The following is a 285,073-nucleotide window of genomic DNA, read 5'->3' on the forward strand; positions in this document are numbered from 1 at the left end:
CAATTCTTGTGCTGTGGCTAATTGGAGACGTTTCAGCAGTGAATTTACAAGAGGAAGATTTCAATGAGCATCAAAAAAAAAAAGGATTTCTGCTTTCAAAGTTTTCCTTATTTTTCAGCTTACAAACTAGGGTGATATCCCTGTGTCTCCTAATGAGGTCTGGACACGTAGGAAAAGCACCATCCTCGAGGTCAGACATCCATGGAAAGTATTCCTCCCCACCTTCCCAGCCCTGCCACTTCTCTCATCAGCCACTGGGGACTTTGATCGCTCTTGTTCAAATCGAACCTTTTGCCACTCAAGGCTGCAGCTGAATGTTACAGCTCATGGGCACCAATTCCCACCTGCTTTCCTTAGACAACTAGCTGCAAACAGGCACAGAAGGATTTGTCTTCATTGTGATCAAACAAAAATGAACATGATCCAGTGTCCTAAGAAGTAAAATGCACTCCTCAAGTGTATGTCAAGTCCAAGGTGCCTCCAGTGAGGTCCACGGTCTACAAGGAATAACCTTCCTTGAAAGGTTCTTGACAAATAGATAGGAAAGGCTGGATAGACACACAGTGCAGGAGTTGGTTGAAGAGACAATTAGACTGCTGAAAGAGGAGGCAAGTTTTAGACTTCCTGAAGCTTAAAGCAGCAACTGCAATGTTGAGAGGTATCTGACTGATAAAGAGTAAGGGGAGGATGAAGACTAGAAAACTATGGAAGGTGCATATGCCCAGATTATCTGACAGACAGTTGACTTTAGAAACGATCAGTTTAATCAGGGATGTGGAAACATGTGAGAGATCACCGAGACTACGTCCACAGCATAACAGACAGAGCAGTGGTAACACAAGTTAAGGGGCAGATCAACATTTCTTCTCCTGAGATTCATGCTCTTCCTCAAAATTTCCATTACGTCATCATGGCAAAATACGACTTCTTTTAAAATTATTCAGTCATTTCAGCTGATGAAAATGTTCTCATTGATTTGTTTTTTTAATGTTGAGACAGTTCTTCACCTTTCCAGGCAGAGCTCAGGTGTCCAACCACAAGCACCCAGTGGCACTGGGAGAGGCCCCAGTGTCTCTGAGGCACCTGCCTGGGCCTGGCAGCTCACACAGGGGACCTGCGGGAGACCAGAGCCCCTCGGAGCTGCAGATGGAGGCTGGGCAGAGAGGACCAGGGCACCTGCAATGGCACCAGCCCTCCATGACCCTGTGACTGCATCCCACACCAGTTCTGAAAATCTCTTCCCTTTTCATAGGGGATGCATAATCTCCCCAGGATACTAGTATACTAAAACAAAACAAAGCAAGAAAGACAAAGAGAACAGAAAAAAAGAAAAGAAAAGAAAAGAAAAGAAAAGAAAAGAAAAGAAAAGAAAAGAAAAGAAAAGAAAAGAGAAAAAGAAAAAGAAAAGCTGGAAAGTATAACAAAGCGTTTCTTTGCTTTCAATCTTTGTCTTAATTTCTTTCTTGTTTCATTTTTAATATCCTTTTCTAAACTTTTCTGTTATAATCAGGCCTACACCACTAAACAGGATATTGTTGTGTGTCACACAGAGCCCGGTGCTCAGAAGACCACCCCCTGCCCACGGCTGTCCGTGCCACTCCTCACTCTTTGCACAGAGCACGTCGCACTCTGAGGTGTCGGGCTCTCTCTACTGGTGAGGAAAGCAGCGTGACCAGCTTTAAGGAAATGCTCTATTTTTGGGTGGTCAAATTTGCACAAATCTCAACATACCCATGTTAAAGCAATGTTTTAAAGGAGTCCCTAAAACATCTTCAATGCAATAACTGACAAAAAAATCCTCATTTCCAAAACTTCACACAGTTTTTACCATTGCCAAATATTTTTTTCTTTCTTATTATTTGGCAGCGCCATGTTCATGCACTACAGGAATTAGTCTGTGTATGTGAGTGTAAATATATATAGAGAGAGATACATTCTTCATCAAAATACATTTGCTGGCAATCCTCTGCATGGAGAAACTTTGTTCTGAGGAACTACTTTATTTAAATGGACATGTTTCAGATCTCTTCTTCTGCTTCTCTCTCCTTTCTTCTTCCTCTGCCTCTTCTCTCTTTACAGAGCTCTCCAGGAAACGGTTCACTGAATCACAGCACTTGAGACTGTGTCAAAGGCCTTGCTAAAGGGAAGGTTCACAAAATCCCCTGCTTTCCCCTTGTGCACGCAGGCATTCATCTGATGGCAGAAGGCAATCAGGTTGCTCAGGCATGGTTTCCATTTCCCTTTGGTCAACCCATGCTGCCTCTTCCAGGCCTTGTCCTTCATAGGCTTGGAGATGGTTTCCAGGAGGATTTGCTCCATCCCCTTTCCAGGGACTGAGATGAAGAGGACCAGCCTGTCGTTGCCCAGATCCTCCCTCTTGCCCTTCTGGAAAATGGGTGCAATGTCTGCCTTTTCCCAGTCATCAGGAACCTCCCTGATTACCCTGACTTTTAAAAGATGACCAACAGCAGTGTTGCAATGGCTCCAGGCACCTCTCCCTGCACCCTGGGGTGCTTCCTGTCTGGTTCCATGGACTTGTGTGTGCCCACTGGAACAAAAGTTCCTCCCCAGCTGCATCTTCCTCTGCCATGGGTGAGGCTTTTCTAACACAGATGCTGCCAAAGGACTCGTGGGCCAGGGAGGCCCTGCAGTAGACAATACCAGTAAAAGACCAGGTAAAAGAGGCAATGAGCTCCTCAGCCTTTCCCCTGTCTTTGTCACTACGTCCCCTGCCCCACTGAGCAGGGAGACCACATTTTCCTTCTCTGCCTGCCTTCCTTGTGCTGCCCATGTACTTGCACAAGCGCTTCTGGTTACCTTCCCCATTCCTTCCCAGTTACACCTCCAACTCCACCTCCAGCTGAGCTTTGGCTTGCCTAACTCCATCCCTCCCACCACAGGCAATGGCTGTGTCTTCTTCCTGGTTAGCCCATTCCCCTTCCAACCCTCTGTGCACTTCCTTCTGCCTTTTCAGGTCCTAAATCACAAAGTCCCTGCTCATCTGTGGCAGCCCCAGGCCAGGCCTTGATGGACTTTCCTGCAGACTAGAGTGTTCCTGTTGTCACGTGAAAGGGAGGGACAGAAGGCCCTTCCTTATCTTTATAATTTACGTTTGCCTGCCAGAGCCCCCCGTTTGAGGACTTTCCCTGGGTCAATTTCGCAAAGTAAAAAGAATCTTTGTAATTTACGTTTGCCTGCCAGAGCCCCCCCGTTTGAGGATTTTCCCTGAGACAGTTTCGCAAAGTAAAAAGAATAAGATTTTATTAAAGCGACAGATACAACAGGTTCGGAATTGCCCTTGATAAATGCACTTGCTGCTACAAATTTTCTTTCTATGAGCTCAAACTAACAATTAAGCGTTTTCATTAACAATATATTTTCCCGGGTAACGTCCAACGTTTGTCGGAGGCGCAAGTCTTACCAAAGAGGCGTCCCTGTTTGGGGGAGGGGAGAAGGAGGCTCGCTCGTCAGCAATCTCCGGTGAACAGGTCAGAGGTTCAATTTTCTTCCCTTCCAAAAACTTTAGTGAGCTATCTGCTGTTTTATAGTTGCTGAAGGTGGGATGTGGAAGTGCAGCAGACATACTTCATTGGCCAGATTGCCATTTGTGTGGTTGTTGGGGGTATGCCCCCCTTATTTACATATCATTATGCAGCAAAGGGCGTGTGTTTTAATATGGTAAGCAGGGATAATGAGGCTGGGGGTACTATAGGTCAACAGTTAATCTGTGAGCAGCAATTATTTTTTGGGATGCAACCCTTTGTGGTCAGGGGCGGACCGTGATACCTCCGTATCGCTCCCTCCTCTGCCGTGCAGCTGGAACAAACTGTCTGGCCTTCACCAGCTAGTTCGTTACTCATGTTGCAAAAGGGTGATGTGCTTTGACTGCCACGTACTGTTTTTCCCGTGTGCCCCCCTATCTTTCTCCCTGAATTCTCTCTTGTTCCCGCAACCCCGAACCTGGAGCCTGGCTGGCCACAGAGGCATCACCCGTCCAGTGCCTCGGCTGTGCAGCCGAGGGCAGGGGTCTTTGCCCTAATTTCCCTGCTCCTCCCCCTGTTCCGCACCACTGCTGCCGTGCCCTTGTCAAAGCCTCCTGCTGCCAGACTGCCCCAGGGCCTGAGGCAGCTCCAGCTCCTCCAGGGCTGCACTGGAGCGGTTTAGAAGTGGGCTGAGGTGAAGCTGGCACTGCCAAGGTGGGTGAGGAGAGGGCAGCTCCCCTCTGCCCCACTGGGGCTGGGCCTGAGGCTGGGCCTGGGCACAACTTTTCCCTGGGGAGCTCCCTGAAGAGTCACTCCAGAGGATCCTCCACCTCTGCCCTGGCAGCAGCACCAGTGTTCAGGGTGCTGGGGGAAAGTGCACAAGGGTGGAAGGGGGATGGGCTGCCCAGGGGGAGCACGGAGACCTTGTCCATGCACGCAGGGATGGAGTGAGGAAAGCCAGAGCTCAGCTGGAGCTGGCACCAGAGACCTTGAACATGGAAAGGGCTGAGGTATTATTAAACGACCCCCAGAGTCTGGGTGGTCCAAGAACCCAACCCCTCCCCAGCCCGGGCTGAGTCCCACATGGGGGTCAGCAGACAGCCATGCTCTGGGATCTGCTGGGGTCTGGGGCAGAAGAGAGACCGTGCAAGACTGGCCTTTTCCCCTCTGCTGGAATATGGAGACCTGCAGGAGGACAAAGCTGGCCAGGTATTTGGTGCACAACTCCCAGGGGAAGGTAGCAGGCAGAGGAGGCTGCAAGAGATGGTGAGGACCCAAAGCAGTGGATTCTGGGGTTGGGGGATTGTCTGCACATGAGGAGGACTGCAGCGAGGCCATGATTTATAAATACCATCCAAGGCCACCTCCTCTGCCAGCTTAGAGATGCTGCTGGGTGAGAGCTGAAGCCACTCTAGGTTTCTAGGTGAGATTTATCTTCCACAAATATTGGGATGTTTCCAACAGGAAAACCACTGCTGTCCTAGATTGCAGCCCCAGGGAATGTGTCCCAGGAGGACTATGAACAGAATTTCACCTTCCAAGCATGCTGAAAATATGAAAACGCCCTCCAATCTCAAAGAGCTACAGGTGTCTCCTACATCGAGACTTCCCCTTTCCAACCATCTGTGCTACTTACAGTTACTTTCACAGGGGCTGATGTCTCCAGATGACGGGGACTTTGGTTTCTTCAGATTTCTTTCCATACCAGAGGCTGGATCATGCAGTCTCCTTCAATCTCAGGTCAGGTGGGGTTTTCCCCAAATACACCTGGCAGGTGAGGAGGCCCCAAAGGGCAAGTGTGACTTGAAAGGCAGGGGAAGGCAGACAGCTGACTCTGCCTGGGCATGACCATCTCCTCCAGTGGTCACCAGCAACTGTGACATCAGAGAGTGTGACATCACACCTGGGCAACCAGGTGAGCACATGAGGTGGGGCAGCACAGGCACAACTGCCTTGGAGGCCAATGGGCACCAATGCACTTTTCCTTACTCTAGCAGGGGTGATGGCTAGAAGAACTGCTTCAAAGCAGTTTCCTCCTAGAACAAGGAAAACTGCTTTTCTGTCACACACAAGGCTGCAGATGGTCATTTCTGCTGAATTTCATGACATCTGGCCACCTGCAGTCCTGCTCTTGGATCAACTGGGGCTGGAGGTGGCTCCTCTGGCTTGTATCTCTAGGAGACAAAGCTCACACCTGTGAATTTTATGGCCAGCAGATCTGCTTTCCTTATCAGCTCCTTGATCACCTGTGTCAGGATGTTGTGGTCAATGTACTCCAGAATCCTCCTGGATGGCTTGTCCCTGCTGTGTTGTCCCTCCAGCCAGTCTGGGGGTGCTTAAGGTCCCCACTCATGAGGACCAGGGCTTCAAATGTGAGGCTTCTTCCAGTTGTCTGAAGAAGGCCTCGTCTGCTTCTTCTTCCTGATCAGGGGGCTGTAGCTGACGCCCAGCGCAATGTCACCACCCATGTTGCTCTGCCCACCAGCCCTGACCCACAAGCTCTCGACTGGCTCATCGTCCATCCCAAGCAGAGCTCCCTTCATTCAAGCTGCTCTCCCTCATGAAGGGCAACTCCCCCTCCTCGCCTTGCCCGCCTGTCCTTCCTAAAGAGCCTGTGTCCATCCCTCACAGCTCCAGTCCTCTGAGCGATCCCACCACGTCTCTGGGATCCCAATGAGATCACAACTCTGCAGCAGCACACAGACCTCTCATGCCTCATGTTGGCTCCCCATGCTGCAGGCATTAGTGTCCGGGCACTTCAGAGAGGCACCAGCCATGCTCATTTCTCAGGAAGGCTATGGGAGCTTCCCCTGTAATGCTTTCCTGTAGGCACATCCTTGTTTATGAGGATCCGCTTGGGGTGGGCCCCCTTCAACCCTGGTTTGTGGATTACAGGGTCCTGACTGTTTATGCCACCCTGCACCCTTTCCTTGCCAACCTGGTCCACCACTTCCTCGCTTGACTCTTGGTCATCCTCTCCCTCCTCTCATTCCCAGTGTAACACTCCCCTTACCACGTTTGCTGGGCTGTCAGCAAAGATGCTCTAGCCCTGCTTGGTCAGCCTGACCCAATGTCTTCCAAGCAAAGAGGGCCCCATGGTCATAAAACCAAAACCCTTTTGCTGACACCAGGTGTGCAACCAGTTGGTCACCCACAGGATCTGTCCTGATCTCCTCAAACCCTTTGTCCTTACCAGCAAGATTGAAGAGAAAACCACCTGGGTCCCAGATCCCCCAGTTATCACCCCCAGAGCCAGGTAGTTGTGCTTGATGCTTTGCAGGTCTCCCCGGGCAGTGCCTTTGGTGCCCACGTGGATGAGCAGCATGGGATGATAGCGTGAGGGGCAGACGAGCCTCGGCCATCTTCACCGACAGGCCTTACCACTGCAACAAAAACATCCTCATGATCATGATCCCAGCCAAGTTGCCTTGACCTCCTCTCCCTCTTTTGTCCATCCAGGCCCTCACTGCTCCAAGCTGGGCTTTGTCATTTCCTGCAGGTCCTAACAAACCCGCTCACCCGCCTGCCTCCTCCGCATGGACTTCAGTGACACCACTGAACTCCTTGTCACCTTCATGCCCTTGGTGTCCCCCTGGACACCCTGCAAGCCCAAGGACACCTCAACACCTTCCCGTGTGCTTGGGGCCCCCCAACCCCTGCCTCCTTGTGAGAGTGAAGGCCGTTGGGGTGCCCTGCTGTGGGGCTGTATCCCTGGAGGACAAAAGGGGATAGAAGAGCAGAGACACCACGTCTGCCAGACCTTCTGCCTCTCCCCACCATGGGGAGTCAGACGAGCCTCCTGAATGTTGCCCCAGACACACACATGGCACCAGAAGGAGCCCTGCTGGCCCAGCAAAACCAGCAGCTTCTCCCTTGGCCAGGGGCCTTCCAAACTGGGTGAGCAAGGAGTGCAGGGTGGGACTGACCGTCAAAGGGAGCTGGACACGTGAGCTCTGTCTGGGGTGAGCATGGTGGGTGTGGACAGCTTTTCCCCCCAGGGTTTCACTGGGTCAGGTCCATCTCAAGAGAAAGACTAGTGCGGGCAATGCCAGTGAAGCCAGAGAGAGCTGCAGAGAAACCCGTTCAACCCTTCCCAGAGTCACAGAGCCGCTGGGGTGGCAAGGGGCTTCTGGAGGTCTCTGCTCCAGCCCCTGCTGCAAGTGGAGCTGACAGAGCAGGTTTCCCTGGGCCTGGTGCCGTCAAGGTGCGACTGTCTCCAAGGATGGATGCCCCCATGACTCTGGGCCCCTGGTCCAGTGTCCTGTCAAGTTCCCTCTGAAGAACAGCCCTGGACACCTGTCACTGTTGTGACCATCTCTGAGAGTGCTCTGCTCCCCCTGCCCACTTTGAGCTTCCCCCAAAAGTGTCCTACCCCCACCCACTGCTGGGAGCTTCCTCTGACAGTGCCCTGCACCCACATGGGGTTTCTACCCAGGCTGGTTAGCTGCCCAGGCACCCCCCAGAGCAACAGCGACATGAGTGTCAACTCATCTGCTGTGGCATTATGTGCAGCAGCACCTCCCTGGCCTCTGTGGAGGGTCAAACCGAGAGCTGTGTGTGGACATCCTGGCTCTGGATGGCCTCGCTGGCCATCCCAGGGATTGACAAACAGCTGTGCTGCAACCCCAAATGCTCTTCTGCCCCCAGCAGCTGCCACCATGGGCTCCCCACACCTGGGCACACCTTTGTGTCCCAGGGCTGTCCCAGGCTGTGCGCGAGGACCTCTGCTGAGGTGCCCTGCAAGACCGGGCCCTCCCATGGTGAGCCTGGGCCAGCACATCTGTGAGGACCTTCCCAGGGGCTGTGAGTGCCGGGGGAGCCAAGGAGCCAAGGAGAGCGGTGGTCTCGGCAAGGCACAGGGGAGCCCGGAGCTGGGGAGAGGAAGGTTCTTCCTTTTCCCCAGAAACCAGCTCTCAAGCAGGCTCGGAGGGCTGGAGGCAAAGACATGGAGATGGGGATCCCCATGGGGGCAGCAAGGCACTGTGATGGGGGGGTCCCCTTGAGGACTGTCAGGACATGGTCTTGGGAGTCCCCTTGGTGACCACCAGGGCTTTGTGATGGAGGTGACATCATGCCCTCAAGGCCATTGTGATGGTTGGTGTCCCCATGGTGACCGTGTCCCTGTCCTGGCCAGGGCCCCCAGGTGCCCACTCTGAGGAGAGCGGCTCAGGCAGGAGGGAGCAGCTCCCCTCAGGGCCAGAACGGCAAGTGTCCGGCAGAGGATTGTAGAGATGGCCACAGAGTGGGAGATGAATGCCTGCTCCCAGCTCGCGGACAGGCTCTGGGTGCACAGGCGTGCAGAGAGGTGAGCGATGGGGCTGGAGGGTGAGGCTGGCAGCAGACAGGACACGCACAGAGAGCACAAGGATGTGGGGAGCGGGAGCTGGGGTGGCACAGCCAGCCCTGAGGTCCTCCAGCAGCAGAGGAGTATTTATTCCTGAACCCCGGGGCAGAGCTGGGGCACACGGATGCTCCAAGGCCCACACGGCCACGGTGAGCTCAGCACTGAGAAGCAGAGAGCAGCTCTGGGCTAAGCTCTGCCCAGCCATGACCAGCCGTGTTCTCGCCTTAGAAACAGAGCCAGGGTTTCCTGCCCTTCAGGGGCCGCACGTGCAAACACAGCTGCCTGCATCCTGCCCCTCTTTCTCCCCACAGCTGGGCCACAGGGAGATGCTGGCAGTGATGCAGTGCAGCCAGGATGGGGCTGAAGGTACATGGCTGAACAGAGACGGTGGTAAAGCTTCCTCCAGCCTCCTCAAACCTGCTGATAACCAGACAGGAGGTGCCTGGAGAGGCCAGGAGGTCCCCTGCCCCCTTGCAGGCTGGCTGCCTGCTCTGCATGGGGCATTCACACTTCAAACCTGTGGCTCGCCTGAAAATCATTTGCCCCCTCTTCAAACACACAAAGGACCAGAGTTGCAGCCTTCGGAGCCCAGGTTTGGCCTCCCATCCCTCAGCAGGCAACGAGGTGGCACAGCTCCCAGGGGCTGGGAGCACCTGCAGCTCCCACAGCCATCAGGACAGTCCTGGGGCTCCTGGGGCTCTGGTGTCCAGCTTGGCAATACAGGGGCTGATCCCCAGGCTCTGCTGCCAGCATGAGCTGGCCTTGAAGAGCACAGTAATCCCATAGCTTCTTCTTGTCTGGCTTCTCCAAGGATCCCAAGATGCTTGTCAGCTCTCCAAAATCCCGGCTGGCATCAGGGGTTCAGGCCGTTTGCCAGCTGGGATGGATGGAGGGCAGGGAGGGGAGGACCAGGCTCACTTGGCCTCTCTAGTGTCAGAGTCCAACACTCTCTGACCAGGTTCTTCTAGCTATTCCACACGCGGAGAGTGCAACATTCAATAAAAAAAGTTTACTTTGAAGATACCTGATGTTACCCCAGGGGATTTTTGATTTAGCAGAGTGATACAGCAATGTGCTGGAATCACAGTACAAGCGCAAAATACAGCAAAATACAGCAGTTGCAATATACAGTTCAATCCCAATCCCAGTGTGATCCCCATTCCCGGTCTCTATACTACGCTCACGTCACAACGCTGGGCATCCCCAGTTGCCAGGCAGGAATATGTGGGTTGAAGGCAGCTCAGGCCCGTTGCTCTCTTGGCAATTCCTTTGGTGGTTGTTCAGGTTTTACACTCTGTGTTGGGCTGGGCCCCATACACACTTCCCCCACACTGGCCTGGCTCTCTCAGGGAGACATTCACACTCTTGAAGACCTCAGGAAGAAGCGTTTGCACCAGCTGATGCCCTCAGCAGATGCAGCTGCTCATCTAACACACAGGCCACCCTCTGGTGCCTTCGTGTTGAGACAGTCTCACAGTCTCTCGGTGCCCCAGCTGTGGTGAATAAGCCACCTCCCACCTTCTCCCCTGAGCTCCATGGGCACCTCACATGTCCATGCATGACATTGAGGCCCTTTTAGATGCCCTGAGGTGTGCCTACAGCATCCACTTGCAGCACCAGGCCCAGCAGGTCCCTTCACTATTTCCCCTCACTATCTGCCAGGAATCCTCAGATGTCTGGGAGACTCAAGGCTGTCACAAATGACAGGGGACACCAGCATGTGTTTGAGCAACTCTACCAGGATGTGCGTTTCCATTGGACAGAAGAGTAATGAGGGCTGTGGGCTGAGGCACTGACCTCTACCCTGCAAATGTTCACAGCAGAGGGAGATTGCTGCCATCTGAGGAACTGGCAGTCAGGAAAGTACTGCTGGTCCCGATCTCCCTCCCTGTTCTCTCAGATTTCACCCCACATGAATTCCCTCTCACTACAGAAAAAGAAAATGACAACATTGCAACCTTTCCCACCTACAGCAACACCAATTTATTGTCTGGAAAGGAAGCACTAAGAAAGGAATATTATTCTCAGTCTCTTCTTAACCATACATTTAATTGCTAAAGGAAATCTATACTGCCTTCTCTTCTGTTTTCCACCAATATTCTCAGTGCTCTGTTCCTCTCAGGGGGTATCTAGTACGCAGCATATTATTTTCCACATTGACTTTACTACTTTGCAGAACCAGCAATGTTTTGTACGCAGGAGTGTACAACTGCTATGAGCTCTGGATGCAGGCCAGAGCTTTCCTAAATGCTTTCTTCAGGGCTTCCCTGACCTCCCTGTTCCGCAGGCTGTAGATGAGGGGATTGAGCAGGGGCGTGAGGACAGCGTAGAAGAAGGAGAAGACTTTGTTGAGCTGCCTCAGTGGGGCTGTTCTGGGCATCAGGTAGACAATGATGAGGGTGCCATAGAAAACAGTGACAACGATGAGGTGAGAGGAGCAAGTGGAGAAGGCCTTCTGCCTGCTCATGCTGGACGGGATCCTCAGGATGGCTGCTATGATGCACACGTAGGAGGCCAGGGTGAACAGGAAAGGGAAGACTAGATTAAAGAGAGATAGTATGGAAGCTAGTAGTCTGACCACATTGGTGTCACTGCAGGCAACCTCTAGCAATGGGATAAAATCACAGAAGAAGTGGTCAATTGCACTGGGGCCACAGAACCTTAAATGAGATAAGAAGGAAGTGACTACTGTAGAGGTAAGGAATCCCACTAGCCAAGACACTGCTGCCAGCTGTAGAGAGACCTTCCAGGTCATGAGGCTGGTGTAGAGCAGGGGCTGGCAGATGGCCAAGTACCGATCGTAGGACATCATGGCCAGCAGGTAGCACTCACTAACTGCAAAAGAGCAAAAGAAATGTAGCTGTGTAATACAGCCATGAGCAGAGATGGTCCTGTCCCCAGTTAGGAAGCTGGCCAGCAGCCGGGGTAGAACAGTGGAGCTGTAGCAGGTCTCCAAGGAGGACAGATTGCCCAGGAAGAAGTACATGGGGGTGTGCAGATGCCGATCTGCCACCACCAGCGCAACGATGAGGATGTTCCCAACTACAGTCAACAAGTAGATGATGAGCGAGAGGAGGAAGAGTGGTGTCTGGAGTGAGGGGACATTCCCCATTCCCAGCAGGAGGAACTCCCATGATGATGTCCCATTGTTCCTTTCTGTTTTTTCCATATGGCGTTTTTGTCTTCTGCACTTTCCAGGAAGGGGATCTGTGAGAAAGGATATGCATTCTGCAGTTATTTTTAAGAAGAGTTGGGGAGAACACTGCTGACTGCAAAAAAATTAAACCCATATTCTTTTGCTCCCTTCACATTCCCTTCATGGTTCCTGTGCACTGTGAGAGTAAGGAGTCCTTCCACTATGATGAGGATGTTCCTGACCACGGTCACCAAATCGATGATGAGTGAGAGAAAGAAGAGTGGTGTCTGGAGTGTGGGGACATTCCCCTTTCCCGGCAGGATAAGCTCCATCACTGATGTATGATTGTCCTATTCCCCTTTCTCCATGTAGTACTGTTGGTCTGCTATTTCCCCAGCTACAAAAAAGAAAGAACATATGTTTCTGTCTATACTTTTGAAAGGATCTGTGAATGGCACTCTTCTCTTCACTTTGGATCTGTGGGTGAATAGAAAAACGGTTCCTTCCAGACGGCCTCTCCACTTATCCCAGAAGACCCCTTCTGACCACAGAAATGAACTGCCCCGTGGAGGTGCCTCTTTCTCACTATGCAATAAGACTATAATGTGCATTTGCTCACACTGAGACAGCCTTCTTCCATATGCTCAACCATATTCCCAGGAAGACCCAGTTTAGTTATGAAGAACAGAGATCCTCTGCTCTCAGGAAAGAGAAAACGAGTCAGAGAAAACACACACCACACTCACTGAAAAAGCCCTTTGAAAGCTTTTATTGGGTGAAACATGCCATGGCAGAGACCCTGCTCCCTCCAAAGAGAAGGGTGCGCACTGCACAGGGAGAGTGGTCTCATCTCTCTGAAACACTCACTTTAGGAGGAAGGGATTTCGTCCTCCTTGCCCCAACTCCCTAACAGGCTGGTTACTTCTACTGACAAATATGGGTCAGGAGTTTTTACCTTATATGAACAATGGACTATTGCTTCTGGAGGTGGTAGTGACAGGTAGGTGATGGGGAGAGTGGAATGTGAGAAAGCTGAGCATCTGAGAAAAAATCTATGGGACTGTGGGAAAGGGAGAAGGACAGAGGTAGCGGAGAAGAAGAAAAGAGACAGGCACAGGCAATCTGTCCCCAGTTGCCAGGGACTCGGGGGTGCCTGGGGAAAGGAGCGACCTGGGGTGGGAAGACATGCAGGAAAGGACAGGACTGAGACTCTGGTCTCAGTTACCTGTTTTTTTTCTGTTAAAAGACCCAGCAGCTTGAATAACAAGACCCAGACTTGCCTCAGCAAACGCAGCACCAACCTGCAGTCCTCAGCATGAAGAGGTAGCCTGTGCACTGATGCTCCTGAGAACGAAGACCTGGGTCTCTTCTAAAACCATACATTCTCTTCTAAACCATACATTTAATTGCTGAAGGAAATATATACTCTCTTCCCACCAGTATTCTCAGTGACATATTCTTGTCAGGGGATACCTGCTATGCAGCACATTATTAACCATGCTGACTTTACTGCTTTGCAGAACCAGCAGTGTTTTGTACACAGGACTGTACAACTGCTGTGAGCTCTGGGTGCAAGCCAGAGCTTTCCTGAATGCTTTCCTCAGGGCTTCCCTGACCTCCCTGTTCCACAGGCTGTAGATGAGGGGATTGACCAGGGGCGTGAGGACAGTGTAGAAAAAGGAGAAGACTTTGTTGAGCTGCCTCAGCTGGGGAGTTCTGGATAGCGTATAGACAATGATGAGGATGCGATAGAAAACAGAGATGACAGTGAGGTGGGAGGAGCAGGTGGAGAAGGCCTTCTGCCTGCCCACACTGGATGTGATCCTCAGGATGGCAGCTACGATGCACATGTAGGAGGCCAGCGTGAAGAGGAAAGGGAAGACTATACTGAGGATAGATATATACTGAGGAAGCTACTAGTGTGATGACCCTAGTGTCACTGCAGGAGAGCTCCAGCAAAGGGGTAAGATCACAGAAGTGGTCAATTTCCTTGGTGTTATACAGCCTTAAATGCAATAAGAAGCCAGTGATTATGAGAGAAAACACCAGGCCCACTAGCCAAGATGCCGCTGCCAGCTGTAGAGAGACTTTCCAGGTCATGAGGCTGGCATAGAGCAGGGGCTGGCATATGGCCAAGTACTGATCATAGGACATCATGGCCAGCAGGTAATACTCGCTAGTGGCAAAAGAAGCAAAGAAATAGAACTGAGCCATACAGCCCTGAGCAGAGATGGTGCTGTCCCCAGTCAGGAAGCTGGCCAGCAGCCAGGGCAGGTTAGTGGAGCTGTAGCAGGTCTCCAAGGAGGACAGATTACCCAGGAAAAAGTACATGGGAGTGTGTGTAGGTGTTGGTCTGCCACCACCAGCACAACGATGAGGATGTTCCCAACTACAGTCAACAAGTAGATGATGAGCGAGAGGAGGAAGAGTGGTGTCTGGAGTGAGGGGACATTCCCCATTCCCAGGAGGAGAAATTCCACTGGTGATATGCAATTGTCCCATTCCCCTTTCTCCATGCAGCACCTCAGATCCCTCATTTTTCTTTTGCCAGCAACATTAACCTACAAGAAAGAACATTTGTTTTATTCTTTCTTGCTTGTATAAAAGAATTGTGCAGGCAGCTTCTGTCAAGGAAGACATGGACTCTGGCACTTCTCTGACTGCAGTGGCATTCCCTTTAGGGCCTTTGTGGCTAGTGAAAGGAGAGTATATGGCTTTTCCAGAGAGTTAGGTACATGGTAGTTGGAGGTAGATGAGAGAAAGTGTTCTCTCAGACTGTAACAGTGTCTCTCCTTGAGTGCAGTTATTCCAAATAGCAACCACAATCCCGACCAGGCAAGAAAATCCCTTTACGTGAGCACATCATGCCAGATGCCCTTTCTCCTCAAAGGAAGAGAATGGGCCCTGCACCAAACGGCTGATCTCAGCTGTTTGAAACACTTCTTTTGGAAGGGAGAGGCCGTGTGCTTCCTTTGACAGTGCGTGGGTCAGGAGTTGACATCCATGGCACTGTGCAGCAGGACTGCCTGAGAGGACTCCCAGAGAGCCTCCACACGAGCTTCAGAGAGGAAAGTGAGAAAGACCTGAGAGAAGATGGACACCTGAGCTAATCAGCCAGTATGAGGAAGAGAGATTTTTGAGCAGGGTAGGAGGGAAGAGGACAGGGAAGATCATTCACTTTGTGTAGTTCCCTCCCCAGCAATGGTTTCTGAAGGCTTTGGGGCTGCCTCATGGCACAGCCCAGCAGTAGGACCTCAGCACTGCCAGCTGTGCTTATGAGGCTCTGGGCTGGCTCAGGGGCAGCAAAAGCACAAATAACTCCACATTGACTGGCAAGCTCCCCAGGACTCTGCTCAGCTAACAAGGGCATCAGAAGAAATGTGTGGAGAGAAGAGGGAGCTGCAGGAGAAGACTCCCAGGAAGGGATATGCTCATCACCTTTTTCACTCATAGATGCCACCATGCAAAATCTCAGCAGCTAAAAAGAAACAGACCTGACTCAGAAGGCACAGCACAAACCTGTAGTCCTCAGGATGAGGTGATGACCTCTGTGCTGATCATGCCTGGTAACGATGATCAAGGTTGGGGTGTCACGCTCTGCCTCTTCCCCACCATGTCCTTCTCTTCCCTGAGCTCTCTGCAAACCACCACCCAGGACTCAGCCATTGCTCTGCCCTTGCTGTCTTCTTCCAGCAGCACCTGTGGTGCATGTCCAACAACACCTGAATGCCCCCTACTCTCCAGAGTGTCCTGAGGTTTAAAGCACTAACGAGTCTCTGAAGGCTCCTGCTGCAGCTGGTCTCTCCCCAGGGACTGCAGAGAGTGAGCAATGTAAAATTGGCTCCCAAAGGAAATTGAAACTTCTGAGCTGCTGGAAACTTTGTGAACACTTCCCGGCATACAGCTTTCCCCATAACTCTGGTCACTCAAACTCTGGGACATGCTGCTTTGAAAAGGAAACTGAGGCAGAGAAATCATCAGGCCTCCTCCAAAGTCATGATGCAAAGTCAGGAGAGATCCCACAAATGGGATTCCCCTCACCTCCCTGCATGCGACTCTCTGTTCCCTGATTCTCTCAGGTTTAGAGAATCCTGCTTGCCTGAGCTGGTCCCTCCAGCCTCCTGCGATGGTCAGTGGGGAGGAAGAGGTCGAGGACCTGGCATTTCCTCCCAGCCATGGAGACTTGTCCTGGGGATGGGGTGAGTCCCCCTCAGGTGCCACGCTCTGTACCTTGAGGGGAGAGGGCCCCCCAATGTCTCCCAGAAGCACAGGGGCCTCATGTGTCAGGGGCTGAAGGGAGCAGAGCTACGGATATTTCCTCCTGTTTTCTGTCCACCTCTTACCTTGGAGGTTCCCAGGAGCCTCCTTTGCTCCTGTTGTTGCAGCAATGGCTGCCACCGGACATGATTCCTCTCAGCCCCGTTGGACTTGCCTGTCATGAGATGCAGTCTCCTTGCCGTCTGCCCTGACTGAAGGGGCAGGAGTGGCTGTCCCCATAGACACAGAAGTTTGTGCGACAGCTGCCTGAGCATCCGGAAGGCCTTCTACTGAATTGGCTCCAGTTGGTCACTGTCTTGCCTTTATTTGGGACCCAACACTGGATGTGGCACTCCAGATGTGATCTAGCGAGCAGTGAGTGATGGCAGGTGATCCCTCAATCTCCTGGCCATGTTCCTGCGCCCACAGCCCAGGAAGCTGTTGGCCTTCCTCGCTGCCAGGGCACACTGCTGGCTGGCGTTCACTTGGCCGTGCACCAGGACCCCCAGGGCCTTTTTCGCAGAGCTCCTCCTGGACAGGCTGTTGTCAGGGCCCTGCAGCCAATTACAGGCCTTCATGGCCCTGACCAGCCTCACCAGGAGCCTCCACACACATGTCCAAGAAACCCCATCTAAGCTCAGGCCTGGGCCTTCAGTGCCATCTGGAGCTACGTTGCAGGTGGGCTTGTCTGCAGCTGTATTGCAGGTATGCCTGTTCCTGCCCATGGACCCTGTTGATCCCAACTCCGAATCAGAGCCTAACTTTCTAGCTCTACCTTAGACCTACCTCATCGCTATGGACCTGCCTTGCAATTAGGGGGCTTTGTATGACCCTGGTTACTGTCATTGGACCTGATCCTGATTTGCCAAGATGTGATCCCGGCTTGACCTCGGAGCTGTCTTGACACCAAGAACCTTCCTGGTGATCTGGAGTCTTGGCTGAACCTGGCTACCATCTCCAGGTCTGCCCTGCTCGCCTCACTGAGCTTTGGTGGGGCTTGAGCCTGGCTGGTGAGGCTCTTGCCTTTTTGGCCTTGTTATCATGTTTGGCTCCCGGCTCCCTGTCCCTTTGGGAGCAGCTGGCCCTTGCTGCTGCCTGAAATCTGCCCACAGCCTGTATTGTTGCTTCTTACTTCCCGGGGGCAAGATTTGGCATTGATCTTTGCTGAATATCATATGATTGCCTGCTGCCTGTTCCTCCAGACTTTCAAGGTCCCTCTGGATGGCTGCCCCATGCTTGGGCACATTGACTGGTCCCACTCTACTTTGGTCTCCTCTGCAGACCTCCTCCAGGTGAGTGTGTCACGGGGGGTTATTATTATTATTATTATTATTATTATTATTATCTCTGGGTTTATTGCAAAGAGGTTTATTGAAGATGGAGATACAGTGTAGTCATAGCAAGCGAATCTTACTGCACATTTGTTAGTGCCCGAGTCTCGGTTTCTTACCACTCCAACGGTTTCTTGTCAGAGGTTCTCTTAACTCCAGGAGAGTAACCTCGAGAGGCGTCCCAACTCAAGGGGAGATTCACCACTGTGCAGCCCGCTGCCGTGCAGGAGAGCTCAACGGGCTCTAGGCTGCAGCGCTATTTATGGGCACGGAGTTTGACTCATGGTCATACAATATTTGGTGTGGAGATGTACCTTTTTTTGCTGACCTCATGCTGTGTTGGGGAAAAGATGACTTTTTGCTGCCCTCGTGCCGTGTTGGGGAAAATATACCCCCTTTTTGCTGATCTCATGCCCATTTCTGGCCTCACCAGTTGCAACCAGTATGGCCTAGCTCCTCCTGGTCAGCCCTGGGTGCTGTCAGTTATTTGCGATCAGCTGGGGCCTGACATAAGGGCAGGGAGAGGGTAGTTGTGCTCCACCGCACTTTGAGCCCAAGGTGGGAGAAGGGTAGTTGCACTCCACCACAGGTCCTTGTACACAGCCTTGGCTGCTGTAAGAGCAAGGGGTGGGAGAAGAGAGAGTAAAGAAAAGCTTGTCAGGGAGGGAGGTTTATATCAATACACGGAAGAAGTAAGCGTGAAGATGAAACTCGGTACTAGAGAACCAATAAAGTACATTGTTATTGCCAACCAAATTGAAGGACTCAGCCTCCTCTTCCTCCACCAAAAAGATCCACAAAAGATCAATGGGCACTGATTCAGTCCATGCTATTCCTTAAGTGATTCAGGACCAAGGAAATGTGTTGTCTATCCTTTTAGGTAAAAGATCTGCATGGATTTGTGTAGCCCTCTTTGCCTTTCAGGCTTCCAGGATTGTTAAAACAGTAGTGAATTATGTAGTGGGAACAAAAGTGAGAAAGGGTTTGTTAAAGCAACATAAGAGAAAACTTGAACCAATGTCTGCATTTGTTTCTCTGTAGGCCACTAAGCTTATGTTAATCTTTTGATATTTCAATGTGGAAGTCACTCAAACCCACAGCTGAAAAGTGAGGTTACGTTGTCCCAGTTATTTTTCTCCATTGCTCTTACTGTGCTGGCCAGGAAATCTTCTGACCTACTGAACTCAGTTATGTCTCCAGGACCTTTGGCTTGAGCCAGCAAAGGTGCTGCAGTGCTGTGGTGGCAAAAAGGAATGCTGCCCACAGCTGTGCTTCATAACACAACAGCGAGATCACTGGAGAGTTTATTTGCAGTCTGGGTTAGAAGGCAGCACACAAGGAAAGATGAAACCATTGGAATGACTGAAATAACAAAAAGAAGTATCATATATGTACTGGTGATAATGCTGTAGCTTTACCTATCCAGTTTGCAGTTTGTTACATACAGCTCCTGTGTTTCAATGCCCATGTTAAGTTTTTGCCTAAAAGTGCTGTTCTGCTCCTTCCTCCCCTCCCCTCCCACCTTCTTTGCTAACTGTTGACCAATTTCAGCTGAACACGGCAAATGTAGAGATCTCCATGTTTCTGAACTCTAGGCATTATGAAAATGAGTGTTGGGGTGATGAAGGGATCTGGACAGGTGGGTGCTGAGGGAGAAAGTTGTAATTCTCCCCCATATTGACTACCTGACCCCTTGCCCTGCCTGCAATTGGCTGGGCAATGCCCATGTGATGTGATGTGAGAACCATCACTTGCTCAGCCAGCATGGTGGAGACCAGCAGCCATGGCAGGGATTGGCAGGATTGCTTAGGGGAGATACGGTACAAGTGAGCAAGAAACAGGCTTTGGTAGTTGTCCTGATCTCGGAACAGCTTACTACTTGCTGGAGGATGGAGAGTAATAACCAAAAAAACAAAAGGGGGGGGGCGGTGAGAGGGGTTAGGGGGAAAAAAATATAAAATCAATAATATAATTTGTCTTCCTTGGTAACTTTATTTTTAAACATCTTGTTTTCTGATTATTGTTCTAGAAATGCCGATTGTCACCCAGCATGGTACAGGCCAGGGCTCTAAACAGTGGGAGAGCCAGGCTACAGGCAAAGGTCTCCCCTGGAGCCTGCAGGAATAGGTGCCCTGGAGAAGTTGGCAGCTCCTACCCTGGGCCTGTCCGCTCTGTTTGCTACCACCACCTCCCCTGAAGAAAGATGCACACCGGCACCTTTTCACTTCTTTAATCGCCTAGGATTCATTGACTCAAGTGAGGTAGGTGGAACTCATGGTAAGGAGGTGGCCTGCTTTTAATGTGCTTCCTATTGTTTCTGCCTGAAAATCCACATTTCTTTTAGATTGAAGGACATCAAATGATGCTGTTGTGCATGACCATCGTTCTCATTCCAAATTCAACAGGCAGGAGGTTGCTGTCAGCTCAGTGAGCTGGAAAACGCTGTTCATAAACTTTTCTCCATGGCAAGAGCTCCTGCTGACCTCAGTGGGATTCAGACCGTGGTTTTTGTCTTCTCGTAAGACTCTGTAGCTCCCAGGAGGTGGTTCTGCATCAGCCTGTCTGCACTTCACACCCTTCTTCTAGCCTCCTTTTTTGTAATGCAGCCATTTTTTTGTTTTGTTTTGTTTTTTGTTTGTGGAAAGAAATGTGTTTCCTATCTTTCACTGTACTTAAGAGGAATGGGTATAGTACACTTGTTGATTCATATAAACATTTTCTTTAGTTGGATATATTTACCAAATATAAACAATGTTGCAGCCTGTAATGCCCCATCGGAGGCACTAAAAGGCTTTAAATACATCTGTTTGTACATCTGTGCCTTTTTCTTAAGGAGGAGAAAGTTAAAGCATGAGTAGACTTGGTGCTGTTCTGTTCCTTTTTACTTTTAGGCAGGAAATCTGTCCTGTTGTTTACCATCCCTCTATTACAGCATCTGGACCTTTAGTGGAAGCACTTGAGAGCCATTAAAGCATGGACAGACATGGTACATGGTTGGATGTTCATCTGCCACATAAAAGGATTATCTCCCTTCAGGTTATGTGATGGCTGCCTCTGTGGTCATCTACCAGTAATGTCTAGTCAGTGCCCACATCTACTGCTAGCACTTTCCTCCTGGGGACCAGAACTGCCTAAGTGTTGCTCATCTGATCAGACGCACAGTGAAATGCATCCTGGGAAAGGATGCTTGCTGCTTTGGTCATGGGGTAGAGGCTTGTCTGCTTATGTGCTTGAGGTACCACCTGCAGGCAATGGCCTTTGATCTTCCTGAGCAAGGAACCTGGTTGGAAGGAGCCTCTGGAAATGAGACAGCAGGCTGTGAGCTGGGGAGCTCTTCAGACAGGCGGAAGGTTGTCACCTCTTACAAAATGAACTTTGAAATTATGACTCATAACCAGGCTGCTTTGACAGTGCCTGCCCTCAGCTTTCCTGCCTGTGCTGTGCTGCTTGTGCTCGATGCTGACTTGGACATCAGGATCCAGGAAGCCCGAAGGACAGCACCAACTATCATTTATATTCCTCATGTCCATGCACAGTGGGAGGCTCTTGGACTCTCATTGAAAGCTACATTTACTACACTGTTACAGAAGGGTCCAGCATAGGCACCAGTTTGGTAGCTTGCAACACCAGCTGGATGCCATGCAAATGTCCCCAAAGAGCTCTTCCTATCAGTAGCTTTCCTTCTTCAGTTTCCTGTTCAGTTATGTATCCTCGAAGCACCTGAATGCTGTGCTTTCCCAAGCGAATGGATACTGTCATCACGAGGGCACCTTACCTGAATCTTTTAGAATTTGCTGCTGCAGAAAACACTGAAAACATTTGTTCTGAGTCAAGAGATTCACTCAGACCCATCCTTCCCCCATTCCCACACACAGAGGCTTATTAGACAGATGTATAATTTTGCCTGGGAGAATAATTCTGGCAATTTCAAGATAGTTATTTATATCCTGAGTCTAGTGTATGCAATGTTTGCCATGTACAAGGCAATCAAGATTTGTTGACCAATAGCATGCCTTCTGACAGACTGCCATTGCAAAAGATAGGTGTCGCAATGTTCGTAGTAGAAATGGCTTTAGCATTTCAGTGCCTTAACTACAATATCAGTTCTTTCTTCATAAGGGTCAAATCTTTACAGATTTGGAAGCTAAATTCCATCCTATGTTTTGGTAATTTTGGGAAGACAACCGCACTGATTTCCACCAGCAGACTTCAGTAGGAGTACATCCTCCACTTTCTAGACTTCTGGGAGTTGGCATTGAAGGAAGGTGTTTAAAAGATGAAGCAGGTTACTCTTCTGGTGATGATGCTTTCCTGAATACAGAAACACAAATCTTAACTGGATGTGTTTATCCTGCATCCTTTTCTGCAGAGCTGCTGCCTGGCTGGGCACTGCCCAGCCCATATCACTGCAGGGTGTTGGTCTGCCCCAGAGGCAGGACCTGGTGTTTGTTTAGTTTTGAATTACGCAAAGTTGCTGGCCACCCATTCCTCCCGCCTGCTGAGGTCCATCTGGATGGCAGCCCTCGAGCTTAGGACTGTTCTCCTGATTAAGTGCCATCTGCAAATATGATGAGAGTTGTGTTCTCCAGGTCACTGATGAACGTGTTAGACAGGACAGGTCCCAGTATAGACCCCTGCGTACTCCACCTGTCACTGGCCTCAAGGTAAAGCGCAACTCAGTCACAAAAGCCCTCTGAGCTCGATCATCCAACCAGCTTTTAACCCATCCGGTTGCCTGCCCAGCCTATCATAATGCCCTATTTCTATACAAGAATATTCTTGGAAACAGTGTCAAACTCCTTGCTAAAATCATCGTAAATGACATCCACTACTCCCCTCTCCTCACCAAGTACAGATCTTTTATCACAGAAGGCAATCAGGTTGGTCAGGAATCATTTCTCTGCACTAAATCCACGGTGACTGTTCCCAGGCACCTTCTTCTCCTTCAGGTGCCCAGAAATGTGATGCAAGACGATTCACTCCATGAAACACTCCTCACCAAAGTGAGACTGTACGGCTTGCAGCTTCCTGGTTTCTACTTGTGGGCACAACATACTCCTTCTCCTGGTCATTGGGGCCTCCCCTGATCTCCACAACCTTTCAAAGAGGATAGAGACTGGCCTTGTTGTGAGAGTGGCCAGCCCTCTCAATGTCCTCAGGTGCAGCCCATCCAGTCCCTTAGACGTGTATGGGTTGAGTTCTTGCAAGTCATCCCTCCCTCAGTCATCACCCAGCATTGGTCGCTTCTTTTTTCCCCCCTCTGGACTCCTGACCAGGCACAACAACCTAGGAGACCTTCTTGCTGAAGACCGAAGCCAAGAAGGCCTTGAGCTTCTCACACCTATCTGCATCTGCTGTTAATACATTCCTTGCCTGATCCAGCAGTGAGCCAACATTTTCCTTTTTACTCTTTTCCTGAAACTGAAGCTGTAGCAGCTCTTCTTCCTGCTCTTGATGTTCCCTGCAATGGGCAATCCTAGGGGAGCTTTGGCTTCCCTAACACCATCCCTTCTCACTGGACAACATTTCTAGATACCATCTTTGCAGCCTCTCCTTCCTTCTGCTTCCTTATTGCCCTGGAGCTCAGTCCTGAGTTCCCAGTGTAGCCAAGCCGATCTCCCAAGATGTCTGCTAGTTTGCAACTGTCGCGTGAAAGGGAGGGGCGGAAGGCCCTTCCTTATCTTTATAATTTACGTTTGCCTGCCAGAGCCCCCCTGTTTGAGGACTTTCCCTGGGTCAGTTTCGCAAAGTAAAAAGAATAAGATTTTATTAAAGCGACAGATACAACAGGTTCGGAATTGCCGTTGATAAATGCACTTGCTGCTACAAATTTTCTTTCTATGAGCTCAAACTAACAAATAAGCGCTTTCAATAATAATATATTTTCCCGGGTAACGTCCGACGTTTGTCGAAGGCGCAAGTCTTACCAAAGAGGCGTCCCTGTTTGGGGGAGGGAGAAGGAGGCTCGCTCGTCAGCAATCTCCGGTGAACAGGTCAGCGGTTCAATTTTCTTCCCTTCCAAAAACTTTAGTGAGCTATCCTCTGTTTTATAGTTGCTGAAGGTGGGATGTGGAAGCGCGGCAGACATACTTCATTGGCCAGGTTGCCATTTGCGCGGTTGTTGGGGGTATGCCCCCCTTATTTACATATCGTTATGCAGCAAAGGGCGTGATTTTTAATATGGTAAGCAGGGATAATGAGGCTGGGGGTACTATAGGTCAACAGTTAGTCTGTGAGCAGCAATTATTTTTTTGGGATGCAACCCTTTGTGGTCAGGGGAGGACCGTGATACCTCCGTATCGCTCCCTCCTCCGCCGTGCAGCTGGAACAAACTGTCTGGCCTTCACCAGCTAGTTCGTTACTCATGTTGCAAAAGGGTGGTGTGCTTTGGCTGCCACGTACTGTTTTTCCCGTGTGCCCCCTTATCTTTCTCCCTGAATTCTCTCTTGTTCCCACATCATCCACCCCGTGGCTGCTGCCACTTTCACATCCCACTCTCAGTCACAGGTGTATCAATAACTTGTTGGAGGGGTGATGCGTATGTGTCTGGACTGACCTCCACTAATGGGGTATAGGAAGTGGTGAGTGGACGCAACTCTAGGGCACGGCTTATGAAGGTTTTTAGGCAGCTAACAGTAATGCATAGTAATATTACCACAATGATAATGATAACCCCAGTCTGTAACAAGCTTTGGATCCATCCGGTGACACTGAGTCCAAACCAGCCGAACAGTTTCGACAGCCAGCTGTTGTTCATCGACTCTCGGAGCTCGCGAGTATCTTTGGCCACCTGTCGTATGGTTTCTAGTTGGGTGTTGAGGTCCTGTGTGACGTTTGGGATGTAAACACAGCAGTCCGTGCTTGAGAGATTGAGGTAGCCACACAGTCCATTTTGGTGCAGTAACATCAGGTCCAGTGCCATGCGATTCTGGAGAGCCATCTTAGTCGTAGCTTGCAATTGTGTGTTGATCAAGGACAAGCTGTCTCGCGTGGCGTTGGCTAAAAGTTCTACCTGGTAGGCTAATTTACTTATCCACAACCGCGTTCGTACTGTAGCGGACCCAAATCCCCAAAATCCTTCCATTCCCCATGCTATTCGGACGGCTGCTCCTGGGTCCTGCCACCCCTCAACCTTACCTCCCAGCTCCCTTCTTGTGCGAGCAAACCAGTGGGGCTGGACTGGGGTCCTCTTCCATACAGGGCACAAAGTGGGGATGCCTAGTGTACATTGGGGGTTAGGCAGTCTAGCAGATAAGGTAGTATACATGTGACCATCACTACAGGCCCAAATTAGGCCTGCTGGTGCATCGCCGGAGGTGATGCAGCAGTCATTGCGGGGTGCGAATTCTGATCCTACGTATGCATAGGGCACGCTGTGGTTTCGGCACAGGCAGCCCATTTTTAGGGTCGTGTAAACTGACCAGTAATACTGTACCCATTTGTATTGTTCCCAGTTGGAGCAATTTATCACCGTTCGGCAAGACCACAGTGTTGATCCATTTGACATGGGAATAAAAGGGGACCCATGATCAAAGGGTATGAAGCCCCTATCAGGATCGGACCAAGAGCAACTATAAGGACAATTTGCAGCCAGTGTAGCATCGTGGCATTGTTTTGGACATCCCTGGCCCATTCCATCGTCCCATTGTATGCACCAGGACGTGTTTACAGGCTGGGTATATTGCAGGATGTTGGCTGCACGTCCCCAAGACCATGAATTTAAAGCACCCCAAGGCAATGCACTACAGCGTGTAGTCCATCCGCCTGGGTTCCAGATCATTGAGCCATTAGGCTCCTCTGTGTAGTTCCAACTAAGGGTGCAGTCAGTTTTGGAAATTGTTGAGAAATTGAAAGCTCCAGTAGGTGTTACAGTTAGTGGTGCCTGATGTGGGGCATGCGGATTTACAAATGGTATGGGTCCACTTTGATTCCAGAGATGTAATAGACTGGTTTCTATATCCGTTGGAATTATTCCCATAGGCAGGGGATTCTCAACTGATTTGGGTAGGGGCAGGCAAGCAGTGATGCTGGACTCGTTAAGCATTGCTGCAAAGCCCCTTATCAAGGCTAAAATCAGATTACCATTCAAATCATGAGGGAACTGACTGCGACAAGTTCTTGTACTGTTCTGCCAATTATTCTCTCGGTGCGGCCTATATATAACATTAGGTTCATGTTGACAGTGGGTTACAAACGACAGTGCAAGCTAGGCTTTGATTACAATTTTGGCCTACAGACAATTACAAGCATTAGAAATACAATTACCCAGCAACAAACAATTAGTAATCCTTGGGGGCACTCCCAGTCAGTGTAAGGGAGTCCTTGATCCCAGGTGCAATTTCCTGGCATGTGGAATACCTGTGGAAACATAAAGAAAAGATGCTCGGTTGTCGTCCAACCGGCGAAATTTATGTTAGAAGGTGGGTACTATACATCTAGTACTAATTTGATATCTTTTTTCCGCCTACCAGTATGTCATCAACATATTGGTATATTATGATTCTTGAGGGAGTAGGAATGTCCTCACCGGCCACAAGCGGGAGAATTGTAGGGGGAGTGTGCGTACCACCCCGTCAATTCCTGCCTGTGTGGCTGCAGACAGCATCAAGGAGCCATTGTGGAACTAACACTCGCCGGGCAGGGTGGCTCACTGCCCTCCCTGGGGATGCGAGGTTTTTGGTGTGGCATCTGGTAAGTCAATCAGGTCCTGTTGCGGGGCTGAGTCATGCCTTATGGGCAGGGCCCCCCCGCTCGCATCAATCCTTCGGCCCAGAGATTGTACCAGAGCCTGAAGGTCAGCCGTGGGGGTGCTGTGCAGTAACTGCTGCAGCACTCCCAGTGCCAGTGCTCTGCGCCAGAGGTCATTACGCTCCTTGTCGAATTTTTGGTGGGGTTCAGGCTGCAAATTGCTAGCCTGTACCTGACGGACCCACCATGGAGGTTCAGTCGGTTCTCCGGGCTTAGTTCCAATCCAGCCCATACGGCGTCCGTAACTTATTATTTCTTGCACAAATTCATTCCAGGTGGTCACATGAGCCTGATCTCGCGGGGGCTGCGCAGCAGCTGCGCCAGCGTTCATTGTGCGAGCGGTTTGTATGCGATCCTGAGCATTGGCCACATAAGTTTTCAGGCTATCAGGGAGACTGCGGATAAGGGGGGTTAACCTTGCTGGATCGATTGGAGCCAGCATGGGGGATCTCCTTAACGCCTCCCTCTCATACATTGCTTGTATGCAGGCTGCCTTCTGCACAGACGCAGCAAGGTCTGAGAAGCCAGAAGTCTTGATAACGAGGGGGTCCCCTCGCTCCTGCGGGTCTATGCCACTGGCCCAATAGACAGCTCGGGCGGTTAATGAATAATTCTGGTCGCCCAGAGGGGTGGTTAGAAATACTCCTGGGCCCCAGTAGCCCTCTGCCTCTCCTTCACTCAGCAAGATGCGATCTCCCCCCGTGAGGGAGACTCGCCATACATATTCGGTCTCAGATTCTTCCGGCTGTCTAGAGTACTTTTCTTGCAGCTTGGCCAATTCAGCCGGGGACCAAGGGATTGAGCGTACAGTAGTACGAATGTTATCCTCTCCCTCAGCTGCAACCTCAGTTTTAATCAGTGGTCGTACTGGCACAGGCTCTGGGGGGGGAGTACAGCAATTGGAGCTTTCCAGAAAATCGTCATTATCGTCATTGTCATACCAGATATCCCCATCCCAGGTCTCAGGGTCAGCGCAGCGTACTAGTTTACGAATTTGCTGAGCCGAGACTGTGGATGGCATTTGGTTTAGGAGTAAGTCTAATTTTGCCTGCAGCTGCTTCTCCCGCCTTTCTGCTGCAGCTAGCAGCATTTTCATCTCCCTAACTTCTGTCTTTAAGTTCTGGTTTTCAACTGTGAGACCATTTACTTGTGTCCCCAATTTTTCTCGATTCTCTTTTTCAAAGGCTAGTGAGGTTTCCAGCACCTCGTTAGCTGATTTTAAAGCGGCATATTCTGCGTCTGCAACTTTTTCGGGGGGAGGGGACTCTTTATATTCTTTCTGCGCGCAAGATAAGCAAGCCCCCAATACCGCACAAACAATTCCTTTTCCTTTACCTTTCCTGATCTTTTGCTGGCTTCTACATTGCTCTATTCGCTCTACCACTTTATCTTCATCTTTCCAAAATTTATGGGCCCATTCTTTCCCTGCTTGGGATGGTGCACACTTATATTTATGCAGCAGTTTATCCATGGCAATCCTGCCGACTACGCCAATTTACTGTCGCGTGAAAGGGAGGGGCGGAAGGCCCTTCCTTATCTTTATAATTTACGTTTGCCTGCCAGAGCCCCCCTGTTTGAGGACTTTCCCTGGGTCAGTTTCGCAAAGTAAAAAGAATAAGATTTTATTAAAGCGACAGATACAACAGGTTCGGAATTGCCGTTGATAAATGCACTTGCTGCTACAAATTTTCTTTCTATGAGCTCAAACTAACAAATAAGCGCTTTCAATAATAATATATTTTCCCGGGTAACGTCCGACGTTTGTCGAAGGCGCAAGTCTTACCAAAGAGGCGTCCCTGTTTGGGGGAGGGAGAAGGAGGCTCGCTCGTCAGCAATCTCCGGTGAACAGGTCAGCGGTTCAATTTTCTTCCCTTCCAAAAACTTTAGTGAGCTATCCTCTGTTTTATAGTTGCTGAAGGTGGGATGTGGAAGCGCGGCAGACATACTTCATTGGCCAGGTTGCCATTTGCGCGGTTGTTGGGGGTATGCCCCCCTTATTTACATATCGTTATGCAGCAAAGGGCGTGATTTTTAATATGGTAAGCAGGGATAATGAGGCTGGGGGTACTATAGGTCAACAGTTAGTCTGTGAGCAGCAATTATTTTTTTGGGATGCAACCCTTTGTGGTCAGGGGAGGACCGTGATACCTCCGTATCGCTCCCTCCTCCGCCGTGCAGCTGGAACAAACTGTCTGGCCTTCACCAGCTAGTTCGTTACTCATGTTGCAAAAGGGTGGTGTGCTTTGGCTGCCACGTACTGTTTTTCCCGTGTGCCCCCTTATCTTTCTCCCTGAATTCTCTCTTGTTCCCACATCAGCAACACTGTTTGTTATGGAGCATTCTTGTGCTTGATGGGTGCTGTCCTTAATGACCTGCAGGCTTTCCTGAGCTCCTCTGCCCTTCAGAGCTGCCTCCCTTGGTCCATCCCAAGGAAGAGCTCCGTACATGCAAGCTACCCCTTCACACATAGGGCATGCCCCTCCTCATCTTGCCTGGTGGTCTCTCCTGAAGAACTTGCACCCTGCCATTGTAGGACTCCATCATGTGAGTGATCCCACCACATCTCAGTTATTCCAACCATGTGGCACTCCTGTCACAGACAGCTTGTGCATCTCCATTTGCTCCTGCACCCCAAGCTGCATATGTTTGCATATATTTTGGCTTCAGCACCTCAACTGTGGCGCCGACTGAAGATTTGTCACAGGAAAACATGTTACCAAGGACCTCATGTATGCAAAGGCTTTGATTGCAAGTGGTGACGTGCTGGCATAAATAGCAGGTGGCAATGTAATGGTGAAAGGAGGTTCCCACTAAGAGAGCAAAGCCTGCAGTGCCCAAGGCCAGGGAGAAACAGAGCTGGGCCTTGCAGGAATGCCAGGAGAGGGGTTGGCTGCCTGATCTGACTCTGCAGCACCTTGGGGTCTGTGACGGATGTGAGCTGATCTCCAGGCAGGATAAGGTGCCAGTGAAGAAGTCCCTGTGCCTGGGCAGCCTGTGATCCAGCCACCCTGAGGACATCATTAGCACAGTCCCTGTTCACATCATCTGCATGGGTGAGAATAGGTTCAGAGCGCAGAGAGCAAGAAGGGTTTGAGAGTGCAGAGACTAGAGTGGAGACCTTGGTGTGATGTGCCTCCCATTTATGCAGCACACATGGATGTAGACGGGATGGACTTTGCCTAAAGGCAGTGGTGGGGTTCATTTTTTGGGCACAGGTAGGAAATCCAAGATGCCCTGCGGCACTTGTCCATCGCCACTGCAAAGGGCGATTATTTTCCTGTAGGTCCTATGCTGTATCTGCTAGAGACATGTGGTTGTGCTGGACACCCCAGGCATCTGAAATGGCCCTACCAGACTATTTCTATGTCATTAGATCAAGTGTCTGCACTGAATTACATTAGCTCTTTGTAACATTGGGATCTTCATCTGTCTCAGCTTCCGAGTGAGTGGAACACTAGTTGTAGTAGGCATCTAGTGTCATTTCAGATGGCCAAAGAAATTCTCCACCTGACCCCTAGCTGGTGCTCCAGAAGGATGTGGGCCTCCCAGTTGCTCCATCAGAGCAAGCAGACACTGGCACATGCCTGGGACCACCGCTGTCTCTTCAAATATCACCAGGTGTTTGTGTGTGAGCAACTGACTCCCACCCTCCCTCTGCAGTGATTATAACCGGAGCTTAGACAAGGAGCTTGAGTGCAGACATCTCTGTTGTGCCCACTTCAGCTTGGGCAAGGGGAATCCCACCTCCTGTGTGTCTAAGGAGTTCATGAGAGTTAGCTGAATTCCACTGCATGCCAGGGGCTTCTAAATGGGCATGAGATGCCCAGATTAACTCATCTGAATCAGCATCCGAACCATGGGAAAATGAGGTTCCTTCTTGGCCCTTTCTAGGTGTCCTGCCTAGTTAAGACATCGGAATATGGATTTCCAGGGTGGGACGTTTCTGCCTCTCGTAGATAACCATCCTCTGATGCAACAAGTGGCAATGCTGTAACTGGTCTCTCTGCGTTATTTAGAGAGGGAGCAATGGTGATTATTTTGGTTTACCGCAGTGAACATTTCCCAGGAGGATGGAGCGCACGGGACAGAAAAATTCATGCCTTCAGCTGGGCCACTGTTGCTGAGCGGGGCCAGGCTCCTGGGACAGAGGGAGCTCATGGCAACCTGACAGAACTGTTGAGAGACAGCTGTGTGCAGGAGCAGCTCCTCTGCAAAGAGCAGCAGGGCTCCGGGCACTGCCTGCTGCTGCTGCCAGGAGACGAGACAAGGCAGAGAAGTGAAAGGCAGTGTGGAGTGGGAGGACGGCTGACAGTTCATTGTGGGAGAAAGCTTCACAGCCCTTGTCACGGTAAATCTCTTTCTGCAGGGCAATGCTACTGAGGTTCCTGGAGGGGTCTGCTAAAGCCAACACATCCCATCCCGCATCTGTTTTTTAAGGATGTCTTTCCCAGTTTTTCCTTTGCAGAGGAGAAAGAGGTGCATGAGAGCAGGGATCTGCCTCCACACCGTCACAGGGACAGGGCATCCTGCTACTTTTCCTTGGGGACAGCTGCAGGGGTATGAAGCTGGGGTGTGCACACTTGTCTGCATGGACTGTACTTCAGAGCAGTGTCCCTGTGCCCCAGAGTTCTGTGTGTCCGGGACAGTGACTCTTCCAACTGCGAGGGTCAGCACTCAGCCTGCCTGGGGAGCTCCCCACAGCATTGTGGGGAGAAGCTCTGGGTGGGAGGAGAGACCCCCGTCAGGGCAGGTTCATTCTCCTGCTGAGAGGGTGCTGCATGGGTCAGGGCTGCCCCCACCTCCAGCTCACTCCCAGGACATTTCTGGAGGGGACTTTTCAAAAGGAAGGTCAAAGTGGGGGATACATGAAAGGGAAGGAGCTGTCATGAGTCTGTGCTTTCAGTTTGATTCTCTTTGGGTTTGGTGAAATGGGATTGGATCTGTGAGGTTTAGACAGGGGACTGAGACATTGACCTTAACAGAGGAGCAGTTCTGGGAGTGACCTAGCAAATGCCTTCATGCACCCCTCAGCCTAAGGACAGAGCCAGCATCACCTTTCCAGCCTCAGCAAGGTTTCTCTCACCTGCTCCGTAGCACCTGCAAACACGGAGGTGCCCTGGGCAGAGCCCTTCACCCGGGAGGTTTCCGCAGGGCAGAGCTGAGCACCCAGTGGGTGGGATGGGGTCTGTGAGCACTGAGAGGGGAGAGACGTGGGGACAGAGAAACAGCTCCCCACAGGGACAGCTCCAGGCAGCAGAGTCATGGTCAGAGTGTGAGAGGAAACTACCAACTCGAACGCCTCCTCTCCTCTCCCAACCAGCACAGCCCTCTGCTCTCAAGGCTGTGGGGTGCAGGGCAGGAGTCGTTTCCTCGGCAGCCAGACATGCAGGAGAGGAGACACTCGTGAGTGCCCCTCTGTCCCTCCCTGTCCCTGCCTCCCTCACCACAAATATCATGGTATTGCTGCCTGTTTCCCACCAGTCCATGCTGCCCTTGTGCTTCCCCTTGGACTCTCTGGGCAGGGGGGTTTCTGATGCAGTTCAGAAACTGACCCTGCAGGTTCTGCCACGCAGACGTGTCATTGACAGTGAGGTGCCCAAGTGCCCCTCTAACCTGGGGGCTCTGGGCAATGCAGTGTGGGGGGTCTGGGAATAAGCCAACACTCTCTTCAGGACACCCCATCCTTAGGACATTCCACCATTTCCCTGGGATGTCTGGCTGGGCTGCAAGCTGCCCTCCACAAGGACCCAGCTCTCCCATTGCAGCTGGCTGTTATCTAGGTGCCCCATGGAGAAGCCACCTAGATCCTGAGGCCACGCTGAGACATGCTGCTGGGTGGCTGGATGTGGGCACCTGGAAGGAGCCTGATGCATTCCTGGCTAGAAGGAGACGGCTGAGACCTGCCTCCCATACCCTCAGAAAGAGTGCTGATGGGCACTTTGCAAGTGCATTCCTCTGCTCTCTGCAGTGTCGTTTCTTTTTCGGGTAACACAAGTGCAACTGTCCTCCACCTCCGAGGTGCGAGCACAGGGCAGCTGGGAACAAGGCAGATGGACAGGCCAGCTCTGCTCCCTCTGCACTCAAGCCAGAGTGAATCCTTTTGCCTCTCCAGAATCACAGCTGCTCACTCTGAGCACAGCAGCAATGCTGAGGATTTCTACCTCCAGGAATCCTCCTCAGGTGTGACAAAGTCAGCTAAAGAAAACCAAAGAAGCCTTAAAACTATTCATGAACCCAGTATATGTATAACTGGCAGTGAAGATGCTGAGAATGGCTTCAGCATCATGAGTGGATTAACTCTGCCTGGAACTGGGAATATAACAGTATAGTCACCCCTGTTCCCATGTCCGCAGTGCTGTAGGTCAGGGCTGACTCCTCTGGAGCCCCCTGGCAGAGGCCCCTGCTCCTCACAGAAACTCAGTCAGCACAAACCAGAGATCAAGCCACACAGCTCAAAGATGGTGCTGCTGAGATGGGGAGAAGTAATGTGTGTGTGTTTGATGGAAGCTATGAGAAATTTTTGCTCAGAGAAGTCTGCCCTAACTTGTCAATGTGTCTTCTTCATCAGACAGTCACCCTGTGCCCTAAAGGAGCAAATGTCCAACAGCAGCTCCCTCAACGAGTTCCTCCTCCTGGCATTTGCAGACACACGGGAGTTGCAGCTCTTGCACTTCTTGCTCTTCCTGGGCATCTACCTGGCTGCCCTCCTGGGCAACGGCCTCATCATCACAGCTGTAGCCTGCGACCACCGCCTCCACACCCCCGTGTACTTTTTCCTCCTCAGCCTCGCCCTCCTCGACCTTGGCTCCATCTCCACCACTGTCCCCAAATCCATGGTCAATTCCCTCTGGAACACCAGGGCCATTTCCTACTCAGGATGTGTTGTCCAGCTCTTTCTCATTATCTTTTTCATTTTGGCTGAGTATTCTCTTCTCACTGTCATGGCCTATGACCGCTACGTTGCCATCTGCAAACCCCTGCACTATGGCACCATCATGAGCAGCAGAGCTTGTGTCAAAATGGCAGCAGCTGCCTGGGCAAGTGGTTTTCTCAATGCTGTGCTGCACACTGCTAACACCTTTTCAATACCACTCTGCCAAGGCAATATCGTGGACCAGTTCTTCTGTGAAATCCCACAGATCCTCAAGCTCTCCTGCTCAGACTCCTACATCAGGGAAGCTGGGCTTCTCGTAGTTACTGCCTCTTTAATTTTTGGCTGTTTCATTTTCATTGTGCTGTCCTATGTGCAGATCTTCACAGTTGTGCTGAGGATCCCCTCTGAGCAGGGCCGGCACAAAGCCTTTTCCATGTGCCTGCCTCACCTGGCCGTGGTCTCCCTGTGTGTCAGCACTGTCCTGTTTGCCCACCTGAAGCCCTCCTCCATCTCCTCCCCAGCTCTGGATCTGCTGGTGGCTGTTCTGTACGCAGTGGTGCCTCCAGCAGTGAACCCCCTCATCTACAGCATGAGGAACAAGGAGCTCAAAGACGCCCTGAGGAAAGTGATTTCATGGACATTTTTCAGCAGCAGTAACATTGCCTTTGCTCTCCACAATTGAATCCCAGTGTATCCCAACCAACTGACCTTTGTTTGTTCACTTTATTATTATTATTATTATTACAATTATTAAGATTATTATTATTATTATTTGTTATCATGTTGCTACACAAATGCTTGGATTCATTCCACTTTTACTGAGACTGCTCTGTCTCACCTGGTACCCACAGAAAATTGTGTCTAATGCTGTGTCAGAGCTGACTACCGCACAGTATGTCTGTAATAAAGTAAGTTCTACCCAGTGCAGTGCCTGAAGGCTGGGCTTTTCTTCCAAAGCTGGTGTCAGGAATAAATCCAAGGAATGCCATGGCAAAAAGGGCCTGCTGGGCAGAGTTGTCCATGGGTTTAGAAGCAAAAAGCTTATAATCATGTAATGATCTCTTAGAGAGCAAGGGCTGGATTTAGAACTTGACCATCACTGTCAAATAACAGTGGAGATGACAAATTGTCAATGATGATGCACACCCCTAGGGCTGTTCCACACGTTAAAGCACAGTGTCAGATGCTTGTCCTTCTGGAGGGGAATCTGGAGGTGCCAGGAGAGCTCCGGGAATCTCCTGGAACAGTGTGTGCCTGGGGTGGGCAGTGAGTGGAGTCTCACAAAGGGAGAGGTCCTCCAAGGTGGAGTCACCTAAAGGTAAAGTGCTAAACCCAGGTATCCATGGGCAAAGCAGGACTCTACAATCCCAGCAGAGGCAGTGGGGACCCATCTGTCATGGGGAAGGGAGACTGGAGAGCGATTCATGTCATCAGTGTGATACCAGGGGTAAGATGTAGAGGCACACCTGGACTCAGCTCTTACCCTTGGAAATGCTCCATAGTCCCTCCAAGCACCTGACACATCCACAGTCCCTGGAGAGATTAGAGGCTGTGATCCCCATTTGGTTGGGTCTGCTTCCCACCCTGACCAGCATGGCCAGTGCAGCGTGACCCCGTGGCCCTGTGGCCCCACAGCCCACTCACTCTGCAGAGCAGCACCATCAGCTCAGGGCCCTGCGGCAGAACAGGGGAGAGGGAATGTGGGAATGGCCAGGGAGATCAGAGGAGGGATTGGGAGAGATGAGAAGGAAGTGGAACTGGGCTTGAAATTGCCGACCTTTAATCCAAGACAATGTTCCGAGTGTGGGCACACTGAAGTGAGCTCCCAGTGCAGAGCCAGAAGTCCTTGCTCTGCTGGCCCTCCACATGGCCTGGGAAGTGCCTGAAGAAGGATTAATGTTCCCCACCCTCCCACCTCATTGTGCCATCATCCCTCCTGAAGGGAGACAACAAAAGAAAGGCTGGGAGCCCTTGTGGGGGCTTGTGTTGAAGGAAGCAGCACCCAGGAGCCATATGAGTTTGCTGCTGTCCCTCAGGCCCTGTCCCCAGCACATCTCCTTCAGACAATCTCCCCCACCCTGCATGCTGGCCATTACCCCAAATGTCACCCCCAGACAATGCTCCAGGCCCAGCTGGAGGACTGGGCGTGCAACTGTGAGCCCTGACAGGATGAACCATCTCCTGGGTCCTCTGCAGGGCTGGCAGCGAGCATGCAGAGGAGATCCTGGTACCATCTACTGGACCTGTAGACCATCCTCCTCCCATGTGGGGCCTCAGGCAGGGTCTGTCAGAACAAAGATCCAGCTCAGCTTGTTGTTGCAGGAGCAGAGAGGAGAAACTGCCCCCAGAAACTCCTCCCAGACCCAGGCCCTCGTACCAGCCATTTCCAGCACTGGCCATTCCCCATGGTGCTGGTGAGGGGTGATCTTGGAATGTGACCAGCTCCGTAGGCCTGCTGGGCTCAGCACCTGTGTGGAGGGAATGATCAGCCCTGCCTGCCCTCTCTACAGGCTCAGACCTCAGCAGACCCCAGAGCATGGCCTTCTGCCAACCCCGGGGGGACAGGATGAGGGCAGCGCTGGGGACTGGTGGGAGGCTTCCAGGCAGGAGGGCCATAGTGGCCAGGGCACCAGGGGCTGGGCCAGTGCAGGGATGAGGTGCAGATGGGAGCCACGACACTCCAGAAGCTCCCAACAGTCGTGGAGGGGACTCGCTGCTGTTAGCAGGGCTGGGGGTCTCTTGGGGGCTGCAGCCATCAGCACCGCCTGCCAGGACTCCCAGACCCAGCACAAGATGCTCAGTGCTCAGTACCATAGTTTACGGTGCTCCCCGTCTCTTGTGTCACCATCCTCTCTCAGGAGCACTGCTGGGTGCATCACTCCCTGCCTGGGTGTGGAAAGGAGCTGCTGGAGCTTCTCTTCTCACCCTGCTGACCCCAGCTCTGCCTTGGTGTCAGCCCACAGGCTCTGCCCTGGGTCATGCTATGTCTCCATATGCTCTCCTCTGAGACCATGTAGGGACCTGCAGCATGTATCTCTGCTTAGAGCTGGCCACCATGGCCCACCTGCATGGTCCCAGGAGATCGCAGCAAGGCTGTGCTTGGAGGTGAGGCTGTGTTTGTCCTCGGTCAATGTAGGCCGGACGGTCTGTCTGGGGGCCAAGGGGAGGAAAGGCCAAGAGAAAACAAGGAGAAAATGTAGTATAGGAAATTTCAAATGAGTTTAAGGAAAAAAAAACAAAAAACAAAAAAGATGATAGTTGAGCAGCAGTGGGGCAGGGGCCAGGAGATCTTTAAAAATACTTGTGGAGAAGGCACTTACCAACCTGATCTGACTGTAAAGTTAGCCCAGCTCAGAGCAGATCATGGTCCTGCAGATCTCCAGCAGTCCCTCCCAACCCAAATCCTCTAGGAGGAAGGGGCTGGAAAGTGGAGTCCTGGGCAGGGGACACTGCTGTGGGGTTGAGGCCTTGCTGGCATTTGTACTGCCTGGTCAGCCCTGACCTCCAGAGTCACACAGTGAGTGAGTTCATCCCCAAAAGGAGTCTTTGCTCCATGGGCAACACGAGTCAAAGCAGTCCTGGGAGACTGCAGAAAAGTTCTCAGGAAAACGCCAGGCATTCAGCCCCTTCGACTGCTGAGGTGTCCCCAGACCAGTGCTTTGCCTCCTGGGTCTGAAGGGCTGAGAAATCTTTGGAGCCAGAGCAGATTGGTGTCCCACTTTCTGGGTTCATGGGTTACGGGGCATCAGCAGGGCTGTACCGGCTGCAGGGAGGGAATCAGTGCCCGGGGCATGAGCAGATCCCCCTCTGCCCTCCCCTCTCTTTTCACAACCCAGAACAGAGATCATGTTTCCCATGTTGGCCCTCCCTGCCGGGCTGTGTTCCAGGCCAGAGGGGACACAGACTTCACCCTGGAGAAATGCAGGAGAGCCCAGTGTCACCTAGAGGAGCAGGGTCCCAGCACACCTGCTGGGTGGCCAGGGCTGCAGGCTGCACACCCCACTGTGCTCCCCGCATGCCTCCTGCCTGGGGCGGAGGGTGCCCAGCAAGAAGGCAGGCATGCCTGGGGGTTTGGTGCCATTGGGGTGGTGGCCTTTGGACCAGCCTCTGTCTGTAGGGGACACAGGAACTTGTCCGCCTCCATGTTAGTGGCAAAGTTAGTGTCCCAGCTTGTTCTCTCTGGAGAGCTGAGGCTTTAATTCTCTGGAGAAAGGGAAAAAGGAAACCCTATTGTCCATGGGACTTATACCACCCTGTCAACTCTCTACTGCCTTCTCCTGCTCTATCACCCCAGAAATCCTTTGGCAGGGACATTTTTTGGTTTCTGACCCTACTCTGAGCAACAGGTTGCTCTACAGGCCTCCTGTGCGCCCTTCAACCTGAATTATCCTAAAAGCCTATCATCTCAAGCCCCATTTCAAGCACAGAACAAACGTCTCTGGGACAGGAGTCATTTGTGCTTTATGTGACCATTCAAAAGAAGGTGGTGAACACCTCTGCCTTCTTCCTTGTTGACTGTAAGGGCAGCCTGGGAGGCACTGCCTCAGGCATAGCTACATTATCCTTGAAGTTCTTTGCATCCACCTTTAACCACATACAAGTCCATTGCCGGGATCCTCTCAGTGGTGAGGGCAGAAATGCAGGCTTTTCTGCAGGGTGAGTTCTCTACCTCTGTAGTTGCACCTCTAGGTAGATGGTGGCATCCTGCCCTTTCTTTCCTGCCTGAAGCTCAACCTGGATGGGGATGTGAATGTGCAGGTTGTCTGTCACTGCAGTGACCTTGAGACAGTGGAGAGGTAGGAGGAATGACAGAATCACCACGCTGGACTGCAGCAGAGAGGATTTCATCTTGTTCAGGATCTGCTTGTCAGGACCCCACAGGTGACTGCCCTGGAGGGCAGAAGAGCGATGGAAAAGGCCGGAGAGTCCATCAGGGCCTGAGGTGAGGCTGGCAGAGATGAGCAGGGACTTTGTGATTTAAGACTTGAAAAGGCAGAAGGAAGTGCACAGAGGGTTGGAAGGGGAATGGGCTACCCAGGAAGAAGACACAGCCATTGTGTGTGGTGGGAGGGATGGAGTTAGGCAAGCCAAAGCTCAGCTGGAGCTGGAGGTGGAACTAGGAAGAGACAGGGAGGGCAACCAGAAGGGTTTCTGTAAGTACATGGGCAGGACCAGGAAGGAAGGCAGCCAAGGAGAATATGGTCTCCCTGCTCAGTGGGGCAGGGGACGTAGTGACAAAGACAGGGGAAAGGCTGAGGAGCTCATTGCCTCTTTTACCTGGTCTTTTACTGGTATTGTCTACTGCCAGACCTCCCTGGCCCCCGAGTCCTTTGGCAGCATCTGTGTTAGCAAAGCCTCACCCATGGCAGAGGAAGATGCATCTGAGGAGGACTTTTGCCCAGTGGGCACACACAAGTCCATGGAACCAGACAGGAAGCACCCCAGGGTGCAGGGAGAGGTGCCTGGAGCCATTGCAACACTGCTGTTGGTCATCTTTTAAAAGTCAGGGTAATCAGGGAGGTTCCTGATGACTGGTAAAAGGCAGACATCGCACCCATTTTCCAGAAGGGCAAGAGGGAGGATCTGGGGAATGACAGGCTGGTCCTCTTCATCTCAGTCCCTGGGAAGGTGATGGAGCAAATCCTCCTGGAAACCATCTCCAAGCATATGAAGGACAAGGATTGGAAGAGGCAGCATGGGTTGACCAAGGGGAAATGGAAACCATGCCTGACCAACCTGATTGCCTTCTACCATCAGATGAATGGCTTTGTGCACAAGGGGAAAACAGGAGATATTGTGAACATTCCGTTTAGCAAGGCCTTTCACACAGTCCCCCATAGTCTCCTTAGAGGCAAATTGTTGAGATCTGCCCTGGATCAATGGACCATAAGGCAGGTGGAAGATTGTCTGGACCATCAGGCTGAAACGCTGTGATCAGTGGTACAAGTTCCAAGTGGCAGCCGGTTACTAGCGGTATCCCTCAGGGATCACCATGTGGGGCAGGGCTGTTTAACATCTTTATTAATGGCCTGCACAGTGGATGGAGCGCACTCTCAGCACCTTTGTGGCCAATGCATGACTGGGAGGAGCCCCTGGACAACCTCATCTAGTTCCCTCTGCATTGACCAGGGTGGCTGGGACTAGACGACATCCAGAGGTCTCATCCACCCCAAGCTCTGTGATTCAGTGCACTGTTCCCTGGAGAGCTCTGTAAAGACGGCAGAGGCAGAGGAAGAAGAAAGGACAGAGAGGCAAAAGAAGAGATGTGAAACATGTCCATTTAAGTAAAGTAGTTCCTCAGAACAAAGTTTCTCCATGCAGGGGATTGCCAGCAAATGTATTTTGATGAAGAATGTATCTCTCTCTATATATGTTTACGCTCGCATAGACAGACTAATTCCTGTAGTGCGTGAACATGGTGCTGTCAATGAATAAGGAAGAAAAAAATATTTGGCAATGGTAAAAACTGTGTGAAGTTTTGGAAATGAGGATTTTTTTTGTCAAAAAAAAGAGACTCCTTTAAAACATTGCTTTAACACGGGTTTGTTGAGATTTGTGCAAATTTGGCCACTGAAAAATAGAGCATTTCCTTAAAGCTGGTCACCCTGCTTTCCTCACCAGTCGAGAGAGCCCGACACCTCACAGTGCAACATGCTCTGTGCAAAGAGTGAGGGATGGCACGGACAGCCATGGGCAGGGGTGGTCTTCTGAGCACCGGGCTCTGTGTGAGACACAGCAATATCCTGTTTAGTGGTGTAGGCCTGATTATAACAGAAAAGTTTAGAAAAGAACATTAAAAATGACACAAGAAAGAAATTAAGACAAAGATTGAAAGCAAAGAAATGCTTTGTTATATTTTCCAGCTTTTCATTTTTTTGTGCTCTTATTGTCTTTCTTGATTTGTTCTGTTTTAGCATACTAGTGTTCTGGGGAGATTCTGCATTATCTTTCTGTCTGAAAAGGAAAGAAATTTTCAGAGCTGAGATGGGATGCAGTCACAGGGTCATGGAGGGCTAGTGCCATTGCAGGTGCCCTGGTCCCCTCTGCCCAACCTCCATCTGCAGCTCCGAGGGGCTCCAGTCTCCTGCAGGTCCCCTGTGAGAGCTGCCAGGCCCAGACAGGTACCTCAGAGATACCTGGGCCTCTCCAAGTGCCACTGGGTGCTTGTGGTTGGACACCTGAGCTCTGCCTGGAAAGGTGAAGAGCTGTTTTCTACATTAAAAAAAAGAAATATATGAGCACACTTTTATCAGCCGAAAGGACTGAATAATGTTAATAAAATGTCAGTGTTTTCCTATGATGATGTAATGGAAATTTTGAGGAAGGGCATGAATCACAGGAGAAGAAATGTTGATCTGCCCCTTAACTTGTGTTACCACTGCTCTGTCTGTTATGCTGTGGTTTTAACCTCACTGATCTTTCACATGGTTCCACATGCCCTGATTAAACTGATCATTTCTAAAGTCAACTTTGCATCAGACGATCTGGACATATGCACTTTCCATAGTTTTCCAGTCTTTCTTCTCCCCTTACTCTTTACAATTTAGATACTTCTCAACTCTCTAGTTGCTGCTTTAAGCTTCAGGGAGTCTGAAGTTTGCCTTGTCTTTCAGCAGTCTAATTGTCTCTTCAACCAGTTCCTTCACTGTGTGTCTATCCAGCCTTTCCTATCTGTTTGTGAAGAACATTTCAAGGAAGGTTTTTCCTTGTAGACTGTGGACCTCACTGGAGGCACCTTGGACTTGACATACAGTTGAGGAGTGTCTTTAATTTCTTATGACACTGGATCAAGTTTATTTGTTTAATGGCAATTAAGACAAATCCTTCTGTGCCTTTTTGCAGCTAGTACTCTACAGAAAGCGGGGGAAGTGGTGCACATGAGCTGTAACATTTAGCTCCAGTCTTGAGTGGAAAAAGGTTAGATTTGAACAAGAGTGATCGAAGTCCCCAGTGGCTGATGAGAGAACTGTCAGTGCTGGGGAAGTGGAGAGGAAGTTTTTCCATACAGTGTCTGACCTCCAGGATGATGCTTTTCCTACATGTCCAAACTTCATTAGGAGACACTCTTCATTAGGAGACACTATCAGTTGGAGAAAGTGGGTATCACTCTAGGTTGTAAGCTGAAAAATAAGGAAAACTTTGAAAGCAGAAATCCTTTTTTTTTTTTTTGATGCTCATTGAAATCTTCCTCTTGTAAATACACTGCTGAAACCTCTCCAATTAGCCACAGCACAAGAATTGAAGAGCTGAAGAAAATTATGGGGAGAGGCATGGCTCCTTAGGGGTTTTTGCATCTTAATGACCCCTTGGGTGTCTTTGGTGCTGAGCCCATGAACCTCCGATGCTGAGAGGAGACTGAAGCAACCTCTCAAGAAGTTTACGTCAGAAGTAAATTCCAAGTTTCCGGGAGCATTAACAGGTCCCACTGAGGGCCATTACACAGAAAGCCTCCCCAGGGGCTGATTAGAGCGGAAAATTGGAGGCCCTGATTGCAGGTAGGCAAAGGCAATGTGAGGGTGGCTGTGATGCCAAGTCAACCTTGATGTGTGTTATCAAGCAGAGTGACCAGGCACTGACAACCAGCCCCTGGGTAGGGTGATCCTTTCCCTCACATGTTGCTCAGGGCTCTTCCTGGGGGCAGTTTGGGGGTAGGAGTGCACAATGCCATGTGCAGGACAAAGTTACAGCACCTCGCAGGCTCCTTGGAGGTGAGGAGGCAACGAGACCCGGTGCAATAAAGAAATGTCATCTTCTCGTAGGGCTTTGTGGCAGAAACACCAGCCATAGCTAAGAGGACAAAGACCTCAGTTCTTTTGGAGGCTTTCAGCTGTGGCATTGCCCTTGGTTGCCTCCACCACAAACTGTCCTACAGTGTGCCATTCCTGTGCCTCTTTCCCTGCAGCCTGTAGACACCCAATCTGCTTCTGCACCTTGCTCTCACTGTGGGATCTCCCCGCCTTTACTGACGTCTCTTTTCCCTCACTTGCTTTTTGTTGAAACACAAGCCAGGGGCTGGTCACAGACTCCCTCTGGGTGATGTGCTGCTCCACAGCAGAAGTGACATTTCTTTTTCCTGAAGTCCAGTCTGTACCTTTCAAGCTGCAGTTTATTTCCCCTTTTTTGTGCTCTTTCCCGCTAACAAGAAAAGCTCCATCAGCTCTGAAGCCGCCCTCCAAGCAGTCACATGCTGCTACTGCACTGGCCTTAGCCTCCACTTCACCAGGCTAAAGCAGCCCAGGTCCCTCAGCCTCTCCATACACTTTAGGCCCAGAATCCCATATCGGCAGACTCCTCTGGACCCTCTCCAGTTTCTCCCCATTGCTCCAGCACTGGACAGCCCACACTAGAACACACTCTTCTGGATGTGACCACACCAGTGCTAAGCTGAGGGGGATAATAATTCCACCCTCCATCTCCAGTGATTACAATGGGAGCTTAGACAAGGAGCTCCCATGCAGACACCAATGTTGTGCTCACTTTGGCTTGGACAAGGGGAATCTCAGCTCCTGTGTTTTTGTGGAGTTCACGGGAGGGATCTGAATCCCACTCCAGCCCAGGAGCTTCTAACCTGGTGTAAGATGCTTCAATGGACTCATCAGAATCAATACCTGAACCATGGGTGAATGACCTCCCTTCTTGTCCCTGTCTAGGTGTCCGGCCTAGTTCAGAGATGGGAATAGGGAGCTCCAGAGTGGGACATTTCCACCTCTTTCAGATAACCATCCTCTGATGAGACTAATTGTAATGCTGGAATCAGTCTTCCTTTAGTGCTTAGGGAGGGACCATCGGTGATTATTTTAGTTTACTTCAGGGAACATTTCGCAGGAGGGGGGAGCACAAGGGACAGAGAAATTCATGCCTTCAGCTGGGCCACTGTTGCCTAGTGGGGCCAGGCTTCTGGGATGGTAGGAGCTCATGGCAACCTGTCAGCACTGCCCAGAGACAGCTGTGTCCAGCAGCAGCTCCTCTGCCAGGAGCAGCAGGGCTCTGGGCACTGCCTGCTGCTGCTGACATGAGATGAGAGAAGGCAGAGAGAAGTGCAAGGCAGTGTGGAGTGGGAGGCCAGAGGAGAGCTCCTTGTGGGAGAAATCTTCACAGCCCTTTACACAGTAAGTCTCTGGCTGCAGGGTAATTCTGCTAAGGTGCCTGGAGGGGACTTCTGAGCCCAGCCCATCCCATGACTGATAGGTTTTTTAAGAATTGCTCTCCCCATTCTTCTAGTGCATAGGAGGAAGAGATGCTTTAGAGCAGGGATTCCCTGCTCTATCACACCATCACAGGGACAGGGCCTGCTGCTACCTTCTCCCAGGGGCAGCTGCATGGGGGTGAAGCCTGGGTGTGCACTCAGGTCTGTGCAGGGCTGCAATTCAGAGAAGTTCAGAGCAGTGACTCTGCCACCTGTGAGGGTCAGCACTCAGCCTGCCTGGGGAACTCCCTACGGCGCTGCAGGACACAGCTCAGGGTGAGAGGAGCGACCCCCAGCAGGGCAGGTCCATTCTCCCATCGAGAGGGTGCTGCATGGATCAGGGCTGCTCACAGCTCTAGCCCATGCACAGGAGATATCTGAGGAGTCTTTTCATGAGGAATATCAAGAGAAGGGCTGCTTCAAAGGGAAGGAGCTTTATGTGTCTGTGCTTTCAGTTTTCTCCCTAATTTTGACAGGGAGAAAAAAAGTGAGAGATTTCTGTTTTGGCAAGGAACTGGGACTCCGAAACATTCACTCTCAAGATTAGGTCTGTGAGAAATCTCATCAAGCCGCTTTATCCTCACCTTAGCCTACAGACAGCATTAGCATCACCTTTGTGGCCTTATAGGAGTTTATGTGACCTGCTCCTTAGGACCTGCATGCCCAGAGATGCCCCTGGACAGTGCTCCATCCTGGGAGGTTTCTGTAGGGCGGAACTGAGCACAGAGAGGGTGAGAAGGGGCCTGGGAGCACTGACTAGGAAAAAATGTTGTGACAAAGAAAGAGCTGCCAGCAGGGACAGCTCCAGGCAGCAGAGATAGGCAGGGAATGAGAGGGAGCTGCCAGCAGAAACATTGTGGGAGAATGGATTTAGGCAAGTCATGGTCAGTACTTTTGATGCCAACATCTTCCTCTGAGCAAGCCCCCTGTGTCTCCTCTCCCACCCAGCAGAGCCTCTGCCCTGAAAGTTATGGAGTCCAGGGCATGAGCCCTCTCCTCTGCAGCCAGCCCTCTGGCATAGGAGAGGGGCCTCTCTCTTGCCACGGGCCCATTTCATGCTGCCTGACAAGGGGACTGAGAGTGACTGCCCTGCAATGTCGCCATCTGCAAGGTGGCATGCCCAGCTGGGTAAGGCTTTCCTGAGTTCCCGTCTGTGTCTCTTTTCTGTTGCCTCTCTTGACAGCAGGATCATGGGGTTGCTCCTTGTTTCTCTTCCTGTCCACGCTGCTCCTGTTCTTGCTCTCAGGCTCTGAGGGGTGGGGTTCAGACATCGATGCTGCAAATTGCACAACAGAGGGGTCTACATAGGCATGAGGTTGCCCCAGGCCCTTCTGATCTATGGAGCTCTGGGGTTGGGAAGTGAGCTGACTCTCCCTTAAGTAGAACCCATCTTCAGTCCTAATGGTCCTTTGACTGTTTCCCTGTGGTGTCCTGCTGGGCTGCAACCTGCCCTCTAGAAAGGCACAGTTGTCCCATAGCATGTCTGTGATGTCTGAGAGACAAATGAAGAAGGTGCAGAGATGCTGAGAGTATGGAGCTGGTGGTGGGAGGCTGTATGTGGACATCTGAAAAGAGGCCTGTGTGTCCTTGGCTAGAAGGGGAGTGTGGAGACCTCCCTCAGGTGCCCAGAGAAAGGGTGGGAAGTTTGGAGATCTGCACTTTGGAACTCGACTCGTCTGCTCTCAGCAGGGGCTGGTTTCTCTTTAAGGCTACATATGAGTGTGATCGTCCTCCAGCTCAAAGAGTTGCAAGCAGAGGACAGCTGGGAACAAGACTAATAGACAAAGTAGCTGTCCTCACTCTGCAGCAAGGGACAGTGAATCCATTTTTCCTACCAAGGATTTCTACTCTCAAGGAACAGTCCTCAGGGGTGACAAGGACATCTGAAAGAAAATAAACAATATTAAAAAATCCCTAAAACTCTGTTTATCAACCCTCATTCTTTACAGTTTGGAGTGAAGATGCTGAAAAGCCTTTCTACATGATGGATGGATTTCACCTGACAGAAATTGTGAATGTCAGAGCTAGTCACCCCCGTTGCCCCATTCCCACTACTCTACAATAGAACAGACTCCCCTGGAGCCCATGGGCAGAGCTTCCTGCCCCTCAGCACACTCAGTGACCATAAACTGGAACTCGAGCAAGGGAGCTGAACAAAGATCCTCTCTGTAAAGAGAGAGGCAAAGTGGGGGGTTCCATGAGAACTGCAACATTTGGGGGGGGGGGATTCATTGCTTGAAAAGTCTCTCCTAAATTCTCAATGTCTTTTCTTCTTTCAACAGTCCCCCACGCCCAGAGATAGTAAAATGTCCAACAGCAGCTCCTTCAACGAGTTCCTCCTCCTGGCATTTGCAGACACACGGGAGCTGCAGCTCTTGCACTTCTCGCTCTTCCTGGGCATCTACCTGGCTGCCCTCCTGGGCAACGGCCTCATCATCACAGCCATAGCCTGCGACCATCGCCTCCACACCCCCATGTACTTCTTCCTCCTCAACCTCTCCCTCCTTGACCTTGGCACCATCTCCATCACGGTCCCCAAATCCATGGCCAATTCCCTCTGGAACACCAGGGCCATTTCATACTCAGGATGTGCTGCACAGGTCTTCCTGGCTTTCTTCTTGTTTGGAGGAGAGTTTTTTCTCCTCACTGTCATGGCCTATGACCGCTTTGTCGCCATCTGCAAACCCCTGCACTACGGGACCATCATGGGCAGCAGAGCTTGTGTCAAAATGGCAGCAGCTGCCTGGGCCGGTGGTTTTTTCCATGCTCTCCTGCACACTGCTAACACATTTTCAATGCCACTCTGCCAAGGCAATGTCGTGGACCAGTTCTTCTGTGAAGTTCCTGAGATCCTCAAGCTCTCCTGCTCAGACTCCTACATCAGGGAAGCTGGGCTTATTGTGGTTAGTTTCTGTTTAACCTTTGGGTGCTTTGTTTTCATTGTGCTGTCCTACGTGCACATCTTCACTGCTGTGCTGAGGATCCCCTCTGAGCAGGGCCGGCAAAAAGCCTTTTCCACGTGCCTGCCTCACCTGGCCGTGGTCTCCCTGTTTGTCAGCACAGTAATATTTGCCTACTTGAAGCCCCCCTCCATCTCTTCACCAGCTCTGGATCTGGTGCTGGCTGTTCTGTACACGGTGGTGCCTCCAACAGTGAACCCTCTCATCTACAGCATGAGGAACAAGGAGCTCAAGGATGCCCTGAGGAAAGTGGTTTTGTGGACATTTTTCAGCACTGGTAACATTGCCTTTGCTCTCCACAATTGAATCCCAGGGTATCCCAACCAGCCCTGAGCTTTGTTTGTTCACTTTATTTTTACTTTTATTGCTGTTATTATTATTTGTTATCATATTGCTACACAAACGCTTGGATTCATTCCACTTTTACTGAGACTGCTCTGTCTCACCTGGTACCCACAGAAAATTGTGTCTAATGCTGTGTCAGAGCTGACTCCCTCGCAGTATCTCTGTAATAAAGCAGGTTCTTCCTGGTGCAGTGCCTGAAGGCTGTTTTTTTCTTCCCAAGCTGGTGTCAAGAAGAGGCCTAAGGAATTGCATGTCAAAAGGGCCTGCTGGGCAGAGTTGTCCATGGGTTTAGAAGCAAAAAGCTCCTAATCATGTAATGATCTCTTAGAGACCAAGGGCTGGATTTAGGACTCACCCATCACTGTCCAGTGACAGTGGAGATAATGAATTGTGAATGATGATGTGCACACCCAGGGCCGTTCCACATGTTAAAGCACAGTATCAGATGCCCGTCCTGCTGGAGGGGAATCTGGAGGTGCCAGGAGAGCTCTGGGAATCTCCTGGGCCAGTGTGTACCTGCGGTGGGCAGTGAGTGGAGCCTCACAAAGGGAGAGGTACTCCAAGGTGGAGTCACCTAAGGGTGAAGTGCTAAACCCAGGTATCCGTGGGCAAAGCAGGAGTCTGCCATCCCAGCAGAGGCAGTGGGGACCCATCTGTCATGGGGAAGGGCGACTGGAGAGCGATTCATGTCATCAGTGCGATACCAGGGGCAAGATGTAGAGGCGCACCTGGACTCAACTAGTACTTTTGGAAATGCTCCATAGTCCCTCCAAGCACCTGCCACATGAGCAGTCCCTGGTGGGATTAGAGGCCGTGATCCCCATTTGGTTGGGTCTGCTTCCCACCCTGACCAGCATGGCCAGTGCAGAGTGACCCCGTGGCCCTGTGGCCCCACAGCCTGCTCACTCTGCAGAGCAGCACTATCAGCTCGGGGCCCTGCGGCAGAAGAGGGGAGGGTGTGTCAGAATGGCCAGCGAGATCAGAGGAGGGATTGGGAGAGATGAGAAGGAAGTGGAACTGGGCTTGAAATTGCCGACCTTTAATGCAAGACAATGTTCCGAGTGTGGGCACACTGAAGTGAGCTCCCAGTGCAGAGCCAGAAGTCCTTGCTCCGCTGGCCCTCCACATGGCCTGGGAAGTGCCTGAAGAAGGATTAATGCTCCCCGCCCTCCCAGCTCCTTGTGCCATCATCCCTCCTGAAGGGAGGCACCAAAAAGAAGGCTGGGAGCCCTTGTGGGAGCTTGTGTTGAAGGAAGCAGCACCCAGGAGCCATATGAGTTTGCTGCTGTCCCTCAGGCCCTGTCCCCAGCACATCTCCTTCAGACAACCTCCCCCACCCTGCATGCTGGCCATTACCCCAGAAGTCACCCCCAGACAAGGGTCCATGCCCCTCTAGAACACTGGGCGTCCAACTGTGAGCCCTGGGAGGATGAACCCTCTCCTGGGTCCTCTGCAGGGCTGGCAGGGAGCATGCAGAGGAGGTCCTGGGGTCATCTACTGGGCCTGTGGACCATCCTCCTCCCATGGGGGACCTCATACAGGGTCTGTCAGAACAAAGATGCAGCCCAGCTTGTTGCTGCATGAACAGAGAAGAGAAACTGCTCCAGGAAACTCCTCCCAGACCCAGCCCCTCATACAAGCCATTTCCAGCACTGGTCATTCCCCATGGTGCTGGTGAGGGGTGATCGTTGGATGTGACCAGCTCCGTCTGCCTGTTGGGCTCAGCACCTGTATGGGGATGGCCATCTGGCCTGGCCTCTCTCCTGGGGCCCAGGCACCAGCAGACCCCAGAGCATGGCCTTCTGCTAACCTCAGGGGGACAGGACCAGGGCTGGGCAGGGGATGTGGACTGGTGGGAGGCTGCTGGGAGGGAGGTCCTTGCGGGACAGGGCACTGAGGTCTGTCATGGGGACCATGCTGGGGGGATTTTTCCCCACTGCAGAACAAACCCTGTCCTGTGCAGTGTCTGTACAGTGGGGCAGTGGGGCCGTGGGGCCACATGCAGGGCAGCAGGGCTGGGCCAGTGCAGAGATGGGGCACAGATGGGAGTCATGACACTCCAGGAAGCTCTCGACGGTCATGGAGGGGCCTCACTGCTGCTAGCAGGGTCGGAGGTCTCTCAGGGGCTGCAGCCATTGGCACTGCTTGCCAGAACTGCACACCCAGGACAGGTGGTTGGTGCCCAGCATTACAGTTCATGGTGTCACCTCTCTTGAATCACCATTATCTCTCAGGAGAACCTCTCGGTGCATCACTCCCTGCCAGGGTGTGGAGAGGAGCTGCTGGAGGTCTTCTCTTCTCACACCTGCTAATGCTGACTCTGCCCTGGCATTGGCCCACAGGCTCTGCCCTGGGTCATGCTGTGTCTCCATACACTCCCCCCCGAGACCATGTAGGGACCTGCAGCATGTATGTCTACTTAGAGCTGGCCACCATGGCCCACCTGAATGGTCCCAGGAGATCCCAGCAAGGCTGTGCTTGGAGGTGAGGCTGTGATTGTTCTCAGTCAACGTAGATGGGATGGTGTGGCTGGGGGCCAAGGGGAGGAAAGCACAAGAGAAAACAAGGAGAAGATGCAGTACGGGAAATTTCAAATGAGTTTAAGAAAAAAAAAAAACAATCATGATAGTTGAGTAGCACTGGGGCAGGGGCCAGGAGATCTTTAAAAACTCTCCTGGAGAAAGCACTTACCAACCTGATCTAACTGTAAAGTTAGCCCAGCTAAGAGCAGATCGTGGTTCTGGAGATCTCTGGTGGTCCCTCCCAAGCCAAATCCTCTAGGAGGAAGGGGCTGGAAGGCAGAGTGAGGGGCAGGGGACACTGTTGTGGGGTTGAGGCCTTGCTGGCATTTGTACTGCCTGGTCAAACCTGTCAACCCTGTCCTCCAGAGTTACACAGTGAGAGAGTTCATCCTCCAAAGGAGTCTCTGCTCCATGGGCAACAGGAGTCAAAGCAGTGCTGGGAGACTGTAGAGAAGTTCTCAGGAACACACCAGGCATTCAGCCCCTTTGACTGCTGAGGTGTCCCCAGACTGGTGCTTTGCCTCCTGGGTCTGAAGGGCTGAGAAATCTTTGGAGCCAGAGCAGATGGGAGTCCGATCTCCTGGGCTCATGGGTTACAGGGCATCAGCAGGGCTGTACTGGCTGCAGGGAGGGAATCAGTGCCCGGGGCATGAGCAGATTCCCCTCTGCCCTCCCCTCTCTCTTCACACCCCAGAACAGAGATCGTGTTCCCTGTGTTGGCCCTCCCTGCTGGACTCTATTCCCAGCCAGAGGGGACACAGGCTTCACCCCGGGGGAAAGGCAGGAGAGCCCAGTCTCATCTAGAGGAGCAGGGTCCCACCACACCTGCTGAGTGGCCAGGGCTGCAGGCTGCAGACCCCACTCTGTTCCCCACAGACCTCCTGCGTGGGGCTGGAGGGTGCCCAGCAACAAGGCAGGGATGCCTGGGGGGGGTCTGGTGCCATTGGGGTGGTGGCCTTTGGACCAGCCTCTGTGTGTAAGAGACTCAGGAGCTTCTCCACCTCCGTGTTAGTGGCAAAGCTAGTGTCCCAGGTTCTTCTCTCTGGACAGCTGAGGATTTAATTCTCTGGAGAAGGGGAAAAAGGAAAGCCTTTCGTCCATGGGACTTATACCACCCTGTGAACCCTCTGCTGTCTTCTCCTGCTCTATCACCCCAGAAATCCTTTGGCAGGGACATTTTTTGGTTTCTGACCCTACTCTGAGCAACAGGTTGCACTACAGGCCTCCTGTGCGCCCTTCAACCTGAATTTTCCTAAAAGCCTATGACCTCAGGCCCCATTTCAAGCACAGAGGAAATGTCCCTGGGACAGGAGTCATTTGTGCTTTATGTAACCATCTAAAAGAAGGCAGATGAACACCTCCTCCTCCTTCCTTGTTGACTGTAAGGGCAGCCTGGGAGGCACTGCCTCAGGCATAGCTACATTACCCTGGAAGTTCTTTGCATTCACCTTTAACCACATACAAGTCCATTGCCTGGATCCTCTCAGTGGTGAGGGGAGAAATGCAGGCTTTTCTGCAGGGTGAGTTCTCTACCTCTGTAGTTGCACCTCTAGGTAGATGGTGGCATCCTGCCCTTTCTTTCCTGCCTGAAGCTCAGGCTGGATGGGGATGTGAATGTGGAGGTTGTCTGTCACTGCAGTGACCTTGTGATGGTGGAGAGGTAGGAGGAATAACATAATCACTGCTCTGGACTGCAGCAGAGAGGATTTCATCTTGTTCAGGATCTGCTTGTCAGGACCCCACAGGTGACTGCCCTGGAGGGCAGAGGAGCCATGGAGCTCTCTTAGATCATCAGGGACAACGTCCTTGAAGCACAGGAACACTCCAGTCTGTAGGGAAGTCCATCGGGGCCTGGCCTGAGGCTGGCATGGATGAGCAGGGACTTTGTGATTTAGGACTTGAAAAGGCAGAAGGAAGTGCACAGAGGGTTGGAAGGGGAATGGGCTATCTAGGAAGAAGACACAGACATTGCCTGTGGTGGGAGGGATGGAGTTAGGCAAGCCAAAGCTCAGCTGGAGCTGGAGGTGGAACTAGGAAGAGACAGGGAGGGCAACCAGAAGGGTTTCTGTAAGTACATGGGCAGGACAAGGAAGGAAGGCAGCCAAGGAGAATATGGTCTCCCTGCTCAGTGGGGCAGGGGACGTAGTGACGAAGACAGGGGAAAGGCTGAGGAGCTCATTGCCTCTTTTACCTTGCCTTTTACTGGTCTTGTCTACTGCCAGGCCTCCCTGGCCCCCAAGTCCTTCGACAGCTTCTGTGTTAGCAAAGCCTCACCCATGGCAGAGGAAGATGCAGCCGGAGAAGACTTTTGCCCAGTGGGCACACACAAATCCTTGGGACTAGACAAGAAGCACCCCAGGGTGCAGGAGAGAGATGGCTGGAGTCATTCCAAGGCTGCTGTTGATCATTTTTTCAAGGTCAGGGTAATCAGGGAGGTTCCTGATGACTGGGAAAAGGCAGACATTGCACCCATTTTCCAGAAGGGCAAGAGGGAGGATCTGGGCAACAACAGGCTTGTCCTCCTCATTTCAGTCCAGTGATGGAGCAAATCCTCCTGGAAACCATCTCCAAGCCTATGAAGGACAAGGCCTGGAAGAGGCAGCATGCATTGACCAAGGGGAAATGGAAACCATGCCTGAGCAACCCGATTGCCTTCTGCCATCAGATGAATGGCTTTGTGCAGAAGGGGAAAGCAGGGGATTTTGTGAAGCTTCACTTTAGCAAGGTCTTTGACACAGTCTCAAGTGCTGTGATTCAGTGCACCATTCCCTGGAGAGCTCTGTAAAGAGAGAAGAGGCAGAGGAAGAAGAAAGGCCCGAGAGGCAGAAGAAGAGATCTGAAACATGTCCATTTAAATAGAGTAGTTCCTCAGAACAAAGTTTCTCCATGCAGAGGATTGCCAGCAAATGTATTTTGATGAAGAATGTATCTCTCTCTATATATGTTAACACTCGCATAGACAGACTAATTCCTGTAGTGCATGAACATGGTGCTGCCAATTAATAAGAAATAAATAAATATTTGGCAATGGTAAAAGCTGTGTGAAATTTTGGAAATGAGGATTTTTTTTGTCAATTATTACATTAAGATGTTTTAGGGACTCCTTTAAAACATTGCTTTAACACAGGTATGTCGAGATTAGTGCAAATTTGACCACCCAAAAATATAGTATTTCCTTGAAGCTGGTCACCCTGTATTCCACACCTGTCAAGAGAGCCCGACACCTCAGAATGAGATGTGCTGTGTGCAAAGAGTGAGGGGTGGCACGGACAGCCCTGGGCAGGGGGTGGTCTTCTGAGCACCGGGCTCTGTGTGAGACACAACAATATCCTGTTTAGTGGTGTAGGCCTGATTATAACAGAAAAGTTTAGAAAAGGACATTAAAAATGACACAAGAAAGAAATTAAAAAAAAGTTTGGAAGCAAAGAAATGCTTTGTTATACTTTACAGCTTTTCTTTTCTTTTCTCTTTTCTCTTTTCTCTTTTCTTTTTTTTTTTTTTTTTTTCTGTTCTCATTGTCTTTCTTGATTTGTTCTGTTTCAGTCTACTGGTCTTCCACGGAGATTATGCATCCCCTATGAAAAGGAAAGAGATTTTCAGAACTGGGGTGGGATGCAGTCACAGGGTCATGGGTGGCTGGTGCCATTGCAGGTGCTTTGGTCCCCTCTGCCCAGCCTCTATCTGCAGCTCTGAGGGGCTCTGGTCTCCCGCAGGTCCCCTGTGAGAGCTGCCAGGCCCAGACAGATCCCTCAGAGACACCGGAGCCTCTCCAGGTGCCCCTGGGTGCTTGTGGTTGGACACCTGAGCTCTGCCTGGAAAGGTGAAGAACTGTTTTCCACATTTCAAAAATATGAGCACCCTTTCACCAGCTCAGATGATTGGCTCATTTTAATGTCAATGTTTTGCTGTGATGAAAGAGTGGAAATCTCCAGGAAGGGTATTAATCTTGGGAGAAGAAATATTGATCTGCCCTTGACCTTGTGTTTCCACTGCTCTGTCTATTAGGCTGTGGATGTAGTCTCAGTAATCTTTCAAGTATTTCTACAAATCCTGATTAAGTTAATCATTTCTAAAGTCATATTTGAATCAGACTCTATGGGCATATGCACTTTCCATAGTTTTCTAGTCTTCCTCCTCCCCTTAATCTTTATCATTCAGGTACATCTCAGCTCTCCAGTTGCTGCTCTGAGCTGCTGGCAGTCTGAAGCTTGACTCATCTTTCTGGAGTCTCATTGTCTCTTTAGGCAGCTCCTTTGTTCTGTTTCTTGTCTATCCTTTCCTATCTATCTGTGAAAACATTTCAAGGAAGGTTGCGTCTTGTGGGCAGTGGAGCTCACTGGAGGCAACTTGGATTAAACATACAGTTGAGGAGTGTCTTGTATCTTTTATTGAACTGTTCCAAATTTTATTGTTGATTGTTTTCAATTAAGAGAAAATCTTCTGTGTCTGTTTGCAGCTAGTTCTCTGAGGAAAGCAGGTTGGAACTGGTGTACCTGAGCTGTAACATTCAGCTGCAGCCTTGAGTGGCAAAAGGTTCGATTTGAACAAGAGTGATCAAAGTCCCCAGTGGCTGATGAGGGAAATGGCAGGGCTGTGGAGGTGGGGGGGAAGGTTGTCCATACATGTCTCCTATCGAAAATACTGCTTTTCTGATATGTCCAAACTTCATTAGGAGACACTGTGGGTCAGTATGAATTGGAGAATGTGGGTATCACTTATTCTGAAAACTGAAGATTCAAGAAAGCTTAAGAAGCAGACATCTTTCTTTTTCAGGTGCTCATTGAAGTCTTCCTAATGTAAATACACTCCTGCAAACTTTCCAATTAACCACAGAAAAACTGATGAACTGAAGAAATTATGGGGAGAGGCATGGCTCCTTAGGGGCTTTTGCATTTTAATGTCCCCTCGGTTGTATTTGATGCTGAGTCCATGAACCTCCCCACCTCTCCTGATGTCTTCCTGTCCTCACTTGCTTTTCCTTGAAACACCAAGCCAAGGGCTGAACGCAGACTCCCTCTGGGTGGCCTCTGGCACCACAGCACTACCCTGCAAGTGACATTTGCTTTCCCTAATGTCACAGCTAAGGCCAACAAGCTGCTCTTTGTGGCTTTTCCTCCTTCTCATTTTGTTTCCCACTATCAAGAGAAGCTCCATCATCTCTGAAACCCCCCTTCAAGCAGTCACAGGCTCCTACTCTACTGCCCTTTGTCTCCACTTCAGCAGCATAAACAAGCCCGGGTCCATCAACCTCTCCTCATGGACGGGATTATTCCCACCTAGGCACAGGACTCGACACGTCTCTTGTGAATCTTCATAAGGTATCTGTTGTGTGAATCACCCGAGTTTCTCAAGATCCTTCAGGACTGAAGCTCCTTTGTGTCAAAACAAGACAAGAGAAAAAAAGAAAAACAGCACCAATGGGTTAAGAGTTGGCAGTGGTGGGCTGTATAAGAAGGGATCAGGATGGTAAAAGAGACAGACTTAAAAGGGGAGAAAGAAAAAAGAAAAAAGTGATTAAAAGCGAAGCAAAGGATTAATCAGGGCTGTTTGGGGGATTCCTGCCAAGAAGCCCTGCATCTGAATAATTCTGTCTGGAGGAGGACAAGAAGGCTGCTCTGCTTCCACTGTCACAGGGCACCTGCGTGCTTTCCCTGACATCCACAAGAGAAGATTGAGAGTGGGAAGAATCACGGACTCCTTCAGGGTGGAAGGGACCTCAGGAGGTCTCTAGCCCAATCTGCTTGCTCACAGCAGGGTCAGCTCTGGCGTCAGAGCAGGTTGCTCTGGGCCTCTTCCAGTGTGGTCTTGGAAACCTCCAAGGGAGGAGACTGCACAGCCTCTCTGGACAACCACTTCCAAAGCTTGACCATCCTCATAGTGGAAAAGCTTTTCCTTATGTCTCCTGCATGAACATCTCTTCTTCCGACTTGTGCCCATTGTCTCTTGTCCTCCCACCATGCACCCTGGTGAAGAGCCATCTTCTTGATGACCTCCTTGTAGCCATTGGAAGGCTGCTATGAGATCCCTCCAAAGCCATCTCTTCCACAACTTGAACAAGCCCCATTTCCTCACAGAGCAAGTGCTCCAACTCCTGAACTATTGTGAAGGCCCTCGGCCAAATTCGCTCCCAGTTATCAACCTCTTTCTTGTTCTGGGAACCCAAACCTGGATGCAGTGTTCTAGATGTGGTCTAATGAATACTGACTAAAAGGCGATCACCATTTCCCCTGACCTCCTGGCTGTGCTCCTGGTCACACAGCCCACGATGCTTCTGGCCTTCTTTGCTGCCAGGGAACACTGCTGGCTCATGATTTTCCTCCTGTCTGCCAGGACCCTCAGGTCCTTTTCCACAGAGCTGCTGCCCAGGCCCTCAGGCCCCACCTTGTAACACTGTGGGGTGTTGGTTTATTGCAGGTGCAAGACCTGGAATTTGTCCTTGTTGAATTTCATGAGGTTCCTGACAGCCCATTCCTCCCGCCTGTCTAGGTCCCTCTGAATGGCAACCCTCAAGCATAGGACTGGGCCCCCCTGCCTCCAGTTTTGGGTCCTCAACAAGCATCTTGAGTATTGCCTCTTCCATGTCACTAATTAAGTTGTTGGACAGGACAAGTTCCTGCAGAGACCCTCTGGTGCTCCACTTCTTCCTGTCCTCCAAGAACAGTACTACCCATTCACCACTGCCCTCTGAACCTGATCATCCAACAAGTTCTTTAGCCAGCTGGTTGTCCACCCATCTAGGCGGTACATTTCTAAATTATATTCCACAAGGATATTGTGGGAGACAGTGTCAAACACCTTGCTCAAATCACATTGAAAGACATTTTCTGCTCTCCAACCACAAATAGAGCTATTTAATCTTAGAAGGCAATCAGGTTGGTGAGGCACAATTTACCCTCGGGAAAACCATGCTGCCTCTTCCCTATCACCTTCTTCTCCCTCATGTGCCCAGAAATGAGTGGACTCACTCCATGACACACTCCTCAACCAATTGAGGCTGAATGGCCTGTGGTTCCCTGGCGTGCCCTTTGGGCCTTCTTTGAAGATGGATGTAATGTTTGCCTTTCTCCAGTTAATGGGACCTCACCCCATCTCCACGACCTTTCAAGACGATAGAGGGTGGTCTTTCAATGACAGCGGCCAGCTCTTTCAGTGTCTTTGGATGCAGCTGTTCCAATGTACTTTTATGGGTTGAGTTCTTGCAAGTCTTCCCTCACTCAACCCTCATGCCCTGTTGGTGGCTTTTCTTCTCTGGAGTCCTGACTCTAGGCAAAACAGCCCGGGAGACCTTGTTGGAGAAGACTGAAGCCAAAAAGGCACTGAGCTCCTCAGATCTACCTACCTCTGCTGTTACTGCCCCGTTCAGCAAAGAGCCAACATTTTCCTTTTTGTTCTTTACTGTTACTGAAGCTGTAGCAGCTCTTCTTCATGCCTTTGATGTCCCCTGCAAGTGTCTACCCGCTGAGAGCTTTGGCTTCCCTAACACCACCCCTACTTCAGTGGACACAATTTTTGAATTCCTCCTTTGCAGCATCTCTCTTCTTCCGCTTCTTGTATGCTGCCTTATTGCCCTGGAGCTGAGTTGTGAGTTCCCGTTTTAGCCTGGTTTCCCCTTCTCATGCTGTTTTCCACTACTGCCCTTTGCTGCCATTTTACCAGGCTGAAGAAACCCATGTCCCTCAGCCTCTCCATACAGGCCATGTGCTTCAGGCTCCCAGCCCCATCTTGGAAGACTCCTCTGGACCCTCTCCAGTTGCTCCCCATTCCTCCAGTACTGGGCAGACCACACTGGGACACACTATTCCAGACATGGCCACACCAGTGCTGAGTCGAGGAGGATATTAATTCCACTTGTCTGGGTGTCCACACTCTTCCTGAAGCAGCCTCATATGAAGCTGGCCTCATTTGCAGTGAGCGTGCACCACTGGTTCATATGGCATCCCTCATAACATCCAGGCCCTTCTTCTCAGGGTCACTCCTCTGACCGTCAGGTGCCAGCCTGTCCTGACGCATGGGCTGTTCTGTCCCCTGATGCAGGACCTGCCGCTTCTCCTTGTACAACAGCATGAGGTTTCTGTTGGCCAAATCCCCAAGTTTCTCAAGGCCCCTCTGGTCTGAACCTCCTTTGCATCAGCTGTAAATGAGTGTGTGCAGATGGGTCATCCTGTCTTGCGGTGCCTCTGACAGGATAACAGCAGGAGGACCTGCAGGACACTGCGCATAATAAGAGGAGGTAGTAGTTTAAAGGGACTACTGGCAAAGGTAGGAATCACCATGGAAACATCTCAGAGAAGCCAAATGAATGTACAATGGCAGCAAAACAAGGGTCAATGGGGAAAGGCTGACTGCATGGGAGGGGATCAGGATGGTAAAAGAGAAGAACTTGGAAGGTGGAAAAGTGGGAAAAATGCCATGAAAAGTGAAGTAAAAGAAAAATCAAGGCTATTTGGGGGTTCCTGCCAAGCAGTCCTGAATCTGAATGACTCTGAATGGAGCAGCACAAGAAACATGCAGTTGTTGTGGTTGTACTTTTGTCTGCCATACTTCCATGGTCTCATAGAAGATGAATATTTTCAAAATAGGTCAAAAAGAGAAGACACAGTGTGGAAGGAAATGCAGAATCATTCCGACTGGGAGGGACCTCAGGATATCCCTAGCCCAACCTCCTTCCCACAGCAGGGTCAGCTATGAGGTCCAGATTTCTCAGGGCTTTACTCAATGAGGACTTGAAAACCTCTGAGGATGGAGATGGCACAACCTCTCCGGGCAACCTGCCCCAATGCTTGGCTGTCTGGATGGGTCCAATGTTCTTTCTTATCCCCAGCCTGACATCTCTTGTTTCAGCTAACACCCACTGGCTTTCACCCTTGCATCATGCACAATGGTGAAGAGGCAGGCTCCATCTTCTTGGTGACATCCTGGTAGGTATGGGGAGGCTGTTATTAGGTCTGCCCAAAGCCTTCCCTTCTCCAGGCTGAACAAACTCAGCTCCCTCAGCCTCGCATAGTGACAAAGTCAACGTTACCTATGTGTGCCTAGGAGGTTTAAAGCTCTTCCAATCCTTCTGGATTTTTTTGCACCCTCTAAAGACCTCAGGGCACATTAGAGTGCCATCACCCTCATGCCATGACTTTTTGTTTGTGTCATCCTTATTTGGTATCATGTTGTAATGTACAGGGGTTGTAGGCTGTGAGGAGGGCCCATCCTGGACAAGCAGTTACTCACAATTAACCCTTGACCTGAGAACCTTTCAGGCCCAGGAGGCAACCTCCCACCACTAGGAGGGCCTGGCTCTGGGAATACCATGTCAGGTGCTAAGCCACGTGCAGAAAAGGAATTGCTGCCTGCAAGAATTGCAGTGGCTCAGAAGGCACCTTGAGAGGTTTCTAGTCCAACCTCCTGCTCACATGGGGATCAACACTGAATTCACACCAAGTTCCTTCACGTGGCTTCCTGGTAAAGCATGACCCATTCAAAAAAACCCTCTGAGCTCGATCATCCAACCAGTCTTTTACCGACTTGGTGTTCTACCCATCTTATCGTAATGCCTAATTGTATTCAAGAATATTCACAAAGACAGTGTCCAACACCTTGCTAAAATCTGGGTAAATGACATCCAGCACTTTCTGCTCCTCCACAAGTGCAGGTCTTTTATCACAGAAGGCAATCAGGTGGGTCAGGAATGATTCATCTTCAGTAAATCCATGCTGACTGTTCCCAGGCACCTTCTTCATGTGCCCAGAAAGGTGATCGGAGAGGACTGGCTCCATGACACTCTCCTCACCAACATGAGGCTGAACGGCCTGCAGCTCCCTGCTTTGTCCTTGTGGCCTTTTTTGAAGATGGGCACAACGTATTCCTTCTTGTGCTCATTCGGACCTCCCCTGATCTCCACAGCATTTCAAAGATGACACAGAGCAGCCTTGCTGTCACAGCAGCCAGCTCTCGCCATGTCCATGGATGCCAGCCATCCAGTCCCATAGACTTCTATGGGTTGAGTTCCAGAGACTTAGACGCTGCGGGTTGCTTTTCTCCTCAGGAGTCCAGACACAACAGGTCAGGAGACCTTGTGGGTGAAGACGGAAGCCAGGAAGGACTTGACTTCCCCAGATCTATCTACATCCGCTTTTGCTAGAATCCCTGTCCCATTCAGCTGTGAGCCCACATTTCCTTGTTTATTCCTTTACTGTCACTGAAGCAGTAGCAGCTCTTCTTCCAGTCCTTCACATCCCCTGCAAGTGTCTCTATGCCAGGGGAGCTTTGGCTTCCTTAACACCATCCTGACTTTGCTGGACAATATTTCTAAATTCTTCCTTTACAGCCTTGCCCTTCTTCCCCTTTCCGTATGCTGCCTGATTGCCCTGGAGCTCATGTGGGAGTTCCCTGTTTAGCCAAGCTGGTGTCCAGAGATGTCTGCTAATTTTACAAACTGTTCATCATGGAGCATTCTTGTGCTTGACGGGTGCTGTCCTTAATGGCCTGCGGGCTTTCCTGAGCTCCTCTGCCCTTCAGAGCTGCCTCCCTTGGTCCATGCCATGGAAGAGCTCCGTACATGCAAGCTACCCCTTCACACATAGGGCATGCCCCTCCTCATCTTCTCTGGTGGTCTCTCCTGAAGAACTTGCACCCTGCCATTGAAGGACCCCAGTCATGCGAGTGGTCCCACCACATCTCAGTTATTCTAACCATGTGGCACTCCTGTGACAGGCAGCTTGTGCATCTCCATTTGCTCCTGCCTGCACCCCAGGCTGCATATGTTTGCATATATTTTGGCTTCAGCACCTCAGCTGTGGCATCAACCGAAGATTTGCCACAGGGAAACGTGTTATCAAGGACCCAGCGTATGCAAAGGCTTGGATTGCAAGTGGTGACATACTGGCATGGATAGCAGGTGGCAATGTAATGGTGAAAGGAGGTTCCCACTAAGAGAGCAAAGCCTGCAGTGCCCAAGGCCAGGCAGAAACAGAGCTAGGCCTTGCAGGAATGGCAGGAGAGGGGTTGGCGACCCGAGTTGACTCTGCAGCACTGTTGTGCCTGTGACAGACTTCTTGAACCAATCTCCAGGCAGGACAAGGTGCCAGTGAAGAAGTCCCTGGGCCTGGGCAGCCTGTGATCCAGCCACCCTGTGGACATTGTTAGCCTAGTCGCTGTTCATATCATATTGGAGGGGTGAGAAGAGGTACAGGAAGAGGGGAGATAGAAGGGTTTCACAGTGGAGAGAGTAGAGTGGAGACGTTGGTGTGATGTGCCTCTCCCATTTATTAAGCACACTTGGATGCAGACAGTACCAACTTTGCCTAAAGGCAGAGGTGGGATTCATTTGTTTGGGCACAGGCAGGAGACCTGACATGCCTGGGGAGACTTGCCAAGCAAGTACTCCAAAGGGGAATGGCTTACCTGTAAGTCCCATGCTGTATCTACTAGAGACAGGTGGTTGTGCTGGACACCCCAGGCATCTAAAATGGCCCTGCCAGTCTATTTTATGTCATTAAATCAAATGTCTGCACTGAATTACAATAGTAGTTTTTAACATTGCGATCTTCATCTGTCTCAGCTTCCTAGTGAGTGGGGTTCTAGTTGTAGTGGGCATCTCGTGTCATTTCAGATCGCCAAGGAAATTCCCCACCTGGGCCCCAGCTCATGCTCCAGAAGGATGTGGGTCTCATAGTCGTTCCAGCAGAGCAAGCAGACACTGGCACATGCCTTGGACCACCTCCGTCTCTTCAACTGTCATCAGGTGTTTGCATGTGACCAGCTGACTCCCACCCGACTTCCACCCTCCATCTCCAGTGATTACAATTGGAGCTTAGACAAGGAGTTCCCACGCAGACACCTCTCTTGTGCTCACTTCAGTTTTGGCAAGGGGAATCCCACTTCTGGTGTGTTTGTGGGGTTCATGGGAGGGATCTGTATCCCACTACAGCCCAGGGGCTTCTAAATCGGCATGAGATGCCCAGACTGACTCATCTGAATCAACACCTGAACCATGGGTAAATGAGCTCCCTTCTTGTTCCCATCTAGATGTTCTGCCTGGTTAAGAGATGGGAAAAGGGGCTTCCAGAGTGGCACATTTCCACCTTTCATAGATAGCCATCCTCTGATGAAATAAACTGCAATGCTGGAATCCATTTCTCTGCACGCTTTAGAAAAGGACAATAGGTGATTGTTTTAGTCTACTTCAGGGAACTTTTCCCAGGAGGAGGGAGCACAAGGGACAGAGAAATTCACATCTTCAGCTGGGCCCCTGCTCCTGAGTGGGGCCAGGCTCCTGGGATAGAGGAAGCTCATGGCAACCGAGAAGCGCTGCTGAGAGACAGCTGTGTCCAGCAGCAGCTCCTCTGCAAAGTGCAGCAGGGCTCCAGGCACTGCGTGCTGCTGCTGACATGAGATGAGAGAAGGCAGAGAGAAGTGAAAGGCAGTGTAGAGTGTGAGGCCAGAGGAGAGCTCACTGTGGGAGGAATCTTCACAGCCCTTGACACGGTAAGTCTCTGACTGCGGGGCAATGCTGCTGAGGTTCCTGGAGGAGTGTTCTGAACCCCGTCCATCCCATGGCTGATTGACAGGTTTTTTAAGGATCGGTCTCTCAGCTCCTCCAGTGCATAGAGGAGGAGATGCTTCAGAGCAGGGATTCCCTGCCACAGTGTTACAGGGACAGAACATCCTGCTCCATTCTCCCAGGGATGGCTGCAGGGATGTGAAGCCAGGGAGTGCACCCAGGTCTGCATAGTGCTGTGATTCAGAGCAGTGTCCCTGTGCCCCTGGGTGCTGTGTGCCCGGGGCAGTGACTCTGCTGCCTGCGAGGGTCAGCACTCAGCCTGCCCAGTGAGCTCCCTATGGCCTGCAGGGAGAAGCTCTGGGTAAGAGGGGTGACTCCTGGCAGGACAGGTTCATTCTCCTGCTGAGAGGGTGCTGCGTGGGTCAGGGCTGCTCACAGCTCCAGCTCACCATAAGGACATTTTGAAAGTGGAGATCTCAAGAGGACTTGTCTCTGCCTGGTGGGAATGGAAATGCAGCAGTCAGGTTTAAACAAGGGGCTAAGATCTTAACCATCACACTGAAGGATGAATAGGTTTGCAAGTACCTTCACCGCTCCTCAGCCTACAGACAGCACCAACATCACCTTGCCGGTCTCATCAGAGATTTTTCTGGTCTGCTCTTTAACACCTGCAAACAGAGAGATGCTGCTGGGCAGTTTCCTGCTGCTTGGAGGTTTCTGTAGGGCAGAGCTGAGATCACAGTGGGTGGGATGGGACCTGTGTGGGGACAAAGGAAGAGCTCCCAGCAAGGACATCTCCAAGCAGCAGAGAGATGGTCAGAGAGTGAGAGGAAACTGCTACCAGACACCTCATGTGAGTTTGGGGTGCAGGCAGTTCCCTGCCAGCTCCTGCAGTGCAGATGCTTTCCCCTGAGCAAGCCCCTGTCATCCTTCCTCTGTCACTCAGCAGAGGCATGGGGAATGAGCTGACTGTCCTTCAGGAGACCCCACCTTTAAGACACTTGACGTTCCATGGGGTGTGCTGCCAGGCTGTGCACTGCCCTCCAGAAGGGCACAGCTCTTCTGTAGGACATGTGTGATAGCTGAATGTACCATGCAGAAGGCACAGAGGTGCTAAGGAAATGGAAATGCTGCTGGGGGTGGCTCTATGTGGGCAGCTGAAATAAGCACTGTGTGTTTTTGGCTACAAAATGAGTGTTGAGAGCTGCCTCAGTGTCAGAGCCACATCGGAGTCCTTATTCTGTTCATTGGAGCCATGCGCTATGTCACACCCTCTCCATCACTCTTGGGACATCTGAACTGAGAGAGAGGTGAGTTTGGAGATCTGCGCTTTGCAAGTGGCCACCACTGTCAGCACAGGCCAGTTTCCTTTAAGGGTAACTTGCAGTTGAGATTATCCTCTAACGGAGAGAGGTACATGCCCAAGGCATCTGGGAACGGGACTGATGTGGAGACCAGTGTGCCGGCTCTGTCCTAGGGCACAGGGAGGGCTTTTGCCTCTCAGGACTCACTAGTCCTCATGCAGAGAGCACTGGAAAGGTTACATATTCCTACCCTGCAGAGCAGACAAACAAACAAACAAGCCCCCCAAAAGTGAAGCTGTTGCTTTCCTTGTCAAAATGCCTCAGAATTAGATGTGAAGATATTAAACAAACTTTCTACATTACAGCAGGACTGACCCCTCTGGAGCCTGTGGGCAGAGGTCCCTCCACCTCATGGCACACACAGCCAGCACAAACTGGAGCTCCAGACAGGGAGCTGAATGAAGGTCCTGCTGAGGAGAAAAGCAACATTTGTGTGTATGTGGGTGTGTGTGTCAGTGCGTGTGTTGGGGGTGTCTGTGAGAAAGGGAAAGACCTTTGAATAGAGAAGTCTCTGCTGACTTGTCATTGTCTTTTTCTCCTTTAGCAGTCCCAGGTGCCTGGAAGGAGTAAAATGTCCAACAGCAGCTCACTCAATGAGTTCCTCCTCCTGGCATTTGCAGACACGGAGGAGCTGCAGCTCTTGCATTTTGCGTTCTTCCTGGGCAACTACCTGGCTGCCCTCCTAGGCAACGGACTCATCATCACAGCTGTAGCCTGTGACCATCGCTTCCACATCCCCATGTACTTCTTCCTCCTCAACCTCTCCCTCCTCGACCTTGGCTCCATTTCCTCCACAGTCTGCAAATCCATGGTCAATTCCCTCTGGAACACCAGGGTCATTTCCTACTCAGGATGTGCTGCCCAGGTCTTAAGTATTGCCATTTTCATTTCAGCTGAGTATTATCTTCTCACAGTCATGGCCTATGACCGCTACATTGCTATCTGTAGACCCCTGCACTACGGGACCATCATGGGCAGCAGAGCTTGTGTCAGAATGGCAGCAGCTGCCTGGGTCAGTGGTTTCCTCAACGCTGTGATGCACACTGCTAACACATTTTCAATACCACTCTGCAAAGGCAATATCATGGACCAGTTCTTCTGTGAACTTCCCCAGATCCTCAAGCTCTCCTGCTCAGACTCCTACCTCAGGGAAGTTGGGCTTACTGTGGCTAGTGCCTGTTTATTCTTTGGGTGTTTCATTTTCATTGTGCTGTCCTACGTGCAGATCTTCACTGCTGTGCTGAGGATCCCCTCTGAGCAGGGCTGGCACAAAGCCTTTTCCATGTGCCTGCCTCACCTGGCTGTGGTCTTCGTGTTTGTTAGCACTGCTGTGTTTGCTTACCTGAAGCCCCCCTCCCTCTCCTCCCCAGCTCTGGATCTGGTGGTGGCTGTTCTGTACTCGGTGGTGCCTCCAGCAGTGAACCCCCTCATCTACAGCATGAGGAACAAGGAGCTCAAAGATGCCCTGAGGAAAGTGATTTCATGGACATTTTTCAGCAGTGGTAGCATTGCCATTGGCTCTCCACAGATGACTCCCACTGTATCCCATACCAGGACTGTGCATTGTTTGTTCACTGTATTTTTATTATTACTCATTATTATTATTATTATTATTATTATTTGTTGTTGTTGTTGTTGTCATGTTGTTGCACAAATGCTTGGGCTCATTCCACCTTTACTAGGGCTGCTCTGTCTCACCTGGTGCCTATATAAAATTGTGTCTAATTAATAATAACTCGGTCAGAGCTCCCTCCCTCACAGTATCTCTGTAATAAAGTAGCTTCTACCCAGTGTAGTACCTGAAGGCTGGGCTTTTCTTCCAAAGCTGGTATCAGGAATAGGCCTAAGGAATTGCATGTCAAAAGGGCCTGCTGGTCAGAGTTGTCCATGGGTTTAGAAGCAAAAAGCTCATAATCATGTTATGATCTCTTAGAGACCAAGGGCTGGATTTAGGACTTGACCATCACTGTCCAGTAACAGTGGACAATTGTCAATGCTGATGTACAAACCCAGGGCCGTTCCACATGTTAAAGCACAGTGTCAGATGCCCGTCCTTCTGGAGGGGAATCTGGAGGTGCCAGGAGATCTCCGGGAATCTCCCGGGACAGTGTGTGCCTGGGGTGGGCAGTGAGTGGAGCCTCACAAAGGGAGAGGACCTCCAAGGTGGAGTCACCTAAGGGTAAAGTGCTAAACCCAGGTATCCGTGGTCAAAGGAGGACTCTGCCATCCCAGCAGAGGCAGTGGGGACCCATCTGGCAGAGAGAAGGGAGACTGGAGATTGATTCATGTTGTCAATGTGATACCAGGGACAAGATGTAGAGGCGCACCTGGACACAACTAGTACTTTTGGAAATGCTCCATAGTCCCTCCAAGCACCTGCCACATCCGCAGTCCCTGGAGGGATTAGAGGCCATGATCCCCCTTTGGTTGGATCTGCTTCCCAGCCTGACCAGCATGGCCAGTGCAGAGTGACCCCGTGTCCCTGTGGCCCCACAGCACGCTCACTCTGCAGAGCAGCACCATCAGCTGAGGGCCCTGCGGCAGGAGAGGGGAGAAGGTGTGGGAATGGCCAATGAGATCAGAGGAGGGATTGGGAGAGATGGAAGGAAGTGGAACTGGGCTTGAAATTGCCGACCTTTAATGCAAGACAATGTTCAGAGTGTGGGCACACTGAAGTGAGCTCCCAGCGCGGAGCCAGAAGTCCTTGCTCTGCTGGCCTTCCACATGGCCTGGGAAGTGCCTGAAGAAGGATTAAGGCTCCCCACCCTCCCAGCTCCTTGTGCCATCATCCCTCCTGACGGGTGGCACCAAAAAGAAGGCTGGGAGCCCTCGTGGGAGCTTGTGTTGAAGGAAGCAGCACCCAGGAGCCATATCAGTTTGCTGCTGTCCCTCAGGCCCTGTCCCCAGCACATCTCCTTCAGACAATCTGTGTGTCTTCAGACAGCCTGTGTGCTGGTCCTTACCCCAGATGTCACTGCCAGACAAGGCTCCATGCACAGCTGGGGGACTGGGCATCCAGCTGTGAGCCCTGGGAGGATGAGCCCTCTGTTGGGTCCTCTGCAGGGCTGGCAGAGAGCATGCAAAAGAGGTCCTGGGGCCATCTACTGGGCCTCTAGACCATCCTCCTCCCATGGGGGGGCCTCATACAGGGTCTGTCAGAACAAAGATGCAGCCCAGCTTGTTGCATGAGCAGAGAGGAGAAACAGCCCCAGGAAACTCCTCCCAGACCCAGCCCCTCATACCAGCCATTTCCAGCATTGGCCATTCCCCATGGTGCTGGTGAGGGGTGATCGTTGGATGTGACCAGCTCCGTCTGCCTGTTGGGCTCAGCACCTGTATGGGGATGGCCATCTGGCCTGGCCTCTCTCCTGGGGCCCAGGCACCAGCAGACCCCAGAGCATGGCCTTCTGCTAACCTCAGGGGGACAGGACCAGGGCTGGGCAGGGTCTGGGGACTGGTGGGAGGCTGCTGGGCAGGAGCGCCTTGCGGGACAGGGCACTGAGGTCTGTCATGGGGACCATGCTCGGGGGATGTTTCCCCACCGCAGAACAAACCCTGTCCTGTGCAGTGTCTGTACAGTGGGGCAGTGGGGCTGTGGGGCCACATGCAGGGCAGCAGGGCTGGGCCAGTGCAGAGATGGGGCACAGATGGGAGTCATGACACTCCAGGAAGCTCTCGACGGTCATGGAGGGGCCTCACTGCTGCTAGCAGGGTCGGAGGTCTCTCAGGGGCTGCAGCCATTGGCACTGCTTGCCAGAACTGCACACCCAGGACAGGTGGTTGGTGCCCAGCATTACAGTTCATGGTGTCACCTCTCTTGAATCACCATTATCTCTCAGGAGAACCTCTCGGTGCATCACTCCCTGCCAGGGTGTGGAGAGGAGCTGCTGGAGGTCTTCTCTTCTCACACCTGCTAATGCTGACTCTGCCCTGGCATTGGCCCACAGGCTCTGCCCTGGGTCATGCTGTGTCTCCATACACTCCCCCCCGAGACCATGTAGGGACCTGCAGCATGTATGTCTACTTAGAGCTGGCCACCATGGCCCACCTGAATGGTCCCAGGAGATCCCAGCAAGGCTGAGCTTGGAGATGAGTCTGTGATTGTCATCGGTCAATGTAGATGGGATGGTCTGGCTGGGGGCCAAGGGAAGGAAAGGCCAAGAGACAACAAGGAGAAGATGCAGTAAGGGAAATTTCAAATGAGTTTAAGGAAAAAGAAACAGTAATCATGATAGTTGAGCAGCACTGGGACAGGGGCCAGGAGATTTTTAAAAACTCTCCAGGAGAAAGCACTTACCAGCCTGATCTGACTGTAAAGTTAGCCCAGCTCAGAGAAGATCATGGTTGTGGAGATCTCTGGTGGTCCCTCCCAACCCAAATCCTCTAGGAGGAAGGGGCTGGAAAGTGGAGTCCTGGGCAGGGGACACTGTTGTGGGGTTGAGGCCTTGCTGGCATCTCTACTGCCTGGTCAAGCCTGTCAACCCTGTCCTCCAGAGTTACACAGTGAGAGAGTTCATCCTCCAAAGGAGTCTCTGCTCCATGGGCAACACGAGTCAAACCAGTGCAGGGAGACTGCAGAAAAGTTCTCAGGAACATGCCAGGCATTCAGCCCCTTTGACTGCTGAGGTGTCCCCAGACCGGTGCTTTGCATCCTGGGTCTTAGGTGCTGAGAAATCTTTGGAGCCAGAGGAGGTTGGAGTCCCACCTCCTGGTCTCATGGGTTACAGGGCATCAGCAGGGCTGTACTGGCTGCAGGGAGGGAATCAGTGCCTGGGGCATGAGCAGATCCCCCTCTGCCCTCCCCTCTCTCTTCACACCCCGGAACAGATATCATGTTTCCCATGTTGGCCTTCCCTGCCAGGCTGTATTCCCAGCCACAGGGGATGCAGGCTTCCCACTGGGGAAATGCAGGAGAGCCCAGTCTCATCTAGAGGAGCAGGGTCCCACCACCCCTGCTGGGTGGCCAGGGCTGCAGGCTGCAGACACCACTCTGTCCCTGCACACCTCCTGCATGGGGCTGGAGGGTGCCCAGCAAGAAGGCAGTCATGCCTGTGGGTCTGGTGCCATTGGTGTGGTGGTCTTTGGACCAGCCTCTGTCTGTAAGGGACTTGGGAGCTTCTCCACCTCCATGTTAGTGGCAAAGTTACTGTCCCAGATTGTTCTCTCTGGGGAGCTGAGGATATAATTCTCTGGAGAAAGCGAAAAAAGAAAGCCTTTTGTCCATGGGACTTATACCACCCTGTCAACCCTCTACTGTCTTCTCCTGCTCTATCACCCCAGAAACCCTTTGGCAGGGGCATTTTTTGATTTCTGACCCTGCTTTGAGCAGCAGTTTGGTCTACAGGCCACCCGTGCTCCCTTCAACCTGAATTATCCTGAAAGCCTATGACCTCAGGCCCCATTGCAAGCACAGAACAAATGCCTCTGGGACAGGAGTCATTTGGGCTTTATGTGACCATCTAAAAGAAGGCGGGTGAACACCTCCTCCTTCTTCCTTGTTGACTGTAAGAGCAGCCTGGGAGGCACTGCCTCAGGCATAGCTACATTACCCTGGAAGTTCTTTGCATCCACCTTTAACCACATACAAGTCCATTGCCTGGATCCTCTCAGTGGTGAGGGGAGAAATGCAGGCTTTTCTGCAGGGTGAGTTCTCTACCTCTGTAGTTGCACCTCTAGGTAGATGGTGTCATGCTGCCCTTTCTTTCTTGCCTGAAGCTCAGGCTGGATGCGGATGTGAATGTGGAGGTTGGCTGTCACTGCAATGACCATGAGATAGTGGAGAGGTAGGAGGAATAACAGAGTCACTGCCCTGAACTGCAGCAGAGAGGATTTCATCTTGTTCAGGATGTGCTTGTCAGGATCCCACGGGTGACTGTCCTGGAGGGCAGAGGAGACATGGAGCTCTCTGGGATCTTCAGGGCCACTGTCCTTGAAGCACAGGAACACAGGAAAATCTGCAGGGAAGTCCATCGGGGCCTGGCCTGAGGCTGGTGTGGATGAGCAGGGACTTTGTGATTTAAGACTTGAAAAGGCAGAAGGAAGTGCACAGAGGGTTGGAAGGGGAATGGACTGCCCAGGAAGAGGACACAGCCATTATGTGTGGTGGAAGGGATGGAGTTAGGCAAGCCAAAGCTCAGCGGGAGCTGGCGCTGGAGCTAGCAAGAGATGGAGATGGCAACCGGAAGGGCTTCTGTAAGGACGTTGGCAGCACAAGGCAGGCAGCCAAGGAAAGGGTGGTCTCCCTGCTCAGTGGGGCAGGGGACCTAGTGACAAAGACAGGGGAAAGTCTGAGGAGCTCATTGTCTCTTTTACCTTGTCTTTTACTCTTGTGTCTACTGCCAGACCTCCCTGGCCCCCAAGTCCTTTGGCAGCTTCTGTGTTAGGAAAGCCTCACCCATGGCAGAGGAAGATGCAGCTGGGGAGGAACCTTGCCCAGTTGGCACACACAAGTCCATGGAACCAAATGGGAAGCACCCCAGGGTGCAGGGAGAGGTGGCCAGAGTCGTTTTAACGCTGCAGTTGGTCATCTTTTAAAAGTCAGGGTGATTAAGGAGGTTCCTGATGACTGGGAAAAGGCAGACATTGCACCCATTTTCCAGAAGGGCAAGAGGGAGGAGCTGGGCAACGACAGGCTGGTCATCTTCATCTCTGTCCCTGGGAAGGGGATGGAGCAAATTCTCCTGGAAACCATCTCCAAGCCTATGAAGGACAAGGCCTGGAAGAGGCAGCATGCATTGACCAAGGGGAAATGGAAACCATGCCTGAGCAACCCGATTGCCTTCTGCCATCAGATGAATGGCTTTGTGCAGAAGGGGAAAGCAGGGGATTTTGTGAAGCTTCACTTTAGCAAGGTCTTTGACACAGTCTCAAGTGCTGTGATTCAGTGCACCATTCCCTGGAGAGCTCTGTAAAGAGAGAAGAGGCAGAGGAAGAAGAAAGGCCCGAGAGGCAGAAGAAGAGATCTGAAACATGTCCATTTAAATAGAGTAGTTCCTCAGAACAAAGTTTCTCCATGCAGAGGATTGCCAGCAAATGTATTTTGATGAAGAATGTATCTATATATATATGTACACTCGCATAGACAGACTAATTCCTGTAGTACATGAACATGGTTCTGCCAATGAATAAGGAAGAAAAAATATTTGGCAATGGTAAAAACTGTGTGAAGTTTTGGAAATGAGGATGTTTTGTCACTTATTGCACTGAAGATGTTTTAGAGACTCCTTTAAAATATTGCTTTAACATGGGTATGTTGAGATTTGCGCAATTTCGGCCACCCAAAAATAGAGCATTTCCTTGAAGTTGGTCACCCTGCTTTCCTCACCAGTCGAGAGAGCCCGACACCTCAGAGGGCGACGTGCTCTGTGCAAAGAGTGAGGGGTGGCACAGACAGCCATGGGCAGGGAGTGGTCTTCTGAGCACTGGGCTCTGTGCGAGACACAAAAATATCCTGTTTAGTGGTGTAGGCCTGATTATAACAGAAAAGTTTAGAAAAGGACATTAAGAATAAAACAAGAAAGCAATTAAGACAAAGACTGAAAACAAAGAAATGCTTTGTTATATTTTCCAGGTTTTCTTTTTTTTTTTTTTTTCCTGTTCTCATTGTCTTTCTTGATTTGTTCTGTTTTACTATACTGGTGTTCTGGAGAGATAATGCATCCCCTATGAAAAGGAAAGAGATTTTCAGAACTGGGGTGGCATGCAGTCACAGGGTCATGGGTGGCTGGTGCCATTGCAGGTGCCCTGGTCCCCTCTGCCCAGTCTCCCTCTGCAGCTCCAAGGGGCTCTGGTCTCCTGCATGTCCCCTGTGAGAGCTGCCAGGCCCAGGCAGGTGCCTCAGAGACACTGGGGCCTCTCCAAGTGCCCCTGGGTGCTTGTGGTTGGACACCTGAGGTCTGCCTGGAAAGGTGAAGAACTGTTCTCAACATTTCAAAAATATGAGCACACTTTCATCAGCTCCAATGACTGGCTAATTTCAATGTCAATGTTTTCCTATGAAGAAATAGTGGACATCTTCAGGAAGAGTATTAATTGTGGGAGAAGAAATATCAATCTGCCCTTGACCTTGTGTTTACACTGCTCTGTCTATTAGGCTGTGGATGTAATCTCAGTGCTCTCACATATTTCCACATGTCCTGATTAAATTGATCATTTCTAAAGTCATCTTTGCAGCAGATCATCTGGACATATGCATTTCCCATAGTTTCCCAGTTTTCCTCCTCCCCTCACTCTTTATCATTCAGGTACATCTCAGCTCTCCAGTTGCTGCTCTGAGCTGCTGGCAGTCTGAAGCTTGCCTCGTCTTTCAGCAGTCTCCTTGTCTCTTTAGCCAGCTCCTTTGTTCTGTTTCTTGTCTATCCTTTCCTATCTATCTGTGAAAATATTTCATGGAAGGTTGCATCTTGTGGCAGTGGAGCTCACTGGAGGCAGCTTGGCCTAAACATACAGTTGAGGAGTGTCTTGTATCTTTTATTCAGCTGTTCCAAATGTTATTGTTGATTGTTTGCAACTAAGAGAAAATCTTGTGTGTCTGTTTGCAGCTCGTTGTCTAAGGAAAGCAGGTGGGAATTGGTGCACATGAGCTGTAACATTCAGCTCCAGCCTTGAGTGGCAAAAGGTCAGATTTGAACAAGAGTGATCAAAGTCCCCAGTGGCTGATGAGGGAAATGGCAGGGCTGGGGAGGTGGGGGGGAAGGTTGTCCATACATGTCTCCTATCAAAAATACTGCTTTTCCGACATGTCCAGACTTCATTAGGAGATACTGTGGGTCAGTATGAATTGGAGAATGTGGGTTTGACTTATTCTGAAAAGTGAAGAATCAAGAAAGCTTAAGAAGCAGACATCTTTCTTTTCAGGTGCTCATTCAAATCCGCCTAATTTCAAAACACTCCTGCAAACTTTCCAATTAGCCACACAAGAATTGACAAACTGAAGAAAATTGTGGAAAGAGGCATGGCTCTTTAGGGGATTTTGCATTTTAATGATCCCTCGGGTGTTTTTGCAGCTGACCCATGAACCTCAGATGCTGAGAAGGAGCTGAAGCAACCTCTCAAGAAGTTAAAGTCAGAAGAAAATCCCAAAGTTTCTTGGAATGTTAACATGTCCCACTGAGGGCCATTAACAACAAAGGCTCCCCAGGGGCTGATTAGAGCCGAAAGTTGGAGGCCCTGATTGCAGGTAGGCAAAGGCAATGTGCAGGTGGCTGTGATGACAAGTCAACCCTGATGTGTGTTATCAAGCAGAGTGACCAGGCACTGACAGTCAGCCCCTGGATAAGGTGATGCTTTCCATCACCCAATGCTCAGTGCTCTTCCTGGGGGCAGTGTGTGGGTGGGGTGCACAATGCCGAGTGCAGGACCATGATACGGCACCTCCTGGGCTCCCAAGGGACAAGGAGGCAGCAAGGCCACAGTGCTTTAAGGAATGGAGTCTTCATGGGGGCCTTGGTGGCAGAGACTCCAGCCATAGCCAAAAGGACAAAGACCTAGCTGTGTTGGGAGCTTTCATCCTTGGCAGCACCCTCGGCATCTCCACCACAGGTGTCCTTTCCTTTCCCACACCTGTGCCTGTTTCCCTGCAGACCCTAAACACCCAAGCTGCTTCCCCACCTTGCTCTCACCCCACAATCTCCCCACCTCTCCTGATGTCTTCCTGTCCTCACTTGCTTTTCCTTGAAACACAAAGGCAGGGGCTGATCACAGACTCCCTCTGGGTGACCTCTAGCACCACAGCAGTACCCTTCGAGTGACATTTTCTTTTCCTAATGTCACAGCTAAACCCCACAAGCTGCTCTTGGTGGCTTTTTCTCCTTCTCATGCTCTTTCCCACTACCAAGAGAAGCTCCATCATCTCTGAAACCCCCCTTCAAGCACTCACAGGCCCTTTGCCTCCACTTCAGCAGCATAAAGAAGCCAGGTCCCTGAACCTCTCCTCATGGACGGGATTATTCATGCCTAGGCACAGGACTTGACACTTATCTTGTAAATCTTCATAAGGTTCTGTTGTGTGAATCACCCGAGTTTCTCAAGATCCTTCTGGACTGAAGCTCCTCTGTGTCAAAACAAGACAAAAACAAACAAACAAAAACAGTGCCAATGGGTTAAGGGTAGGCAGTGGTGGGCGTAGGAGAAGGGATCAGAATGTTAAAAGAGACAGACTTAAAAGGGGAGAAAGAAAAAAGAAAAAAGTAATTAAAAGTGAAGCAAAGGATTGATCATGGCTGTTTTGGGGATTCCTGCCAAGAAGCCCTGCATCTGAATAATTCTGGCTGGAGGAGGACAAGAAAGCTGGTCTGCTTCCACTGTCACAGGGCACCTGCGTGCTTTCCCTGACATCAACAAAAGAAGATCGAGAGTGAGAAGACTCACGGACTCCTTCAGGGTGGAAGGGACTTCAGGAGGTCTCTATCCCAATCTGCTTGCTCACAGCAGGGTCAGCTGTGGGGTCAGAGCAGGTTGCTCTGGGCTTCATCCAGTCTGGTCTTGGAAACCTCCAAGGCAGGAGACTGCACAGCCTCTCTGGACAACCAGTTCTAATGCTTGATCATCCTCGTAGTGGAAAAGCTTTTCCTTATCTCATGCACAAACACCTCTTCTTCTAAATTATGCCCATTATCTCTAGTCCTCCCACCATGCACCCTGGTGAAGAGCCTCGCTCCATCTTCTTGATGACCTCCTTGTAGCCATTGGAAGGCTGCTATGAGATCCCTCCAAAGCCATCTCTTCTGCAAGTTGAACCATCCCATTTCCTCGCAGAGCAAGTGCTCCAGCTCCCCAACTATTGTGAGGGCCCTCAGCCAAATTTACTCCCAGTTATCAACCTCTTTCTTCTTCTGGGAACCCAAACCTGGATGCAGTGTTCTAGATGTGCTCTAATGAATACTGACTAGAAGGTGATCACCATTTCCCTTGACCTCCTGGCTGTGCTCCTGGTCACACAGCCCATGATGCTTCTGGCCTTCTTTGCTGCCAGGGAATGCTGCTGGCTCATGGTTTGCCTCCTGTTCACCAGCACCCTCAGGTCCTTTTCCACAGATCCGTTGCCCAGGCACTCATGCCCCAGCCTGTAACACTGCAGGGTGTTGGTTTATCCCAGGTGCAAGACCTGGCATTTGTCCTTGTTGAATTTCATGATGTTCCTGACAGCCCATTCCTCCTGCCTGTCTAGGTCCCTCCCAATGGCAACCCTCAAGCATATGACTGGGCCCCCCGGCAGTTCTGAGTCCTCAACAAGCATCTTGAGTATCGCATCTTCCATGTCACTAATAAAGTTGTTGGACAGGACAAGTTCCTGGAGAGACCCCACAGAATCACAGAATCGCTGAGGTTGGAAGGGACCTCTGGAGATCATCTAGTCCAACCCCCCTGCTCAAGCAGGGTCACCTAGAGCACCTTGCACAGGATTGCATCCAGGCAGGTTTTGAATATCTCCAGAGAAGGAGACTCCACCACCTCTTGGGGCAACCTGTTCCAGTGCTCTGTCACCCTCACAGTGAAAAAGTTTTTCCTCATGTTCAGATGGAATTGTCTGAGTTTCAGTTTGTGCCCATTGCCTCACGTCCTGTTGCTGGGCACCACTGAAAAGAGTCTAGTCCCATCCTCTCGACACCCTCCCTTAAGATATTTGTGTATATTAATAAGATCCCCTCTCAGCCTTCTCTTCTCCAGGCTAAACAGACCCATCTCTCTCAGCCTTTCCTCAGAAGAGAGATGCTCCAGCCCCCTAATCATCTTGGTAGCCCTTCACTGCACTTGCTCCAGTAGTGCCACATCCCTCTTGTACTGGGGAGCCCAGAACTGGACGCAGTACTCCAGATGTGGCCTCACCAGGGCTGAGTAGAGGGGGAGGATCACCTCCCTCCACCTGCTGGCAACACTCTTCCTCATGCAGCACAGGATACCATTGGCCTTCTTGGCCACAAGGGCACATTGCTGCCTCATGCTTAACTTGGTGTCCACCAGCACTCCCAGGTCCTTCTCCGCAGAGCTGCTTTCCAGCAGGTCAACCCCCAACCTGTACTGGTGACTGGGGTTATTCCTCCCCAGGTGCAGGACCCTGCACTTGCCTTTGTTGAATTTCATGAGCTTCCTCTCCGCCCACCTCTCCAGCCTGTTCAAGTCTCTCTGAATGGCAGCACAGCCCTCTGGGGTATCAGCCACTCCTCCCAGTTTGGTATCGTCAGCCAACTTGCTGAGGGTGCACTCTGTCCCTTCATCCAGGTCACTGATGAAGAAGTTGAAAAAGACTGGACCCAATCCTGACCCCTGGGGGACACCGCTAGCTACAGGCCTCCAACTAGACTGCGCCACTGATCACAACCCTCGGAGCTCTGCCATTCAGCCAGTCCTCAATCCACCTCACTGTCCACTCATCTAACCCACACTTCCTGAGCTTGTCTATGAGGATGCTATGGGAGACAGTGTCAAAAGACTTGCTGAAGTCAAGGGAGACAACATCCACTGCTCTCCCCTCATCTACCCAGCCAGTCATTCCATCAGAGAAGGCTATCAGATTGGTTAGGCATGATTTCCCCTTGGTGAAGCCATGCTGACTACTCCTGATCACCTTCTTTTCCTCCACATGCTTGCAGATGGCCTCCAGGATGAGCTGCTCCATCACCTTTCCAGGGATGGAGGTGAGGCTGACTGGCCTGTAGTTCCCTGGGTCCTCCTTCTTGCCCTTTTTGAAGACTGGGGTGACATTGGCTTTCTTCCAGTCCTCAGGCACCTCTCCTGTCCTCCATGACCTTTCAAAGATGATGGAGAGTGGCTTAGCAATAACATCCGCCAGCTCCCTCAGCACTCGTGGGTGCATCCCATCAGGGCCCATGGATTTGCGGGTGTCAAGTTTGCTTAAACGATCTCTAACCCACTCCTCCTCCACCAAGGGAAAGTCTTCCTTCCTCCAGACTTTCTCTCTTGCCTCCAGGATCTGGGGTTCCTGAGGGCTGGCCTGAGCAGTAAAGACTGAAGCAAAGAAGGCATTCAGTAACTCTGCCTTCTCTGCATCCTTCGTCACCAGGGCACCCACCCCATTCAGCAAAGGGCCCACATTTTCCCTAGTCTTCCTCTTGCTGCTGATGTATTTGAAGAAGCCCTTCTTGCTGTCCTTGACATCTCTAGCCAGATTTAATTCCAAATGGGCCTTAGCCTTCCTCGTCGCATCCCTGCATACTCTGACAACGTTCCTATATTCCTCCCAAGTGGCCTGTTCCCCTTTCCACTTTCTGTATACTTCCTTCTTCTGCTTGAGTTTTGCCAGGAGCTCCTTGCTCATCCATGCAGGTCTCCTGCCTCCTTTGCTTGACTTCCTACTCATAGGGATGCACCGCTCTTGAGCCTGGAGGAAGTGATGTTTGAATATTAACCAGATCTCTTGAACACTCCTTCCTTCTAGGGCCCTCACCCATGGGATTCCTCCAAGTAGGTCCCTGAAGAGGCCAAAGTTTGCTCTCCTGAACTCCAGGGTTGCGATCCTACTTGGTGCCCTGCTGCCTCCTCGCAGGATCCTGAACTCCACCATCTCATGGTCACTGCAGCCAAGGCAGCCCCCGACCTTCACATCTTCCACCAGTCCTTCTTTGTTTGTTAGTACGAGGTCCAGCAGCACACCTCTCCTTGTTGGCTCCTCCACCACCTGTGTCAAGAAGTTGTCACCAATGCTCTGCAGGAACCTCCAGGACTGTTTGTGCCTAGCTGTGTTGTCTTTCCAGCAGATATCAGGGTGGTTGAAGTCCCCCATGAGAACCAGGGCCTGGGATCGTGAGGCTACTTCCAGCTGTCTGTAGAAGGCCTCATCGACTTCCTCATCCTGATCAGGTGGCCTGTAGTAAACACCCACAACAGTGTCACCCATGCTAGCCTGCCCTTTGATCCTTACCCATAAGCTCTCGACTCGCTCTTCATCCACCCCTAGGCACAGCTCCATACATTCCAGTTGCTCTCTCACATAAAGAGCAACTCCACCACCTCGCTTTCCTGGCCTGTCTTTCCTAAAAAGCACGTAGCCATCCATGACAGCACTCCAGTCATGCGAGCTATCCCACCATGTCTCTGTAATGGCAATGAGATCATGGCCCTGCGACCGCACACATATCTCTAGTTCTTCCTGTTTGTTCCCCAAGCTGCGTGCATTGGTGTACAGGCATTTCAGGGAGGTGATCGAGCATGCAGGTTTCCCAGGAGGGATACAAGAGGATCCTCCATAGCCACATCCCATGCGCACTTCCCTGGCTGCATTCACCTGTTGGAGGCATCGCGACTTGAGCAGTCTTTTGCCAACTACCCTGGCACTATAACTCTCCCCTTCCCCCATCTTTCCTAGTTTAAAGCCCTCCTTACCAGGTTGGCCAACCTGTTGGCAAAGACCCGCGTGCCCCGCCTCGTGAGGTGGATCCCATCTCTCGCCATCAGTTGGCGATCTTCAAACAGGGTCCCATGGTCGTAGAAACCAAAACCCTGTTGCCAACACCAGTGGCGCAGCCAGTCGTTAACCTGGAAAGTCCGTCTCCTCCTCCTCTCATCCATCCCCCTCACTGGCAGGATTGAGGAGAAGATGACCTGGGCTCCCAGACCCTTGACCACCATCCCCAGAGCTCTGAAATCCTGCTTGATGGTCTCCAGTTTGCCCTTGGTGTCATTGGCGCCCACATGGAAGAGCAGCAGTGGGTAATAGTCTGAAGAATGGACGAGCCTAGGCAGTCTTTGCATGACATCTCTCACACGAGCCCCTGGCGGGCCACAAACCTCTCTAGACAAGAGGTCAGGTCGGCAGATAGATGCCTCCATCCCCTGTAGCAGTGAGTCCCCCACAACAATCACCCGCCGCTTCTTCCAGGCATTCTGGCAGGGCACAGGGTCTGTTGTCCCAGGTACTTCCCTGGCAGCCATGCCCATCTCCTCCTCATCCTGGAGGGCACTAAACCTGTTCTTCAGCTTCAGGTCTTCAGGAGGAGTAGGAGCCTTTCTCCTCCCATGAGCAGTGACCAGTTTCCAGCCTTCTTCTACGATGTTATGATGTACCGTTTCACACGGCACAGAGCCCTCTGGCAACTCCACTGCTGCAGGGGGTTGGGACTCCTGGAGCTGTACAGTCTCCAAGAATACCCTGTCTATCTCTTGCTCTGTTTCTCGGATGCTGCGCAGCCTACTGACCTCCTCCCGTAACTCCCTTACCTGATGACACAACTCATCAACAGCAGCACACCTCCTGCAGGAGAGCTGGCTGCCAGCCCAGGCCTCCCGGAGAGGCCCCAAGCACTCCCTGCAGCCTGAGACCTGTAGAGCCGCATCTACTGTCAGAGGGTCGGTCTGGGTCGCAGCCTCTGACACAGCAACTCCAACAGCCGCTGGGGAACGCGCTGTGCGGCGTGTCACAACCATACTTGAGGAAACCTACACCACAGGGAACAGAAACGAAGGGCCCTTCGCGCGTCCCTTCGCGCGCCCTTCTGCGCAAACTGCTGCTAGAGCTGCGCTCTAGGCCTGGCTCTTATATAGGCCTCTCCCTAGCACTGACTCACAGGGTGCTTGACCGCCCTAATCAAGGGCCACTGGGATCAAAGGCCCCAACTCCCTCTGGCCAGGGGCAACCTAGAGAGCTCGTTAGCAGCAGCCACTCCTAGCTAGAGCTTTTCCCACGAGCTTTTCCCAGGAGAAGTCAAGGCCTCCTGCAGTTGTCCCTGCCTAACTTCCCCTTTCCTGTTCACAGCAATCACCTTCTAGGTCCTCGGGGGTCCTCAGAAAGCCCACAACTTCCACAAGATCCTCAAGTTCTAGTCAGAGCCCAACCACTGCTGCGCAAACTGCTGCGTCTGTTCGCTGCCTCTGTTAGCTGCGCTCCCATCTGGAGATGTTTGGTCTACATAAGTAGAAACTACTGGGGGTCTGTTAGCCTCTGCCTCTGGGTCGATCCCTCCCCCGAACATTCTAATTTGCTTAAACATTCTGGACAGAAATGCCGAGGGGTGTTCGTCAATTTGTTGTTGCCACTCCTGGATCTTAGACCAATTTGCGGTTCTCTCTCCAGCCAAATGTATGGCTTCCTCTATACCCTGTTTAGCTCATTGTAACTGCCGATAATCTGCTTCTATGGTATAATTCCATCCAGGATCCACAGCTGGCCACGCTGTTTGGGCAGCTGCCATTCCTCCCTGTTAAGCCCAATGACGATTTGCTTCTAGAATCGCGTGTTTCTCATCAGGAGTGAATAGGGCTTCAAGAAGCATCTGCACATCCCCCCAAGTGGGGTCATATGTGCAAAATATTCCCCTTACTACTTGCAAAACTTCTTCCGGGTCCTCCCTAAGCCTGGGAGTTTGTTGACTCCATGCAATCAAATCTTGAGGCCCCCAGGGTCGATAAACTCACGCAGTAGCTACCTGCGGTACCCCATCCAGACCTGGCAGGGCCGCTCCTGGCACAGGAATGACTTGCAAAGGGGCTTGAAAGGTGGAGGTGGAAGGCAAGGGGCAGTATAGAGAAGTTGAAGCAGAGGGTAGCACATAGGGTGGAGCAGTTTCCACAAGCATTTTAGCAGCTGCACTATTTAGAGTATTTGGAGAAGACACTTTTCTCTTGTTTTTAGATGTCTCCTTTTTTCTAGAGAATGCCCAGCTATCCCATACATACCAATAATCCATTTGTCCTGGGAATCTGTCTTCTAGGTGATGTCGTAAAAAGGTCGGTTCTTGTTAGTCAAAAGTCCCTTGCTGTGGCCGCTGTGCAGCTGGGCTGCCCTCCTGGGTAAGGAGGAGCCAGTCTTCCTGGTACAAAGTCACTATTTTCTTTTCTCCTAACCCTATGGTACAGTCAATCTTTCTTCAGTTCTCCAGTACCTCAGCTAAGGGCATCCCCTTCTCTGCACCGGATACGTTTCCCATGTGTATCAGAGTTTTGTGGTGCACCTTACGCTGATCAGGCTGCACACTCCCCCTTCCAGACAGATTGAGATGGGACTCAAAACCTCTCAGATCCCGGAGATGGGTCTTGAACCCACTCTCTCCAAAATATAGATGCGGAATTTTAACACACACCAGTTGGTACCTCCCATCACCAAAGCACCTAGGTGAACTCACCTGATGCCGGTTGTTGGAAGTTTGGAGAGAAGAGGATCCGATGGTGGCTGCCTAGAGTCCCATCTAGGGTGCCACACTGTTAGGGAAACTGTTCAATTCAGTGTCCTTAACAGGGTTCAACTCTAGGTTTCCGCTCTATCCAAAAGATACAAAATAATTCTTTATAAGATGATTTTATTAGTATTACAGCTCAAGCAGGGTGCCTCCGAGGAGGGACCCCCCAAATGGAAAATTCCCTGGGTATTTATACCCTTGCGGGTTAAGTTCTTTGTCCATTCTCTCTCTGATTTGTTGCACCAAGGATTGCTCAACAAGTAGTAGTTTCTTCACTCCTGGTTGGTTTCCCTGTTGTCTCCAGGTGGAGTTATGGTACTCACTGATCATTGTTGATGCTGTTTTGTTACTTTCTTATCTCCTTGTTCCCTCCTTGTTCAGACTGGCCCAAACAATTTCGGAAAAAGCTCAGCGATGTGCGGCCTTAGGCTTCAGTACATTTAGCTGCTAGTTCTAAGCAATTGCTATGATATCTGACACCTGAAGAGCTTGTACCCTCCAATTGGTTCCTTTTGGTCGTGTGAGTGATCTCACCACATCTTAGTTATTCTAGCAATGTATCAGTCAGATTGGTCATGGTGAAGCCTCTTACCACGGACCAAGGACACTGCGTGTGTGATGGCCCCACTTCAGAGCAGAGCCATGCTGGCCTAGATAGAAGGTGGTAATGTAACGGTGAAAGGAGGTTCCCACTAAGAGAGCAAAGCCTGCAGTGCCCAAGGCCAGGGAGAAACACAGCTGGGCTGTGCAGGACTGGGTTTGCTGCCTGTGCTGACTCTGCAGCACCTTGGGACCTGTGACAGAGGTGCGCTGATCTCCAAGAAGGACAAGGTGCTAGTGAAGAAGTCACCGGGCCTGGGTAGCCTGTGATCCAGCCACCCTGTGGACATCACTAGCCCAGTGCCTGTTCATATCATCTGGCGGGGTGAGAAGAGGTTCAGGGGGAGGAGAGCTAGAGGGGTTTGACAGTGCAGAGACTAGAGTGGAGACCTTGGTGTGATGTGCCTCCCATTTATGCAGCACACATGGATGTAGACGGGATGGACTTTGCCTAAAGGCAGAGGTAGGAATCATTTGTTTAGGCACATGTAGGAAACCCAAGATGCCCTGGGGCACTTGCCCAGCACCACTCCAAACAGGCATGGTTTTCCAGTAAGTGCCATGCTGTATGTGCTAGAAACATGTAGCTGTGCTGGACACCCCAGGTATCCGATATGGACCTTCCAGCCTATTTTATGTCAGTAAATCAAGTGTTTGCACTGAATTACATTACGATTTTGCACTGTAGGGATCTGCTTGTGTCACAGCTTCATAGTGAGTGGAGCTCTAGCAGTATTAGACATCTAGTGTCATTTGAGATGGCCAAGGAAATTCCCCACCTGGCCCCCACCTCATGCTCCAGAAGGATGTTGGTCTCACAGTCGCTCCATCAGAGCAAGCACACAGTGGCACATGTCTTGGACCACCTCTGTCTCCTCAACTGTCACCAGGTGTTTGTGTGGGAGCAACTGACTCCCACCCTCCATCTCCGGTGATTATAATGGGAGCTTAGGAAAGAAGCTCACGTGCAGACATCTCTGTTGTGTATACCTCTGCTTAGGCAAGGGGAATCCCACCTTCTGTGTTTTTGTGGAGTTCACGGGAGGGATCTGAATCCCACGCCAGTCCAGGGGCTTCTAAGCTGGCGTGAAATGCCCAGATTGACTCATCTGAATCAACACCTGAACCATGGGTAAATGAACTCTCTTCTTGTCCCCATCTAGGTGTCCTGCCTAGTTAAGACATGGGAATAGGGGCCTCCACACTGGGATGTTTCCACCTCTTGCAGATAACCATCCTCTGATGAAATAAATCATAATGCTGGAATCAGTCTTCCTTGAGTGCTTAGAGAGGGACCATTGGTGATTATTTTAGTCTACTTCAGGGAACATTTTGCAGGAGGTTGGAGCACAAGGGACAGAGAAATTCACATCTTCAGCTCAGCCTCTGTTCCTGAGCAGGGGCACGATACTGGGATAGAGGGAGCTCATGGCAATCAGGCAGCACTGCCCAGAGACAGCTGTGTGCAGGAGCAGCTCCTCTGCAAAGAGTAGCAGGGCTCTGGGCACTGCTTGCTACTGCTGACATGAGATGAGACAAGATAGAGAGAAGTGAAAGGCAGTGTGGAGTCGGAGGCCAGAGGAGAGCTCCTTGTGGGAGAAATCTTCACAGCCTTTTGCATGGTAAGTCTCTGGCTGCAGGGCAATGCTAGTGTGCTTCCTGGAGGGGTCTTCTGAACCCATCCCATCCCATGGCTGGTAGGGTTTTTAAGGATCGCTCTCCTGGTTCCTCCAGTGCATAGGTGGGGGAGGAGATGCTTCAGAGCAGGGATTCCCTGCCACATGGTCACAGGGACAGGGCATCCTTCTCCTTTCTTCCAGGGATGGCTGCAGGGATATGAAGCAAAGAAGTGCACACAGGTGTACTTCAGCAGTGTACAGAACATCAGGGCTGTACTTCAGAGCAGTGTCCCTGCACCCCAGGGTGCTGTGTGCCTGGGGCAGTGACTCTGCTACCTGCAAAGTCAGCATTCAGCCTGCCTAGGGAGCTCCCCACAGTACTGCAGGGAGAAGCTCTGGGTGGGAGGAGTAACCCCCAGCAGGCCTAGTTCATTCTCCTGCTGAGAGGGTGCTGCGTGAGTCACGGTTTGTCACAGCTCTACCTCACCCTCAGAAAATGTCTGGAGGGGACTTTTCAAGACGATACTCATGGCAGGCTTACCTGAAAGGGAAGGCACTCTCCTGAGGCTCTGATTTTGTTTTCTATCTTTGGCAAGGCACAAATCGAAAAGGATGTTTTAGCCTTAGATGACTAAAGGAGAGTTCTGCAGTGTTACTGTGAGGGATCAATAGGCCCACAGACTTCGTCCAGACTCTCCTCCTTTCCAATCTCGCTCTGCTTTGAGTGTTGGAATGCTGTGGAGGGAAGGGACCAGCCCACAGTGACAGCCGGCTGCCACCCTCACAGGAGAGAGGTGTGAGATCATACCCTGACTGTGGCCAAGGGAGCTGAGCTCTCTTAAGGCACACAGGACCCATGGTGTGACCATGCCTGTACTCGTTGGAGCGTGACTCTGTGCCCCTGAGCTCCCTTGGTGTCAGCACCAAAAGAAACACTGCAAAGGGAAACTCTCCTCATTGCACTGAAGGCATCCAGGAGCTCAGACTAGCGGGCTCGGAGGTTCTCCCATCTCTGCTGATGAAGGCGGAAGCCTGGCTTCCTGCTTCAACACGGTCTCTTGATCAGATTCAAATGAGAGATTCCTGAGGACAAGTGGCACAAAGCAAAATATGTTTTCTTTTAGGAAAATGTAACAGAGAAAAGTAAGTGAGAAAGAAAGACATGAGCAACACATAGCCATGTTGCCAAATACCCTGGGAATGAGGAGCAGATGCACATGGGACAGTTATTGGTGCTGACATTGTACCCACTGAACCAGTTTCCTCAGTGCGTCTTTGACCTCCTTGTTCCTCATGCTGTAGATGAGGGGGTTCACTGTTGGAGGCACCACTGCATACAGAACAGCCACTACCAGATCCAAAGCTGGCGAGGAGAGGGAGGGGGGCTTCAGGCAGACAAAAACTACAGTGCTGATAAATAGGGAGACCACGGCCAGGTGAGGCAGGCACATGGAAAAGGCTTTGTGCCGGCCCTGCTCAGAGGGGATCCTCAGCACAGCAGTGAAGATCTGCACATAGGACAGCACAATGAAAACAAAGCACCCAAAGAATAAACAGAAACTAACCACAAGAAGGCCAACTTCCCTGAGGCAGGAGTCTGCGCAGGAGAGCTTGAGGATCTGGGGAACTTCACAGAAGAACTGGTCCACTGTGTTGCCTTGGCAGAGAGGTATTGAAAATGTGTTAGCAGTGTGCAGCACAGCACTGAGAAAACCACTGGCCCAGGCAGCTGCTGCCATTTTGACACAAGCTCTGCTGCCCATGATGGTCCCGTAGTGCAGGGGTTTGCAGATGGCAACAAAGCGGTCATAGGCCATGACTGTGAGAAGAGAATACTCGGCCGAAATGAAAAAGGCATAACTTAAGACCTGAGCAGCACATCCCGAGTAGGAAATGGTCCTAGTGTTCCTCAGGGAATTGGCCATGGATTTGGGGACAGTGGTAGAGATGGTACAAAGGTCGAGGAGGGAGAGGTTGAGGAGGAAGAAGTACATGGGGGTGTGGAGGCGGTGGTCACAGGCTATGGCTGTGATGATGAGGCCGTTGCCCAGGAGGGCAGCCAGGTAGATGCCCAGGAAGAGCGAGAAGTGCAAGAGCTGCAGCTCCTGTGTGTTTGCAAATGCCAGGAGGAGGAATTCAGTGAGGGAGCTGCTGTTGGACATTTTGCTCCCTCCAGGCACGTGGGGCTGTTAAAGGAGAAAAAGACAGTGACAAGTCAGGAGACACTTCTCTGATGAAAACTCTTTCCCTTCCTCACAGAAACCCCAACACACGCACAGACACACACCCACATACACACAAACACTGCTTTTTTCCTTGGCAGGACCTTCATTCAGGAACCTGTCTGGAGCTCCAGTTTGTGCTGGCTGCGTGTGCCATGAGGAGCAGGGACCTCTGCCCACAGGCTCCAGAGCGGTCAGCCCTGGTATAACGCAGAAAGTCTGATTAACATCTTCACATCTAATTCCGAGGCATTTTGACCGTGAAAGCAACAGCTTCACTTTTGGGGGGTTTGTTGGTTTGTTTGTCTGCTCTGCAGGGTAGGAATATGCAACCTTTCCATTGCTCTCCGTGTGGACTAGTGAGTCCTGAGAGGCAAAAGCCCTCCCTGTGCCCTAGGACAGGGCCGGCACACTGGTCTCCACATCAGTCCCATTCCCAGATGCCTTGGGCATGCACCTCTCTCAGCTAGGGGACAGTCTCGACCGCAAGTTACCCTTAAAGAAAACTGGCCTGTGCTGACAGTGGTGGCCACTTGCAAAGCGCAGATCTCCAAACTCACCTCTCTCTCAGTTCAGATGTCCCAAGAGTGATGGAGAGGGTGTGACACAGCGCATGGCTCCGATGATCAGAATAAGGACTCTGATGTGGCTCTGACACTGAGGCAGCTCTCAACACTCATTTTGTAGCCAGAAACACACAGTGCTTATTTCAGCTGCCCCCATAGAGCCACCTGCAGCAGCACTTCCATTTCTTTAGCACCTCTGTGCCTTCTGCATGGCACATTCAGCTATCACACATGTCCTACAGAAGAGCGGTGCCCTTCTGGAGGGCAGTGCACAGCCTGGCAGTACACCCCATGGAGCGTCAAGTGTCTTAAAGGTGGGGTCTCCTGAAGGACAGTCAGCTCATTCCCCATTCCTGGGGCCAGGTGAGAGAGGAAGGATGATGGGGGCTTGTTCAAGGGAAAGCATCTGCACTGCAGGAGCTGGCAGAGAACTGCCTGCACCCCAACCTCACATGAGGTGTCTGGTAGCAGTTTCCTCTCACTCTCTGACCATCTCTCTGCTGCTTGAAAATGTCCTTGCTGGGAGCTCTTCCTTTGTCCCCACACAGGTCCCATCCCACCCACTGTCATCTCAGCTCTGCCCTACAGAAACCTCCAAGCAGCAGGAAACTGCCCAGCGGCATCTCTCTGTTTGCAGGTGTTAAAGAGCAGACCGGAAAATCTCTGATGAGACTGGCAAGGTGATGTTGGTGCTGTCTGTAGGCTGAGGAGTGGTGAAGGTACATGCAAATCTATTCATCCTTCAGCACGATGGTTAAGATCTTAGCCCCTTGTTTAAACCTGACTGCTGCATTTCCATTCCCACCAGGCAGAGACAAGTCCTCTTGAGATCTCCACTCTCAACATGTCCTCCTGGTGAGCTGGAGCTGTGAGCAGCCCTGACGCATGCGGCACCATCTCAGCAGGAGAATGAACCTGTCCTGCCGGGGGTTGCCCCTCTCACCCAGAGCTTCTCCCCGCGGCGCTATGGGGAGCTCCCTGGGCAGGCTGAGTGCTGACCCTCACAGGTGGCAGAGTCACTGCCCCAGGCTCACAGCACTGTGGGGTGCACGGACACTGCTCTGAATCATAGCACTGGTCAGACCTGCGTGCACTCCCTGGCTTCACATCCCTGCAGCCGTCCCTGAGAGAAGGGAGCAAGATCCCTCGTCCTTGTGATGGTGTGGCAGGGAATCCCTGCTCTGAAGCATCTCCTCCTCCTCTGCAACGGAGAAGCCAGCAGAGTGATCTTTTAAAACCCTGTCATCCACAGGATAGCTGGTTTCAAAGACCTTTCCAGGAAGCTCAGTAGCCTTGCTCTACAGCCAGAGACTTACTGTACAAAAATCTGTGAAGATTCCTCCCACAGTGAGCTCTCCTCTGTCCTCCCATGCCACACTGCCTTCCATGTCTCCCTGCCTTGTCTCATCTCATGTCAGCAGCAGCAGGCATTGTCCAGAGCCCTGATGCTCTTTGCAGAGGAGCTGCTCCTGCACACAGCTGTCTCTGGGCAGTGCTGCCAGGTTACCATGAGCGCCCTCTGTCCCCAAAGCCTGGCCCCTCTCAGGAGCAGGGGCCCAGCTGAAGTCCTGACTTTCTCTGTCCCTTGTGCTCCCTCCTCCTGGGAAATGTTCCCTGAAGTAGACTAAAATAACCAGCTATTGTGCCTTTCTAAAGCGTGGAGAGAAATAGAATTCCAACATTATGGCTATCTATGAGAGGTGGAAATGTGCCATTCTGGAAGCCCCAATTCCCATCTCTTCACTAGGCAGGACACCTAGAGGGGACAAGAGAGGAGCTCATGGACACATGGTTCAGGTTTCCATTCAGACAAGTCAATCTGGGCATCTCATGCCAGCTTAGAAGCCCCTGGACTGTAGTGGGATTCTTTTCCCTCCCGTGAACCCCACAAACACACAGGAGGTGGAATTCCCCTTACCAAGCCAAAGTGAGCACAACAGAGGTGTCTGCATGGGAGTTCCTTGTCTAAGCTGCCATTGTAATCCCTGGAGCTGGAGGGTGGGAGTCAGTTGCTCACACACAAACACCTGGTGACAGTTGAAGAGACAGAGGTGGTCCAAGGCATGTGCCAGTGTCTGCTTGCTCTGATGGAGCAACTATGAGACCCATATCCTTCTGGAGCATCAGGCAGGAGCCAGGTGGGGAATTTCCTTGGCCATCTGAAATGACCCCAGATGCCTACTACAATTAGAGCTCATCTCATTAGTAAGTTAAGACACAGGCAGATTGCAGTGTTAAAGACAGCTAACGTAATTCAGTGCAGACACATGATTTAATGACATAAAATAGGCTGGCAGGGCCATTTCAGATGCCTGGGGTGTCCAGCACAACCACGTCTCTCTAGTAGATAAAGCATGGCACCTACAGCAAAGCCATGCCCCTTTGGATTGCATGCTGGGCAAGTGCTCCAGGGCATCTCAGGTTCCTGCCTGTGCCCAAACAAATGAATCCCAACACTGCCTTTAGGCAAACTCTGTACTGTCTGCATCCAAACGTGATTCATAAATGGGAGAGGCACATCACACCAACGTCTCTGTACTGTAGAAGCCTTCTAGCTCTCCTCCTCCTGTACCTCTTCTCACCCCCCAATATGAACAGGGACTAGGCTAACAATGTCCTCAGGGTGGCTGGATCACAGGCTGCTCAGGCCCATGGACTTCTTCACTGCCACCTTGTCCTTCCTGGAGATTGGTTGAGGAAGTCTGTCACAGGCCCAACGGTGCTGCAGAGTCATCTTGGGCCACCAACCCCTCTCCTACCATTCCTTCATAGCCCAGCTCTGTTCCTCCTTGGCCTCGGGTACTACAGGGTTTGCTCTCTTAGTGGGAACCTCCTTTCACCATTACATTGACACCTACTATCCATGCCAGCATGTCGCCATGTGCAATCAGGGCCTTTTCGTACATAAGGCCCTTGGTAACAGGCAGCTCTGAAGGGCAGAGGAGATGAGGAAAACCGGCAGGTCATTTAGGATAGCACCCATCAAGCACAAGAATGCTCCATAACAAACAGTTTGTAAGATTAGTAGACATCTCTGGACACCAGCTTGGCTAAACAGGGAACTCCCATGTGAGCTCCAGGGCAATCAGGCAGCATACGGAAAGGGGAAGAAGGCCAAGGCTGCAAAGGAGGAATTTAGAAATATTTTGCAGCAAAGTCGGGATGGTGTTAAGGGAGCCAAAGCTCCCCTGGCTTAGAGACACTTTCAGGGGATGTGAAGGACAGGAAGAAGAGCTGCTACTGCTTCAGTGGCAGTAAAAGAATAAAGAAGGAAACGTGGGCTCACAGCTGAATGGGGCAGGGATTCTAGCAAAAGTGGATGTAGATAGATCTGGGAAAGTCAAGTTCTTCCTGGCTTCAGTCTTCACCCACAAGGTCTCCTCAGCTGTTGTGCCTAGAGGCAGGACTCCTGAGGAGAAAAGTAACTCACAGTGCCTAAGTCTCTAGAACTCAACCCATAGAAGTCTATGGGCCTGGATGGCTGGCATGCATGGACATGGAGAGAGCTGGCTGCTCTGACAGCAAGGCTGCTCTGTGTCATCTTTGAAAGGTCGTGAAGATCAGGGGAGGTCCCAATGAGCAGAAGAAGGAACATGTTGTGCTCATCTTCAAAAAAGGCCACAAGGACAAAGCAGGGAGCTGCAGGCCATTCAGCCTCACTTTGGTGAGCAGTGTGTCATGGAGCCAGTCCTCTCCGATCACCTTTCTGGGCACATGAAGAAGGTGCCTGGGAACAGTCAGCATGGATTTACTGAAGGTAAATTATTCCTGACCCCTGTGATTGCCTTCTGTGATGAAAGACCTGCACTTGTGGAGGAGAGGAGAGTAGTGGATGTCCAGTAGACATCCAGATGGGCAGAAAGCTGGTTGGATGATGGAGCTCAGAGGGATTTCATGAATGCATAGTGCCAGGGAAAGGTGGGGTATGCAGGGGTCTACCCCACATCCTGTCCTTTTTGAAACGCTCATCAGCGGGGCAGAAGAACACGTGCATCAGGACAGGCAGAGACATGACCAGCAGAGGAGTGACCCCGAGGAGGCAGCCATGGACATTATGAGGGATGTCATATGAGCCAGTGATGCATGCTCACTACAAATGACGCCAGCTGCATACAGGACTGCATTAGGAAGAGCATGGCCACCCAGGCAAGGGCAGTTCCAGTTCCCCTTGACTCAGCACTGGTGTGGCCGCATCTGAGACAGTGTGACCCAGTGTGGTACGCCCAGTGCTGGAGGAAGGGGGAGCAACTGGAGAGGGTGCAGAGGAGGTTTTCCAAGCAGTCGTTGGGGGTCTGAAGCACATGGCCCATATGGAGAGGCTGAGGGACCTGGGCTTCTTTAGCCTGCTAAAGTGGAGGCTAAGGCCAATACAGTAGTCACCTGTGACTGCCTGTGACAGGGTGGTTTCAGAGATGATGGTAGTTCTTGGTAGTAGGAAGCAGCATGAGAAGGGGAAAGAGCCACAAAGTGCATCTTGAGAGGTTCAGACTGCACTTCAGGTAACAAGAATGTCACTCGTAGGGTAGTGCTGTGGTGCAAGAGGGCACCCAGAGGGACTCCGTGATCAGCCCCTGGCTTTGTGTTTCAAGGAGCAGCCAGCAAGGACAGCAGGATGTCAGTAAAGGTGGGGAGATCCTTCGGTGAGAGCAAGGTGGGGAAGCAGGTTGGGTGTCTACAGGCTGCAGGGAAACAGGTGCAGCTTTGGGACAGCATAGGACAGCCTGTGGTGGAGACGACTGAGGTCAATGTCAAGGCTGAAAGCCTCCAAAAGAACTGAGGTCTTTGTCCCATTTGCTATGGCTAGTGTCTCTGCCACCGAGGACTATGGGAAGATGACGTTTCCTTACAGCACTGTGGCCTTGCTTCCTCCTCACCTCCACGGAGCCCAGGAGGTGCTGTGTCGTTGTCCTGCGCTAGGCATTGCGCTCCCCCCCAACCTGACACTGTCCCCAGGAAGAGCCCTGAGTGACATGTGAGGAGAAGGATCACTCTACCCAGGGGCTGGCTGTGGGTCTTGGCCATTCTGCTTGATAACACACATCAAGGTTGTCTTGGCATCACAGCCACCTGCACATTGCCTCTGCCTACCTGCAATCAGGGCCTCCAACTTTCTGCTCTAATCAGCCCCTGGGGAACCTTTGTTGATAATGACCCTCAGTGGGACCCATTAACACTCCAAGAAACTTGGGGATTTGCTTCTGACATAAACTTCTTGAGAGGTTTCTTCAGTCTCCTCTCATCATCTGAGGTTCATGGGCTCAACACCAAAGACACCCGAGGGGTCATTAAGATGCCAAAACCCCTACGGAGCCATGCTTCTTCCCATATTTTTCTTCAGTTTCCCAGTTCTTGTGTGGCTAATTGGAGAGGTTTCAGGAGGGTTTTGAAAGAAGGCAGATTTCAATGAGCACCTGGAAAAGAAAGATGTCTGCTTTTAAGCTTTCTTTCTTCTTCAGCTTTCAGAATAAGTCATACTCACATTCTCCAATTCATACTGACCCACAGTGTCTCCTAATGAAGTCTGGACATATAGGAAAAGCAGTACTTTTGATGGGAGACATGTATGGACAACCTGCCCCCCCACCTCCCCAGCCCTGACAGTTCCCTCCTCAGCCACTGGGGACTAAGATCACTCTTGTTCAAATCGAACCTTTTGCCACTCAAGGCTGCACCTGAATGTTACAGCTCATGTGCATCAATTCCCACCTGCTTTCCTCCGAGAACTAGCTGCAAACAGCACAGAAGGATTTGCCTTAATTCGGATCAAACACAAATAAACTTGATCCAGTGTCACAAGAAATAAAATAAACTCCTCAACTGTATGTCAAGTCCAAGTTCCCTCCAGTGAGGTCCACAGTCTACAAGGAATAACCTTCCTTGAAATGTTCTTCACAAATAGATAGGAAAGACTGAATAGATATACAATGAAGGAGTTGATTGAAGAGACAATTAGACTCCTGAAAGACACGGCAAGCTTCAGACTCCCTGAAGCTTAAAGCAGCAACTGGAGACTTGGGAGGTATCTGAACAATAAAGAGTAAGGGGAGGAGGAAGACTGGAAACTATGGAAAGTGCATATGCCCAGATAGTCTGACAAACAGTTGACTTTAGAAATGATCAGTTTAATCAGGGATGTGGGAATATGTGAGAGATCACTGAGACTACATCCACAGCATAACAGACAGAGCAGTGGTAACGCATGTTAATGGGCAGATCAACATTTCTTCCCCTGAGATTCATGCCCTTCCTCAAAATTTCCATTATGTCATCATGGGAAAACACTGACATTTTTTTAAAATCATTCAATCCTTTCAGATGATGAAAATGTTCTCATTTATTTATTTTTTTAATGTTGAAAACAGCTCTTCACCTTTCCAGGCAGAGCTCAGGTGTCCAACCACAAGCACCCAGTGGCACTTGGAGAGGCTCCGGTGTCTCTGAGGCACCTGCCTGGGCCTGGCAGCTCTCGCAGGGGACCTGCGGGAGACCAGAGCTCCTCAGAGCCGCAGATGGAGGTTGGGCAGAGGGGACCAGGGCACCTGCAATGGCACCAGCCGTCCATGACCCTGTGACTGCATCCCACCACAGTTCTCAAAATCATTGTCCTTTTCAGACAGAAAGATAATGCATAATCTCCCCAGAACACTAGTGTACTGAAACAGAACAAATCAAGAAAGACAATAAGAGCACAAAAAAATGAAAAGCTGGAAAGTATAAGAAAACATTTCTTTGCTTTCCATCTTTGTCTTAATTCCTTTCTTGTTTCATTGTTAATGTCATTTTCTAAACTTTTCTGTTATAATCAGGCCTACACCACTAAACAGGATATTTCTGTGTCTCTCACAGAGCCCAGTGCTCAGAAGCCCACCCCCCGCCCACGGCTGTCCATGCCACCCCTCACTCTTTGCACAGAGCATGTTGCACTCTGAGGTGTCAGGCTCTCTCAACTGCTGAGGAAAACAGGGTGACCAGCTTCATCTATTTTTGGGTGAACAAATTTGCACAAATCTCAACATACCCGTTTTAAGGCAGTGTTTCAAAGGACTCTCTAAAATATCTTCAATGCAATAATTGACAAAAAAAATCCTCATTTCCAAAACTTCACACAGTTTTTACCATTGACAAATATTTATTTCTTTCTTATTCATTGGCAGCACCATGTTCATGCACTACAGAAATTAGTCTGTCTATGCGAGCGTAAACATATATAGACAGAGATACATTATTCATCAAAATACATTTGCTGGCAATACTCTGCATGGAGAAACTTTGTTCGGAGGAACTACTTCATTTAAATGGACATGTTTCAGATCTCTTCTTCTGCCTCTCTCTCCTTTCTGCTTCCTCGGCCTCTTCTCTCTTTACAGAGCTCTCCAGGGAACGGTGCACTGAATCACAGCACTTAGGGTGGGGGAGACCTCTGGACGTCATCTAGTCCCAGCCCCCCTGGTCAATGCAGAGGGAACTAGATGAGGTTGCCCAGGGGCTCCCCCCAGTCATGCACTGTCCACAAGGGTGCTGAGAGTGCGCTCCATCCACTGTGCAGGCCATTCATCAAGATGTTAAACAGTCCTGCCCCACATGTTGATTGCTGAGGGATGCTGCTAGTAACCAGCTGCCACTTGGAACTTGTACCACTGATCACAGCGTTTCAGCCTGATGGTCCAGACAATCTTCCGCCTTCCCTATGGTCCATTGATCAAGGGCAGAGCTCAACAATTTGCCTCTAAGGAGACTATGGGGGACTGTGTGAAAGGCCTTGTTAAAGTGAAGCTTCACAAAATCCCCTGCTTTCCCCTTCTGCACAAAGCCATTCATTTTATGGCAGAAGGCAATCAGGTTGGTCAGGCATGGTTTCCATTTCCCCTTGGTCAACCCATGCTGCCTCTTCCAGGCCTTGTCCTTCATAGGCTTGGAGATGGTTTCCAGGAGGATTTGCTGCATCACCTTCCCAGGGACTGAGATGAAGAGGACCAGCCTGTCGTTGCCCAGATCCTCCCTCTTGCCCTTCTGGAAAATGGGTGTGATATCTGCCTTTCCCCAGTCATCAGGAACCTCCCTGATTACCCTGACTTTTAAAAGATGACCAACAGCAGTGTTGCAATGGCTCCAGGCACCTCTCCCTGCACCCTGGGGTGCTTCCTGTCTGGTCCCATGGACTTGTGTGTGCCCACTGGGCAAAGTTCCTCCCCAGCTGCATCTTCTTCTGCCATGGGTGACGCTTTGCTAACACAGATGCTGCCAAAGGACTCGTGGGCCAGGGAGGCCCTGCAGTAGACAATACCAGTAAAAGACAAGGTAATAGAGGCAATGAGCTCCTCAGCCTTTCCCCTGTCTTTGTCACTATGTCTTCTGCCCCACTGAGCAGGGAGACCACATTTTCCTTCTCTACCTGCCTTCCTTGTCCTGCCCATGTACTTGCACAAGCGCTTCTGGTTACCTTCCCCATTCCTTCCCAGTTACACCTCCAACTCCACCTCCAGCTGCAGCTGAGCTTTGGCTTGCCTAACTCCATCCCTTCCACCACACACAATGGCTGTGTCTTCTTCCTGGGTAGCCCATTCCCCTTCCAACCCTCTGTGCACTTCCTTCTGCCTTTTCAAGTCCTAAATCTCAAAGTCCCTGCTCATCTGAGGCAGCCTCAGGCCAGGCCCTGAGGGACTTCCCTGCAGACTGGAGTGTTCCTGTGCTTTGAGGACATTGTCCCTGACAATCCAAAAGGGCTCCATGGCTCCTCTGCCCTCCAGGACAGTCACCTGTGGGATGCTGACAAGCAGATCCTGAACAAGATGAAATCCTCTCTGCTGCACTGCAGGGTGGTGATTCTGTCGTTCCTCCTACCTCTCCACCATCTCACAGCCACTGCAGTGACAGCCAACCTCCACATTCACATCCCCATCCAGCCTGAGCTTCAGGCAAGAAAGAAAGGGCAGGATGCCACCATCTACCTAGAGGTACAACTACAGAGGTAGAAACCTCACTCTGCAGAAAAGCCTGCATTTCTCCCCTCACCACTGAGAGGATCCAGGCAATGGACTTCTGCGTGGTTAAAGGTGGATGCAAAGAACTTCAGGGGTAATGTAGATATGCCTGAGGCAGTGCCTCCCAGGCTGCCCTTACAGTCAACAAGGAAGAAGGAGGAGGTGTTCACCCGCCTTCTTTTAGATGGTCACATAAAGCACAAATGACTCCTGTCCCAGAGACATTTGCTCTGTGCTTGAAATGGGGCCTGAAATCATAGGCTTTTAGGATAATTCATCCTAAAGGTACCACAGGAGGCCTGTAGCCCAATCTGCTGCCCAAAGCAGGGTCCAATGGAGGGTTGGAAACCAAAAAATGCCCCTGCCAAAGGACTTCTGGGGTGATAGAGCAGGAGAAGACAGTAGAGGGTTGGCAGCGTAGTATAAGTCCCATGGACAAAAGGGTTTCTTTTTTGCTTTCTCCTGAGAATTAAATCCTCAGCTGCAGAGGGAACAAGCTGGGACACCCTCTTTGCCACTAACATCGAGGTGGAGGAGCTCCTGAGTCACTTACAGACAGAGGCTGGTCCAAAGACCACCACACCAATGGCACCAGACCCCCAGGCGCGCGTGCCTTGCTGCTGGGCACCCTCCACCCCTGGCAGGAGGTCTGTGGGGAACAGAGTGGGGTCTGCAGCCTGCAGCCCTGACCACCCAGCAGGTGTGCTGGGACCCTGCTCCTCTACATGAGACTGGGCTCTCCTGCATTTCCCCAGTGGGAAGCCTGCGTCCCCTCCACCTGGGAATGCAGCCCGGCAGGGAGGGCCAACATGGGAAACACAATCTCTGTTCCGGGCTGTGAAGAAAGAGGCGAGCGCAGAGGGGGAACTGCTCATGCCCCGGGCACTGATTCCCTCCCTGCAGCCAGTACAGCCCTGCTGATGCCCTGTAACCCATGAGCCCAGGAGATGGGACTCCCATCTGCTCTGGCTCTAAAGATTTCTCAGAGCCTAAGACCCAGGATGCAAAGCACCGGTCTGGGGACACCTCAGCAGTCAAAGGGCCTGAATGCCTGGTGTGTTCCTGAGAACTTTTCTGCAGTCTCCCTACACTGCTTTGACTCCTGTTGTCCATGGAGCAGAGACTCCTTTGGAGGATGAACTTACTCACTGTGTGACTCTGAGCACGGGGTTGTCCGGGCAGTACAAATGGCAGCAAGGCCTCAACCCCACAACAGTGTCCCCTGCCCAGGACTCCACTTTCCAGCCCCTTCCTCCTAGAGGATCTAGGTCGGGAGGGACCACTGGAGATCTCCAGGACCACGATCAGCTCTGGGCAGGGCTAACTTTACAGTCAGATCAGGTTGGTAAGTGCTTTCTCCAGGAGTGTTTTTAAAGATCTTCTGTCCCCTGTCCCAGTGCTGCTCAACTATCATGGTTGTTTCTTTATTTCTGCCTTAAATGCATTTGAAATTTCCCTTACTGCATCTCCTCATTGTTGTCTCTTGCCCTTTTCTCCCCTTGGCCTCCAGCCAGACCATCCCAACTACTTTGACCGAGGACAATCACAGCCTCACCTCCAAGCACAGCCTTGCTGGGATCTCCTGGGACCACTCAGGCAGGTCATGGTGGCCAGCTCTAAAGAGAGCTATGTGCTGCAGGTCCCTACGTGGTCTCAGAGGAGAGCATAAGGAGACATAACATGACCCAGGGCAGAGTCTGTGGCCCAACACCAAGGCAGAGCTGGGGTCAGCAGGGGTGAGAAGAGAAGCTCCAGCAGCTCCTTTCCACAATGGGCAGGGAGTGATGCAGCCAGCTGTGCTCCTGAGAGAGGATTTTGACACAAGAGATGGGGAGCACTGTAAACTATGGTACTGAGCACCGACCATCTGTGCTGTCTCTGGGAGTCCTGACAGGCAGTGCTAGTGGCTGTAGCCCTTGAGAAACCCGTTACACTGCTAACAGCAGCAAGTCCCCTCCATGACCGTTGGGAGCTTCTGGAGTGTGTGGCTCCCATCTGCACCTCATCCCTCCCCTGGCCGAGCCCTGCTGCCTTGCCCCACAGTCCCACTGTGCAGGCACCACAAAGGACAGGGTGCATTCTAGGGTAGCTAAACATCCCCCCAGCATGGTCTTCATGACAGCCCTTGGTGCCCTGGCCCCCATGGCTCTTCTGCCCAGCAGCCTCCCACCAGTCCCCAGCCGTGCCCATCCCTCATCCTGTCCCCCTGGGGTTAGCAGAAGGCCATGCTCTGGGGCCTGATGAGGTCTGGGCCCAGGGAGATCCCAGGCAGGGCTGGACATTCCCCCCATACAGGTACTGAGCCCAGCAGGCCTACAGAGCTGGTCACATTCCAAGATCACCCCTCACCAGCACCATGGAGAATGGCCAGTGCTGGAAATGGTTGGTGTGAGGGGCTGGGTCTGGGAGGAGTTTCCTGGGGCAGTTTCTCCTCTCTGTTCATGCAGCAACAAGATGGGTTGCATCTTTGTTCTGACAGACCCTGTATGAGGGGCCCCAATGGGAGGAGGATGGCCTACAGGCCCAGTAGACGGCCCCAGGACCTCCTCTGCATGCTCCCTGACAGCCCTGCAGAGGACCCAGGAGAGGGCTCGTCCTCCCAGGGCTCACAGCTGGATGCACAGTCCTTCAGCTGGGCATGGAGCCTTGTCTGGGGGTGACTTTTGGGGTGAGGACCAACACATAGGGTAGGGGAGATTGTCTGAAGGACATGTGCTGGGGACAGGGCCTGAGGGAGAGCAGCAAACTCATATGGCTCCTGGGTGCTGCTTCCTTCAACACAAGCTCCCACAAGGGCTCCCAGCCTTCTTTTTGGTGCCTCCCTTCAGGAGGGATGATGGCACAAGGAGCTGGGAGGGTGAGGAGCATTAATCCTTCTTTGAACACTTCCCAGGCCATGTGGAGGGCCAGCAGAGCAATGGCTTCTGGCTCTGCACTGGGAGCTCACTTCAGTGTGCCCACACTCGGAACATTGTCTTGCATTAAAGGTCGGCAAGTTCAAGCCCAGTTCCACTTCCTTCTCATCTCTCCCAATCCCTCCTCTGATCTCGCTGGCCATTCCCACACCCCCTCCCCTCTTCTGCCGCAGGGCCCTGAGCTGATGGTGCTGCTCTGCAGAGTGAGCGGGCTGTGGGGCCACAGGGCCACGGGGTCACTCTGCACTGGCCATGCTGGTCAGGATGGGAAGGAGACCCAGCCAAATGGGGATCACGGCCTCTAATCCCTCCAGGGACTGCTCATGTGGCAGGTGCTTGGAGGGACTATGGAGCATTTCCAAAAGTACTAGTTGAGTCCAGGTGCGCCTCTACATCTTGCCCCTCTTATCACATTGATAACATGAATTGCTCTCCAGTCTCCCTTCCCCATGCCAGATGGGTCCCCACTGCCTGTGCTGGGATGGCAGAGTCCTGCTTTACCCACGGATATGTGGGTTTAGCGTTTTGCTTTTAGGGAACTCCACCTTGGAGGATCTCTCCCTTTGTGAGGCTCCACTCACTGCCCACCCCCCCCACACGCTGTGCTAGGAGATGCCCTGTACTCTCCTGGCACCTCCAGGTTCCCCTCCAGAAGGATGGACACCTGACATTGTGCCTTAACATACAGGACAGCCCTGGGTACATACATCAGTGACAATTAGTCATCTCCGCTGCTACTGGACAGTGATGGGTAAGTCCTAAATCCAGCCCTTGGTCTCTAAGAAATCATAACATAATTATGAACTTTGTGCTTCTAAACCCACGGAGAACCCTGTGCAGCAGGCCCCTCTGGGGTGCAATTCCTTGGGCCTATTCTTGACACCAGCTTTGGAAGAAAAGCCCAGCTTTCAGGTACTACACTGGGTAGAAGCTACTTTATTACAGAGATACTGTGAGGGAGGCAGCTCTGAAAGAGTTATTATTAATTAGACACAATTTTATATAGGCACCAGGTGAGACAGAGAAGTCTCACGAAAGGTGGAATGAATCCAAGCATTTGTGTAGCAACATGACAAGAAATAGTGATAATAATAATAATAGTAATAATAAAAATACAGTGAGCAAACAACTTACAGTCCTGGTATGGGATACAGTGGGAGTCACCTGTGGAGAGAAATCGCAATGTTACCAGTGCTGAAAAATGTCCATGAAATCACTTTCCTCAGGGCATCTTTGAGCTCCTTGTTCCTCATGCTGTAGATGAGGGGGTTCACTGCTGGAGGCACCACTGCGTACAGAACAGCCACCACCAGATCCAGAGCTGGGGAGGAGAGGGAAGGGGGCTTCAGGTAGGCAAAAAATGAGGTGCTGACAAACAGGAAGACCACGGCCAGGTGAGGCAGGCACATGGAAAAGGCCTTCTGCCGGCCCTGCTCAGAGGGGATCCTCAGCACAGCAGTGAAGATCTGCACGTAGGACAGCACAATGAAAACAAAACACCCCAAAACTAAACAAAGACTAACCACAAGAAGCCCAATTTCCCTGAGGTAGGAGTCTGAGCAGGAGAGTCTGAGAATCTGGGGGATTTCACAGAAGAACTGGTCCACAATATTTCCTTGGCAGAGTGGTATTGAAAAGGTGTTAGCGGTGTGCAGTAGTCCATCAAGAAAACCACTGGCCCAGGCACCTGCTGCCATTCTGACACAAGCTCTGCCACCCATGAGGGTCCCGTAGTGCAGGGGCTTACAGATGGCAATGTAGCGGTCATAGGCCATGACAGTGAGAAGAGAAAACTCTCCTGCAAACAAGAAGACAACCAGGAAGACCTGGGCAGCACATCCTGAGTAGGAAATGGCCCTGGTGTCCCACAGAGAATTGGCCATGGATTTGGGGACAGTGGTGGAGATGGAGCCGAGGTCGAGGAGGGAGAGGTTGAGGAGGAAGAAGTACATGGGGGTGTGGAGGTGGTGGTCGCAGGCTACGGCTGTGATGATGAGGCCATTACCCAGGAGGGCAGCCAGGTAGATGCCCAGGAAGAGTGAGAAGTGCAAGAGCTGCAGCTCCCGTGTGTCTGCAAATGCCAGGAGGAGGAACTCGTTGAGGGAGCTGCTGTTGGACATCTTGCTCCCTCCAGGCACCTGGGACTGTTAAAGGAGAAAATGACAGTGACAAGTCAGCAGAGACTTCTCTGTTCAAAGCTCTTTCCCTTTCTCACACACCCCCCCAACACACGCACAGACACACACACCAACATACACACAAATGTTGCTTTTCTCCTCAGCAGGACCTTCATTCAGCTCCCTGTCTGGAGCTCCAGTTTGTGCTGGCTGCGTGTGCCATGAGGAGCAGGGACCTCTGCCCACAGACTCCAGAGGGGTCAGTCCTGCTATAGTGCACAAGGGTGGTTTAACATCTTCACCTCCACTTCTGAGGCATTTTGACCACAAAAGCAACAGCTTCACTTTTGGGGGCTTGTTTGTTTGTTTGTCTGCTCTGCAGGGTAGGAATATGCAACCTTTCCACTGCTCTCCGTGCGAAGACTAGTGAGTCCTGAGAGGCAAAAGCTCTCCCTACGTGCCCTACGACAGAGCCAGCAAACTGGTCTCCACATCAGTCCCATTCCCAGCTGCCTTGGGCACGCACCTCTCTCCGTTAGAGGATAATCTCAACTGCAAGTTACCCTTAAAGGAAACTGGCCTGTGCTGACAGTGGTGGCCACTTGCAAAGCACAGATCTCCAAGCTCACCTCTCGCTCAGTTCAGATGTCCCAAGAGTGATGGAGAGGGTGTGACACAGCGCATGGCTCCGATGATCAGAATAAGGACTCTGATGTGGCTCTGACACTGAGGCAGCTCTCAACACTCATTTTGTAGCCAAAAACACACAGTGCTTATTTCAGCTGCCCACATACAGCCACCTGCAGCAGCATTTTCATTTCCTTAGCACCTCTGTGCCTTCTGCATGGCACATTCAGCTATCACACATGTCCTACAGAAGAGCTGTGCCCTTCTGCAGGGCAGTGCACAGCCTGGCAGCACACCCCATGGAGCGTCAAGTGTCTTAAAGGTGGGGTCTCCTGAAGGACAGTCAGCTCATTCCCCATGCCTCTGCTGAGTGACAGAGGAAGGATGACAGGGGCTTGCTCAGGGGAAAGCATCTGCACTGCAGGAGCTGGCAGAGAACCAACTGCACCCCAAACTCACATGAGGTGTCTGGTAGCAGTTTCCTCTCACTCTCTGACCATCTCTCTGCTGCTTGGAGATGTCCTTGCTGGGAGCTCTTCCTTTGTCCCCACACAGGTCCCATCCCACCCACTGTGATCTCAGCTCTGCCCTACAGAAACCTCCAAGCAGCAGGAAACTGCCCAGCAGCATCTCTCTGTTTGCAGGTGTTAAAGAGCAGACCAGATAATCTCCAGTGAGACTGGCAAGGTGATGTTGGTGCTGTCTGTAGGCTGAGGAGTGGTGAAGGCACTTGCAAACCTATTCATCCTTCAATGTGATGGTTAAGATCTTAGCCCCTTGTTTAAACCTGACTGCTGCATTTCCATTCCCACCAGGCAGAGACAAGTCCTCTTAAAAACTCCCCTTTCAAAATGTCCTTATGGTGAGCTGGAGCTGTAAGCAGCCCTGACCCACACAGCACCATCTCAGCAGGAGAATGAACCTGCCCTGCTGGGGGTCACCCCACTCACCCAGAGCTTCTCCCTGCAGCGCTATGGGGAGCTCCCTGGGCAGGCTGAGTGCTGACCGTCACAGGCAGCAGAGTCACTGCTCCAGGCACACAGCACCCAGTGGCACAGGGACACTGCTCTGAATCACAGCCCTGCGCAGACCTCAGTGCACTCCCTGGCTTCACATCCCTGCAGCCATCCCTGGGAGAACGGAGCAGGATGTTCTGTCCCTGTAACACTGTGGCAGGGAATCCCTGCTCTAAAGCATCTCCTCCTCTATGCGCTGGAGGAGCTGGGAGAGTGATCCTTAAAAAGACTATCAACCATGGGATGGATGGGGTTCAGAACACTCCTTCAGGAATCTCAGTAGCATTGCCCCGCAGCCACAGACTTACCATGTTGGGAGCTGTCCCACAATGAGCTCTCCTATGTCCTCCCACTCCACACTGCCTTTCACTTCTCTCTGCCTTCTCTCATCTCATGTCAGAAGCAGCACACAGTGCCCGGAGCCCTGCTGCACTTGGCAGAGGAGCTGCTGCTGGACACAGCTGTCTCTCAGCAGCGCTTCTCAGTTGCCATGAGCTTCCTCTATCCCAGGAGCCTGACCCCACTCAGGAGCAGGGGCCCAGCTGAAGACGTGAATTTCTCTGTCCCTTGTGCTCCCTCCTCCTGGGAAAAGCTCACTGAACTAGACTAAAATAATCACCTATTGTCCTTTTCTAAAGCTTGGAGAGAAATGGATCCCAGCATTACAATTTATTTCATCAGAGAATGGCTATCCATGATAGGTGGAAATGTGCCACTCTGGAAGCCCCTTTTCCCATCTCTTAAGTAGGCAGGACACCTACATGGGAACAAGAAGGGAGCTCATTTACCCGTGGTTCAGGTGTTGATTCAGATCAGTCAATCTGGGCACCTCATGCTGATTTAGAAGCCCCTGGGCTGGAGTGGGATACAGATCCCTGCCATGAACCCCACAGACACACCGGAAGTGGGATTCCCCTTGCCAAAACTGAAGTGGGCACAACATAGAGGTCTGCGTGGGAGCTCCTTGTCTAAGCTCCCATTATAATCCCTGGAGATGGAGGGTGGGAGTCAGCTGGTCACATGCAAACACCTGATGACAGTTGAAGAGACAGAGGTGGTTCCAGGCATGTGCCAGTGTCTGCTTGCTCTGGTGGAGTGACTATGAGACCCACATCCTTCTGGAGCATCAGGTGGGGGCCAGGTAGGATATTTTCTTGAGCATCTGAAATGACACTAGATGCCCACTACAACTAGAGCCCCACTCACTAGGAAGCTGAGACAGATGAAGATCCCAATGTTAAAAACAGCTCTTGTAATTCAGTGCAGACCCTTGATTTAATGACATAAAATAGACTGGCAGGGCCATTTTAGATGCCTGGGGTGTCCAGTACAACCACATGTCTCTAGCACATATAGCATGGGACCTACAGGAAAGCCATGCCCCTCTGGAGTGTTTGGTGGGCAAGTGTCCCCTGGCATCTCAGGTTTCCTGCCTTTGCACAAAAAAATGAATCCCACCACTGCCTTTAGGCAGTCTGTACTGTCTGCATCCAAGTGTGCTTCATAAATGGGAAAGGCACATCACACCAACGTCTCCACTCTAGTCTCTGCACTGTGAAACCCTTCTATCTCTCCTCTTCCTGTACCTCTTCTCACCCCTCCAATATGATATGAACAGCCACTAGGCTAACAATGTCCACAGCGTGGCTGGATCACAGGCTGCCCAGGCCCAGGGACTTCTTCACTGGCACCTTGTCCTGCCTGGAGATTGGTTCAAGAAGTCTGCCACAGTCACAACAGTGCTGCAGAGTCAACTTGGGTCACGAAACCCTCTCCTGCCATTCCTGCAAGGCCCAGCTCTGTTTCTCCCTGGCCTTGGGTTCTGCACGCTTTGCTCTCTTAGTGGGAACCTCCTTTCACCATTACATTGCCATCTGCTATCCATGCCAGTATGTCACCACTTGCCATCAAAGTCTTAGCATACGCTGGGTCCTTGGTAACACGTTTCCCTGTGACAAATCTTTGGTCGATGCCACAGCTGAGGTGCTGAAGCCAAAATATATGCAAACATATGCAGCCTGGGGTGCAGGCAGGAGCAAATGGAGATGCACAAGCTGCCTGTCACAGGAGTGCCACATGGTTAGAATAACTGAGATGTGGTGGGACCACTCGCATGACTGGGGTCCTTCAATGGCAGGGTGCAAGTTCTTCAGGAGAGACCACCAGAGAAGATGAGGAGGGGCATGCCCTATGTGTGAAGGGGTAGCTTGCATGTACGGAGCTCTTCCATGGCATGGACCAAGGGAGGCAGCTCTGAAGGGCAGAGGAGCTCAGGAAAGCCCGCAGGCCATTAAGGACAGCACCCGTCAAGCACAAGAATGCTCCATGATGAACAGTTTGTAAAATTAGCAGACATCTCTGGACACCAGCTTGGCTAAACAGGGAACTCCCACATGAGCTCCAGGGCAATCAGGCAGCATACGGAAAGGGGAAGAAGGGCAAGGCTGTAAAGGAAGAATTTAGAAATATTGTCCAGCAAAGTCAGGATGGTGTTAAGGAAGCCAAAGCTCCCCTGGCATAGAGACACTTGCAGGGGATGTGAAGGACTGGAAGAAGAGCTGCTACTGCTTCAGTGACAGTAAAGGAATAAACAAGGAAATGTGGGCTCACAGCTGAATGGGACAGGGATTCTAGCAAAAGCGGATGTAGATAGATCTGGGGAAGTCAAGTCCTTCCTGGCTTCCGTCTTCACCCACAAGGTCTCCTGACCTGTTGTGTCTGGACTCCTGAGGAGAAAAGCAACCCGCAGCGTCTAAGTCTCTGGAACTCAACCCATAGAAGTCTATGGGACTGGATGGCTGGCATCCATGGACATGGCGAGAGCTGGCTGCTCTGACAGCAAGGCTGCTCTGTGTCATCTTTGAAATGCTGTGGAGATCAGGGGAGGTCCGAATGAGCACAAGAAGGAATACGTTGTGCCCATCTTCAAAAAAGGCCACAAGGACAAAGCAGGGAGCTGCAGGCCGTTCAGCCTCATGTTGGTGAGGAGAGTGTCATGGAGCCAGTCCTCTCCGATCACCTTTCTGGGCACATGAAGAAGGTGCCTGGGAACAGTCAGCATGGATTTACTGAAGATGAATCATTCCTGACCCACCTGATTGCCTTCTGTGATAAAAGACCTGCACTTGTGGAGGAGCAGAAAGTGCTGGATGTCATTTACCCAGATTTTAGCAAGGTGTTGGACACTGTCTTTGTGAATATTCTTGAATACAATTAGGCATTACGATAAGATGGGTAGAACACCAAGTCGGTAAAAGACTGGTTGGATGATCGAGCTCAGAGGGTTTTTTTGAATGGGTCATGCTTTACCAGGAAGCCACGTGAAGGAACTTGGTGTGAATTCAGTGTTGATCCCCATGTGAGCAGGAGGTTGGACTAGAAACCTCTCAAGGTGCCTTCTGAGCCACTGCAATTCTTGCAGGCAGCAATTCCTTTTCTGCACGTGGCTTAGCACCTGACATGGTATTCCCAGAGCCAGGCCCTCCTAGTGGTGGGAGGTTGCCTCTTGGGCCTGAAAGGTTCTCAGGTCAAGGGTTAATTGTGAGTGACTGCTTGTCCAGGATGGGCCCTCCTCACAGCCTACAACCCCTGTACATTACAACATGATACCAAATGAGTATGACGCAAACAAAAAGTCACGGCATGAGGGTGATGGCACTCTAATGTGCCTGAGGTCTTTAGAGGGTGCAAAGAAATCCAGAAGGATTGGAAGAGCTTTAAACCTCCTAGGCACACATAGGTAACGTTGACTTTGTCACTATGCGAGGCTGAGGGAGCTGAGTTTGTTCAGCCTGGAGAAGGGAAGGCTTTGGGCAGACCTAATAACAGCCTCCCCACACCTACCAGGATGTCACCAAGAAGATGGAGCCTGCCTCTTCACCATTGTGCATGATGTGAGGGTGAAGGCCAATGGGTGTTAGCTGAAACAAGAGATGTCAGGCTGGGGATAATAAAGAATGTTTGACCCATCCAGACAGCAAAGCACTGGGGCAGGTTGCCCGGAGAGGTTGTGCCATCTCCATCCTCAGAGGTTTTCAAGTCCTCAATGAGTAAAGCCCTGAGAAACCTGGACCTCATAACTGACCCTGCTGTGGGAAGGAGGTTGGGCTAGGGATATCCTGAGGTCCCTCCCAGCCAGAATGATTCTGCATTTCCTTCCACACTGTGTCTTCTCTTTTTGACCTATTTGGAAAATATTCAGCTTCCATGAGACCATGGAAGTTTGTCAGACACAAGTATGACCAAAAGAACTGCATGTTTCTCGTCCTGCTCCATTCAGAGTCATTCAGATTCAGGACTGCTTGGCAGGAACCCCCAAATAGCCTTGATTTTTCTTTTACTTCACCTTTCATGGCATTTTTCCCTGTTTTCCACTTTCCAAGTTCTTCTCTTTTACCATCCTGATCCCCTCCCATGCAGTCAGCCTTTCCCCATTGACCCTTGTTTTGCTGCCATTGTACATTCATTTGGCTTCTCTGAGATGTTTCCATGGTGATTCCTACCTTTGCCAGCAGTCCCTTTAAACTACTACCTCCTCTTATTATGCGCAGTGTCCTGCAGGTCCTCCGGCTGTTATCCTGTCAGAGGCACCGCAAGACAGGATGAGCCATCTGCACACACTCATTTACAGCTGATGCAAAGGAGCGTCAGTCCAGAGGGGCCTTGAGAAACTTGGGGACTTGGCCAACAGAAACCTCATGCTGTTGTACAAGGAGAAGCGGCAGGTCCTGCATCAGGGGACAGAACAGCCCATGCGTCAGGAGAGGCTGGCACCTGACCGTCAGAGGAGTGACCCTGAGGAGAAGGGCCTGGATGTTATGAGGGATGCTATATGAGCCAGTGGTGCACGCTCACTGCAAATGAGGCCAGCTTCATACGAGGCTGCTTGAGGAAGAGTGTGGACACCCAGACAAGTGGAATTATTATCCTCCTCGACTCAGCACTGGTGTGGTCACGTCTGGATTAGTGTGTCCCAGTGTGGGCTGCCCAGTACTGGAGGAATGGGGAGCAACTGGAGAGGGTCCAGAGGAGTCTTCCAAGATGGGGCTGGGAGCCTGAAGTACATGGCCTGTATGGAGAGGCTGAGGGACTTGGGTTTCTTCAGCCTGGTGAAATGGTGGCAAAGGGCAGTAGTGGAAAACAGCATGAAAAGGGGAAACCAGGCTAAAATGGGAACTCACAACTCAGCTCCAGGGAAATAAGGCAGCATTCAAGAAGCGGAAGGAGAGAGGTGCTGCAAAGGAAGAATTCAAAAATTGTGTCCACTGAAGTAGGGATGATGTTAGGGAAGCCAAAGCTCTCAGCGGGTAGACACTTGCAGGGGACATTAAAGGCATGAAGAAGAGCTGCTACAGCTTCAGTAGCTGTAAAGAATAAAAAGGAAAATGTTGGGTCTTTGCTGAACGGGGCAGTAACACCAGAGGTAGGTAGATCTGAGGAGCTCAGTGCCTTTTTGGCTTCAGTCTTCACCAACAAGATCGCCCGGGCTGTTGTGCCTAGAGTCAGGACTCCAGAGAAGAAAAGCCACCAATGGTGCATGAGGGCTGAGTGAGGGAAGACTTGCCGGAATTCAACTCATACAAGTACATTGGAACAGGTGCATCCAAGGACACTGAGAGAACTTAACCAATCTGATAGCCTTCTATGATGGAATGACTGGCTGGGTAGATGAGGGGAGAGCAGTGGATGTTGTCTACCTAGACTTCAGCAAGGCTTTTGACACTGTCTCCCATAACGTCCTCATAGGCAAGCTCAGGAAGTGTGGGTTAGATGAGTGGACAGTGAGGTGGATTGAGAACTGGCTGAATGGCAGAGCTCAGAGGGTTGTGCTCTGTGGTGCAGAGTCTAGTTGGAGGCCTGCAGCTAGCGGTGTCCCCCAGGGGTCAGTCCTGGATCCAGTCTTGTTCAACTTCTTCATCAGTGACCTGGATGAAGGGACAGAGTGCACCCTCAGCAAGTTTGCCGATGATACAAAACTGGGAGGGGTGGCCGACACACCAGAGGGCTGTGCTGCCATTCAGGGAGACCTGGACAGGCTGGAGAGGTGGGCGGAGAGGAAGCTCATGAAGTTCAACAAAAAGGCAAGTGCAGGGTCCTGCACCTGGGGAGGAATAACCCCATGCACCAGTACAGGTTGGGGGTTGACCTGCTGGAAAGCAGCTCTGTGGAGAAGGACCTGGGAGTGCTGGTGGACACCAAGTTAAAGCATGAGGCAGCAATGTGCCCTTGTGGCCAAGAAGGCCAATGGTATCCTGGGGTGCATCAGGAAGAGTGTTGCCAGCAGGTGGAGGGAGGTGATCCTCCCCCTCTACTCAGCCCTGCTGAGGCCCCATCTGGAGTACTGCATCCAGTTCTGGGCTCCCCAGTACAAGAGGGATGTGGTACTAGTGGAGCAAGTGCAGCGAAGGGCCACAAAGTTGATTAGGGGACTGGAGCATCTCTCTTATGAGGAAAGGCTGAGAGAGCTGGGACTGTTTAGCCTGGAGAAGAGAAGGCTGAGAGGAGATCTTATCAACGTGTACAAGTATCGGAAGGGAGGGTGTCGAGAGGATGGGACCAGACTCTTTTCAGTGGTGCCGAGCGACAGGATGCGAGGCAACGGGCACAAACTGAAACACAGACACTTCCATCTGAACATGAGGAAAAACTTTTTCACTGTGAGGGTGACAGAGCACTGGAACAGGTTGCCCCGAGAGGTGGTGGAGTCTCCTTCACTGGAGACATTCAAAAGCCGCCTGGATGCAATCCTGTGCAACGTGATCTAGGTGACCCTGCTTGAGCAGGGGGGTTAGATCTCCAGAGGTCCCTTCCAACCTCAACCATTCTGTGATTCTGTGCTCTTAAAGAATCAATTATAAAAGTCCAACGGTAGAGAGCCCACTTAAAAGCCACCAGTGCCAGCAAATTACATATTATGCCAATGGATTACATATTGCCACTGTTTAGAGTCTGTACAAGAGCAGGGAGGAGAACACTTCACAGTCAGGCAGTTGCTCCTCCTCTTCAGTAGATTCCTTGGCAAAATGTTCCTCATCATCATCAGCGGAGGCTGGGAAATCACTGCGGTAGACTGCATGTCTCCATCTGCAAGCATTTCAAAGGCAGTAACAAAAACAAGATTAGGTCACACTAAGTCACATCAAAAATCAAGTGCAGTCTACCCCAGAAGGTACTGTGAGATCTATGACGTTTCCAACCCATTATATGTATTCCTCATGCATCTGATTTCAAACTGCATTACATGTTCTTCTTTTTGAGAACAAAATTCCATCTTTATTGGGAAGGCTAAAAAAAAAAAAAAAAAAGTACATGGTACTTATATGTAGCTTGACTTTGGCATAAGATAGGCCAGAGCCTTGCAAAGTAACTGGACTTGTGAATCTATTGCCCCTGATTTCCCCTGAACTTCATGTTCATAGCTCTTACCAAAACAGCAGGACAAGTCAAGAAGGGAGCTCCTGAGAGAGCTTCAATTAATTACGATGCATACAGGATGATAATTTTGATGCATACAAGTTTTGGCTTGAACCTTTTTATAGGTTTTTATTCCCCTTGTTCAAGTCTTGCACAGGCTGCGGAACATGGGCGAGGTACTGCCTTCACGACGTATTGCATAATTACATCTCTTCCTCGAGGCACGATCAGCTCAGCTACTGCAACATCCTCTTCTGTCCTGAAGTACAGCCTTGCCCCACTCAGATCCATTCAGAAAGTTGCTCTAAAGATCATCTTCTGAACTTATTCCCTTCATCACAAAGAACATTCTCCTGAAAACCTTCAAGTTTCTTCTCTCACTGCAAACAAAGTGGCTAAGGCCTTTCACGAATTACCCTCATTCCTACATTATTTCCCACTGAGTGCCCAGAGGAGAGCTCTGAATTCCGAGCCGGCCCCAACAGCACCTCTCACTGACTAACCCCTCAATACAAAAACGCAGAAGCGCAAGAATTTCTGCTCTAAAACAGGGTTCAGTAAATGTGGAGGTTCTTATCGAGACACAAAACTAAGGGTATCAGCTAATTACAGATTAATAATCCACAAGTAGAATCATGAAGAAAGTCATTGTTTCCCAGCAGATACAGAAGTATTCCTACCGGCACTTGAGGGATATCATATGAAATACTGTGGGTAATTCTGGTCTCATTTGAAAAAAAGGAACTGAGATTCCAACAAAATGCAACACAGGCAGGCTATGAAGATGCTCCAAAAATGAAGTGCCAATCATTCAAAAGCGCACTAGGAGAATTTAATTTGACATAGCCAAACCAAGACAGAGGAAATATGATTGTTACATATAATAGAAGTTGCTCTAGGGACAGAGAACCAGTTATGCTCGCAAGCAATGCTGCCACAAGAACAAATACCCATAAAGTTGCCCCCAATAAATGCAGCTCCCTGAAAAGGAAATCCTGGAAGTGACTCTCAGTGAAGGGACTATATTACAAAGGAGCGTAAGTCAATTTACAAAAATGATTCTGGGATCCTTTTGCCTGTAACAGGTGACTGAACTACAGGAGACAGGAGATTCTTTGGGAGGTGATGAGGTGTCAAGGAAAAACAGGCAAACGGCAATCCAAACCTCAGTCACTGGGACAAGCACAGGAAGCTGTACAGCGCCTTTTTAGCCTGTAGGCTAACCACCCTGCCCAAGCAAACATCATTCCGTTGTGCATGAGGAACAACAAGATTTAGCAACTGAGGAGCAAATCACAACAGATTAAAAGCTGGTTGTGCCTATACGATGGAAGGCATCAGGCAGTCTTTTAGCATATTTCAACCCCAGCCATCATTTTGATAAGCTTTAGAGCGAAAAAACAAGTCCTGAAACAGCTGTTTGTAAACAGTGTCCATTCAAAAATCACAAAAAGGCAATTCAGAGAATGCAGCACAAGGTGCATATACCAACTTCTCACTGTTATGTCACATTTTCTGAGGAAGAAGATAGGTCCTCCCTGATTAGAAGATGCCTCTAGTATGGTCATACCTATCAATTTCTAAAGTTATAATTAGAGGGGAAAAATAAAAGTTCTCTCAGAGTGTGGCATTCTTTGGAAGAAGTTATTTCAGCGAAATTAGCACTATTAATTTGCTGGGTGAAATATATTACTTACACAAAAAGAGTAAGATAAATAAATACCTACTTTCTCTGCATCACTGAACGCCCCAAGATCTTCCCTCATCTTCACTTCATGCGCTGGTTTGCACTTAGTCAGGTTCTGAAAACCTTAAAAAAAAAGTTCAAATGTTCCCTTTTGATAGAGATTTAAGAACAAGTGTTTGAGAATTCGCAATCACACACTGCACTTAGGTTCATTCTTCCCTCCTGCTGAATGCAGTCAAAAATCCACTTTTGTAGGAGAAAAAGAGAAATTCTAAAGATCATAGTCAGATATTAGAGAGAAATTACGGTAGATTTTAACAGTACTTCTATTGCTCTGCATGATAGCAGTAAATCATTTACAGCTAACAGCCTTCCTCAGGTCCTTCCTCCTTCTGCAGCGCCAATACAAAGCTGCAAATGTAAGAGCAAAGAAAAGCAAGTGTGAAAAAAGCTTTGAAACCCTTATCTGCTGGCAAAACTGGAGCAGGCAGCTGCCTGAGAGAACTCCAGTTGCAGCTTTTGTTCCCAGACTTTTGTGCATGGTTACTTTCTACAGAGTTTCCTAGAAACACTTGTCACCCGCTCCGATTAATCTGGACTTAAGTGTGACTAACTCTGGGAAGCAGCACCAGACAAGAAGTGCAGGTGCTTTCAGAAATACTGCGCCCTTTAAGGTGGAAAATCAGAGCCCAAACCCAGACACTTCTGAGATGTGCAGTGAGGGGCCAGCAAAGAGTTTGAAAAGAAAACTCACATACACTGTCAAGGGGTATTTTTCAATACACACTGCATGACGACACCACTACACTGCAGCAAATGTTATCTCCTCCCAGAGCCAGCAAAGCTTCCTTAGTGGCTGGACATCCTTAGGGGTGGCAGTGAGGTTAAAAGCACTGCTCATGATCTCCTCTGGCTTGCCTTCCTCAAATGCAGCAAGGACCCCTCTCACCATGGCCTGAAAACCACAGTTACAGCGGAAAGGGCTCATGAGACATAGGAATGAGCACACGAACCTTCGAGCAGCAGGTAGCTAAACAAGGCTTGTCACAGCCTGTTAAGTTAGAGCCCGGAAACAGCAGGAGTGTTTCAGAGCACAGGATCACTGGCTCCCTCCGTTTGCTGCTCAGTGAGCAACAGCAGCCTGGTTCTTTGTTTCGGAGTCCTAACTTTGAAGGGCAGGGTTGTTCAATCTGCTCGCCCTTCAGCGGTAACAGGGGAAAGAGAGGAAGAGGACAGAAAACCCGAGGACTAGCAAACACAAGAAAGCAGCTCAGGAACGAACACAAGAACAGCAAACACCTCTTGTGCCGCACCAGGCTGCAGCCCTCACAATGCTGAGGTTTCAGCCAGCCACAGCAGGCATTGCCCACACCAAGGCACCTAGGACAGGAGCCTGGAAGGTCTTGGCGGTGGAGAGCTTCAAAGGGAGCTGAGCTGACGACACAAGGGGAAACATGACAACACTGGAGTCAGGCAATCGGAACACCATGGTGTGCGTTTGACTGGCTGCAGTATGGCTGTTGGCATCCAAGTGTGTTTAAGGAAGGCAAAGTGTTAAGAGAAAAAGCACGAGTCAGCTTTCAAGGACAATTAGATGTACGGGGCTGCCAGTTCATGGGGGACAGTGCAGACAGCTTCGTAACACTGACTGCTGAGCAGGAAGCCCGAACTCTGACAAACAGGCCTTGCGAGTATCATGTGAAAGTTCATGAGCATGGAAGCAAGGCAGCTGCTATGGGTTTAATGTCGAGACTCCACACCGGACCAAATTACGCCCCTAATTCCACAACCTACTCAAAAATAATTACAAAACTCATACGTCTGCATAATCATGTCAGACATGTAAAAAGAAGTACTCGTGAACTATTATTTAAATAACAAACAGGATTAAAAAAAACTCTTTGGGGCAATAGTAAATGTGTACACATGACATTCTTATGAACTGCAGGCTACAGAAGAAAATTGTTTGTCAGCAAACCAATTTAACCTGACCTCTCTGCAGGGCACAGTTCAGGACACTCTCACAAGTTACATACCTCCAATTTTCTAGAGAAGGTCCAGAAAAGAAGCCACCTTGATATAAACAATGGAACAGGGCTTGTCCAGAAAAGATGTGATCTGCTTACTTGGTTTGGAAGCTCTGCCATCATCAAACAAACAAACAAACAAAAAAAAACAAAAAAAACATGCACACACATGCACCAAAGAGTCACAAAGGGATTATTTAAGTCTTGTCCAAACTCTACCTTAATTTAAGCAAAGGGCTCCTAAGGGTGCACAAGGAATTTATCTTCCACCATTACTGCAAACAGCAGGACACTACAAAGGTCACCCCTATTCCAACAGAGCTCAGTCTACACCTCAGAAAGTCACCGGCACACTGAAGGCTCTCATTCACTTTTAACATGCATTTTCCCTTTCACAAAATCCTTACAAAGCCACTTCAGCCAGTAACCAGCCAGGAGGGGCTTTTTTCCCCCCCATTTTTTTTTTCTTTCTTTCCAGAGAGAGCTTGTTGTATTCTACAGCTGCCGACAGAAGCTATATTAGTATAAATGCTCCAGCTGATTTAGACTTCCTCAACCAAAAGATTTTGGACTTTCGGCTGAAATGCTCTCGCTGCTGCCCATGGGGAGAGGCACAGAGCCAGAAAACAGTGCCTGGAGTCCAGGGCACTCTGCGGACGTGGGCATCTCTCCTGCTGGCACTAGAAATAGTGTATCCCGTCACATTCACTCCGCACAGATTATATCCTCCCTAGGGCTAGCCCCCACGACACCTCCTCGGGCCCCTGGCTGCACAGCTGGTCACCAAGAGAAAAGAATGGGGGAAAAGCCTCACCATTTCAGCAACAATGGGTTAGTAGAAGAAGCAGAGTTTTCCAAGACACCTGACACCCAAGAACAAGAACGCACATTAATTACCTGAATAAGGTGTAACTCCTGATTTTCTCTTCCCTGCTCGAGTCTGGCCAGGGTCCTCCACACGTGGCTCAATGCTGTGGAAAGAACAGGCACAACAGGGTTGGGCAGCCACAGGCAAGTCTCTTGGAGACCGAGGGCCCTGCACAGGGCCCTGACTCCCAACATTACCTTTCAGCTCCCAAAGTTCTCCCCTCCAAGCACCTCGCAGATCATCTCCCACAGAAACACGGGAAGGTCTCTCAAGGGGCAGCTACTGCCACCGCTGCAGCATCTCAGCAACCCCACACACCTCGCCCAGGCAACAGCCCGCTCACACACAGCTACTTCTCCCACCACTGTGTCTTCGGCCTCTTTCTCACAGGCCTTCCAGTAACACCCCCTTCGAGCACCCAAGGTTGCTGGTGTTACTAGCAACAGCATACTGCCCCGGCCTAGACGTAAAGCTTGCTGCCTTCCTCAAGGAAAGCAACACACTAAAGGTTACTGAGCCATCTCAGATCATAAGCAAACATGTAAATCACTACCTCTGTAAGCTCCAGAAAAAGAAGAGTCCACCTAGGACAGGAAAGAAAAGACAGAAAAGCAACTCAGACACTCACTGAAATAACATCCTGCTAAAGCAGGGCTCAGGATCTAGGTCTTTCAGTAAGTCTCAGCTGCACACTTCCTCACCAGGCACAAGGCAGTAGTCAGGTGAAAGATTTCATCAGCTGATACAAAGATGGAGTCTTGCAAGTAGTTCTGCTTCACAAACAGAGACCGAAAGCGATATCTAAGTTTTCTTCTAGTTGCTTTCAAAAAGACTAGGCAACACTGTAAGGATTCTTCAATCTGTGTTCAACAAAAAAATCACTTCTTTTCCTTTCTTTTGCTCCCAAACCCAGCCGGCACCATCACTACTGGACCATCTCCCTTTTGTGTCAGGTGCACAAAAACTTCCTACAACAGAACTGAGAGCCTTCACTGCACCTTTCACCGAACGCATGGAATAGTTGCTGTCAATTTACTACTAACATCAAGCAGAAAATATTGGGGCGTAGATGGTAAATGCAAATCTATTCCTACTAAAATAGGTTCTCATTCAGCATGTTTTGGTATTTCAGAAGGTAAAACTCAAGGGGGCAGAAGATTTCTGTGTCCTCCAGTTCTATTTTTAGCACAACATGAGTTTCAGTCGAGTTGTCTTCAGTCACAGCGTGCACACATCAGCTTTCCTGCAGAGAGAAAGAACACTTCAGCATTCGCAATGTGACATTCAGAGATAACTACAGTTTAAATACCTGGCTACGGTAACAATACCGGCTCTTAAACAGTAGCATATCCTGCTCCAGGTTTAGGAGAGCACTCACCATCCATGAGATTCTTGTTCTGTCTGTCTTTATCAAACACTTCAGGGGTCAGAAGTAGTTTGATCACACAGGAAGATCCATTTTCTCTTCACAGTTCAGAAATGAATGGGGAAAGCTTGGATTTTCTAAAGCAGGCAGAGACAGGGAATACGGATGGACAGGAGGCAGAAGCGAGGAAAAATGAATGTATGCTTAGATACCTCTGTCTCTAACAGCAATGCACACCTCCATGAGAGGGTTACGCTCTGGCTTTACCATTTAGGTTCAACCAAAGGTCTGGGAGAAAGGAATAAGCACACCGGTGTCGAGGAATATTGGAAACAAACTGACAAAATGGGCCTCAACCTGTAAATGGTTTGAGAATGCTCTCCATGCAGGGGTGTGTACATGTCCATCTCCTTGGTCTAGTGAGGACAGAGCCCATTTGTGGCATCATTTTACTTTCCTCCTAAGAAACTGCAAAAAGAAAGAAAGCTATCAAAAAGCACGAGAACTCTGCAAAGACTTCCCTAAGGTTAGGCCGTGCTCCTTTCACAACCCTCTATTCTCCCCAGCACTGACCTGGGAGGCAAAAACCAAAAGTGACCTCACAAACACAAACAGCAGCCATGGGCCTAGCACTGGCCTAGCAGGCACTGAGCCACAAGTGACCTCACAACCACAAAAAACAGCCATGGGCCTAGTACTGGCCTAGCAGGCACTGAGCCACAAGTGACCTCACAACCACAAACAGCAGCCATGGGCCTAGCACTGGCCTAGCAGCCACTGAGCAACATCTGACCTCACAACCACAAACAGCAGCCATGGGCCTGGCACTGGCCTGTCAGGCACGGAGACACAAGTGACCTCACAACCACAAAGAGCAGCCATGGGCCTAGCACTGGCCTAGCAGGCACTGAGCCACAAGTGACCTCACAACCACAAACAGCAGCCATGGGCCTAGCACTGGCCTAGCAGGCACTGAGCCACAAGTGACCTCACAACCACAAACAGCAGCCATGGGCCTAGCACTGGCCTATCAGGCAGTGAGCCACAAGTGACCTCACAACCACAAACAGCAGCCATGGGCCTACCACTGGCCTAGCAGGCACTGAACCACAAGTGACCTCACAACCACAAACAGCAGCCATGGGCCTAGCACTGGCCTATCAAGCACTGAGCCACAAGTGACCTCACAACCACAAACAGCAGCCATGGGCCTAGCACTGGCCTATCAGGCACTGAGACACAAGTGACCTCACAATTGAAAACAGCAGCCATGGGCCTAGCACTAGTCTTTCAGGCACTGAGGCACAAGTGACCTCACAACCACAAACAGCACCCAGGCACCTAGCACTGGCCTATCAGGCACTGAGCCACAAGTGACCTCACAACCACAAACAGCAGCCATGGGCCTAAAACTGGCCTAGCAGGCACTGAGCCACAAGTGACCTCACAACCACAAACAGCAGCCATGGGCCTGGCACTAGCCTAGCAGGCACTGAGCCACAACTGACCTCACAATTGAAAACAGCAGCCATGGGCCTAGCACTGGCCTATCAGGCACTGAGCCACAAGGGACCTCACAACCACAAACAGCACCCAGGCACCTAGCACTGGCCTATCAGGCACTGAGCCACAAGTGACCTCACAACCACAAACAGCAGCCATGGGCCTAGCACTGGCCTATCAAGCACTGAGCCACAAGTGACCTCACAACCACAAACAGCAGCCATGGGCCTAGCACTGGCCTAGCAGGCACTGAGCCACCACTGACCTCACAACGACAAACAGCAGCCATGGGCCTGGCACTGGCCTATCAGGCACTGAGCCACAACTGACCTCACAACCACAAACAGCAGCCATGGGCCTAGCACTGGCCTATCAGGCACTGAGCCACAAGTGACCTCACAACCACAAACAGCAGCCATGGGCCTAGCACTGGCCTATCAAGCACTGAGCCACAAGTGACCTCACAACCACAAACAGCAGCCATGGGCCTAGCACTGGCCTAGCAGGCACTGAGCCACAACTGACCTCACAACCACAAAGAGCAGCCATGGGCCTAGCACTGGCCTATCAGGCACTGAGCCACAAGTGACCTCACAACCACAAACAGCAGCCATGGGCCTAGCACTGGCCTATCAGGCACTGAGCCACAAGTGACCTCACAACCACAAACAGCACCCACATGACCAGCACTGGCCTATCAGGCACTGAGCCACAAGTGACCTCACAACCACAAACAGCACCCAGGCACCTAGCACTGGCCTATCAGGCACTGAGCCACAAGTGACCTCACAACCACAAACAGCAGCCATGGGCCTAGCACTGGCCTAGCAGGCACTGAGACAAAAGTGACCTCACAACCACAAACAGCAGCCATGGGCCTAGCACTGGCCTATCAGGCACTGAGCCACAAGTGACCTCACAATTGAAAACAGCAGCCATGGGCCTAGCACTGGCCTATCAGGCACTGAGCCACAAGTGACCTCACAATTGAAAACAGCAGCCATGGGCCTAGCACTAGTCTTTCAGGCACTGAGGCACAAGTGACCTCAGAATCGCAAACAGTGATATCGTGTTTCCTTTTTGCCTGTCATTTATAGATTCAGAACTGGCCTAACCCTCTGTATCAAAGGAAGTTGCTTGCTGCTTGCCTATCCCATTCCGAGGAAATAGTGACTTCACAGGCTTCAGCAAAGCCATGCGCCATCTGCTGGCCTATTATATAGGAAGGCAATTATGACCTCACATGCGAAAACAGCAGCCATGTGGCCACCACTGGCCTCTCAATACTGAAACAAAAGTGACCTCACAGTCTGCACTGAAGCCACGTGCATGCTCCTCGCCTAGCACAGACTGAGGCACACCTTCCCCAGAAGCACAAACACCACTAATCTCCATACTGCTGCTCTACCAAGTGCTCCTGCACCTGTACAAAAAGGAGCAATGTGTCTGCTGGTGGCCTAACAGATACTGAACCCGAATGACTTCACAAACACAAACATCAGCAATCTGCATCGAGCTGGTCTGTCAGGTGCTGAGGCTGAAGTGAGAGGAGAGGAGAAGCTCACCTGGGCCACTTGCACGTCCCCTGAATATGCTGTTAGCACTCCGTACAGAACAGTCTTCTGCAAACACCTTTCATCTCCTGGCAAGACTCTCTCCAGCTCATGGCACAGCTCCACTCTGTCACCCTGCGCACAAATGACAAAAGGGAACAATTGGTCTTGCTTTTCCTTTAGTACCATCAAGTCCCAGCTGGGAGCCTTTGCACTGCAGCACCTACACAATGACTGCAGGATGCCACTTCCATTTCTGGTGCATTTCTAGGTACAGAGACCAGCTGAGGGAGCAGCTGCACTGCAAAGGGTTGCTGACTCTGTCACGTCAACTCAGCACTGCACCAGCCATCAACCTGACGCCAGACCTCTGCTCTGCCACCTAGTCTACAAACACACTGTCTGCCCCACAGAGCTGCCTCTTCTGCTCGATACAACCAGGTGCCAGCAAGAAGACATGGATGCAGGACACTCGCCACTTGCACACTCCCCAGCCACTGCTCTGCTCACTGCCTTCCCTTGGCTCCTCAGCCCAGACACACAGCGAAACTCTTGTGGTGACACCACAAGGTGGCCGAGGCACTCTAGGCTCACAAGGCCTGTGCAAATGATCAACACAAGATCAGGCAGGGACAGAGGGAAGGATCCTGCTTGCTTTGGGCACAGCAGGCTGCTGCTTCCCACCTCCATCCCCTCAGGAACCTCCAGCTTGGGATGGGGGGATGGGGATTTTGTTTAGTAAAACAAAGGTTACAGATACAATGCAGAAACACTTGAGAGTCCAGAAGGCCTCCTGAGCCAAAAGGAACCTTGATTCCTTTCCTTTAGCTACTTAGACAAGGAGCCCTGGGGAAGCGCAAAAGGGTGCAGAGGCTTTGACATGAGATGCAAATAATGAGACCTGAGGGCTGGGTGCCATGGGCAACCTGGCCCTGGGCACCTTGTCACCCCTCACAGAGCCAGAAGCCCAAGAGCTGTCAGACTTCCTCAGGTCAAGCTATGGAGGCTTTGGGGCACTCACACAAAGGCACTCAAGACAGGCGGGCATTTATTATAAGGGTCTTGGACTCAACCTATATGGCACCACAACCTCCTAGGAAAAGGAGGGGACACAACAGCATTTGCTGAGCGGGCTGGCAGTAACAGCAGTTGTGGGAGGAGGAATTTGCAGCACAGCAGAGGTACCAGGAGGTGAACCCACACCCCAAGTCACCCACGGAAGCCAGGTGCATTTATGGAAGCCTTCGCATCCATACGTAGCCTCTTCTCATTCACTTGCAGCTGCTTTCACAGAGGGCTCACGACGCTGGCAAAGATGTTGACAGGCACAGGGACACACCCTGGCATCCTGCCTCCATCCTCAGGGGCTCTAGGACTGCACTGGGAACCTCCATGAGTGGAGCAACCTAGAAAGAAAGAAAGAAAGAAAGAAAAAAAGAAAGAAAGAAAGAAAGAAAGAAAGAATCGGGGTGTTACTGTCAGTTCTGCTGGCCTTACACAGTCTCAACAGGCAGGGGCAAATGTCTCCCCTCCATGCTGAGGGGATTGGTGAGAGCCTGATCAAAACTTCACTGGAAAAGGCCCCAAGATACCTCCTCTACTGGGACCTGCCTTGAGCAGGGCATTGCATCCCTACCTCCACATGTCTCCCCCATTGCAGCCTCAAGGAATCTGCCAGACTGGGACTCTTGCCAAAGGGATCAGCAGCTTTGGAGATGCCGCCTCCACCGCTCAACAAGGACAGGTGTCTCAGAGCCACCCATCACCCTGAGAGGCCTGACTTCTCGTGAGGTGGCATCTCCCCTCTCTGCAAGGGTCTGCGCAGGCACAAAGTGGAGAAATGGCTCTGACTGCTTTGATTAACTACCCATCTCTCTGAGGGATCGCAATGGATTAGGGTCTGGGATGGGAAGATGCAATGAGGGTCCAGATGCAACAGAAAGCCTTTAAGGAGGGAGAAGAGAACTTCCTCGGAGTCAGTAAAATCCCAAAGACTCACGGAAGCATCAAGACCTTCAGAAACTGCAAGCCTGAACATCAGCTGACAGAAACCACCAAACTGCGAGCAGCCCTGCCTCGCACCAGGATGCTCCAAGGAGGCAACACGCTCACCAGCAGTCCTCACCCAGCTCTCCCAGAAGGACACCGTGATGGCAGGCTGGGCTCTGGGAGCAGAGCACTGCTCTCTCCAGACACCTCCTCCCATGCTGAGCAGCAAACACTGGGGCCACCACCTGGCTCCACCACAGGGCATCCCACACTGTGACCCGTTGCTACCCCTGCACCTCACAGAGGGTTGGCAGCCAACACACGCCTCTGCATCAGCGACACACAGGCCACAGCACCACACATGGCAGCACACAGGGCGCCCCCAAGTGCCCCACAACACACAAAGCCCAACTCTCCAGACCTTCCATTCCCTTCTAGGCCTCCAAGGCCTTGAAAAACATACTTCATCTGAATAGCCACTCACAGCCTGGGGCCTGCTCACTTCCCACCTCCAGCACGCAGAGAGCAAGTGCTCTCCCAGGGGCTGGTCAGGTCATCTCTTGCCTCTTGCTTGTGCCTCAACTTCTCTGAAAAAGAAATCTCTTTGACAAAGTGGCAGATACCTTTCTGGGGGGTGACATTCCTTCTGTCTCCTCCAACAGCCTTCGCACCCATTCTCCAGCGACTGCATAGGTGGACAGAAAATCAGAGACTTCTAATGTGTTACAGCTCCAAAAGTGTCATCAAAGCAGGTGGACACCTCAAAGACAGAGACAGCACCCAGACCTGGCAGGAAAATCTCACAAGCTCCCTGCTGTTTTGGCAGGGGCAATTTCTAAAGCACACACACCCTGGCAAGAAGAGATTACTAACACCACTGCTCACACCAGCACTAGAGTCATTTAGCAGCCTCAAAAGTCTAGCTGGACTTCCTGGCTGACCGGCAGGAGGCTGCAAGCTTCTACTTGGCAACAAGTGGAAAGGCAAACTCCATGTCCATGTTCACCACAGAACATCATCCGCATTTTAAATGTAGCAGTAGTAACTCATGATGACGGAGTGGAATAAAATGTGTGTCAGATGATGGGGAACATCTACTCCTGCTTGATTAATGAGTTGCATTTCTGCATTGCTGTAGAGCTCTGCAGGGCTTAATCCCTCCTCTGAGCACATGCAACAAATCCAGAAAGGACCTCACCACCAGCATCCAAGCCATGGGTCTTCTCCTAACCTGTCAGCTGGGAGCACTGGCCGTTCATCCACTTTCCAGGCCCTTGACAAGCAAAACAGCTCCCAGTTACAGAGCTGCTCTGGAAACACCGTTCACGCTGCTGCCAGGCTCACAGGTCTAGGGGCAAAGCAAGAGGCCTGGAGCAAAAACAAAGGCTAAGGCACGGCATGACATGCGGGGACAGCCTCTCTCAGAGACACTCGGAAATGCCATTTTCACAACAAAAGAGACCATTGGGAAGGGCTCCTCGCGAGGACACCAGCAGCCTGCTCACACTTTGCCCAGCACCTCCCAAACACAGCTCAGAGCAGCACCTGGGGCTGCGGTGGCAGCAGCAGCTCAGGGAATCGCTTTAACATGGGTCTCTGACCCCCGGCAGGGCCAAAGCTTCCTGCCCCCCAATCCCAGCAGCCGCCCCGGCCCAGCTGCTCGGGGCAGCCTGGCATGTCTGGCTGCAGGGCAGCTGCCCGCTCTGTCCCCGGTCGCTCTGTGCCGTGCTCACGGCCCCACCAGCCCCTGCTGCAGCTCCTGCAGGAAAGCAGCCCCGGGGCCAGCACCGCTGCCCCTGCCCCAGCGGGAGGGCACCCGCTGGCAGCTGAAGGCGCCTGCAGCCCCACCAGCCCCGTTCACACCCGCTCTCACCCGCTCCCTCGCTCCAGCTTTACTTCCGCTCCATTTTCACGGCTGTTTTTCCACATGCTGCACTCCGATTGGCTGACAGAGCCACCAGTCAAATACTGCCCCGCCCTCCTCCCCTTGCTGGCCAATAGGAGTGCAGCACTGGGGGCGATGCCCTGGCAACACTGCGGCCCTGTGTGACCCCTCAGGCAGCCGCCTCCCCTCCCCTGCGGTTGGGCGCCATGTTGTGGGCGGCATCGCAGGCCTTGCGGGGTGTCGCAGGGCGTCGTGGGGCCTGGGGGCAGTGCAGCCCCGTGTGCCCAGGCAGTGCAGGATCCTGGAGCGCGGCTGCTGCCCCGCCGGGGCTGGGCTCTGCCGCAGGGGCCACACGGGGCTCTTGGTTGCCCTGCGCCCAGGGGCCATGGAGGGCGTGGGGGAGCAGCCGCAGGGATGGTGCTGGTGCCGGCCCTGGCACCAGCGCGGGGACCCTGGGCATGGCTGGGGCACCGGAGCCCGCAGGCAGCATCCTGCTGTCCCCAGAGCAGGGCAGGGCAGGGGCCTGTCACCCCTGGTGCCCCAGCCCCCTGCCCACGGCAGCCCCAGGGCTCGGCAGCCCTCATGCTGCGCCCGGCAGGGCTGGGCCACGGCCGGGCAGGGGCTGCTCTCTGCAGGGCTGGGCTGGGCCCCAGCACCTCACTCCACAGGGCTGAGGAGCCCCAGGGGCATGGGGCAGCCAGGGGCAGAGCAGCTGTGGGCCTGCTGGTGCTGGGCAGCGGAGGTGCAGGGCCGGGAGGGGTCTGAGGGAGATGGCCCTGCTGGACTGCCCCCAGCGCTGCCCCCCACGGCTCAGAGAAAAATGCTTGGGGTCAGCAGGGACTTGTGGGGTGGCCATGGCACCCCCACCTGTTTCCAGGCTGCTCCCCCAAACTGGCTGTCTTATGGGTGCAGAGGTCTGACCCCGATGTGCAGGTGAACAGGGGCTGTGGCCATCTGAGGACAAGATCTCTGAGCCCAAAACATGCTCTGCCAAGTTGGAAGCATAAAAGGATCCAGGGGGAAGGAGCAGAGGTTCTCCCAAAGAAGCAGACACCTTGGGGTTATTACAAGGTGAAGGTTTCATTTCCTATATGGGCATTTCCAGCAGGCTCTTGAGAGCCCCACGGGAGCTGCAGGACCCACCAGGTGCAGGACACAGGACCCCTTTCGTGCCAGAGCCAGATGCCAAAGGGGGACTCACTCCCAGGGCAACCTGGCCATGGATTGCCTCCCACCCTCCACAAGGGGATGGAGTCGGCCCCACAGGATCCTTGGGGCTCTGGGCATCCTCATCGCCAGGACCCAGGAGTCCTGGCTGCCACACTGTCCCCTGAGCCAGACGGGACCTTCAGGCAGGACTCTTGTGGCAGCCCCCAGCCCTGTCCAGTCATCCTCACAGCCTGCGACCCACAGCCATTTTTGCAGTTAACTGTCTCTGTGCGACACCTCAGGAAAGAACTCTTAAAGCCCTTACCCTTGGTGGAGAGCCGCAGGAGTGTTGGAAACAAGGAACTGCGGTGCAGGCTGATGGTCTTGGTCCAGCAGTTCTCCATCTCTCTTACACCCTTGCCCTTGGATTGTCTTTCCAGCCGGGGAGGGGGGACAGTCTTCCCATCTCGTCACCCGTAACTCCTCTCCAATGTGTCCCTTCTCCTCTGCCTATCAGCAAGGGGTCCCAGCATGGCCCCACTGCCTCCTGTCCCCCATCCTTGCCATGGAGTGGCTCCGAAGAGCAGTGTTGGTGAGCGTGTGAGCAGTGCTCAGCAGCTTCTGGGCCTCGCAGAGAAGTGAGGGTACCACCACGGCACTGCAGAGACTGCCCTGTGAGGCGGCACATCCCACTGTGACCTCAGCTCGTGTCATCTGGGGGCTCAGAAGGTCACTGCCACGGAGATGGAGCAGCCAGGGAGAGAGCTGAGAGATTTCCCCTCGTGTTCTGGGGAAGCAGACACCTCCTGTCACCCTAGTTATTTTCCAAAACTTGCTGACAAATCCTTCAGGAACATCTCCAGATGGTGCCAAAGGCTGTGAAATATCTCAAAGGGAGCCCTGGAGAGGACATGTCTGTGTCCCTGCACTGTCAGATCTCCACATTGGGCAGATGTATGTGAGAATGCAGGACTTCCGTGTTGTTTTGGGGTTTGCAATTTTTAAAAAACAGGATCAAAGTCATGTGGGATGAAACAGCACAAAGTGTGGCCACAGGCTGAGATCCTTTGCTGAGCCTCAAAACTGATTCCTCCTGTGGGTCACTCTTTTTGTAGAAGCAGGATGCAGGACAATCTGGAACAGGACGCAGCCTTCCTCCTTGAGGCACCAAAGCAGGCTCTTTGTTTTTCAAAGTCCTCAGCAAGGTTTCTCGGTCTGTGGTGCTTAAGATAGAGGTGATACGCCAGAAAAGAGCAAAGGTGCCCTTAACACACATCATCCTGAGAGCTTTATCTGGGACCCTGCTCCCTGCCATGCTTCATAGCCATGGTTACTGTAGTGCACGAACATGGTGCTGCCAATTATTAAGAATGAAAACATATTTGGCCAATGGTATAAAATCTGTGAAGTTTTGGAAAGGAGGATTTTTGTCAATTATTGCATGGAGTTATTTTCTGAGAAGATTTCAACTTAGGAATAGAATCTCCTTTTGCGGCTTGATTCATTGGACCACATAGAGAGGCTATTGCTGCCTGAGATGCCCTGGGGTAGCTGTGTTCCCATGTGGTGCTGGAAATCTTGGAGGTGGCTCGTATGGGACCTTAGCTTGTCATTTGGAAATGCTTCTGGAAACAACTCAGTTGAGACAACTTCTTTCCCTGCATTGACTAGAAAGGGAAGCCCAGACAGCTGGGTTAGCCAGAGACATCTGCACTGGTGGGGTCTGGCCTGGGGTGAGATCAGCCTCCTCCTTGTTGTCCCCAAAAATGCAGTGGCACTTCATTGACTGTGGAGGGAATGAAAAGGGAGTGTAGCTACGTGTTTTAGGGACTCCTTTAAAACGTCATGGTAACATAGGTGTGTTGAGATTTGTGCATATTTGGCCATCCAAAGATAGATGAAGCTGGTCACCTTGCTTTCCTCACCAGTTGAGAGAGCCTGACACCTCAGAGTGTGACATGCTCTGTGCAAAGAGTAAAGAGTGGCATGGACAGCCGTGGACAGAGGGTGGTTTTCTGAGCACTGGGCTCTGTGTGAGACACAAAAATATCTTTTTTAACAGTGCAGGCCTGATTATAACAGAAATGTTTAGAAATGACTTTAAGACTGAAACTAGAAGGGAATTAAGAAAAAAGATTTAAAGCAAAGAAATATTTTCTTAATCTTTCCAGCTCTTATTTTGTGTTCTTAGTGTCTTTCTTGATTTGTTCTGTTTCAGTATACTAGGCTTCCGGAGCAATTACACATTATCTTTCTGTCTGAAAAGGGAAGAGATTTTCAGAACTGGGGTGGGATGCAGTCACAGGATCATGGGTGGCTGGTGCCATTGCAGGTGCCCTGGTCCCCTCTGCCCAGCCTCCCTCTGCAGCTCCGAGGGGCTCTGGTCTCCTGCAGGTCCCCTGTGCGAGCTGCCAGGCCCAGGCAGGTGCCTCAGAGACACCGGGGCCTCTCCAAGTGCCGCTGGGTGCTTGTGGTTGGACATGTGAGCTCTGCCTGGAAAGGTGAAGAACTGTTCTCAACATTAAAAAATACATAAATGAGAACATTTACATCAGCTGAAATAGCTGAATAATTTTTAAAAGAAGTCAGTGTTTTCTCATGATGACATAATGGAAATTTTGAGGAAGGGCATGAATCTCAGGAGAAGAAATGTTGATCTGCCCATTAACTTGCGTTACCACTGCTCTGTCTGTTATGCTGTGGATGTAGTCTCAGTGATCTCTCACATATTTCCACATCCCTGATTAAACTGATCGTTTCTAAAGTCAACTGTTTGTCAGACTATCTGGGCATATGCACTTTCCATAGTTTTCCAGCCCTCCTCCTCCCCTTACTCTTTATCAGTCAGATATTTCTCAACTCTCCAGTTGCTGCTTTAAGCTTCAGAGAGCCTGAAGCTTGCCTTGTCTTTCAGCAGTCTAATTGTCTCTTCAATCAACTCCTTCACTGTGTGTTCCTCCAGCCTTTCCTATCTATTTGTGAAGAACAGTTCAAGGAAGGTTCTTCGTTGTAGACCATGGACATCACTGGAGGCAACTTGGACTTGACATACAGTTGAGGAGTGTATTTTACTTCTTATGACACTGGATCAAGTTTATTTGTGTTTGATCGCAATTAAGACAAATCCTTCTGGGTCTTTTTGCAGCTAGTTGTCTAAGGAAAGCAGGTGGGAACTGGTGCACATGAGCTGTAACATTCAGGTGCAGCCTTGAGTGGAAAAAGTTTCGATTTGAACAAGAGTGATCGAAGTCCCCAGTGGCTGGTGAGAGAAGTGGCAGGGCTGGGGAGGTGGGGAGGAATATTTTGCATGGCTGTCTGACCTCCAGGTTGGTGCTTTTCCTACCTGTCCTGACTTCATTAGGAGACACTCTGGATCAATATCAGTTGGAGAAGGTCAATATGACTCTAGTTTGTAAGCTGAAAAATAAGGAAATCTTTAAAAGCAGAAATCCCTCTTTTTTTTTTTTTGATGCTCATTGAAATCTTCCTCTTGGAAATACACTGCTGAAACCTCTCCAATTAGCCACAGCACAAGAATTGAAGAGCTGAAGAAAATTATGGAAACAGGCATGGCTCCTTAGGGGTTTTTGCATCTTAATGACCCCTCGGGTGTCTTTGGTGCTGAGCCCATGAACCTCAGATGCTGAGAGGAGACTGAAGCAACCTCTCAAGAAGTTTACGTCAGAAGCAAATCCCCAAGTTTCTTGGAGCGTTAATGGGTCCCGCTGAGGGTCATTATCAACAAAGTCTCCCCAGGGGCTGATTAGAGCCTGCTTCCCCACCTTGCTCTCAATGCAGGATCTCCCCACCTTTACTGACATCCTGCTGTCCTTGCTGCTGGTTCCTTGAAATAAAAGGCAAGGGGCTGATCACAGAGTCCCTCTGGGTGTCCTGTTGCACCACAGCACTACCCTACGAGTGACATTCTTGTTACCTGAAGTGCAGTCTGAACCTCTCAAGATGCACTTTGTGCCTCTATCCCCTTCTCATGCTGCTTCCCACTACCAAGAAAAGCTCCTTCATCTCTGAAACCACCCTGTCACAGGTGACTACTGTATTGGCCTTAGCCTCCACTTCCCCAGGCTAAAGAAGCTCCGGTCCCTCAGCATCTCCATACAGGCCATGTGATTCAGGCCCCCAACCTCATCTTGGCAGACCTCCTCTGGACCCTCTCCAGTGGCTCCCCATTCCTCCAGCACTGGGCAACCCTCATTGGGACACACTGTTCCAGACATGTGGCCACATCAGTGCTGAGTCGAGAGGGGTAAGAACTGCCCTTGCCTGGGTGGCCACACTCTTCCTAATGCAGTCCTGTATGCAGCTGGCCTCATTTGTGGTGAGCATGCATCACTGGCTCATATGGCACCCCTCATAATATCCAGGGCCTTCTCCTTGGGGTCACTCCTCTGCCGGTCAGGTCCCTGCCTGTCCTGATGCACAGGTTGTTCTGTCCTGCTGAGGAGCCTTTCAGGCAGGATGTGGAGTATACCCCTGCGTACCCCACCTTTCCCTGGCTTCCTGGTCAAGCATGACCCGTTCATGAAAACCCTCTGAGCTCCATAATCCAACCAGCTTTTTGCCCATCTGCATGTCTACTGGACCTCCACTACTCTCTTCTCCTCCACAAGTGCAGGCCTTTTATCACAGAAGGCAATCAGGTGGGTCAGGAATGATTTACCTTCAGTAAATCCATGCTGATTGTTCCCAGGCACATGCTTCAGGATGTGCCCAGAAAGGTGATCACAGAGGACTGGCTCCATGACACACTCCTCAGCAACATGAGGCTGAACAGCCTGCAGCTCCCTGCTTTGTCCTTGTGGCCTTTTTTGAAGATGGGCACAACATATTACTTCTTCTGCTCATTGGGACCTCCCCTGTTCTCCACAACATTTCAAAGGTGACACAGAGCAGCCATACTGTCACAGCAGCCAGCTCTGCATGTCCGTGGAAGCCAGCCATCCAGGCCCATAGACTTCTATGGGTTGAGTTCTAGAGACTTGGGCACTGCGGGTTGGTTTTCTCCTCAGGAGTCCTGACTCTAGGCACAACAGCTGAGGAGACCTTGTGGGTGAAAACTGAAGCCAGGAAGGACTTGACTTTCCCAGACCAACCTACATCCACTTTTGCTAGAATCCCTGCCCCAGTCAGCAGTGAGCCCACATTTCCTTTTTTATTCCTTTACTGTCACTGAAGCAGTAGCAGCTCTTCTTCATGTCCTTCACATCCCCTGAAAGTGTCTCTATGCCAAGGGACCTTTGGCTTCCTTAACGCCATCCCGACTTTGCTGGACAATTTTCTAAATTCCTCCTTTGCAGCCTCGCCCTTCTTCCCCTTTCCGTATGCTGCCTGATTGCCCTGGAGCTCACGTGGGAGTTCCCTGTTTAGCCAAGGTGGGGTCCAGAGATGTCTACTGATTTTACAAACTGTTCATTATGGAGCATTCTTGTGCTTGACAGGTGCTGTCCTTAAAGACCTGCGGGCTTTCCTGAGCTCCTCTGCCCTTCAGAGCTGCCTCCCTTGGCCCATGCCATGGAAGAGCTCCATACAGGCAAGCTACCCCTTCACACATAGGGAATCCTCTTCCTCACCTTGCCTGGTGGTCTCTCCTGAAGAACTTGCACCCTGCCATTGAAGGACCGTAGTCATGTGAGTGATCCCAGCACATCTCAGTTATTCCAACCATGTGGCACTCCTGTGACAGCTTGTGCATCTCCATTTGCTCCTGCCTGCACCCCAGGCTGCATATGTTTGCATACATTTTCGCTTCAGCACCTCAGCTGTGTTGTCAACTGAAGATTTGTCACAGGGAAATATGTTACCAAGGACCTTATGTATGCAAAGGCTTTGATTGCAAGTGGTGACATGCTGTCAGGGGTAGCAGGTGGCAATGTAATGGTGAAACGTGGTTGCCACTAAGAGAGCAAAGCCTGCAGTGCCCAAGGCCAGGAAGAAACTGAGTTGGGCCATGCAGGAATGGCAGGAGAGGGGTTGGTGGCCCGAGCTGACTCTGCAGCTCCTTGGGGTCTGTGACAGATGTGAGCCGGACTACAAGCAGGACAAGGCGTCACTGAAGAAGTCCCTGGACCTGGGCAGCCTGTGATCTGTCCACCCTGAGGTCATCATTAGCCTAGTCGCTGTTCTTATCATCTGTCAGGGTGAGAAGAGTTTCAGAGGATGGAGAGCAAGAAGGGTTTGAGAGTGCAGAGACTAGAGTGGAGACCTTGGTGTGATGTGCCTCCCATTTATGCAGCGCACATGGATGTAGACGGGATGGACTTTCCCTAAAGGCAGTGGTGGGATTCATTTGTTTGGGTACAGGTAGGAAACCCAAGATGCCCTGCAGTACTTGCCCAGTGCCACTGCAAAGGGCGATTGTTTTCCTGTAGGTTCCATTCTGTATCTGCTAGACACATGTGGTTGTGCTGCACACCCCAGGCATCTGACATGGTCCTGCCAGCCTATTTTATGTCATTAAATCAAGTGTCTGCACTGAATTACATTAGCTCTTTGTAACATTGGGATCTTCATCTCTTTCAGCTTTTGTGTGAGTGGAACACTAGTTGTAGTAGGCATCTAGTGTCATTTCAGATGGCCAAAGAAGTTCTCCACTTGGTCCCTAGCTGATGCTCCAGAAGGATGTGGGCCTCCCAGTTGCTCCATCAGAGCAAGCAGACACTGGCACATGCCTGGGACCACCGCTGTCTCTTCAAATGTCCCCAGGTGTTTGCATGTGAGCAACTGACTCCCACCCTCCAGCTCCAGGTGTTATAACCAGAGCTTAGACAAGGAGCTTGCATGCAGACATCTCTGTTGTGCCCATTTCAGCTTGGGCAAGGGGAATCCCACCTCCTGTGTGTCTGTGGAGTTCATGAGAGTTAGCTGAATCCCACTGCATGCCAGGGGCTTCTAAACGGGCATGAAATGCCCAGATTGACCCATCTGAATCAGCATCCAAACCATGGGAAAATGAGCTTCCAACTTGGCCCTTTCTAGGTGTCCTGCCTAGTTAAGATGTGTGAATATGGATTTCCAAAGTGGGACGTTTCCACCTCTTGTAGATAACCATCCTCTGATGAAACAAGTGACAATGCTGTAATTGGTCTCTCTGCGTTATTTAGAGAGGGAGCAAAGGTGATTATTTTGGTTTACCACAGCGAACATTTCCCAGGAGGATGCAGCACACGGGACAGAGAAATTCATGCCTTCAGCTAGGCCACTGTTGCGAAGTGGGGCCAGGCTCCTGGGATGGAGGGAGCTCATGGCAACCTGACAGCACTGCTGAAGACAGCTGTGTGCAGGAGCAGCTCCTCTGCAAAGAGCAGCAGGGCTCTGGGCACTGCCTGCTGCCGCTTCCATGAGATGAGACAAGGCAGAGAGAAGCGAAAGGCAGTGTGGAGTGGGAGAACGGCTGACAGTGCATTGCGGGAGAAATCTTCACAGCCCTTGACATGGTAAATCTCTGGCTGCAGGGCAATTCTACCAAGGTTCCTGGAGGGGTCTGCTAAACCCAACACATCCCCTTCCACATCTGTTTTTTAAGGATGTCTCTCCCAGTTTTTGCTTTGCAGAGGAGAAAGAGGTGCTTCAGAGCAGGGATTTTCCTCCACACTGTCACAGGGACAGGGCATCCTGCTCCTTTTTCTTGGGGACAGCTTCAGGGGTGTGAAGCTGGGGTGTGCACACATGTCTGCATGGACTGTAATTCAGAGCAGTGTCCCTGTGCCCCAGGGTGCTGTGTGCCCAGGGCAGTGACTCTGCCACCTGTGAGGGTCAGCACTCAGCCTGCCTGAGGAACTCCCCATGACACTGCAGGGAGAAGCTCTGGGTGGGAGGAGAGACCCCCCCCACACACACATCAGGGCAGGTTCATTCTGCTGCTGAGAGGGTGCTGCATTGGTCAGGGCTGCTCACAGCTCCAGCTCACTCCCAGGACGTTTCTGGAGGGACCTTTCCAAAAGGAAGGTCAAAGCAGAGGATACATTAAAGGGAAGGAGCTGTCATGAGTCTGTGCTTTCAGTTTTATTCTGTCTGGGTGGAGTGAAATGGGATTGGATGTGTCAGGTTTAGACAGGGGACTGAGACAGTGACACTGAGAGAGGATCAGTTCTGGGAGGGACTCAGCAAATGCCTTCACCCACCCCTCAGCCTAAGGACAGAGCCAGCATCACCTTTCCAGCCTCAGCAAGGTTTCTCTCACCTGCTCCATAGCACCTGCAAAAAAGAAGGTGCCCCTGGGCAGAGCCCTTCACCCAGGAGGTTTCTGCAAGGCAGAGCTGAGCATCCAGCGGGTGGGATGGGGTCTGTGAGCACTGAGAGGGGAGAGACGTGGGGACAGAGAAACAGCTCCCCGCAGGGACGGCTCCAGGCAGTAGAGTCATGGTCAGAGTGTGAGAGGAAACTATCAACAGCAACGCCTCCTCTCCTCTCCCAGCCAGCACAGCCCTCTGCTCTCAAGGCTGTGGGGTGCAGGGCAGGAGTCGTTTCCTCAGCAGCCGGACATGCAGGAGAGGAGACACTCGTGAGTGCCCCTCTCTCCCTCCCTGTCCTTGCCTCCCTCGCCACAAATATCATGGTATTGCTCCATGTTTCCCACCTGTCCATGCTGCCCTTGTGCTTCCACTTGGACTCTCTGGGCAGGGGGGTTTCTGATGCAGTTCAGACACCGACCCTGCAGCTCCTGCCATGCAGACGTGTCCTTGACAGTGAGGTGCCCTTTAACCTGTGGGTCTCTGGGCAATGCAGTGTGGGGGTTGGGAAAGAGCCAGGTCTCTCATCAGGACTCCCCATCCTTAGGACATTCAGCCATTTCGCTGGGGTGTCTGGCTGGGCTGCAAGCTGCCCTCCACAAGGACACAGCTCTCCCATTGCAGCTGCGTGTTATCTAGGTGCCCCAGGGAGAAGCCACCTAGATCCTGAGGCCACGCTGAGACATGCTGCTGGGTGGCTGGATGTGGGCAGCTGGAAGGAGCCTGATGTGTTGCTGGCTAAAAGGAGACAGCTGAGACCTGCCTCACATTCCCTCAGAAAGAGTGCTGATGGGCACTTTGCAAGTGCATTCCTCTGCTCTCCGCGGTATTGTTCTTTTTTGGGTAACATGAGTGCAACTGTCCTCCACCTCCGCAGTGCGAGCACAGGGCAGCTGGGAAGAAGGCAGAGGGACAGGCCAGCTCTGCTCCCTCTGCACTCAAGCCAGAGTGAATCCTTTTGCCTCTCCAGAATCACAGCTGCTCACTCTGAGTGCAGCAGCAATGCTGAGGGTTTCTACCTCCAGGAATCCTCCTCAGGTGTGACAGGGTCAGCTAAAGAAAACCAAAGAAGCTTTAAAACTATTCATGATACCCCATTATGTGGAAGTGGGAGTGAGAATGCTGAAAATGCCTTCAACATTATGAGTAGATTAACTCTGACTGGAACTGGGAATATAACAGTGTAGTCACCCCTCTTCCCATGTCGGCAGTGCTGTAGGTCAGGGCTGACTCCTCTGGAGCCCACGGGCAGAGTCCCCTGCTCCTCACGGCAAACTCAGTCAGCACAAACCAGAGGTCAAGCCACGGAGCTCAAGGACGGTGCTGCTGAGATGGGGAGAAGTAACGTGTGTGTGTTTGGGGGAGGCTATGAGAAATTTTTGCTCTAACAAGTCTGCCCTAATTTGTCAATGTCTCTTATTCATCACACAGTCCCCCTGTGCCTTAAAGGAGCAAATGTCCAACAGCAGCTCCTTCAACGAGTTTCTCCTCCTGGCATTTGCAGACACACGGGAGCTGCAGCTCTTGCACTTCTCGCTCTTCCTGGGCATCTACCTGGCTGCCCTCCTGGGCAACGGCCTCATCATCACAGCTGTAGCCTGCGACCACCGCCTCCACACCCCCATGTACTTCTTCCTCCTCAACCTCTCCCTCCTTGACTTTGGCACCATCTCCGTCATTGTCCCCAAATCCATGGCCAATTCTCTGTGGGATACCAGGGCCATTTCCTACTTGGGATGTGTTGTCCAGGTCTTTCTCATTGTCTTTTTCCCTTTGGCTGAGTATTCTCTTTTTACAGTCATGGCCTATGACCGCTTTGTCGCCATCTGCCAGCCCCTGCACTATGGGACCATCATGGGCAGCAGTGCTTGTGTCAAAATGGCAGCAGCTGCCTGGGCCAGTGATTTCCTCAATGCTGTGCTGCACACTGCTAAAACATTTTCACTACCACTCTGCCAAGGAAATGTTGTGGAGCAGTTCTTCTGTGAAGTTCCTGAGATCCTCAAGCTCTCCTGCTCTGACTCCTACCTGAGTGTGGTTTGGGCAGTTGTGATTAGCATTTGTTTAGGCTTTGGGTGTTTTGTTTTCATTGTGCTGTCCTACGTGCAGATCTTCACTGCTGTGCTGAGGATCCCCTCTGAGCAGGGCCGACACAAAGCCTTTTCCATGTGCCTTCCGCACCTGGCCGTGGTCTCCCTGTTTATCAGCACTGTAATATTTGCTGCCCTGAAGCCCCCCTCCCTCTCCTTCCCAGCTCTGGATCTGGTGATGGCCGTTCTGTACGCAGTGGTGCCTCCTTCACTGAACCCCCTCATCTACAGCATGAGGAACAGGGAGCTCAAAGACGCACTGAGGAAACTGGTTCAGTAGGTACAATGTCAGCACCAATAACTCTCCCATGTGCATCTGCTCCTCATTCCCAGGGTATTTGGCAACATAGCTAGGTGTTGCTCATGTCTGTCTTTCTTTCTTACTTTTCTGTTACATTCTCCTAAAAGAAATAAATATCTTGCTTTGTGCCACTTCTGATCGAGACCGTGTTGAAGCAGGAAGCCAGGCTTCCGCCTTCATCAGCAGAGATGGGAGAACCTCCGAGCCTGCTAGTCTGAGCTCCTTGGATGCCTTCAGTGCAATGAGGAGAGTTTCCCTTTGCAGTGTCTCTTTTGGTGCTGACACCAAGGGAGCTCCGGGGCACAGAGTCAGGCTCCAACGAATACAGGCGTGGCCAGACCATGGGTCCCATGTCCATTAGGAGAGCTCAGCTCATGTGGCCACAGTCAGGGTATGATGTCACACCCCTCTCCTGTGAGGGTGGCAGCCAGCTCTCACCATGGGCTGGTCCCTTCCCTCTACAGCATTCCAAAACTCCAAGCAGAGCAAGAGTGGAAAGGAGGAGAGTTTTGACGAAGTATGTGGGGACAGTCCCTCTGCTCCTCAGGACCGTTCCCCCACTGCCACAGCAGGCATTTCCTCACTGCAGCCTTTGTGTGGGGCCTGCAGCTTTCTTGGAGACACGTCCACCAACAGCAACAGGACTTTCTCTTTTCAGGGCTTTTCTCCTCATTTCCACACTGTCCTGCCTTGCTCTGATGCGTGTGTATGGCCTCAGTGCTCTTGTAATGTGCTGGTGGAAGGTTTGTGCTTCCCTGTGCATTCCTGTGAGCTCAGGCAGGACCAGGCATTGGGTGCATTTAGGGCAGACCTGGCCTGCACAAGAACTTATTGCTATAATAAAAGGGGATCCCCTCCATCACGTGCCTGAAGTCTGGCCTTTCTTCAGAAGCTGCAGTCAAAAATACGCCCAAAGACATTGCACCATAGAAGGGCCTGCTTCTCTGCTTGTGACCTCCATGGGATGCAGGGGACAAGCTCAGAGTCTCCATGTGATCTATTAGGGACTGAGGGCTGGATCGAGGGTTGATCTGTTGGTGACCAGTGCCAGTGGAGCTGGTGAATGGTCTCTGAATTTCCTGCCTGAGACTGTCCCAGAGGTGACATTGCTGATGAGAGATGCCCATCCTTCTGGAGGGGAGTTGGAGCCACTGGGAGAGCTCAGGGGATCTCCAGGGACAGTGTGTGCCTGGTGTGGGCAGTGAGTGGAGCCTCATAAAATGAGGGACGGTCCATAGTGGAGTAACCGGAAGGTAGAGCACTAAATGCAGGTATGCATGGGGAAATGAGGGCTCTGCAGTCTCAGGAAAGGCAGTGGGGAGCCAGGAGGCGCAGGGAAGGGTCACTGGAGAGTGATTCCTGCACCCTCAGGGAAGAATCACAGGCTGGAGCCTTGCCTGAGTTATGCTGTGGACATGCCTGTGCCTGGCCCTGCACCTCCCACATCCAGACCTGTCCCTGTCCCCATCCTGCTGACCTGACTCCCTTCTCTACCTCGGACCTGCCTGCACACTACAGTCAAGAAAGCCTTTGAAAGGGATGCTGGGACCCGAGTAGCATCCAGAGCGGATTTTAGGTGCAAAAGATGACCATACATCCACAGCAACACTTGCCTGACAGCCAATGTAAAGGTGTAAGGAGAGCTTCAGATCTGGACCCCTACTCAGCTAACGCTGCACGCAGAGTCTTAGCTGGATGAAAAAGTGAGGGCAGCCACTTGGGTCAGACTTTACAATGCACAGTTAGGAGAGGCAGTTCCAGGTCCCTTGAGGGCTGTGTTGGAGCCATTCAGGAGGGGGCTGAGGTGGGGCTGGCACCACCAGGGTTGCTGGGGAGAGGGCAGCTTCCCTTTGTCACACTGGGTCTGGGGCTGAGGCTGGGTCTGGGCACAGCTTTTCCCTGGGGAGCTCCCTGAGGAATGGCTCCGGGTGATCCTCCACCTCTGCCCTGGCAGCAGCACCAGCACTCAGGGTGTCAGGCAGAAAGTGCACAAGGGTGGAATGGTGACAGGCTGCCCAGGGGGATCACTGAGACCTTGTCTGTGCACTCAGGGATGGAGTGAGGAAAGGCAGAGCTCAGCTGGAGCTGGCACCAGAGACCTTGGACATGGAAAGGGCTGGGGTATTAAATGTCTTTTTTGCCTCAGCTTTCCAGGGGAAGCTCTGCCTGAGGCCTCCCAGTTACGGGGGTGTTAGCAGACAGCCGTGCTGTGGGATGTGCTGGGGTCTGGTGCAGAAGAGAGGCCGTGCAAGGCTGGCCTTTTCTCCTGTCTCTGGATACGGAGACCTGCAGGAGGATGGAGCTGGCCATGGAGCACCCCACAGCTGTGGTGAGCAGCCAGTGCTGGAAAGGGGTGATGTGAGGGGCTGGTGTGGGATGATGGCCCTGGGGCAGCTTCCCCAGTGTGTCCATGCAACACAGGGAACAACGTGGGCTCTTCTCTTCTGCACCCTCCATGACCTGGTGCCTTTCCCAGGAGACCTGCATTTGCCATGCAAGCACTTGGCCATGTGCTCCCACACTGCTGTTCACACGGAGTAGCTGCCTGCTGGCATTTTTCCTCTCCTGGGTCCTTTCCACCTCAGCCCAGACCCTCCCTGGCTCTCCCCACCTCCCCTGCCCTCTCCCCAGGCCACCCAGCAGAGCAGCCCAGGCTGGTGGTGGCCCCACAGCAGTGCCCACCACAGGGGGCTGCAGAGCTCTGGGCACTCACCCCACAGCCCCAGCCCCTCTGAAGAGCACAGCAGGTCCTGGGGGGCAGAGAGGGGTGTCAGCCTCCCCATCAGCCCCCGGGGGGCCAGGGGCCAGCAATGGCACAAGGAAATGGAGGCCACTCCCTCCATGTCTCCACTGCTCTCCTGACCAGGAGATCCTTAACCCTGGCTGCCTGCAGCCCCTCTGGGCAGCCCCTCTGCCCAGCACAGCACAGGAGTCCTGGCCCCGGGGCTCCTCAGGCAGCTCCAGTGACAGAGCAGCCTGCCCTGAGCTGACACACACAGAAACAGGTTTTCATTTATTCCTCCCCACAAGCACACAATTGCTCTTTTGCTCTTCTCCGGAGGCGTCCCTGCTCCCCAGAGGGCCTTTCCCTGATCAGTGTGTCCATTCTGGCCTCGACTGCCCTTCCTGCACCTCTTCTGCACCTGTGCTCCCTGCAGGGCCCTGAGCTGGTGGTGCTGCTCTGCAGGGCAAGCGGGCTGTGGGGCCTCACTGTCTGTGCTGGTCAGGGCAGGCCCAGCTGGACCAGCATCACTGCACCTGACAACCCCTCCCCAGGGTCTGTGGCTGTGGAGGATGCTTGGAGCAATCACAGGGCACTTCCAAAGGCTCAGGGGTGGCATAGACCCAGCCCACTGCCCTCTCCTGAGATTGCAGAGCCCTGACTTGGTGCATTCCTTGGTTTAGACCTTTGCTTTGGGTGGCTCCACTTGGTTTTGGGAGACCCAACTCACTGCCCATCCAAGGAATGTGCTGTCCCTGGAGATCCCCTGTGCTCTTCTGGTGTCACACAGTCCCTTCCAGAAGGATGGGCATCCATCACCAGCCCTCTAATAGGTGGGACAGTCCCTGGCACAGACCTCTTGACCACTCACCCTCTCCAGGGCCACTGGGAACCCACAAGTGACAGCTGAATCCAGCCCTCATTCCCTCACACATCACCCAAAAGAGCTGATGCCCCTTAGCCCATGGAAAACACAGGCACGGCAACAGGGCCTTTTTGGGGACAATTCCCTGAGCGCATTCTTGGCTCCAGCTTGGGAAGAAAAGCCCAACCTTCAGGCACAGTACTAAGGAGATCCCTTTTTATTACAGTGGTGCTGCTTGGGAGGCCAGCTCTGACACAGTGATCAGCAGCTTTACAGAAGGCCTCTGGGTCAGACGGACAGGCTTTGCACCTCTGGAGAAGTGGGATGAATTCAGACATTTGTGTACAAACATGGCTATCGCAGGGAGGACGCCCAAAGTACAAGAGTTACTGGAGATAAACTGAGATAACCTGGGAGTTGCTTGTGAGGAGAGATGGGCAGCTCCTTGCTGCTGAACTAGTACCAGCTGAAAGAGTTTCCTCACTGCCTCCTGGAGCTCCTTGTTCCTCATGCTGTAGATGAGGGGGTTCACTGCTGGAGGCACTAACGTGTACAGGACAGTCACCACCAGATGCAGAGCTGGCAAGGAGATGGAGGGGGGGCTTCAGGTAAGCAAATAATGAGGTGCTGATGTACAGGGAGACCACGACCAGGTGAGGCAGGCACATGGAAAAGGCTTTGTCCTGGCCCTGCTCAGAGGGGATCCTCAGCACAGCAGTGAAGATCTGCACATAGGACAGCACTGTCATGCTATGAAGGTTCAATAGTAGTGACTGAGACAGTAACATAATTAAAAATATGTTTATTTCCTCACACAAGCTCTTGGATTAGTAATATCCATTAAAATAATGAGATTACTAATTTAGAAAGGATAACCCCAAACCGTCGGTTACTGCACTATTAATTGAAGCACTGCTTATCCCGACTTGAAAGCTTTCTTGCTCACTCTCCTAGTGAGAGGACTCTCAACCTCAAGGAGTTACCTTAACCCAGTGTGCCAGGAAAAGGGGAGGGGGGGGGAATACTCACGGTCCAGCCGGAGAGGATGATCAGGTCACGTTCCCATCCCTGCTCAAACTGTCACAGCTGCCAAGTCTCTCTTTATACGGCTGGGGCTCTGGGCGAACACTGCTTTTGCTGACCTCTGCGAGTTTCACAATCACAGGACTGTTTGTTTGTCTGCTTGGGAGGACCCTGCTAGCAAGGCAAGACCACAACACCGCCGTATAGCTTCCTCCCTCCCTGGGGGTACGTGCAGTTTCGATTCCACAGCCTTATCAGGTGGCAGACTTCTTTAATCCTGATAACTCTTCTATTCCACAGCCTTGCACATATCAGCTGGCAAACTTCTTCAGTCCTGTTAACTCTTTACTTGCTCGTCAGATGGTATTTATAAATGATGGCCTCACTGAGGTCCTCCTCAGGTGCAGATAATCCCCTCAACTCCAGAACCCACTGCTTTGAATACTCAAAACCTATTGCAGCCTCCCCCACCTGCTACCTTCCCCTGGAAGATGCACACCAAATACCTGAGCCTGGCACAGGCACACATGGCTGTGGGAGAGGAAAAATGCTGCCATTCAGCTAGTCGGTGTGAACAGCAGTGTGGGAGCACAGAGCCGTGTGCTGGCAGGGTAAATGCAGGTCTCCTGGGAAAGGCACCAGGACATGGAGGGTGCAGGAGAGAAGAGCCCAGGTTGTTCCCTGTGTTGCATGGACACACTGGGAAACTGCCCCAGGGCCATCATCCCAGACCAGCCCCTCACATCACCCCTTTCCAGCACTGGCTGCTCACCCCAGCTGTGGGGTGCTCCATGGCCAGCTCCGTCCTCCTCCAGGTCTCCGTATCCAGAGACAGGAGAAAAGGCCAGCCTTGCACAGCCTCTCTTCTGCACCAGACCCCAACACATCCCAGAGCACAGCTGTCTGCTAACACCCCCGTAACTGGGAGGCCTCAGGCAGAGCTTCCCCTGGAAAGTTGAGGCAAAGAAGATATTTAATACCCCAGCCCTTTTCATGTCCAAGGTCTGTGGTTCCATCTCCACCTGAGCTCTGACTTTCCTCACTCCATCCCTGCATGCACAGACAAGGTCTCGATGCCCCACCTGGGCAGCCCATCCCCCTTCCACCCTTTTGCACTTTCCACCTGACACCCTGAGTGCTGGTGCTGCTGCCAGGGCAGAGGTGGAGGATCACCCAGAGTGGCTCCTCAGGGAGGTCCCCAGGGAAAAGCTGTGCCCAGACCCAGCCTCAGCCCCAGCCCCAGCCTGGCAGAAGCGAGCTGCCCTCTCCTGACCCACCCTGGTGGTGTCAGCTCCACCTCAGCCCACTCCTGAAAGGCTCCAGCGCAGCCCTCAAGGGAGCTGGAACTGCCTCAGGCCCCGGGGCAGTCTGGTAGCAGGAAGGTTTGACATGGGCACAGCAGCAGCGGTGCCTGGAGCAGGGGGAGGAGCAGGGAAATTGGGGCAAAGACCCCTGCCCTCAGCTGCACAGCCGGGACACTGGACGGGCGATGCCTCTGTGGCTGGCCAGGCTCCAGGTTTGGGGTGGATGCCCGCTCGAGGGTAGGAGCACAGGGATTTTCATGGGCTTCAATGCAGCCATGACTGTGGTGAAGGCAAGAGGGCAGACCCAGGCACATGCAACTGCAAAGGCTGGGGTAAGAAAGGCCCGGGGGGGGTCGGGGAGCATGGGGGGGGCAGTGGGGCAGGGTGAGCAGCCCTGCTCAGGGCCACATGACTGGACCAAGGAGGCCCGAGGCTGCTGAGGCCGGCCGGGCTCCGGATGCTGCTTCAACGTCAGCTCTGTGCTGGGAATATCAGGGTTTCAGCCCTTGCAGGGAGCAGCCTGCAGTGGGGCCATGAGCAGGGCTCTATCCTGGACACAGGCCCTGTCCCGCTCAAAGGCAGAGGAGGACAAGGGAGCGTGGGGCTGGCCAAGGGCTCTGCCCCTCACCTACCGGGAGTGCAGCCCATGGGAAAGGCAGAGCCTGTCCCTATGCCAGGGTCTTTCAATTCAGGGAGTCACAGAGGATTTTCGGTGGGAAGGGACCGCCGGAGGTCTCCAGTCCAATCTCCTGCACAAAGCAGGGCTGCTTGGAGCCCTCCAATCTTTTCTGGTCATCGCTGGACTGTGCCTGACCCCAGTTACCATCCCCAAACCTGCTCTGCTCCTCTTGTCCAGGCACTGCAGGACGGCACCTCTCGTTTGTGGGTCCCTGCCCTGCCTGCCTTGCTATCACTCTCGTCTCGCGGCTCCCCTTCCCATACGGAGCAGTCCCGCTCTTGCTGCTCCCGACAACATCCTCTTTGTAGCAGGAACCCAGTCACAAATGGTGCATAAACAGTCAGGCTGTGGCACAGGAAAACTACTCTCATACCACACATTGTAAAATCAGACCCCAAGTGGCTGCCCTTGCTTTTTCATCCAGCTAGGACTCCGCGTGCAGTGTTACCTGGGTAGAAGGTCCAAATCTATGGCACTCCTTACACCTTTAAATTGCCTGTCAGGCAAGGGGTGTTGCTGTGGATAAAGGGCCACCGTTGGTACCTACAAGCTTCTCTGGGTTCTGCTCAGTCCCAGCTTCCCTTGCCAAGGCTTTCTTGACTGTAGTGCGGAGGCAGGTCCGAGGCAGAGACGGGGAGTCAGGTCAGCAGGAAGGGGACAGGGTCAGGTCAGGACCTGAGAGGTGCAGGGCCAGGCACAGGCATGTCCACAGTGTAACTCAGGCACGACCCAAGGACAAGGGCAGCAGTTCCCTGGCAAAGGGGATGAGGCCCTGCAATGGCACCAATCATTCTCTTTTCCCCTGCTCTTGTGCACAGCAGATCCCCCTCCCTGTCTGCCTGCAGCCCCTCCATGCCCACCCTGCTGCCCAGCACAGCACGAGAGTCCTGGCCCTGCAGCCCCTCTGGCAGCTCCTGCTGCTCTGGGGACAGACCTGCCTGCCCTGAGCTGGTGCACAGGGAAACCTGGTTCTCCTTCTCATTTCCTATCTCTGAACGCTGCCTTGCTTCTCTCCTGGGACAACCCTGCTCCCCAGAGAGCGTTTCCGCAGGTCAGTGTGTCCATGCTGGCCTGGCCATTCCTGCGCCCCTGCCCTGTGCTCCCTGCAGGGCCCCGGGCTGGCGGTGCTGCTCTGCAGAGCAAGCAGCTGTGGGGTCATGAGGCCGTGGGGTGACTCCTGACTCAGCCCTGGCCATGCTGGTTGGGGTGGGAAGAAGACCCAGCTGGACAGGGATCACCACCACTGATACTGCTGACACATGTCTGTGCTTGTGGATGATGCTCAGAGTGACCCCAGGGTGTTTGAAATGGCAGGAGATGTGTTTGGGAGGGTGTCATAAGTTGGGACTAGCTCCAGCCTGTGGTGTTTCACTGAGGGTGCAGAAATCACTCTCCAGTGACCCTTCCCTGCGCCTCCTGGCTCCCCACTGCCTCTCTGGGGATTGCAGAGCCCTCTTTTCCCCATGAATATCTGGATTAAGTGCGTCACCTTCTGGTCACTCCACCGTGGACCATCTCTCACTTTGTGAGGCTCCACTCACTGCCCACACCAGGCACACACTGTCCCTGGAGATCCCCTGAGCTTTCCTGGGGGCTCCGATTCCCCTCCAGAAGGATGGGCATCTCTCATCAGCACTGTCACCTGTGGGACAGCCTCAGGCAGGCAATTCAGAGACCATTCACCAGCTCCACTGGCACTGGTCAGCAACAGATGAACCCAGGATCCAGCCCTCAGTGCCAAACAGATCACATGTACACTCTGAGCTTGTCCCCTGCATCCCGTGGAGGTCACAAGCAGAGCAGCAGGCCCTTCTATGGTGCAATATCTTTGGGTGTATTTTTGACTCCATCTTCTGAAAAAAGGCCAGACTGGGAAAGGCCTTGAAAAGAGAAAGTCCTGCTGCTGTTGGTGGACGTGTCTCCAAGAAAGCTGCAGCCCCCACACAAAGGCTGCAGCAAGGAAATCCCTGTTGTGGCAGTGGGGCAATGGTCCTGGGGAGCAGAGGGTCTGTTCCCACAGGCTTTCTCCAGAATCTCCTCCCCTCCACTCCCACTCCACTTTGAGTGTTGGAGCTCTGTAGAGGGAAGGGACTAGCCCATGGTGGCAGCCGGCTGCCACCCTTGCAGAAGAGGGGTGTGAAATCACACCCTGACTGTGGCCAGGGAAGCTGAGTTCTTCTAATGGACATGGGACCCACGGACTCACAACTCCTGTACTTGTCTGAGCCTGACTCTGTGCCCCTAAGCCCCCTTGGTGTCAAAAGAGACAGGGCCAAAAGAGACACTGCAAAGGGAAACTCTCCTCATTGCTCTGGGGGCATCCTAGGGAGTTCAGAGTAGGGGGCTCGGAGGTTCTCCCATCTTTGCTGATGAAGGGGGAAGCCTGGCTACCTGCTTCAACACAGTCTCTGGGTGAGATTCGGGAGAGGGATTCCTGAGGAGAAGCAGGAAGAACCCAATTGTTTTCCTTTCAAAAGGAATATAATATAGAAAAGTAAAACGAAAAGAAATGAGCAATTCATAGCTTTAACCGAAAATACCCTGGGGATGATGAGATGATGCACATGGGATGGTTATTGGCGCTGACATTCTACCAGCTGAATCAGTTTCCTCAGGGCATCCTTGAGCTCCTTGTTCCTCATGCTGTAGATGAGGGGGTTCACTGCTGGAGGCACCACTGCGTACAGAAGAGTCAACACCAGATCCAGAGCTGGGGAGGAGAGGGAGGGGGGCTTCAGGTAGGCAAATGTGAGAGTGCTGACAAACAGGGAGACCACAGCCAGGTGAGGCAGGCACATGGAAAAGGCTTTGTGTCGTCCCTGCTCAGAGGGGATCCTCAGCACAGCAGTGAAGATCTGCACGTAGGACAGCACAATGAAAACAAAGCACCCAAAGGCTAAACAAACACTCATCACAAGTACCCAAACCATCCTGACATAGGAGTCTGAGCAGGCGAGCTTGAGGATCTCAGGAACTTCACAGAAGAACTGCTCCACTGCGTTGCCTTGGCAGAGTGGTATTGAAAATGTATTAGCAGTGTGCAGCACACCATTGAGGAAACCACTGGCCCAGGCAGCTGCTGCCATTCTGACACAAGCTCTGCTGCCCATGATGGTCCCATAGTGCAGGGGTTTGCAGATGGCAACATAGCGGTCATAGGCCATGACTGTGAGAAGAAAATACTCTGCCGCAGACAAGAACACAAGCAGGAAGACCTGTGCAGCACATCCCAAGTAGGATATGGCCCTGGTGTTCCAGAGGGAATTGGCCATGGATTTGGGGACAATGATGGAGATGGAGCCGAGGTCCAGAACAGAGAGGTTGAGGAGGAAGAAGTACACGGGGGTGTGGAGGCGGTGGTCGCAAGCTACAACAGCGATGATGAGGCCATTGCCTAGGAGGGCAGCCAGGTAGATGCCCAGGAAGAGCGAGAAGTGCAAGAGCTGCAGCTCCCATGTGTCCGCTAATGCCAGGAGGAGGAACTCATTGAAGGAGCTGCTGTTGGGCATTTGCTCCTTTAGGGCACAGAGGGGACTGTCTGATGAAGAAGAGATATTGAGAAGTTAGGAGAAACTTGTCTGATCAAAAATTTCTCATAAAAAAAACAGAACAAACACACATTACTTCTCCCCATCTCAGCAGCACCATTACTGAGCTCCATCACTTGACCTCTGGTTTGTGCTGCCTGTATTTGACATGAGGAGCAGGGGCCTCTGCCTGTGGACTCCAGAGGAGTCAGTCCTGACCTACAGCACTGCCGACGTGGGAACAGGGGTGACTGAACTGTTATATTCCCAGTTCCAGTCAGATTCCATCCACTCATAATGTTGAAGGCATTTTTCAGCATCTGTATTCCCAATTCCACATAATGTGGATTCATGAACAGTTTTAAGGCTTCTTTGGTTTTCTTTAGCTGACCCTGTCACACCTGAGGAGGATTCCTGGAGGTAGAAATCCTCAGCATTGCTGCTGCACTCAGAGTGAGCAGCTGTGATTCTGGAGAGGCAAAAGGATTCACTCTGGCTTGAGTGCAGAGGGAGCAGAGCTGGCCTGTCCCTCTGCCTTGTTCCCAGCTGCCCTGTGCTCACACCTCGGAGTTGGAGGACAGTTGCACTCGTGTTACCCGAAAAAGAAACCACACCACAGAGAGCAGAGGAATGCACTTGCCCATCAGCACTCTTTCTGAGGGAATGTGAGGGAGGTCTCAGCCCTCTCCTTCTAGACAGCAACACATCAGGCTCCTTCCAGCTGCCCACATTCAGCCTCCAAGCAGCATTTCCCAGCGTGGCCTCAGTACCTAGGTGTCTTCCCCATGGGGCACCTAGATAACACGCAGCTGCAATGGGAGAGCTGTGTCCTTGTGGAGGGCAGCTTGCAGCCCAGCCAAACACCCCAGGGAAATGGCGGAATGTCCTAAGGATGGAGTGTCCTGACAGGAGAGTTGGCTCATTCCCAGACCCCCACACTGCATTGCCCAGAACCCCACAAGCGAGAGGGGCACTTGGGCACCTCACTGTCAAGGACTTGTCTGCATGGCAGGACCTGCAGGGTCAGTGTCTGAACTGCATCAGAAACCCCCCTGCCCAGAGAGTCCAAGGGGAAGCACAAGGGCAGCATGGACAGGTGTTAAATGTGCAGCAATACCATGATATTTGTGGCGAGGGAGGCAAGGACAGGGAGGGACAGAGGGGCACTCACGAGTGTCTCCTCTCCTGGAGGTCCGGCTGCTGAGGAAACGACTCCTGCCCTGGACCCAACAGCCTTGAGAGCAGAGGGCTGTGCTGGCTGGGAGAGGAGAGGAGGCGTTTGCAGTTGATGGTTTCCTCTCACACTTTGAGCATGACTCTGCTGCCTGGAGCCGTCCCTGCGGGGAGCTGTTTCTCTGTCCCCACGTCTCTCCCCTCTCAGTGCTCACAGACCCCATCCCACCCGCTGGGTGCTCAGCTCTGCCCTGCAGAAACCTCCCAGGCACAGGGCTCTTTCCAGGGGCACCTCCATGTCTGCAGGTGCTATGGAGCAGGTGACAGAAATCTTGCTGAGGCTGGAAAGGTGATGCTGTCTCTGTCTGTAGGCTGAGGGGTGGATGAAGGCATTTGCTGAGTCCCTCCCAGAACTGATCCTCTCTCAGTGTCACTGTTTTGGAGCCTCCATCCCCTGTCTAAAGCTGACAGATCCAATCCCATTTTACTCCACCCAAACAGAAAAGAATTGAAAGCACAGGCTCATGAAAGCTCCTTCTCTTCCAGGTATCCCCTCCCCTGCCTTGGCATTCCTGTTTGAAAGTCTCCTCCGGATATGTCCCCCAGGCTTGACCCACACAGCAGCCTCTCAATGGGAGAAAGTACCTGCCCTGAGGGGGGTCACTCCTCCCACCCGGAGCTTCTCCCCTCAGCACTGTGTGGAGCTCCCCGGGAAGGCTGAATGCTGACCCTTGCAGGCAGCAGAGTCACTGCCCTGGGCACACAGCACCCTGGGGCACAGCGACACTGCTCTGAGGTACAGTCCGTGCAGACGTGTGTGCACACCCCGGCTTCACACCCCTGCAGCCCTCCCTGGCAGAAGGTGGCAGGATGCCCTGTCCCTGTGATGGTGTGGCAGGGAATCCCTGCTCTGAAGCATCTCCCCATCCTCCGCACTGGAGAAGTCGGGAGAGCAATCTTTAAAAAAAAACGGACATGGGATGGATGGGCTTAGAAGACGCCTCCAGGAACCACAGTAGCATCACCCTGCAGCCAGAGACTTACCGTGCAAAAGGCTGTGAAGATTTCTCCTACAATGAGCTCTCCCCTATCCTCTCACTCCACACTGCTTTTCATATCTCTCTGTCTCATCTCCTGTCAGGAATTGCAGGCAGTGCCCAGAGCCCTGCTACTCTTTGCAGAGGAGCTGCTCCTGGACACAGCTGTCTTTGCGCAGTGCTGCCAGGTTGCCATGAGCTCCCTCCATCCCATGAGCCTGGCCCTGCTCAGGAGCAGAGGTCCAGCTGAAGGCATGAATTTTTCTGTCCCGTGTGCTACATCCTCCTGGGAAATGTTCCCTGAAGTAGACTAAAATAATCACCTATTTTGCTTTTCTAAAGAGTAGAGAGAGACTGATTCCAGCATTGCAGTTTATTTCATCAGAGGATGGCTATCTATGAAAGGTGGAAACATACCACTCAGGAAGCCCCTATTTCCATCTCTTAACTAGGCTGGGCACCAAGACAGGGACAAGAATAGAGTTGGTTCTCCCATGGTTTGGGTATTGCTTTAGATGAGTCAGTTTGGGCTTCTCAGGCTGCTTTAGAAGGCCCTGGGATGCAGTGGGATTCAGATCCTTCCCGTGAGCTCCACAAAAAATGCACAGGAGGTGGGATTCTCCTTGCCCAGGCAGAAGTGAGCACAGCACAGATGTCTGCTTGCAAGATCACAGTCTATGTTGCCATTATAATCACTGGAGATGGAGGGTGGAAGTCAGTTGCTCACACACAAACACCTGGAGACATTGGAAGAGACAGAGGTGGTCAAAAACATGTGCCAGTGTCTGTTTGCTCTGATGGATCAAGTGTGAGACCCACATCCTTCTAGAGCATGAGGTGGGGGCCAGGCAGGGAATTGCCTTGGCCACCTGAAAAGATACTAGATGCCCACTGCTACCAGAGCTCCACTCACCAGGAAGCTGAGACACATGCAGATCCCGACATTGCAAACAGTTGATGTCATCCAGTGCAGGCACTTGATTCAGTGACATAGAAATAGGCCTGCAGGGCCATGGCGGATGCCTGGGGTGTCCAGCATAAGCATGTGTCTCTAGCAGATACAGCATGGGACCTCTAGGAAAACCAGAGGACCATAAGACCTCTAGGAAAATGCCCCTTTGGAGTAGTTGCTGGGCAAGTGCCTTAGGGCATCTCAGGTTTCCTACCTGTGCCCAAACAACTGGATCCCACCACTACCTTTAGGCCAAGTCCTTCTGATCTACAGCCAAGCATGCTTCACAAATGGGAGAGGCACATCACACCAAGGTCACTACTCTAGTCTCTGCACACTTAAAACCTTCTAGCTTTCCTCCTCCTGAACCTCTTCTCACCCCCAGATGATATGAACAGGGACTGGGCTAATGATGACTTCAGGCTGCCAAATCACAGGCTAGTGAGGGCCAGGGACTTCTTCAGTGGCACTTGTCCTGCCTGGAGATCAATTCACCTCTGTCTCAGGCCCCAAGGTGCTGCAGAGTCATCTCAGGCAGCTAATCCCTCTCCTGGCATTCCTGCACAGGCCACCTCTGTTTGTCCCTGGCCTTGGGCACTGCAGGCTTTGCTCTCTGAGTGGGAACCTCCTTTCACCATTACATTGCCACCTGCTATCTATGCCAGCATGGCTCTGCTCTGAAGTGGGGTCTTTGCACACACTGTGTCCTTGGCCCTTGGTAACAGGTTGCACCATTACAAATCTATTCTCTGTGCTGCAGCTGAGGCTCTGCAACCCCAATACACACAAGTGCCTGCAGCCTGGGGCACAGAGAGGAGCAGCTGGAGATGCACAAGCTGTCACAGGCCTGAAACATGGTTGGAATAACTGAGATGTGGAGGGACCGCTAGCATGACTGGAGGGCTGTGATGGCAGGGTACAAGCTCTGCAGGCAAGACCGTTAGGGAAGATGAGCAGGGGGGATGTCCTTTGTGTGAAGGGACAGCTCAGATGGATGCAGCTCTTCCCTGGGATGGACACGGGTTTGGGTGAGAGCTTGTGCGTGAGCATCAGAGTAAAGGTGACACTGTGATGGGAGTTACAAAGCACCCGATGAGGGTGAGGAGGTGGATGCAGTCTCCTTTAAGCAACCTGAGGAAGTCAGTGGGTCACAGGGCCTCGTTCTGATGGGGGGATTTAATCTCCCTGATGTTCACTGGAAGGGCAAACAGCAGGGTGCAAGCAGTCCGGGAGATCTCTGGAGGCTGTCAGGGACAGCTTCTAAGCACAGCTCCCTGATGGGCCAGTAAGGGTGACGCTCGCCTGGATCTGGTACTCACACACAAGGAAGCACTGATGAGGGCTGTGATCATCTGTGGAAACCTTGGCTGCAGTGACTATGGAACAGTGGAGTCCTAGATCATGAGGGCAGTGAGGAAGGACAGTGGTAGTGTACAGACTCCAGCCTTCAAAGGAGGAAACTTTGTCCTCCTCAGGGGACTGGTGGGGGATCCCATTGGAGGCAACTCTGAAGGGCAATGGAGCTTAGGAAAGCCAGCAGGTCTTTAAGGGCAGCAGCCACCAAGCACAAGGATGGTCCATACCGATACTCATTAAAACTAGGAGACATTTGGGGAGATGGGCTTGGCTAAACAGGACACTCTTGTCCACCAAAGTAGGGATGGTGAAACGAAAGGTCCCAGAGGGTAGACACTTTCAGGGGACATCAAAGGCACAAGGAAGAGCTGCTACTACTCTGCTAACAGAGAAAGAATAAGCAAGGAACACCTGGGCTCACTGCTGAAGGGGGCAGGGGCTCTACTAATAGCTCTACTAATAGCAGATGCAGGTGGGTCTGAGGAGCTCAGTGCCTTCTTCTTGGCTTCATTCTTCACGATCTCCTGGGCTGTTGTGCCTCGAGTCAGGGCTCCAGAGGAGAAAAAGAGCCAGCAGGGGATGAGGGTTGAGTGAGGGAGGACTTGCAAGAACTCAACCCCTACAAGTCAGTGGGATTGCAATGGCTGCACCCAAGGACATTGAGAGAGCTGGCTGCTGTCATAGCAAGGCCGCCCTCTCTCATCTTCGAAAGGTCGTGGAGATGGAGTGAGGTCCCAATAACTGCAGAAAGGCAAAGGTTGCATCCATCTTCAAAAAAGGCCCAGAGGGCAACCCAGGGAACTACAGGCCATTCAGCCTCAATTTTGTTGAGGAGTGTGTCATGGAGTGAGTCCACTCACTTCTGGGCACGTGACGGAGAAGAAAGTGCTAGGGAAGAGTCAGCATGGATTCACCCAGGGTAAATTGTGCCTCACCAACCTGATTGCCTTCTAGGATTAAATAGCTCTATTTGTGGTTGGAGAGCAGAAAATGTCTTTCAACTTGATTTGAGCAAGGTGTTTGACACTGTCTCCCACAATATCCTTGTGGAATGCAATTTAGAAACGTACCGCCTAGATGGGTGGACAACCAGATGGCTAAAGAACTTGTTGGATGATCAGCTTCAGAGGGCAGTGGTGAAGGTGTAGTACTCTTCTTGGAGGCCAGGAAGAAGTGGAGCACCATGGGTCTCTCCAAGAACTTGTCCTGTCTGACAACTTAATTAGTGACATGGAAGAGGCAATACTCAAGATGCTTGTTGAGGACCCCCAAACTGAAGAGGGGCCCAGCCATATGCTTGGCGGCAGCCATTGAGAGGAACCTAGACAGGCAGGAGGAAAGGGCTGTCAGGAACCTCATGAAATTCAACAAGGACAAATGCCAGGTCTTGCACCTGGGACAAACCAACACCCCACTGTGTTACAAGCTGGGGCCTGAGTGCCTGGGGAACAGCTCTGTGGAAAAGGACCTGAGGGTGCTGGTGGACAGGAGGCAAAACATGAGCCAGCAGTGTTCCCTGGTAGCAAAGAAGGCCAGAAGCATCGTGGGCTGTGTGACCAGGAGCACAGCCAGGAGAATGAGCGAAATGACGATCGCCTTCTAGTCAGTATTTATTAGACCTAAATACCAGATGCTGCATCCAGGTTTGGGTTCCCAGAAGAAGAAAGAGGTTGATAACTGGGAGCAAATTTGGCCAACGGCCCTTGCAATAGTTGGGGAGCTGGAGCACTTGCTCTGTGAGGAAATGGGGCTTGTTCAACTGACAGAAGAGATGGCATTGGAAGGATCTCATAGCAGCCTTCCAGTTGCTATGAGGAGGTCATCAAAAAGATGGAGCCAGGCTCTCCACCAGGATGTATGGTGGGAGGACAAGAGAAAATGGGCATAATTTGGAAGAAGAGATGTTCGTGCAGGAGACATAAGGAAAAGCTTTTCCACTATGAGGATGGTCAAGCATTGGAAGTGGTTGCCCAGAGAGGCTGTGCAGTCTCCTCCCTTCGAGGTATCCAGGACCACACTGGAAGAGGCCCAGAGTATCCTGCTCTGACGCCAGAGCTGACCCTGCTGTGAGCAGGCAGATTGGGCTAGAGACCTCCTGAGGTCACTTCCACCCTGAAGGACTCCGTGATTCTTCTCACTCTCAATCTTCTCTTGTTGATGTCAGGGAAAGCACACAGGTGCCCTGTGATAGTGGAAGCAGGCCAGCTTTCTTGTCTTCCTCCAGCCAGAATTGTTCAAATGCAGGGCTTCTTGGCAGGAATCACCCAAACAGCCCTGATCAATCCTTTGCTGCACTTTTAATTACCTTTTTTTTCTTTCCCCCCTTGTAAGTCTGTCTCTTTTACCATCCTGATCCCTTCTTATACAGCCCACCACTGCCTACCCTTAACCCATTGGCGCTGTTTTTGTTTGTTTGTTTGTTTTTGTCTTGTTTTGTTTTGACACAGAGGAGCTTCAGTCCTGAAGGATCTTGAGAAACTCGGGTGATTCACACAACAGATACCTCATGAAGATTTACAAGAGAAGTGTCAAGTCCTGTGCCTACGCAGGAATACTCCCATCCATGAGAAGAGGTTGAGGGACCTGGGCTTCTTTATGCTGCTGAAGTGGAGGCAAAGGGCAGTAGAGTAGGAGCCTGTGACTGCTTGAAGGGTGGTTTCAGAGATGATGGAGCTTCTCTTGGTAGTGGGAAAGAGCATGAGAAGGAGAAAAAGCCACCAAGAGCAGCTTGTGGGGTTTAGTTGTGACATTAGGAAAAACAAATGTCACTCAAAGGGTAGTGCTGTGGTGCCAGAGGTCACCCAGAGGGAGTCTGTGATCAGCCCCTGGCTTGGTGTTTCAAGGAAAAACAGGTGAGGACAGGAAGACATCAGGAGAGGTGGGGAGATCACGGGGTGAGAACAAGGTGCGGAAGCAGGTTGGGTGTGTACAGGCTGCAGGGAAACAGGTGCAGGTTTGTGACAGCATAGGACAGCCTGTGGTGGAGATGACAGAGGGGAATGCCAAGGCTGAAAGCCTCCAACAGAACTGAGGTCTTTGTCCCATTTGCTATGGCTGGTGTCTCTGCCACCAAGGCCCACGAGACGATTTTGTTTCCATAAGGCACTGTGGCCTTGCTGCCTCCTCACCTCCACGGAGACCAGGAGGTGCCATATTTGTCCTGCACTCAGCACCCACACACACACACACACTGCCCCCAGGAACAGCCCTGAGCAAAGCGTGAGGAGAAGGATCACCCTACCCAGGGGCTGGCTGTGGAGCTTGGCCATTCTGCTTGATAACACACATCAAGGTTGTCTTGGCATCACAGCCACCCTCACATTGCCTTTGCCTACCTGCAATCAGGGCCTCCAACCTTCTGCTCTAATCAGCCACCAGGGAGCTCTTGTTGATAATGGCCCTCAGTGGGACCTGTTAACACTCCAGGAAACTTGGGGATTTGCTTCTGACGTAAACTACTTGAGAGGTTGCTTCAGTCTCCTCTCAGCATCGGAGGTTCAAGGGGTCAGCACCAAAGACACCCAAGGGGTCATTAAGATGCAAATACCCCTAAGGAGCCATGCCTCTCCCCATAATTTTCTTCAGTTTGTCAATTCTTGTGTGGCTAATTGGAGAGGTTTCAGGAGTGTTTTGAAATAAGGCAGATTTCAATGAGCACCTGAAAAAGAAAGATGTCTGCTTCTTAAGCTTTCTTGATTCTTCACTTTTCAGAATAAGTCATACCCGCATTCTCCAATTCAACAGTGTCTCCTAATGAATTCCCGATGTGTAGGAAAAGCAGCATCTTTGAGGTCAGACATGTATGGACAACCTTCCTCCCCACCTCCCCAGCCCTGCCATTTCCCTCATCAGCCACTGGGGACTTAGATCACGCTTGTTCAAATCGAACCTTTTGCCACTCAAGGCTGCACCTGAATGTTACAGCTCATGTGCATCAATTCCCACCTGTTTTTCCATAGAGACCTAGCTGCAAAGAGACACAGAAAGATTTGTCTTAATTGTAAGCAAACACAAATAAACTTGATCCAGTGTCATAAGAAGTAAAAGACACTCCTCAACTGTATGTCAAGTCCAAGTTGCCTCCAGTGAGGTCCACAGTCTACAAGGAATAACCTTCCTTGACATGTTCTTCACAAATAGATAGAAAAGGCTGAATAGACACACAGTGAACGAGTTGATTGAAGAGACAATTAGACTGCTGAAAGACGAGGCAAGCTTCAGACTCCCTGAAGCTTAAGGCAGTAACTGGAGAGTTGGGAGGTATCTGAACAATAAAGAGTAAGAGGAGGAGGAAGACTGGGAAACTATGGAAAGTGCATATGCCCAGATAGTCTGACAAACAGTTGACTTTAGAAACGATCAGTTTAATCAGGGATGTGGAAATATGTGAGAGATCACTGAGACTACATCCACAGCATAACAGACAGAGCAGTGGTAACGCATGTTAATGGGCAGATCAACATTTCTTCTCCTGAGATTCATGCCCTTCCTCAAAATTTCCATTATGTCATCATGAGAAAACACTGACTTCTTTTAAAAATTATTCAGCTATTTCAGCTGATGTAAATGTTCTCATTTATGTATTTTTTAATGTTGAGAACAGTTCTTCACCTTTCCAGGCAGAGCTCACATGTCCAACCACAAGCACCCAGCGGCACTTGGAGAGGCCCCGGTGTCTCTGAGGCACCTGCCTGGGCCTGGCAGCTCGCACAGGGGACCTGCAGGAGACCAGAGCCCCTCGGAGCTGCAGAGGGAGGCTGGGCAGAGGGGACCAGGGCACCTGCAATGGCACCAGCCATCCATGACCCTGTGACTGCATCCCACCCCAGTTCTGAAAATCTCTTTCCTTTTCAGACAGAAAGATAATGTGCAATTGCTCTGGAAGCCTAGTATACTGAAACAGAACAAATCAAGAAAGACACTAAGAACACAAAATGAAAGCTGGAAAGTATAAGAAAATATTTCTTTGTTTTAAATCTTTTTTCTTAATTCCCTTCTAGTTTCAGTCTTAAAGTCATTTCTAAACATTTCTGTTATAATCAGGCCTGCACTGTTAAAAAAGATATTTTTGTGTCTCACACAGAGCCCAGTGCTCAGAAAACCACCCTCTGTCCACGGCTGTCCATGCCACTCTTTACTCTTTGCACAGAGCATGTCACACTCTGAGGTGTCAGGCTCTCTCAACTGGTGAGGAAAGCAAGGTGACCAGCTTCATCTATCTTTGGATGGCCAAATATGCACAAATCTCAACTCACCTATGTTACCATGACGTTTTAAAGGAGTCCCTAAAACACATAGCTACACTCTCTTTTCATTTCCTGCACAGTCAATGAAGTGCCACTGCATTTTTGGGGACAACAGGGAGGAGGCTGATCTCACCCCAGGCCAGACCCCATCAGTGCAGATGTCTCTGGCTAACCCAGATGTCTGGGCTTCCCCTTCTAGTCAATGCAGGGAAACAGGTTTTCTCAACTGAGTTGTTTTGAGAAACATTTCCTAATGACAAGCAAAATTCCCAGAAGAGACAGATAAAAAATTGCCAGCACCACATGGGAACACAGCTACCCCAGGGCATCTCAGGCAGCAACAGCCCCTCTATGTGGTCCAATGAATCAAGCCCCAAAAGGAGATTCTAGTCCTAAGTTGAAATCTTCTCAAAAAATAACTCAGTACAATAATTGACAAAAATCCTCGTTTCCAAAACTTCACACAGTTTTTACCATTGTCAAATATGTTTTCATTCTTTCATTCTTCCAGGGTCCCAGATAAAGCCCTCCAGATGATGTGTGTTAAGGGCACCTTTGCTCTTTTCTGGCATGTCACCTCTATCTTAAGCACCACAGACCGAGAAACCTTGCTGAGGACTTTGAAAAACAAAGAGCCTGCTTTGGTGCCTCAAGGAGGGAGGCTGCATCCTGTCCCAGATTGTCCTACATCCTGCTTCTACAAAAAGAGCGACCCACAGGAGAAATCAGTTTGGAGGCTCACCAAAGCATCTCAACCTGTGGCCACACTTTGTACTGTTTCATCCCACATGACTTTGATTCTGTTTTTAAAAAATGCCAAATCCCAAGCCAACCCCAAAGGCCTAGATTCCCACACAGGTCTGCCCAGTGCAGAGACCTGACAGTGCAGGGGCACAGACGTGTCCTCTCCAGGGCTCCCTTTTTCATATCTCACAGCCTCTGGCACCCTCTGGAGATGTTCCTGAAGGATTTGTCAGCAAGATTTGGTAAATAACTGGGGTGACGGGAGGTGACTGCTTTCCAGAACACGAGGGGAAATCTCTCAGCTCTCTCCCTGGCTGCTCCATCTCCATGGTGGTGACCTACTGAGCCCCCAGATGACACGAGCTGAGGTCACAGTGGGATGTGCCACATCACAGGGAGGTCTCCGCGGTGCCGTGGCAGTGCCCTCACTTCCCTGCGAGGCCCAGAAGCTGCTGAGCACTGCTCACACGCTCCCCACTGCTACTCTTCAGAGCCGCTCCACGGCAAGGATGGGGGACAGAAGGCAGCAGGGCCATGTTGGGGCCCCTCACCGACAGGCAGTGGAGAAGGGGCAGGTTGGAGAGAGTTTTGGGTGAAGAGATGGGAATAACGTCCCTCCTCCCCTGCTGCAGATACAATCCAATAGCAAAGGGGCAAGCAAGAACTGCTGAACCAAGACCATCAGTCCAGACTGCAGTTCCTTGTTCCCAGCACTCCTGCAGCTCTCTTCTGAGGTAAGGGCTTTAGGAGCTCCTTGCTGAGGTGTTGCACAGCGATTGTTGAGTGCAAAAAATGGCTGTGGATCCCAGGCTGTGAAGGTGGCTGGAAAGGGCTGGGGGATGCCACTAGAGCCCTGCCTGAGGGTCCCGTCTGGCTTGGGGGACAAGGTGGCAGCCAGGACTCCTGGGTCCTGAGGCTGGGGCTGCCCTGAGCCCCAAGGATCCTGTGGGGCTGCCTCCATACCCTTGTGGAGGGTGGGGGGCAATCCTTAGCCAGGTTGCCCTGGGAGTGGGTCCCCCTTTCGCATCTGGCTCTGGCAAAAAAGGGGTCCTGTGTTCTGGAGCTGGGGTGTCCTGCAGCTCCCGTGGGGCTCTCAAGAGCCTGCTGGAAATGCCCATATAGGAAATGAAACCTTCACCTTGTAATAACCCCAAGGTGTCTGCTCCTTTGGGAGAACCTCTGCTCCTTCCCCCTGGATACTTTCATCCTCCCAACTTGGCAGAGCATGTTTTGGGCTCAGAAATGTTGTCCTCAGATGGCCACAGCCCCTGTCCTCCTGCAAATGGGGGTCAAACCTCTGCACCCAAAAGACAGCCTGTTAGGGAGAGCAGCTTGGGAACAGGTGGGGGTGCCATGGCCACCCCACAAGTCCCTGCTGACCCCAAGCATTTTTCTCTGAGCCGTGGGGGGCAGTGCTGGGGGCAGTCCAGCAGGGCCATCTGCCACAGCCCCCTCCTGGCCACGCACCTCCGCTGCCCAGCACCAGCAGGCCCACAGCTGCTCTGCCCCTGGCTGCCCCATGCCCCCGGTGCTCCTCAGCCCTGCGGAGTGACACGCCAGGGCCCAGCACAGCCCTGCACAGAGCAGCCCCTGCCTGGCCACAGCCCAGCCCTGCCGGGTGCAGCGTGAGGGCTGCCTAGCCCCGGGGCTGCCGCACGCAGGGGGCCGGGGCCCCAGGGGCAACAGGGCCCTGCCCTGCCCTGCCCTGCCCTGGGGGCAGCAGGATGCTGCCCGCAGGCTCCAGCGCCCATGGCCATGCCCAGGGCCCCCACGCCGGCGCCAGGTCCGGCACCAGCACAGGCCCCAGGGCTGCTCCCTCACGCCCCCCACCGCCCCTGGGGAACAGGGCAGCCAGGAGCCCTGCGGGACCCCTGCAGCAGAGGCCAACCCCGGCAGGGGAGCAGCCGCGCCCCAGGACCCCGCAGTGCCCGGGCACAGGGGGCCACGCTGCACCCCAGGCCCCACGACACCTCGCGATGCCCCACGATGCCGCCCACAAGATGGCGACCAACCGCAGGGGCAGGGGGCAGAGCTGGCTGCCAGGGCAGGAGGCTGTAACGTTTCCATGGCAATGCCCCCAGTGCTGCACTCCTATTGGCCGGCAAGAGAAACATGGAGGTGGATTTGAATGACGGCTCTCTCAGCCAATCGGAGTCCAGCATGGGGGAAACAGGAAGAGGTGTAAGTGGAGCTGGAGCAAAGCTGGAGGGAGGGAGCGGGTGAGAGTGGGTGTGAGCGGGGCTGGCAGGGCTGCGGGCACCTTCAGCTGCCGGCGGGTGCCCTCCTGCCGGGGCAGGGGCAGCGGTGCTGGCCCTGGGGCTGCTTTCCTGCAGGAGCTGCAGCAGGGGCTGGTGGGGCCGTGAGCACGGCACAGAGCAACCGGGGACAGAGCGGGCAGCTGCCCTGCAGCCAGATGTGCCGGCCTGCCCTGAGCAGCTGGGCTGGGGCAGCTGCTGGGGTTGGGGGCAGGAAGCTTTGCCCCTGCCGGAGGTCGGAGACCCATGTTAAAGCGATTCCCTGAGCTGCTGCTGCCACCGCAGCCCCCAGGTGCTGCTCCAAGCTGCGTTTGGGAGCTGCTGGGCAAAGTGTGAGCAGGCTGCTGGTGTCCTCGCGAGGGGCCCTTCCCAATGGTGTCTTTTGTTCTGAAAACGGCATTTCCGAGTGGCTCTGAGAGAGGCTGTCCCCGCATGTCACGCCGTGCCTTAGCCGTTGTTTTTGCTCCCTGCCTCTTGGTTTGCCCCAAGACCTGTGACCCTGGCAGCAGCATGAAGGGTGTTTCCAGAGCAGCTCTGTAAGTGTGAGCTGTTTTGCTTGTGAAGGGCCTTGAAAGTGGCCGAACGGCCAGTGCTCCCACTTGCCGTTGTTATTTCCATGCTCCTAGGTTGGGGGAAGAGTTGCTGAATTGTGACTCTGCTGGTTTCACCAGCTGAGATGCCCTGGCCTGAGTCCTTCCACGTGTCTCCAATTGTGTAGGGCATAGAGTACGAGAATGCTGGTTGTCCTGGATGCGTAGAGGATTTGCTGGTTTTGTTCAGTATTGGGGAAGGAACCAGACTTGTGAGTTGCGGGAAGGCTTCTCCCTCTGCCTGGGACATGAGGCCATGCTGTCTTCAGCTTCCTAATTGCTCATCCCATGAAATCAGCTTTTTCAAAACTGTTGCCAATAGTTACTTGCAGGCCTTTTTCCAATTCCTAAGTTTTATGGTCTACGTGTAGAGACTACCTGGGCAAAAGCTAATCTTTTTTTGGGGCAGTAACTGGTCCGTAATGGGTGTTTTGCTGCACTATGAGCATTGTGAAGCCATGAGGTGAATCAGGGAAGCCGTTCAGGAGCTGGCTGAGCCTTGGGGGAGGCAGGGGGAGCTGCAGGTGGCCACAGCTGCATGGTCAGGGTGTGGGTAGTGAGGTCACTAGTGACTAAGGGAGCTATGCCAGAAAATCACCAATGTCAAAGCAATTCTTTGCAAGTAGCAAGGGGCAGCAGGAGGCACATGGCTCGGCTGTTGATGATGAGGTCACTTCTGCCTGAGCACCTGATAGGCCATCTGGAGGAAGAAGGTTTGTCTGTTGATTGTGAGGTCAATTCTGAGTGATGAACTGATTGGATAGCAGCAGAGATGTGGCTGGAAAGGTGCTTGTGAGGTCATTTCTCCCTGAGCAGTTGGTAGGGCAGCAGCAGGTACATGGTTGGGATATGAGCTTTTGCGATCACTTCTGCCTGAGCAGCTGGTAGGTCAGCATTTGGCGCATGGCAGGGGAAGTTGTAGTGAGAAAACTTCTGTCTGAGAGGTTTATAGGCCAGTGTCAGAGACATGGCTGTGAAGGTGACTGTGAGGCCATGTCTTTCTGAGTCCCTGATAGGCCAGCAGCAGGCAGCTAGGTGTGGACATTGCTTGTGAGGTCTCTTTTGTCAGAGTCCCTGATAGGCCAGCAGTAGTTTGTGGCTCGGGAAGTTCTTTGGAGGAAACTTCTGTCTCTGAAGCCCATAGGCCAACAGCAGGCATGTGGTGGGGGTATGCACTTGTGAGGTCAGCTCTGTGTGAGCAGCTGACAGGTCCGGAGAAGACCCCTGGCTTGGATGCTGGTGGTGAGGTCACTTCTGGGTATGTTGTGTGTGCTGAGAGGAGGAACTGACCCCTGCAGAGCTCCACAGCAGTACAGAAATGCAACTCATTAATGAAGCAGAAGTAGATGTTCCCCATCATCTGACACACATTTTATTCCACTCCGTCATCATGAGTTACCACTGCTACATTTCAAATGTGGATGATATTCTGTGGTGAACATGAACACGGAGTTTGCCTTTCCACTTGTTGCTAAGTAGAAGCTTGCAGCCTCCTCCCAGTGAGCTAGGGAGTGCAGCTAGACTTTTGAGGCTGCTAAATGACTCTAGTGCTGGTGTGAGCAGTGGTGTTAGTACTCTCTTCTTGCCAGGGTGTGTGTGCTTTAGAAATTGCCCCTGCCAAAACAGCAGGGAGCTTGTGAGATTTTCCTGCCAGGTCTGGGTGCTGTCTCTGTCTTTGAGGTGTCCACCTGCTTTTATGACACTTTTGGAGATGTAACACATTAGAAGTCTCTGATTTTCTGTCCACGTATGCAGTCGTTGGAGAATGGGTGCGAAGGCTGTTGGAGGAGACAGAAGGAATGTCATCCCCCGCCCAAAAAAAAAAAAAAAAAGGTATGGGCCACATTTTCCAAGAGATTTCTTGTTCAGAGAAGTTGAGGCACAAGCGAGAGGCAAGAGCTGGCCTGACCAGCCCCTGTGAGGGCACTTGCTCTCTGCATCCTGGAGGTGGGAAGTAAGCAGGCCCCAGGCTGTGAGTGGATGTTCAGAGGCAGTGCCTGTTGCAAGGCCTTGGAGGCCTAGAAGGGAATGGAAGGTCTGGAGAGTTGGGCTTTGTGTGTTGTGGGGCACTTGCGGATGCCCTGTATTCCGCCATGTGTGGTGCTGTGGCCTGTGTGTCGCTGATGCAGAGGCACGTGTTGGCTGCCATCCGTCTGTGAGGTGCGGGGGTAGCGGCGTGTCACAGTGTGGGGTGCTCTGTGGTGGAGCCGGGTGGTGGCCCCAGTGTTTGCTGCTGAGCCTGGGAGGAGGTGGCTGGAGAGAGCAGTGCTCTGCTCCCAGAGCCGAGCCTGCCATCACGGTGTCCTTCTGGGAGACCTGGGTGAGGACTATTGGTGACCATGTTGCCTCCTTGGAGCATCCTGGTGCGAGCCAGAGCTGCTCGCAGTGTGGTGGTTTCTGTCAGCTGAGGTTCAGGTTTGCAGTTTCTGAAGGTCTCGATGCTTCTGTGAGTCTTTGGGATTTTGCTGACTCCCCTGGAGAAAGTCATCTTCTCCCTCCTTCAAGGCTTTCTGCTGCATCTGGACCCTCATTGCATCTTCCCATCCCAGACCCTAATCCATTGCGATCCCTCAGAGAGATGGGTAGTTAATCAAAGCAGTCAGAGCCATTTCTCCACTTTGTGCCTACACAGACCCTTGCAGAGAGGGGAGATGCCACCTCACAAGAAGTCATGCCTCTGAGGGCAATGGGTGGCTCTGAGACACCTGTCCTTGGTGAGCGGTGGAGGCGGCATCTCCAAAGCCGCTGGTGCCTTTGGAAAGAGTCTCAGAATAGTAGATTCCTTGAGGCTGCAATGGGGGAGACATGTGGAGGTAGGGATCCAATGCCCTGCTCAAGGCAGGTCCCAGTAGAGGAGGTATCTTGGGTCCTTTTCCAGTGAAGTCTTGATCAGGCTCTCACCAATACATCTCAGCATGGAGGGGAGACATTTGCCCCTGCCTGTTGAGACTCTGTAAGGCCAGCAGAACTGACAGTAACACTCCGATTCTTTCTTTCTTTCTTTCTAGGTTGCTCCACTCCTGGAGGTTCCCAGTGCACTCGTAGAGCCCCCAAGGGTGGAGGCAGGATGCCAGGGTGTGTCCCTGTGCCTGTCAACATCTTTGCCAGCGTCGTGAGCCCTCTGTGAAAGCAGCTGCAAGTGAATGAGAAGAGGCTACGTATGGATGCGAAGGCTTCCATAAATGCACCTGGCTTCCGTGGGTGACTTGGGGTGTGGGTTCACCTCCTGGTACCTCTGCTGTGCTGCAAATTCCTCATCCCACAGCTGCTGTTACTGCCAGCTGTGCTCAGCAAATGCTGTTGTGCCCCCTCCTTTTTCTAGAAGGTTGTGGTGCCATATAGGACAAGTGCTAGACTCTTATACTAAATACCAGCATCTCCTGGGTGCCTTTGTGTGAGTGCCCCAAAGCCTCTGTAGCTTGACCTGAGGAAGTCTCAGAGCTCTTGGGCTCGTGGCTCTGCGAGGGGTGAAGATGTGCCCAGGGCCAGGTTGCCCGTGGCACCCAGCCCTCAGTGCTCTGTGAAGCCAGCTGTGGAGCCCAGACTACTGCTGCAGAGGCTGTGCAGCCAGGACAGCTGGCATTTCAGCAGACCTGCAGTCTGGGGCTGTCTCATTGCTTGGGCCTCATGTCAAAGCCTCTGCATCCTTTTCCCTTCACCAGGGCCCCTTGTCCAAGAAAGTAAAGGAAAGGAACCAAGGCTAGTTTGGGCCTTCCGGACTCTCAAGTGTTTCTCCATTGTATCTGTAGCCTTTGTTTTACTAAACAAAATCCCCATTCCCCCCCATCCCTAGCTGGAGGTTCCTGAGGGAATGGAGGTGGACAGCAGCAGCCTGCTGTGCCCAAAGAAAGCACGATCCTTCCCTCTGGGAAGAGCAGCATCGCCCAAGGAGCCAGCTCTGTCCCTGTCTGATCTTGTGCTGCTTATTTGCACAGGCCTTGTGAGCCTAGAGTGCCTTGGCCACCTTGTGGTGTCACGGCAAGAGCTTCGCTGTGTGTCTGGGTTGAGGAGCCAAGGGAAGGCAGCGAGCAGAGCAGTGGCTGGGGAGTGTGCAAGTGGCGAGTGTCCTGCATCCATGTCTTCTTGGTGGCACCTGGTTGTATCGAGCAGAAGAGGCAGCTCTGTGGGGCAGAGGCAGTGTGTTTGCAGACTAGGTGGCAGAGCAGAGGCCTGGCGTCAGGCTGATGCCTGGTGCAGTGCTGAGTTGATGTGACAGTGTCAGCAACCCTTTGCAGTGCAGCTGCTCCCTCAGCTGGTCTCTGTCCCTAGAAATGCACTAGAAATGGAAGTGGCATCCTGCTGTCATTGTGCAGGTGCTGCAGTGCAAAGGCTCCCAGCTGGGACTGGACGGTACTAAAGGAAAAGCAAGACCAATCGTTCCCTCTTGTGATTTGTGTGCAGGGTGACCAGCACTGGCCTATCAGGCACTGAGCCACAAGTGACCTCACAGCCACAAACACCAACCACCTGACCAGCACTGGCCTATCAGCAAATGAGGTCCCAGTGACCTCACAACCACAAACATCAGCCACATGACCAGCACTGGCCTATCAGGCACTGAGGCACAGGTGACCTCACAAACACAAACAGCAGCCATTGGCCTAGCAGTGGCCTATCAGGCACTAAGGTTGATGTGACCTTACAAGCACAAGGAGCAATAATGTGTCTCCTTGTTGCCTGTCATTTACAGATGCACAAGTGGCCTAACAATGTGCATCAAAGGAATTTGCTTGCTGCTTGCCCATCTAGTTCTGAGGCAGCAGTGTCTTCACATGCTTCATCACAGCCATGTGCCATCTGCTGGCCTATCACATAGTAAGGCAGTAGTGACCTCACAAACAAAAACAGCAGCCATGTGCCCACCACTGGCCTCTTAATCCTCAAAGAAAAGCGACCTCACAGTCTGCACTGAAGCCATGTGCCTGCTGCTGGCCTGTTATGGACTGAGGCTCATGATCCCCAGAAGCACAAACTGCACTAAGCTCCAGCATCCTGCTGCCCCCAGGGCAGGGCAGGGCAGGGCAGGGCAGGGCCCTGTCGCCCCTGGGGCCCCAGCCCCCTGCCTGCAGCAGCCCCAGGGCTCGGCAGCCCTTGCGCTGCACCCGGCAGGGCTGGGCCATGGCCAGGCAGGGGCTGCTCTCTGCGGGGCCGCGCTGGGCACTGGCATGTTGCTGCTGAGGGCTGAGGAGCCCTAGGGGCACAGGGCAGCCAGGGGCAGAGCAGCTCTGGGCCTGCCGGTGCTGGGCAGTGGAGGTGTGTGTCCGGGAGGGGGCTGGGGCAGATGGCCCTGCTGGATCCCCCCCAGCACTGCCCCCCATGGCTCAGAGAAAAATGCTTGGTGTCAGCAGGGACTTGTGGGGTGGCGATGGCACCCCCACCTGTTCCCAAGCTGCTCTCCCCAACAGGCTGTCTTCTGGGTGCAGAGGTTTGACCCCCATTTGCAGGAGGACAGTGGCTGTGGCCATCTGAGGACAAGATCTCTGAGCCCAAAACATGCTCTGCCAAGTTGGAAATATAAAGGGATCCAGGGGGAAGGAGCAGAGGTTCTCCCAAAGGAGTAGACACCTTGGGGTTATTACAAGGTGAAGGATCCATTTCCCATATGGGCATTTCCAGCAGGCTCTTGAGAGCCCCACGGGAGCTGCAGGACACGCCAGCTGCAGGATGCAGGACCCCTTTCGTGCCAGATCCAGATGCCAAAGGGGGACCCACTCCCAGGCAACCTGGCCATGGATTGCCCCCCACCTTCCACAAGGGGGTGGAGACAGCCCCACAGGATCCTTGGTACTCAGGGCAGCCCCATCGCCAGGACCCAGGAGTCCTGGCTGCCACACTGTCCCCTGAGCCAGACGGGACCCTGAGGCAGGGCTCTTGTGGCAGCCCCCAGCCCTTTCCAGCCACCCCTGCAGCCCAGGATCCACAACCGTTTTTGGACTCAACAGTCGCTGTGCGACACCTCGGGAAGAAACTTCTAAAGCCCTTACCTCAGGAGAAAGCTGCAGGAGTACTGGGAACAAGGAACGGTGGTCCGGGCTGATGGTCTCAGTCCAACAGTTCTCGCTTGCCCCTTTGCCATTGGATAGCCTCTCCAGATGGGGAGGAGGGACAGTCTTCCCATCTCATCACCCAAAACGTGTCTCCAGTGTGCCCCTTTCTCTCTGCCTGTCGGAGAGGGTCTCCAACTTGGCTCTGCTGCCTTCTGTCCCCCATCCTTGCCATGGAGTGGCTCTGAAGAGCAGCAGTGGGGAGCAGGTGAGCAGCGCTCAGCAGCTCCTGGGCCTCGCAGGGAAGTGAGGGCACTGCCACGGCACCGCGGAGACCTCCCTGTGATGTGGCACATCCCACTGTGACCTCAGCTCGTGTCATCTGGGGGATCAGTAGGTCACTGCCATGGAGATGGCACAGCCAGGGAGAGAGCTGAGAGATTTCCCCTCATGTTCTGGAAAGCAGTCACCTCCCATCACCCCAGTTATTTTCCAAAACTTTCCGACAAATCCTTCAGGAACATCCCCAGATGGTGCCAAAGGCTGTGAAATACCTAAAAGGGGACCCTGGAACGGTCACTTCTGCGCTCCTGCACTGTCAGGTCTCTGCACTGGGCAAACCTGTGTGGGAATCTAGGCCTTTGGGGTTGGTTTGGGATTTGGCATTTTTCAAAAACAGGATCAAAGTCATGTGGGATGAAACAGTACAAAGTGTGGCCACAGGCTGAGATCCTTTGCTGAGCCTCAAAACTGATTTCTCCTGTGGGTGGCTCTTTTTATAGAAGCAGGATGTAGGACAATCTGGGACAGGACGCAGCCTTCCTCCTTGAGGCACCAAAGCAGGCTCTTTGTTGTTAGAAGTCCTCAGCAAGGATTCTCGGTCTGTGGTGCTTAAGATAGAGATGAGACACCAGAAAAGAGCAAAGGTGCCCTTAACACACATCATCTGGAGAGCTTTATCTGGCACCCTGGTCCCTGCCATGCTTCATAGCCATGGTTACTGAAGTGTGCAAACGTGGTGCTGCCAATTATTAAGAACAAAAAAATATTTGGCAAAGGTAAAACCTGTGTGAAGTTTTGGAAACGAGGACTTTTGTCAATTATTGCATTGAGTTATTTTCTGAGAAGATTTCAATTTAGGACAAGAATCCACTTTTGGGGCTTGATTCATTGGACCACATAGAGAGGCTGTTGCTGCCTGAGATGCCCTGGGGTAGCTGTTCCCATGTGGTGCTGGAAATTTTGGAGGTGACTCGTATGGGACCTTAGCTTGTCATTAGGAAATGTTTCTCAAAACAACTCAGTTGAGGGAACCTATTTCCCTCCATTGACTAGAAAGGGAAGCCCAGACACCTGGGTTAGGCAGAGACATCTGCACTGACGGGGTCTGGCCTGGGGTGGGATCAGCCTCCTCCCTGTTTTCCCCCAAAATGAAGTGGCACTTCATTGACTGTGGAGGGAATGAAAAGGGAGTGTGGCTAGATGTTTTAGGGACTCCTTTAAAATGTCACAGTAACACAGGTATGCTGAGATTTGTGCAAATTTGGCCACCCCCAAAGTAGATGAAGCTGGTCCCCCTGCTTTCCTCACCAGTTTAGAGAGCCTGACACCTCAGAGTGTGACATGCTGTGTGCAAAGAGTGAGGAGTGGCATGGACAGCCATGGGCAGGGGGTGGTTTTCTGAGCACTGGGCTCTGTGCGAGACACAAAAATATCTTGCTTAATGGTGCAGGCCTGATTATAACAGAAAAGTTTAGAAAATGAGATTAAAAATGAAACGAGAAAGAAATTAAGAAAAAAAGATTGAAAGCAAATAAATGTTTTATTATACTTTCCAGCTATTAATTTTTTTATGTTCTTATTGTCTTTCTTGATTTGTTCTGTTTTAGTATACTGGTCTTCTGGGGTGTTTCCACATTATCTTTCTGTTTGAAAAGGAAAGTGATTTTCAGAACTGTGGTGGGATGCAGTCACAGGGTCATGGAGGGCTGGTGCCATTGCAGGTGCCCTGGTCCCCTCTGCCCAACCTCCATCTGCAGCTCCGAGGGGCTCTGGTCTTCCGCAGGTCCCCTGTGAGAGCTGCCAGGCCCAGGCAGGTGCCTCAGAGACACCGGGGCCTCTCCAAGTGCCACTGGGTGCTTGTGGTTGGACACCTGAGCTCTGCCTGGAAAGGTGAAGAACTGTTTTCAACATTAAAAAATATATATATATGAGAACATTTTCATTAGCTGAAAGGACTGAATAATAACATTTCAGTGTTTTCCCATGATGACATAATGGAAATTTTGAGGAAGGGCATGAATCTCAGGAGAAGAAATGTTGATCTGCCCCTTAACTTGTGTTATCACTGCTCTGTCTGTTATGCTGTAATTTTAACCTCACTAATCATTCACCTGTTTCCACATTCCTGGATTACACTGATCATTTCTACAGTCAACTTTGCATCAGACAGTGTGGACATATGCATTTCCATAGTTTTCCAGTCTTTCTCCTCCCTTTACTCTTTATCAGTCAGATACCTCTCAACTCTCCAGTTGCTGCTTTAAGCTTCTGGGGGTCTAAAGCTTGCCTTGTCTTTCAGCAGTCTAAATATCTCTTCAACCAACTCCTGCACTGTGTGTCTATCCAGCCTTTCCTATCTATTTGTGAAGAACCTTTCAAGGAAGGTTTTTTCCTTGTGGACCGTGGATCACACTGGAGGCAACTTGGACTTGACATACAGTTGAGGAGTGTATTTTATTTATGACACTGGATCAAGTTTATTTGTGTCTGATCGCAATTAAGACAAATCCTTGTGTGCCTGTTTGCAGCTAGTTGTCTAAGGAAAGCAGGTGGGAATTGGTGCACATGAACAGTAACACTCAGCTGCAGCCTTGAGTGGCAAAAGGTTCGATTTGAACAAGAGTGATCTAAGTCCCCAGTGGCTGATGCAGGAACTGTCAGGGCTGGGGAGGTGGGGAGGAACATTTTGCATGGATGTCTGACCTCCAGGATGGTGCTTTTCCTACCTGTCCAGACTTCATTAGGAGACACTCTGTATCAATATCAGTTGGAGAAGGTGGCTATCACTCTAGGTTGTAAGCTGAAAGATAAGGAAAGCTTTGAAAGCAGAAATCCTTTTTTTTTTAATGCTCATTGAAATCTTCCTCTTGGAAATACACTGCTGAAACCTCTCCAATTAGACACAGCACAAGAATTGAAGAGCTGAAGAAAATTATGGGGAGAGGAATGGTTCCTTAGGAGTTTTTGCATTTTAATGACCCCTCAGGTGTCTTTGGTGCTGAGTCCATGAACTTCCGATGCTGAGAGGAGACTGAACAAACCTCTCATAAGTTTATGTCAGAAGCAAATCCCAAGTTTCTTGGAGCGTTAATGGGTCCCACTGAGGGTCATTATCAACAAAAGCTCCCTGGTGGCTGATTAGAGTAGAAAGTTGGAGGCATTGATTGCAGATAGGCAAAGGCAATGTGAGGGTGGCTGTGATGCCAAGTCAACCTTGATGTGTGTTATCAAGCAGAATGGCCAAGAACCACAGCCAGCCCCTGCATTGGGAGATCCTTCTCCTCACACTTTACTCTGGACTCTTCCTGGGGGCAGTGTCAGGGTGGGGGGGGGGGCACAATGTCAAGTGCAGGACAACGATACAGCACCTCCTGGTCTCCATGGAGGTAAGGAGGCAGCAAGGCCACATGGCTGTAAGGAAACATCATCTTCCCGTAGGCCTCGGTGGCAGAGACACTAGCCATAGCCAAGAGGACAAAGACCTCAGTTCTTTTGGAGGCTTTCAGCCTTGGCATTGCCCTCCTGTCATCTCCACCACAGGCTGTCCTATGCTGTCCCAAATCTGCACCTGTTTCCCTGCAGCCTGTAGACACCCAACCTCCTTCCCACCTTGCTCTCACTGCAGAATCTCCCCACCTTTACTGACATCCCTCTGTCCTTGCTGGCTGTTCCTTGAAACAAAAGGCAAGGGGCTGATCACGGAGTCCCTCTGGGTGTCCTGTTGCACCACAGCACTACCCTACGAGTGACATTCTTGTTACCTGAAGTGCAGTCTGAACCTCTCAAGATGCACTTTGTGGCTCTTTCCCCTTCTCATGCTGCTTCCTACTACCAAGAAAAGCTCCATCATCTCTGAAACCACCCTGTCACAGGCAGTCACAGGCGACTACTGTACTGGTCTTAGCCTGCACTTCAGCAGGCTAAAGATGCTCAGGTCCCTCAGCCTCTCCATACAGGCCATGTGCTTCAGGCCCCCAATGCCATCTTGGCAGACCTCCTCTGCACCCTCTCCAGTTGCTCCACATTCCTCCAGCACTGGGCGTACCACACTGGGACATGCTGTTCCAGAGATGTGGCCACAGCAGTGCTGAGTGGAGGGGGATAAGAACTGCCCTTGCCTGGGTGGCCATGCTCTTCCTAATGTAGTCCTGTATGCAGCTGGCCTCCTTTGTGGTGAGCATGCACCACTGGCTCATATGACATCCCTCGTAACATCCAGGGCCTTCTCCTTGGGGTCACTCCTCTGCCAGTCAGGTCTCCACCTGTCCTGGTGCACATGTTCTTCTGCCCTGCTGATGAGCCTTTCAGACAGGACAGGATGTGGGGTAGACCCCTGCATACCCCACCTTTCCCTGGCTTCCTGGTCAAGCATGACCCATTCATGAAACCCCTCTGAGCTCCATCCTCCAACCAGCTTTTTGCCCATCTGGATGTCCACTGGACATCCACTACTCTCTTCTCCTCCACAAGTGCAGGTCTTTTATCACAGAAGGCAATAAGGTGGGTCAGGAATGATTTACCCAACCGTATTGTTGTCCTGCACTAGGCATTGCGCTCCTCTGTAATGGTGAAAGGAGGTTGCCACTAAGTGAGCAAACCCTGCAGTGCCCAAGGCCAGGGAGAAACAGAGCTGGGCCATGCAGAAATGTCAAGAGAGGTGTTGGTGGACTGAACTGACTCTGCAGCACCGTTGGGCCTGTGACAGACTTCTTGAACTAATCTCCAGGAAGGACAAGGTGGCAGTGAAGAAGTCACTGGGCCTGGGCAGCCTGTGATCCAGGCACCCTGAGGTCATCATTAGCCTAGTCCCTGTTCATATCATCTGGCAGGGTGAGAAGAGGTTCAGGAGGAGGAGAGGTAGAAGGGTTTGAGAGTGCAGGGACTAGAGCAGAGATGTTGCTGCAATGTGCTTCCCATTTATGCAGCACACATGGATGTAGATGGGATGGACTTTCCCTAAAGGCAGTTTGTCATTTGTCTGGGCACATGTAGGAAAGCCAAGATGCCCTTGGACACTTGCCCAGCAATCACTGCAAAGGGGCATGGTTTTCCTTTTGTCCCATGTTGTATCTGCTAGAGACATGCGGTTGTGCTGGACACCCCAGGCATCTGAAATGGCCCTGCCAGCCTATTTCTATGTCACAAAATCAAGTGTGTGCACTGAACTACAACAGCTGTTTTTAACATTGGAATCTGCATCTGTCTCAGCTTCCTAGTGAGTGGGGCTCTAGTTGTAGTGGGCATCTAGTGTCCTTTCAGATGGCCAAGGAAATATCCTACCTAGCCCCCACCTGATGCTCCAGAAGGATGCGGGTCTCACAGTCGCTCCATCAGAGCAAGCAGAGACTGGCACATGCCTGGAACCTGCTCTGTCTCTTCAACTCTCCCGAGGTGTTTGTGGGTGAACAGCTGACTCTCATCCTCCATCTCCAGTGATTACAATGGCAGCTTAGACAAGGAACTCACATGCAGACCTCTATGTTGTGCTCACTTCAATTCTGGGAAGGGGAATCCCACCTCCTGTGAGTTTGTGGAGTTCACGGGAGGGATCTGTATCCCACTGCATCCCAGGGCCTTCTGAATCAGCATGAGATGCCCAGATTGACTCATCTGAATCAACACCTGAACCATGTGTCAATGAGCTCCCTTCTTGTTCATGTCTAGGTGTCGTGCCTAGTCAAGAGATGGGAATAGGGACTTCCAGAGTGGAACATTTCCACCTTTGATAGATAGTCATCCTCTGATGAAATAAACTGCAATGTTGGAATCAGTCTCTCTGCACTCTTTAGAGAAGGACCATCAGTGAATATTTCAGTCTACTTCAGGGAACATTTCCCAGGAGGAGGGAGCACAAGAGACAGAGAAATTCATATCTTCAGCTGGGCCTCTGCTCCTGAGAGGGGCCAGGCTCCGGGGATGGAGGGAGATCATGGCAACTGGGCAGCACTGCCCAGAGACAGCTGTGTGCAGGAGCAGCTCCTCTGCAAAGAGCAGCAGGGCTCTGGGCACTGCCTGCTGCTGCTGACATGAGATGAGAGAAGGCAGAGAGAAGTGAAAGGCAGTGTGGAGTGGGAGGACATAGGAGAGCTCATTGTGGGAGAAATCTTCACAGCCTTTTTCACAGTAAGTCTCTGGCTACAGGGCAATACTACTGTGGTTCCTGGAGGCGTCTTCTGAATCCAGTCCATCCCATGACTCTTTTTTTAAAGACTACTATCCCAGGATGGGGAGATGCTTCAGAGCAGGGATTCCCAGCCACACATTCAGGGGGACAGGGCATCCTGCTCCTTTCTTCCAGGGATGGCTGCAGGGGTGTGGAACCTCGATGTGCACCCAGGTCTGCCCAGGGCTGTACTTCAGAGCAGTGTTGCTGTGCCCCAGGGTGCTGTGTGCCCGGGAGAGTGACTCTGCCGCCTGCAAGGGTCAGCACTCAGCCTGTCTGGGGAACTCCCCATGGTGCTGCGGGGAGAAGCTCTGGGTGAGAGGAGAGACCCCCATCAGGGCAGGTACTTTCTGCCATTGAGAGGCTGTTGTGTGGGTCAGGGCTGGGGAACATATCCGGAGGATAGTTTTCAACAGGAATGCCAAGGCAGGGGATACCTAGAAGAGAAGGAGCTGTCATGAGTCTGTGCTTTCAGTTTGATTCTCTTTGGGTGGAGTGAAATGGGATTGGATCTGTCAGGTGTAAACAGGGGACGGGGGCTCCAAAACAGTGACACTGAGAGAGGACCAGTTCTGGGAGGGACTCAGCAAATGCCTTCATCCACCCCTCAGCCTAAGGACAGAGCCAGCATCACCTTTCCAGCCTCAGCAAGGTTTCTGTCACCTGCTCCATAGCACCTGCAGACATGGAGGTGCCCCGAGCAGCGTCCTGCCTCTGGGAGGTTTCTGCAGGGCAGAGCTGAGCACCCAGCGGGTGGGATGGGGTGTGTGAGCACTGAGAGGGGAGAGACGTGGGGACAGAGAAACAGCTCCCCACAGGGACAGCTCCAGGCAGCAGAGTCATGGTCAGAGAGTGAGAGGAAACTATCAACTCGAACGCCTCCTCTCCTCTCCCAGGCAGCACAGCCCTCTGCTCTCAAGGCTGTGGGGTCCAGGACATGAGTCATTTCCTCAGCAGCCGGACATGCAGGAGAGGAGACACTCGTGAGTGCCCCTCTGTCCCTCCCTGTCCCTGCCTCCCTCACCACAAATATCATGGTATTGCTCCATGTTTCCCACCTGCCCATGCTGCCTTTGTGCTTCCCCTTGGACTCTCTGGGCAGGGGGGTTTCTGATGCAGTTCAGACACTGACCCTGCGGGTCCTGCCATGCAGACGTGTCCTTGACAGTGAGGTGCCCTTTAACCTGTGGGTGTCTGTGCAATGCAGTGTGGGGGTCTGGGAATGAGCCAGGTCTCTCATCAGGACACCCCATCCTTAGGACGTTCAGCCGTTTCCCTGGTGTGTCTGGCTGGGCTGCAAGCTGCCCTCCACAAGGACACAGCTCTCCCATTGCAGCTGCATGTTATCTAGGTGTCCCAGGAAGAAGCCAGCTAGATACTGAGGTCATGCTGAGACATTCTGTTGGGTGGCTGGATGTGGGCAGCTGGAAGGAGCCTGATGTGTTGCTGTCTAGAAGGGGAGGGCTGAGACCTGCCTCACATTCCCTCAGAAAGAGTGCTGATGGGCACTTTGGAAATGGATTCCTCTGCTCGCCGCGGTGTCATTTCTTTTCCGGGTACCATGAGTGCAACTGTCCTCCACCTCCGAGGTGTGAGCACAGGGCAGCTGGGAACAAGGCAGAGGGACAGGCCAGCTCTGCTCCCTCTGCACTCAAGCCAGAGTGAATCCTTTTGCCTCTCCAGAATCACAGCTGCTCACTCTGAGTGCAGCAGCAATGCTGAGGATTTCTACCTCCAGGAATCCTCCTCCCGTGTGACAGGGTCAGCTAAAGGAAACCAAAGAAGCCTTAAAACTATTCATGAACCCACATTATGTATAACTGGGAGTGAAGGTGCTGAAACTACCTTCAGCATTATGAGTGGATGAAATCTGACTGGAACTGGGAATATAACAGTTTAGTCACCCCTCTTTCCATGCCCGCAGTGCTGTCAGTCAGGGCTGACTCCTCTGGAGCCCACGGGCAGAGGTCCCTGCTCCTCATGTCAAACTCAGCCAGCAGAAAGCAGAGCTCAAGCCATGGAGCTCAATGATGGTGCTGCTGAGATGGGGAGAAGTAATGTGTGTGTTTGGGGAGGTTATGAGAAATTTTGCTCAGAGAAGTCTGCCCTAACTTGTCAATGTCTCTTCTTCCTTGGACAGTCCACCTCTGCCTCAAAGGAGCTAATGTCAAACAGCAGCTCCTTCAATGAGTTCCTCCTCCTGCCATTTGCAGACACACGGGAGCTGCAGCTCTTGCACTTCGCGCTCTTCCTGGGCATCTACCTGGCTGCCCTCCTCGGCAACAGCCTCATCATTGCAGCCGTAGCCTGTGACCACCACCTCCACACCCCCATGTACTTCTTCCTCCTCAACCTCTCCCTCCTCGACATTGGTTCCATCTCCACCACTATCCCCAAATCCATGGCCAATTCCCTCTGGAACACCAGGGCCATTTCCTGCTTAGGATGTGCTGCTCAAGTCTTTCTGGTTCTCTTCTTGCTTGGAGGAGAGTATTTTCTTCTCACAGTCATGGCCTACGACCGCTTTGTTGCCATCTGCAAACCCCTGCACTACGGGACCATCATGGGCAGCAGAGCTTGTGTCAAAATGGCAGCAGCTGCCTGGGCCAGTGGTTTCCTTTATTCTTTGCTGCACACTGGGAACACATTTTCAATACCACTCTGCCAAGGCAACACAGTGGACCAGTTCTTCTGTGAAATCCCCCAGATCCTCAAGCTCTCCTGCTCAGACTCCTACATCACGGAAGTTGGGCTTATTGTGGTTAGTTCCTGTTTATTATTTGGGTGTTTCATTTTCATTGTGCTGTCCTACGTGCAGATCTTCACTGCTGTGCTGAGGATCCCCTCTGAGCAGGGCCGGCACAAAGCCTTTTCCATGTGCCTGCCTCACCTGGCTGTGGTCTCCCTGTTTATCAGCACTGTCCTGTTTGCCTACCTGAAGCCCCCTTCCCTCTCCTCACCAGCTGTGGATCTGGTGGTGGCTGTTCTGTATTCGTTGGTGCCTCCAACTCTGAACCCCCTCATCTACAGCATGAGGAACAAGGAGCTCAAAGATGCCCTGAGGAAACTGGTTCAATGAGTACAATGTCAGCACCAATAACTGTCCCATGCTCTTCATTCCCAGGGTATTTGGCATCAGGGTGTGTTTTACTTTTTTCTTTCTTATTTTCCTCTTTTTCCTTTAAAAAAAAAAATTCAGGTTCATGTTATGTCTACTCCGGAATCTCTCATTTGAATCTGATCAAGAGACCGTGTTGAAGCAGGAAGCCAGGCTTCCGCCTTCATTAGCAGAGACGGGGGAACCTCCGAGCCCGCTAGTCTGAGCTCCCTGGATGCCTTCAGTGCAATGAGGAGAGTTTCCCTTTGCAGTGTCTCTTTTGGTGCTGACACCAAGGGAGCTCAGGGGCACAGAGTCAGACTGCGATGAGTACAGGCAGGGTGAGACCATGGGTCCCGTGTCCATTAGGAGAGCTCACCTCTCCTGGCCACAGTCAGATATGATCTCAAACCCCTCTCCTGTGAGGGTGGCAGCCAAGTGTCCCCATGGGCTAGTCCCTTCCCTCTCCAGTGCTCCAACACTACAAGTGGAGGTTGGGGTGGAGGGGAGGGGAGGGGAGTCAGGCAGCAGCTTGTGCGGACAGACCCTGTGCTTGACAGTATCATCCCCCCACTGCCACAGCAGGCATTTCCTCGCTGCAGCCTTCCCATGGGGGCTGCAGCTTTCCTGGAGACATGTCCCCACACAGCAGTAGGCCCTTCTCTTTTCAGAGTTGTTCTCCTCATTTCTATGCTGGCCTTCTGGGCTCCATTCTGTGGATATGGCCCAGGAGTTCTCATAACCTGGTGGTGATAGGGTTGTGTTTCCATGTGCATGTGTCCTGGAAGTACAGGCAGGACCAGGCACTGGACACCCCTATGCCAGACCTGGCCTCCAGAATAACATTTCCATAATAAAAGGGGATCTCCCTTGTGACGTGCCTGAAGTCTGGCCTTTCTTCAGAAGATGGAGTCAAAAATACGTTAAAGGGATTGCATCACAAAAGGGCCTGCTCTTCTGCTTGTGAACTCCATGGGTTGTGGGGGATGAGCTCAGATTCCCTGGGTGATCTGTTAGGGACTGAAGGCTGGATCCAGGGTTCATCTGTTGGTGACCAGTGAAGATGGTGAATGGTCTCTGAATTGCCTGCCTGGGGTTGTCCCACAGGTGACAGTGCTGATGAGAGATGCCCATTCTTCTGGAGGGGAATCTGAGCTCCCAGGAGAGCTCAGGGGATCTCCAGGGACAGCGTGTGCCTGGTGTGGGCAGAGAGTGGAGCCTCACAAAGTGAGGGATGGTCCACAGTTGGGTGACCAGAAGGTAAAGCACTAAATCCAGGTAGGCATGGGGAAACGAGGGCTCTGCAATGCCAGGAGAGGCAGTGGGGACCCAGGAGGTGCAGGGAAGGGGCACTGGAGAGTGATTCCCTCACCCTCAGTGAAACAGCACAGGCTGGAGCTAGTGCACACCCAAACACATCTCCTGCCATTGCAAACGCCCTGGAGTCACTCTGAGCACTGCCCATGAGCACAGATGTGTCAGCGGTGTCAGTGGTGTTGATCCTTGTCCAGCTGGGTCTGCTTCCTGCTGCAGCCAGCATGGCCAGAGCTGGGTCAGGAGTCACCCCATGGCCTCACAGCTGCTTGTTCTGCAGAGCAGCACTGCCAGTCCAGGGCCCTGCGGGGAGCACAGGGCAGGGGTGCAGGAACAGCTAGGCCAGCACGGACACACTAACCTGGGCAGAGGCTCCCTGGGGAGCAGGGATGTCCCAGGAGAGAAGCAAGGCAGCGTTCAGAGATAGGAAATGAGAACGAGAAGCAGGTTTCCCTGTGCACCAGCTGGGGGCAGGTGGCTCTGTCCCCAGAGCAGCAGGAGCTGCCAGAGGGACTGCAGGGCCAGGGCTCTCGTGCTGTGCTGGGCAGCAGGATGGGCATGGAGGGGCTGCAGGCAGACAGGGAGGGGGATGTGCTGTACACAAGAGCAGGGGAGACAGAGAGTGACCGGCTTCATTGTGGGGCCTCTCTCCCCTGCTGGGGGCCTTGGGCCGTGCCTGAGTTATGCTGTGGACATGGTTGTGCCCTGTCCCTGTCCCCATCCTGCTGTCGTGACTCCCCGTCTCTACCTTGGACCTGCTTCTGACTACAGCCAAGAAAGCCTTGGCAAGGGAAGCTGGGATCCAAGGAGAGCCCAGAGAAGGCTGTAAATACAAAAGGTGACCCTATATCCATAGCAGCAACTCTTTCCTGACAGGCAATTTAAAGGTGTCAGGAGAGCTTCGGATTTGGACCCTCTGCCCAGGGAACACTGCGTGCAGAGTCTTAGCTGCATGAAGAAGCGAAAGCAGTCACTTGGGATCTGATTTGATGATGCCCAGTTATGACAACAGGTCTTTCTGTGTCACAGCTTGACAGTTTATGAACCATTTGTGACTGGGTTCCTGCTACAAAGAGGATGTTGTTGGGAGCAGCAAGAGCGGGGCTGCTCTGTGCAGGAAGCAGAGCCGGGAGCTGAAGGTGCTGGCAAGGCAGGCAGGACAGGAACCCACCGACGAGATGTGCCATCTTACACTGCCTGGATAAGAAGAGCAGAACAGATTTGGGGATGGTAACTGGGGTCAGGCACAGTTCAGCAATGGCCAGATAAGACTGGAGGGCTCCATCCAGCCCTGCTTTGTGTGGGAGGTTGGACTGGCGATCTCCAGAGGTCCCTTCCCACCAAAACTCCTCTGTGATTCCATGAATTCTTGCTCCTCAGCCTCTGCCCTGGCATGGCTGGCAGGGGGATGAGAGCACCTAGGGCAGGGCAGAATGAGTCTGGTTGGAAGAGCATCGGGGGAAGATCCAAAGGTCCCTGGCTCAGCCCTGGGCTTTGCAAAACTCCCTCATGCACCCCGAGAGGCTCCGTCTGCCTCTTCTACCCTGCCCTGTGCTCCCCTCCCATCAGACAAAGCGGTGGCCATCATTTTCTGGGGACCCTCTTCCTCATGGGGAGGAGGAGAAGGGCCTTCACCAGCCCCACACTGCCTTTTCCACCCACAGCCTTTGCCATTGCGTGTGCCTGGGTCTGCCCACTTGCCTTCACCACAGTCATGGCTGCACTGAAGCCCATGAAAATCCCAGTGCTCCTACCCTCGAGCAGGCATCCACCCCGAACCTGGAGCCTGGCTGGCCACAAAGGCATCACCTGTCCAGTGCCCCGGCTGTGCAGCCAAGGGCAGGGGTCTTCGCTCCAATTTCCCAGCTCCCAGCACTGCTGCTGCTGTGCCCATGTGAAACCCTCCCGTCACCAGACTGCCCCAGGCCCGAGGCAGCTCCAGCTCCCTCGAGGGCTGTGCTGGAGCCATTCAGGAGAGGGCTGAGGTGGGGCTGGCACTGCCAGGCTGGGCTGGGAGAGGGCAGCTCCCACAAAAATCACAGAATCACAGAATGATTGAGGTTGGAAGGGACCTCTGGAGATCACCTAGTCCAACACCCCTGCTCAAGCAGGGTCACCTAGAGCACATTGCACAGGATTGCATCCAGGTGCGTTTTGAATATCTCCAGAGAAGGAGATTCCACAGCCTCTCTGGGCAACCTGTTCCAGTGCTCTGTCACCCTCACTGTCAAGAAGTTTTTCCTCATGTTAAGATGGAACTGTCTGTGTTTCAGTTTGTGCCCGTTCCCTCGCATCCTGTCGCTGGGCACCACTGAAAAGAGTCTGGTCCCAGCCTCTCGACACCCTCCCTTCAGATACTTGTACACGTTGATAAGATCTCCTCTCAGCCTTCTCTTCTCCAGGCTAAACAGGCCCAGCTCTCTCAGCCTTTCCTCATAAGAGAGATGTTCCAGTCCCCTAATCATCTTTGTAGCCCTTCGCTGGACTTGCTCCAGTAGTGCCACATCCCTCTTGTACTGGGGAGCCCAGAACTGGACACAGTACTCTAGATGTGGCCTCAGCAGTGCTGAGTAGAGGGGGAAAATCACCTCCCTCCACCTGCTGGCAACACTCTTCCTGATGCACCCCAGGATACCATTGGCCTTCTTGGCCACAAGGGCACATCGCTGCCTCATGCTTAACTTGGTGTCCACCAGCACTCCCAGGTCTTTCTCCGCAGAGAAGCTTTCCAGCAGGTTGACCCCCAACCTGTCCTGGTGCATGAGGTTATTCCTCCCCAGGTGCAGGACCCTGCACTTGCCTTTGTTGAACTTCAGGAGGTTCCTCTCCGCCCACCTCTCCAGCCTGTCCAAGTCTCTCTGAATGGCAGCACAGCCCTCTGGTGTATCGGCCACTCCTCCCAGTTTTGTATCGTCAGCAAACTTGCTGAGGGTGCACTCTGTCCCTTCATCCATGTCATTGATGAAGAAGTTGAACAAGACTGAGGAACTCTTCTGTGATTTCTGAAAAGGCTCAAGGGGCAGAAGAACTGCCAGTGGTGAATGAGGATTGAGTCAGAGACTACTTGTGAGAACTCCACCTCTGAAAGCCATGGGACCTGACTTGCTGCCTCCAAGCGTACTGACGGAAGTCACCAACCCCCTTGCAAGAACACACTGTCATTTTTGAAAGATGAGGGCAGGCATACCCGGTGACTGGACAAAAGCAAAATTTGAAGCCATCTTCAGAAGGGGCCAATCTTCTAATCATTCTTTTAATAATCCGAGAAGCAACAGGTTGGTCAGCCTCACTTCAGTGCCTCGGTAAATCATGGAGTAAATCCTCCTGAAATGCATTTATGAGCACATGGAAAAGAATGTTTTGGCAGTACCCGTGATGCTTTTATTAAAGTTTGGGTAACGTTTTCTTCGAGAATCATTTCAGAACCTCTTCTGCGAGGTTACAAAAGCATCTCTGCACAGCCCAGGGCATTTCCCTTGCACACAGGGCATGGAAGTGAGCCATTGCCTGCTTTTTCAGGCTGGAAGAAAGGAGGCATAGAAGTTCATCTCCAGAGATGCTGTAAAACACCTTCCTGGTAGTTTCAGGGGTCTGAAGATGATGAAGCATTAGAAATGAGGTTTGAAGACAAAGTACCAATGTGCTTGCCTTACTTTCCTGTATCGACTGCATTGTCCTCAGGCGTCTAAGCTTTCAGGAAAGAACCCTCATCTTTTTTGGAGAACTGCGAAGGGTAGTTTGTGCATCGTGCACTGAGAATAGGATTTTTCTCAGTTGCTTTTTTTTTTTTTTAATCTAAAATACATGCATCATTGCTTCCACGGATGAAGAGCATGAATCCAATTTTGGAAACCTTCTAGGAGAGACAGAGATGGGCAGAAGAAGTGTTTGCAGAAAAAAGATGTTCTTTGGTAAGTGGAGGATCAGAGGTGGCAGGGGCAGGCGTGAGGGAGCGTGGGCAGCGATTCATGATTGGGAGGCACCTCTCAAAGAGTGGTGTCTGGTGGACAATCACTCTGCGGTGGCAGATGTCACCCCCATCCCCGGCTGTGCCACATCCCAGCTGTCACCCCCATCCTCGACGTGGTGCATCCCAGCTGTCACCCCATCCCGGCCGTGTGTCCCCGACCAATGACACCTCCAATGGGAGAAGGCTCAGGGGGAGACAGGCAGGGCAAGGTGCCCATGGAACTCAGGGGAGAAGGTGGGAGGTGGCTCATTCACCACAGCTGGGGCACCCAGAGCTGACTGTGTCTCAACACAGAGGCACCAGTGGGTGGCCTGTGTGTTAGATGAGCAGCTGCATCTGCCGAGGGCATCAGCTGGTGCAAATGCTTCTTCCTGAGGTCTTCAAGAGTGTGAACGTCTCCCTGAGAGAGCCAGGCCAGCATGGGGGAAGTGTGTATGGGGCCCAGCCCAATACAGAGTGTAAAACCTGAACAACCACCAAAGGAATTTCCAAGAGAGCAACGGGCCTGAGCTGCCTTCAACCGATGTTTTCCTGCCTGGCGACTGGGGACACCCAGCGTTGTGACATGAGCGTAGTATAGAGACCGGGAATGGGGATCACATGGGTGTTGGGATAGAACTGTATATTGCAACTGCTGTATTTTGCTATATTTTGCACTTGTATTTTGATTCCAGCACATTGCTGTATCACTCTGCTAAATCAAAAATCCTGGGTAACATCAGGTATCTTCAAAGTAAACTTTTTTTATTGAATGTTGCACTCTCCGTGTGTGGAATATCTAGAAGAACCTGGTCAGAGAGTGTTGGACTCTGACACAAGAGAGGCCAAGTGAGCCTGGTCCTCCCCTCCCTGCCTTCCATCCATCCCAGCTGGCAAACGGCCTGAACCCCTGATACCAGCCGGGATTTTGGAGAGCTGACAAGCATCTTGGGATCCTTGGAGAAGCCAGGCAAGAAGTGGCTGTGGTATTCCTGTGCTCTGCAAGGCCAGCTCACGCTGGCAGCAGAGCCTGGGGAACAGCCCCTGTATTGCCGAGCCGGACACCAGTGCCCCAGGAGCCCCAGGACTGTCCTGATGGCTGTGGGAGCTGCAGGTGCTCCCAGCCCCTGGGAGCTGTGCCACCTTGTTGCCTGCTGAGGGATGGGAGAGCAAACCTGGGCTCTGAAGACTGCAACTCTGGTCCTTTGTGTGTTTGAAGAGGGGGCAAATGATTTTCAGGTGAGCCACAGGTTTGAAGTGCGAACGCCCCATGCAGAGCAGGCAGGCAGCCTGCAAGGGGTCAGGGGACCTCCTGGCCTCTCCAGGCACCTCCTGTCTGGTTATCAGCGTGTTCGAGGAGGCTGAAGGAAGCTTTACCACTGTCTCTGTTCAGCCATGTACCTTCAGCCCCATCCTGGCTGCACTGCATCACTGCCAGCATCTCCCTGTGGCCCAGCTGTGGGGAGAAAGAGGGGCAGGATGCAGGCAGCTGTGTTTGCACGTGCGGCCCCTGAAGGGCAGGAAACCCTGGCTCTGTTTCTAAGGCGAGCACACGGCTGGTCACGGCTGGCCTGAGCTCAGCCTGGAGCTGCTCTCTGCTTCTCAGCACTGAGCTCACTGCAGCTGTGTGGGCCTTGGAGCATCCTCGTGCCCCAGCTCTGCCCTGGGGGTCAGGAATAAATACCCCCCTGCTGCTGGAGGACCTCAGGGCTGGCTGTGCCACCCCAGCTCCCGCTCCCCACATCCTTGTGCTCTCTGTGAGTGTCCTGTCTGCTGCCAGCCTCTCCCTCCAGCCTCATCGCTCACCTCTCTGCACGCCTGTGCACCCAGAGCCCATCCACAGGCTGGGAGCGGGCATTAGCCTCCTACTCCATGGCCATCTGCACGATCCTCTGCCGGAGACTTGTCGTTCTGGCCCTGAGGGGAGCTGCTCCCTCCTGCCTGAGCCGCTCTCCTCAGAGTGGGCACCTGGGGGCCCTGGCCAGGACAGGCACATGGTCACCATGGGGACACCAACCATCACAATGGGCTTGAGTGCATGTCACCTCCATCACAAAGCCCTGGTGGTCACCAAGGAGACTCCCAAGACCATGTCCTGATAATCCCCCATGGGGACCCCCCATCACAGTGCCTTGCTGCCCCCATGCAGATCCCTGTCTCTGTGTCTTTGCCTCTCTGGGTCCAGTTCCTGAGCCCAGCTGGGAGCTGGTTTCTGGGGAAAAGGAAGAACCTTCCTCTCCCCAGCTCTGGGCTCCCCTGTGCCTTGCCAAGACCACTGTTCTCCTTGGCTCCCCCAGCACTCACAGCCCATGGGAAGGTCCTCACAGATGTGCTGGCCCAGGCTCACCATGGGAGGGCCCGGTCTTGCAGGACACCTCAGCAGAGGTCCTCGTGCACGGCCTGGGACAGCCCTAAGATGCAAAGGTGTGCCTAGGTGTGGGGAGCCCATGGTGGCAGCTGCTGGGGGCAGAAGAGCATTTGGGGTTGCAGCACAGCTGTGTGTCAATCTCTGGGATGGCCAGCGAGGCCATCCAGAGACAGGATGTCCACGCACAGCTCTCAGTTTGGCCTTCTACAGAGGCCAGGGAGGTGCTGCTGCACATAATGCCACAGCAGATGAGTTGACACTCATGTCACTGTTGCTCTGGAGGTGCCTGGGCAGCTGACCAGCCTGGGTAGAAACCCCATGTGGGTGCAGGGCACCATCACAGGAAGCTCCCAGCAGTGGGTGGGGGCAGGACACTTTTGGGGGAAGCTCAAAGCAGGCAGGGGGAGCAGGGCACTCTCAGGGATGGTCACAACAGTGGTGGGTATCCAGGGCTGTTCTTCAGAGGGACCTTGACAGGACACTGGACCAGGGGCCCAGAGTCGTGGGGGCATCCATCCTTGGAGACAGTCACACCTTGACGGCACCAGGCCCAGGGAAAACAGCTCTGTCGGCTCCACTTGCAGCAGGGGCTGGAGCAGAGACCTCCAGAAGCCCCTTGCCACCCCAGCGGCTCTGTGACTCTGGGAAGGGTTGAACGGGTTTCTCTGCAGCTCTCTCTGGCTTCACTGGCATTGCCCGCACTAGTCTTTCTCTTGAGATGGACCTGACCCAGCAAAACCCTGGGGGGAAAAGCTGTCCACACCCACCATGCTCACCCCAGACAGAGCTCACGCATCCAGCTCCCTTTGATGGTCAGTCCCACCCCGCACTCCTTGCTCACCCAGTTTGGAAGGCCCCTGGCCAAGGGAGAAGCTGCTGGTTTTGCTGGGCGAGCAGGGCTCCTTCTGGTGTCATGTGTGTGTGTCTGGGGCAACGTTCAGGAGGCTGGTCTGACCCAGCTCGTGTGGGTGGAGGTGTCTTTCTCCAACTCCTCCCATTGTAAAAGGTCTTGGTCAGCATCCTCCTGCCCCTCTTCCTTCCTGGTCAAGTCCACTTGCTCGTCCTATGGCACCCCCAGGACTCTCTGTCCTGCTCCCACCTCCTGCTTCTTCTTGGGGCAGGGCTTGAGAGCTCTGCAGCATGTCCTGCTGGGTCCTTGTGTCCTGGAGGAGCTCCACTTGTGTGAGCTCAGGTTTCCACCAGTTGGGGAACTGGTGTCTGCTGAAGACCTGAAAGGAGTGTGGGAGACTGGTGATGGGAGCTTCATTTCCAGCTGGGAAATGCCTCCCAGGAAGATGGTGTGGTGGCCTTGCTGTCAGAACTGTGTCCCCACAAGTGCGGGGATCAGGTCGTGGCTGAGCTGCTGGGGCTGTGTTTTTGCCCCGCTCTGTGGTCTGGTCTCCCATGGTGGGGAGAGGCAGAAAGTCTGGCAGATGTATCTGTCTCTGCTCTTCTACAAGTCTGACTGAGCAGTGTCTCCCTGTGCTTAATGCAGTCAGGGCACTGCTGGGGGAAGCTCACAGTATTTGGGGGTCAGGGCATTACTGAGGGAAGATTACAGCTATGGGGTGGTGTCGAGGTATCCTTGGGCTTGCAGGGTTTCCAGGGGGACCCCAAGGGCATGAAGGTGCCAGGGAGTTTAGTGGTGTCACTGAAGTCCATGGGGAGGAGGCAGGCAGGTGTGCGGGTTTGTTAGGACCTGCAGTAAACAACAAAGCCCAGCCAGGAGTAATGAGAGCCTGGATGGACGAAAGAGGAAGAGGAGGTCAAGGCAACTTGGCTGGGATCATGATCGTGAGGGCATTTCTGTCACAGTGGGAAGGCCCGTCAGTGAAGAGGACCGAGGTTTGTCTGCCCTTTACCCTATCATCCCGTGCTGCTCATCCATGTGGGCACCAAAGGCACTGCCCGGGGAGACCTGCAAAGCATCAAGCACAACTACCTGGCTCTGTGGACGATGACTGGTGGATCTGGGGCCCAGTGGTTTTCTCTTCAACCTTGCTGGTGAGGGTGAAGGGCTTGAGGAGATCAGGACAGATCCTGTGGGTGAACAACTAGTTGCACAGCTGGTGTCAGCAAAAGGGTTTTGGTTTTATGACCATGGGGCCCTCTTTGCTTGGAAAACATTGGGTCAGGCTGACCAAGCAGGGCAAGAGCATCTTTGCTGACAGCCCCGGCAGACCTGGTAAGGGGAGCGTTACACTGGGAACGAGAGGAGGGAGAGGATGACCAACAGTCAAGCAAGGAAGTGGTGGACCAGGTTGGCAAGGAAAGGGTGCAGGTCAGTGTGTCCGTGCTGGCCTGGCCATTCCTGCACCCCAGCCCTGTGCTCCCCGCAGGACCCTGGGCTGGTGGTGCTGCTCTGCAAAGTAAGTGGCTGTGGGGTCATGAGGCCATGGGGTGATTCCTGACTCAACTCTGGCCATGCTGGTCAGGAAGGGAAGCAGGCCCAGCCGGACAGGGATCACCACCACTAATACTGCTGGCACATGTCTGTGCTCATGGACAGTTCTCAAAGTGACCCCAGGGCATTTGCAATGGCAGGAGATGTGTTTGGGTGGGTGTCGTAGCATGACAGTGGGGACTAGCTCCAGCCTGTGGTGTTTCACTGAGGGTGCAGGAATCACTCTCCAGTGACCCTTCCCTGCACCTCCTGGGTCCCCACTGCCTCTCTGGGGATTGCAGAGCCCTCGTTTCTCCATGCCTACCTGCATTTAGTGCTCTACCTTCTGGTCACTCCACCATGGACCATCTCTCACTTTGTGAGGCTTCACTCACTGATTCACCACAAAATCCCCCTTTATTATGGAAAGGTTATTCTGGAGGCCAGGTCTCTCATAAATGTGCCCAATGCCTGGTCCTGCCTGAGCTCACAGGAATGCACAGGGAAGCACAAACCTACCACCAGCACGTTACAAGAGCACTGGGTCCATATACACATATCAGACCACAGAGGACAGTGTGGAAATGAGGAGAAAATCCCTGGAAAAAAAAGTCCTGCTGCTGTCGGTGGACGTGTCTCCAAGAAAGCTGCAGGCCCCATGCAAAGGCTGCAGTGAGGAAATGCCTGCTGTGGCAGTGGGGGAACAGTCCTGAGGAGCAGAGGGACTGTCCCCACAGACTTCGTCAAAACTCTCCTCCTTTCCACTTTTGCTATGCTTGGAGTGTTGGAATGCTGTAGAGGGAAGGGATCAGCCCATGGTGACAGCTGGCTGCCACCCTCACAGGAGAGGGGTGTGAGATCATACCCTGACTGTGGCCACAGGAGCTGAGCTCTCTTAAGGCATATGGGACCCATGGTCTAGGTCACACCTGTACTCATCGGAGCCTGACTCTGTGCCCCTGAGCTCCCTTGGTGTCAGCACCAAAAGAGACACTGCAAAGGGAAACTCTCCTCATTGCACTGAAGGCATCCAAGGAGATCAGACTAGCGGGCTCGGAGGTTCTCCCATCTCTGCTGATGAAGGCGGAAGCCTGGCTTCCTGCTTCAGCACGGTCTCTCGATCAGATTCAAATGAGAGATTCCTGAGGACAAGTGGCATGAAGCAAAATATTTATTTCTTTTAGGAGAATGTGAGAGAGAAAAGTAAGTGAGAAAGAAAGACATGAGCAACACCTAGCTATGTTGCCAAATACCCTGGGAATGAGGAGCAGATGCACATGGGATGGTTATTGGTGCTGACTTTCTACCTACTGAACCAGTTTCCTCAGTGCATCTTTGAGCTCCTTGTTCCTCATGCTGTAGATGAGGGGGTTCACTGCTGGAGGCACCACTGCATACAGAACAGCCAACACCAGATCCAGAGCTGGGGAGGAGAGGGAAGGCGGCTTCAGGCAGACAAAGATGCCACTGCTGATAAACAGGGAGACCACGGCCAGGTGAGGCAGGCACATGGAAAAGGCTTTGTGCCGGCCCTGCTCAGAGGGGATCCTCAGCACAGCAGTGAAGATCTGCACATAGGACAGCACAATGAAAATGAAACACCCAAAAAATAAACAAACACCAATCACAAGTGCCCAAACCACCTTGAGGTAGGAGTCTGAGCAGGCGAGCTTGAGGATCTCAGGAACATCACAGAAGAACTGCTCCACAACATTGCCTTGGCAGAGTGGTATTGAAAATGTATTAGCAGTGTGCAGCACAGCATGGAAGAAACCACTGGCCCAGGCAGCTGCTGCCATTTTGACACAAGCTCTGCTGCCCATGATGGTCCCATAGTGCAGGGGCTTGGAGATGGCAACAAAGTGGTCATAGGCCATAACAGTGAGAAGAAAATACTCTCCTCCAAGCCAGAAGACAAACAGAAAGACTTGAGCAGCACATCCTGAGTAGGAAATGGCCCTGCTGTTCCACAGAGAATTGGCCATAGATTTGGGGACAGTAGTGGAGATGGTGCCCACATCCAGGACAGAGAGGCTGAGGAGGAAGAAGTACATGGGGGTGTGGAGGTGGTGGTCGCAGGTTACAGCTGTGATGATGAGGCCATTGCCCAGGAGGGCAGCCAGGTAGATGCCCAGGAAGAGTGAGAAGTGGAAGAGCTGCACTTCCTGCGTGCTTGCAAATGCCAGGAGCAGGAACTCACTGAAGGAACTGCTGTTGGACATTTGCTCCATGTAGCACAGGGGAACTGTCCAAAGAAGAAAAACCAGTGATAACTTAGAACAGTTTTCTCTGAGAAAAATTTTCTGGTTTTCATAGAAATACTCCCCCACCGACTTCCCTGCAGTACAGACAAATTTCCTTTTCTTCTTCTCAGGAAGACCTTTGTTCAGCTCCTCAGTTTCAGCTCCAGCTGAGTGTGCTGGGAGGAGCAGGGGTCTGTCCTACCGGTGGGTATATGGGACTGGTTAGTTACGTCCCTTATTTTCACAGCTGATATCAAAGACCATCCACCTTTAATGGAAAAGGTCTGTTAATATCCTCACACACTTCTAAAGAGTTTGTGCTGCAGCAGAGAGACTTAGCATTTTTTCTACAATTATTTTGTTTGGAGATTTTTAGATTCTGCCATCACATCTGGTGACTGTTCTTTGTAGGGACAGATGTTTTTATTTCTTCAAGCATGAACATTAAAAAGACCAGAGAGGAAAATGGGCTCTCTGCTGCTTATTGCAGTGTCAGGAGTGCTGCTGGGTCCATCTGTCTTGTTCCCAGCTGCCCTGTTCTCACACTTGTGTTACCCAGAGGATGATTTCACACACAAGTTACTCTAGAAAAGACACTGGACTCTGATGAGATTATGAGAGGCTGGTTTTAAAGCACAGATCTAACTCTGCTCTCTTTCTCAACTCCAGGTGGAGATGTGATGGAGAGAACAGGACTTTCCTCTGGACATACACGATCACACCAAGGATTCTCTGAGGTGAGTGCCTATATCTGAGGAAATTCTTAACACTCCCATTCTAGCTGAGAAAAATGACAGGTTCACTTCAGCTGCACATGTACAAAACCACTCAGGAGCATTTTGTGGCCTTAGCATCTCCTGAGCTTCTTGAAATGGCTCTCCAATGCTGCCAAGATCCAATGGGAGAGCTGTGCCCTTCTGGAGGGCAGCTCATAAACCCAGCAGGACACCGGAAGGAGATAGTCATGTGTCCTGAAAATGAGGTCTCCTAAAGGGAGAGTCAGCTCCTTCCCCAGCCCCTCCGACTGCATTCCTCAGCACCCTGGGGTGAGAACAGGCCTTGGGCACCTCACCCCTATGCAGACACCTCCATGGCAGGACCTCAGGGTGGGTGTCTGAATTTGTAGCTGAACCCCCAAGCTGACCGCAAGTACAAGAGCAGAAAGGAGAGGCAGGGAAACAAGGAGAAATGCTATGACCCTGCTGCCAAGGAGAGACAGAGGGGCACCTTCCCCCAATTCCACCTCCTAGACAGCGTGTCCTCCCAGGGCAGTCGTTCTCAGCCTCTTTGCCTTGCAGGGGGAAATGGGCACATGGCAGGAGAGAGGCAGCTGTGCTTTTCTGGAAATCTGACTGCAGAGGAGGTGAAAGATGCCCTAGAGCCCTTCACCTTCAGAGCAGAGGTAGTGCTCTGGTGGGTGGGAGAGGAGAAAAGAAAGGGTGGCTTGCTCAGAGGAAGACATCTCCAAGGAAGGACCACAAGAGAGTTGCCTGAAGCCAGCCTGCCACAGTGTTTCTGTGGGTACTTTCCTAGCACTCCCTGAGCACCTCTCAGCTGCCTGGAGCTGTCCCCAGTGGGAGCTCTTTCTCTGTCCCCACGTCTCTCCCCTGTCACTGCTCACAGACCCCATGCCACCATCTGGGTGTTCGGCTCTGCCCTACGGAAACCTTGTGGCCAAAGGGCACTGCCCAGGGGCATCTCTGTGTTTGCAGGACCTAAGGAGCAGGTGAGACTAAGCATGATGAGACTGATGAGAGCTGCAAAGGTGCTATTGGTGTTGCCTGCAGCTAAAAAGATGGTTGAGGGAACTTTCTGGGATCCTTGCAGACCTATTGATCCCTCCCAGTAACACTGCAGAACTCTCCTTCAGTCACCTAAGCCTAAAACATCCTTTTCGATTTGTTCCCTGCCAAAGATATAAAACAAAATCAGAGCCTCAGGGGAGTGCCTTCCCTTTCAGGTAAGCCTTCAGTGAGTGTTTCCTTGAAAAGACCCCTCCAGACATGTTCTGAGGGTGAGCTAGAGCTGTGAGCAGCCCTGACCCATGCAGTACCCACTCAGCAGCAGAATGAACTTGTCCTGCTGGGGGTCTCTCATCCCACCCAGAACTTCTCCCTGCAGTGCTGTAGGGAGTTCCCTGCGAAGGCTGAGTGCTGACCTTGCAGGTAGCAGAGTCACTGCCCCAGGCACACAGCACTCTGGGGCACAGGGAAGCTGCTCTGAACAACAGCCCTGGGCAGGGATGCGTGCACACCATGGCTTCGCTCCCCTGCACCAGTCGTGGAAGGATGTAGCCGTGATGCACTGTCCTCGTGACAGTGTGGCAGGGAATCCCTGCTCTGAAGCGTCTCCCCATGCTCCTCGTTGGAGAAGTCGGGAGAACGAACATTAAAAAACTTATCAGTCATAGGGTGGGATGGGTTTAGAAGATCCCTGCAGGAACCTCAGTAGCATTGCCCTGCAGCCAGAGACTTACTGTGTCAAGGAGCTGTAAAGATTTCTCCCACAATGAGCTCTCCTCTGGCCTCCCACTCCACACTGCCTTTCACTTCTTGCTGTCTTCTCTCATCTCATGGCAGCAGCAGCAGGCAGAGCCCGGAGCCCTGCTGCTCTTTGCAGAGGAGCTGCTGCTGGATGCGGCTGTCTCTGGGCAGTGCAGACAGGTTGCCATGAGCTCCCCCTCTCCCAGGAGCCTGGTCCCGCTCAGGAGCAGGGGCCGAACTGAAGACGTGAATTTCTCCATCCCTTGTGCTCCCTCCTCCTGGGAAATGTTCCCTGAAGTAGACTGAAATAATCACCTACTGTCCTTTTCTAAAGAGTGCAGAGAGACTGATTCCAACATTGCAGTTTATTTCATCAGAAGGTGCCTATCTATGAAAGGTGGAAATGTCCCACTCTGGAAGCCACTATGTCCATCTCTTAATTAGGCAGGACACCCAGATGGGGACAAGAAGGGAGCTCATTTACCCACGGTTCAGGTATTGATACAGATGAGTCAATCTGGGTATCTCATGCTGGCCCAGCTCCCTGGGCTGGAGTGGGTTTCAGATCCTTCCCATGAACTCCACAAACACACAGCACGTGGGATCTGCTTGCCCAGCCCGAAGTGAGCACAACACACAGGTCTGCCCATGAGCTCCCTGTCTAAGCTCCCATTGCCATCACTGGAGATGGAGGGTGGGAGTCAGTTGCTCACACACAAACACCTGGGGAGAGTTGAAGAGACAGAGGTGGTCCCAGGCATGTGCCAGTGTCTGCTTGCTCTGATGGAGCCACTATGAGACCCACATCCTTTTGGAGCATCAGGTGGGGACCAGGTGGGGAATTTCCTTGGCCATCTGAAATGACACTAGATGCCTACTACAACTAGAGCTCCACTCACTAAGAATCTGAGACATATGAAGATCTCAATGTTACAAACAGCTATAATAATTTAATGCAGACACTTGATTTAATGACATGGAAATAGACTGGCAGGGCCATTTCAGGTGCCTGGGGTGTCCAGCACAACCACCTGTCTCTAGTAGATACAGCATGGGACCTGCAGGAAATCCAAGCCCCTTCATAGTAGTTGCTGTGCAAGTGCCCCAGGGCATCTTGGGTTTCCTACCTGTGCCCAAACAAATGAATCCCACCACTGCCTTTAGGGAAAGTCTGTACTGTCTGCACCCAAACATGCTTCATAAATGGGCGGCACATCACAGCAACATCTGCTCTAGTCTCTGCACACTCAAACCCTTCTAGCTCTCCTCCTCCTGAACCTCTTCTCAACCCCCAATATGATAAGAACAGGAACTAGGCTAATGATGTCCTCAGGGTAGCTGGATCATAGGCTGCGCAGGCCCAGAGACTTCTTCTGTGTCACCTTGTCCTTCCTGGACATTGGTTCAAGAAGCCTGTCACAGGCACAACAGTGCTGCAGAGTCAGCTCCAGCTGCCAACCCCTCTCCTGGCATTCCTGCATGGCCCAGCTCTCTTTCTCCCTGGCCTTGGGCACTGCAGGCTTTGCTCTCTTAGTAGGAACCTCCTTTCACCATTACATTGCCACCTGCTATCCATAACAGACTGTCACCATGTGCTAACAAAGCCTTTGCATACGTTGGGTCCTTTGTAACAGGTTTCCCTGTGACAAATCTTCAGTCAATGCCACAGCTGAGGTCCTGATATCAAAATGTATGCAAACATATGCAGCCTGGGGTGCAGGAGCAAATGGAGATGCACAAGCTGCCTGTCACAGAAGTGCCGCATGTTTGGAATAACTGAGATGTGGTGGGATCACTCACATGACTGCAGTCCTTCAATGGCAGGGTGCAAGTTCTTCAGGAGAGACCACCAGACAAGATGAGGAGGGGCATGCCCTATGTGTGAAGGGTCAGCTTGCATGTATGGAGCTCTTCCATGGCATGGACCAAGGGAGGCAGCTCTGAAGGGCAGAGGAGCTCAGGAAAGCACACAGGCCTTTAAGGACAGCACCCGTCAAGCACAAGAATGCTCCATAATGAACAGTTTGTAAATTTAGTAGACCTCTCTGGAAACCAGCTTGGCTAAACAGGGAACTCCCACGTGAGCTCCAGGGCAATCAGGCAGCATACGGAAAGGGGAAGAGGGCAGAGACTGCAAAGGAGGAATTTAGAAAATTGTCCATCAAAGTCGGGATGGTGTTAAAGAAGCCAAAGCTCCCCTGGCATAGAGACACTTGCAGGGGATGTGAAGGACAGGAAGAAGAGCTGCTACTGCTTCAGTGACAGTAAAAGAATAAAGAAGGAAATGTGGGCTCACTGCTGACTGGGGCAGGGATTCTAGCAAAGGCGGATGTAGCTAGGTCTGGGGAAGTCAAGTCCTTCCTGGCTTCAGTTTTCACCCACAAGGTCTCCTGAGCTGTTGTGCCTAGAGTCAGGACTCCTGAGGAGAAAACCAACCTGCAGTGCCCATGTCTCTAGAACTCAACCCATAGAAGTCTAGGGGATTGGATTGCTGGCATCAGAGCTGGCCACTGTGACAGCAAGGCTGCTCTCTGTCACCTTTGAAAGGTTGTGGAGATTAGGGGAGGTCCCAATGAGCAGAAGAAGGAATATGTTGTGCCCATCTTCAAAAAAGGCCACAAGGACAAAGCAGGGAGCTGCAGGCCATTCAGTCTCATGTTGCTAAGGTGTGTGTCATGAAGCCAGTCCTCTCCGACCACCTTTCTGGGCACATGAAGAAGGTGCCTGGGAACAGTCAGCATGGATTTACTGAAGGTAAATCATTCCTGACCCAGCTGATTGCCTTCTGTGATAAAAGGCCTGCACTTGTGGAGGAGAGGAGAGTAGTGGATGTCCAGTAGATATCCAGATGGGTAAAAAGCTGGTTGGATAATCAAGCTGAGAAGGTTTTCATTAATGGGTCATGCTTTACTGGGAAGCCAGGTAAAGGTGCGGTATGCAGGGATCTACCCCACATCCTGTCCTCTTTGAAAAGCTCTTCAGCAGGGCAGAACAACATGTGCATCAGGACAGGCAGAGACCTGACTGGCAGAGGAGTGACCCCGAGGAGAAGGCCCTTCCACTCAGCACTGCTGTGGCCACATGTCTGCAACAGTGTGTGCCAGTGTGGGCTGTCCAGTGCTGGAGGAATGGGGAGCAACTGAAGAGGGTCCAGAGGAGGTCTGCCAAGATGGCGTTGGGGGCCTGAAGCACATGGCCTGTATGGAGAGGCTGAGGGAGCTGGGCTTCTTATCTTGCTGAAGTGGAGGCTAAGGCCAATACAGTAGTCACCTGTGACTGCCTGTGACAGGGTGGTTTCAGAGATGATGGAGCTTTTCTTGGTAGTGGGAAGCAGCATGAGAAGGGGAAAGAGCCACAAAGTGCATCTTGAGAGGTTCAGACTGCACTTCAGCTAACAAGAATGTCACTCGTAGGGTAGTGCTGTGGTGCAACAGGACACCCAGAGGGACTCCGTGATCAGCCCCTTGCCTTTTGTTTCAAGGAACAGCAACAGGACAGAGGGATGTCAGTAAAGATGGGGAGATTCTGCAGTGAGAGCAAGGTGGGGAAGCAGGTTGGGTGTCTGCAGGGTGCAGGGAAACAGGTGCAGCTTTCGGACAGCATAGGACAGTCTGTGGTGGAGACGACCGAGGGCAATGCCAAGGCTGAAAGCCTCCAAAAGAACTGAGGTCTTTGTCCCATTTGCTATGACTAGTGTTGATGCCACCGAGGCCTAAAGGGAAGATGACGTTTCCTTACAGCACTGTGGCCTTGCTTCCTCCTCACCTTCACGGAGCATAGGAGGTGTCATATTGTTGTCCTGTACTAGGCATTGCACTCCCCCCCCTGCCCTGACACTGCCCCCAGGTAGAGCCCAGAGTAAAGTGTGAGGAGAGAATCCCCCCACGCAGGGGCTGGCTGTGGGTCTTGGCCATTCTGCTTGATAACACACATCAAGGTTGTCTTGGCATCACAGCCACCCTCACATTGCCTTTGCCTACTTGCAATCAGGGCCTCCAACTTTCTGCTCTAATCAGCCACCAGGGAGCTCTTGTTGATAATGGCCCTCAGTGGGACCCATTAACACTCCAAGAAACTTCGGGATTTGCTTCTGACATAAACTTCTTGAGAGGTTGCTTCAGTCTCCTCTCAGCACTTGAGGTTCATGGACTCAGCACCAAAGACACCCAAGGGGTCATTAAAATGCAAAAACCCCTAAGGAGCCATGCCTCTCCCCATAATTTTCTTCAGCTCTTCAATTCTTGTGCTGTGGCTAATTGGAGACATTTCAGGAGTGTATTTACAAGAGGAAGATTTCAATGAGCATCAAAAAAAAGAGAAGGATTTCTGCTTTCAAAGGTTTCCTTATCTTTCAGCTTACAACCTAGAGTGATATCCACATCCTCCAACTGATATTGATCCAGAGTGTCTCCTAACGAAGTCTAGACATGTAGGAAAAGCACCATCCTGGAGGTCAGACAGCCATGCAAAATATTCCTCCCCAGTTCCCCAGCTCTGCCACTTCTCTCATCAGCCACTGGGGACTTAGATCACTCTTGTTCAAATCGAACCTTTTGCCACTCAAGGCTGCAGCTGAATGTTACAGCTCATGGGCACCAATTCCCACCTGCTTTCCTTAGAGAACTAGCTGCAAACAGGCACAGAAGGATCTGTCTTAATTGCAATCAAACACAAATAAACATGATCCAGTGTCATAAGAAGTAAAATGCATTCCTCAACTGTATGTCAAGTCCAAGTTGCCTCCAGTGAGGTCCACGGTCTACAAGGAATAACCTTCCTTGAAATGTTCTTCACAAATAGATAGGAAAGGCTGGATAGACACACAGTGAAGGAACTGGTTGAAGAGACAGTTAGACTGCTGAAAGTCACGGCAAGCTTTAGACTCCCTGAAGGTTGAAGCAGTAACTGGAGAGTTGGGAGGTATCTGAACAATAAAGAGTAAGGGGAGGAGGAGGACTGGAAAACTATGGAAAGTGTGTATGTCCAGATTGTCTAACACAAAGCTGACTTCAGAAATGATCAATTTAATCAGGGCATGTGAACCATGTGAAAGATTAGTGAGGTTAAATCCACAGCATAGCAGACAGAGCAGTGGTAATGCAAGTTGAGGGGCAGATCAACATTTCTTCTCCTGAGATTCATGCCCTTCCTCAAAATTTCCATTACATCATCGTGGGAAAACACTGACCTTTTATTAACATTATTCAGTCAATTCAGCTGATGAAAGTGGGCTCATATATTTCTTTTTTTAAAGGTTGAAAACAGTTCTTCACCTTTCCAGGCAGAGCTCAGGTGTCCAACCACAAGCACCCAGGGGCACTTGGAGAGGCCCCAGTGTCTCTGAGGCACCTGCCTGGGCCTGGCAGCTCTCACAGGGGACCTGCAGGAGACCAGAGCCCCTCGGAGCTGCAGAAGGAGGCTGGGCAGAGGGGACCAGGGCACCTGCAATGGCACCAGCCACCCATGACCCTGTGACTGCATCCCACCACAGTTCCGAAAATCACTTTCCTTTTCAGACAAAAAAATAATGCAGAATCGCCCCGGAACACTAGTGTACTGAAACAGAACAAATCAAGAAAGACAATAAGAACACACACAAAAAAAAGCTGGAAAGTATAACACAGCATTTCTTTCCTTTAAATCTTTGTCTTAATTTCTTTCTTGTTTCAGTTTTAATGTCCTTTTCTAAACTTTTCTGTTATAATCAGACCTACACCACTAAACAGGATATTGTTGTGTCTCACACAGAGCCCGGGGCTCAGAAAAAGACCCCCTGCCCATGGCTCTCCATGCCACTCCTCACTCTTTGCACAGAGCACATCGCACTCTGAGGTGTCAGGCTCTCTAAACTGCTGAGGAAAGCAGGGTGACCAGCTTCATCTATTTTTGGATGGCCAAATCTGCAGAAATCTCAACATACCTGTGTTACCATGACATTTTAAAGGAGTCCCTAAAACATCTAGCCACACTCTCTTTTCATTCCCTCCACAGTCAATGAAATTCAACTTCATTTTGGGGGACAAGAGGAGGAGGCTGATCTCACCCCAGGCCAGACCCAGTTGTCTGGGCTTCCCCTTCTAGTCAATGGAGGGAAATAGGTTCCCTCAACTGAGTTGTTTTCAGATACATTTCCTAATGACAAGCTAAGGTCCCATACGAGCCATCTCCAGAATTACCAGCACCACATGGGAACACAGCTACCCCAGGGCATCTCGGGCACCAACAGCCTCTCTATGTGGTCAAATGAATCAAGCCCCAAAAGTGGATTCTAGTCCTAAGTTGAAATCTTCTCAACAAATAACTCAATGCAATAATTGACAAAAATCCTCCTTTCCAAAACCTCACACAGTTTTTACCATTGCCAAATAAGTTTTCATTCTTAATAATTGGCAGCACCATGTTCGTGCACGACAGTAACCATGGCTATGAAGCATGGCAGGGACCAGGGTCCCAGATAAAGTTCTCTGGATGATGTGTGTTAAGGGCACATTGACTCTTTTCTGGCCTATCAGCTCTATCTTAAGAATCGCAGACCAAGAAACCTTGCTGAAGACTTCTAAAACCAAAGAGCCTGCCTTGGTGCCTCAGGAAGGGAGGCTGTGTCCTCTCCCAGATTGTCCTACATCCTGCTTCTACAAAAAGAGCGACCCATTGCTCACCAAAGCAGGTGAGCTCACCAAAGGATCTCAGTCTGTGGCCACACTTTGTGCTGTTTCATCCCACATGACTTTGATCCTGTTTTTAAAAAATGCCAACTCCCAAACCAACCCCAAAGGCCAAGATTCCCACACAGGTTTGCCCAGTGCAGAGACCTCACAGTACAGGGGCACAGAAGTGACCGTTCCAGGATCCCCTTTTAGGTGTTTCACAGCCTGTGATCCACCTGGAGATGTTCAAGGATTAGTCAGCAAGTTTTGGAAAATAACTGGGGTGATGGGAGGTGTCTGCTTTCCAGAACATGAGGGGAAATCTCTCAGCTCTCTCCCTGGCTGTGCCATCTCCATGATGGTGACCTACTGAGCCCCCACATGACACCAGCTGAGGTCACAGCGGGATGTGTTGCATCACAGGGAGGTCTCCCCAGTGGTGTGGTGGTGTCCTCAGTTCCCTGCAAGGCCCAGGAGCTGCTGAGCACTGCTCACGTGCTCCCCATTACTGCTCTTCAGAGCTGCTCCATGGCAAGGATGGGGGAGAGGGGGCAGCGGGGCCATGATGGGGCCCCTGGCTGACAGGCAGAGGAGAAGGGACACATTGGAGAGGAGTTTTGGGTGACGAAATGGGAAGACCATCACCCCTCCCCAGCTGGAGAGACAATCTGAGGGCAAGGGCGTAAGAGAGATGGAGAACTGCTGAATCAAGACCATCAGCCTGCACTGCAGTTCCTTTCAGAACAAAGATCCAGCCCAGCTTGTTGTTGCATGAACAGAGAGGAGAAGCTGTCCCAGGAAACTCCTCCCACACCCAGCCCCTCGTACCAGCCATTTCCAGCACTGGCCATTCCCCCTGGTGCTGGTGAGGGGTGATCTTGGAATGTGACCAGCTCCATCTGCCTGCTGGGCTCAGCACTTGTGTAGGGGGGGCTGGCCATCCTGCCTGGCCTCTCTCCCTGGGCCCAGGCACCAGCAGACCCCAGAGCATGGCCTTCTGCTAAACCCAGGAGCACAGGATCAGGGATGGGCAGGGGCTGGGCACTGGTGGGAGGCTGCCAGGCAGGAGGGTTGAGGGGGATGGGGCGCCAAGGACTGTCATGGTGACCATTCCAGGGGAGTGTTTCCCCCCTCCTGAATGCACCCTGTCCTGTGTGGTGCCTGCACAGTGGGGCCATGAGTCCACGTGCAGGGCACCAGGGCTGGGTCAGCACAGGGATGGCGTGCAGATGTGAGCCACGACACTCCAGAAGCTCCTGCTGGTTGTAGAGGGAATTCACTGCTGCTTGTGTGGTCGAGGGTCTCTCGGTGGCTGCAGCCACTGGCACCACCTGCCAGGACTCTCAGACCCAGGACAGATGGTGAGTGCCCAACACTGCAGCTCACAGTGCCCCCCCCTCCCCGTTCTGTGTCACTATCCTCTCTCAGGAGCACTGCTGGGTGCATCACTCCCTGACAGGGTGTGGAAAGCAGCTGCTGGAGGTCTTCTCTGCTCACACCTGCTGACCCCAGCTTTGCCCTGGTATTGGCCCGCAGACTCTGCCCTGGGTCATGCTATGTTTCCATATGTTCTCCTCTGAGACCATGTAGGGACCCATAGTGCATAGCTCTGCTTGGAGCTGGCCAACACGGCCTGCCTGACTGGTCCCAGGAGATCCCAGCAAGGCTGTGCTTGGAGGTGAGGCTGTGATTGTCCTCAGTTACAGCCTGGTGGGATGATCTGGCTGGGGGCCAACGGAAGGAAAGGCCAAGAGACAACAAGGAGAAGATACAGTAAGGGAAATTTCAAATGAGTTTAATGAAAAAATAAAGAAACAACCATGGTAGCTGAGCCGCACTGGGGCAGGGGCCAGGACATCTTTAAAAACTCTCCTGGAGAAAGCACTTACCAACCTGATCTGACTGTCAAGTTAGCCCAGCTCAGAGCAGATCGTGGTTCTGGAGATCTCTGGTGGTCCCTCCCAATCTAAATCCTCTAGGAGGAAGGGGCTGGAAAGTGGAGTCCTGGGCAGGGGACACTGTTGTGGGGTTGAGGCCTTGCTGGCATTTGTACTGCCTGGTCCACTGGGACCTCAGAGTCACACAGTGAGTGAGTTCATCCTCCAAAGGAGTCTCTGCTCCATGGGCAACAGGAGTCAAACCACTGCAGGAAACTGCAGGAGAGTTCTCAGGAACACAGCAGGCATTCAGGCCCTTCGACTGCTGAGGTGTCCCCAGACCGGTGCTTTGCCTCCTGGGTCTGAACGGCTGAGAAATCTTTGGAGCCAGAGGAGGTTGGAGTCCCATCTCCTGGGCTCATGGGTTACAGGGCATCAGCAGGGCTGTACCGGCTGCACGGAGGGAATCACTGCCCAGGGCATGATCAGATCCCCCTCTGCCCTCCCCTCTCTCTTCACACCCCAGAACAGAGATCGTGTCTCCCGTGTTGGCCCTCCCTGCCGGGCTGTATTCCCAGCCACAGGGGATGCAGGCTTCACCCTGGGGAAATGCAGGAGAGCTCAGTCTCATCTAGAAGAGCAGGGTCCCACCACACCTGCTGGGTGGCCAGCGTTGCAGGCTGCAAACCCCACTGTGCTCCCTGCACACCTCCTGCCTGGGGCTGGAGGGTGCCCAGCATGAAGGCAGGCATGCCTGGGGGGTCTGGTGCCATTGGGGTGGTGGCCTTTGGACCAGTCTCTGTCTGTAAGGGACTTAGGAGCTTCTCTGCCTCCATGTTAGTGGCAAAGTTAGTGTTCCAGGTTCTTCTCTCTGGAGAGCTGAGGATTTAATTCTCTGGAAAAAGCAAAAAAGAAAGCCTTTTGTCCATGGGACTTATACTACGCTGTCAACTCTCTACTGCCTTCTGTTCTATCACCCTAGAAGTCCTTTGGCAGGGGCATTTTTTCGTTTCTGACCCTCCATCTGACCCTGCTTTGAGCAGCTGGTTGCACTACAGGCCTCCTGTGGTCCCTTCAACCTGAATTATCCTAAAAGCCCATGACCTCAGGTCCCATTTCAAGCACAGAGCAAATGCCTCTGGGACAGGAGTCATTTGAGCTTTATGTGACCATCTAAAAGAAGGCAGGTGAACAATTCCTACTCTTTTCTTGTTGACTGTAAGAGCAGCCTGGGAGGCACTGCTGCAGGCATAGCTACATTACAACGGAAATTCTTTGCATCCACCTTTAACCACACAGAAATCCATTGCCTGGAACCTCTCAGTGGAGAGGGGAGAAATGCAGGCTTTTCTGCAGGGTGAGGTCTCTACCTCTGTAGTTGCACCTCCAGGTAGATAGTGCCATCCTGCCCTTTCTTTCTTGCATGAAGCTCAGCCCGGATGGGGATGTGAATGTGGAGGTTGGCTGTCACTGCAGTGACCTTGAGAAGGTGGAGAGGTAGGAGGAATAACATAATCACTGTCCTGGGCTGCAGCAGAGAAGATTTCATCTTGTTCAGGATCTGCTTGTCAGGATCCCACAGGTGACTGTCCTGGAGGGCAGAGGAGCCATGGAGCCCTCTTGGATCGTCAGCGACAACATCCTTGAAGCACAGGAACACAGGAAAATCTGCAGGAAAGTCCATCAGGTCCTGACCTGAGGCTGGCATGGATGAGCAGGGATTTTGTGATTTGGGACTTGAAAAGGCAGAAGGAAGTGCCCAGAGGGCTGGAAGGGGAATGGGCTATCCAGGAAGAAGACTCAGCCATTGCGTGTGGTGCTAGGGATGGAGTTCGGCAAGCCAAAGCTCAGCTGGAGCTGCAGCTGGAGCTGGAGTTAAGGAAGGGATGGGGAGGGCAACCAGAAGTACATGGGCAGGACAAGGAAGGAAGGCAGCCAAGAAAAATGTGGTCTCCCTGCACAATGGGGCAGGGGACCTAGTGACAAAGACAGGGGAAAGGCTGAGGAGCTCATTGCCTCTTTTACCTTGTCTTTTACTCGTATTGTCTACTGCCAGGCCTCCCTGGACCCCGAGTCCTTTGGCAGCTTCTGTGTTAGGAAAGCCTCACCCATGGCAGAGGAAGATGCAGCTGGAGAGGACTTTTGCCCAGTGGGCACACACAAGTCCATGGGACCAGATGGGAAGCACCCCAGGGTGCAGGAAGAGGTGGCTGGAGTCACTGCAATGCTGCTGTTGATCATCTTTTAAAGGTCAGGGTAATCAGGGAGGTTCCTGATGACTGGGAACAGACAGACATTGCATCCATTTTCCAGAAGGGCAAGAGGGAGGATCTGGGCAACGACAGGCTGGTCATCTTCATCTCAGTCCCTGGGAAGGTGATGGAGCAAATCCTCCTGGAAACCATCTCCAAGCCTATGAAGGACAAGGCCTGGAAGAGGCAGCATGGCTTGACCAAGGGGAAATGGAAACCATGCCTGACCAACCCGATTGCCTTCTGCCATCAGATGAATGGCTTTGTGCACAAGGGGAAAGCAGGGGATTTTGTGAACCTTCCCTTTAGCAAGGCCTTTCACACAGTCCCCCAGAGTCTCCTTAGAGGCAAATTTTTGAGACCTGCCTGGGATCAATGGACCATAAGCCAGGTGGAAGATTGGCTGGACCATCAGGCTGAAACGCTGTGATCAGTGGTACAAGTTCCAAGTGGCAACTGGTTACTAGCAGCATCCCTCAGTCATCACCATGTGGGGAAGGACTGTTTAACATCTTGATGAATGGCCTGCACAGTGGATGGAGCGCACTCTCAGCACCTTTGTGGACAATGCATAACTGTGGGGAGCCCCTGGGCAACCTCATCTAGTTCCCTCTGCATTGACCAGGGGGGCTGGGACTAGATGACGTCCAGAGGTCTCGCCCACCCTAAGTGCTGTGATTCAGTGCACCGTTTCCTGGAGAGCTCTGTAAAGAGAGAAGAGGCTGAGGAAGAAGAAAGGACAGAGAAGGAGAAGAAGAGATCTGAAACATGTCCATTTAAATGAAGTAGTTCCTCAGAACAAAGTTTCTCCATTCCTCCACTGCTACTCCAGAGTATTGCCAGCAAATGCATTTTGATGAATAATGTGTATATATGTATGTACACTTGCATAGACAGACTAATTCCTGTAGTACATGAACATGGTGCTGTCAATGAATAAGAATGAAAAAAATATTTGGCACTGGTAAAAAACGTGTGAAGTTTTGGAAAAGAGGATTTTTGTCAATTATTGCATGGAGTTGTTTTTTGAGAAGATTTCAGCTTAGGACTAGAATCTCCTTTTGGGGCTTGATTCATTGGACCACATAGAGAGGTTGCTGCTGCCCAAGATGCCCTAGGTTAGCTGTATTCCCATGTGGTGCTGGAAATTTTGGAGGTGGCTCGTATGGGACCTTAGCTTGTCATTAGGAAATGTATCTGAAAACAACTCAGTTGAGGGAACCTATTTCCCTCCATTGACTAGAAAGGGAAGCCCAGACAGCTGGGTTAGACAGAGACATCTGCACTGATGGGGTCTGGCATGGGGTGAGATCAGCCTCCTCCCTGTTGTCCCCCAAAATGAAGTTGCACTTCATTGACTGTAGAGGGAATGAAAAGGGAGTGTGGCTAGATGTTTTAGGGACTCCTTTAAAACGTCATGATAACACAAGTATGTTGAGATTTGTGCAGATTTGTCCACCCAAAAATAGATGAAGCTGGTCACCCTGCTTTCCTCACCAGTCAAGAGAGCCCGACACCTGAGAGTGCGACGTGCTCTGTGCAAAGAGTGAAGAGTAGCACGGACAGCCGTGGGCAGAGGGTGGATTTCTCAATGCTGGGCTCTGTGTGAGACACAAAAATATCTTGGTGCAGGCCTGATTATAACAGAAAAGTTTACAAATGACTAAGACTGAAACTAGAAGGAAATTAAGAAAAAAGTTTTAAAGCAAAGAAATATTTTCTTATACTTTCCAGCTTTTATTTTGTGTTCTTAGTGTCTTTCGTGATTTGTTCTGTTTCAGTCTACTAGTCTTCTGGAGCGATTATATCTTTTTATCTGAAAAGGAAAGAGATTTTCAGAACTGGTGTGGGATGCAGTCACAGTGTCATGGGTGGCTGGTGCGATTGCAGGTGCCCTGATCCCCTCTGCCCAGCCTCCCTCTGCAGCTTTGAGGCACTCTGGTCTCCTGCAGGTCCCCTGTGAGAGCTGCCAGGCCCAGGTAGGTACCTCAGAGACACCGGGGCCTCTCCCAGTGCCACTGGGTGCTTGTGGTTGGACACCTGAGCTCTGCCTGGAAAGGTGAAGAACTGTTTTCAACATTAGAAAAAAGAAATATATGAGCCCACTTTCATCAGCTGAAAGGACTGAATAATGTTAATAAACAGTCAGTGTTCTCCCATGATGACATAATGGAAATTTTGAGGAAGAGCATGAATCTCAGGAGAAGAAATGTTGATCTGCCCCTTAACTTGTGTTACCGCGGCTCTGTCTGTTATGCTGTGGTTTTAACCTCAAGTAATCTTTCACATATTTCCACATACCCTGATAAAATTGATCATTTCTAAAGTCAACTTTGCATCAGACATTCTGGGCCTATGCACTTTCCATAGTTTTCTAGACTTCCTCCTCCCCTTACTCTTTATCATTCAGATACCTCTCAACTCTCCACTTGCTGGTTTAAGTTTGAGGGAGTCTGAAGCTTGCCTCGTCTTTCAGGAGTCTAATTGTCTCTTCAACCAACTCCTTCACTGTGTGTCTATCCAGCCTTTCCTATCTATTTGTGAAGAACATGTCAAGGAAGGTTATTCCTTGTAGACCGTGGACCTCACTGGAGGCAACTTGGACTCGACATACAGTTGAGGAGTGTATTTTACTTCTTATGACACTGGATCAAGTTTATTTGTGTTTGATCGCAATTAAGACAAATCCTTCTGTGTCTGTTTGCAGCTAGTTGTCTAAGGAAAGTGGGTGGGAATTGGTGCCCATGAGCTGTAACATTCAGCTGCAGCCTTGAGTGGCAAAAGGTTTGATTTGAACAAGAGTGATCTAAGTCCCCAGTGGCTGATGAGAGAAGTGGCAGGGCTGGGAAGGTGGGGAGGAATACTTTCCATGGATGTCTGACCTCCAGGATGGTGCTTTTCCGATATGTCCAGACTTCATTAGGAGACACTCTGGATCAATATTAGTTGAGGAAGGTGAATATCACTCTAGTTTGTAGGCTGAAAAATAAGGAAAACTTTGAAAGCAGAAATCCTTTTTTTTTGATGCTCATTGAAATCTTTCTCTTGTAAATACACTCCTGAAATGTCTCCAATTAGCCACAGCACAAGAATTGAAGAGCTGAAGAAAATTGTGGGGAGAGTCATGTCTCCTTAGGGATTTTTGCATTTTAATGACCCCTCGGGTGTCTTTGGTGCTGAGCCCATGAACCTCCGATGCTGAGAGGAGACTGAAGCAACCTCTCAAGTAGTTTACGTCAGAAGCAAATCCCCAAGTTTCTTGGAGCGTTAATGGGTCCCACTGAGGGCCATTATCAACAAGAGCTCCCTGGTGGCTGATTAGAGCAGAAAGTTGGAGGCCCTGATTGCAGGTAGGCAAAGGCAATGTGAGGGTGGCTGTGATGCCAAGTCAGCCTTGCTGTATGTTATGAAGCAGAATGGCCAAGACCCACAGCCAGCCCCTGCATGTGGAGAGATCCTTTCCCTCACATGTTTTTCAGGGCTCTTCCTGGGGGCAGTGTCAGGGCAGGGGGGGGAGTGCAATGCCTAGTGCAGGACAACAATATGGCACCTCCTGGTCTCCGTGGAGGTGAGGAGGCAGCAAGGCCACAGTGCTGTAAGGAAACGTCATCTTCCCTTTAGGCCTCGGTGGCATCAACACTAGTCATAGCAAAGGGGAAAAAGACCTCAGTTCTTTTTGGAGGCTTTCAGCCTTGGCATTGCCCTCTGTCATCTCCACCACAGACTGTCCTATGCTGTCCCAAAGCTGCACCTGTTTCCCTGCAGCCTGTAGACACACAACTTGCTTCCCACCTTGCTCTCACTGCAGGATCTCCCCACCTTTACTGACATCCCGCTGTCCTTGATGGCTGTTCCTTGAAACAAAAGGCAAGTGGCTGATCACGGAGTCCCTCTGGGTGTCCTGTTGCACCACAGCACGACCCTACAAGTGACATTCTTGTTACGTGAGGTGCAGTCTGAACCTCTCAAGATGCACTTTGTGGCTCTTTCCCCTTCTCGTGCTGCTTCCTACTACCAAGAAAAGCTCCATCGTCTCTGAAACCACCCTGTCACAGGCAGTCACAGGCGACTACTGTACTGGTCTTAGCCTCCACTTCAGCAGGCTAAAGATGCCCAGGTGCCTCAGGCTCTCCGTAAAGGCCATGTGCTTCAGGCCCCCAACTCCATCTTGGCAGACCTCCTCTGCACCCTCTCCAGTTGCTCCACATTCCTCCAGCACTGGGCGTACCACACTGGGACATGCTGTTCCAGAGATGTGGCCACAGCAGTGCTGAGTGGAGGGGGATAAGAACTGCCCTTGCCTGGGTGGCCATGCTCTTCCTAATGCAGTCCTGTATGCAGCTGGCCTCCTTTGTGGTGAGCATGCACCACTGGCTCATATGGCATCCCTCATAATGTCCAGGGCCTTCTCCTCGGGGTCACTCCTCTGCCAGTCAGGTCTCCACCTGTCCTGGTGCACATGTTCTTCTGCCCCACTGATGAGCCTTTCAGACAGGACAGGATGTGGGGTAGACCCCTACATACCCCAACTTTCCCTGGCTTCCTGGTCAAGCATGACCCATTCATGAAAGCCCTCTGAGCTCCATCATCCAACCAGCTTTCTGCCCATCTGGATGTCTACTGGACATCCACTACTGTATTCTCCTCCACAAGTGCAGGTCTTTTATCACAGAAGGCAATCAGGTGGGTCAGGAATGATTTACCTAACCATATTGTTGTCCTGCACTAGGCATTGCGCTCCTCTGTAATGGTGAAAGGAGGTTCCCACTAGGAGAGCAAAGCCTGCAGTGCCCAAGGCCAGGGAGAAACAGAGCTGGGCTGAGCAGGAATGCCAGGAGAGGGGTTGGCTGCCGGAGTTAACTCAGCAGCACCATTGGGCCTGTGACAGACTTCTTGAACCAATCTCCAGGAAGGACAATGTGCCCATGAAGAAGTCACTGGGCATGGGCAGCCTGTGATTCAGCCACCCTGAGGTCATCATTAGCCTTGTCCCTGTTCATATCATGTGGTGGGATGAGAAGAGGTTCAGGAGGAGGAGAGGTAGAAGGGTTTGAGAGTGCAGGGACTAGATCAGAGACGTTGCTGTGATGTGCCTCTCATTTATGCAGCACACATGGATGTAGACGGGATGGACTTTCCCTAAAGGCAGTTTGTCATTTGTCTGGGCACATGTAGGAAAGCCAAGATGCCCTTGGACACTTGCCCAGCAATCACTGCAAAGGGGCATGGTTTTCCTAGAGGTCCCATGCTGTATCTGCTAGAGACAGGTGGTTGTGCTGGACACCCCAGGCATCTGAAATGGCCCTGCCAGCCTATTTCTATGTTTTTAGACCAAGTGTCTGCACTGAACTACAACAGCTGTTTGTAACATTGGAATGTTCATCTGTCTCAGCTTCATAGTGAGTGGGGTGTTGTTTAGTTGTACTGGGCATCTAGTGTCATTTCAGATGGCCAAGGAAATATCCTGCTTGGCCCCCATCTGATGCTCCGGAAGGATGTGGGTCTCACAGTTGCTCCATCAGAGCAAGCAGACACTGGCACATGCCTTGGACCACCTCTGTCTCTTCAACTGTCCCCGAGTGTTTGTGTGTGAGCAACTGACTCCCACCCTCCATCTCCAGGGATGATAATGGGAGCTTAGACAAGGAGCTCCCATGCAGACCTCTGTGTTGTGTTCGCTTCAGTTTTGGCAAGGGGAATCCCACTTCCGGTGTGTTTGTGGAGTTCATGGGAGGGATCTGAATCCCGCTGCATCCCAGGGCTTTCTAAACGCACATGAGATGCCCAGATTGACTCATCTGAATCAACACCTGAACCATGTGTCCATGAGCTCCCTTCTTGTCCCTGCCAAGGTGTCTTGCCTAGCTAAGAGATGGGAATCGGGGCTTCCAGAGTGGGACATTTCCACCTTTGATAGATAGTCATCCTCTGATGAAATAAATTGCAATGCTGGAATCAGTCTCTCTCCACTCTTTAGAAAAATACTATAGCTGGTTATTTCAGTCTACTTCAGGGGACATTTCCCAGGAGGGGGGAGCACAAGGGACAGAGAAATTCATGTCTTCAGCTGGGCCTCTGCTCCTGAGAGGGTCCAGGCACCTGGGACAGAGGAAGCTCATGGCAACCTGGCAGCACTGCCCAGAGACAGCTGTGGGCAGGAGCAGCTCCTCTGCCAAGAACAGCAGGGCTCTGGACACTGCCTGCTGCTGCTGACATGAGATGAGAACTGAAAGGCAGTGTGGAGTGTGAGGCCAGAGGAGAGCTCCTTGTGGGAGAAATCTTCACAGCCTTGCACAGAGTAAGTCTCTGGCTGCAGGGCAAAGCTAGTGTGGTTCCTGGAGGGGGTCTTCTGAACCCATCCTACCCCATGGCAGTTTTTTAAGGATTGTTCTCCCAGCTTCTCCTTTGCAGAGGAGGGGGAGATGCTTCAGAGCAGGGATTCCCTGCCACACCGTCACAGGGAGAGGGCGTCCTGCTCCTTTCTTCCAAGGATGGCTGCAGGGGTGTGAAGCCTGGGTGTGCAGACAGGTCTGCATGGACTGTAATTCAGAGCAGTGTCGCTGTGCCCCAGGGTGCTGGGTACCCGGGGCAGTGACTCTGCTGCCTGTGAGGGTCGGCACTCAGCTTGCCTGGGGAACTCCCCATGGTGCTGCGGGGAGAAGCTCTGGGTGAGAGGAGAGACCCCCATCAGGGCAGGTACTTTCTGCCATTGAGAGGCTGTTGTGTGGGTCAGGGCTGGGGAACATATCCGGAGGAGACTTTTCAACAGGAATGCCAAGGCAGGGGATACCTGGAAGGGAAGGAGCTGTCATGAGCCTGTGCTTTCAGTTCTTTTCTGTTTGGGTGGAGTGAAATGGGATTGGATCTGTCAGGTTTAGACAGGGGATGGAGGCTCCAAAACAGTGACATTGAGACAGGATCAGTTCTGGGAGGGACTCAGCAAATGCCTTCATCCACCCCTCAGCCTAAGGACAGAGCCAGCATCACCTTTCCAGCCTCAGCAAGGTTTCTCTCACCTGCTCCATAGCCACTGCAAACACGCAGGTGCCCCTGGGCAGAGCCCTTTGCCCAGGAGGTTTCTGCAGGGCAGAGCTGAGCACCCAGCGGGTGGGATGGTGTCTGTGAGCACTGAGAGGGGAGAGACGTGGGGAGAGAGAAACAGTTTCCTGCAGGGATGGCTCCAGGCAGCAGAGTCATGCTCAAAGTGCAAGAGGAAACTGTCAACTGCATCGCCTTCTCATTTTTCCCAGCCAGCACAGCCCTCTGCTCTCAAGGCTGGAGGGTGCAGGGCAGGAGTCGTTTCCTCAGCAGCCAGACATGCAGGAGAGGAGACACTCCTGAGTGCCCCTCTGTCCCTCCCTGTCCCTGCCTCCCTCGCCACAAATATCATGGTATTGCTCCATGCTGTCCATGCTGCTCTTGTGCTTCCCCTTGGACTCTCTGGGCAGGAGAGGGTTGATGCCCTTCCCCCTGTGGGTCCTGCCATGCAGACAAGTCCTAGACAGTGAGGTGTCCAAGGCCCCCCCAACCTGTGGGCAATGCAGTGTGCTGGTCTGGGAATGAGCCAGGTCTCTCATCAGGACACCCCATCCTTAGGACATTCAGCCATTTCCCTGGGGTGTCTGGCTGGGCTGCAAGCTGCCCTCCACAATACACAGCCATCCCATTGCAGCTGCGTGATATCTAGGTGCCCTAGATACCTCCCTCACGTACCATCAGAAAGGGTGCTGATGGGCACTTTGCAAGTGCATTCCTCTGCTCTCTGCAGTGTCATTTCTTTTTCGGGTAACACGAGTGCAACTGTCCTCCACCTCCACGGTGTGAGCACAGGGCAGCTGGGAAGAAGGCAGATGGACAGGCCAGCTCTGCTCCCTCTGCACTAAAGCCAGAGTGAATCCTTTTGCCTCTCCAGAATCACAGCTGCTCACTCTGAGTGCAGCAGCAATGCTGAGGGTTTCTACCTCCAGGAATCCTCCTCAGGTGTGACAGGGTCAGCTAAAGAAAACCAAAAATACTTAAAAGTATTCATGAACTCACATTATGTGAAACTAGGAGAGAAGGTGCTGAAAATCCCTTCAACATTATGAGTGAGGATTAAATCTGACAGGAACTGGGAATATAACTGTTTAGTCACCCCTGTTCCCGTGTCCACAGTGCTGTAGGTCAGGGCTGACTCCTCTGGAGCCCATGGGCAGAGTCCCCTGCTCCTCACAGCAAATTCAGCCAGCAGAAACCAGAGCTCAAGCAATGGAGCTCGAGGATGGTGCTGCTGAGACGGGGAGAAGTAACGTGTTTGTGTTTGGGGAGGTTATGAGAAATTTTTGCTCAGAGAAGTCTGCCCTAACTTGTCAATGTCTCTTCTTCCTCGGACAGTTCCCCCTGTGCCTTAAAGGAGCAAATGTCCAATGGCAGCTCCCTCAACGAGTTCCTCCTTCTGGCATTAGCAGACACACGGGAGCTGCAGCTCTTGCACTTCTTGGTCTTCTTGGGCATCTACCTGGCTGCCCTCCTGGGCAACGGACTCATCATCACAGCCGTAGCCTGCAACCACCACCTCCACACCCCCATGTACTTCTTCCTCCTCAACCTCTCTGTTTTGGACCTTGGCACCATCTCCATCATTGTCCCCAAATCCATGGCCAATTCCCTGTGGGATACCAGGGCCATTTCCTATTTGGGATGTGTTGTCCAGCTCTTTCTCATTATGTTTTTCCTTTTGGCTGAGTATTATCTTCTCACTGTCATGGCCTATGACCGCTTTGTTGCCATCTGCAAACCCCTGCACTACGGGACCCTTATGGGCAGCAGAGCCTGTGTCAAGATGGCAGCAGCTGCTTGGGCCAGTGGTTTTCTCAATGCTGTGCTGTACACTGCTAATACATTTTCAATACCACTCTGCAAAGGCAATGTTTTGGACCAGTTCTTCTGTGAAGTTCCTGAGATCCTCAAGCTCTCCTGCTCAGACTCCTACCTCAGGGATGTTGGGGTTCTTGTGATTGGTGTTTGTTTATTTTTTGGGTGTTTCATTTTCATTGTGCTGTCCTATGTGCAGATCTTCACTGCTGTGCTGAGGATCCCCTCTGAGCAGGGCCGGCACAAAGCCTTTTCCATGTGCCTGCCTCACCTGGCCGTGGTCTCCCTGTTTATCAGCACTGTCCTGTTTGCCTGCCTGAAGCCCCCTTCCCTCTCCTCCCCAGCTCTGGATCTGGTGCTGGCTTTTCTGTACGCAGTGATGCCTCCAGCAATGAACCCCCTCATCTACAGCATGAGGAACAAGGAGGTCAAAGACGCACTGAGGAAACTGGTTCAGTGGGTACAATGTCAGCACCAATAACTCTCCCATGTGCATCTGCTCCTCATTCCCAGGGTATTTGGCAACATAGCTAGGTGTTGCTCATGTCTTTCTTTCTTTCTTACTTTTCTCTGTTACATTCTCCTAAAAGAAATAAATATTTTGCTTCGTGCCACTTGTCCTTGGGAATCTCTCATTTGAATCTGATCGAGAGACCGTGTTGAAGCAGGAAGCCAGGCTTCCGCCTTCATCAGCAGAGATGGGTGAACCTCCGAGCCCACTAGTCTGAGCTCCTTGGATGCCTTCAGTGCAATGAGGAGAGTTTTCCTTTGCAGTGTCTCTTTTGGTGCTGTCACCAAGGGAGCTCAGGGGCACAGAGTCAGGCTCCGATGAGTACAGGCATGACCATACCATGGGTCCCATGTCCATTAGGAGAGCTCAGCTCCTGTGGCCACAGTCAGGGTATGATCTCACACCCCTCTTCTGTGAGGGTGGCAGCTGGCTGTCACTATGGGCTGATCCCTTCCCTCCACAGCATTCCAAAACTCTAAACAGAGCAAGAGTGGAAAGGAGAAGAGTCTGTACGAAGTCTGTGGGAACAGACGCTCTGTTCCTCAGGACCGTTCCCCCACTGCCACAGCAGGCATTTCCTCACTGCAGCCTTCACTTGGGGGCTGCAGCTTTCTTGGAGACACGTCCACCAACAGCAACAGGACTTTCTCTTCTCAGGGCTTTTCTCCTCATATGCACACTGTCCTCTGTGGTCTGATATGTGTATATGGCCCCAGTGCTCGGGTAATGTGGTGGTGGTAGGTTTGTGCTCCCCTGTGCATTCCTGTGAGCTCAGGCAGGACCAGGCATTGGGTGCATTTAGGGCAGACCTGGCCTGCACAAGAACTTATTGCTATAATAAAAGGGGATCCCCTCCATCACGTGCCTGAAGTCTGGCCTTTCTTCAGAAGCTGCAGTCAAAAATACGCCCAAAGACATTGCAAAGACATTTATGGGTGCACCATAAAAGGGCCTGCTGCTCTGCTTGTGACCTCCATGGGATGCAGGGGACAAACTCAGAGTGTACATGTGATCTGTTAGGCACTGAGGGCTGGATCGAGGGTTCATCTGTTGTTGACCAGTGCCAGTGGAGCTGGTGAATGGTCTCTGAATTTCCTGTCTGAGGCTGTCCCATAGGTGACAGTGCTGATGACAGATGCCCATCCTTCTGGAGGGGAATCTGAGACCCCAGGAAAGCTCAGGGGATCTCCAGAGACAGTGTGTGCCTGGTGTGGGCAGTGAGTGGAGCCTCACAAAGTGAGGGATGGTCCACAGAGGAGTGACCAGAAGGTAGAGCACTAAATGCAGGTATGCATGGGAAAACAAGTGCTCTGCAATCCCCAGAGAGGCAGTGGTGATCCAGGAGGCGCAGGGAAGGGTCACTGGAGAGTGATTGCTGCACCCTCAGTGAAACACCACAGGCTGGAGCTAATGCACAGCCAAACACATCTCCTGCCATTTCAAACACCCTGGGGTCACTCTGAGCATCATCCACAAGCACAGACATGTGTCAGCAGTATCAGTGGTGGTGATCCCTGTCCAGCTGGATCTGCTTCCTGCTGCAATCAGCATGGCCAGGACTGAGTCAGAAGTCACCCCATGGCCTCATGACCCCACAGCTGCTTGCTCTGCAGAGCAGCACCGCCAGCCCGGGGCGCTGCAGGGAGCACAGGGCAGGGGCGCAGGAATGGCCAGGCCAGCATGGACACACTGACCTGCGGAAACGCTCTCTGGGGAGCAGGGTTGTCCCAGGAGAGAAGCAAGGCAGCGTTCAGAGATAGGAAATGAGAAGGAGAACCAGGTTTCCCTGTGCACCAGCTCAGGGCAGGCAGGTCTGTCCCCAGAGCAGCAGGAGCTGCCAGAGGGGCTGCAGGGCCAGGACTCTCGTGCTGTGCTGGGCAGCAGGGTGGGCATGGAGGGGCTGCAGGCAGACAGGGAGGGGGATCTGCTGTGCACAAGAGCAGGGGAGACAGAGAGTGACCAGCCTCATTGCAGGGCTTTGTCCCCCTTTGCCAGGGAGCTGCTGCCCTTGTCCTTGGGCCTGGCCTGAGTTACACTGTGGACATGCCTGAACCTGGTCCTGCACCTCTCAGGTGCTGACCTGACCCTGTCCCCATCCTGCTGACCTGACTCCCCATCTCTACCTCAGACCTGCCCCGTCACTACAGTCAAGAAAGCCTTGTCAAGGGAAGCTGGGACTGAGCAGATCCCAGAGAAGCTTGTAGGTACCAAAGGTGGCCCTTTATCCACAGCAACACCCCTTGCCTGACAGGCAATTTAAAGGTGTAAGGAGTGCCATAGATTTGGACCTTCTACCCAGGTAACACTGCACGTGGAGTCCTAGCTGGATGAAGAAGCAAGGGCAGGCACTTGGGGTCTGATTTTACAATGTGTGGTATGAGAGCAGTTTTCCTGTGTCAGAGCTCGACTGTTTATGCACCATTTGTGACTGGGTTCCTGCTACAAAGAGGAATTTGTCGGGAACAGCAAGAGCGGGACTGCTCCGTATGGGAAGGGGAGCCACAAGACGAGAGTGATGGCAAGGCAAGCCGGGCAGGGACCCACAAACGAGAGGTGCCATCCCGCAATGCCTGGACAAGAGGAGCAGAGCAGGTTTGGGGATAGTAACTGGGGTCAGGCACAGTCCAGAGATGGCCAGACAAGACTGGAGGGCTCCAAGCACCCCTGCTTTGTGCGGGAGATTGGACTGGAGACCTCCGGAGGTCCCTTCCCACCGAAAATCCTCTGTGACTCCCTGAATTGAAAGACCCTGGGCATAGGGACAGGCTCTGCCTTTCCCATGGGCTGCACTCCTGGCAGGTGAGGGGCAGAGCCCTTGGCCAGCCCCACGCTCCCTCGTCCTCCTCTGCCCCTGAGCAGGACAGGGCCTGCGTCCAGGATAGAGCCCCGTCATGGCCCCACTGCAGGCTGCTCCCTGCAAAGGCTGAAACCCTGATGTTCACAGCACAGAGCTGACGTTGAAGCAGCATCCGGAGCCCGGCCGGCCTCAGCAGCCTCAGGCTTCCTTGGTCCAGCCGTGGGGCCCTGAGCAGGGCTGCTCACCCTGCCCCACGGTCGTCCATGCTCCCCGACCCCCCCGTGCCTTTCTTACCCCAGCCTTTGCAGTTGCGTATGCCTGGCTCTGCCCTCTTGCCTTCCCCACAGTCACAGCTGCATTGAAGCCCATGAAAATCCCCGTGCTCCTACCCTCGAGCAGGCATCCACCCCCAAACCTGGAGCCTGGCTGGCCACAGAGGCATCACCCGTCCAGTGCCCCAGCTGTGCAGCTGAGGGCAGGGGTCTTTGCCCCAATTTCCCTGCTCCTCCCCCTGCTCCAGGCACCGCTGCTGCTGTGCCCATGTCAAACCCTCCTGCTACCAGACTGCCCCGGGGCCTGAGGCAGCTCCAGCTCCAGCTCCCTCCAGGGCTGTGCTGGAGCCTTTCAGGAGTGGGCTGAGGTGGAGCTGGCACCGCCAGGATGAGTCAGGAGAGGGCAGCTCCCCTCTGCCACGCTGGGTCTGGGGCTGAGGCTGAGGCAGGCTCTGGGCACAGCTTTTCCCTGGGGAGCTCCCTGAGGAGCTGCTCCAGGTTATCCTCCACCTCTGCCCTGGCAGCAGCACCAGCACTCAGGGTGCTGGGGGGGAAGTGCACAAGGGTGGAAGGGGGTTGGGCTGCCCAGGGGGAGCATCGCGACCTTGTCTGTGCACGCAGGAATGGAGTGAGGAAAGCCAGAGCTCAGCTGGAGCTGGCACCACATACCTTGGACATGGAAAGGGCTGGGGTATTAAATGTCTTTTTTGCCTCAGCTTTCCAGGGGAAGCTCTGCCTGAGGCCTCCCAGTTACAGGGGTGTTAGCAGACAGCCATGCTCTGGGATGGGCTGGGGTGTGGTGCAGAAGAGAGGCCGTGCAAGGCTGGCCTTTTCTCCTGTGTTCGGATACGGAGACCTGCAGGAGGACGGGGTTGGCCATGGAGCACCCCACAGCTGGGGTGAGCAGCCAGTGCTGGAAAGGGGTGATGTGAGGGGCTGGTCTGGGATGATGGCCATGGGGCAGCTTCCCCAGTGTGTCCATGCAACACAGGGAACAACCTGGGCTCTTCTCTCCTGCACCTGCCATGTCCTGGTGCCTTTCCCAGGAGATCTGCATTTGCCCTGCAAGCACATGGCTGTGTGCTCCCACACTGCCGTTCACACCGACTAGCTGAATGGCAGCATTTTTCCTCTCCCACAGCCCTGTGTGCCTGTGCCAGGCTCAGGTATTTGGTGCACATCTTCCAGGGGAAGGTAGCAGGTGGGGAAGGCTGCAAGAGATTTTGAGGATCCAAAGCAGTGGGTTCTGGAGTTGGGGGGATTATCTGCACCTGAGGAGGACCTCAGTGAGGCCATCATTTATAAATACCATCTGACAGGCGAGTAAAGAGTTAACAGGACTGAAGAAGTTTGCCAACTGATATGTGCAAGGCTGTGGAATAGAAGAGTTATCAGGATTAAAGAAATCTGCCACCTGATAAGGCTGTGGGATCGAAACTGCACGGACCCCCAGGGAGGGAGGAAGCTATACGGCAGTGTTGTGGTCTTGCCTCACTAGCAGGGTCCTTCCAAGCAGGCAAACAAACAGTCCTGTGATTGTGAAACTCGCAGAGGTCAGCAAAAGCAGTGTTCGCCCAGAGTCCCAGCCGTATAAAGAGAGACCTGGCAGCTAAGAGAGTTTGAGCAGGGACGGGAACGTGACCTGATCATCCTCTCCGGCTGGACCATGAGTATCCCCCCCCTCCCCTTTTCCTGGGACACTGGGTTAAGGTAACTCCTCAAGGTTGAGAGTCCTCTCACTAGGAGAGTGAACAAGAAAGCTTTCAAGTCGGGATAAGCAGTGCTTCAATTAATAGTGCAGTAACCAACGGTTTGGGGTTATCCTTTCTAAATTAGTAATCGCATTATTTTAATGTGTGTTACTAATCCAAGAGCTTGCGTGAAGAAATAAACACATTTTTAATTATGTTCCTGTCTCAGTCATTACTATTGAACCTTCATAGCGTGACAGTGCTGTCCTACGTGCAGATCTTCATAGCTGTGCTGAGGATCCCCTCTGAGCAGAGCCGGCACAAAGCCTTTTCCATGTGCCTGCCTCACCTGCCTGTGGTCTACCTGTTCATCATCACTTCATTTTTTGCTTACCTGAAGCCTCCCTCCCTCTCCTCCCCAGCTCTGGATCTGGTGGTGGCTGTTCTGTACTCAGTGGTGCCTCCAACAGTGAACCCCCTCATCTACAGCATGAGGAACAAGGAGCTCAAGGATGCAGTGAGGAAGCTGATTCAGCTGGTACTAGTTCAGCAGCAATGAGCTGACCATCTCTCCTCACAAGCAACTCCCAGTTTATCATCTCCAGCAATTCTCATGCGTTGTGCATTCTGTCTGTGATAGCCATGTTTGTACACAAATGTTTGAATTCATCCCACTTCTCCAGAGGCACAAAGCCCTTCCGTCTGACCCAGGGGCCTTCTGTAAAGCTGCTGATCAGTGTGTCAGAGCTGGCCTCCCAAGTAGCACCACTGTAATAAAAGGGGATCTCCTTAGTACTGTGCCTGAAGGTTGGGCTCTTCTTCCCAAGCTGGAGCCAGGAATGCTCTCAGAGAATTGTCCCCCAAAAGGCCCTGTTGCCGTGCCTGTTTTTTCCATGGGCTAAGGGGCATCAGCTCTTTCGGGTGATGTGTGAGGGAATGAGGGCTGGATTCAGCTGTCACTTGTGGGTGCCCAGTGCCCCTGGAGAGGGTGAGTGGTCAAGAGGTCTGTGCCAGGGACTGTCCCACCTATTAGAGGGCTGGTGATGGATGCCCATCCTTCTGGAAGGGAGTATGAGCCACCAGAAGAGCACAGCGGATCTCCAGGGACAGCACATTCCTGGGATGGTCAGTGAGTGGAGTGTCCCAAAACCAAGTGGAGTCACCCAAAGCAAAGGGCTAAACCAAAGAATGCACCAAATCAGGGCTCTGCAATATCAGGAGAGGCAGTGGACTGGGTCTATGACACCCCTGAGCCTTTGGAAATGCCCTGTGATTGCTCCAAGCATCCTCCACGGCCACAGACCCTGGGGAGGGCGTTGTCAGGTGCAGTGATGGTGGTGCAGCTGGGCCTGCCCTCACCAGCACTGCCAGTGCAGAGTCACCACACAACTCACTCACCCTGCAGAGCAGCACTGCCAGCCCAGGACCCTGTGGGGAACACAGGAGAGGGTGCAGGAACGGCTGACCAGACTGGCATGGACACACTGACCTGGGGAAAGACCCTCTGGGGAGCAGGGATGTCTCCAGAGAAGAGCAAAGGAGCAATTGTGTGCTTGTGGGAAGGCATAAATGAAAACCTGTTTCTATGTTTGTCAGCTCAGGGCAGGTTTCTCTGTCACTGGAGCTGCCTGAGGAGCCCCGGGGCCAGGACTCTTATGCTGTGCTGGGGAAAGGGGCTGCGCAGAGGGGCTGCAGGCAGCCAGGGTTAAGGATCTCCTGGTGATGAGAGCAGTGGAGACACGGAGTGAGTGGTCTCCATTTCCTTGTGCGATTGCTGGCCCCCAGCCCCCCCCCCGGGGGCTGATGGGGAGGCTGACACCCCTCTCTGCACCCCACGACCTTCTGTGCCCTTCAGAGGGGCTGTGGCTGCGGAGTGAGTGCCCAGAGCTCTGCAGCCTCCTGTGGCGGGCACTGCTGTGGGGCCACCCCAGCCTGGGCTGCTCTGCTGGGTGGTCTGGTGAGAGGGCAGGGGAGGTGGGGAGAGCCAGGGAGGGTCTGGGCTGAGCTGGAAAGGACCCAGGAGAGGAAAAATGCCAGCAGGCAGCTCCTGTGTGTGAACGGCAGTGTGGGAGCACATGGCCGTGTGCTGGCAGGGCAAATGCAGGTCTCCTGGGAAAGGCACCAGGACATGGAGGGTGCAGGAGAGAAGAGCCCAGGTTGTTCCCTGTGTTGCATGGACACACTGGGGAAGCTGCCCCAGGGCCATCGTCCCACACCAGCCCCTCACATCACCCCTTTCCAGCACTGGCTGCTCAACCCCAGCTGTGGGGTGCTCCATGGCCAGCTCCATACTCCTCCAGGTCTCCATATCTGGACACAGGAGAAAAGGCCAGCCTTGCACAGCCTCTCTTCTGCACCAGACCACAGCACATCCCACAGCACGGCTGTCTGCTAACACCCCCGTAACTGGGAGGCCTCAGGCAGAGCTTTCCCTGGAAAGCTGAGGCAAAAAAGACATTTAATGCCCCAACCCTTTCCATGTCCAAGGTCTCTGGTGCCAGCTCCAGCTGAGCTCTGCCTTTCCTCACTCCATCCCTGCATGCACAGACAAGGTCTCGATGCTCCCCCTGGGCAGCCCGTCCCCCTTCCACCCTTGTGCACTTCCTGCCTGGCACCCTGAGCGCTGGTGCTGCTTCCAGGGCAGAGGTGGAAGATCACCCGGAGCCGTTCCTCAGGGAGCTCCCCAGGGAAAAGCTGTGCCCAGACCCAGCCTCAGACCCAGACCCAGCGTGGCAGAGGGGAGCTGCCCTCTGCCCACACACCCTGGCGGTGCCAGCCCCACCTCAGCCCCCTCCTGAAAGGCTCCAGTGCAGCTCTCAAGGGAGCTGGAGCTGCCTCTCCTAACTGTGCATCATAAAATCTGACCCAAGTGGCTGCCCTCACTTTTTCGTCCAGCTACGACTCTCTGTGCAGCATTAGCTGAGTAGGGGTCCAAATCTGAAGCTCTCCTTACACCTTTACATTGGCTGTCAGGCAAGTGTTGCTGTGGATATATGGTCATCTTTTGCACCTAAAACCCTCTCTGGGTGCTGCTCAGGTCCCAGCATCCCTTTCTAAGGCTTTCTTGACTGCAGTGTGCAGGCAGGTTTGAGGCAGAGATGGGAGTCAGGTCAGCAGGACAGGGACAGGGACAGGTCTGGACATGAGAGGTGCAGGGCCAGGCACAGGCATGTCCACAGCATAACTCAGGCAAGGCTCCAGCCTGTGATTCTTCCCTGAGGGTGCAGCAATCACTCTCCAGTGCCCCTTCCCTGCGCCTCCTGGCTCCCCACTGCCTTTCCTGACACTGCAGAGTCCTCGTTTGCCCATGCGGACCTGGATTTAGTGTTCTACCTTCTGGTCACTCCACCGTGGACCATTCCTCACTGTGAGGCTCCACTCACTGCTCACACCAGGCACACGCTGTCCCTGGATATCCCCTGAACTCTCCTGGGGCTCAGATTCCCCTCCAGAAGGATGGACATCTCTCATCAGCACTGTCACCTGTGGGACAGCCTCGGGCAGGAAATTCAGAGACCATTCACCAGCTCCACTGGCACTGGTCACCAACAGATGAATCCCGGATCCAGCCCTCAGTCCCTAACAGATCACATGTAGACTGTGAGTTTCTGCCGTGCATCCCATGGAGGTCACAAGCAGAGCAGCAGGCCCTTTTATGGTGCAATGTCTTTAGGCGTATTTTTGACTGCAGCTTCTGAAGAAAGGCCAGACTTCAGGCACGTAATGGAGGGGATCCCCTTTTATTATAGCAATGTTCTTGTGCAGCCCAGGTCTGGCCTAAATGCACACAATGCCTGGTCCTGCCCAACCTCACAGGAATGCACAGGGAAGCACAAACCTACCACCAGCACATTACAAGAGCACTGAGGCCATAAAAATGCATCAGAGCAAGGCAGGGCAGTGTGGAAATGAGGAGAAAAGCCCTGAGAAGAGAAAGTCCTGTTGCTGTTGGTGGACGTGTCTCCAAGAAAGCTGCAGCCCCCAAGTGAAGGCTGCAGTGAGGAAATGCCTGCTGTGGCAGTGGGGGAATGGTCCTGAGGAACAGAGGGTCTGTCCCCACAGACTTCGTCCAGTCTCTCCTCCTTTCCACTGTTGCTCTGCTTGGAGTGTTGGAACGCTGTAGAGGGAAGGGACCAGGCCATGGTGACAGCCGGCTGCCACCCTCACAGGAGAGGGGTGTGACATCATACCCTGACTGTGGCCACAGGAGCTGAGCTCTCCTAATGGACACGGGACCCATGCTCTGGCTACATCTATACTCATCTGAGCCTGACTCTGTGCCCCTGAGCTCCCTTGGTGACTGCACCAAAAGAGACACTGCAAAGGGAAACTCTCCTCATTGCACTGGGGGCATCCAGGGAGCTCTGACTAGAGGGCTTGGAGGTTCTCCCATCTCTGCTGATGAAGGCGGAAGCCTGGCTTCCTGCTTCAGCACAGTCTCTCGATCAGATTCAAATGAGAGATTCCTGAGGACAAGTGGCACGAAGCAAAATATTTATTTCTTTTAGGAGAATGTAACAGAGAAAAGTAAGAAAGAAAGAAAGACATGAGCAACACCTAGCTATGTTGCCAAATACCCTGGGAATGAGGAGCAGATGCGCATGGGACAGTTTTTGGTGCTGACATTGTACCTACTGAACCAGTTTCCTCAGTGCATCTTTGAGCTCTTTGTTCCTCATGCTGTAGATGAGAGGGTTCACTGTTGGAGGCACCACCGAGTACAGAACAGCCACCATCAGATACAGAGCTGGGGAGGAGAGGGAAGGGGGCTTCAGGGAGGCAAACATGGCCGTGCTGATGAACAGGGAGACCACGGCCAGGTGGGACAGGCACATGGAAAAGGCTTTGTGTCGTCCCTGCTCAGAGGGGATCCTCAGCACAGCAGAGAAGATCTGCACGTAGGACAGCACAATGAAAACAAAGCACCCAAAGGCTAAACAAACACTCATCACAAGTACCCAAACCATCCTGACATAGGAGTCTGAGCAGGCGAGCTTGAGGATCTCAGGAACTTCACAGAAGAACTGCTCCACTGCGTTGCCTTGGCAGAGTGGTATTGAAAATGTATTAGCAGTGTGCAGCACAGCATTGAGAAAACCACTGGCCCAGGCAGCTGCTACCATTTTGACACAAGCTCTGCTGCCCATGATGGTCCCGTAGTGCAGGGGCTTGCAGATGGCGACAAAGCGATCATAGGCCATGACTGTGAGAAGAGAATACTCAGCCAAAAGGAAAAACACAAAGAAAAAGAGCTGTGCAGCACAACCTGAGTAGGAAATGGCCCTGGTATCCCACAGGGAATTGACCATGGATTTGGAGACAACGACGGAGATGGTGCCAAGGTCGAGGAGGGAGAGGTTGAGGAGGAAGAAGTACATGGGGGTGTGGAGGCGGTGGTCGCAGGCTACAGCTGTGATGATGAGGCTGTTGCCCAGGAGGGCAGCCAGGTAGATGCCCAGGAAGAGCGAGAAGTGCAAGAGCTGCAGCTCCCGCATGTCCGCGAATGCCAGGAGGAGGAACTCATTGAAGTAGCTGCTGTTGGACATTTGTTCCTTTAGGGCACAGGGGACTTTCTAATGAAGAAGAGACATTGACATGTTAGGACAGACTTCTCTGAGCAAAAATTTCTCATAACCTCCCCAAAACACACACACGTTACTTCTCCCCATCTGAGCAGCACCATCCTTGAGCTCCGTGGCTTGAGCTCTGCTTTGTGCTGGCTGAGTTTGCCATGAGGAGCAGGGGCCTCTGCCCATGGGCTCCAGAGGAGTCAGCCCTGACCTACAGCACTGCGAACATGGCAACAGGGGTGACTGAACCGTTATATTCCCAGTTCCAGTCAGAGTTAATCCACTCATAATGTTGAAGGAATTTTAGCATCTTCACTCCCACTTCTAAATAATGTGGGGTCATGAACAGTTTTAAGGCTTCTTTGGTTTTCTTTAGCTGACCCTGTCACACCGGAGGAGGATTCCTGGAGGTAGAAACCCTCAGCATTGCTGCTGCACTCAGAGTGAGCAGCTGTGATTCTGGAGAGGCAAAAGGATTCACTCTGGCTTGAGTGCAGAGGGAGCAGAGCTGGCCTGTCCATCTGCCTTGTTCCCAGCTGCCTTGTGCTCGCACCTCGGAGGTGGAGGACAGTTGCACTTGTGTTACCCAAAAAAGAAATGACACTGCGGAGAGCAGAGGAATGCACTTGCAAAGTGCCCATCAGCACTCTTTCTGAGGGAATGTGAGGCAGGTCTCAGCCATCTCCTTCTAGCTGGGAATGCATCAGGCTCCTTCCAGCTGCCCACATCCAGCCACCCAACAGAATGTCTCAGCATGACCTCAGTATCTAGCTGGCTTCTTCCTGGGACACCTAGATAACACACAGCTGCAATGGGAGAGCTGTGTCCTTGTGGAGGGCAGCTTGCAGCCCAGCCAGACACACCAGGGAAACGGCTGAACGTCCTAAGGATGGGGTGTCCTGATGAGAGACCTGGCTCATTCCCAGACCCCCACACTGCATTGCACAGACACCCACAGGTTAAAGGGCACCTCACTGTCAAGGACACGTCTGCATGGCAGGACCCGCAGGGTCAGTGTCTGAACTGCATCAGAAACCCCCCTGCACAAGAGAGTCCAAGGGGAAGCACAAGGGCAGCGTGGGCGGGTGGGAAACATGGAGCAATACCATGATATTTGTGGTGAGGGAGGCAGGGACAGGGAGGGACAGAGGGGCACTCACGAGTGTCTCCTCTCCTGCATGTCTGGCTGCCGAGGAAACGACTCTTGCCCTGCACCCCACAGCCTTGAGAGCAGAGGGCTGTGCTGGCTGGGAGAGGAGAGGAGGCCTTGGAGTTGACAGTTTCCTCTCACACTCTGACCATGACCCTGCTGCCTGGAGTCATCCCTGCAGGGAGCTGTTTCTCTCTCCCCATGTCTCTCCCCTCTCAGTGCTCACAGACACCATCCCACCCGCTGGGTGCTCAGCTCTGCCCTGCAGAAACCTTCTGGGCGAAGGACACTTCCCAGGGGCACCTCCATGTCTGCAGGTGCTATGGAGCAGGTGAGACAAACCTTGCTGAGGCTGGAAAGGTGATGCTGGCTCTGTCCTTAGGCTGAGTGGTGGATGAAGGCATTTGCTGAGTCCTTCCCAGAACTGATCCTCTCTCAGTGTCACTGTTTTGGAGCCTCCATCCCCTGTCTAAACCTGACAGATCCAATCCCATTTCACTCCATCCAAACAGAAAATACCTGAAAGCACAGGCTCATGAAAGCTCCTTCTCTTTCAAGTATCCCCTGCCTTGACATTCCTGTTGAAAAGTCTCCTCTGGATATGTTCCCCAGCCCTGACCCACAGAGCACCCTCTCAATGGCAGAAAGTACCTGCCCTGACAGGGGTCTCTCCTCTCACCCAGAGCTTCTCCCCTCAACGTTGTGGGGAGCCCCCCCAGGCAGGCTGAGTACTGACCCTTGCAGGCAGCAGAGTCACTGCCCTGGGCACACAGCACCCTGGGGCACAGCGACACTGCTCTGAATTACAGCACTGGTCAGACCTGTGTGCACACCCAGGGTTCACACCCCTGCAGCCATCCTTGGAAGAAAGGAGCAGGATGCCCTGTCTCTCTGAGTATGTGGCTGGGAATCCCTGCTCTGAAGCATCTCCTCCTCCCCAACACTGGAGAAGCTGGGAGAACGATCCTTAAAAAACTTCCATGGGGCAGGACAGGTTCAGAAGACCCCTCCAGGAACCACACTAGCATTGTCCTGCAGCCAAAGACTTACTGTGTGCAAGGCTGTGAAGATTTCTCCCACAAGGAGCTCTCCTCTGGTCTCCCACTCCACACCGCTTTTCACTTCTCATCTCATGTCAGCAGCAGCGGGCAGTGCCCAGAGCCCTGCTACTCTTTGCAGAGGAGCTGCTCCTGGACACAGATGTCTTTGGGCTGTGCTGCCAGATTGCCATGAGCTCCCTCCATCCCCAGAGCCTGGCCCCACTCAAGAGCAGAGGCCCAGGTGAAGGCATGAATTTCTCTGTCCCCTGTGCTCCCTCCTCCTGGGAAATGTTCCCTGAAGTAGACTGAAATAACCAGCTATTTTCCTTTTCTAAAGAGTGCAGAGAGACTGATTCCAGCATTGCAGATTATTTCATCAGAGGATGGCTATCTATGAAAGGTGGAAATATGCCACTCTGGAAGCCCCAATTCCCATCTCTTAACTAGGCAGGACACTTAGATGGGGACAAGAAGAGAGTTCATCAACACATGGTTCAGGTTTTGACTCAGATGAGTCAATCTAGGCATTCATGCCTGTTTCAAAGCCCCTGTGATGCAGTGGGATTCAGATCCCTCCTGTGAACCCCACAAACACACAGGAGGTGGGATTACCCTTACCAAGACAAAGTGAGCACAACAGAGATGTCTGCACATGAGCTCCTTGTCTAAGCTCCCATTGCAATCACTGGAGACGGAGGGTGGGCATCAGTTCCTCACACACAAACACCTGGGGACAGTTGAAGACACAGAGGTGGTCCCAGGCATGTGCCAGTGTCTGCTTGCTCTGAAGGAGCAACTGTGACACCTGCATTCTCCTAGAGCATCAGATGGGGGCCAGGTGGGGAATTTCCTTGGCCTTCTGAAATGACACTAGATGCCTACTACAACTAGTGTTCCACTCACTCGGAAGCTGAGACAGATGAAGATCCCAATGTTACAAAGAGCTAATGTAATTCAGTGCAGACACTTGATCTAATGACATAGAAATAGGCTGGCAGGGCCATTTCAGATGCCTGGGGTGTCCAGCAAAACCACACGTATCTAGTAGATAAAGCATGGAACCTACAGGAAAATAATCGCCCTTTGCAGTGGCACTGGACAAGTGCTGCAGGGCATCTTGGATTTCCTGCCTGTGCCCAAACAACTGAATCCTGCCACTGCCTTTAGGGAAAGTCCATCCTGTCTACATCCATGTGTGCTGCATAAATGGGAGGCACATCACACCAAGGTCTCCACTCTACTCTCTGCACTCTCAAACCCTTCTTGCTCTCTGCCCTCTGGACCACTTCTCACCCCCGCAGATGATATGAACAGGGACTGTGCTAATGATGTCCTCAGGGTTGCTGGATCACAGGCTGCCCAGGCCCAGGGACTTCTTCACTGGCACCTTGTCCTGCCTGGAGATCAGCTCACTTCTGTCACAGACCCCAAGGTGCTGCAGAGTCAGATCAGGCAGCCAACCCCTCTCCTGGCATTCCTGCAAGGCCCAGCTGTGTTTCTCCCTGGCCTTGGGCACTGCAGGCTTTGCTCTCTTAGTGGGAACCTCCTTTCACCATTACACCACTTCACATGCTATCCATGCCAGCATGTCATCACTTGCAATGAAAGCGTTTGCATATGTACGGTCCTTGCCAAAATGTTTCCCTGTGAAAAATCTTCAGTCGGCACCTCAGCTGAGATGCTGAAGCCAAAATAAATGCAAGCATATGCAGCCTGTCACAGGAGTGCCACATGGTTGGAATAACTGAGATGTGGTGGGATCACTCGCATGATGGAGTCCTACAATGGCAGGGTGCAAGTTCTTCAGCAGAAACCACCAGGGAAGATGAGGAGGGGGATGCCCTATGTGTGAAGGGGTAGCTTGCATGTATGGAGCTCTTCCATGGCATGGACCAAGGGAGGCAGCTCTGAAGGGCAGAGGAGCTCAGGAAAGCCCGCAGGCCTTTAAGGACAGCACCCGTCAAGCACAAGAATGCTCCATAACAAACAGTTTGTAAAATTAGTAGACATCTCTGGACCCCAGCTTGGCTAAACAGGGAACTCCCATGTGAGCTCCAGGGCAATCAGGCAGCATATGGAAAGGGGAAGAAGGGCGAGGCTGCAAAGGAGGAATTTAGAAATATTGTCCAGCAAAGTGGGGATGGTGTAAGGAAGCCAAAGCTGCCCTGGGACAGAGACACTTGCAGGGGATGTGAAGGACAGGAAGAAGACCTGCTACTGCTTCAGTGACAGTAAAGGAATAAAAAAGGAAATGTGGGCTCACAGCTGAATGGGGCAGGGATTCTAGCAAAAGTGGATGTAGCTAAGTCTGGGGAAGTCAAGTCCTTCCTGGCATCAGTCTTCTCCCACAAGGTCTCCTCAGCTGTTGTGCCTAGAGTCAGGACTCCTGAGGAGAAAACCAACCCGCAGTGCCCATGTCTCTAGAACTCAACCCATAGAAGTCTAGGGGATTGGATTGCTGGCATCAGAGCTGGCCACTGTGACAGCAAGTCTGCTCTCTGTCACCTTTGAAAGGTTGTGGAGATTAGGGGAGGTCCCAATTAGCAGAAGAAGTAATATGTTGTGCTCATCTTCAAAAAAGGCCACAAGGACAAACCAGGGAGCTGCAGGCTGCTCAGCCGCATGTTGCTAAGGAGTGTGTCATGAAGCCAGTCCTCTCCGACCACCTTTCTGGGCACATGAAGAAGGTGCCTGGGAACAGTCAGCATGGATTTACTGAAGGTAAATCATTCCTGACCCACCTGATTGCCTTCTGTGATAAAAGGCCTGCACTTGTGGAGGAGAGGAGAGTAGTGGATGTCCAGTAGACATCCAGATGGGCAGAAAGCTGGTTGGATGATGGAGCTCAGAGGGGTTTCATGAATGGATCATGCTTGACCAGGAAGCCAGGGAAAGGTGGGGTATGCAGGGGTCTACCCCACATCCTGTCCTCTTTGAAAGGCTCATCAGCGGGGCAGAACAACACGTGCATCAGGACAGGCAGAGACCTCACCGGCAGAGGAGTGACCCCAAGGAGAAGGCCCTGGATGTTTCAAGGAATGCCATATGAGCCAGTGGTGCATGCTCACCACAAATGAGGCCAGCTGCATACAGGACTGCATTAGGAAGAGCGTGGCCACCCAGGCAAGGGCAGTTCTTATCCCCCTCCACTCAGCACTGCTGTGGCCACATGTCTGGAACAGCGTGTCCCAGTGTGGGCTGCCCAGTGCTGGAGGAATGGGGAGCAACTGGAGAGGGTGCAGAGGAGGTCTGCCCAGATGGGATTGGGGGCCTGAAGCACGTGGCCTGTACGGAGAGACTGAGGGGCCTGGGCTTCGCCAGCCTGCTGAAGTGGAGGCTAAAGCCAATACAGTAGTCACCCGTGACTACCTGTGACAAGGTAGTTTCAGAGATGAAGGAGCTTTTCTTGGTAGTAGGAAGCAGCATGAGAAGGGGAAAGAGCCACAAAGAGCATCTTGATAGGTTCAGACTGCACTTCACGTAACAAGAATGTCACTCATAGGGTAGTGCTGTGGTGCAAGAGGACACCCAGAGGGACTCTGTGATCAGCCCCTTGCCTTTTGTTTCAAGGAGCAGCCAGCAAGGACAGAGGGATGTCAGTAAAGGTGGGGAGATCCTGCAGTGAGAGCAAGGTGGGGAAGCAGGTTGGGCATCTAGAGGCTGCAGGGAAACAGGTGCAGGTATGGCACAGCATAGGACAGCCTGTGGTGGAGATGACCGAGGGCAATGCCAAGGCTGAAAGCCTCCAAAAGAACTGAGGTCTTTGTCCCCTTTGCTATGGCTACTGTCTCTGCCACAGAGGCCTACGAGAAGATGAGGTTTCCTTACAGCACTGTGGCCTTGCTGCCTCCTCACCTCCACGGAGACCAGGAGGTGCTGTATTGTTGTCCTGCACGTGGCATTGCGCTCCCCCCCCACCCTGACACTGCCCCCAGGAAGAGCCCTGTGTGACATGTGAGGGAAAGGATCTCCCTACCCAGGGGCTGGCTGTGGAGCTTGGCCATTCTGCTTGATAACACACATCAAGGTTGACTTGGCATCACAGCCACCCTCACATTGCCTTTGCCTACCAGCAATCAGGGCCTCCAACTTTCTGCTCTAATCAGCCCCTGGGGAGGCTTTATTGGTAATGGCCCTCAGTGGGACCTGTTAACGCTCCAAGAAATTCGGGGATTTGCTTCTGACATAAACTTCTCGAGAGGTTTCTTCAGTCTCCTCTCAGCATCTGAGGTTCATGAGCTCAGCACCAAAGACACCCGAGGGGTCATTAAGATGCAAAACCCCCTAAGGAGCCATGCCTCTCCCCATAATTTTCTTCAGCTCTTCAATTCTTGTGCTGTGGCTAATTGGAGAGGTTTCAGCAGTGTATTTACAAGAAGAAGATTTCAATAAGCATCAAAAAAAACTAGAGTGATATCCACATTCTCCAACTGTTATTGATCCAGAGTGTCTCCTAATGAGGTCTGAACATGTACGAAAAGCAGAATCCTGGAGGTCAGACATCTATGGAAAATATTCCTCCCCACCTCCCCAGCCCTGCCACTTCTCTCATCAGCCACTGGGGACTTCGATCACTCTTGTTCAAATCTAACCTTTTTCCGCTCAAGGCTGGAGCTGCAAACAGGCACAGAAGGATTTGTCTTAATTGCAGTTAAACACAAATAAACTTGATCCAGTGTCATAAGAAATAAAATACACTCCTCAACTGTATGTCAAGTCCAAGTTGCCTCCAGTGAGGTCCACGGTCTACAAGGAAAAACCTTCCTTGAAATGTTCTTTACAAATAGATAGGAAAGGCTGGATACACACACAGTGAAGGAGTTGATTGAAGAGACAATTAGACTGCTGAAAGACAAGGCAAGCTTCAGACTCCGTGATGCTTAAAGCAGCAAGTGGAGAGTTGAGAGGTATTTGAATGATAAAGAGCAACGGGAAGAAAAGACTATGGAAAGTGCATATGCCCAGATTGTCTGATGCAAAGTTGACTGTAGAAATGATCAATTTAAGCAGGGCATGTGGAAATAGGTGAAGGATTAGTGAGGTTAAAACTACAGCATAACAAATAGAGGAGTGGTAACACAAGTTAAGGGGCAGATCAACATTTCTTCTCCTGAGATTCATGCCCTTCCTCCAAATTTCCATTACATCATCATGGGAAACACTGACATTTTATTTACATTATTCAGTCCTTTCAGCTGATGAAAGTGGGCTCATATTTTTTCTAACACTGGAAACAGTTCTTCACCTTTCCAGGCAGAGCTCAGGTGTCTAAGCACAAAAACGAAGTGGCACTTGGAGAGGCCTCGGTGTCTCTGAGGCACCTGCCTGGGCCTGACAGCTCTCACAGGGGACCTGCAGGAGACCAGAACCCCTTGGAGCTGCAGAGGGAGGCTGGGCAGAGGGGACCAGGCACCTGCAATGGCAACAGCCGTCTGTGACCCTGTGACTGCATCCCATCCCAGTTCTGAAAATCTCTTTCCTTTTCACACAAAAAGATAATGCATAATCTACCCAGAAGACTAGTGTACTGAAAAAGAACAAATCAAGAAATACAATAAGAACATTAAAAAAAAAAAAGCTGGAAAGTATAAGAAACCATTTCTTTGCTTTAAATCTTTTTCTTATTTTCTTTCTTGTTTCAGTTTTAACATCATTTTCTAAACTTTTCTGTTATAATCAGGCCTACACGATTAAGCAAGATATTTTTGTGTCTCACACAGAGTCCAGTGCTCAGAAAACTACGCCTGCCCATGGCTGTGCATGCCACTCTTGAACATTTGGACAGAGCACATCACACTCTGAAGTGTCGGGCTCTCTCGACTGGTGAGGAAAGCAGGGGGACCAGCCTCACCTATCTTTGGATGGCCATATTTGCACAAATCCCAACATACCCGTGTTAAAGCAATGTTTTAAAGGAATCTCTAAAACATCTAGCTACACTCCCTTTTCGTTCCCTGCACGGTCAATGAAGTGCAACTTCACTTTTGGGCGACAACAGGGAGGAGGCTGATCTCACCCCAGGCCAGACCCAGTTGTCTGGGCTTCCCTTTCTAGTCAATGGAGGAAACTGATCTGTCTCAGCGGAGTTGTTTTGAGATACATTTCCTAATGACAAGCTAAGGTCACATACGAGACACCTCCAAAATTACAAGCACCATGTGGGAACACAGCTACCCCAGGGCATCTTGGGCAGCAACAGCCTCTCTATGTGGTCAAATGAATCAAGCCCAAAAGAAGATTCTAGTCCTAAGTTGAAATCTTCTCAACAAATAACTCAATGCAATAATTGACAACAATCCTCGTTTCCAAAACTTCACACATTTTATACCATTGGCCAAATATGTTTTCATTCTTATTAATTGGAGGCACCATGTTTGTGCACTACAGTGACCATAGCTATGAAGGATGGCAGGGACCAGAGTCGCAAATAAAGCTCTCAGGATGATGTGTGTTAAGGCCACCTTTGCTCTTTTCTGGCATATCATCTCTATCGTAAGCACCACAGACTGAGAAACCTTGCTGAGGACTTTGAAAAACAAAGAGCCTGCTTTGGTGCCTCAAGGAGGAAGGCTGCATCCTGTCCCAGATTGTCCTACATCCTGCTTCTACAAAAAGAGCGACCCACAGGAGAAACCAGTTTTGAGGCTCACCAGAGCATCTCAAACTGTAGCCACACTTTGTGCAGTTTCATCCCATATGATTTTGATCCTGTTTTTGAAAAATGCCACCTCCCAAACCAACCCAGAAGTCCTAGATTCCCACACAGGTTTTCCCAGTGCAGAGACCTGACAATGCAGGGACACAGAAGTGACCTTTCCAGGGTCTCCTTTTACATATTTCACAGTGTTTGGCACCATCTGGAGATGTTCCTGAAGGATTTGTCAGCAAGTTTTGGAAAATAACTGGGGTGACGGGAGGTGACTGCTTTCCAGAACATGAGGGGAAATCTCTCAGCTCTCTCCCTGGCTGCTCCATCTCCATGGCGGTGACCTACTGGGCCCTCAGTTGACACCAGCCGAGGTCACAGTGGGATGTGCCGCATCACAAGGAGGTCTCCCCAGTGCTGCAGCGGTGCCCTCACTTCCCTGCAAGGCCTAGGAACTGCTGAGCATTTCTCACGCGCTCCCCACTGCTGCTCTTCAAAGCCGCTGCATGGCAAGGATGGGGGACAGGAGGCAGCACGGCCACGTTGAGGCCCCTCACCAACAGGCAAAGAGGAAGGGGCACATTGGAAAGCTGTTTTGGGTGAAGAGATGGGAAGACCATCCCTCCTCCCTGTCTGGAGAGGCAATCCGATGGCAAAGGGGCAAGCGAGAACTGCCAAACCAAGATCATCAGCCTGAACTGCAGTTGCTTTTTCCCAGCACTCCTGCAGCTCTCTCCTGAGGAAAGGGTTTTAGGAGCTCCTGGCTGAGGTGTCGTGCAGCGACTGTTGAGTGCAAAAAAGGCTGTGGATCCCAGGCTGTGAAGGTGGCTGGACAGGGCTGGGGGCTGCCACTAGAGCCCTGCTGAGGGTCCCGTCTGGCATGGGGGACAATGTGGCAGCCAGGACACCTGGGTCCTGGGGATGGGGTTGCCCTGAGCCCCCAAGGCTCCTGTGGGGCTGGCTCCATCCCCTTGTGGAGGGTGGGGGGCAATCCATAGCCAGGCTTCCCTGGGAGTGGGTTCCCCTTTGGCATCTGCCTCTGGCACGAAAGGGGTCCTGCGTCCTGCACCTGGGGTGTCCTGCAGCTCCTGTGGGGCTCTCAAGAGCCTGCTGGAAATGCCCATATAGGAAATGAAACCTTCACCTTGTAATAACCCCAAGGTGTCTGCTCCTTTGGGAGAACCTCTGCTCCTTCCCTGTGGATCCTTTTATGCTACCAACTTGGCACAGCATGGTTTGGGCTCAGAGATCACAGAATCACTGAGGTTGGAAGGGACCTCTGGAGATCATCTAGTCCAACCCCCCTGCTCAAGCAGGGTCACCTAGAGCACATTGCACAGGATCGTGTCCAGGCAGGTTTTGAATATCTCCAGAGAAGGAGACTCCACCACCTCTCGGGGCAACCTGTTCCAGTGCTCTGTCACCCTCACAGTGAAAAAGTTTTTCCTCATGTTCAGATGGAAGTGTCTGTGTTTCAGTTTGTGCCCGTTGCCTCGCGTCCTGTCACTCGGCACCACTGAAAAGAGTTTGGTCCCATCCTCTCGACACCCTCCCTTCCGATACTTGTACACGTTGATAAGATCTCCTCTCAGCCTTCTCTTCTCCAGGCTAAACAGGCCAAGCTCTCTCAGCCTTTCCTCATAAGAGAGATGCTCCAGTCCCCTAATCATCTTTGTAGCCCTTCGCTGGACTTGCTCCAGTAGTGCCACATCCCTCTTGTACTGGGGAGCCCAGAACTGGACGCAGTACTCCAGATGTGGCCTCACCAGGGCTGAGTAGAGGGGGAGAATCACCTCCCTCGACCTGCTGGCAACACTCATCCTCATGCACCCCAGCATACCATTGGCCTTCTTGGCCACAAGGGCACATTGCTGCCTCATGCTTAACTTGGTGTCCACCAGCACTCCCAGGTCCTTCTCCGCAGAGCTGCTTACCAGCAGGTCAACCCCCAACCTGTACTGGTGCATGGGGTTATTCCTCCCCAGGTGCAGGACCCTGCACTTCCCTTTGTTGAACTTCAGGAGGTTCCTCTCCGCCCACCTCTCCAGCCTGTCCAGGTCTCTTTGAATGGCAGCACAGCCCTCTGGCGTATCCACCACTCCTCCCAGTTTTGTATCGTCAGCAAACTTGCTGAGGGTGCACTCTGTCCCTTCATCCAGGTCATTGATGAAGAAGTTGAACAAGACTGGATCCAGGACTGACCCCTGGGGGACACCGCTAGCTACAGGCCTCCAACTAGACTCTGCGCCACTGATCACAACCCTCTGAGCTCTGCCATTCAGCCAGTTCTCAAGCCACCTCACTGTCCACTCATCTAGCCCACACTTCCTGAGCTTACCTATGAGGATGTTATGGGAGACAGTGTCAAATGACTTTCACTGTGTCCCATGCCAGGACTGAGCTTTCTTTGTTCACTTTATTTTTATTATGACTATTATTACTATTAGTAGTAGAATTTGTTATCATGTTGCTGCACAAATGCTTGGATTCATTCCACTTTTACTGGGTCTGCTCTGTCTCACCTGGTGCCCATATAAAATTGTGTCCAACACTGGGTCAGAGCTGCCTCCCTCACAGCATCTCTGTAATAAAGTCGGTTCTTCCTGGTGCAGTGCCTGAAGGCTGAGCTTCCTCCAAAGCTGGTGTCAAGAGTAGCCCCAAGGAATTGCACCCCAGAAGGGCCTGTTGCACAGGGTTCTCCATGGGTTCAGAGACAAAAAGCTCATTATCATGCTATGATCACTTAGAGACCAAGGGCTGGATTTAGGACTCACCCATCAGTCTCCAGTGACAGTGGAGGCGATGAATGGTCATGGATTTAAATACCCAGAACAGTTCCACATGTTAAGGCCTAGTGTCAGATGTCCAACCTTCTGGAGGGGAATCTGGAGGTGCCAGGAGAGCACAGGGCAGCTCCTGGGATGGTACGTGCCTTGTGTGGGAAGTAAGTGGAGCCTCACAAAGGAGAAATGCTCCAAGGTGGAGGCACTTAGACTTAAAGCACTAAATCCAGGGGTCCGCTGGCAAAAGAGGACTCTGCAATCCCTGGAGAGGCAGTGGGGACCCATCTGGCATGGGGAAAGGAGACTGAAGAGTGATCCATATCATCATCAATGAAATACCATGTGCTGGATCTAGAGACGCACCTGGACACAACTAGTAGCTTTGGAAATGCTCCATAGTCCCTCCAAGCACTTACCACATCTGCAGTCCCTGGAGGGATTAGAGGCCGTGAACCTCATCTGTTTGGATCTGCCTCCCACCCTGACCAGCACAGTCAGTGCAGAGTCACCCTGTGACCCTGTGGCCCCACAGCCTGCTCGCTCTGCAGAGCAGCACCACCAGCTCAGGGCCCTGCGGCAGAACTGGGGAAGGGGTGTGAACTGGGGAAGGGGTGTGGGAATGGCCAATGAGATCAGAGGAGGGATTGGGAGAGATGAGAAGGAAGTGGAACTGGGCTTGCAAGTGTCTTGGAGAGAAAAATGCTGACCTTTAATCCAAGGCAATGTTCAGAGTGTGGGTATGCTAAAGCAAGCTCACGGTGTAGAGCCAGAGGTCCTTGCTCTGCTGGCCCTCCACATGGCCTGGGAAGTGCCTGAAGAAGGATTAATGCTCCCCACCCTCCCAGCTCCTTCTGCCATCATCCCTTCTGACGGGTGGCACCAAAAAGAAGGCTGGGAGCCCTTGGGAGCTTGCACTGAAGGAAGCAGTACCCCAGGAGCCATATCAGTTTGCTGTTGTCCCTCAGGCCCTGTCCCCAGCACATCTCCTTCCATCTCCCCCACCCTGTGTGTTGTTCCTCACCCCAAAAGTCACCCCCAGACAAGGCTCCATGCCCAGCTGGAGAACTTAGAATCTAGCTGTGAGCCCTGGGAGGGCGAGCCCTCTCCTGGGTCCTCCGCAGGGCTGGCAGAGAGCATGCAGAGGAGGTCCTGGGACCATCTACTGGGCCTGTGGACCATCCTCTTCCCATGGGGGCCCTCAAACAGAGTCTGTCAGAACACAGATCCAGCCCAGCTTCTTGTTGCATGAACAGAGAGCAGAAACTGCCCCAGGAAACTCCTCCCAGACCCAGACCCTCGTACCAGCCATTTCCAGCTCTGGCCATTCCCCATGGTGCTGGTGAGGGGTGATCTTGGAATGTGACCATCTCCGTCTGCCTGCTGGGCTCAGCACCTGTATGGGGGAATGGCCATCCTTCCTGGCCTATCTCCTGGGGCCCAGTCCCCAGCAGACCCCAGAGCATGGCCTTCTGCTAACCCCGGGGGGACAGGATGAGGGCTGGGCAGGGCTGGGGACTGGTGGGAGGCTGCCAGGCAGGAGGGCCTTGGGGGATGGGGCACTGAGGACTGTCATGGGGATCGTGCTAGGGGAGTGTTTCCCCACCCCTGAACATACCCTCTCCTGTGTGGTGCCTGCACAGTGGGGCTGTGGGGCATGTGCAGGGCAGCAGGGCTGGGTCAGCACAGGGATGGAGCACAGATGGGAGCCACAACACTCCAGAAGCTCCCAGCGGTCGTGGAGGGGCCTCACTACTGCTAGACGGGTCGGGGATCTCTCGGGGGATGCAGCCAGCAGCACTGCCTGCCAGGACCCCCAGATCCAGGACGGATGGTCAGTGTCAAGCACCGCAGCTCACACTGGCCCCCCGTCCTGTGTCATTGTCCTCTCTCAGGAACACTGCCGAGTGTGTCACTCCCTGCCCAGGTGTGGAGAGAAGCTGCTGGAGGTCTTCTCTTCCTATGGCTCCTGATCCCAGCTCTGCTCTGGTGTTGGCCCACAGGCTCTGCCCTGGGTCATGCTATGTCTCCATACGTTCTCCTCTGAGACCATGTAGGGACGGACAGTGCATAGCTGTGCTTAGAGCTGGCCACCACGGCCCGCCTCCATGGTCCCAGGAGCTCCCAGGGAGGCTGTGCTTGGAGGTGAGGCTGTGATTGTCCTCGGTCAACATAGATGGGATGGTCTGGCTGGGGGTCAAGGGGAGGAAAGGACAAGAGACAACAAGGAGAAGATGAAGCAAAGCAAATTTCAAGTGAGTTTAAGGAAAAAACAAAGAAATGACCACAACAGATGAGCAGGAGTGGGGCAGGGGCCAGGATATTTTTAAAAACTCTCCTGGAGAAAGCATTTACCAACCTAAAATAACTATAAACTCAGCCCAGCTCAGAGCAGATCGTGGTTCTGGAGATCTCCCGACCAAAATTCTCTAGGAGGAATGGGCTGGAAAGTGGAGTCCTGGGCAGGGGACACTGTTGTGGAGTTGAGGCCTTGCTGGCATTTGTACTCCCTGGTCAAGCCTGTCCTCAGAGTTACACAGTGAGCGAATTCATCCTCCAAAGGAGTCTCTGCTCCATGGGCAACAGGAGTCAAAGTAGTGCTGGGAGGTCGCAGAAAAGTTCTCAGGAACATGCCAGGCATTCAGCCCCTTTGACTGCTGAGGTGTCCCCAGACCGGTGCTTTGCATCCTAGGTCTGAAGGGCTGAGAAATCTTTAGAGCCAGAGCAGACTGGAGTCCCACCTCCTGGGTTCATGGGTTACAGGGCACCAGCAGGGCTGTACCGGCTGCAGGGAGGGAATCAGTGCCCAGGGCATGAGCAGATCCCCCTCTGCCCTCCCCTCTCTCTTCACACCCTGGAGCAGAGATCATGTTTCCCGTGCTGGCCCTCCCTGCCGGGCTGCATTCCCAGCCAGAGTGGATGCAGGCTTCACCCTGGGGAAATGCAGGAGAGCCCAGTCTCATCTAGAGGAGCAGGGTCCCAGCACACCTGCTGGGTGGCCAGGGCTGCAGGCTGCAGACCCCACTCTGTTCCCCACAGACCTCCTGCCTGGGGCTGGAGGGTGCCCAGCAAGAAGGCAGGCATGCCTGGGGGTCTGGTGCCATTGGGGTGGTGGCCTTTGGACCAGCCTCTGTCTGTAAGGGACTTGGGAGCTTCTCCACCTCCATGTAAGTGGCAAAGTTACTGTCCCAGAATGTTCTCTCTGGGGAGCTGAGGATTTAATTCTCTGGAGAGAGCGAAAAAAGAAAGCCTTTTGTCCATGGGACTTATACCACCCTGTCAACCCTCTACTGTCTTCTCCTGCTCTATCACCCCAGAAACCCTTTGGCAGGGGCATTTTTTGATTTCTGACCCTGCTTTGAGCAGCAGTTTGGTCTACAGGCCACCCGTGCTCCCTTCAACCTGAATTATCCTGAAAGCCTATGACCTCAGGTCCCATTTCAAGCACAGAACAAATGTTTCTGGGACAGGAGTCACTTGGGCTTTATGTGACCATCTAAAAGAAGGCAGGTGAACACTTCCTCCTCCTTCCTCATTGACTGTAAGGCAGCCTGGGAGGCACTGCCTCAGGCATATCTACATTACCCTGGAAGTTCTTTGCATCCACCTTTAACCACACAGAAGTTCATTGCCTGGATCCTCTCAGTGGTGAGGGGAGAAATGCAGGCTTTTCTGCAGGGTGAGCTCTCTACCTCTGTAGTTGCACCTCTAAGCAGATGGTGCCATCCTGCCCTTTCTTTCTTGCCTGAAGCGCAGTCTGGAAGGGGATGTGAATGTGGAGGTTGGCTGTCACTGCAGTGACTGTGAGAAGGTGGAGAGGTAGGAGGAATGACAGAATCACTGCCCTGGACTGCAGGAGAGAGGATTTCATCTTGTTCAGGATGTGCTTGTCAGGATCCCATGGGTGACTGCCCTGGAGGGCAGAGGAGCCATGCAGCCCTCTTGGATCTTCAGGGACAGTGTCATCAAAGCACAGGAACACAGGAAAGTCTGCAGGAAAGTCCATCAGGGCCTGACCTGAGGCTGACACGGATGAGCAGGGACTTTGTGATTTAGGACTTGAAAAGGCAGAAGGAAGTGCACAGAGGGCTGGAAGGGGAATGGACTACCCAGGAAGAAGACACTGCCATTGCGTGTGGTGGAAGGGATGGAGATAGGCAAGCCAAAGCTCAGCTGGAGCTGGAGCTGGAGCTGGAACTAGGAAGATGGGGAGGGCACCCAGAAGGGCTTCTGTATGTACATAGGCAGCACAAGGCAAGCAGCCAAGGAAAGTGTGGTCTCCCTGCACGGTGGGGCAGGGGACAGAGTAAGAAAGACGGGAAAGGCTGAGTGGCTCATTGCCTCTATTACCTTGTCTTTTCCTGGTATTGCCTACTGCCAGGTCTCCCTGGCCCACGAGTCCTTTGGCAGCATCTGTGTTAGCAAAGCGTCACCCATGGCAGAGGAAGATGCAGCTGGGGAGGACTTTTGCCCAGTGGGCACACACAAGTCCATGGGACCAGATGGGAAGCACCCCAGGGTGCAGGGGGAGGTGTCCAGAGTCATTGCAATGCTTCCGTTAATCATCTTTTCAAGATCAGGGTAATCAGGGAGGTTTCTGATAACTGGGAAAAGGCAGACATTGCACTCATTTTGCAGAAGGGCAAGAGGGAGGATCTGGGCAACAACAGGCTGGTCCTCTTCATCTCAGTCCCTGGGAAGGTGATGCAGCAAATCCTCCTGGAAACCATCTCCAAGCCTATGAAGGAGAAGGCCTGGAAGAAGCAGCATGGATTGACCAAGGGGAAATGGAAAGCATGCCTGACCAACCTGATTGCCTTCTACCATCAGATGAATGGTTTTGTGCACAAGGGGAAAGCAGGGGATTTTGTGAACCTTCCCTTTAGCAAGGCCTTTCACACAGTCCCCCAGAGTCTCCTTAGAGGCAAATTGTTGAGATCTGCCCGGGATCAATGGACCAGATGGAAGGTGGAAGATTGTCTGGACCATCAGGGTGAAACACAGTGATCAGTGGTACAAGTTCCAAGTGGCAGCCAGTTACTAGCGGCATCCCTCAGTGATCAACATGTGGGGCAGGACTGTTTAACATCTTGGTGAATGGCCTGCACAGTGGATGGAGCGCACTCTCAGCACCTTTGTGGGCAATGCATAACTGCAGGGAGCTCCTGGGCAACCTCATCTAGTTCCCTCTGCATTGACCAGGGGGGTTGGGAATAGATGACATCCAGAGGTCTCCCCCACCCTAAGTGCTGTGATTCAGTGAACCGTTCCCTGGAGAGCTCTGTAAAGAGAGAAGAGGTAGAGAAAGAAGAAAGGAGAGAGAGGCAGAAGAAGAGATCTGAAACATGTCCATTTACATAAGTAGTTCCTCAGAACAAAGTTTCTCCATGCAGAGGATTGCCAGCAAATGTATTTTGATGAGTAATGTATCTGTATATATTTGTATGCTCACATAGACAGACTAATTCCTGTAGTGCATGAACATGGTGCTGCCAATGAATAAGAAAGAAAAAATTATTTGGCAATGGTAAAAAATGTGTGAAGTTTTGGAAATGAGGATTTTTTTTTTTGTCAATTATTGCATTGAAGATGTTTTAGGGACTCCTTTAAAACTCTGCTTTAACACAGGTACGTTGAGATTTGTGTAAATTTCACCACCCAAAAATAGAGCATTTCCTTGAAGTTGGTCACCCTGCTTTCCTCACCAGTCGAGAGATCCCGACACCTCAGAGTGTGACATGCTCTGTGCAAAGAGTGAGGGGTGGCATGGACAGCCTTGGGTCAGGGGGTGGTCTTCTGAGCACTGAGCTCTGTGTGAGACACAAAAATATCCTGTTTAGTGGTGTAGGCCTGATTATAACAGAAAAGTTTAGAAAAGGACATTAAAAATGACATAAGAAAGAAATTAAGACAAAGATTGAAAGCAAAGAAATGCTTTGTTAAACTTTCCAGCTTTTCTTTTTTTTTTTTTTCGTTCTCATTGTCTTTCTTGATTTGTTCTGTTTTAGTATACTAATGTTCTGAGCAGTTTATGCATCCCCTATGAAAAGGAAAGAGATTTTTCAGAACTGGGGTGGGATGCAGTCACAGGGTCATGGGTGGCTGGTGCCATTGCAGGTGCCCTGGTCCCCTCTGCCCAGCCTCCCTCTGCAGCTCCGAGGGGCTCTGGTCCCCCGCAGGTCCCCTGTGAGAGCTGCCAGGCCCGGGCAGGTCCCTCATAGACACCGGGGCCTCTCCAAGTGCCACTGGGTGCTTGTGGTTGGACACCTGAGCTCTGCCTGGAAAGGTGAAGAACTGTTTTCAACATTAAAAAAATATATATATGAGAACATTTTCATTAGTGGAAAGGAGGGAATAATAAAATTTCAGTGTTTTCCTATGATGATGTAATGGAAATATTGAGGAAAGCTACGGATCTCAGGAGAAGAAATGTTGATCTGCCCCTTAACTTGTGTTATTACTGCTCTGTCTGCTATGCTGTGGTTTTAACTTCACTAATCATTCACCTATTTCCACATTCCCGGATTACACTCATCATTTCTACAGTCAACTTTGCATCAGACAGTCTGGACATATGCACTTTCCATAGTTTCCCAGTCTTCCTCCTCCCCTTGCTCTTTATCACTCAGATATTTCTCAGCACTCCAGCTCCTGGTTTGAGCTCGAGGGAGTCTGAAGCTTGCCTTGTCTTTCAGCAGTCTAACTGTCTCTTCAACCAGCTCCTTCATTGTGTGTTTATCCAGCCTTTCCTATCTGTTTGTGAAGAACATTTCAAGGAAGGTTATTCCTTGTAGCCTGTGGACCTCACTGGAGGCACCTTGGACTTGACATACAGTTGAGGAGAGTATTTTATTTCTTATGACACTGGATCAAGTTTATTTGTGTTTGATCGCAGTTAAGACAAATCTTTCTGTGCTGTTTGCAGCTAGGTCTCTAAGGAAAGCAGGAGGGAATTGGTGCACATGAGCTGTAACATTCAGCTGCAGCCTTGAGTGGCAAAAGGTTCGATTTGAACAAGAGTGATCGAAGTCCCCAGGGTCTGATGAGGGAACTTTCAGGGTTGGGGAGGTAGGGAGGAACATATTGCATGGATGTCTGACCTCCAGGATGGTGCTTTTCCTACATGTCCAGACTTCATTAGAAGACACTCTGGATCAATATTAGTTGGAGAAGGTGGATATCACGCTAGTTTGTAGGCTGAAAAATAAGGAAAACTTTAAAGGCAGAAATCTTTTTTTTTTTTTTTTTTTGATGCCCATTGAAATCTTCCTCTTGTAAATACACTCCGGAAACCTCTCCAATTAGCCACAGCACAAGAATTGAAGAGCTGAAGAAAATTGTGGGGAGAGTCATGTCTCCTTAGGGATTTTTGCATTTTAATGACCCCTTGGGTGTCTTTGGTGCTGAGTCCATGAACCTCCGATGCTGAGAGGAGACTGAAGCAACCTCTCAAGAAGTTTACGTCAGAAGTAAATCCCCAAGTTTCTTGGCGTGTTAATGGGTCCCACAGAGGGCCATTAGCAACAAAGGTTCCCCAGGGGCTGATTAGAGCAGAAAGTTGGAGGCCCTGATTGCAGGCAGGCAAAGGCAGTGTGTGGGTGGCTGTGATGCCAAGACAGCCTTGCTGTGTGTTATCAAGCAGAATGGCCAAGACCCGCAGCCAGCCCCTGCGTGGGGAGATCCTCTCCTCACACTTTGCTCAGGGCTGTTCCTGGGGGCAGTGTCAGGGTGGGGGGGTGCGCAATGCCTAGTGCAGGACAACAATACAGCACCTCCTGGGCTCCGTGAAGGTGAGGAGGCAGGAAGGCCACAGTGCTGTAAGGAAACGTCATCTTCTCATAGGTCTCGGTGGCAGAGACACTAGCCATAGCAAATGGGACAAAGACCTCAGTTCTGTTGGAGGCTTTCAGCCTTGGCATTGCCCTCGGTCATCTCACCACAGGCTGTCCTATGCTGTCCCAAAGCTGCACCTGTTTCCCTGCAGCCTGTAGACACCCAACCTGCTTCCCCACCTTGCTCTCACTGCAGGATCTCCCCACGTTTACTGACATCCCTCTGTCCTTGCTGGCTGCTTCTTGAAACAAAAGGCAAGGGGCTGATTACGGAGTCCCTCTGGGTGACCTGCTGCACCACAGCACTACCCTACGAGTGACATTCTTGTTACCTGAAGTCCACTCTGAACCTCTCAAGATGCCCTTTGTGGCTCTTTCCCCTTCTCATGCTGCTTCCCACTACCAAGAAAAGCTCCATCATCTCTGAAACCACCCTGTCACAGGCAATCGCAGGTGACTACTGTATTGGCCTTAGCCTCCACTTCAGCAGGCTAAAGAAGCTCAGGTCCCTCAGCCTCTCCATACAGGCCATGTGCTTCAGGCCCCCAACACCAGCTTGGAAGACCTCCTCTGCACCCTCTCCAGTTGCTCCCCATTCCTCCACCACTGGAGAGCCCACACAGGGACACACTGTTGCAGACATGTGGCCACATCAGTGCTGAGTGGAGGGGGATAAGAAATGCCCTTGCTTGGTGGCCATGCTCTTCCTAATGCAGTCCTGTATGCAGCTGGCCTCATTTGTGGTGAGCACGCACCACTGGCTCATATGGCACCCCTCATAATGTCCAGGGCCTTCTCTTCGGGGTCACTCCTCTGCCAGTCAGGTCTCCACCTGTCCTGGTGCACATGTTCTTCTGCCCTGCTGATGAGCCTTTCAGACAGGACAGGATGTGGGGTAGACCCCTGCATACCCCACCTTTACCTCGATTCCTGGTCAAGCATGACGCATTCATGAAAGCCCTCTGAGCTCCATCATCTAACCAGCTTTTTGCCCATCTGGATGTCCACTGGACATCCACTACTCTCTTCTTCTCCACAAGTGCAGGTCTTTTATCACAGAAGGCAATCAGGTGGGTCAGGAATGATTTAGCTAACCGTATCGTTGTCCTGCACTAGGCATTGCATTCCTCTGTAATGGTGAAAGGAGGTTCCCACTAAGTGAGCAAAGCCTGCAGCGCCCAAGGCCAGGGAGGAACAGAGCTGGGCCATGCAGGAATGGCAGGAGAGGAGTTGGTAGCCTAAGCTGACTCTGCAGCACCAATGGGCCTGTGACAGAGTTCTTGAACCAATCCCCAGTGTTACCGTTCTCGTTCTTACCGAGGAGGCACGGGGCCTTCTCCCCAGGCCCCGGACCATCACCACACAGACACCAATATGAGGAGTGGCAAAATGGCGTTTAATGAAGCGTGTCCTGCTCTTTTATAATGCTGTAAAGCCCCGCCTTCTTTTCCGGCAGCAGTGCTCCGCCCGTTACGACCTTCCCATGTTCCGCCCCGCAGTGCCTCCCTGCTCATCCTTTTTCCTCCACATCTCCCCCTCTCCCATCAACGTTGTTTCGTTATATCGAGCGGGACGCAACAAAACACGCGGAAGTGCGGTGTGTCTCGACGGGACCGCCATCGGGTGGTTCCTTGCATTAGTAGCTTCGTGAGCGGAGCTGTGTGCTGCCTCCCCTTCTTCCGCTTCTTAACGCAGGCGGTGTCCTTGTCTTCGTCGGTTCAGGGAAAACCTTAAAGGCATAGGCGGGATTGCTCATTTCCAACAGACTATATTCCCCCCCCCAAAGCCCAGCCATTCCTCCAGAATTTCTCCTTCTTGTTGTCGAGCAATCCAGACGCGGCCCGCTACTTTCAGCAAGGCTGTCTTAACACAGCTCAGTACTATACACAGGCATAAGGCTATAACTATGAGGATTAACAAAATGCGCAAGCCTTCAGCGAGCAGTCCTGTTAGCCACGGTGGTAGATTGCCAACCAGGTTAGTTAGCCATTCGTCTAAAAACCCATGGTTCTGACGGATTTTGCTGGCATGTTCCTTCAACCACTGCAATTGTTTGTGAATTGATTCATCATGATTAGACAAATTCATGCAACACATACCTTCAAAATCCTCACAACCATGGCCTTGGGCTAGTAGCAAATAATCAATTGCAGCTCTATTCTGCAGAATAGCATGTCGCAAACTACCTTGATCCTCTAATAGGCTCGCTATTATCTCAGTGGTGACGTTAGCCTGCTTCTCAGCCCAGCAAGCTAACCGGCCAATCTGGTTCAGAGCGTTGCCTGCCGCTGCTCCAGGCACGAAGAAGGCCAAAAACACTCTTTCAGTGGGACTGCGGAGGGAAACTTGATCATTACACTCAGGTGAGAGCCCTATGGCTGCTCGTTTACTGCGGACGGCGGTCTCATTCTCCGTGATATGTTTCCACCAATTTTGATCGGGTGCTAGTAATGTCAGCTTACCAAGATAACATGGACCACCCATTACCCTTTTTGGAATTCCCTGCCAGGCCCGGTCACCACATATCAAGAAGACGTCTGGTGGCAAGGCCTTTGGGGTACCATTGTTCCAAATTAAGTGCCCCTTTGTGGCCTCAGCCCCAAGGGCTCCCAGCCCCTGGCGGCTGGTGCCATTGGTGCCACAGAAGGAATCACGGTTTTGATAATCATAATAGACTGCTGTTGGAGTGACGTTTGTCCACCCTGTCCAGTTAAATAACCGGTAAGGGTGCACGCGTCCCCCAAAATATATACATGTTTGAGTCCAATTGCCTGACGTGTTTCCAATTCTCATGGACCCCAACAGGTTTAACTCCTGTGGGTCCCATGGCAGCGTTCTGTTTAGGCCTGCAATGAGGGTGGCACTGCAGCTAGCAGTCGACAGACTGCCACTGCAGCTTCCCGTGCTGTATTCCTGGAAGCTGTTGACATTATAGCTGGGGACCCCTATTAAACAGGTTCTAAAAGGTTGGGTAGCGGAAGCTAGAGACAAACAGAAAGCGTGTTGCCCTGTCCTGTTCGCCCAGGTAACCCACACATTTTGCCTGGGCTCAATCGTGTAGAGAGCCATTACCACTGGGAACAGTATCCCCAGAATCAGGATCTTCGCCGTCTTGTTCAGTAGATGAGTCATAGCGAGTCAAGACAGGCTTCACGTTCTTGCTGGGTACCTTCACTGGACCACGATCTGCAGAGACACATATATAACCTCGACCATTAAAAGCAATAGGGGCGGGCCCAATGCACCTTCCGAAGACGGGGGCAGTCCGCTGGTAGCACAGCCTATAGTTCAGGTGTCAGAGCTGTTTCGATGAGCTTCTATTTTGCGTAAAAGCGGCTTTACCCAGCGTGTGGGGACCCACCTCGCGGCCTCCGGGCCCCCTTCCGCGCTCGCAACCGCAGCATAACCTCTGCCCTGCGTTAGTAGTCTCCACCCGGTCTCCCATTCCCCCGTCGTGGGATTCTTGACCCGCACCTCAGGACCCTCCGTTGGGCTCATTCCTCCCCAATGCTTTGCTACCGGTTCATGACTATTCTCCCCTCGGAGGTGATGGTTTAGGGCGTACAGTGCTTTTTGTAAAATTTCAGTTTGTTTCTCTCTGGGGATGGCTGAGTGCTCGGGGATGCCCTCCCCCTCTCCCAACACATCAATTTTCTGTTTAAGAGTCCTGTTCGCTCTCTCGACTATGGCCTGCCCCGTGCTATTGTACGGTATGCCGTGGATTATCTTGATTCCCCATCGCTGCGCCCACCCTTCGGTGCTCGCTGATGTGAATGCGGATCCATTATCGGTTTTGATGGTCTGAGGTAGCCCCAGCACGGCTATTGCGTACGCCCAGTGCTTTTGGGCCGCTCGGCTCGTGGTTTTCCTGTGCTGCGTGGCTACGATCATACCGCTGTATGTGTCCACTGTGACTGCCAGCCAGGGATCGGGTCTGAGCCTCTGACATAAGGTAAAGTCTGTTTGCCAGACTTGATTCGCCATCAGGCCTCGGACGTTCGTCCCTCCCTCCTGCAAAGGCCGCCTGCAGCAGTACGGGCATGTGGCGACCACGCCTCTGGCTTCAGAGATGGGGATGTGGCAAGTCTTGGCCAGGGCTTTGGCTCCGACGTGCAGCCACTCATGGAGGTCCCTGGCCTCCCGCAGGGTCATCACTCTGCCGGCCGCCTTATCGGCTTCCGCGTTGCCTTCTTGATAGTAGCCCGGTATTTTGCTGTGGCTCCGGACATGCATAATACAAACCGTGCCAGTCCGCGCCTGCAAGGCGTCTTCTAGCATTGTGGCGATCGGCGTGCCCGCCCAACCCTGCGTGGCCATTTGTCTCACCAGGTTGTACGTGAAGATGGAATCTGTGGCGATATTCAGGTGGTCATCAGGGAACATCCTCAAGGCCATCTCTACAGCCTTGGCTTCAAGGTACTGAACACTGACGTCTGCCGCTCGAAAGGTGGCCTCCTTCCATTCTCCATTCTCCTGCCAGGCGACGGCCGCTGTCTGGGTCTTTGAGGAAGCATCCGTGAAAACAGTGTTTCCCGGTTTCGGAGTAGGAAGCACTCGAGCAGGCCCGCCAACCTCTATGATGTCCAGGTGCCTCAACGGCTGGAGGCGCGGGAGGTGCTGGATTTCTCCTGGAAAGCCTTCCATGGCCATTGCCATCGCCGCGGCGAAGGTCTCTGTCTGTGCATCGGTGTCCTTCTTGAAAGGCAGGGCAATCGCGTCCGGTTCACGTGCGAATGCAGAGATGCATGTCTTCCGCCCCTTAGTGATCATTCGTGCTAAGAGGCTGGAATGCGGCACAAACGCTCCAGCCGGCCGCGTGGGCGTGATCCACCAGATCACTCTCATCCGCTCTGGTTGTCCTTGTCTGAGCACAGCCATGCCACCTTGCCGGTTCAGCACTGGGTAGAGCGTGATTTTTTCAGCGGGGTTCCAGCGCTGCACCGATGGGTGGCTCAGCATCTCAGAGATGTTCTTCAGAGTCTTCTTGGCCTCTGCGGTCAGTTGCTTCTCCTCCCATGGATTCTTGCCCTTCAGCATATCGTACAGCGGTTGCATCTGGCTCGGTGTTACGGGCACCATATTCTGGAGCCACTGAAGGCTCCCCACTAACGCTTGAGCGTCATGTAGGGTGCGGACATCTGGGTTCAAAGTTATGGGCAGCGGCTTTATCTGCGAGTGTCCAATCTCCGCCCCTAGGAACTTAATGCCTGGTCCCTTCTGGACCTTTGCTTCGTTTATCGCCAGCGAGGCTGCAGCCAAGCACCGCCGCAAGTCGGCTGCCATTTCCTGCAGCCCTTCTGCGCTGGGTGCTGCCATCAAGATATCATCCATGTAGTGGATCATGACCCCCGCCGCATGTTGTGTTCGTACCGGGGCTATTGCGTCGGCTACAACGCGTTGGCAAATCGCAGGTGAGTTCTTCATGCCCTGTGGGAGCACCGTCCATTGGTAGCGCCGCGCCGGCTCCTGCTTATTCACCGATGGGACTGTGAATGCGAATCTCTCCCTATCCCGTGAGTGCAGCGGGATAGAAAAGAAGCAATCTTTGATGTCTACTGCCATAGTAGGCCAATTCTCAGGAAGTGCCGTCAGTACCGGCAGTCCCGGTTGTAACTGTCCAAAGTCAAACATCTGTTGATTGATCCTTCTCAGGTCATGTAATAGCCGGTAACTGTCCTTAGTCTTTTTTAGGATCACGAAAATCGGAGAGTTCCAAGGGCTATTGCTGGGCTCTAGGTGCCCTTGCTCCAGTTCACGAGCCACTATCTTCTGCGCCGCTTCCAATTTTTCTGAAGTCAGGGGCCACTGGTCAGTCCATATCGGGTCGTCACTTTTCCATTTTAAGGGTATAGCCCTGATCTCACTAGCGGCGGTCCCAGTGGCCCCCATCAAAAATTTCTGATCTTGATGTTGAGTTGGCTGAGCGCGTCCCGGCCCAGTACCGGGTCAGCAATTTCGGTGACGTAAGGTGTGATTGTCGCTTGTGTTGGCGCGCCATGCTGTTTTGCGTCAGGATCATGCAGGGTGAGTTTCAATGCGAACCGCAAGCGGTACGCCTTCGCGTTGCCTCCCACCCCGGTGAGACTTCCTCCCTGGTCCGTCGGCCAGTTTTTTGGCCACATGCGTCCCGGGATGCACGTGACATCAGCCCCAGTATCCACCAACATCTTTAGCTGTGTGTTCTGGGGATATGCCCAGGGGTTCTCCAGGGTGACCATGGCCCCAGGCCGGTGGTTGCAGTCTAGTACCAGGGCCACTGTTCCGGGTTCTCGCCGGTCGAGCTTCCCCTCTCCTCTTGGGTATACATGGCAGCCAGGGCTTTTCTTTGGGGGCGGGGAGGGGTCCCCGACTGGCCTCCCCTCCTCCCGTTTCCCGGCGCCGTGCGGCGACACTCCCGTGCCCGGTGCCCCGGCCTGCCGCAGGCCCAGCATGTCATCTGCGGGGCATGGGTGGTGCTCGGACCCTGACGCGCCTTCGGACAGGCCGCCCTGATGTGGCCAAGCTGGCCGCATCCGAAGCATGTCTTTGATCGTACGACCGCAGCCTGTGCCGCCATGGCTGTGGCGACAACGGTTCGGATCTCTCTCACGGGCAACCGGTTCTGTTCTTCCAGCATGTACTTCATTAACTGGGTAGGCCCCAGGTCCTTCGGGGCTCGGCGAATGATCTCTTTTATGTCGTCATTGGCCTGATTCTTCAGGCACTCGAGCATCAGTGACGCCTTCACCGCTTCAGGGACTTCAGCGCTCTCAATGGCGGCATAGAGTCGATCGCAGAAGGCAGAGAACGATTCTGTCAGCCTCTGCTTTACTGCCACCCATGGGTCCGTCTTTGTCACCACGCGCGCTAAGTCTTCATACGCTGCGCGCGCTGCCGTTGTGATGGCTCATATTTCACCGGCTGTCAGTAAGGCGGCCTGCTGTTGCGAAGTGGTCATGGCATTATCACTCCCCTTTAGGCGGTTCAGGGTCGACCCGTGAAGTGGATGATTCGGATCGCGAGTTCCCAGTGTCAACTCCTGATGCAATCGGCCAACCCACATGTCCTTGTATAGGAGAGCCTGGGAGGGAGCCAGTACTGCACGCGCTAGCATTCGGCTGTCGGAGGGGGTCAGGGATGCTGAGAACACCGTGTCTAGTGCCGCTTGTGTGTCCCGGTGTCTCAGGCCCTGCTCCGCAACGCACTTCGATAGATGGTTCACTGCCTTTGGGTCGATGGGCGTCCATTCTATGAGCCCTCCGGGCGCCAGGCGTACCGGCATCGCCGACGGCATCTCAGGGGGTGCCGTGAGTTTAAGACCCCGTAATGTCACTGCCCCCGCTGATAGTTGCCAATCTGGCAGGTATAATTCGGCTCGGGGATTTTCGCCACTGGAACCGCCCTGGGATCGTGCGTCAGCCAGTCGCTGCAGCATCCGCTGTTGTTCTTGTACTTCTCTCTCCAGCCTCCGCATGAGCCGCAGCGCCTGCTCTAGTCCCATCTCCACTTCCTCCTCCACTTCCTCCTCTCTCGCGCCTCCCTCGCGCTCCTCCCCCTGGTAGACTTCTTGAAACTGCCTTATAAGGCGTTCCATCTCATCCTCGCTCACCCGCTCCCTCCCATTGGCTCGTCTCGTGCTATCGAAGGTGACTCTCCTCCGCCCTCTTTCTCTGTCCCCGGCGCCATCTTTGGCCGCTGACTCGCCCTGAATCCAGCTCTTATCGGGTACCATGAGTGCCCTGGGGAGCCACTCATTCGGTGTTCGTATTCTCCCTCGCTCATTCTCCCCCCTTTCTCCTTCCCCCTCGGGCCCACTGGGGCGCGACGGGGCAAGGTTGTCCTGCTCTGTCTGCCTGTCGCAACTCGTCCCAGGGGTAGTGTGGTGGCGGGGCACGCGAATCAGATTCTCCCAGCCCGGCTGGCATCACCAGACCTCCGTCCCGTTGTTCCTCCACTTGCTCTTCGACCCGCTCCTCTCCCTCCTCTGGTGCCGTTCCCTCTGCCTCCTCCGCCGCTCCCTCCGTCTCCTTCGACCCCGCGAGTACCCCACTTCCTCTAAGTGCCTCTCTAGCCGCCTTCCACGTCTCCCGTTCCTCCCTCGCTCTCCGCAGGAGCATTCTTATCAGCCCCCACACCTTTAAATCCCTCGCGGATCCCCCGTTCATCGGGGACTCCGCCAGCGCTGCTGTACACTGCAGCCACAGTTCCTCCCGCAGGATCTCCATAGGAGAAGTAATCGCTCCCTCCTTCACGAGCCTCTCTACACACGCTCGTATCGCGCCCGCCTTCAGCGGCGCCCGCCATTCCTTGGCGCAGGCCATTACTACCTTACATATGGCCTCCATGGTTCTGGATCCAGATCCCTTCCTCACGCTCCCGGCGCCTGCGCCGGCCGAGCCGCCTCCTCGGTATCACGTCGGGGTCACCACTTGTTACCGTTCTCGTTCTTACCGAGGAGGCACGGGGCCTCTCCCCAGACCCCGGACCATCACCACACAGACACCAATATGAGTGGCAAAATGGCGTTTAATGAAGCGCATCCTGCTCTTTTATAATGCTGTAAAGCCCCTCCTTCTTTTCCGGCAGCAGTGCTCCACCCCTTACGGCCCTCCCATGTTCCGCCCCTCGCGCCTCTCCGCTCATCCTTTTGTCCTCCACACTGGGGGCAGTGTCAGGGTGGGGGTGTGTGCAATGCCTAGTGCAGGACAAAAATATGGCACCTCCTGGGCTCCGTGGAGGTGAGGAGGCAGCAAGGCCACAGTGCTGTAAGGAAACGTCATCTTCTTGTAGACATCGGTGTGCAGAGACACTAGCCATACCAAAGCAGACAAAGACCTCAGTTCTTTTGGAGGCTTTCAGGCTTGGCATTGACCTCTGTCACCTCCACCACAGGCTGTCCTGTGCTGACCCAAGTCTGCATCTGTTTCCCTGCAGCCTGTAGACACCCAACCTGCTTCCCTTCCTTGCTCTCACTGCAGGATCTCCCCACCTTTACTGATCCCACTGGCCTTGCTGGCTGCTCCTTGAAACAAAAGGCAAGGGGCTGATCACGGAGTCCCTCTGGGTGTCCTCTTGCACCACAGCACTACCCTACGAGTGACATTCTTGTTACCTGAAGTGCAGTCTGAACCTCTCAAGATGCACTTTGTGCCTCTTTCCCCTTCTCATGCTGCTTCCCACTACCAAGAAAAGCTCCATCATCTCTGAAACCACCCTGTCACAGGTTACTACCGTATTGGCCTTAGCCTCCACTTCATCAGGCTAAGGAAGCCCAGCTCCCTCAGCCTCTCCATACAGGCCATGTGCTTCAGGCCCCCAACGCCATCTTGGCAGACCTCCTCCGGACCCTCTCCAGTTGCTCCCCATTCCTCCAGCACTGGGTGTACCACACTGGGACACACTGTTGCAGACATGTGGCCACAACAGTGCTGAGTGGAGGGGGATAAGAACTGCCCTTGCCTGGGTGGCCACGCTCTTCCTAATGCAGTCCTGTATTTGGCTGGCGTCATTTGTAGTGAGCACGCATCACTGGCTCATATTGCATCCTTTGAAATATCCAGGGCCTTTTCCTCGGGGTCTCTCTTCTGCCAGTCAGGTCTCTGCCTGTCCTGATACACGTGTTCTTCTGCCCCACTGATGAGCCTTTCAAAGAGGACAGGATGTGGGGTAGACCCCTGCATACCCCACCTTTCCCTGCACGACCCATTCATGCAACCCCTCTGAGCTCCATCATCCAACCAGCTTTCTGCCCATCTGGATGTCTACTGGACATCCACTGCTCTCTTCTCCTCCACAAGTGCAGGCCTTTTACCACAGAAGGCAATCAGGTGGGTCAGGAATGATTTACCTAACCGTATTGTTGTCCTGCACTAGGCATTGCACTCCTCTGTAATGGTGAAAGGAGGTTCCCACTAAGAGAGCAAAGCCTGCAGTGCCCAAGGCCAGGGAGAAACAGAGCTGGGCTGTGCCGAAATGGCAGGAGAGGGGTTGGCTGCCGGAGCTGACTTTGCAGCACTGTTTCACCTGTGACAGACTTCTTGAACCAATCTCCAGGAAGGACAATGTGCCACTGAAGAAGTCACTGGGCCTGCGCAGCCTGTGATCCAGCCACCCTGAGGTCATCATTAGCCCAGTCCCTGTTCATATCATCTGGCGGGACGAGAAAAGGTTCAGGAGGAGGAGAGGTAGAAGGGTTTGAGAGTGCAGAGACTAGAGCAGAGACGTTGCTGTGATGTGCCTCCCATTTGTGCAGCACACATGGATGTAGATGGGATGGACTTTCCCTAAAGGCAGTTTGTCATTTGTCTGGGCACATGTAGGAACCCCAAGATGCCCTGGGGCACTTGCCCAGCAATCACTCCAAAGAGGCATGATTTTATTTTAGGTCTCATAATGCATCTGCTAGAGACATGTGGTTGTGCTGGACACCCCAGGCATCTGAAGTGGCCCTGCCAGACTATTTCTGTGTCATTAGATCAAGTGTCTGCACTGAATTACATTAGCTCTTTGTAACATTGGGATCTTCATCTGTCTCAGCTTCCGAGTGAGTGGAACACTAGTTGTAGTAGGCATCTAGTGTCATTTCAGAAGGCCAAGGAAATTCCCCACCTGGCCCCCACCTAATGCTCTAGGATGATGCAGGTCTCACAGTGGCTCCGTCAGAGTAACCAGAGACTGGCACATGCCTGGGACCACCTCTGTCCCTTCAGCTGTCACCAGGTGTTTTTGTGTGAGCAACTGACTCCCACCCTCCATCTCCAGGGATTATAACTGGAGCTTAGGCAAGGAGCTCACATGCAGGCATCTCTGTTGTGTTCGCTTCAGTTTTGGCAAGCGGAATCCCACCTCCTGTGTGTTTGTGGGGTTCACAGGAGGGATCTGAATCCCACTGCGTAACAGGGGCTTCTAAACTGGCATGAGATGCCCAGACTGACTCATCTGAATCAACACCTGAACCATGTGTCCATGAGCTCCCTTCTTGTCCCTACCAAGGTGTTCTGCCTAGTCAAGAGAGGGAAATTGGGGCTTCCAGAGTGGAACATTTCCACCTTTGATAGATAGTCACCCTCTGATGAAATAAACTGCAATGTTGGAATCAGTCTCTCTGCACTCTTTAGAAAAGGAAAATAGCTGGTTATTTCAGTCTACTTCAAGGAACATTTCCCAGGGGGAGGGAGCACAAGGGACAGAGAAATTCATGTCTTCAGCTGGGTCTCTGCTCCTGAGAATGCCAGGCCTTGGGGACAGAGGGAGCTCATGGCAACCTGTCTGCACCACCCAGAGACAGCCGCGTCCAGGAGCAGCTCCTCTGCAAAGAGCAGCAGGGCTCTGGGCACTGCCTGCTGCTGCTGACATGAGATGAGAGAAGACAGTGAGAAGTGAAAGGCAGTGTGGAGTGGGAGGCCAGAGGAGAGCTCATTGTAGGAGAAATCTTCACAGCCTTTTGCACGGTATGTGTCTGGCTGCAGGGCAGGCCTGCTGTCATTCTTGGAGGCGTCTTCTGAACCCAGTCCATCCCATGACTGGTTTTTTAAAGATTGCTCTCCCGACTTCTCCAGTGCGGAGGATGGGGAGACGCTTCAGAGCAGGGATTCCCTGCCACACGGTCAGAGGGACAGGGCATCCTGCACCATTTGTCCAGGGAGGGCTGCAGGGGTGTGAAGCTGGGCTGTGCACACATGTCTGCACGGACTGTGATTCAGAGCAGTCTTGCTGTGCCCCAGGGTGTTGTGCGCCCGGGGCAGTGACTCTGCTGCCTGCAAGGGTCGGCACTCAGCCTGCCCAGGGAGCTCCCCATGACGCTGAGGGGAGAAGCACTGGGTGGGAGGAGAGAACCTCGTCAGGGCAGGTACTTTCTCCCATTGAGAGGCTGCTGTGTGGGTCAGGGCTGGGGAACATATCCGGAGGAGACTTTTCAACAGGAATGCCAAGGCAGGGGATACCTGGAAGAGAAGGAGCTTTCATGAGCCTCTGCTTTCAGTTCTTTTCTCTTTGGGTAGAGTGAAATGGGATTGGATCTGTCAGGTTTAGACAGGGGATGGAGGCTCCAAAACAGTGACACTGAGAGAGGAGCAGTTCTGGGAGGGACTCAGCAAATGCCTTCATCCACCCCCCAGCCTAAGGACAGAGCCAGCATCACCTTTCCAGCCTCAGCAAGGTTTGTCTCACCTGCTCCATAGCACCTGCAGACACGGAGGTGCCCCTGGGCAGCCTCCTGCACCCAGGAGGTTTCTTCAGGATAGAGCTGAGCACCCAGCGGGTGGGATGGTGTCTGTGAGCACTGGCAGGGCAGAGATGTGGGGACAGAGAAACAGCTCCCTGCAGGGACGGCTCCAGGCAGCAGAGTCATGGTCAGAGTGTGAGAGGAAACTGTCAACTCCAACGCCTCCTCTCCTCTCCCAGCCAGCACAGCCCTCTGCTCTCAAGGCTGTGGGGTCCAGGGCATGAGCCGTTTCCTCGGCAGCCAGACATGCAGGAGAGGAGACACTCGTGAGTGCACCTCTGTCCCTCCCTGTCCCTGCCTCCCTGGGCACAAATATCATGGTATTGCTCCATGTTTCCCATCTGTCCATGCTGCTCTTGTGCTTCCCGTTGGACTCTCTGGGCAGGGGGGTTTCTGATGCAGTTCAGACACTGACCCTGTGGGTCCTGCCATGCAGACATGTCCTTGACAGTGAGGTGCCCTTTAACCTGTGGCTGTCCGCGCAATGCAGTGTGGGAGTCTGGGAATGAGCCAACTCTCTCGTCAGGACACCCCATCCTTAGAACATTCTGCCATTTCCCTGGGGTGTCTGGCTGGGCTGCAAGCTGCCCTCCAAAAGGACACAGCTCTCCCATTGTATCTGTGTGTTATCTAGGTGCCCCAGGGAGAAGCCAGCTAGATACTGAGGCCACACTGAGACATGCTGCTGGGTGGCTGGATGTGGGCAGCTGGAAGGAGCCTGATGTGTTGCTGGCTAGAAGGAGATGGCTGAGAGCTGCCTCACATCCCCTCAGAAAGAGTGCTGATGGGCACTTTGCAAGTGCATTCCTCTGCTCTCCGCGGTGTCGTTTCTTTTTCGGGTAACACGAGTGCAACTGTCCTCCACCTCCGAGGTGCGAGCACAGGGCAGCTGGGAACAAGGCAGATGGACAGGCTGGCTCTGCTCCCTCTGCACTCAAGCCAGAGTGAATCCTTTTGCCTCTCCAGAACCACAGCTGCTCACTCTGAGTGCAGCAGCAATGCTGAGGATTTCTACCTGCAGGAATGCTCCTCAGGTGTGACAGGGTCAGCTAAAGGAAACAAAAGAAGCCTTAAAACTGTTAATGCACCCACATTATTTAGAAGTGGGAGTGAAGATGCTGAAAATGCCTTCAACATTATGTGTGGATGAAATCTGACTGGAACCGGGAATACAAAAGTTTAGTCACCCCTGTTCCCATGTCCGCAGTGCTGTAGGTCAGGGCTGACTGCTCTGGAGCCCATGGGCAGAGGACCCTGCTCCTCATGGTAAACTCAGCCAGCAAAAACCAGAGGTCAGGCCATGGAGCTCAATGATGGTGTTGCTGATATGGGGAGAGGTAATGTGTGTGTTTGGGGGAGGTTATGAGAAAGCTTTGCTCAGAGAAGTCTGCCCTAACCTGTCAATGTCTCTTCTTCCTCAGACAGTCCCCCTGTGCCGCAAAGGAGCAAATGTCTAACAGCAGCTCCTATACCGAGTTCCTCCTCCCGGCATTTGCGGACGCGCTGGAGCTGCAGCTCTTGCACTTCTCGCTCTTCCTGGGCATCTATCTGGCTGCCCTCCTGGGCAACGGCCTCATCCTCACAGCCGTAGCCTGTGACCACCACCTCCACACCCCCATGTACTTCTTCCTCCTCAGCCTCTCCCTCCTCGACCTTGGCACCATCTCCGTCATTGTCCCCAAATCCATGGCCAATTCTCTGTGGGATACCAGGGCCATTTCCTACTCGGGATGCGTTGTCCAGCTCTTTCTCATTCTCTTTTTCTTTTTGGCTGAGTTTTCTCTTCTCACTGTCATGGCCTATGACCGCTACGTTGCCATCTGCAAGCCCCTGCACTACGGGACCATCATGGGCAGCAGAGCTTGTGTCAAAATGGTAGCAGCTGCCTGGGCCAGTGGTTTCCTCAATGCTGTGCTGCACATTGCTAAAACATTTTCACTACCACTCTGCAAAGGCAATGCTGTGGAGCAGTTCTTCTGTGAACTTCCACAGATCCTCAAGCTCTCCTGCTCAGACTCCTACCTCAAGGTGGTTTGGGCACTTCTGATTAGTGTTTTTTTATTCCTTGGGTGCTTTGTTTTCATTGTGGTGTCATATGTGCAGATCTTCACTGCTGTGCTGAGGATCCCCTCTGAGCAGGGACGACACAAAGCCTTTTCCATGTGCCTGTCCCACCTGGCCGTGGTCTCCCTGTGTGTCAGCACTGTCAGCATTGTCTGCCTGAAGCCCCCCTCCCTCTCCTCGGAAGCTCTGGATCTGGTGGTGGCTGTTTTGTATGCAGTGGTGCCTCCAACAGTGAACCCCCTCATCTACAGCATGAGGAACAAGGAGCTCAAAGACGCACTGAGGAAACTGGTTCAGCAGGTACAATGTCAGCACCAATAACTCTCCCATGTGCATCTGCTCCTCATTCCCAGGGTATTTGGCAACATAGCTAGGTGTTGCTCATGTCTTTCTTTCTCACTTACTTTTCTCTGTTACATTCTCCTAAAAGAAATAAATATTTTGCTTTGTGCCACTTGTCCTCAGGAATCTCTCATTTGAATCTGATCGAGAGACCGTGTTGAAGCAAGAAGCCAGGCTTCCGCCTTCATCAGCAGAGATGGGAGAACCTCCAAGCCCACTAGTCTGAGCTCCTTGGATGCCTTCAGTGCAATGAGGAGAGTTTCCCTTTGCAGTGTGTCTTTTGGTGCTGACACCAAGGGAGCTCAGGGGCACAGAGTCAGGCTCAGATGAGTACAGACAGGGTCAGACCGTGGGTCCCATGGCCACTAGGAGAGCTCAGCACCCCTGGCCACAGTCAAGGTATTATCTCACACCCCTCTTTGGGGAGGGTAGCAGCCCGCTGTCACTGTGGCTGATCCCTTCCCTCTACAGAGCTCCGATGCACAGTGGAGCAGGAGTGGAGGGGAGGAGAGTCTGGACACAACCTGTGGGGACAGACCCTCTGCTCCTCAGGACCATACCTGCGCTACCACAGCAGGCATTTCCTCACTGCAGCCTTCACTTGGGGGCTGCAACTTTCCTGGAGACTTGTCCACCAACAGCAGCAGGACTGTCTCTTTTCAGGGCTGGTTTCCTCACTTCCACACTGTCCTGCTGTGCTCTCAGGTGTGTATATGGCCTCAGTGCTTGTATCATGGTGCTTCCTTTAGCATTCCTGTGAGCTCAGGCAGGATCAGGCAATGGGTATCCTTATGCCAGACCTGGCCTCCAGAACAACATTTCCATAATAAAAAGGGGATCTCCCTGTGACATGCCTGAAGTCTGGCCTTTCTTCAGAAGATGGAGTCAAAACTATGCCCAAGGGATTGCACCACAAAATGGCCTGCTATTCTGCTTGTGAACTCCGTGGGATCTAGGGGATGAGCTCAGAGTCCCCAGGTGATCTGTTAGGGACTGAGGGCTGGATTCAGGGCTCACCAGTCAGTGACTGGTGCAGATGGTGAATGGTATCTGAATTTCCTGCCTGAGGCTGTCCCATAGGTGACAGTGTTGATGACAGATGCCCATCCTTCTGGAGGAGAATCTGAGACCCCAGGAAAGCTCAGGGGTTCTCCAGGGACAGCGTGTTCCTGGAGTGGGTAGTGAGTGGAGCCTCACAAAGTGAGGGATGGTCCACGGTGGAGTGACCAGAAGGTAGAGCACTAAATGCAGGTACGCATGGGGAAAGGAGGGCTCCGCAATCCCCAGAGAAGCAGTGGGGAGCCAGGAGGTGCAGGGAAGGGGTCCTGGAGAGTGATTCCTGCACCCTCAGTGAAACACCACAGGCTGGAGCTAATGCACACCCAGACACATCTCCTGCCATTGCAAACGCCCTGGGGTCACTCTGAGCACTGCCCATGAGCACAGACATGCACCAGCAGTATCAGTCATGTTTTGCCGTGTCTAGCTGGATCTGCTTCCTGCTGTGACCAGCATGGCCAGGGCCGAGTCAGGAGTCACCCCATGGCCTCATGACCCCACAGCCGCTCACTCTGCAGAGCAGTACTGCCAGTGGAGGGCACTGTGGGGAGCACAGAGCAGGGCTGCAGGAACAGAAAGGCTCTCTGGGGAGCAGGGATGTCTCAGGAGAGAAGCAGGGCAGCATTCAGAGATAGGAAATGAGAAGGAGAACCAGGTTTCCCTGTGCACCAGCTGGGGCAGGCAGCTCTGTCCCCGGGGCAGCAGGAGCTGCTGGAGGGGCTGCAGGGCCAGGGCTCTCATGCTGTGCTGGGCAGTGGGGTGGGCATGGAGGGGCTGCAGGCAGACAAGGAGGGGAATCTGCTGTACACAAGAGCAGGGGAGACAGAGAGTGACCGGCCTCATTGTGGGGCCTCTCTCCCCTGCTGGGGGCCTTGGGCCTGGCCTGAGTTACACTGTGGACATGGTTGTGCCTGGCCCTGCACCTCTCGGGTCCTGACCTGTCCCTGTCCCCATCCTGCTGACGTGACTCCCCATCTCTGCCTTGGACCTGCCTCCAAATACAGCCAAGAAACCCTTGGCAAGGGAAGCTGGGATCCAAGGAGATCCCAGAGAAGGCTGTAAATACAAAAGGTGACCCTACATCCATAGCAGCAGCTCTTTCCTGACAAGCAATTTAAAGGTGTGAGGAGAGCTTCAGATTTGAACCCTCTACCCAGGTAACACTGCGTGCAGAGTCTTAGCTGCATGAGAAGCAAAAGCAGTCACTTGGGATCTGATTTGATGATGCCCAGTTATGACAGCAGGTCTTTCTGTGTCACAGTGTCGGTAGTCACGGAAATAAACCATCCTCTGCTACCAGATGTCGGAGTGGGGGGACGGGCCCAGAGTAACGATGAGTCTCAATATGAGTATGGTCGTTCTCTCTTTATTAGAGCTTACACAGAGTATATATAGACAAGCAATAAGCATGCACTAGCAATAGCTGTATGATTGGTTTACAGTCTCTGTTCACGCGCCTAAAGCGAATACACGATTGGTGCAAAGTTGCTGTTCCCGTGGAGGGGCTTGTCGGCCCCCTCCTTTACTTGTTTACCACTACTTGCCTTCCCCTTCTGTAATGGTCTAGGAATGCTCAAGGACAGTTCACATAGCCACAGGGATCCTCCCTTCATCATGAAGGCAGGATTGCTCACTGCTAAGAAATCATGCCCTTTCTCACTTAACCATTCTTCCACATCACAGCCTGACTGTTTATGAACCATTTGTGACAGGGTTCCTGCTACAAAGAGGATGTTGTTGAGAGCAGCAAGAGCGGGGCTGCTCCATGCAGGAAGTGGAGCTGGGAGCTGAGGGTGCCGGCAAGGCAGGCAGGGCAGGGAACCACCGATGAGAGGTGCCGTCCTGCAGTGCCCAGAAAAGAAGAGCAGAACAGTTTTGGGGATGGTAACAGGGGTCAGGCACAGTTCAGCGATGGCCAGACAAGATTGGAGGGCTCCAACCAGCCCTGCTTTGTGTGGGAGGTTGGACTGGAGACCTCCAGAGGTCCCTTCCCACCAAAACTCCTCTGTGACTCCATGAATTCTCAGCCTCTGCTCTGGCACAGCTGGCAGGGGGATGAGAGCACCTAGGGCAGGGCAGAATGAGTCTGGTTGGAAGAGCATCGGGGGAAGATCCAAAGGTCCCTGGCTCAGCCCTGGGCTTTGGAAAACTCCCTCATGCACCCTGTGAGGCTCCACCTGCTTTTCCATCCTCTCTGTGCTCCCATCTCATCAGCCAAAGCAGAGTCCAGCATCTCCTGGGGACTCTCTTCCCCATGGGGAGGGGAAGAAGGGCCTTCACCAGCCACACTCTGCCTTTTCCACCCACAGCCTTTGCAGTTGCGTGTGCCTTGTCTGCCCACTTGCCTTCACCAGTCATGGCTGCACTGAAGTCCATGAAAATCCCGGTGTTCCTATCCTCGAGCGGGCATCCACCCCGAACCTGGAGCCTGGCCAGCCACAAAGGCATCGCCCATCCAGTGTTGTGGCCATGCAGCCGAGGACAGGGGTCTTCGCCCCAATTTCCCTGCTCTTCCCCCTGCTCCCAGCACTGCTGCTGCTGTGCCCATGTCAAACCATCCTGCTACCAGACTGTCCCGGGGCCCAAGGCAGCTCCAGCTCCTCCAGGGCTGCACTGGAGCCTTTCAGGAGTGGGCTGAGGTGGGGCTGGCACCAGAGATCTTGGACATGGAAAGGGCTGGGTTATCATTAAATGACTATTAAATGATCCCCCAGAGTCTGGGGGATCCGAGCACCCAGCCCCCGCCCAGCCCAGGCTGTGCCCCACGTGGGTTTTAGCAGACACCATGCTCTGGGATCTGCTGGTGTCTGGTGCAGAAGAGAGGCCGTGCAAGCTGGCCTTTTCCCCTCCATCGGGATATGGAGATTTGCAGGAGGACGGAGCTGGCCATGGAGCACCCCACAGCTGGGGTGAGCAGCCAGTGCTGGAAAGGGGTGATGTGAGGGGCTGGTGTGGGATGATGGCCCTGGGGCAGCTTCCGCAGTGTGTCCATGCAACACAGGGAACAACCTGGGCTCTTCTCTCCTGCACCCGCCATGTCCTGGTGCCTTTCCCAGGAGACCTGCATTTGCCCTGCAAGTACACAGCCATGTGCTCCCACACTGCCGTTCACACCGAGTAGCTGAATGGCAGCATTTTTCCTCTCCCACGGCCATGTGTGCCTGTGCCAGGCTCAGGTATTTGGTGTGCGTCTTCCAGGGGAAGGTAGCAGGTGGGGGAGGCTGCAAGAGATGGTGAGGATCCAAAGCAGTGGGTTCTGGAGTTGAGGGGATTATCTGCACCTAAGGAGGACCTCAGTGAGGCCATCATTTATAAATACCATCTGACGAGAGAGTAAAGAGTTAACAGGACTGAAGAAGTTTGCCAGCTGATATGTGCAAGGCTGTGGAATAGAAGAGTTAACAGGGTTAAAGAAGTCTGCCACCTGATAAAGCTGTGGAATCGAAACTGCACGGACCCCCAGGGAGGGAGGAAGCTATACGGCAGTGTTGTGGTCTTGCCTCGCTAGCAGGGTCCTCCCAAGCAGACAAACAAACAGTCCTGTGATTATGAAACTCGCAAAAAGTCAGGAAAAGCAGTGTTTGCCCAGAGCCCCAGCCGTATAAAGAGAGACTTGGCAGCTAAGAGAGTTTGAGCAGGGATGGGAATGTGACCTGACCATCCTCTCCGGCTGGACCATGAGTATCCCCCTCCGCCCCCTTTTCCTGGGATGCTGGGTTAAGGTAACTCCTCAAGGTTGAGAGTCCTCTCAGTAGGAGAGTGAACAAGCTAGCTTTCAAGTCGGGATAAGCAGTGCTTCCAATTAATAGTGCAGTAATCGACGGTTTGGGGTTATCCTTTCTAAATTAGTAATCACATTATTTTAATGGATGTTACTAATCCAAGAGCTTGCATGAGAAAATAATCATATTTTTTATTACGTTACTGTCTCATTCGTTACTATCGAACCTTCATAGCGTGACAGCGCTGTCCTATGTGCAGATCTTCAAAGCTGTGATGAGGATCCCCTCTGAGCAGGGCAGGCACAAAGCCTTTTCCATGTGCCTCCCTCACCTGGCTGTGGTCTCTCTGCTTGTTAGCACTGCTGTGTTTGCCTACCCCCTCCATCTCCTCCCCAGCTGTGGATCTGGTGCTGGCTGTTCTGTACTCAGTGGTGCCTCCAACAGTGAACCCTCTCATCTACAGCATGAGGAACAAGGAGCTCAAGGATGCAGTGAGGAAACTGTTTCAGCTGGTACTAGTTCAGCAGCAATGAGCTGCCCATCTCTCCTCACAAGCAACTCCCAGGTTATCTCAGTTTATCTCCAGTAACTCTTGTACTTTGAGCGTTCTGTCTGTGATAGCCATGTTTGTACACAAACGTCTGAATTCATCCCACTTCTCCAGAGGCACAAAGCCCATCCATCTGACCCAGAGGCCTTCTGTAAAGCTGCTGATCACTGTGTCAGAGCTGGCCTCCCAAGCAGCACCACTGTAATAAAAGGGGATCTCCTTAGTACTGTGCCTGAAGGTTGGTCTCTTCTTCCCAAGCTGGAGCCAGGAATGCGCTCAGGGAATTGTCCCCAAAAAGGCCCTGTTGCCGTGCCTGTTTTTGCTATGGGCTAAGGGGCATCAGCTCTTTTGGGTGATGTATGAGGGAATGAGGGCTGGATTCAGCTGTCACTTGTGGGTGCCCAGTGCCCCTGGAGAGGGTGAGTGGTCAGAGGTCTCTGCCGGGGACTGTCCCACCTATTAGAGGGCTGGTGATGGATGCCCATCCTTCTGGAAGGGAGTATGGAGCCACCAGAAGACCACAGGGGATCTCCAGGGACAGCACATTCCTGGGACGGGCAGTGAGTGGAGTCTCCCAAAACCAAGTGGAGTCACCCAAAGCAAAGGGCTAAACCAAAGAATGCACCAAATCAGGGCTCTGCAGTCTCAGGAGAGGCAGTGGGCTGGGTCTATGACACCCCTGAGCCATTGGAATTGCCCTGTGATTGCTCCAAGCATCCTCCACGGCCACAGACCCTGGGGAGGGTGTCACCAGGTGCAGTGATGCTGGTCCAGCTGGGCCTGCCCTGACCAGCATGGCCAGTGCAGAGTCACCCCAAAGCCAGCTCGCCCTGCAGAGCAGCACTGCCAGCCCGGGACCCTGTGGAGAGCACAGGTGAGGGGTGCAGGAATGGCCATCGAGGCCAGCATGGACACACTGACCTGGGGAAAGGCTCTCTGGGGAGCAGGGATGTCTCCAGAGAAGAGCAAAGGAGCAACTGTGTGCTTGTGGGGAGGAATAAATGGAAACCTGTTTCTATGTCTGTCACCTCGGGGCAGGCTGCTCTGTCACTGGAGCTGCCTGAGGAGCCCCGGGGCCAGGAGTCTTGTGCTGTGCTGGGCAGAGGGGCTGCCCAGAGGGGCTGCAGGCAGCCAGGGTTAAGGATCTCCTGGTCATGAAGGCAGTGGAGACATGGAGTGAGTGGCCTGCATTTCCTTGTGCCATTGCTGGCCCCCAGCCCCCCCCCCGGGGGCTGATGGGGAGGCTGACACCCCTCTCTGCACCCCAGGACGTGCTGTGTCCTTCAGAGGGGCTGGGGCTGTCGTGTGAGTGCCCAGAGCTCTGCAGCCCCCTGCGGCAGGCACTGCTGTGGGGCCACCCCCAGTGTGGGCTGCTCTGCTGGGTGGGCTGGGGAGAGGGCAAGGGAGGTGGGGAGAGCCAGGGAGGGTCTGAGCTGGGCTGGAAAGGACTCAGGAGAGGAAAAATGCCAGCAGGCAGCTACTGTGTGAGAATGGCAGTGTGGGAGCACAGAGCCATGTGCTTGCAGGGCAAATGCAGGTCTCCTGTGAAAGGCACCAGGACATGGCGGGTGCAGAAGAGAAGAGCCCAGGTTGTTCCCTGTGTTGCATGGACACACTGCGGAAGCTGCCCCAGGGCCATCGTCCCACACCAGCCCCTCACATCACCCCTTTCCAGCACTGGCTGCTCACCCCAGCTGTGGGGTGCTCCATGGCCAGCTCCGTCCTCCTGCAGGTCTCCGTATCCGGACACAGGAGAAAAGGCCAGCCTTGCACAGCCTCTCTTCTGCACCAGACCCCAGCACATCCCAGAGCACAGCTGTTTGCTAACACCCCTATAACTGTTGAGGCAAAGGAGACATTTAATGACCCAGCCCTTTTCATGTCCAAGGTCTCTGGTGCCAGCTCCAGCTGAGCTCTAGCTTTCCTCACTCCATCCCTGCGTGCACAAACAAGGTCTCGATGATCCCCCTGGGCAGCCTGTCCCCCTTCCACCCTTGTGCACTTCCTGCCCAGCACCCTGAGTGCTCGTGCTGCTGCTAGGGCAGAGGTGGAGGATAACCTGGAGCGGCTTCTCTGGGAGGTCCCCAGGGAAAAGCTGTGCCCAGGTTGAGTCTCAGCCCTAGCCCCAACATGGCAGAGCGGAGCTGCCCTCTCCCCACCCACTCTGGCAGTGCCAGCCCCACCTCAGCCCCCTCCTAAATGGCTGCAGTGCAGCACTCGAGGGAGCTGGAGCTGCCTCTCCTCACTGTGCATCATAAAATCTGACCCAAGTGGCTGCCCTCACTTTTTTCTCCAGCTAAGACTCTGCGTGCAGCATTAGCTGAGCCGGGGTCCAAAGCTGAAGCTCTCCTTACACCTTTACATTGGCTGTCAGGCAAGCATTGCTGTGGATATATGGTCATCTTTTGCACCTAAAATCCACTCTGGGTGCTGCTCGGGTCCCAGCATCCCTTTCGAAGGCTTTCTTGACTGTAGTGTGCAGGCAGGTCCAAGGTCGAGACGGGAGTCAGGTCAGCAGGATGGGGACAGGGACAGGTCCGGACATGGGAGGTGCAGGGCCAGGCACAGGCATGTCCACAGCATAGCTCAGGCAAGGCTCCAGCCTGTGATTCTTCCCTGAGGGTGCAGGAAACACTCTCCAGTGCCCCTTCCCTGCGCCTCCTGGCTCCCCACTGCCTTTCCTGAGACTGCAGAGCCCTCCTTTCCCCATGCATACCTGCATTTAGTGATCTACCTTCTGGTTACTCCACCGTGGACTGTCCCTCACTTTGTCAAGCTCCACTCACTGCCCACACCAGGCACACGCTCTCTCTGGAGATCCCCTGAGCTCTCCTGGGGGCTCAGATTCCCCTCCACAAGGATGGGCATCCCTCATCAGCACTGTCACCTGTGGGACAGCCTCGGGCAGGAAATTCAGAGACCATTCACCAGCTCCACTGGCAATGGTCACCAACAGATGAATCCCGGATCCAGCCCTCAGTCCCTAACAGATCACATGTAGACTCTGAGTTTCTGCCCTGCATCCCATGGAGGTCACAAGCAGAGCAGCAGGCCCTTTTATGGTGCAATGTCTTTGGGCGTATTTTTGACTGCAGCTTCTGAAGAAAAGCCAGACTTCAGGCAGGTGAGGGAGGGGATCCCCTTTTATTATAGCAATGTTCTTGTGCAGCCCAGGTCTGGCCTAAATGCACACAATGCCTGGTCCTGCCCAACCTCACAGGAATGCACAGGGAAGCACAAATCTACCATCAGCACATTAGAAGAGCACTGGGGCCATACAGATGCATCAGAGCAAGGCAGGACGGTGTGGAAATGAGGAGAAAAGCCCTGACAAGAGAAAGTCCTGCTGCTGTTGGTGGGCGTGTCTCCAAGAAAGCTGCAGCCCCCAAGTGAAGGCTGCAGGGAGGAAATGCCTGCTGTGGCAGTGGGGGAACGGTGTTGAGGAACAGAGGGTCTGTCCCCACAGACTTCATCCAGACTCTCCTCCTTTCCACTCTTGCTCTGCTTGGAGTGTTGGAACACTGTAGAGGGAAAGGACCAGGCCATGGTGACAGCCGGCTGCCACCCTCACAGGAGAGGGGTGTGACATCATACCCTGACTGTGGCCACAGGAGCTGAGCTCTCCTAATGGACACAGGACCCATGGTATGGTCATGCCTGTACTCATCGGAGCCTGACTCTGTGCCCCTGAGCTCCCTTGGTGACTGCACCAAAAGAGACACTGCAAAGGGAAACTCCCCTCATTGCACTGGGGGCATCCAGGGAGCTCTGACTAGAGGGCTTGGAGGTTCTCCCATCTCTGCTGATGAAGGCGGAAGCCTGGCTTCCTGCTTCAACACGGTCTCTCGATCAGATTCAAATGAGAGATTCCTGAGGACAAGTGGCACAAAGCAAAATATTTATTTCTTTTAAGAGAATGTAACAGAGAAAAGTAAGTAAGAAAGAAAGACATGAGCAACACCTAGCTATGTTGCCAAATACCCTGGGAATGAGGGGCAGGTGCACATGGGAGAGTTATTGGTGCTGCCATTGTACCTACTGAACCAGTTTCCTCAGTGCGTCTTTGAGCTCCTTGTTCCTCATGCTGTAGATGAGGGGGTTCACTGTTGGAGGCACCACCGAGTACAGAACAGCCACCATCAGATACAGAGCTGGCGAGGAGAGGGAAGGGGGCTTCAGGGAGGCAAACATGGCCGTGCTGATGAACAGGGAGACCACGGCCAGGTGAGGCAGGCACATGGAAAAGGCTTTATGCCGGCTCTGCTCAGAGGGGATCCTCAGCACAGCAGTGAAGATCTGCACGTAGGACAGCACAATGAAAACAAAGCACCCAAAGGCTAAACAAACACTCATCACAAGTACCCAAACCATCCTGACATAGGAGTCTGAGCAGGCGAGCTTGAGGATCTCAGGAACTTCACAGAAGAACTGGTCCACTGTGTTGCCTTTGCAGAGTGGTATTGAAAATGTATTAGCAGTGTGCAGGAGAGCATGGAGAAAACCACTGGCCCAGGCAGCTGCTACCATTTTGACACAAGCTCTGCCACCCATGATGGTTCCGTAGTGCAGGGGTTTGCAGATGGCGACAAAGCGATCATAGGCCATGACTGTGAGAAGAGAATACTCAGCCAATAGGAAAAACACAAAGAAAAAGAGCTGTGCAGCACAACCTGAGTAGGAAATGGCCCTGGTATCCCACAGGGAATTGACCATGGATTTGGAGACAACGACGGAGATGGTGCCAAGGTCGAGGAGGGAGAGGTTGAGGAGGAAGAAGTACATGGGGGTGTGGAGGCGGTGGTCGCAGGCTACAGCTGTGATGATGAGGCTGTTGCCCAGGAGGGCAGCCAGGTAGATGCCCAGGAAGAGCGAGAAGTGCAACAGCTGCATCTCCCGCGTGTCTGCAAATGCCAGGAGGAGGAACTCATGGAGGGAGCTGCTGTTGGACATTTGCTCCTCTGCGGCACAGGGGATTTTGTAAGGAAGAAGACACATTGATAAGTAAGGGCAGACTTCTCTGAGCAAAAATTTCTCATACAGCCCTCCCAAACACATACACATTACCTTTCCCCATCTCAGCAGCACCATCACTGAGCTCCGTCACTTGAGCTCTGGTTTGTGCTGGCTGAGTCTGACGTGAGGAGCAGGGGCCGCTGCCTGTGGGCTTCAGAGGAGTCAGCCCTGACCTACAGCACTGCCGATATGGGAAGAGGGGTGACTAAACTGTTATATTCCCAGTTCCAGTCAGAGTTAATCCATCCATAATGTTGAAGGCATTTTCAGCACCTTCACTCCCACTTCCACATAATGTGGGTTCATGAATAGTTTTAAGGCTTCTTTGGTTTCCTTTAGCTGACCCTGTCACACCGGAGGAGGATTCCTGGAGGTAGAAACCCTCAGCATTGCTGCTGCACTCAGAGTGAGCAGCTGTGATTCTGGAGAGGCAAAAGGATTCACTCTGGCTTGAGTGCAGAGGGAGCAGAGCTGGCCTGTCCATCTGCCTTGTTCCCAGCTGCCTTGTGCTCGCACCTCGGAGGTGGAGGACAGTTGCACTTGTGTTACCCAAAAAAGAAATGACACTGCGGAGAGCAGAGGAATGCACTTGCAAAGTGCCCATCAGCACTCTTTCTGAGGGAATGTGAGGCAGGTCTCAGCCATCTCCTTCTAGCTGGGAATGCATCAGGCTCCTTCCAGCTGCCCACATCCAGCCACCCAGCAGCATATCTCAGCATGACCTCAGGATCTAGGTGGCTTCTTCCTGGAGCACCTAGATAACACGCAGCTGCAATGGGAGAGCTGTGTCCTTGTGGAGGGCAGCTTGCAGCCCAGCCAGACACCCCAGGGAAATGGCAGAATGTCCTAAGGATGGGGTGTCCTGACGAGAGAGTTGGCGCATTCCCTGACCCCCACACTGCATTGCCTGGAGACCCACAGGTTAGAGGGGCACTTGGGCACCTCACTGTCAAGGACACGTCTGCATGGCAGGACCCACAGGGTCAGTGTCTGAACTGCATCAGAAACCCCCCTGCCCAGAGAGTCCAAGCGGAAGCAGAAGGGCAGCATGGGCAGGTGGGAAACATGGAGCAATACCATGATATTTGTGCCCAGGGAGGCAGGGACAGGGAGGAACAGAGGGGCACTCACGAGTGTCTCCTCTCCTGCATGTCCGGCTGCCGAGGAAACGACTCTTGCCCTGCACCTCACAGCCTTGAGAGCAGAGGGCTGTGCTGGCTGGGAGAGGAGAGGAGGCCTTGGAGCTGACAGTTTCCTCTCACACTCTGACCATGACCCTGCTGCCTGGAGTCATCCCTGCAGGGAGCTGTTTCTCTCTCCCCATGTCTCTCCCCTCTCAGTGCTCACAGACACCATCCCACCCGCTGGGTGCTCAGCTCTGCCCTGCAGAAACCTTCTGGGCGAAGGACACTTCCCAGGGGCACCTCCATGTCTGCAGGTGCTATGGAGCAGGTGAGACAAACCTTGCTGAGGCTGGAAAGGTGATGCTGGCTCTGTCCTTAGGCTGAGTGGTGGATGAAGGCATTTGCTGAGTCCTTCCCAGAACTGATCCTCTCTCAGTGTCACTGTTTTGGAGCCTCCATCACCTGTCTAAACCTGACAGATCCAATCCCATTTCACTCCATCCAAACAGAAAATACCTGAAAGCACAGGCTCATGAAAGCTCCTTCTCTTTCAAGTATCCCCTGCCTTGACATTCCTGTTGAAAAGTCTCCTCTGGATATGTTCCCCAGCCCTGACCCACAGAGCACCCTCTCAATGGCAGAAAGTACCTGCCCTGACAGGGGTCTCTCCTCTCACCCAGAGCTTCTCCCCTCAACGTTGTGGGGAGCCCCCCCAGGCAGGCTGAGTACTGACCCTTGCAGGCAGCAGAGTCACTGCCCTGGGCACACAGCACCCTGGGGCACAGCGACACTGCTCTGAATTACAGTCCATGCAGACCTGTCTGCACACCCAGGGTTCACACCCCAGCAGCCATCCTTGGAAGAAAGGAGCAGGATGCCCTGTCTCTCTGAGTATGTGGCTGGGAATCCCTGCTCTGAAGCATCTCCTCCTCCCCAACACTGGAGAAGCTGGGAGAACGATCCTTAAAAAACTTCCATGGGGCAGGATAGGTTCAGAAGACCCCTCCAGGAACCACACTAGCATTGTCCTGCAGCCAAAGACTTACTGTGTGCAAGGCTGTGAAGATTTCTCCCACAAGGAGCTCTCCTCTGGTCTCCCACTCCACACTGCTTTTCACTTCTCACCTCATGTCAGCAGCAGCAGGCAGTGCCCAGAGCCCTGCTACTCTTTGCAGAGGAGCTGCTCCTGGACACAGATGTCTTTGGGCTGTGCTGCCAGATTGCCATGAGCTCCCTCCATCCCCAGAGCCTGGCCCCACTCAAGAGCAGAGGCCCAGGTGAAGGCATGAATTTCTCTGTCCCCTGTGCTCCCTCCTTCTGGGAAATGTTCCCTGAAGTAGACTGAAATAACCAGCTATTTTCCTTTTCTAAAGAGTGCAGAGAGACTGATTCCAGCATTGCAGATTATTTCATCAGAGGATGGCTATCTATGAAAGGTGGAAATGTGCCACTCTGGAAGCCCCAATTCCCATCTCTTAACTAGGCAGGACACTTAGATGGGGACAAGAAGAGAGTTCATCAACACATGGTTCAGGTTTTGACTCAGATGAGTCAATCTAGGCATTCATGCCTGTTTCAAAGCCCCTGTGATGCAGTGGGATTCAGATCCCTCCTGTGAACCCCACAAACACACAGGAGGTGGGATTACCCTTACCAAGACAAAGTGAGCACAACAGAGATGTCTGCACATGAGCTCCTTGTCTAAGCTCCCATTGCAATCACTGGAGACGGAGGGTGGGCATCAGTTCCTCACACACAAACACCTGGGGACAGTTGAAGACACAGAGGTGGTCCCAGGCATGTGCCAGTGTCTGCTTGCTCTGAAGGAGCAACTGTGACACCTGCATTCTCCTAGAGCATCAGATGGGGGCCAGGTGGGGAATTTCCTTGGCCTTCTGAAATGACACTAGATGCCTACTACAACTAGTGTTCCACTCACTCGGAAGCTGAGACAGATGAAGATCCCAATGTTACAAAGAGCTAATGTAATTCAGTGCAGACACTTGATCTAATGACATAGAAATAGGCTGGCAGGGCCATTTCAGATGCCTGGGGTGTCCAGCAAAACCACACGTATCTAGTAGATAAAGCATGGAACCTACAGGAAAATAATCGCCCTTTGCAGTGGCACTGGACAAGTGCTGCAGGGCATCTTGGATTTCCTGCCTGTGCCCAAACAACTGAATCCTGCCACTGCCTTAGGGAAAGTCCATCCTGTCTACATCCATGTGTGCTGCATAAATGGGAGGCACATCACACCAAGGTCTCCACTCTAGTCTCTGCACTCTCATACCCTTCTTGCTCTCTGCCCTCTGAACCACTTCTCACCCCCGCAGATGATATGAACAGGGACTGTGCTAATGATGTCCTCAGGGTTGCTGGATCACAGGCTGCCCAGGCCCAGGGACTTCTTCACTGGCACCTTATCCTTCCTGGAGATCAGCTCACTTCTGTCACAGACCCCAAGGTGCTGCAGAGTCAGATCAGGCAGCCAACCCCTCTCCTGGCATTCCTGCAAGGCCCAGCTCTGTTTCTCACAGGCCTTGGGCACTGCAGGCTTTGCTCTCTTAGTGGGAACCTCCTTTCACCATTACACCACTTCACATGCTATCCATGCCAGCACATCATCACTTGCAATCAAAGCCTTTGCATATGTAAGGTCCTTGCTAAAATGTTTCCCTGTGACAAATCTTCAGTCGGTACTTCAGCGAGATGCTGAAGCCAAAATATGTGCAAATATATGCAGCCTGTCACAGGAGTGCCACATGGTTGGAATAACTGAGATGTGCTGGGATCACTCACATGATGGAGTCCTACAATGGCAGAGTGCAAGTTCTTCAGGAGAGACCAACAGGCAAGATGAGGAGGGGCATGCCCTATGTGTGAAGGGGCAGCTTGCATGTATGGAGATCTTCCTTGGGATGGACCAAGGGAGGCAGCTCTGAAGGGCAGAGGAGCTCAGGAAAGACCGCAGGCCTTTAAGGACAGCACCCATCAAGCACAAGAATGCTCCATAACAAACAGTTTGTAAAATTAGTAGACATCTCTGGACACCAGCTTGGCTAAACAGGGAACTCCCATGTGAGCTCCGGGGCAGTAAGGCAGCATATGGAAAGGGGAAGAAGGGCGAGGCTGCAAAGGAGGAATTTAGAAATATTTTGCAGCGAAGTCGGGATGGTGTAAGGAAGCCAAAGCTGCCCTGGGACAGAGACACTTGCAGGGGATGTGAAGGACAGGAAGAAGAGCTGCTACTGCTTCAGTGACAGTAAAGGAATAAACAAGGAAATGTGGGCTCACTGCTGAATGGGGCAGGGATCCTAGCAAAAGTGGATGTAGCTAGGTCTGGGGAAGTCAAGTCCTTCCTGGCGTCAGTCTTCACCCACAAGGTCTCCTGAAATGTTGTGCCTAGAGTCAGGACTCCTGAGGAGAAAACCAACCCGCAGTGCCCATGTCTCTAGAACTCAACCCATAGAAGTCTAGGGGATTGGATTGCTGGCATCAGAGCTGGCCACTGTGACAGCAAGGCTGCTCTCTGTCACCTTTGAAAGGTTGTGGAGATTAGGGGAGGTCCCAATGACCAGAAGAAGTAGTATGTTGTGCTCATCTTCAAAAAAGGCCAGAAGGACAAACCAGGGAGCTGCAGGTTGTTCAGCCTCATGTTGCTAAGGAGTGTGTCATGAAGCCAGTCCTCTCCGACCACCTTTCTGGGCACATGAAGAAGGTGCCTGGGAACAGTCAGCATGGATTTACTGAAGGTAAATCATTCCTGACCCACCTGATTGCCTTCTGTGACAAAAAGCCTCCACTTGTGGAGGAGAGGAGAGTAGTGGATGTCCAGTAGACATCCAAATGGGCAGAAAGCTGATTGGATGATCAAGCTGAGAAGGTTTTCATTAATGGGTCATGCTTTACTGGGAAACCAGGTAAAGGTGGGGTATGCAGGGGTCTACCCCACATCCTGTCCTCTTTGAAAGGCTCATCAGCAGGGCAGAACAACCTTTGCATCAGGACAGGCAGAGACCTGACCAGCAGAGGAGTGACCCCGAGGAGAAGGCCCTGGACATTATGAAGGGTGCCATATGAGCTAGTGATGCGTGCTCACCACAAATGAGGCCAGCTGCATACAGGACTGCATTAGGAAGAGCGTGGCCACCCAGGCAAGGGCAGTTCTTATCCCCCTCCACTCAGCACTGCTGTGGCCACATGTCTGGAACAGTGTGTCCCTGTGTGGTACGCCCAGTGCTGGACGAATGGGGAGCAACTGGAGGGGGTTCAGAGGAGATCTGCCAAGATGGAGCTGGGGGCCTGAAGCACATGGCCTGTATGGAGAGGCTGAGGGACCTGGGCTTCTTTAGCCTGCTGAAGTGGAGGCTAAGGCCAATACAGTAGATGCCTGTGACTGCCTGTGACAGGGTGGTTTCAGAGATGATGGAGCTTTTCTTGGTAGTGGGAAGCAGCATGAGAAGGGGAAACAACCACAAAGTGCTTCCTGAGACGTTCAGACTGCACTTCACGTAACAAGAATGTCACTCATAGGGTAGTGCTGTGGTGCAACAGGACACCCAGAGGGACTCCGTAATCAGCCCCTGACTTTGTGTTTCAAGGAACAGCCAGCAAGGACAGCGGGATGTCAATAAAGGTGGGGAGATCCTTCAGTGAGAGCAAGGTAGGGAAGCAGGTTGGTTCTCTGCAGGCTGCGGGAAAACAGGTGCAGCTTTGGGACAGCATAGGACAGCCTGTGGTGGAGATGACAGAGGGCAATGCCACGGCTGAAAGCCTCCAACAGAACTGAGGTCTCTGTCCTCTTGGCTATGGCTGGTGTCTCTGCTACCAAGGCCCATGAGAAGGTGATGTTTCCTTACAGCACTGTGGCCTTCCTGCCTCCTCACCTCCACGGAGCTCAGGAGGTGCTGTATCGTTGTCCTGCACTAGGCATTGTGCAACCCCTCACCCCGACACTGCCCCCAGGAAGAGACATGAGCAACATGTGAGGGAAAGCACCACCCTTCCCAGGGGCAGGCTGTCAGTGCCTGGTCACTCTGCTTGATAACACACAGCAAGGTTGACTCGGCATCACAGCCACCCTCACATTGCCTTTACCTACCTGCAATCAGGGCCTCCAACTTTCTGCTCTAATCAGCCACCAGGGAGCTTTTGTTGGTTATGGCCCTCAGTGGGACCCATTAATGCTCCAAGAAACTTGGGGATTTGCTTCTGACCTAAACTTCTTGAGAGGTTTCTTCAGTCTCCTCTCAGCATCGGAGGTTCATGGGCTCAGCACCAAAGACACCCGAGGGGTCATTAAAATGAAAACCCCCCTAAGCAGCCATGCCTCTCCCCATAATTTTCTTCAGCTCTTGTGCTGTGGCTAATTGGAGAGGTTTCAGCAGTGTATTTACAAGAGGAAGATTTCAATGAGCATCAAAAAAAAAAAAAAAGGATTTCTGCTTTTAAAGGTTTCCTTATTTCTCAGCTTACAACCTAGAGTGATATCCACCTTCTCCAACTGATATTGATACAGAGTGTCTCCTAATGAGGTCTGGACATGTAGGAAAAGCAGCATCCTGGAGGTCAGACATCCATGCAAAATATTCCTCCCCACCTCCCCAGCCCTGACAGTTCCCTCATCAGCCACTGGGGACTTAGATCACTCTTGTTCAAATCAAACCTTTTGCCACTCAAGGCTGGAGCTGAATGTTACAGCTCATGTGCACCAATTCCCACCTGCTTTCCTTAGACAACTAGCTGCAAAAAGACCCAGAAGGATTTGTCTTAATTGCAATCAAACACAAATAAACTTGATCCAGTGTCATAAGAAGTAAAATACACTCCTCAACTGTATGTCAAGTCCAAGTTGTCTCCAGTGAGGTCCAGAGTCTACAAGGAATAACCTTCCTTGAAGTGTTCTTCGCAAACAGATAGGAAAGGCGTGATAGACACACAGTGCAGGAGTTGGTTAAAGAGGCAATTAGGCTGCTGAAAGATGAGGCAAGTTTTAGACTTCCTGAAGCTCAAAGCAGCAACTGGAAAGTTGAGAAGTATCTGAATGATAAAGAGTAAGGGCAGGAGGAAGACTAGAAAACTATGGAAGGTGCATAGGCCCAGATTGTCTGACACAAAGTTGACTTTAGAAATGATCAGTTTAATCAAGGCATGTGGAACCATGTGAAAGATCACTGAGACTAAATCCACAGCATAACAGACAGAGCAGTGGTAATGCATGTTAATGGGCAGATCAACATTTCTTCTCCTGAGATTCATGCCCTTCCTCAAAATTTCCATTATGTCATCATGGGAAACATTGACATTTCATTAACATTATTCAGTCCTTTCAGCTAATGAAAATGTTCTCATATATATATATATATATATATTTAATGTTGAAAACAGTTCTTCACCTGTCCAGGCAGAGCTCATCTGTCTAAGCACAAAAATGAAGTGGCACTTGGAGAGGTCCCGGTGTCTCTGAGGCACCTGCTTGGGCCTGGCAGCTCTCACAGGGGACCTGTGGGAGACTGGAGCCCCTTTGCGCTGCAGATGGAGGCTGGGCAGAGGGGACCAGGGCACCTGCAATGGCACCAGCCACCCATGACCCTGTGACTGCATCCCACCCCAGTTCTGAAAATCTCTTTCCTTTTCATAGGGGATGCATAAACTCCCCAGAACACTAGTGTACTAAAACAGAATGAATCAAGAAGACAATAAGAACACACACAAAAAATGAAAACCTGGAAAATATAAGAAAATATTTATTTGCTTTCAATCTTTGTGTTAATTTCTTTCTTGTTTCAATTTTAATATCATTTCCTAAATTTTTCTCTTATAATCAGGCCTACACCACTAAACAGCATATTGTTGTGTCTCACACAGAGCCCGGTGCTCAGAAGACCACCCTCTGCCCATGGATGTCCATGCCACTCTTCACTCTTTGCACAGAGCACATCTCACTCTGAGGTGTCGGGATCTCTCGACTGGTGAGGAAAGCAGGGTGACCAGCTTCAAGGAAATATGTTTTCGGGTGGCCAAATTTGCACAAATCTCAACATACCCGTGTTAAAGCAATGTTTTAAAGGAGTCTCTAAAACATCTTCAGTGCAATAATTGACAAAAACATCCTCATTTCCAAAACTTCACACATTTTTTACCATTGCCAAATATTTTTTCTTTCTTATTAATTGGCAGCACCATGTTCACGCACTACAGGAATTAGTCTGTCTATGCGAGCGTGAACATATATATAGAGAGAGATACATTCTTCATCAAAATGCATTTGCTGGCAATCCTCTGCATGGAGAAACTTTGTTCTGAGGAACTACTTCATTTAAATGGACATGTTTCAGATCTCTTCTTCTGCCTCTCTCTCCTTTCTTCTTCCTCGGCCTCTTCTCTCTTTACAGAGCTCTCCAGGGAACGGTGCACTGAATCACAGCACTTAGGGTGGGGGAGACCTCCGGACGTCATCTAGTCCCAGCCCCCCTGGTCAATGCAGAGAGAACTAGATGAGGTTGCCCCGGGGCACCCCCAGTTATGCATTGGCCACAAAGGTGCTGAGAGTGCGCTCCATCCACTGTGCAGGCCATTCATCAAGATGTTAAACAGTCCTGCCGCACATGTTGATCACTGAGGGATGCCACTAGTAACCGGCTGCCACTTGGAACTTGTACCACTGATCACAGCGTTTCAGCCTGATGGTCCAGACAATCTTCCACTTGCCTCATGGTCCACTGATCCTGGGCAGAGCTCTACAATTTGCCTCTAAGGAGACTCTGGGGGACTATGTCAAAGGCCTTGCTAAAGTGAAGGTTCACAAAATGCCCTGCTTTCCCCTTGTGCACAAAGCCATTCATCTGATGGTAGAAGGCAATCAGGTTGGTCAGGCATGCTTTCCATTTCCCCTTGGTCAAGACATGCTGCCTCTTCCAGGCCTTGTCCTTCATGTGGTTGGCGATGGTTTCCAGGAGGATTTGCTCCATCACCTTCCCAGGCACTGAGATGAAGAGGACCAGCCTGTCGTTGCCCAGCTCCTCCCTCTTCCCTTCTGGAAAATGGGTGCAATGTCTGCCTTTTCCCAGTCATCAGGAACCTCCCTGATTACCCTGACGATCAACAGCAGCTTTGTACTGGCTGCAGCCACCTCTCCCTGCACCCTGGGGTGCTTCCCGTCTGGTCCCTTGGAGTTGTGTGTGCCCCCTGGGCAAAATCCTCTCCAGACGCATCGTCCTCTGCCATGGGTGAAGCTTTGCTAACACGGATGCTGCCAAAGGACTCGGGGGCCAGGGAGGCCTGGCAGTAGACAAGACCAGTAAAAGGCAAGGTAAAAGAGGCAATGAGCTCCTCAGCCTTTCCCCTCTCTTTGTTACTATGTCCCCTGTCCCACTGAGCACAGAGACCACATTTTCCTTCTCTGGCTGCCTTCCTTGTGCTGCCCATGTATTTACAGAAGCCCTTCTGATTGCCCTCCCCATCCCTTCCTAACTCTAGCTCCAGCTCCAGCTCCAGTTCCAGCTCCAACTGAGCTTTGGCTTGCCTAATTCCATCCCTTCCACCACACACAATGGCTCTGTCTTCTTCCTGGGTGGCCCATTCCCCTTCCAGCCCTCTGTGCATTTCCTTCTGCCTTTTCAAGTCCTAAATCACAAAGTCCCTGCTCATCCGTGTCAGCCCCAGGCCAGGCCTTGATGGACTTCCCTGCAGACTAGAGTGTTCCTGTGCTTTGAGGACGTTGTCCCTGACAATCCAAGAGGGCTGCATGGCTCCTCTGCCCTCCAGCACAGTCACCTGTGGGATCCTGACAAGCACATCCTGAACAAGATGAAATCCTCTCTGCTGCAGTCGAGGGCAGTGATTCTGTCATTCCTCCTACCTCTCCACCATCTCATGGACACTGCTGTGACAGACAACCTCCACATTCACATCCCCATCCAGCCTGAGCTTCAGGCAAGAAACCAAGGGCAGGATGGCACCATCTGCCAAGACATGCAACTACAGAGGTAGAGAACTCACCCTGCAGAAAAGCCTGCATTTCTCCCCTCACCACTGAGGGGATCCAGGAAATGGACTTCTATGTGATTAAAGGTGGATGCAAAGAATTTTCAGGCTAATGTAGATCTGCCTGAGGCAGTGCCTCCCAGGCTGCCTTTACAGTCAACGGGGAGGAGGAAGTCTTCATCTGCCTTCTTTTAAATGGTCACATAAAGCAAAAATGATTCCTGTCCCAGAGACATTTGCTTTGTGCTTGAAATGTAGCCCGAGGTCATAGGCTTTTAGGATAATTCAGGCTGAAGGGACCACAGGAGGCCTGTGGTGCAACCTGCTGCTCACAGCATGGTCAGATAGAGGTTCAGAATCCAAAAAATGTTCTTGCCAAAGGATTTCTGGTGTGATAGAGCAGCAGAAGACAGTAGAGGGTTGACGGGGTGATCTTATGGATGAAAGGGTTTCCTTTTTCGCTTTCTCCAGAGAAGTAAAGCCTCAGCTCTCCAGAGAAAACAAGTTGCTACATTAACTTTGCCACTTACATGGAGGTGGAGAATATCCTGGGTCTCTTACAGACAGAGGCTAGTCCAAAGGCCACCACACGAATGGAACCAGACCCCCAGGCATGCCTGCCTTCTTGCTGGGCACCCTCCAGCCCCAGCCAGGAGGTGTGCGGGGAACAGAGTGGGGTCTGCAGTCTGCAGCCCTGGCCACACAGCAGGTGTGGTGGGACCCTGCTCCTCTAGGTGAGACTGGGCTCTCCTGCATTTCCCTGGGGTGAAGCCTGCGTCCCCTCCACCTGGGAATGCAGCCCGGCAGGGAGGGCCAACACGGGAAACACGATCTCTGTTCCGGAGTGTGAAGAGAGAAGGGAGGGCAGAGGGGGATCTGTTCATGCCCTGGGCACTGATTCCCTCCCTGCAGCCACTACAGCCCTGCTGATGCCCTGTAACCCATGAGCCCAGGAGATGGGACGCCGATCTGCTCTGGCTCCAAAGATTTCTCAGCCCTTCAGACCCAGGATGCAAAGCACCATTCTGGGGACACCTCAGCAGTCAAAGGGCCTGAATGCCTGGTGTGTTCCTGAGAACTTTTCTGCAGTCTCCTGGACTGCTTTGACTCCTGTTGCCCATGGAGCAGAGACGCCTTTGGAGGATGAACTCACTCATTGCATAACTCTGAGGACAGGCTTGAACAGGGAGTGCAAATGCCAGCAAGGCCTCAACCCCACAGCAGTGTCCCTTGCCCAAGACTCCACTTTCCAGCCCCTTCCTCCTAGAGGATTTGGGTTGGGAGGGACTGCTGGAGATCTCCAGGACCATGATCAGCTCTGGGCTGGGCTAACTTTACAGTCAGATCAGTTTGGTAAGTGCTTTCTCCAAGAGAGTTTTTAAAGATCTCCTGTCCCCTGCCCCAGTGCTGCTCAGCTACCATGGTTCTTTCTTTGTTTCTTCCTTAAACTCATTTGAAATTTCCCTTCCTGCATCTTCTCCTTGTTGTCTCTTGGCCTTTCCTCCCCTTGGCCCCCAGTCAGACCATCCCATCTACTTTGACCGAGGACAATCACAGCCTCACCTCCAAGTACAGCCATACTGAGATCTCCTGGGAACACACAGGCAAGCTGTGGTGGCCAGCTGCAAGCAGAGCTATGTGCTGCAGGTCCCTACGTGGTCTCAGAGGAGAGCATATGGAGACATAACATGACCCAGAGAAGAGCCTGAGGGCAGAGCCGGGGGCAGCAGGCGTGAGAAGAGAAGCTCCAGTAGATCCTCTCCACACCTGAGCAGGGAGCGGTGCTCCTGAGAGAGGACGGTGACACAGGACAGTGAGCACCGTGAGCTGCGGTGCTTGACACCGACCATCTGTGCTGGGTCTGAGAGTCCTGGCAGGTGGTGCCACTGGCTGCAGGCCCCGAGAGACCCTTGACCCCACAAGCAGCTGTGGGTCCCCTCCAAAACCGTCAGGAGCTTCTGGAGTGTCGAGACTCCTGTCTGCACCCCATCCCTGTGCTGACCCAGCCCTGCTACCCTGCATGTGGCCCCACGGCCCCACTGTGCAGGCACCGCACAGGACAGGGTGTGTTCAGAGGTGGGGAAAAAGCCCCCAGCATGGTCACCATGACAGACCTCAGTGCCCTGTCCCCCATGGCCCTCCTGCCTGGAAGCTTCCCACCAGTCCACAGCCCCTGTTCCTGCCCAGGCCCAGCCCTGTCCCCTTGGGCTTAGCAGAAGGCCATGTGTCTGCTGGGTTCTGGGCCCAGGGAGAGAGGCCAGGCAGGATGGCCATTCCCTCCCCCCACAGAAGTCCTGAGCCCAGCAGGCAGAAGGAGCCAGTCACATTCCAAGATCACCCCTCACCAGCACCATGGGGAATGGCCAGTGCTGGAAATGGCTGGTACAAGGGTCTGGGTCTGGGAGGAGTTTCCTAGGACAGCTTCTCCTCTCTGTTCATGCAACAATAAGGTGGGCTGGATCTGTGTTCTGACAGACCCTATATAAGGGCCCCCATGGGAGGAAGATGGTCCACAGGCCCAGTAGATGACCCCAGGACCTCCTCCGCATGCTCCCTGCCAGCCCTGCAGAGGACCCAGGAGAGGGCTCATACTCCCAGGGCTCACAGCTGGACGCTCAGTGTTCTAGAGGGGCATGGAGCCTTGTCTGGGGGTGACTTTGGGGGTAATAGCCAGCATGCAGGGTGGGGGAGGTTGTCTGAAGATGTGCAGGGGACAGGGCCTGAGGGACAGCAGCAAACTCATATGGCTCCTGGGTGCTGTTTCCTTCAACACAAGCTCCCATGAGGGCTCCCGGGCTTCTTTTTGGTGGCAACTGTCAGGAGGGACGATGGCACTATGGGCTGAGAGGGTGGGGAGCATTAATCCTTCTTTGGACACTTCCCAGGCCATGAGGAGAGCTAGGACAGCAAGGACCTCTGGCTCTGCACTGGGAGCTCACTTCAGTGTGCCCACACTCTGAACATTGTCTTGGATTAAAGGTCGGCAATTTCAAGCCCAGTTCCACTTCCTTCTCATCTCTCCCAATCCCTCCTCTGATCTCATTGGCCATTCCCACACCCCCTCCCCTGTTCTCCCATGGGGCCCTGAGCTAACAGTGCTGCTCTGCAGATCAAACAGGCTGTGGGGCCACAGGGTTACAGGGTGACTCTGCACTGGCCATGCTGGTCAGGGTGGGAGGCAGATCCAACCAGATGAGGTTCACGGCCTCTAATCCCTCCAGGGGACTGCAGATGTGGCAGGTGCTTGGAGGGACTATGGAGAATTTTCAAGGGTACTAGTTGTGTCCAGGGGCATCTCCAGATCCACACATGGTATTTTATTGACGATGACACAGATCAGTCTCCAGTCTCCCTTCCCCATGACAGATGGGTCCCCAGTGCCTCTCCTGTGATTGCAGAGTCCTCTTTTGCCTACAGATCCCTAGGTCAAATGCTTTAAGTTTAAGTGACTCCACCGTGGAGCATTTCTCACTTTGTGAGGCTCCACTCACCGCCCGCTCTGGGCACACGCTGCCCCAGGAGATGCCCTGTGCTCTCCTGGCACCTCCAGATTCCACTCCAGAAGGATGGACATCTGACACTGGGCCTTAACATGTTGGACAGCTGTGGGTATGTAAATCTGTGACCATTCATCCCCTTCACTGTCACTGGACACTGATGGATGAATTGTAAATCCAGTCCTTGGTCTCTAAGGGATCATAACATGGTTATGAGCTTTTAGCTCCTGAACCCATGGAGAACCCTGTGCAAGAGGCCCTTCTGGGATGCAGTTCCTTGGGGCTATTCTTGACAGCAGCTTTGGAGGAAGCTCAGCCTTCAGGCACCAGGAAGAACCGACTTTATTACAGAGATGCTGTGAGGGAGGCAGCTCTGACCCAGTGTTGGACACAATTTTATATGGGTACCAGGTAGGACAGAGCAGCCCCAGTAAATGCGGAATGAATCCAAGCATTTGTGCAGCAACATGATAACAAATACTACTACTAATAGTAATAATAGTCATAATAAAAATAAAGTGAACAAAGAAAGCTCAGTGCTGGTACAGGATGCAGGGGGAGTCATATATGAAGAGCAAAGGCAATGTTACCACTGCTGAAAAACAGACACAGAAGGATTTGTCTTCATTGTGATCAAACACAAATAAACTTGATCCAGTGTCGTAAGAAGTAAAATACACTCCTCAACTGTATGTCAAGTCCAAGTTGCCTCCAGTGAGGTCCACAGTCTACAAGGAATAACCTTCCTTGAACTGTTCTTCACAAACAGATAGGAAAGGCTGGATAGACACACAGTGAAGGAACTGGTTGAAGAGACAGTTAGACTGCTGAAAGAGGAGGCAAGCTTTAGACTCCCTGAAGGTTGAAGCAGCACCTGGAGAGTTGGGAGGTATCTGAACAATAAAGAGTAAGGGGAGGAGGAGGACTGGAAAACTATGGAAAGTGTGTATGTCCAGATTGTCTAACACAAAGCTGACTTCAGAAATGATCAATTTAATCAGGGCATGTGAACCATGTGAAAGATTAGTGAGGTTAAATCCACAGCATAGCAGACAGAGCAGTGGTAATGCAAGTTAAGGGGCAGATCAACATTTCTTCTCCTGGGATTCATGCCCTTCCTCAAAATTTCCATTACATCATCGTGGGAAAACACTGACCTTTTATTAACATTATTCAGTCATGTCAGCTGATGAAAGTGGGCTCATATATTTCTTTTTTTAAAGGTTGAAAACAGTTCTTCACCTTTCCAGGCAGAGCTCAGCTGTCCAACCACAAGCACCCAGTGGCACTTGGAGAGGCCCCAGTGTCCATGAGGCACCTGCCTGGGCCTGGCAGATCTCACAGGGGACCTGCAGGAGACCAGAGCCCCTCAGAGCTGCAGAAGGAGGCTGGGCAGAGGGGACCAGGGCACCTGCAATGGCACCAGCCACCCATGACCCTGTGACTGCATCCCACCCCAGTTCTGAAAATCACTTTCAATTTCAGACAAAAAGATAATGCGGAATCACCCCAGAAGACCAGTATACTAGAACAGAACAAATCAAGAAAGACAATAAGAACATAAAAACATTAATAGCTGGAAAGTATAACAAAACATTTCTTTGCTTTCCATCTTTGTCTTAATTTCTTTCTTGTTTCAGTTTTAATCTCATTTTCTAAACTTTTCTGTTATAATCAGGCCTACACCACTAAACAGGATATTGTTGTGTCTCACACAGAGCCCAGGGCTCAGAGAAAGACCCCCTGCCCACGGCTGTCCATGACACTCCTCACTCTTTGCACAGAGCACATCGCACTCTGAGGTGTCAGGCTCTCTCGACTGGTGAGGAAAGCAGGGTGACCAGCTTCATCTATTTTTGGATGGCCAAATCTGCAGAAATCTCAACATACCTGTGTTACCATGACATTTTAAAGGAGTTCCTAAAACATCTAGCCACACTCTCTTTTCATTCCCTCCACAGTCAATGAAATTCAACTTCATTTTGGGGGACAAGAGGAGGAGGCTGATCTCACCCCAGGCCAGACCCAGTTGTCTGGACTTCCCTTTCTAGTCAATGGAGGAAAATAGGTTCCCTCAACTGAGTTGTTTTCAGATACATTTCCTAATGATAAGCTAAGGTCCTGTGGGAGCCACCTCCAAAATTACAAGCACCACATGGGAACACAGCTACCCCAGGGCATCTCAGGCAGCAACAGCCTCTCTATGTGGTCCAATGAATCAAGCCCCAAAAGTGGATTCTAGTTCTAAGTTGAAATCTTCTCAACAAATAACTCAATGCAATAATTGACAAAATCCTTGTTTCCAAAACTTCACACAGTTTTTACCATTGCCAAATAAGTTTTCATTCTTAATACTTGGCAGCACCATATTTGTGCACAACAGTAACCATGGCTATGCAGCATGGCAGGGACCAGGGTCCCAGATAAAGTTCTCTGGATGATGTGTGTTAAGGGCACATTGTCTCTTTTCTGGCATATCAGCTCTATCTTAAGAACCGCAGACCAAGAAACCTTGCTGAAGACTTCTAAAACCAAAGAGCCTGCCTTGGTGCCTCAGGGAGGGAGGCTGCATCCTCTCCCAGATTGTCCTACATCCTGCTTCTACAAAAAGAGCGACCCATTGCTCACCAAAGCAGGTGAGCTCACCAAAGGATCTCAGCCTGTGTCCACACTTTGTGCTGTTTCATCCCACATGACTTTGATCCTGTTTTTAAAAAATGCCAAATCGCAAACCAACCCCAAAGGCCAATATTCCCACACAGGTTTGCCCAGTGCAGAGACCTCACAGTACAGGGGCACAGAAGTGACCGTTCCAGGATCCCCTTTTAGGTGTTTCACAGCCTGTGATCCACCTGGAGATGTTCAAGGATTAGTCAGCAAGATTTGGTAAATAAATCGCGTGACAGGAGGTGACTGCTTTCCAGAACATGAGGGGAAATCTCTCAGCTCTCTCCCTGGCTGTGCCATCTCCATGGTGGTGACCTACTGAGCCCCCAGATGACACCAGCTGAGGTCACAGCGGGATGTGTTGCATCACAGGGAGGTCTCCCCAGTGGTGTGGTGGTGTCCTCAGTTCCCTGCAAGGCCCAGGAGCTGCTGAGCACTGCTCACGTGCTCCCCATTACTGCTCTTCAGAGCTGCTCCATGGCAAGGATGGGGGAGAGGGGGGCAGCGGGGCCATGATGGGGCCCCTGGCTGACAGGCAGAGGAGAAGGGACACATTGGAGAGGAGTTTTGGGTGACGAAATGGGAAGACCATCACCCCTCCCCAGCTGGAGAGACAATCTGAGGGCAAGGGTGTAAGAGAGATGGAGAACTGCTGAATCAAGACCATCAGCCTGCACTGCAGTTCCTTTCAGAACAAAGACCCAGCCCAGCTTGTTGTTGCATGAACAGAGAGGAGAAGCTGTCCCAGGAAACTCCTCCCACACCCAGCCCCTCGTACCAGCCATTTCCAGCACTGGCCATTCCCCCTGGTGCTGGTGAGGGGTGATCTTTGAATGTGACCAGCTCCATCTGCCTGCTGGGCTCAGCACTTGTGTAGGGGGGGCTGGCCATCCTGCCTGGCCTCTCTCCCTGGGCCCAGGCACCAGCAGACCCCAGAGCATGGCCTTCTGCTAAACCCAGGAGCACAGGATCAGGGATGGGCAGGGGCTGGGCACTGGTGGGAGGCTGCCAGGCAGGAGGGTTGAGGGGGATGGGGCGCCAAGGACTGTCATGGTGACCATTCCAGGGGAGTGTTTCCCCCCTCCTGAACGCACCCTGTCCTGTGTGGTGCCTGCACAGTGGGGCCATGAGTCCACGTGCAGGGCACCAGGGCTGGGTCAGCACAGGGATGGCGTGCAGATGTGAGCCACGACACTCCAGAAGCTCCTGCTGGTTGTAGAGGGAATTCACTGCTGCTTGTGTGGTCGAGGGTCTCTCGGTGGCTGCAGCCACTGGCACCACCTGCCAGGACTCTCAGACCCAGGACAGATGGTGAGTGCCCAACACTACAGCTCACAGTGCACCCCCCTCCCCGTTCTGTGTCACTATCCTCTCTCAGGAGCACTGCTGGGTGCATCACTCCCTGACAGGGTGTGGAAAGCAGCTGCTGGAGGTCTTCTCTGCTCACACCTGCTGACCCCAGCTCTGCCCTGGTGTTGGGCCATAGACTCTGCCCTGGGTCATGTTATGTTTCCATACGTTCTCCTCTGAGACCATGTAGGGACCCATAGTGCATAGCTCTGCTTGGAGCTGGCCAACATGGCCTGCCTGACTGGTCCCAGGAGATCCCAGCAAGGCTGTGCTTGGAGATGAGGCTGTGATTGTCCTTAGTCAAAGTAGAAGGGATGGTGTGGCTGGGGGCCAAGGCAAGGAAAGGCAAAGAGACAACAAGGAGAAGCTGCAGAAAAGCAAATTTCAAATGAGTTTAATGAAAAAATAAAGAAACAACCATGGTAGCTGAGCCGCACTGGGGCAGGGGCCAGGACATCTTTAAAAACTATCCAGGAGAAAGCACTTACCAAACTGATCTGACTGTCAAGTTAGCCCAGCTCAGAGCAGATCGTGGTTCTGGAGATCTCTGGTGGTCCCTCCCAACCCAAATCCTCTAGGAGGAAGGGGCTGGAAAGTGGAGTCTTGGGCAGGGGACACTGTTGTGGGGTTGAGGCCTTGCTGGCATTTGTACTGCCTGGTCCACTGGGACCTCAGAGTCACACAGTGAGTGAGTTCATCCTCCAAAGGCGTCTCTGCTCCATGGGCAACAGGAGTCAAAGCAGTCCAGGAGACTGCAGAAAAGTTCTCAGGAACAAACCAGGCATTCAGGCCCTTCGACTGCTGAGGTGTCCCCACACTGGTGCTTTGCCTCCTGGGTCTGAACGGCTGAGAAATCTTTAGAGCCAGAGCAGATGGGTGTCCAACCCCCTGGGTTCATGGGTTGCAGGGCATCAGCAGGGCTGTAGCGGCTGCAGGGAGGGAATCAGTGCCCGGGGCATGAGCAGATCCCCCTCTGCCCTCCCCTCCCTCTTCACAACCTAGAACAGAGATCCTGTTTCCCGTGTTGGCCCTCTCTGCTGGGGTATATTCCCAGGTGGAGGGGATGCAGGCTTCACCCTGGGGAAATGCAGGAGAGCCCAGTGTCATCTAGAGGAGCAGGGTCCCAGCACACCTGCTGGGTGGCCAGGGCTGCAGGCTGCAGACACCACACTGTTCCCCGCACCCCTCCTGCCTGGGGCAGAGGGTGCCCAGCAAGAAGGCAGGCATTCCTGGGGGTCTGGTGCCATTGGGGTGCTGTCCTTTGGACCAGCCTCTGTCTGTAAGGGACTCAGGAGCTCCTCTGCCTCCACGTTAGTGGCAAAGTTAGTGTCCCAGCTTCTTCTCTCTGGAGAGCTGAGGAGTTCATTCTCTGGAGAAAGGGAAAAAGGAAAGCCTTTTGTCTGTGGGACTTATACCACCCCATCAATCCTCTACGGCCTTATCCTGCTCTATCACCCCAGAAGTCCTTTGGCAGGGACATTTTTTGGTTTCTGGCCCTGCTTTGAGCAGCAGGTTGGGCTACAGGCCTCCTGTAGTCCCTTCAGCCTGAATTATCCTAAAAGCCTATGACCTCAGGCCCCATTTCAAGCACAGAACAAATGTCTCTGGGACAGGAGTCATTTGGGCTTTATGTGACCATTCAGAAGAAGGTGGTGAACACCTCCTCCTTCTTCCTTGTTGACTGTAAGGGCAGCCTGGGAGGCACTGCCTCAGGCATAGCTACATTACAATGGAAATTCTTTGCATCCACCTTTAACCACATAGAATTCCATTGCCTGGATCCTCTCAGTGGTGAGGGGAGAAATGCAGGCTTTTCTGCAGGGTGAGTTCTCTATCTTTGTGGTGGTGCATCTAAGTAGATGGTGCCATCCTGCCCTTTCTTTCTTGCCTGAAGCTCAGGCTGGATGGGGATGTGAATGTGGAGGTTGTCTGTCACTGCAGTGACCTTGAGATGGTGGAGAGGTAAGAGTAATAAGAGAATCACCACCCTGGACTGCAGGAGAGAGGATTTCGTCTTGTTCAGAATCTGCTTGTCAGGATCCCACAGGTGACTGTGCTGGAGGGCAGAGGAGCCATGCAGCCCTCTTGGATCATCAGGGACAATGTCCTTAAAGCACAGGAACAGTTTAGTCTGCAGGAAAGTCCATCAGGGCCTGGCCTGGGGCTGTCATGGATGAGCAGGGACTTTGTGATTTAGGACTTGAAAAGGCAGAAGGAAGTGTACAGAGGGCTGGAAGGGGAATGGGCTACCCAGGAAGAAGACACAGCCATTGTGTGTGGTGGAAGGGATGGAGTTAAGCAAACCAAAGCTCAGCTGGAGCTGGAGCTGGAGCTGGAGCTGGAGCTGGAGCTAGCAGACGATGGGGACGGCAACCAGAAGGGCTTCTGTAAGGATGTTGGCAGCAGAAGGCAGGCAGCCAAGAAAAATGTGGTCTCTGTGCTCAGTGGGACAGGGGACGTAGTGACAAAGACAGGGGAAAGGCTGAGGAGCTCATTCCTGGGATGGGCAGTGAGTGGAGTCTCCCAAAACCAAGTGGAGCCACCCAAAGCAAAGGGCTAAACCAAAGAATGCACCAAATCAGGGCTCTGCAATCTCAGGAGAGGCAGTGGGCTGGGTCTATGCCACCCCTGAGCCATTGGAAATGCCCTGTGATTGCTCCAAGCATCCTCCACAGCCACAGACCCTGGGGAAGGCGTTGTCAGGTGCAATGATGCTCGTCCAGCCGAGCCTGCCCTGACCAGCATGGCTGGTGTGCAGTCACCACACAGCTCGCTCACCCTGCAGAGCATCACCACCAGCCCAGGACCCTGTGGGGAACACAGGGGAGGGTGCAGGAATGGCCATCGAGGCCAGCATGGACACACTGACCTGGGGAAAGGCCCTCTGGGGAGCAGGGATGTCTCCGGAGAAGAGGAAAAGGAGTAACTCTGTGCTTGTGGGAAGGCATAAATGAAAACCTGTTTCTATGTTTGTCAGCTTAGGGCAGCCTGCTCTGTCACTGGAGCTGCCTGAGGAGCCCTGGGGCCAGGACTCGTGTGCTGTCTTGGGCAGATGGGCTGCCCAGAGGGGCTGCAGGCAGCCAGGGTTAAGGATCTCCTGGTCATGAGAGCAGTGGAGACATGGAGTGAGTGGCCTGCATTTCCTTGTGCCATTGCTGGCCCCCAGCCCCCCCCCCGGGGGCTGATGGGGAGGCTGACACCCCTCTCTGCACCCCACGACCTGCTGTGCCCTTCAGAGGGGCTGTGGCTGTGGGGTGAGTGCCCAGAGCTCTGCAGCCCCCTGCGGCAGGCACTGCTGTGGGGCCATCCCAGCATGGGCTGCTCTGCTGAGTGGGCTGGGGAGAGGGCAGGGGAGGTGGGGAGAGTCGGGGAGGGGCTGGGCTGGGCTGGAAAGGACCCAGGAGAGGAAAAATGCCAGCAGGCAGCTACTGGGTGTGAACGGCAGTGTGGGAGCACATGGCCGTGTGCTTGCAGGGCAAATGCAGGTCTCCTGGGAAAGGCACCAGGACATGGCGGGTGCAGGAGAGAAGAGCCCAGGTTGTTCCCTGTGTTGCAAGGACACACTGGGGAAGTTGCGCCAGGGCCATCGTCCCAAACCAGCCCCTCTCATCACCCCCTTCCAGTGGTGGCTGCTCACCCCAGCTGTGGTGCATGGGGTGCATGGCCATCTCTATCCTCCACCAGGTCTCTCTATCTGGACACAGAGGAGAAGACCAGCTTTGCACGGCCTCTCTTCCGCACCAGACCCCAGCGCATCCCAGAGCACGGCTGTCTGCTACCTCCTACGTGTGGCACAGCCTTGGCTGAGCAGGGTCCAGGTGCTCAGACCCCTCAGACACTGGGGGATCATTTAAGAGTAATTTAATAACATCCCAGCCCTTTCCATGTCCAAGGTCTCTGGCGCCAGCTCCAGCTGAGCTCTAGCTTTCCTCACTCCATTCCTGCGTGCACGGACAAGGTCTCGATGCTCCCCCTGGGCAGCCTGTCCTCCTCCTCCCTTCTGTGCACGACCCATCCAGCACGCTGAGCGCTGGTGCTGCTGCCAGGACAGAGGTGGAGGATCCCCCAGAGCAGCTCCTCAGGGAGCTCCCCAGGGAAAACCTGTGCCCAGACCCAGCATGGCAGAGGGGAGCTGCCCTGTCCGCAGCAACCCTGGTGGTGCCAGCCCCACCTCAGCCCCCTCCTGAAAGGCTCCAGCGCAGCTCTCAAGGGAGCTGGAGCTGCCTCTCCTAACTGTGCATCGTAAAACCTGACCCAAGTGGCTGCCCTCACTTTTTCGTCCAGCTAAGTCTCTGCGTGAAGCATTAGCTGAGCAGGGCTCCAAAGCTGAATCTCTCCTTACACCTTTACATTGGCTGTCAGGCAAGTGTTGCTGTGGATATATGGTCACCTTTTGCACCTAAAAGCCTCTCTGGGTGCTGCTCGGGTCCCACCATCCCTTTCGAAGGCTTTCTTGACTGTAGTGCGGAGGCAGGTCCAAGGTCGAGACAGGGAGTCAGGTCAGCAGGATGGGGACAGGGACAGGTCCGGATGTGAGAGGTGCAGGGCCAGGCACAGGCATGTCCACAGCATAACTCAGGCAAGGCTCCAGCCTGTGATTCTTCCTTGAGGGTGCAGCAATCACTCTCCAGTGACCCTTCCCTGCACCTCCTGGCTCCCCACTGCCTTTCCTGAGACTGCAGAGCCCTCATTTCCCCATGCATACCTGCATTTAGTACCCTACTTTCTGGTTACTCCACCGTGGACCGTCCCTCACTTTGTGAGGCTCCACTCAATGCCCACACCAGGCACACGCTGTCCCTGGAGATCTCCTGAGCTTTCCTAGGGGCTCAGATTCCCCTCCAGAAGGATGGGCATCTCTCATCAGCACTGTCACCTGTAGGACAGCTTCGGGCAGGAAATTCAGAGACCATTCACCAGCTCCACTGGCACTGGTCACCAACAGATGAATCCTGGATCCAGCCCTCAGTCCCTAACACATCACATGTACACTCTGAGCTTGTCCCCCACCTCCCATGGAGGTCACAAGCAGAGCAGCAGGCCCTTCTATCGTGCAATGTCTTTGGGCGTATTTTTGACTGCAGCTTCTGAAGAAAGGCCAGACTTCAGGCACGTGATGGAGGGCATCCCCTTTTATTATAGCAATGTTCTTGTGCAGGCCAGGTCTGGCCTAAATGCACCCAATGCCTGGTCCTGCCTGAGCTCACAGGAATGCACAGGGAAGCACAAACCTACCACCACCACATTACAAGAGCACTGGGGCCATATACACATATCAGACCACAGAGGACAGTGTGCATATGAGGAGAAAAGCCCTGAAAAGAGAAAGTCCTGCTGCTGTTGGTGGACATGTCTCCAAGAAAGCTGCAGCCCCCAAGTGAAGGCTGCAGTGAGGAAATGCCTGCTGTGGCAGTGGGGGAATGGTTCTGAGGAACGGAGGGTCTGTTCCCACAGACTTTGTCCAGACTCTCCTCCTTTCCACTCTTGCTCTGCTTGGAGTGTTGGAACGCTGTGGAGGGAAGGGACCAGTCCATGGTGACAGCCAGCTGTCACCCTCACAGAAGAGGGGTGTGAGATCATACCTTGACTGTGGCCACAGGAGCTGAGCTCTCTTAAGGCACATGGGACCCATGGTCTGTGCACGCCTGTACTCATCAGAGCCTGACTCTGTGCCCCTGAGCTCCCTTGGTGTCTGCACCAAAAAACACACTGCAAAGGGAAACTCTCCTCATTGTACTGAAAGCCTCCAGGGAGTTCAGACTAGCGGGCTCGGAGGTTCCCCCATCTCTGCTGATGAAGGGGAAAGCCTGGCTTCCTGCTTCAACACGGTCTCTCAATCAGATTCAAATGAGAGATTCCTGAGGACAAGTGGCCCAAAGCAAAATATTTATTTCTTTTAGTAGAATGTAACAGAGAAAAATAAGAAA

The 285,073-nt window shown here is 52.5% G+C and overlaps 4 protein-coding genes across 4 annotated transcripts; 2 read left to right on the top strand and 2 right to left on the bottom strand.

Annotated features, from left to right (window-relative positions):
- Positions 1 to 11,038: 11,038 nt before the first annotated feature.
- On the bottom strand, positions 11,039 to 11,995 carry LOC106489198 (olfactory receptor 5AP2-like). The gene has a single exon (XM_013948334.2). It carries the CDS (start codon positions 11,993 to 11,995, stop codon positions 11,039 to 11,041), a length of 957 nt encoding a protein of 318 aa, XP_013803788.2.
- Positions 11,996 to 45,763: 33,768 nt separating this feature from the next.
- LOC136996114 (olfactory receptor 14A16-like) lies at positions 45,764 to 46,558 on the top strand (the record flags this gene model as incomplete). The annotated part of the gene is made up of 1 exon (XM_067317103.1): positions 45,764 to 46,558. A coding segment is annotated over one exon (795 nt), but the record flags the coding sequence as incomplete, so codon positions are not given.
- A 17,055-nt stretch (positions 46,559 to 63,613) lies between these two features.
- Positions 63,614 to 176,276, top strand: LOC136996019 (olfactory receptor 14A16-like). Its single transcript, XM_067317015.1, has 3 exons — positions 63,614 to 63,853; positions 170,954 to 171,868; positions 176,235 to 176,276. Exons 1-3 carry the CDS (start codon positions 63,614 to 63,616, stop codon positions 176,274 to 176,276), a joined length of 1,197 nt encoding a protein of 398 aa, XP_067173116.1.
- Positions 176,277 to 183,243: 6,967 nt separating this feature from the next.
- LOC136996123 (olfactory receptor 14C36-like) lies at positions 183,244 to 184,146 on the bottom strand (the record flags this gene model as incomplete). Its single annotated transcript, XM_067317112.1, has 1 exon — positions 183,244 to 184,146. A coding segment is annotated over exon 1 (903 nt), but the record flags the coding sequence as incomplete, so codon positions are not given.
- Between the last annotated feature and the right edge of the window lie 100,927 nt (positions 184,147 to 285,073).

The sequence above is a fragment of the Apteryx mantelli genome, unplaced genomic scaffold (assembly GCF_036417845.1).
Source record: "Apteryx mantelli isolate bAptMan1 unplaced genomic scaffold, bAptMan1.hap1 HAP1_SCAFFOLD_20, whole genome shotgun sequence".
Classification (NCBI taxonomy): Eukaryota; Metazoa; Chordata; class Aves; order Apterygiformes; family Apterygidae; genus Apteryx; species Apteryx mantelli.

Coding starts and splice junctions, on each gene's coding strand:
- LOC106489198 (XM_013948334.2), bottom strand. CDS start 11,995: ATGGAAAAAACAGAAAGGAACAATGGGACATCATCATGGGAGTTCCTC.
- LOC136996019 (XM_067317015.1), top strand. CDS start 63,614: ATGTCCAACAGCAGCTCACTCAATGAGTTCCTCCTCCTGGCATTTGCA. Junction 63,854..170,953: donor CCACAGTCTGCAAATCCATG/GTCAATTCCCTC, acceptor TTCCTTGGACAG/TCCACCTCTGCCTCAAAGGA. Junction 171,869..176,234: donor GGAACAAGGAGCTCAAAGAT/GCCCTGAGGAAA, acceptor ATTTCTGAAAAG/GCTCAAGGGGCAGAAGAACT.